The sequence below is a fragment of the Arachis hypogaea genome, chromosome 3 (genome assembly GCF_003086295.3).
Source record: "Arachis hypogaea cultivar Tifrunner chromosome 3, arahy.Tifrunner.gnm2.J5K5, whole genome shotgun sequence".
Lineage (NCBI taxonomy): Eukaryota > Viridiplantae > Streptophyta > Magnoliopsida > Fabales > Fabaceae > Arachis > Arachis hypogaea.
In genome coordinates, this window is record NC_092038.1 from 137,844,722 (window position 1) to 138,123,763 (window position 279,042).

At 32.9% G+C, this 279,042-nt stretch overlaps 33 protein-coding genes, 6 long non-coding RNA genes and 4 other non-coding genes across 95 annotated transcripts; 20 read left to right on the forward strand and 23 right to left on the reverse strand.

Moving 5' to 3' along the window:
• Positions 1–406: 406 nt before the first annotated feature.
• On the forward strand, positions 407–2,902 carry LOC112734368 (uncharacterized). 2 transcript variants are annotated; one of them, XM_025783641.3, is made up of 2 exons: positions 407–1,321; positions 1,609–2,902. In XM_025783641.3, the coding sequence occupies exons 1-2, from the start codon at positions 466–468 to the stop codon at positions 2,550–2,552; spliced, it is 1,800 nt and encodes a 599-aa protein (XP_025639426.1). In that variant the 5' UTR covers positions 407–465; the 3' UTR covers positions 2,553–2,902. The 2 variants fall into 2 exon arrangements, with proteins under 2 accessions (XP_025639426.1, XP_025639427.1); XM_025783642.3 differs by having other exon boundaries at positions 1,789–2,902.
• Positions 2,903–24,731: 21,829 nt separating this feature from the next.
• On the forward strand, positions 24,732–27,524 carry LOC112734369 (serine/threonine-protein kinase SAPK2). Of its 2 annotated transcripts, none has more exons than XM_025783643.3 (9): positions 24,732–25,145; positions 25,229–25,303; positions 25,403–25,504; positions 25,754–25,807; positions 25,899–25,991; positions 26,085–26,177; positions 26,274–26,378; positions 26,486–26,584; positions 26,837–27,524. In XM_025783643.3, the coding sequence occupies exons 1-9, from the start codon at positions 25,026–25,028 to the stop codon at positions 27,134–27,136; spliced, it is 1,041 nt and encodes a 346-aa protein (XP_025639428.1). In that variant the 5' UTR covers positions 24,732–25,025; the 3' UTR covers positions 27,137–27,524. The 2 variants fall into 2 exon arrangements, with proteins under 2 accessions (XP_025639428.1, XP_025639430.1); XM_025783645.3 differs by having other exon boundaries at positions 24,870–25,145; positions 25,247–25,303.
• A 1,886-nt stretch (positions 27,525–29,410) lies between these two features.
• On the reverse strand, positions 29,411–32,324 carry LOC140182348 (uncharacterized). The gene is made up of 2 exons (XR_011877973.1): positions 32,153–32,324; positions 29,411–32,001 (listed from the first exon to the last, which is right to left on the reverse strand). It is a non-coding gene; the product is annotated as an uncharacterized lncRNA (long non-coding RNA).
• LOC140182346 (uncharacterized) lies at positions 30,870–32,320 on the forward strand. The gene is made up of 2 exons (XR_011877972.1): positions 30,870–31,275; positions 31,463–32,320. It is a non-coding gene; the product is annotated as an uncharacterized lncRNA (long non-coding RNA).
• A 2,353-nt stretch (positions 32,325–34,677) lies between the features above and the next one.
• LOC112734371 (uncharacterized) lies at positions 34,678–43,718 on the forward strand. Of its 3 annotated transcripts, none has more exons than XM_025783648.3 (17): positions 34,678–35,063; positions 35,335–36,807; positions 37,045–37,173; positions 37,764–38,082; positions 38,178–38,244; positions 38,350–38,471; positions 38,581–38,647; positions 38,744–38,792; positions 38,900–38,985; positions 39,163–39,413; positions 39,513–39,568; positions 40,197–40,282; positions 40,682–40,774; positions 41,370–41,694; positions 41,940–42,460; positions 42,858–43,092; positions 43,180–43,718. In XM_025783648.3, exons 3-17 carry the CDS (start codon positions 37,116–37,118, stop codon positions 43,404–43,406), a joined length of 2,562 nt encoding a protein of 853 aa, XP_025639433.1. In that variant the 5' UTR covers positions 34,678–35,063; positions 35,335–36,807; positions 37,045–37,115; the 3' UTR covers positions 43,407–43,718. The 3 variants fall into 3 exon arrangements, with proteins under 3 accessions (XP_025639433.1, XP_025639432.1, XP_072084620.1); XM_025783647.3 differs by having other exon boundaries at positions 34,716–35,063; positions 37,031–37,173; XM_072228519.1 differs by having other exon boundaries at positions 34,733–36,807; positions 37,031–37,173; positions 37,623–38,082.
• A 300-nt stretch (positions 43,719–44,018) lies between these two features.
• On the reverse strand, positions 44,019–46,638 carry LOC112734372 (ras-related protein Rab11A). The gene is made up of 2 exons (XM_025783649.3): positions 45,854–46,638; positions 44,019–44,773 (listed from the first exon to the last, which is right to left on the reverse strand). The coding sequence occupies exons 1-2, from the start codon at positions 46,090–46,092 to the stop codon at positions 44,326–44,328; spliced, it is 687 nt and encodes a 228-aa protein (XP_025639434.1). The 5' UTR covers positions 46,093–46,638; the 3' UTR covers positions 44,019–44,325.
• Positions 46,639–52,188: 5,550 nt separating this feature from the next.
• LOC112734373 (polyadenylate-binding protein 2) lies at positions 52,189–56,562 on the forward strand. 2 transcript variants are annotated; one of them, XM_025783650.2, is made up of 5 exons: positions 52,189–52,785; positions 53,249–53,319; positions 55,640–55,831; positions 55,998–56,125; positions 56,245–56,562. In XM_025783650.2, exons 1-5 carry the CDS (start codon positions 52,578–52,580, stop codon positions 56,291–56,293), a joined length of 648 nt encoding a protein of 215 aa, XP_025639435.1. In that variant the 5' UTR covers positions 52,189–52,577; the 3' UTR covers positions 56,294–56,562. The 2 variants fall into 2 exon arrangements, with proteins under 2 accessions (XP_025639435.1, XP_072089757.1); XM_072233656.1 differs by lacking the exons at positions 52,189–52,785; positions 53,249–53,319 and adding an exon at positions 54,025–54,488.
• A 553-nt stretch (positions 56,563–57,115) lies between these two features.
• Positions 57,116–61,330, forward strand: LOC112734374 (uncharacterized). The gene is made up of 3 exons (XM_025783652.3): positions 57,116–58,282; positions 60,094–60,204; positions 60,687–61,330. Exons 1-3 carry the CDS (start codon positions 57,638–57,640, stop codon positions 60,837–60,839), a joined length of 909 nt encoding a protein of 302 aa, XP_025639437.1. The 5' UTR covers positions 57,116–57,637; the 3' UTR covers positions 60,840–61,330.
• A 7,177-nt stretch (positions 61,331–68,507) lies between these two features.
• LOC112734376 (uncharacterized) lies at positions 68,508–75,476 on the reverse strand. The gene is made up of 4 exons (XR_011880439.1): positions 75,343–75,476; positions 75,046–75,206; positions 74,813–74,908; positions 68,508–69,131 (listed from the first exon to the last, which is right to left on the reverse strand). It is a non-coding gene; the product is annotated as an uncharacterized lncRNA (long non-coding RNA).
• A 336-nt stretch (positions 75,477–75,812) lies between these two features.
• LOC112735609 (uncharacterized) lies at positions 75,813–76,841 on the forward strand. Its single transcript, XM_025785136.1, has one exon. The coding sequence runs from the start codon at positions 75,813–75,815 to the stop codon at positions 76,839–76,841; it is 1,029 nt and encodes a 342-aa protein (XP_025640921.1).
• A 3,946-nt stretch (positions 76,842–80,787) lies between these two features.
• Positions 80,788–83,514, forward strand: LOC112734377 (haloacid dehalogenase-like hydrolase domain-containing protein At4g39970). The gene is made up of 11 exons (XM_025783655.3): positions 80,788–81,302; positions 81,385–81,478; positions 81,560–81,604; positions 81,694–81,744; positions 82,001–82,075; positions 82,187–82,220; positions 82,460–82,515; positions 82,596–82,655; positions 82,912–82,971; positions 83,085–83,131; positions 83,223–83,514. Exons 1-11 carry the CDS (start codon positions 80,920–80,922, stop codon positions 83,269–83,271), a joined length of 954 nt encoding a protein of 317 aa, XP_025639440.1. The 5' UTR covers positions 80,788–80,919; the 3' UTR covers positions 83,272–83,514.
• Positions 83,515–83,749: 235 nt separating this feature from the next.
• TRNAM-CAU (transfer RNA methionine (anticodon CAU)) lies at positions 83,750–83,834 on the forward strand. Its single transcript is given in 2 exon segments — positions 83,750–83,787; positions 83,799–83,834. It is a non-coding gene; the product is annotated as a tRNA-Met (tRNA).
• A 258-nt stretch (positions 83,835–84,092) lies between these two features.
• LOC112734378 (chaperone protein dnaJ A6, chloroplastic) lies at positions 84,093–87,822 on the reverse strand. Its single transcript, XM_025783656.3, has 8 exons — positions 87,550–87,822; positions 86,924–87,109; positions 86,530–86,671; positions 86,314–86,371; positions 85,692–85,734; positions 85,516–85,564; positions 85,351–85,431; positions 84,093–85,268 (listed from the first exon to the last, which is right to left on the reverse strand). Exons 2-8 carry the CDS (start codon positions 87,034–87,036, stop codon positions 84,429–84,431), a joined length of 1,326 nt encoding a protein of 441 aa, XP_025639441.1. The 5' UTR covers positions 87,037–87,109; positions 87,550–87,822; the 3' UTR covers positions 84,093–84,428.
• A 38-nt stretch (positions 87,823–87,860) lies between these two features.
• TRNAY-GUA (transfer RNA tyrosine (anticodon GUA)) lies at positions 87,861–87,951 on the forward strand. The gene is given in 2 exon segments: positions 87,861–87,897; positions 87,916–87,951. It is a non-coding gene; the product is annotated as a tRNA-Tyr (tRNA).
• A 5,809-nt stretch (positions 87,952–93,760) lies between these two features.
• LOC112734379 (uncharacterized) lies at positions 93,761–95,975 on the forward strand. Of its 2 annotated transcripts, none has more exons than XM_025783658.3 (2): positions 93,761–94,732; positions 95,687–95,975. In XM_025783658.3, the coding sequence occupies exons 1-2, from the start codon at positions 93,850–93,852 to the stop codon at positions 95,740–95,742; spliced, it is 939 nt and encodes a 312-aa protein (XP_025639443.1). In that variant the 5' UTR covers positions 93,761–93,849; the 3' UTR covers positions 95,743–95,975. The 2 variants fall into 2 exon arrangements, with proteins under 2 accessions (XP_025639443.1, XP_025639442.1); XM_025783657.3 differs by having other exon boundaries at positions 93,772–94,732; positions 95,684–95,975.
• Positions 95,976–96,299: 324 nt separating this feature from the next.
• LOC112734380 (uncharacterized) lies at positions 96,300–98,622 on the reverse strand. Of its 2 annotated transcripts, none has more exons than XR_011880432.1 (4): positions 97,869–98,622; positions 97,359–97,448; positions 97,051–97,156; positions 96,300–96,782 (listed from the first exon to the last, which is right to left on the reverse strand). XR_011880432.1 is itself a non-coding variant. In XM_025783660.3 (4 exons), the coding sequence occupies exons 1-4, from the start codon at positions 98,619–98,621 to the stop codon at positions 96,620–96,622; spliced, it is 1,074 nt and encodes a 357-aa protein (XP_025639445.1). In that variant the 5' UTR covers position 98,622; the 3' UTR covers positions 96,300–96,619. The 2 variants fall into 2 exon arrangements, 1 of the variants encoding a protein (XP_025639445.1); XM_025783660.3 differs by having other exon boundaries at positions 97,051–97,118.
• Positions 98,623–113,218: 14,596 nt separating this feature from the next.
• On the forward strand, positions 113,219–113,647 carry LOC112735610 (large ribosomal subunit protein uL4-like). Its single transcript, XM_025785137.1, has one exon. The coding sequence runs from the start codon at positions 113,219–113,221 to the stop codon at positions 113,645–113,647; it is 429 nt and encodes a 142-aa protein (XP_025640922.1).
• Positions 113,648–116,517: 2,870 nt separating this feature from the next.
• On the forward strand, positions 116,518–122,722 carry LOC112734381 (probable LRR receptor-like serine/threonine-protein kinase At5g10290). 11 transcript variants are annotated; one of them, XM_072233636.1, is made up of 14 exons: positions 116,640–117,031; positions 117,384–117,446; positions 118,066–118,151; positions 118,283–118,415; positions 118,561–118,632; positions 118,779–118,922; positions 119,030–119,101; positions 119,198–119,263; positions 119,849–119,919; positions 120,031–120,079; positions 120,175–120,206; positions 120,538–120,879; positions 121,361–121,755; positions 121,890–122,722. In XM_072233636.1, the coding sequence occupies exons 3-14, from the start codon at positions 118,085–118,087 to the stop codon at positions 122,202–122,204; spliced, it is 1,758 nt and encodes a 585-aa protein (XP_072089737.1). In that variant the 5' UTR covers positions 116,640–117,031; positions 117,384–117,446; positions 118,066–118,084; the 3' UTR covers positions 122,205–122,722. The 11 variants fall into 11 exon arrangements, with proteins under 11 accessions (XP_029147644.1, XP_025639452.1, XP_025639447.1 ...); XM_072233635.1 differs by having other exon boundaries at positions 116,646–117,031; positions 117,384–117,619; positions 118,017–118,151; XM_029291811.2 differs by lacking the exon at positions 117,384–117,446 and having other exon boundaries at positions 116,518–117,031; positions 118,017–118,151.
• Positions 122,723–123,074: 352 nt separating this feature from the next.
• Positions 123,075–124,343, reverse strand: LOC112734382 (tubulin-folding cofactor C). The gene has a single exon (XM_025783672.3). The coding sequence runs from the start codon at positions 124,341–124,343 to the stop codon at positions 123,309–123,311; it is 1,035 nt and encodes a 344-aa protein (XP_025639457.1). The 3' UTR covers positions 123,075–123,308.
• A 454-nt stretch (positions 124,344–124,797) lies between these two features.
• LOC112734383 (large ribosomal subunit protein uL29c) lies at positions 124,798–128,203 on the reverse strand. Its single transcript, XM_025783673.2, has 2 exons — positions 126,389–128,203; positions 124,798–125,193 (listed from the first exon to the last, which is right to left on the reverse strand). Exons 1-2 carry the CDS (start codon positions 126,722–126,724, stop codon positions 125,002–125,004), a joined length of 528 nt encoding a protein of 175 aa, XP_025639458.1. The 5' UTR covers positions 126,725–128,203; the 3' UTR covers positions 124,798–125,001.
• Positions 128,204–129,917: 1,714 nt separating this feature from the next.
• LOC112734385 (ubiquitin carboxyl-terminal hydrolase 4) lies at positions 129,918–132,821 on the forward strand. 2 transcript variants are annotated; one of them, XM_025783684.3, is made up of 6 exons: positions 129,918–130,309; positions 130,790–130,906; positions 131,282–131,380; positions 131,485–131,673; positions 131,835–132,016; positions 132,152–132,821. In XM_025783684.3, the coding sequence occupies exons 1-6, from the start codon at positions 130,193–130,195 to the stop codon at positions 132,555–132,557; spliced, it is 1,110 nt and encodes a 369-aa protein (XP_025639469.1). In that variant the 5' UTR covers positions 129,918–130,192; the 3' UTR covers positions 132,558–132,821. The 2 variants fall into 2 exon arrangements, with proteins under 2 accessions (XP_025639469.1, XP_025639470.1); XM_025783685.2 differs by having other exon boundaries at positions 129,923–130,309; positions 131,539–131,673.
• Positions 132,822–133,085: 264 nt separating this feature from the next.
• Positions 133,086–139,768, reverse strand: LOC112734384 (calmodulin-binding transcription activator 3). 21 transcript variants are annotated; one of them, XM_072233640.1, is made up of 12 exons: positions 139,374–139,768; positions 138,550–138,669; positions 137,952–138,067; positions 137,666–137,754; positions 137,311–137,353; positions 136,998–137,205; positions 136,730–136,831; positions 135,833–136,611; positions 134,998–135,695; positions 134,130–134,694; positions 133,685–134,008; positions 133,086–133,407 (listed from the first exon to the last, which is right to left on the reverse strand). In XM_072233640.1, the coding sequence occupies exons 1-12, from the start codon at positions 139,411–139,413 to the stop codon at positions 133,306–133,308; spliced, it is 3,186 nt and encodes a 1,061-aa protein (XP_072089741.1). In that variant the 5' UTR covers positions 139,414–139,768; the 3' UTR covers positions 133,086–133,305. The 21 variants fall into 21 exon arrangements, with proteins under 21 accessions (XP_072089741.1, XP_072089740.1, XP_072089745.1 ...); XM_072233639.1 differs by having other exon boundaries at positions 133,086–133,434; positions 139,374–139,764; XM_072233644.1 differs by having other exon boundaries at positions 133,086–133,439; positions 139,374–139,764.
• A 179-nt stretch (positions 139,769–139,947) lies between these two features.
• On the reverse strand, positions 139,948–141,321 carry LOC140183901 (uncharacterized). 2 transcript variants are annotated; one of them, XR_011880436.1, is made up of 4 exons: positions 141,174–141,321; positions 140,634–140,749; positions 140,485–140,532; positions 139,948–140,086 (listed from the first exon to the last, which is right to left on the reverse strand). It is a non-coding gene; the product is annotated as an uncharacterized lncRNA (long non-coding RNA). The 2 variants fall into 2 exon arrangements; XR_011880437.1 differs by lacking the exon at positions 140,485–140,532 and having other exon boundaries at positions 139,951–140,086.
• A 5,489-nt stretch (positions 141,322–146,810) lies between these two features.
• On the reverse strand, positions 146,811–149,800 carry LOC112734387 (probable mitochondrial adenine nucleotide transporter BTL3). The gene is made up of 4 exons (XM_025783686.3): positions 149,043–149,800; positions 148,445–148,748; positions 147,366–147,833; positions 146,811–147,164 (listed from the first exon to the last, which is right to left on the reverse strand). The coding sequence occupies exons 1-4, from the start codon at positions 149,513–149,515 to the stop codon at positions 147,090–147,092; spliced, it is 1,320 nt and encodes a 439-aa protein (XP_025639471.1). The 5' UTR covers positions 149,516–149,800; the 3' UTR covers positions 146,811–147,089.
• Positions 149,801–150,160: 360 nt separating this feature from the next.
• Positions 150,161–153,327, reverse strand: LOC112734388 (ras-related protein RABH1e). Of its 2 annotated transcripts, none has more exons than XM_025783687.3 (7): positions 153,168–153,327; positions 152,913–153,065; positions 152,188–152,258; positions 151,925–152,013; positions 151,593–151,704; positions 150,910–151,000; positions 150,161–150,679 (listed from the first exon to the last, which is right to left on the reverse strand). In XM_025783687.3, the coding sequence occupies exons 2-7, from the start codon at positions 153,027–153,029 to the stop codon at positions 150,536–150,538; spliced, it is 624 nt and encodes a 207-aa protein (XP_025639472.1). In that variant the 5' UTR covers positions 153,030–153,065; positions 153,168–153,327; the 3' UTR covers positions 150,161–150,535. The 2 variants fall into 2 exon arrangements, with proteins under 2 accessions (XP_025639472.1, XP_025639473.1); XM_025783688.3 differs by having other exon boundaries at positions 152,913–153,071; positions 153,168–153,267.
• Positions 153,328–154,683: 1,356 nt separating this feature from the next.
• On the forward strand, positions 154,684–158,112 carry LOC112734390 (BTB/POZ domain-containing protein DOT3). The gene is made up of 6 exons (XM_025783689.3): positions 154,684–154,994; positions 155,181–155,250; positions 155,658–156,547; positions 156,707–156,980; positions 157,056–157,184; positions 157,548–158,112. Exons 1-6 carry the CDS (start codon positions 154,855–154,857, stop codon positions 157,923–157,925), a joined length of 1,881 nt encoding a protein of 626 aa, XP_025639474.1. The 5' UTR covers positions 154,684–154,854; the 3' UTR covers positions 157,926–158,112.
• Positions 158,113–160,734: 2,622 nt separating this feature from the next.
• Positions 160,735–164,167, reverse strand: LOC112734391 (UDP-N-acetylglucosamine transporter ROCK1). Its single transcript, XM_025783690.3, has 7 exons — positions 163,822–164,167; positions 163,175–163,223; positions 162,857–163,083; positions 162,127–162,325; positions 161,894–162,037; positions 161,398–161,472; positions 160,735–161,094 (listed from the first exon to the last, which is right to left on the reverse strand). Exons 1-7 carry the CDS (start codon positions 163,935–163,937, stop codon positions 160,927–160,929), a joined length of 978 nt encoding a protein of 325 aa, XP_025639475.1. The 5' UTR covers positions 163,938–164,167; the 3' UTR covers positions 160,735–160,926.
• A 1,457-nt stretch (positions 164,168–165,624) lies between these two features.
• LOC112734395 (uncharacterized) lies at positions 165,625–172,144 on the forward strand. 4 transcript variants are annotated; one of them, XR_011880434.1, is made up of 6 exons: positions 165,625–166,067; positions 166,523–166,629; positions 166,763–166,831; positions 167,930–168,057; positions 170,645–170,916; positions 171,341–172,144. It is a non-coding gene; the product is annotated as an uncharacterized lncRNA (long non-coding RNA). The 4 variants fall into 4 exon arrangements; XR_011880435.1 differs by having other exon boundaries at positions 171,344–172,144; XR_011880433.1 differs by lacking the exon at positions 171,341–172,144 and having other exon boundaries at positions 170,645–171,093.
• Positions 171,360–175,068, reverse strand: LOC112734392 (oxidation resistance protein 1). The gene is made up of 8 exons (XM_025783691.3): positions 174,540–175,068; positions 173,801–174,303; positions 173,599–173,671; positions 173,087–173,167; positions 172,902–172,965; positions 172,144–172,231; positions 171,969–172,053; positions 171,360–171,822 (listed from the first exon to the last, which is right to left on the reverse strand). Exons 1-8 carry the CDS (start codon positions 174,663–174,665, stop codon positions 171,739–171,741), a joined length of 1,104 nt encoding a protein of 367 aa, XP_025639476.1. The 5' UTR covers positions 174,666–175,068; the 3' UTR covers positions 171,360–171,738.
• A 53-nt stretch (positions 175,069–175,121) lies between these two features.
• TRNAR-ACG (transfer RNA arginine (anticodon ACG)) lies at positions 175,122–175,194 on the forward strand. Its single transcript has one exon. It is a non-coding gene; the product is annotated as a tRNA-Arg (tRNA).
• A 63-nt stretch (positions 175,195–175,257) lies between these two features.
• Positions 175,258–178,206, forward strand: LOC112734393 (annexin D2). The gene is made up of 5 exons (XM_025783692.3): positions 175,258–175,503; positions 176,112–176,257; positions 176,411–176,635; positions 177,011–177,223; positions 177,722–178,206. Exons 1-5 carry the CDS (start codon positions 175,428–175,430, stop codon positions 178,013–178,015), a joined length of 954 nt encoding a protein of 317 aa, XP_025639477.1. The 5' UTR covers positions 175,258–175,427; the 3' UTR covers positions 178,016–178,206.
• Positions 178,207–178,711: 505 nt separating this feature from the next.
• On the reverse strand, positions 178,712–181,054 carry LOC112734394 (uncharacterized). The gene is made up of 5 exons (XM_025783693.3): positions 180,782–181,054; positions 180,585–180,658; positions 179,895–179,997; positions 179,296–179,610; positions 178,712–179,190 (listed from the first exon to the last, which is right to left on the reverse strand). The coding sequence occupies exons 1-5, from the start codon at positions 180,893–180,895 to the stop codon at positions 178,918–178,920; spliced, it is 879 nt and encodes a 292-aa protein (XP_025639478.1). The 5' UTR covers positions 180,896–181,054; the 3' UTR covers positions 178,712–178,917.
• Positions 181,055–182,594: 1,540 nt separating this feature from the next.
• LOC112734397 (ABC transporter D family member 1) lies at positions 182,595–194,546 on the reverse strand. Of its 9 annotated transcripts, none has more exons than XR_011880438.1 (27): positions 194,018–194,511; positions 193,583–193,720; positions 193,119–193,401; positions 192,160–192,384; positions 191,630–191,827; positions 191,018–191,472; positions 190,746–190,884; positions 190,573–190,651; positions 190,171–190,409; positions 189,748–190,052; positions 189,563–189,668; positions 189,300–189,458; positions 188,272–188,371; positions 188,089–188,197; positions 187,668–187,758; positions 186,720–186,844; positions 186,440–186,589; positions 186,273–186,345; positions 185,633–185,813; positions 185,384–185,542; positions 185,107–185,265; positions 184,801–185,037; positions 184,367–184,530; positions 184,011–184,063; positions 183,767–183,908; positions 183,505–183,603; positions 182,595–183,343 (listed from the first exon to the last, which is right to left on the reverse strand). XR_011880438.1 is itself a non-coding variant. In XM_072233654.1 (27 exons), exons 2-26 carry the CDS (start codon positions 193,642–193,644, stop codon positions 183,517–183,519), a joined length of 4,017 nt encoding a protein of 1,338 aa, XP_072089755.1. In that variant the 5' UTR covers positions 193,645–193,720; positions 194,131–194,546; the 3' UTR covers positions 182,595–183,343; positions 183,505–183,516. The 9 variants fall into 9 exon arrangements, 8 of the variants coding, with proteins under 8 accessions (XP_072089755.1, XP_029147647.1, XP_029147646.1 ...); XM_072233654.1 differs by having other exon boundaries at positions 183,830–183,908; positions 194,131–194,546; XM_029291814.2 differs by having other exon boundaries at positions 182,595–182,934; positions 183,830–183,908.
• Positions 194,547–213,480: 18,934 nt separating this feature from the next.
• LOC140183902 (uncharacterized) lies at positions 213,481–215,238 on the reverse strand. Its single transcript, XM_072233657.1, has 2 exons — positions 214,634–215,238; positions 213,481–213,877 (listed from the first exon to the last, which is right to left on the reverse strand). The coding sequence occupies exons 1-2, from the start codon at positions 214,991–214,993 to the stop codon at positions 213,692–213,694; spliced, it is 546 nt and encodes a 181-aa protein (XP_072089758.1). The 5' UTR covers positions 214,994–215,238; the 3' UTR covers positions 213,481–213,691.
• Positions 215,034–215,603, reverse strand: LOC140183652 (uncharacterized). Its single transcript, XM_072232117.1, has one exon. The coding sequence runs from the start codon at positions 215,601–215,603 to the stop codon at positions 215,034–215,036; it is 570 nt and encodes a 189-aa protein (XP_072088218.1).
• Positions 215,604–217,912: 2,309 nt separating this feature from the next.
• Positions 217,913–220,648, reverse strand: LOC112734399 (uncharacterized). Its single transcript, XM_025783698.3, has one exon. It carries the CDS (start codon positions 219,640–219,642, stop codon positions 218,101–218,103), a length of 1,542 nt encoding a protein of 513 aa, XP_025639483.1. The 5' UTR covers positions 219,643–220,648; the 3' UTR covers positions 217,913–218,100.
• Positions 220,475–220,559, reverse strand: TRNAM-CAU (transfer RNA methionine (anticodon CAU)). Its single transcript is given in 2 exon segments — positions 220,475–220,510; positions 220,522–220,559. It is a non-coding gene; the product is annotated as a tRNA-Met (tRNA).
• A 40-nt stretch (positions 220,649–220,688) lies between the features above and the next one.
• On the reverse strand, positions 220,689–223,119 carry LOC112734400 (uncharacterized). Of its 2 annotated transcripts, none has more exons than XM_025783699.2 (3): positions 222,139–223,119; positions 221,314–222,056; positions 220,689–221,244 (listed from the first exon to the last, which is right to left on the reverse strand). In XM_025783699.2, the coding sequence occupies exons 1-3, from the start codon at positions 222,436–222,438 to the stop codon at positions 220,860–220,862; spliced, it is 1,428 nt and encodes a 475-aa protein (XP_025639484.1). In that variant the 5' UTR covers positions 222,439–223,119; the 3' UTR covers positions 220,689–220,859. The 2 variants fall into 2 exon arrangements, with proteins under 2 accessions (XP_025639484.1, XP_072089759.1); XM_072233658.1 differs by having other exon boundaries at positions 220,689–221,230; positions 222,139–222,634.
• A 43-nt stretch (positions 223,120–223,162) lies between these two features.
• Positions 223,163–226,428, reverse strand: LOC112734401 (uncharacterized). The gene is made up of 3 exons (XM_025783700.3): positions 225,930–226,428; positions 225,087–225,844; positions 223,163–223,723 (listed from the first exon to the last, which is right to left on the reverse strand). The coding sequence occupies exons 1-3, from the start codon at positions 226,215–226,217 to the stop codon at positions 223,321–223,323; spliced, it is 1,449 nt and encodes a 482-aa protein (XP_025639485.1). The 5' UTR covers positions 226,218–226,428; the 3' UTR covers positions 223,163–223,320.
• Positions 226,429–228,439: 2,011 nt separating this feature from the next.
• Positions 228,440–232,689, reverse strand: LOC112734403 (uncharacterized). The gene is made up of 14 exons (XM_029291815.2): positions 232,040–232,689; positions 231,884–231,960; positions 231,508–231,666; positions 231,201–231,414; positions 231,032–231,118; positions 230,808–230,944; positions 230,591–230,671; positions 230,440–230,504; positions 230,183–230,355; positions 229,979–230,109; positions 229,802–229,889; positions 229,468–229,684; positions 229,189–229,295; positions 228,440–229,044 (listed from the first exon to the last, which is right to left on the reverse strand). The coding sequence occupies exons 1-14, from the start codon at positions 232,205–232,207 to the stop codon at positions 228,670–228,672; spliced, it is 2,079 nt and encodes a 692-aa protein (XP_029147648.1). The 5' UTR covers positions 232,208–232,689; the 3' UTR covers positions 228,440–228,669.
• Positions 232,690–233,141: 452 nt separating this feature from the next.
• On the reverse strand, positions 233,142–235,700 carry LOC112734405 (2-carboxy-1,4-naphthoquinone phytyltransferase, chloroplastic). The gene is made up of 11 exons (XM_025783703.3): positions 235,391–235,700; positions 235,132–235,321; positions 234,948–235,051; positions 234,796–234,867; positions 234,550–234,688; positions 234,353–234,459; positions 234,178–234,277; positions 234,062–234,100; positions 233,869–233,979; positions 233,704–233,769; positions 233,142–233,624 (listed from the first exon to the last, which is right to left on the reverse strand). The coding sequence occupies exons 1-11, from the start codon at positions 235,465–235,467 to the stop codon at positions 233,523–233,525; spliced, it is 1,107 nt and encodes a 368-aa protein (XP_025639488.1). The 5' UTR covers positions 235,468–235,700; the 3' UTR covers positions 233,142–233,522.
• An 8,148-nt stretch (positions 235,701–243,848) lies between these two features.
• LOC112735611 (ABC transporter G family member 1-like) lies at positions 243,849–246,460 on the forward strand. The gene is made up of 8 exons (XM_025785138.2): positions 243,849–244,068; positions 244,143–244,222; positions 244,311–244,781; positions 244,867–244,953; positions 245,051–245,176; positions 245,273–245,467; positions 245,560–245,649; positions 245,813–246,460. The coding sequence occupies exons 1-8, from the start codon at positions 243,849–243,851 to the stop codon at positions 246,458–246,460; spliced, it is 1,917 nt and encodes a 638-aa protein (XP_025640923.1).
• A 29,185-nt stretch (positions 246,461–275,645) lies between these two features.
• Positions 275,646–277,412, forward strand: LOC140182842 (uncharacterized). Its single transcript, XR_011879038.1, has 2 exons — positions 275,646–276,030; positions 276,812–277,412. It is a non-coding gene; the product is annotated as an uncharacterized lncRNA (long non-coding RNA).
• The last annotated feature ends 1,630 nt before the right edge of the window (positions 277,413–279,042 follow it).

Sequence of the window (279,042 nt, forward strand, 5' to 3'; positions counted from 1 at the left end):
ATTATACATTTTAAAAACAGAGAGAATAAAGGAATAAATAGATAACCGAAAGATCTTGAATTTTCTGTGTTTGTTTGTATATCTTTAAGTTGTTAGATTATGAATAAAATATATCTTTTTTTAAAGGCGGAGATTCTCAATTAGCAACTTAATATAAAGACAATTGCATATGAATTTTTATTTTTTTTAAAAATTATAATTTATATATTTTTTATAATATTTATTTAAAAAATATTTTTAATCTAATAAATAAATAAATAAATTTTATATTATTATATCTAAATATAATTATTAAATAAAAAAATATTTTTTATATAAAATATTTAAATATAAAATTATCTTTATTTTTTTTAAAAAATCACTTAAAAAAATATTTTCGTAAAAAATCAGCCAATCAATCCTTTAACTTTGCTTAAACTTCAAAATGTGTATCTATAACGTTTTTCGGCAGTGCGGGAGCCGGGAATGCTTTTGGCAGCTCTTCATCGGTCCAAGCTCAAACGGCTACTTCTACCTCCTTTGTCCACAATCCAAACTAGCACCCTTTCTTTCTTATCATCCCCCACTACCCTCAAGCGGCGCCGCCACTCTCTTCTTCCCCTCGCCAACACATTCTCAACCAGCCATGTCTACAGAGACAACCTCAACATCGCTGCTCTCGCGCGTGCTGGCAATGTCCACGCCGCCCGCCAGCTGTTCGACAAAATGCCCGCAAGGGACTCCGTCACGTGGAACTCAATGCTCACGTGCTACTGGCAGAACGGCCTTCTAGACCATTCCAGAGCGCTCTTCCACGCCATGCCCGCCGACATCAAGACTGTCGTTTCATGGAACACCATGATCGCTGGGTGCGTCCAAAACGACATGCTCGATGACGCGTTTCGCTACTTCACTGAAATGCCGGAGAAGAATGCAGCATCGTACAATGCCATGATTTCGGGCTTCACGAGGTTCGGTCGCATGCGGGAAGCGCAAACGGTGTTCGATGAAATGCCTCGTCGGAATGTGGTGTCTTACACCGCCATGATTGACGGGTACGCGAATATGGGTGGGGATGGCGGGATTGCGCTCGCAAAGGAGCTGTTCGAAGTGATGCCCCAAAGGAACGAGGTTTCGTGGACGGTCATGATCAGTGGGCTCGTGGAAAATGGGTTGTCTGAGGAGGCGTGGGAACTGTTTCAGAGAATGCCAGAGCGGAATGTTGTTGCTACAACTGCCATGATCACGGGCTTCTGCAAGGAGGGGAAGGTGGATAATGCCAGAGCCTTGTTCGAAGAAATTCGATGCAAAGATCGTGTTTCCTGGAATATAATGGTAACAGGTACGCCCTTTATTTTAAAGCGAGAGCCTTCTATTCTCTTTTGTCATTCTAACTTGAGGCTACTATGTGATGTTAGTTTCATGAATAATCTAATTTCTATTCACTTTGTGTAAGAGACTAGTATTACATAATTGAATGTCATTATATAACTTTACTTCTAGAATGAAAAGACTTTAAAGGTTAGATTTATGCATAAAATTACAGGAAAGTTAATCCATAATAATTTTAGCAAACAAAGTCTTTGTGTTTATTTTCGTTTGGTGTCATAGTTGATTAAGTAATTGTAGGTTATGCTCAAAATGGGAGAGGGGAAGAGGCATTGATTTTATTTTTACAAATGTTGAGGAGTGGTACGCAACCGGATGAAGTAACTTTTGTTTCACTTTTAACTGCCTGTGCTAACCTTGCTTCACTTGAGGAAGGGACACAGGTGTATGCTCTTGTAATTAAGCATGGTTATGATTCAGATTTGTCTGTGAGCAACGCCTTGGTTACGATGTACAGCAAATGTGGTGGAATTGTTGATTCCATGTTAGCTTTTGGACAAATTTCCCATCCAGATGTTGTTTCATGGAATACTATCATTGCTGCGTTTGCGCAACATGGTCTCTATGTTAAAGCACAATCCTACTTCGACCAGATGATAATGCTTGGCATTCAACCTGATGCCTTGACATTTTTGAATTTGCTAGCTGCCTGCTGTCGTGCAGGGAGGGTGGATGAGAGCGTGAATCTGTTTCATTTAATGGTCCATGATTACGGTATTCCACCAAGATCTGAACACTATACTTGCTTAGTTGATGTTATGAGTCGAGCTGGTCAGTTGCAGAGAGCTTACAAAATGATCCAGGAGATGCCGGTGGAGGCAGATTCAAGCATATGGGGTGCTTTTCTTGTGGCCTGTAGTGTTCATTCAAATGTGAAATTGGGAGAACTAGCAGCTAGTAAAATTTTGAATCTGGACCCTTATAATTCTGGTGCTTATGTTATGTTGTCCAATATATATGCTGCTGCTGGCATGTGGAAGGATGTAAATCGAGTCAGGGTTTTGATGAAAGAGCGAGGAGTTAAGAAACAAAAAGCTTATAGTTGGATGCAGATTAAGAACCGAATCCATTGTTTCGTTGGAGGGGATCCATCTCATCCAAATATTAGCGATATTCATTTTGCTTTAAGAATGATTGCCTTACATATGAAGGTGAAGGGTGATACTGGAGACAATTTCTTTTAAGAGGCTGTCAAAATTATTCAGTCCCTTAGACAACAGAAAGACATAGAATTGTTATTGGGCGCAAAGAGGAGGCAAAGGAGATGTTCAACTTTTAGAATTCAGCACATTTCAAGGTGCAGTGAAAATCTGAAGTATTGGCGTTTGTCATCACTGGTGAATTGATTTGGTCCATAACAAGGATGCTTTCCTGCCATAATTTCATGTATACTATATTGATAGAATGCGGCCTTTTCCTTGGAGATCAGTTAAAAGGTACTCTCACAACCCCCAATTGTAACACTGTTTAAAACTGTCATGCTATATATATGTTTTAAAAAAATGATCGTTGAATGGATAGAATTAATAATGCACATGCACTCCATGAAATTCCTATTTACAGATTAGTCAAAAAAACATGAATAAAATTTGTAGTTTCATCCCCCCCCCCCCCTCTTTTTTTTTTTTTTTCTAAAAAAACCTAAAAAAAAAAAAAGAAACCATTTTCTGAGGAATAAAAAGAAATTGATAAATTGTACCGTGGGTTCTTATTGGGATAATGGTAGCCGCATAAAGATGAGTACGGGAAAAATAAAGTAGCTTATTATTACTCTAGAAATTCAACTTTGTTTTTCATACATGTTTTTTTGGGCACTTGAATAATACTAATTTACTAGTTTAGTACTATGTTTTTCCATGAAATTTATTACATTATAAGGAAATGGTTGGCTGGGAGGCTTTTTACTTCTCCATTAAAATTCTAATCCCACTTTTACTTCCCAACCAGACTGTAAATAGAAATATGAAAGCTCCCGTTTTTACTTCATAATATACTTTAATTTGTCGGAACCATTTATATGTTGTGCTCAACACTGGCATTCAGAGGAAAAGTACAAGTCATAGACTCATAGTCAAATGTTTTGGACTTTTGGATAGAGAGCACAATTGGATTCCATGACAACGATACTTCATAGTTCCTTTCGTTTTTTGTTTGCTATTTATGGGGAGTTTTAGCCTTTCTGGATTAAAAGATTATTAATATTTATTTTGATTGCTTTTGTTTTTTCTCTTCAATTATGAATCATATATCATCATAACTAATAATTCTTGTGTGGAATTTTTAGATTTTAATATTACAAAATTTTTATAAGATTACATTTATTTATATCTCATTCTCGTTGTTTTATGTATGTAGAATTATAGATTTTATTTTTTTAAAATATCTTTAAATAAAAAAACTAAATATGATACTTGTTTTAAAGAATATAAAATTCTTCTATATATATCTACTATACCATGATAGTTGTCTAATAATTATTATTTACTTCACAATTTTATTCTACATATTTTTCTTACTTAAATATTGAATATTGTTCATCATGCCTAATCTAAAAAAAAATGCGAGTGTGACAAATGTGATAGAAAATTTTTTACTTTAAAAAGTTTGTGCAGTTATAAGAGCAAGTTTCACAATTTAATTACTTATAATCTAAGTAATTGTAGTATATATTGTAAATATTTCGACATTTTATCATTGCTGCAAGTTTATATGAAAGAAGAACATGGGTACTATACATCTTTGTGAACAATAAGTCTTTGAAATATAAACATAAGTCCATAAATTATGTTAGGCTACGTTTGGAAGGTAAATCGATAGAGACTGAAAGACAGAAATTAAATTATGTTTTTATATTGTGTTTGGTGTAAAATGTATATTGTACAGGACACTAATGTCTCAGTATCTTCTTTGATTTAAGATAAATATAGAAACTAAAATAAGTAAATTATTTAAATACTCTTATTAATTAAAAAAATGAAAACACAATAAACCCTAATCCCTTTTCTCTCTCATACCACCATTCCTCATCTTGTCGGCACCACTCCAATGGTTGCCCGGTCACCACCATCAAGAAGAACGAAGAGAAGAGCTAAGAATGAAGAGAAGAAGTCCTAACTAGTTTTTACAAAGAGATAGAATTAGAATTTCAAATTTTGATTAAGAGTAATTTTGAAAATAAACGTTATTAAATTTTCAGTCCTTATCCGGTTATTCCCATAAATTTTAGTCTCTGTCCACCTTATAGTAGAAGTATGAAAGGATTGAAATTTTGTGTTTTGGAATAAAAAGTTTAGTTTCAAATCACTAAATACAATACTAATTTTTTAGTCTCAGTCTTAGTACTCTATACTAAACGCAATTTTAGTATTTAGGATGAGAATTAATATTTATGATATTTTATTTATTATTTTATTAAGAATTTTTTTTAAGAATTTAATTTAAAAATTGTTATCGATATTATTAGGATTTTAGAATTTTAGCTTATATTATGAGTTTTTGTTATGAACGGATGTGTTTTTATTTATTGAGTTTGTTAAGTTTGCACAATTATATTTAATTAATAAAAAAGATTAGAGTTTAAGTTCTAATCTTTAGAAGTATTTTTTTTTTTAATTCTTGCTGGTGTATGGCCAATATAAATTTTCATTAGTAATGTCTTTTGATTTTTTTAAGTGAAATTTATTTATCATGATACAACAATTTTTTGTAATTATTTTGATTAATAATGTAAAATATTAATTAAACTTTATGAATTTAAACAGTATACATTTACTAAGTGTAAGAATAATTTTAATGTGATCAATTTTAAATATTATTTTTTATTTTTATAGTAATTAAAATAATTTAAAATTAAAATTTATATTGGATATTATCTTTGAAATGATACTAAAATCAGTAACGAGAGATTATATTATTTTAAAAATAAACCAAAAATATGCTGATACTTATATAATCTATTAAATTCATTAAATAAATTTTGGAATGTTGTAACAATATAAGGTTGTAACATAGACTCAATTAAAAATCTACTTAAATAAATTAGATGTACTCAATTATATTCTTACATTTTATTATTATATTTTTTATATTTTATTAATTTAATAGAAAAATATATCCAAATCAATTTGAAAAAAAAAATTTTAATTATTTATAAATTTTTAATTTTTTTTCAATCCAAATGCATAAAATTCTTAATTTTCACATTCATAAAATTCCAAATTTTTTTTTAATTTGTAAATAATTAAAAAAAATTGAGTTTAAATTGAAATGAAATCAAACCAAAAAATTTCACATTGAATTTCAAATTAAATTTTATGAGAAATGATCTCACAAATATTTATGATTTTATGTGAAAATTTGTAAGATCTAAAATAAAATTAAATTAAAACTACACATTAGAAATACTCTAAGACTTATATATTGATTCACATTATTATTAATTTAACCTGATGAATTAAATAACATACCGACTCAAAAATTATTCACACAAGATTTCAAATTTTGGCATAAAAATATTGATCTCACGCAGCCACGCCTCCTATTAGTGTAAAGATGATAATCTTCCAAAAACTTCTAGTATCAGGTATCTCCCAATAACCTCTGGTATCAGAATAACACTTGTTATCACGCTATTAACAAGAGAATCAATGTCAACACTTTTTGCGCAACAACAACACAGAAAGGACGGGCTAATGATATGGTAAGCTTACATGTCAAAACTCACGTAATTTAAGTTTTTTTTTTTAATTATTTACGCAATTTTAATTTTTTTTCTAATCCAATGGCACTAAATTCTTAATTTTTGTATTCATAAAATTCTAATTTTTTTTATTTTTGAAATAATTAAAAGATAATTCAAGTTTAAATTAAAATAAACCAAATTAACAAATCTCATAAAATTTTAAATTAAATTTTATGTTATATGATCTCACAAATATTTATATAGTATTTTGTAAGACTTAAAATAAAATAAAATTAAAATTAATATTAAAAATATTGTAGAACTTATATATTGATTCATATTATTATTAATTAAACAATATACCGGTTTAAAAATTATGTTCTTAAAATAAAAACAAAAAAGATTTCAAATTTTAGCATAAAAATATTGCATAGCTTTTAGTATCAGGGTGACAATTTCTTAGGTAGCGTTTGGTGGAGAGACAGAGACGGAAAGACTGAGATTGAGAGACAGAGACTAAGAGACAGGAATTGAAATAAATCTTAGTATTCTGTTTGGTGCAAAATGGGAGATAGGAATTGAAACAAGAATGAAACTCTAATTTAATTTGCACAAAGGGTAAAATTGAAATTAATTAATTGAAATGAAAGTATTTTAGGTATAAAATGTTATTAAAGTTTCAGTTTCCATCTCTAAAAATTTCAGTCCCCTGTGTCCCTACTTTTTGGAGGTACTGAAATACTGAAATTTTAGAGACAGAGATAGAAATTTTAGTACCAGTCTCTGAACTAACAAACACGATACTAAATCTCAGTTTCTCAGTCTCTGTCTCAGTACCTCAAAACAAACACTACCTTAAAGAACCTTTAGTATTAGGATGACACTTGTTATCATACTTTTAATAGGAGAATTACAAGACAACAAAACATAAAAAATGGGCTAATGATATTACAAACGATATAGGTAAAAAGTCAAAACTCATAAAAGATAAGGCTAACGATGAATCTCATTGTAAATGGTGCATGTTAAAATTCACCACAATTTATATATCTAATACTATACGTGCATGTTTGTGCTTATTAAATTTGCATCTCTACCAACACAAAATTTTTTTATGTTAGAAGTGTTTTGACAAAGCTAACTTGTCATAATTAACAATAATTTCTCACAAAATTTTATTATAATTTTTTTAATTCTTATAATTTTTTATAAATAATTAATTTAAATTAGTCCATTGATTAATTTATTAGGTCATTTAGTGCATTAAATATATTTTAGAGAATAAAATATAATCATTTCAATCAATAATCAGTTGAAAAATTGGATAACAGGATGACCTTGAAGCAATCTTTTCTAAAAGATCTAATATTATTCTGTGATGAAATACGCAATTCATTTTTTTAATGTATTTAATTGTACTTATCTTTTTTAATCGAGTAGAATGTTATTGATCGCTTTCCTGATAGCTTCACTACAAAGAGAAGTTAAATAAATCTAATTTTTTATCGTCTCTCTGATACTGCTTCACTATCATATACATTCTTTAATATGAATTCAGCAAATTATATATTATGATATTCAGGTACATTGGATATGTTTTAGGGAATAAAATATAATTATTTTAATTAATAATCAATTGAGAAATTAGGATATTAATCAAAACTTGAAATAACCTTTTACGTAAAAGAAATCTAGCCTGTATCATAAAACATAATAAAAAATTATTTAGTATCATTCGTTGTTGTAAATAATTTTATAAAATTTAAAAATTTCTTATAAGATATTATGAATACCATAAAATTTATAATGTACTCATTATGTACTTATGGTTATTTTCAAAAATTTTTTCAACAATCCTCTACGTCTAATATATCAATTTCATTTTTTCTGCCTCCACCATCCTCTTTTCACAATTCTTAATCATTTTTGGTCATTTCTACAATTTCTGACTCTTCTTAGAATCCTAATTGGGTGCTAGCCATTATCTTACTAATGATAAATTAAATCTCATGATAGTATCAAGACTATATTAGACCAGATATTATTCATGGCCAATGGTGTAGGTATATCAATATAGAATTTTGGTAATTCTATTTTAACAAATATTCTTACCCAACACTATTTTTATCTAAAAGATATATTATTTAATCTTCTAATTGCTAAAAATCTTTTTAGTGTCTCTAAATTCTGTCTTAATAATAATGTGTTATTTTTAAGTTTTTTGCTTTTTACTATCTTGTGAAGTCACAGATCAATAAAAAAAAATTCTACTTACAACTTAGGAAAGGGCTTTATGTTTTTGAAAATATTAAAATTCCTAAGGAGATTGATGATACTACCCCTTTTCATATTTTTCTTACATAATATAAAACTAGCCTGTTAGATTGGCATATGAGATTAGGACATTGCTTACATGCTATTGTTTTAAAAATTGTGAACTCTTATAATTTGCCTTGCTCTAATAAAAATACTTCTTAATAGCACCGTGTGAACATGGCAATATGGCAAAAATGCATGCTCTCCCTTTTTCTAACTCTCTTAATTTATCATAGGTTTTCTCCAGATTTTTTGATGGTCATGATCGTTTTTCATAATTCTTGTTCCTCATAGTGTGTATCACTTGTTATGCAACAAGGATATTATCTAAATTAATCTTGCCAGAAAGTAAAACTTGTTTAGGTGTTAGAAATAAGAGTAGACATAAAAATTTAAGTCTAGTAACAATAATTTTAGTGATAATCTTATAGAAAATATTGCATAAGCTAGTAGGTCTAAAATGACTAAAATTTTTAGAAAAAAGAATCTTGGGAATAATAGATGTAGCACTTTAGTAGCCTAGGCAATCTTACTAGGTTCATTAAAAAACAAACTTTAGCCACTCCATAACCAAATTGGCAACAGTATTCTACGAATGTTGAAAAACTTGGTAGAAATCCTATCATTTCCTAGCACTTTCCAATTTTTCGTACTTAAGATGGCCTTTTTTATCTTTTCTAGCTTAACCTCCCTGCCGACATTCATATTTTTTGTCTAGCAACCTAAAAAGTATCGTGAGATGGGAAAAAGGTTGGTTTCCATATCTTTAGTATAAAGGGTTTTAAGAAATTAACTTTACCCAATTGTATTGCTTCCGGTATTTTTTTATTGTTGAGTTTAGAGAACTAAACTATCATTAAGATGATGACTAAACATTATTCGGTTATTTGTTTGTATGATTTTGTTGTGTTTGTGTGCAGAAAATTAATTAATTCACATTGACCCAAGAAGCATGAAAAATAAGCTCATATTGCATCTGGCCCAATATGATTCAAACAAAGCACTCATATCATATGATGAATAGCTATGAAAGCAAACAATCTAAACAAAGAATATAAAAAAAGAAATATGACCCAATATCAAGTTCAGTTTGAACAAACTATTCATTCCAACAATCTTGATCCAAAGATTAAATGGCTGAACCATGAGAAGAAAGAAAACGAACAAACTGGCCCAAAAACAAACATAAAGCCCAAGCTGGTGGTCCATATTCAAATCCATTCCTCCAACTTGGGTTCTAACTAAGTGACTTAATTCCATTTCAGTTGAACCATTCACTTCACCTACCGAACCAAAATTCTCTCTTCTCTCTCTACTCTTTCTTTCATATCACATCACCATCTGTAACAAAAAGAAAGAATGAAAACGTTCTAAAGCTAGGGTAAAGGGTAGAACAAAAAATTTATTTCCAAATTCAAGCAAGAATAGAAAAAAAGAGGGCTACAACAAGAGGGAAGATCACATCAGAAAAGAAAATTATAATAATAAGGTTTTTCGATTTGTGCTTCATCAAGGAATGTTGAAGAAATCAACTAGGTCACAAGCACCATTCTGAAAACTTTGAAGAAAGTGAAGTCAGTGGTGCTCTGCTGCTCATCAATAATCAAAAATCAAACTTGGGACCAAAGCAAGAACGCACGGCCCAGATTCAAGAAGCATGAAGAAAAATGTTGAAAGAGAATACTGAAGGTATGGTTGCATGTCACTGCTTCTACCCTCTCTCTCTTCTGTGAATGCCGCTGCTGCATATTTGTATTGGGAGAAGAGAACCAACATGTGCTGAAGCAAGGTTTCAAGCCCTAAAAGCTTCACTCCTCTATAATAGGGGTGACCGGCCAAGGATTGAGACGAGGAGTGAGAGCACCACATTTGGGGTTCCTATAGCTCACTGAGCTGTTTATTCTTCTCCTTCATGGTTGTCATATTGTAATTCTTTTTTCTCAATTTAGTCTGTCTGAATTTCATTGGAAAAGGGCAAACATGATGATGTTTGTAAGAAAAAGCCAATGAGTGAAAAAAGGCAGTGAGCTAGACTTGGAGAAAAAGTCTAAGTTATTTCAGAAATTCTTTGTATGTATTTCTGTTTTGTTGTCATGATCCTGAGGGGATTCCCTTGCAAATTGAGTTAGCACTTTGTTGTTGAAAGCTAGGGTGAGTTCTAGTCAACTTCAGGTTGGGTTAGAATCTAGACTTGTCCTAGATAGGATTGGATAGATCCTAGGAAGAATTGGTGATTGTAATCTGTTGAAAATATAGTGAAATTCCATAATTGTTGTGATGGAGACTGGATGTAGGCTATATTATACTGGGTAGCTGAACCAGGATACATCTGTGTGTCATTCTCTATTCTCTTCTCTGTTTCTGGTTCTGCATTATAGGAGACAAAACAAAAGTATCTCCTGATTCTACTAATCAGTTACACTCCTCTGTATCACACCTTACATGTGACTCTGTTTTGGCTCCTGCCGCGTTAAGAGACAAAACCTCAGTCTCTGCTATTTCTACTCAAAGTATTTTAACAAAACGCAAGGATTAAAAGCTAGATTAAAAGGAGTCCAAAATTCAATCCCTTCTTCTGTTAGCCACTAATAACCATCACTGGTGATTATTGCTACTCTCTTTGTCTTTTCCCTATTCAGGATTACTGGTGGTAGCTTGAAAAATTATAGTAGTCTAGCTTTGTTTGGAGTTTCCTGTTTTGATCTTGTCTGTTGATTGTTTCTTATTTCAGCATTCTTTCTTTTTGGATTCTTGTTATTTGTTACTCCTTTATCACATATATGTAAATTTCTCCCATTATTCATTTTCTTTCGCTATGGTGGCTAAGTCGAGTTCTTACCTTTTTTATTGCCCTTCCTTTTTTGAAGAATATATTTTGCCAAATTTCTTGCTATTTTTGTGCTATGGTTTCTTATCCTCCATCCAGGACCCAAAATGGTTTTTATCATTAATTTCTGATGCATTAAGTGGATTTGTTGCAGATTTGGGCATTGGGTTTATCAAATTATTGATATAACTGATTCTCAGATTTTCTCCCCCTAATTCTCGTTCTCCATTATTTCTTTTCCTTTTTTGTATTTTAGCACTTTTCTTATTCGACTGTTTTTGGAATTCAGAGCTATTGACTCAGATATGGGTGGTCTAGCCACTATTGGTAGTTTTTATTGTCGGAATTATTGGATTGTCTTTTCCCTTTTCGAGTAGCCATCAACCTTATGACCATATTTTCCACAATTGAAATAGAGTTGGTACAACCCTTTTATATTATAGTCTAAAATCCTTTTCTAGAACCGAATAAGAGGGAACTAATTACTTTCTTAAACCGATTCAACATAAATATGAGCCAATTTTTCCCTTGAATGGATGAAGGTGAGTTCATCTACTCTCAACATCGTTCCTAGTATTTGGTCGACCTTGCACAAGAAATATTTGGTGTATAATTTAGCTGACATGTTAGGAATTCTCACCCAAACTGCTAACTTCTAAACTTTATTTTATTGGAGGTATGAACAAAGGTCTCCATTTTTGGATGAGAAAGTAGTGATAAAAAATCATCCACGGTCCTTCATACGAGCATAATATAGTCATCATTGCTTGATAAACGAACAAGGAAGAAACCTTCTTCCAAATCCATGACCCGAGCAGCTTTTGTTTAGTCCCGCGCCTATGGACCCAACGATTCATTGCATGAGGTTAAGCTTCTTACCAAGCTATTTGATTATTAGGTTTTACTTTCATGGTCTACACCATTTGTCATATTCTTCGAGAGAGATATTGATCACTCGTTTTGGATTGAAGGGGAGCATGATTATCCTCCTCAAATTCATAAAATCTTGGTCGGAAAGGTGGTCTTCATCCCCCATATCAACAATCTCCTCCGGATTAACCTTGTCCAAGCCATCTTCTAGAAGCATATCTTTTTATATGAGGATTTTGTTGGAATTTATGGTTGTGACTGTGTTTTGTCAATTTTTAGCAAATAAAAAATGGTTCGATATCTAGTGATTTGGGAGCGAAACCTACTCCTCTTTGTAAGTACCAGTTCTATGAAAGTACATCAAAGACCTTTTGGTCGGACAAAAACTTAAGTAAATCTGAAAACAATAAATAAAGACTTTGAAAATAAATTGACTAAATTTGAAATGATTTGCATTGAATTTAAATAAAACAATAAAATGCCTTCGATTCGATCAAAGGACTTTTGAAACAAAAAATAAAAATTCAGGAATGTAAAATTAGACAAAGAAATTAAATGTTGCTTGAAAGATAAACTTGCAAGAAAAGTAAAGTTTGTAGAAAATGTAAATGGAAAGATAAAAACAGTGGAAGGAACCCATAGAGAAGAAACTCGAACACAGACCCAGTAATTCGCTGGGATATGAGTGTGCTTGAGTATTTTCTGAAGCAAAGTTTCAATCCGTGTACCTTTGAGCATTCTCCTATTTATAAGAATCCTTGACCAATCAAGTTGAAGTGTAACTCTCACATTCATTAATCCATAGGTAACCGTTCCTACTTCTTTTGCTTGACAAAGATAATGTTCAGAAGCAACCCTCGAATATTGGAATCTTCGATTCAACATATCGATCAGCTTGTTGACTAATCATGACAGTTTGACTCTTGCTTGATCTTTCCTGCCAAAGGACTCTCTTTCGGTGTAGACTTTTTCGAAGACACACGCTTATTGACTCTTGAATACTCCCTTTTTCGAAATAAATTATTTTCAACTAACAAATTGCCTCCTATAATTAATGTGTTATTTTCGATATCATCTTAGAATAATAACACTTAATCCTAACATGCTCCTATTATATCATCATAATACATTAATCAATCATAAATGAAATTCACTACCCATCATTTACTCGCGCCTATCCGACATATTTTTCACTATTCTTAATTTCTCTCTCCACCACTTCACCTTCTCTAGGAAGTTACCCAATTTCAAATTTTGAATTTCATCATATGAAATGGCGAAGCACCCTTTTAATTACTGGATAAACTTCTATCATCACTCACCATTTACTTTCTATTTTCAACTTCCATCTTTCTTCCTTCTCTGAAGTCTCCGCACGATTCCACTTTCAACTTTATCACTACCAGAGCTTACTTTCACCCATCAATGGCTTCTTCCTCAGTTAAAAAAATCTCTACTGCCCAAGATAAGGGCAAAGGTCCTGCAACTCAAACCCAGGAACCACCAAACCTGCAAGTAGTAAACCAGTTTAACGACGAAATTGTTAAGGACCGTCAACTCTTGCCTAATGACAAAAGGATTCTCATTCCTTTCACTGTTGACGATGAAACGTGCTGTTTTGTTGGCCCCATTCAGACTTTGAAGCGTGCCAGTAAGAAACTCGATTTCTTTCCTAACGCTGAAGGAGATGATTTACTCATCAAATAAGATCTCTTCATTGCCCCTTTCCTCGATCTCAAAAAATTCTTTAGAAATAACCCCAAAATTACTCCTTGAGGAGCTGATTTTTGAGCTTGGCATCGACGTCTCGAAATAGTAAAAAGTGATGCTTAGAAGGCTCTAGGTATTCATGATCTCCTTCGTCTTTCCCATTTCTCTCCTACCACTCACCATTGGATGATTGGGGCATCTGTGTGTTTTTGGAACAAAACAATAAATAGCTTTCACCTCTCCTGTGAAATGGTAGGGCCTACATTACTTGATGTGGCTGTCATCACTGGCCTTCCGATAAATTTTCCTAAAGTGACTTGTGATATGCAGCCAAATAAAACTTATAAGATAACTCAGAAGAACTCTTACAACGACTTCATCAATCAGCATATGGGACATGAGAATGATCCTGTAACTGATGAAGAAAGCGTGGCGTTCTTATAATACTGGTTGAATGTCATCGTTTTCTGTTCGATGAGTATTCAAATGCAAAAGTTATTTCTTCCTTTGACTGCTCTTTTGCATGAAGGTCACAAATTCAATTTAGCCAAATTGATTTTGGGGCATTTGTATGATGAACTCGAGTATTTGGTTGATTGTCTTCGAGCTAACTCGTCGATCAGTGTAGGTGGCCCTCTTTGGCTCCTACAACTTTGGTTAAATGTTGTATTTGAAAAATACATGAAGCAAGATGGGGGCAGTGCTTCAAATAAACAACACATCGAAGGATTTCGATTGGCCCCTTTTCAACCAAATTTCGAAAATGCCACGTCGATTGAAGACTTATTTTGGGCTGTCTTTTCACTTCACTCTTGCAAAAACTTCAACAATAACGATTTGAAATTCACACCATTTCTGCGTCGAAGTTGTGGACCAACATGGTTCGAACGTCTTCTCTTTCCATCTGATGATGGAGAAAATGAAGTTGACAAGAAAACTTGGGCAAACCTCCTTGCTGTTCAGGTACTTCCGATTGGACTACCTCAATACAAGAAAGAACAATTTAAGGTGGCCCTTTATGCCCCCCCCCCCCACTATGTTGCCAGGCAGATGGGCTTCTCTCAAGCTATTCATTCTCCTGTTCCTCAAAATGACAAAGCTCTTTGTCATATCGAACTCAACTTGAAGAAAGACATCGAGAACTGCCTCACCATCAATCAACAACACCGAAACAACTATTCTCATCTCCTTTATGAGCGTAGTTCATTTGTTACTAAATCTTTCATCGAATGGTGGACCAAGTATTATTCCCAATACAGTCGCACATTCGATGAGATAAAAAACTCCTCAATAAAAATTATTCAAGCTACTGAAGGCTCACCAAAAAGGGCCCCAAAAAGAAAAGTTGAAGCCACAGTGCAACACAAACAACCAAAAAATAAGATTCGAAAAGTTTTAGCCAACGTTTTTAAAAGGGTAAGCCCTTGTTCGAACTCTTTTCTTCACATGATGCTAAATTAGCTAAACTAGTGGCTGTTCTGACGAAGATCACTCAAGAGGAAGAGTTTCCCATCTCGAATTCAACCACTAAGGATCAACCCACATTGAGTCTTCTTACAGAACTTAATCAACACACTCTTAAACAATTAACTACCATCCTGAGGCGACTAACACATACTCCCAAAAGATGGATCAACCCGATTTGAATGTCCTTTTGTCTGACATTTTAAGTTCTTCTTTCGAATTCCAGGTTCCGTCTCAATTCTCTTCCATATTAAAGAGGTTCACCAAGGTCTCAAACAACTGCATCATCATTCAAGACAAGTTGCAAGAAACTAAAGAAAGGGTAGCCAAAATCAAAACCGAATCGAAAGAGATTGATGCTGCTCTCCAGTCGATGCAACAATCATACAAGGAATATGACTTAAGACTTGCTCAGGCTGTCAGTGCTCAAGTCCATTTCAACAAACGAGATGAGGAACTTGAAATAGAGCTAGCCAGAATTGGAAAGGAGTTGGCTAGAATTCGAAAGAGACGAGCTGAATTGGTCGAGCCCTTTGTCACAGCACAAGAAAAAAAACAAAAGATCTTCAAAGAGCTTTGCATAACTCCCACGTTCATTAATCCACAGGTAATTGTTTCCGCTTCTTTTGCTTGACAAAGGTAATGTTTAGAAGCAACCCTCGAATCTTTGAATCTTTGATTCAACATATCGATCATCTTGTTGACTAATCATGACAGTCTGACTCTTGCTCGATCTTCCCTGCCAAATGACTCTCTTTCGATGTAGACTTTTTTCGAAAACACACGCTTACTGACTCTCAAGTACTCCCTTTTTTGAAATAAATTATTTTTTACTAACAGACTGATTGATAACCATTTCTTCCGCTGCAACATTGGCCTCCTTCATCTCCACTTTCTGGTTCTCAACAATCTATGTTTTCTCTTTTATATGATCTTTATGTTCCACGACATTCATCTTAACTTTTTTAGTGCTCCTGACCACTAGATCCTTTTTTTTCGGTGACCGTTTCTCTGTGTCAACTAGATTTAGATCATAGCTCATCCTAAATACTTTTTGTTACTACAAATTATTTTTATCAATATTATATTAGTACTAACATTTTTTTCTAGGGGTGGCAACAGGGCGAATTTTTGCTTTATCCGACCCCGCTCCGCCCTACAATAATCTGCATAGAACCTGTCCCGCTCCTACTTATGGATAGTAAAAAATTGAACCCTAACCCGCCTCTGCAGGTACTCGCCCCGCAGGCACCCGCCCCTATAATTATTAAAATTTAATAAATAAAATTAAATTTCAAATTTTATATAACTATCATCACATACATAACATAAATTAACGTAAAAATTTAAATATGATATAATATTATTAATAATTTTACTATTTATTTTACATATATTACACATATTATATATATACCGGGTGGGTATCACCTAAACTTGGCCCGGCCCTGCCCCGTCCCGCTAAAAATCCGCCCTCAGTGCGAGTTGGATAATTACCTGCCTGAACGGATAAAAATAGGATACGGTTCCGCTACGTTACCAACAGCATATCTGCCAACTTCTGCCAACTCTTATTTATAATTGTGTTTCATGGAAGTGTGTTCATGGATGTGTCTAATAAAAATGTCTTTTTTATAGCTATGCTTAATAGAAGTGTCTTTATAGATATATTTTCTGGATGTGTCTCTTTATATATATATTTAAAATATATTAATTATTAGACACATCCACGAACACACTTCCATGAAACACAATTATAAATAAGAGTTGACAGAAGTTGGCAGATAATAAGTTGGTATCCTATACTTTTCCAATAGGATAAGCACCCACGGATTCGAGTGGTGTTACCATCCCTATTTTTCCCTCTTTTCCAAGTCAATATTTTTAACAGCATATGCTCTTAGAAAGAAATTTTTTACTACATACACAGGCCTAAAAAATGCACTAGGTAGAGGCATGCATGATTTGGTATTTAGTAATAGGGTAAAATATCTTTTATCTTTAAAATTTGTTAAAAATTTTAAAAATATTCATAAATTTTATTTTATTTTAATTTTATCCTAAAAATTTTTTATTTGTATCAAATATATCTCTAACGATTAATTTTTTCAAAAAATTTAAGATAAATTCAGCAATAATTTTACAAAAATAATTATCAATGCAAACAAATCATAGATAATTGTCATATATTATTTGGATTAATTTTAAATTTTTTAAAAATTTAACTATTATAAATATATTTAATACAAATTAAAAATTTTTAAAATAAAATTAAAATAAAATAAAATTTAAAAATAAAAATATACTTTACATTTGGAAAGATGAATTGTATATAAATTGTTAAGTGAAATCAGGGTCAGGTTCACAGAAATCCATGAAAGAGAAGTGTCGTGAGTGATGACTGCAGCAATGTTTCCCCAAACCGAAGTTCAAGATAAAAAAGTAATCACTTCAATTTGCTCCTTCCCATAACACCACCGCTTCGCTGATTCATGGCATCATCATCGTCACATGCATGCTTTTATTTTATTTACAGATGACGCACAGACTCCTCCTTCCATATCCGAAGACAGTATTGTTATAATTGTCTTGTGGGTCTCACCAGCACCATTCCCTTCCCAATGAGTGGGTGGTCCCACATCCCACCGCCCCTCTCACATCCCTCTCCATCGTCCACCTCATCACTCGTCATACTTTCTTCTAAGAAAACAACGTTTTTTTATTTTTTTTTATTTTTTATTATTGGATTAATAATAATGTTTGTCTAAATTGTAAATTGTTGTAATATTTTATTAAAATGTAGGATGATTTAATTTTAGAAATAGAAATTGGACCATCTAATTTTAAAGAAATACAAAAATTAGACTGTCTAATAATCAGATCTTTGTAATTTCTGTACTCGAATCTTTTAGTTTGTGTTTAAAAAATTAAAAAAATTGAAATATATAAATCGGATTCTCCAATTTTTGTACTCCAAATTTTTTTAATTTTTTAAACACAAATAAAAAATTCGATTTATATACCTCTCACAATTTTAAAAAATATAAAAAATTATAATATTAAAATATATCATTCATCTCACTTCTATATCTAAATTTTTTTTTGTCACATTTTTCATTTTTATGATTTATTTTGGGGGTCAATTTTCACTCATATCATTCATGTGTTACCTATTCATTTAGTATGAACTATACAATTGAAATATGTTAGTCATTGTCTTTCATTTGGTCAAATACCGAATAATTTTGGTCAAATATTGAGTAATATTAAATCAAATTGTCTAAGAAAATATTTTTATTGGAAGTAACTGAAATTAAAAGAACAATTTTAGTGATATTTTGTGGACAAGTCAAATTTTGTTCTTGTACGATAAGAAAAGTTTAAAGAAATAAATTTTTATATTACGAAAATAATGATAATAAAAATAATATACGGGTATAATTGAATGAGTCTAAAACATGTAGAGAAACAGAAATTTTGTCCACATGGAGTTATTCTCATATTTATGTTTTCCACAGAAACTAATCTTAATCTTTATTTAATTGTAACCGATCGATTCACCAAAAGACAACTGAATAAAAACAAATGATTTAGTTCTTTTCATACACAAAAAAATCGAGTTTGACCTCAACTATGCTTTTAAATAATTTTTTTAATTAAAAATAAAAAAACTAACACATACATTGTATCAAAGGATAATTTTATGAAATGTAATTGTGATTGATTAAACGTGTAAAAACTGAAGTGAAAATGTGAGATTGAAAATCCCAACTTCATAAAATAGTTGGAGGGACATTCCTTTATGCATTTTCCCTTTTGTGTCACAAAATGAAAAGATAGGAACCATTTTCTTTTACGTTACAGTAATGTCCCATTTGTTAATTATAGCATGATATATGAATATAAAGACTTGTTTGAGTGATTTTTTTTAAATCGAGTTATTTTTTAAATATTTTTTAAAAAAATAAAAATAATTTTATATTTAGATATTTTATATAAATTTATTTTTATTTATTAATTATATTTAAATATAAACAAATATTTTTATTTATTTATGTAAAAACATAAAAATATTATAAAAAAATGTAAATTATAATTTTTAAAAAATATTTTTTTATTTTTTAATATTTTTATTTTTATTATTAAAAAGTATCAAATATACTAAAGAATAAAAAATAATTAATAAATTTTTTTTTAATAACTTGATAATGTCCAAACAAATTTTAAATTTATTATGATTATTTTTTTTTATCTTTCTCCAAAAGTAGAGAAACAATAAAAATAAGAATAGAATAATTATTTTTTTTATTTTATGTTTAATCTTCAGTCTAATATTTTTATACTTTTATTCTCATTACAAGTATCAAATAATGCGTATAAAAAAAGTACTCAAACACTTGTTAATTCAAAGAAAACAAAAATAAAAACCTTTGATTTGATTTTTTTTCAGGAGAAAAACGAAGTAAATTAAGATCAGATCCGTTAACGTGTTCATTTTAGGATGGAAGCTATGATGTGATGTACTCTGAAATGATTTTGTCTAGAAATTTATGAAGTAAGGAAAGAATTGATGACTCATGAAATATAAAATATTCAATCATGATACATATAAAATATATTAAAATATAAAAAATATATTAAAAATAAGTGTATTTATATATAAATAATTAATTAATATTTATACTTGTAATATATTATAGAATTGTAAGATTTTAGAAATAAATTATATCTTAATCTTTAATTTTTATTATAAAATTCTAAAACTAATAATATCTAATGTTTTTATAATAAATATTAAAAATTTTATCAAATAAAAGAAAAAAAAATTAAATTTGTGTTCTGTTTTAGTATCTCTTGTATAATGAACATTTTATGAATTAATATATTTTTTTATTAAAAGCACTTTTTTAGATAGGTGTCTTCTAAGTTTTAATTAGAATACCAAAATAATAAATAATACATACTATATACTGTGGCAAAATATTTTGATAATTAATAAAAATGATGGTATATTAGTTAAAAAAATGAAGAGAAATAGAGTAAGTGAAGAAAAGAAAGTGATTTATTAATTTTAAATTAAAAGTTGTATTTAAATTGTATTAATAATATATAATTATTTTAATTTGAATTATAATAAAAAATATAATGTAATATATTTTGATTATTAAATTAATAATTAATAATAATATATAAGAGAAATAGACTAGGTAGAAATAAAGGCCAATAAATGAAAGAAGTCGTGGATTCGAATCTCTTTATCTTTGGTAAAAAAATAAAAGAAAAATTTTTTTTAATTTAGTAATATATAATAATTTTTTTGTGGTAACTGAAATTAAAAGAGAATTTTTAGTGATATATTGTGAAGAAGTCAAATTTTGCTTTTGTACCATGAGAAAAGTTGAAAGAAGCAAACTTTTATATTACGAAAATAATGATAATAAAAATAATATGGGGTATAATTTAATGAGTCTAAGAAATGTAGAGAAATAGAGATTTTGTCGTTATAAGACTATTCTCATATTTATATTTTTTACACAAACTAATCTTAATCTTTATTTGATTGTAACCGATTGATACATCAGAAGACAGCTGAATAAAAACAAGTAATTGTTTTCTTTTCATACACAAAGAAATTGAGTTTGACCTCAATTATGCTTCTAAATAATTTCTCTCAACTAAAAATAAAAAAAAACCGACACATACACTGTATCAAAGGATAATTTTATAAAATGTAACTACGATTGAATAAACGTGTAAAAACTGAAGTGAAAATATGAGATTGAAAATCCCAACTTCAAAAAATAGTTGGAGGATATTCCTTTATGCATTTTCTCTTTTGTATCACAAAACGAAGAGATAGGGACATTTTCTTTTAAGTCACAGTAATGCCCCATTTGTTAATTAGAGCATGATACATGAATATAAAGACTTATTTAAGTGATTTTTTTTTTAAATTGAGTTATTTTTTAAAAATAAATATAATTTTATATTTAGATATTTTATATAAATTTATTTTTATTTATTAATTATATTTAAATATAAACAAATATTTTTATTTATTTATGTAAAAAATATGTAAATTAAATTTTTTAAAAATATTTTTATTTTTTAATATTTTTATTTTATTATTAAAAAGTATCAAATATACTTAAAAATAAAAAATAATTAACAAAAATATTTTTTTAATAACTTGATGATGTCCAAACAAATTTTAAATTTTTTATGATTTATTTTTTATCTTGCTCCAAAATTGAGAAACAATAAAAATAAGAATAAAAGAATTATTTTTTTTATTTTATGTTTAATCTTCAGTCTATTATTTTTATACTTTTATTTTCATTACAAGTATCAAACAATGCCTCAAAAAAAAAAGTACTCAAACACTTGTTAGTTCAAAGAAAATAAAAATAAAAATAAAAATAAAAAGTACTCAGATCCGTTAATGTAGAAAAACATGTTCATTTTAGGATGGAAGCTATGATCTGATGTACTCTGAAATGGTTTTGTCTAAAAATTCATGAAGGAAGGAAAGAATTGATGACTCATGAAATACTCGATCATGATACATAGAAAATTACAGAAATTATTTTTAATATAGAGATAAAGATAATGTTTTAATTGAATATTAACATTTAAAACATATTATAGTATTATGAATGTGTAAAAAATATTGATATAATATATAAAAATGTGTTGCTGCAATTTGATATGTGTTTAATATAATCTGTGTGTTAATTTTTTACTTGTAAAATTCATTCACTTGTAATTACATCAAATTAAATAAGTGTATTTATATTTTAAAATTATATATTAAAATATAAAAAATACTAGAAATAAGTATATTTATATATAAATAATTAATTTAATAATTAATGAATATTTATACTCATAGTAATATTAAAGAATTGTGAGATTTTTAAAAAATTAATAATATCTAATGTTCTTATAATAAATATTAAAATTTTATCAACTGAAGGAGAAAAAGAGATATTAGATTTGTGTTTTGTTTCAGTGTCTTTTGTATAATAAATGCTTTATGGATTAATATTTTTTTTAGAAGCAATTTTTAAATAGGTATCTTTCAATTAGAATACCAAAATAAATAATATATTCTAACGTGGCAAAACAGTAATATCTAAATAAAATAATTTAAAAAGAATAATATTTTGATAATAAGTAAAAATTATGGCATATTAGTTAAAAGATAAAAAAATAAAATGAGTGAATAAAGGAGAGTGGAGAGTGAATTTATTAATTTTATATTAAAATTTTATTTTAATTGCATTAAAATAGAGTGGTATATTATATATTTTAATTATTAAATTAATATTATAATTAATTTTAATTGAAAAATTTTATGTAATATACTTTGATTATTAAATTAATTAATAATAATATATAAAAAAAAGAGCAAAAAAAGCTTTTTTTTATTCTGAAAAAATTAATTCAATTATAATAAAAAATATATAACATATTTTAATTATAAAATTAATAATATATAATAATTTTTTGTGGTTGATTTTTTGCATGTATGTAACTTTTTTGGTGTCAGATAAATATAATTGTGATGAATTAAAAGTGTAAAAATTAAAGTGAAAATGTGAGATTGAAAATTCCAACTTCATAAAATAGTTGGGAGGAATATTTCTTTATGATTTTTCCTTTTATGTCATAAAAGGAAGAGATAGGGACTATTTTCTTTTAGGTGACAATAATATTTCATTTGTTAATTATAGCATCATAAATAAATATAAAGACTTGTTTTGATGAGTTTTTTTTAATTGAGTTATTTAAAAAAATTATATTTAAATATTGAATATAAAAATTTTTATTTATTAATTATGTTTGGATATAAATAAATATTTATTTATTTATTATGTAAAAAATATTTTTTAAATAAAAAATATTAAATATGCTAAAAAATAAAAAAAATTATTAACAAATTATTTTTTCAATAATTTAACGTTACCTAAAGTTCTACATCTTTTCATAATTTATTTATTTTATTTTTTCTAAAATTGAAAAACAATAAAAATAAGAATAAAAGAACTATTTTTTTATTTTATGTTTAATCTTCGGCCTATTATTTTTATATTTTTTTATTTTCGTTACAAATATCAAACAATGTGTCAAAAAGTACCCCCAAACACTTTCAATTTAAAGAAAACAAAAACAAAAATAAAAACCTTTGGATTGATTTGTTTTTTAGGGGAAAAACCAAGTATATTAAGAACATCCCATAAAGTAGAAAGGCTTGTTCATTTTAGGATAGAAACTGTGATGTGATGTACTGTAAAATGGTTTTGTCTAGAAATTTACGAAGTAAAGAAAGAATTGATGAGGCACGAATATAAAATATTCAATCATAATACATATAAAATATATATTAAAATATAAAAAATATATTAAAAATAAGAGTATTTATATATAAATAATTAATTTAATAATTAATTAATATTTATACTTATAATATATTATAGAATTGTAAGATTTTAGAAATAAATTATGTCTTAATCTTTAATTTTTATTCTAAAATTCTAAAACTAATAATATCTAATGTTTTTATAATAAATATTAAAAATTTTATCAAATAAAAGAAAAAAAAAATAGATTTGTATTATGTTTTAGGGTCTCTTGTATCATGAATATTTTATGGATTAATATATTTTTTTATTAGAAGCACTTTTTTAGATAGGTGTCTTTTAAGTTTTAATTAGAATACCAAAATAATAAATAATACATACTATATAGTATATATCGTGGCAAAATATTTTGATAATAAATAAAAATGATGGTATATTAGTTAAAAAAATGAAGAGAAATAGAGTAAGCGAAGAAAAGAAAGTGATTTATTAATTTTAAATTAAAAGTTGTATTTAAATTGTATTAATAATATATAATTGTTTTAATTTAAATTATAATAAAAAATATAATGTAATATATTTTGATTATTAAATTAATAATTAATAATATATAATAATTTTTTTGTGGTTGATTTTTTGTACCTATATGAAATATTTTGGTGTCAGATAAATGTAAGAGTTGGTTGTTGTGTTCTTTACTGTTTAAGATTTCCACTTCTCCCGATCGCTCCAGTCGCGGTTTTGACCGTTGAAATGGGAGAAGGCAGAACCGCAGAAGTAGTAGTAGAAGCAGTGAAGCACTGAAAAGTATAAATGAATGAATGAGAGAAGGTTGCTTCAGAGAAGGGGTAAGTGGCAACTAGAGTAGGGCAGGGGTCCCCATCCCTTACCGGATTTTCCTTAATCCAACAATCAATTGCCACGTCGGACCAATTCTTACATTGCATTATTTTCCCTTCAAAGCTTCCTCACTCTCCTTATTCTACATGTTTTCCATCCCTCATGCAACAATTATACCACATGAAAGAGAAAAAAAAAAAAGTTTACTTTCCTGAAAGTTCAGACTTAGAGGTGCAAGTGGCGGTATTAAGTTACTATTTGTTTTATATAAATGGTAAAATGTTTGTATGCAGAGGTTTGCACATTGGAATTTGTAGGCCATAAAAAAAAAAAAAAAAGATGCGATACTCCACGCAAACACTTAATATTTACAGAGAGTTGTACTACTTATGCAACTACAAAGCCAAGCACATACAAACACTGATCAATTCCCAACGAAATTATTACTTACCTCAGCTCACACAATATTATATTGCTATTTCAGTTAACACCATAACTGGTTGTTCTTAATAACAAGTTTAAGTAGTAGTAGTAGTATTAGATTTCCAAACTTTCAACATTGGAACGAAGAAGTTCTCTGTCAACCATGGAACGTTACGAGGTAATCAGAGATCTCGGTTCAGGGAACTTCGGTGTAGCAAAGCTTGTTAGAGAGAAATGCAGTGGTGACTTCTATGCTGTCAAGTTCATTGAGAGAGGCCTCAAGGTTTGTTCTTTTCTCTTCTCTTAGCTTCTTAGTTGACTTGTCATCATCACGGCTTAGAATTGTGTGTGTGATTTGATTTGCAGATTGATGAGCACGTGCAGAGGGAGATCATCAACCATAGGTCCTTAAAGCATCCCCATATCGTTAGGTTCAAAGAGGTAATCATAGAACCATCTTCGTTTTAGGATTCAATCGGTGAAATCTCAGACTCAGAGGCGTAAAGTATTCAACTTGATTTGATGGGTTGTTCATGGCAGTTGCTACTTACTCCAACACATCTTGCCATAGTGATGGAATATGCTGCTGGAGGAGAACTATTCGAGAGAATATGTAGTGCTGGAAGATTCAGCGAGGACGAGGTAGATCATAATCATCATCATCATCATATCATAAAATAAAGAAAGCTTCAGTGCTTTTGTCTATGAGGCCACTATATTAGTATTCTAATTCTTTTAGTATACATAAACAGTGACGCAAGGGCATTTTTCAATAAACAAGACAACTTAGTAATATAGTACTACTATTTCTCCTTTCTCATCAAACATAGTACCTTTTTTTTTAGAATATTTCACACCTTAAATTCTTATTTTGTTTGCAACTTTGCACAGGCAAGATATTTCTTCCAGCAGTTGATTTCTGGAGTCAGTTATTGCCATGCAATGGTAACCATTCTTGCTCAAGCCCAGTATATTATTATCCAATGAAGATTTTCAATTTCATTGTGATTGAAGATGTAAAATAATTTGCCGGCAGGAAATTTGCCATAGAGATCTCAAGCTGGAAAACACACTTTTAGATGGAAGCACAGCACCAAGGCTTAAAATATGCGACTTTGGTTACTCAAAGGCAAGAAACTTGTCACATAATTTCAATAAACATGTTTCATGTTTCACTCGGAAACCCTCTAATATTGTTTTTTATTTTTCCATCTTGTTTCAGTCTTCTGTTCTTCACTCGCAGCCAAAATCCACTGTAGGAACCCCTGCATATATTGCTCCAGAGGTCTTGTCAAGAAGAGAATATGATGGAAAGGTAACTCATCTGCTTCTTCACTTTTTTGTCTGTCGAATTATGCTGTTCTCTTGTTTGGCCACGAATATGTGCTATGATGTTTGGAAAAATGATTAGGTTGCAGATGTTTGGTCTTGTGGGGTGACCTTGTATGTGATGCTCGTTGGTGCTTATCCTTTTGAAGACCCAGACAACCCAAGAAACTTCAGAAAAACTCTTCAGGTTTGTTTTTATTGGATTCACAAATATTCTCTTTATTTTGCTTCTTCAATTTAATTTAACAACTCACACAATTTATTAATTTTTTTTTTGTGTGTAATTTTTGACAGCGAATTCTGAGTGTCCACTATTCTATTCCAGACTACGTTCGTATAAGCAAAGAGTGTAGACACCTTCTATCTCGAATATTTGTTGCCAACCCTGAAAAGGTACCATTATTTGTGTTAGTCTCATAAGTCCATAACATTTTTGTTTTAATAAGACGGTTACTTCTACAGAGACGTCTTTACGTGAAGATAGTATTGTGAACTATTAGATAGTCTGACATATTTGGTGGAATATGTTTGATTTAGTTCACAATACTATCTTCACAAGAAAATGTCTTTGTGGGAGTAGCCACCTAATTAACCCTGAACAATGATGTCAACCTTTTATGTGTTACATGATTGATGATAATGCAGAGAATTACCATACCAGAGATAAAGATGCTACCATGGTTCCAACAGAACCTACCACTAGAATTCACGGATGAGGGTGCAGGTAGGCTGCAAAATGTTGGTGGGAACCATGATGATGATAGTTCAATTCAGAACGTTGAAGAAATATTATCAATAGTACAAGAGGCTAGGAAGCCAAGTGAGGATAACCCAGAAGAAGCTGGTGGGCAGTTTGTTGGGGGCAGCATGGACCTTGATGATATTGATGTAGATGCTGACATGGATGATATTGAAACGAGCGATGATTTCGTCTGCACTTTGTGACTTGCAAACTTTGCACTTTGCCAATGCAATACCATACATCAGATCAGACTAAAGTTCTCTCTCAAGAAAAGTAGTTTAAGATAAGATGGTGTTCCTTTTCCTCAGCCTTAACGGGATAGGCAAAAGGGAATCAAACTAGACTAAAGCTCTCTTTATAAAATAAATAAATAAATAGTTTCCTTTGATTGGAAGTTGCTTGTAGTGGCTAGAATCGTATAGGGGGATTTTACTGGTTTTTCTTGCTTTCCCACTTTGCAAAACAATAATCCCACTATATTGTAAGATATGCTTATCTTATGTGTATTATGTATAATAATACTTGGTACTTGGGGGTTCTGTACCCGAAATATATTATATCAGAATCTTGAGTGTTTTATAAGGATGCAAATGTTTTTTCTTTATATAATTCTATTCAACTGATGCAACATTATATCCGGTTTGAAGATACTTATAATTTTAACAGAAATAAAAAGAAAAAAAAGGGAAAAAAGAAAAGCGAAATTGTTTGTGTTTGCGTGCTTTGTCCTTTTTGCAAATGTGCTATGATCCGTTCACATTTGAGAAAGAACAAAGAAGTGAACTATCACTGTCATTATATATCAGGCACTCGACAAATGCGCCAAACAACACAAGTATCTGATACGAATGATTTTCCATGCTGCACGGTAGTATTAGACATTTGCCGCAACTATGGATATCTTATTTTAATTAGAGATTAGAGATACTATCTTGTCAAACTTTGTTGTTCGATCATAACAGCAACATAATCATGATTAGATACCTTATTACACTTGATTTTGTGAACAAATTTTGCTCGTAAGTTTGAAACTTGTTTTATAATATTTTGATTCAATTTTGTTAGGTAGACAATAAAAATGATGAACAAGGTAAACAATGAGTTACGTTCCAAACCCATTAAACATGAATAAATTTAATTAATTCAAAATTTAAATTTTAAAATTAAAATTAACTTCTTTTTTTAACCTATTATTTACGTTGTAAGAAAACCGTTATTTTTCTATACTTTTTTATTTTGATTTGATACATTTTGAGTCTATTGATGAGAATGCATTGGACTCAGAAAATTGTTGGTATAAAAATGAAGAAGAACCTCATAAAGAGGATAAACATTTTGACCCCTGTCCAATAATTCCAATCACCAAAGATGAATTTGAGGAGTGGTGTAAAAAAATATAAGATTAATGTAAGAAATATGGATCGTGACTATTTTTTGGTTCACTCTACTGATGAAGAAGATTATAACTATGCGCTCGTAGAAGGACCTTGGATGATAGCAGAACATTACCTAATTTTCAGAGATGGAGGCCTTTCTTTATCTCATCTGAGAATGTCGTCAAGAAGATTGCCGCCTGAATTCGTATTCCGAACCTGCCGATTGAGTTATACAATCATCGTTTTCTCAGGAGAGTAGGCTCAACCCTAGGTATTATGCTTAAAATTGATCGTGCAACCTCCGTTCACTCTCGGGGACAATTTGCAAGAATTTGTGTTGAAGTGAATGATGTGAGAATTATTGTCAGTCTAGAAATTTCTTAATAGAAAAGGAACTTCGTTGTGAGCATAGTTCCAAACCAACTAAGAACTCTCAATCAAATTTTAATAATTTGGTTGTCACATGTACAAACCCTAATAAAAATTAACAAAAGTATTCAAATATCGGATCGTCTCACAAGGAATTGCAATGAAGTACTCAATTATTGGCTATAAAGATGCAAGGGGGTTTGATTTGTAATTGGCAAGAAAAGTAAATAACAAGAAAGTAAATGACAAGAACTAATAAAGAAAGAGAAAGAACTATTGGCTAGACATGGGAATTGAGATCACCATCCTTGTCTACAAACCATGTATTGACAATTATGAGGGACCAACCCATTTAGTCTACTTCTATGCTTGAAGTACGTATAATGTCTACTTCAACGATTGAAGTACGTCAAATAGGCTTGATCAACATCAATCCATAAGTCATAACCTAGCTACTAATTGACTTAGTAGTAGGCTAGTGTCAATGGTTATCAAATTGACCACTAAAGGTTCTCAAATCACCAATTCAATGAGACCCAATGACTCAAGGTCACTCAATTCCCTTAGCCTAGGCCAAGAGTAAAGAAAACTACTCTAAAACTAGTGAAAGCATTTTAACAAACACCTAGTGTGCAATAAAAGTAAACATCACAAAATGCAAGAATTAATAAAAACTATAACTAACAAAAGCAAGAAATCAACAATAGTAACTAAGATCAACATAAAAAGACATGGAAACATAAAATTGCATTAAAAGAAAATTAAAATCCAACAAAGGTTCATAAACATAAAAGTAATAAAATAAAGGAAATGACAAGTAAAACTAAAAGAATAAAGATGTAACAACAAGAAATTAAAAGAGAAAACTAAATCAAAACAAGAATTAAAAGTTAGATCTAAGAAAATTTGACCTAGACTACCCTAAATTCTAGAGAGAATGAAGAGCTTCTCTCTCTAGAATTCTAACCTACAACATGATGAAAACTATTCTATGGCTCCCCCATTCCCTTGCAATCCTTGGGTTCATAAGCATAAAAAATGAGTTGGATTTGGGCCTCTTTGAGCTCAGAAATCGCCTCCTGCGTATTGCCTTTAGTGAGGTCACATGCAGCTTGTCACGCGTACGGATGGGGAACGCGTACGCGTCGCATTGCAAAATTCCTCTTCACGCGTGCCGGTGAGTGACGCGTGCGTGTTCGCTGGCGAACCTCCTTCTCACGCGTACGCGTGGATGACGCGTGCGCATGGCCTTGAGTTCAGCAAATCCTCATTTTTTCACGAATTCTCTATTTTTTTCATGCTTTTGCTTCATTCCTTCAACCCAATCTTTGCCTTCTAATCCTAAAATCACTTAACAAACATATCAAAGTATCGAATGGAATTAAAGTGAATTAAAATTAGCGATTTAAAACCCTAAAAAGCATGTTTTTACTTTTAAGCACAAATTAGGAGAAATTCACAAAACCATGCTATTTCATTGAATAAATGTGAGAAAAGATGATAAAATCCCCTAAATTAAACACAAAATAAACCACAAAATTGGAGTTTATCAGTGATCCTATCAATAAAACTAATTCCAAGAATCTTTGTTCTTGATCATACTCTAAATGTTGAATATGAGGGATTACATCTTTTATGTTTTACGTGTGGTAAATATGGCCATCAATTGGATCATTGAAGTGAAGTCAAGACAACAAGGTGGTGCCGGAGAACACATCCACAGCGGGCAAGGGTGGTAGTACATCATCTACTGAAGGCGACGGCGTGAACCACATTAGAAATGGTGGTCAAGAGGCCCCATAATCGGTGAAAAAAAGCAAGTAAATCAAGATCCTGCGGAATTTGGACTTTGAATGATGGTAAGAAGGCGAGTAAGAAAAAATTCTAACACGAAAATTAAGGGTGCTAATAATAAGAAAGGATCTTCTTCTAATTTGGAAGCTAGAAACTCTAACGGATCACATTTTATTATTCTTAATGAGGAATATACTGAACAAATCTACGAGGAGATTGTGCATGAGGAGCTTTACGTAGAGGAATCCATGCAAAATGGACCAGATATTAGAATGGAGCAACATGGGCCTTGTACTTTAACGCCATATAAAGCCCATAAAAAAATGAAAGACCAATCCAAAGATAATAAGAATGGGCTAAATGGGTTAGGAAAAGTGAACAAAGATAAAATAAAGACCAAACTAGTTCAGAGTCATACCTTGGTGCCCTCTGACTCAACATCTGCTCCTCCTCTAACTGAGAAAGTGAGCTCGAAAAATTTAGAGAAAGAAGCCATGGAGTGTGAGAACCTTCACAAAATGAGTATCATAGAAAGGAAATAGTGGGAAGCTTTTGAAATTGGAAAGATCATAAAAGAAGGCATGGCGAAGCAAATGGCATCGTCCTCCTTCAACAATCTGAAACTTTTTCAACATGCTATGATCACTAATGTGAAGGAAATGGCTGCAAATTGTCAAGGAAAGAACCCAACTAATCCCATGATTGAAGATCCAGGATCATCAAAAAACAGTGAGGGTAACTCTAAGGAGCTCAGTTTGAGCTTGACCAATGGGAAGCTACACTCTACTTGAACTGCGTCTTTGGTAACATCTTTTTCCTATTTCTTTTAATAATTTTCTTAATCTGGAATTGTTGTAGTGTTGGTGGAAGTTCTTTTACTACTTCAATTAGAGATATTAAAAGAGTATCATGTTAATTTTTTAGGTTTTTTTGAAATTCATATTAGTGGGGATAGAGGACTAATATTAGAAATAAATTACCTTTTGACAGTTGTTTTGTAGAGGAATTTAGAAGATACTCTGGAGGTATTTGGTGTTTGTGAAATTTTGATGAATAGATAGTGGATATTTTGCCGAATCATCAACAATTCGTGCATATGAGAATGCTAAGAAAGGACTTACAACCATGGGTTTTTACTAGAGTGTATGGAAGTGATCTCTAGAGACTACATAGAAAAGAACCCTGGAAGAATATGGGGGAGCTAATTTCGCAGAATAGTCTCCCTTGGTGTCTGGTTAGGGATTTCAATGCGCTGATACATAATTTTAAAAGACAAGGAGGAGCAACTATTCAGTTTAATGATGCGTGTGTTGAGTTTCAGGAGTGTGTTTCTGATTGTGGACTTTTAGACTTGGGATACTCAGGATATCCCTTTATCCGAAAGAGAGGAAATTTGGTGGAAAGATTAGATCGTGGTCCGAGCAACATGGATTGGCAGATCAAATTTTCGAAAGCTAAGATAAAGCACTTACCTATGTTAAAATCTGATCATGCTCCTTTCTATCTTCAACTCTTTACTGCTCCTTCACCTAACAGTGGGCAAAGACCAATCAAATTTTTAGCATCTTGGTTATCTCATCCGGACTTTAATAATATAGTTTCTAATAATTGGAAAATGGAAAATAATTGGTTCCGAGGTGTGGCAAACTTTTAAGATTCTCTTAGAGTATGAAATTCTACCGTCTATGGAAATATCTTTAGAAGGGAAAGCAGGATTCTAAGAAGATTGCATGACATTATGAATAACTTGAGTGTGAATCACAACCCTTATCTAGAAGATCTCAAAGTTACTCTTTGAAAATAATATGAAGAGCTCCTTTTCTAATAAGAAATGTTAAAGTTTCAAAAGTCTAGATGCAAATGGATAGAGTATAATGACAGAAATATTAAATATTTTCATGGTACCACTATGACCAGAAGAAGGAGGAACAAGATTACTTCTTTGCAGGATGAGGGGGTAATTAGATACATGATAGTCACATTCTTGATGACGCACGAATATAATATTCAATCATAATATATATAAAATATATATTAAAATACAAAAAATATATTAAAAACAAGTGTATTTATATATAAATAATTAATTTAATAATTAATTAATATTTATACTCGTAATTTTTAATTTTAATTATAAAATTTTAAAACTAATAATATATAATGTTTTTATAATAAATATTAAAAATTTTATCAAATAAAAGAAAAAAAAAGATTAGATTTGTATTCTGTTTTAGCGTCTCTTGTATAATGAACATTTTATGAATTAATATATATTTTTATAAAAACACTTTTTTAGATAGGTGTCTTTTAAGTTTTAATTAGAATGCCAAAATAATAAATAATACATATTATATACTATGGCAAAATATTTTGATAATAAGTAAAAATGATGGTATATTAGTTAAAAAAGTTAAGAGAAATAGAATAGGTGAAGAAAAGAAAATAATTTATTAATTTTATATTAAAAGTTGTATTTAAATTGTATTAATAATATATAATTATTTTAATTTAAATTATAATAAAAAATATAATGTGATATATTTTGATTATTAAATTAGTAATTAATAATAATATAACGGAAATAGACTAGGTAGAAAAAAAGGTCAATGAGTTATAGTTCAAATAATATAGTTTTTTCATACTCATTTAAGAGGTCGCGGATTCGGGCCTTCTTATTTTTGGTAAAAAAAATGCAAGAAAAAACTTTGTATAATAATTTTTTTGTGGTAACTGAAATTAAAAGAGAATTTTTAGTGATATTTTGTAGACAAGTCAAATTTTATTTTTGTACGATAAAAAAATTTTAAAGAAGCAAACTTTTATATTACGAAAATAATGATAATAAAAATAATATGGGGGTATAATTTAATGAGTCTAAGAAATGTAGAGAAACTCTAAATCCTAAACCTTAAACAGAGACTTTGTCGTCATGGGGCTATTCTCATATTTACGTTTTCTACACAAACTAGTCTTAATCTTTATTTGATTGTAACCGATAGATACACCAGAAGACAACTGAATAAAAATAAATAATTGTGTTCTTTCTATACACAAAGAAATCGAGTTTGACCTCAACTATGCTTCCAAATAATTTCTCTCAATTAAAAAATAAAAAATAACTGACACATACATTGTATCAAAGGATAATTTTATGAAATGTAATTGTTATGGATTAAACGCGTAAAAACTGAAGTGAAAATGTGAGATTGAAAATCCCAACTTCATAAAATAGTTGGAGAGACATTCCTTTATGTATTTTTCCTTTTGCGTCACAAAAGGAAGAGATAGGGACCATTTTCTTTTACGTCACAGTAATGCCCCGTTTGTTTTTATAGCATGATATATGAATATAAAGACTTGTTTGAGTGATTTTTTTTAAATTAAATTATTTTTTAAATATTTTTTTTAAAAATAAAAAAAATTAGGAAAAATTCACAAAACTATACTATTTCATTGAATAAATGTGAGAAAAGATGATAAAATTTCCTAAATTCAACACAAGATAAACTACAAAATTATGGTTTATCAGTGAACCTATCAATAAAGCTAATTCCAAGAATCTTTGTTCTTGATAATACTCTAAACGTTGAATATGAGGAATTACATCTTATATGTTTTACGTGTGGTAAATATGGCCATCAATTGGATCATTGAAGTGAAGTCAAGACAATAAGTGGTGCCGGAGAAGACATCCACAGCTGACAAGGGTGGCAGTACATCATCTACTGAAGGCGACGGCGTGAATCACATTAGAAATGGTGGTCAAGAGGCCCCATAATCGGTGAAAAAAACAAGTAAATCAAGATCCCGCAAAATTTGGACTTTGAATGATGGTAAGAAGGCAAGTAAGAAAAAAATCTAACGCGGAAATTAAGGGTGTTAATAATAAGAAAGCATCTTCTTCTAATTTGGAAGCTAGAAACTCTAACAGATCAAATTTTATTATTCTTAATGAGGAATATACTGAACAAATCTACGAGGAGATTGTGCATGAGGAGCTTTACGTAGAGGAATTCATACAAAATGGACCAGATATTAAAATGGAGCAACATGGGTCTTGTACTTTAGCGCCATATAAAGCCCATAAAAAATGAAAGACCAATCCAATCTCTCCACAAGATTCTTCAACCGAGGATTGGAAAAATTTTTCGAATAAGTAAGAATGCTAGTAATAATAAGAATGGACTAAATGGGTCAAAAAAAGTGAACAAAGATAAAATAAAGACCAAACTAATTGAGAGTCATACCTTGGTGCCCTCTGACTCAACATCTGCTCCTCCTCTAACGGAGAAAGTGAGCTCGAAAAATTTAGAGAAAAAAGTCATGGAGTGTGAGAACCTTCACAAAATGAGTATCATGGAAAAGGAATAGTGGGAAGCTTTTGAAATTGGCCTCCTTCAACAATCTGAAACTTTTTCAACCGGCTATGATCACTAATATGGAGGAAATGGCTGCAAATTGTCAAGGAAAGAACCCAACTAATCCTATGATTAAAGATCCAGGATCATCAGAAAACGGTGAGGGTAACTCTAAGGAGCTCAGTTTAAGCTTGACCAATGGGAAGCTACACTCTACTTGATCTGCGTCTTTGGTGATATTTTTTTCCTATTTCTTTTAATAATTTTCTTAATCTGGAATTGTTGTAGTGTTGGTAGAAGTTCTTTTACTACTTTAATTAGAGATATTAAAAGAGTATCATGTTAATTTTTTAGTTCTTTTTAAAATTCATATTAGTGGGATAGAGGACTAATATTAGAAATAAGTTGCCTTTTGATAGTTATTTTGTAGAGGAATTCAGAAGATACTCTGGAGGTATTTGGTGTCTGTGAAATTTTGATGAATAGATAGTGGATATTTTGCAGAGTCATCAACAATTCGTGCGTATGAGAATGTTAGGAAAGGAGTTACAACCATGGATTTTTACTAGAGTGTATGGAAGTGATCTCTAGAGACTACATAGAAAAGAACCCTGGAAGAATCTGGGGGAGCTAATTTCGCAGAATAGTCTCCCTTGGTGCCTGGTTGGGGATTTCAATGCGCTGATGCATAATTTTAAAAGACAATGAGGAGCAACTACTCAATTTAATGGTGCGTGTGTTGAGTTTCAGGAGTGTGTTTTTGATTGTGGACTTTTAGACTTAGGATACTCAGGATATCCCTTTACCCGGAAGAGAGAAAATTTGGTGGAAAGATTAGATCGTGATCCGAGCAACATGGATTGGCATATCAGATTTCCGAAAGCTAGGATAAAGCACTTACCTATGTTAAAATATGATCATGCTCCTTTCTATCTTCAACTCTTTACTGCTCCCTCACCTAACAGTAGGCGAAGATCATTAAGATTTTTAGCATCTTGATTATCTCTTCCGTACTTTAATAATATAGTTTCTAACCATTGGAGAATGGAAAATAATTAGTTCCGAAGTGTTGCAAACTTTTAAGATTCTCTTAGAGTATGAAATTCTACAGTCTATGGGAATATTTTAAGAAGGGAAAGCAGGAATCTAAGAAGATTGAATGGCATTATGAATAACTTGAGTGTGAATCACAACCCTTATCTAGAAGATCTCAAAGTTACTCTTTGGAAATAATATGAAGAGCTCCTTTCCCAAGAAGAAATGTTATAGTTTCAAAAGTCTAGATGCAAATGGATAGAGTACAATGACAGAAATACTAAATATTTTCATGGTACCACTATGGCCAGAAGAAGGAGGAACAATATTACTTCTTTGCAAGATGAGGGGGTAATTAGATACATGAAAGGGTCCAGATTCTGTTGCTTGGGCGCTAATATTTGATGGGACGTTTAGCCTCAAATCAACCTACAACTTTTTCAATAAAATTATCCTAGATTCATATCAGACTTTCAAGGTAGTTTGGAAATGGTGCAGTCTGGAAAGAATTCGTTCCTTCTTGTGGCTAGTTGCTAACAATGTAATCCTAACGAATGTGGAAAGAAAGAAAAGACACTTAGCAACGAATGCCAACTACCCCAGATGTAACCGTTAAGAAGAGAACTCTTTACATGTTCTCAGATATTGTTTCTATGCCAAATCTGTGTGGAGTTTCTTGAAACCTCATGAGGTTGTGTTCGAATTCTTTAACCTCAGCCTCAAGAATTTGTTCACTCGGAATGTATCAGCAAGAAGTGACTAGGCTTGTAAGTTTTGAGTTACTATCTATTCTCTTTGGTTCTGTTGTAACTCTTTTATCTTCGAAGGAAAAAGGGTGAAGCCGACTGTTGCGGCGAGTTCAATTAGAGCACGGAGCGATAAAATTCTACGCACCATGAAGTTTCGATCCTCTTTGCATCGTACCAGGAAGAAATCATTTGGGTAAGTACCTATTGGATTTTTCTTGCAACCTAGGGAGGTGTTTGATTACTTATGCGAAACTACGAGAGATTGCTAAAGGGCTTAGTATTATTGTTACTCACAACTTCCAGTACCTTATCATTGAGTTGGACTCCTGGTCAATTATAAATTTTATCAATAAAAGCTGCTTGAATCTGCATCCTGTTAAATTTTTGCTGAAAGGCATTAAGATCCTGGTGAGTAGGTTACATCATGTAGGTTGGAAGTATAGCTTGAGAGAAGCTAATACTGTCGCAGACTCTTTTGCTAAGAAAGGGAAGAATCTTCTCATGGGAACTCACATTTTTGAAAGACCCCCGCCAGATACTCTTCAGACTCTATCATCCGGTATGAGTGAAAATTTTAGAATTAGAGATTCTTAGGGTGTGTTTGGTCTGTATTTTTATTTTTTGTTTTTATTTTCAGTGTTTTTTATTTTATAGATTTTGTGAAGGAAAAAGTGAAAATAATAAAATTATGTTTCTTGTTTTTATCTCCTATTTTCACTATTTCTTTTATAAAATCCAAAAAAAAATTCTAAAAATAAAAACAGAAAATAAAAGCGCAAATCAAATGCCCTTTAATTTTTGTTGTTTGGGTTTCTAAACCCCTTTTTCCTCCCAAAAAAAAAAAAAGAAAGAAAAAAACTAAACATTACTATGAGTTTTGCTTTTTTCTTTTTTGCGAATTACTGTGAGTTTTGATAATAAAAAACAAAAAGGTTTGTTTTCGGACCCTACCCAAACTTATATGGCCTTGGAAGTTTGGGCTGTAACTCAGTTGGAAAGAAAATACAGGTCCATGAAAAAGTCCAAATAGTCGCCTAGCGGTTATTTTCTAAACCCTACGGGAAAACCAGTACCGCAATTGGCTGCCTTGTGTTGTGCGCGTGAGCCAGACTCAGTAGCAGTTACTCACTTAATCTTACTCGAACGCAGAAGACGCAGCAGTAAAGACCGTTATGGGAGGCGGCGGGAGAGGAGGCAGGTCTCGCACTCAGAGAAAACACTTCCGTCAGAGCCGAGACAATGTCTGGAAGCGTTCCAAGTCCGATCCAAACGCCAACAGCAGCGCTCCCTCCAACGACCCTAACGATCCCAATCCCAATCCCAATCCTACGTGGACTCCTTTCGCCACTGAAAACGCGTCCTTCGATGCCTACTACAAGGGCCAATGCATAGTCGAAACCACCGAGTGGGATCAGTTCGTCTCTGTTCTTAGAACTCCCTTGCCCGCTACCTTCCGAATCAATTCCAGGTAAATAACACTCAAACTCTCTCTCTCTTCTCATTTCCAATCCCCGCTCTCCAAAACTTCTTGAAATGGGAATTCCTATGTTTTTCTGATTACAGTAGCCAGTTCGCCGACGACATTCGCTCGCAACTCGAGAATGACTTCGTCCATTCTCTTCGCGATGAGGTACGCTACATGCAATATCCGCTGCTATTGTTCTATCCATTGCGTCGTTGTTCTTTCTTTCCCTTTTTTTTAATCGATTTTGGTTGTGTCTTGTGTTGTTTCTAGGTTGCCGAAGGGGTTGAGAGTGAGACTGAGGCTATTAGACCTTTGCCTTGGTATCCTGGAAACTTTGCTTGGCATTCCAATTTTTCTAGGATGCAGCTCAGGAAGAATCAAACACTTGAGCGGTATGTCGATTGTGTTCATCTACGACTTGTATCTGAATCTGAGGGTTTTTTATTAATAGAATCTAGTCATTATTTAGTTGTCGCTGATTTTTCATTTACAATCTTGCAGCTTCCACGAATTTTTAAAGCTAGAAAATGAAATTGGAAACATTACAAGACAAGAAGCTGTTAGTATGGTAGGTCATTTCAAAAACTATTTTGATCTTTTCTTTTATTTTTGGAGTTCTCTATGATTTAACTAGTGTCATACTAATGCTTTTTTTGCAATACAGGTGCCTCCCCTCTTCTTGGATGTGCACCCTGATCATTTTGTTCTTGACAGTAAGCAACTTCTAGGATACCAAGTACTCTTTGTTGTTTTTACCATCACTATTTTTATAGGACTGAAAATTTTCATTGTTATAACCTATCTCCTTGCTTTTGTTCAGTGTGTGCTGCACCAGGTTCGAAAACTTTCCAATTGCTCGAGATTATTCATCAGTCAACTAAAGTAGGATCACTACCTGCCGGAGTGGTATGTGTTCTTTTTAGTTAAATGCTTCTTTGTTGATAATTCATTTTTACTTTTCAATATCATTGGTAGTTAATGATTAGCAACATCTTATTTGATTTGCTAGACTTATATGATTTGATCTGTCCTGATTGGGTAAACGGCATATGCATAATTTGTTTTTGCGTCTTTCTTAATTAGGTTATAGCAAATGATCTTGATGTCCAAAGATGTAATCTTCTCATACACCAAACGAAACGAATGTGCACAGCCAACCTTATTGTCACTAATCATGAAGCCCAGAACTTTCCAGGATGCCGTTTAAATAGAAACCATGAAGTGATGGAGCCAGATCAGCATATAGGCCAATTGTTGTTTGATCGTGTTCTGTGTGATGTCCCATGCAGTGGGGATGGAACCCTTCGTAAAGCACCTGATCTCTGGAGGAAATGGTAATTTTCATTCCTCTGTCAGCTCAACTTTCTTTAACTGCTGTATTATTTTTGTAAGACATCCACCCCCCCCCCCCCCCCCGCTTTTTTTTTTTGCAGGAACACAGGGATGGGACATGGGCTTCACCCCCTACAAGTTATAATTGCTATGCGAGGTACTATTTGACTGTTTCCTTTAGCATGTGTATTTTAGAGGTTGCCATTGTCAGACTTGCATTGTGTTTTCTGATAATGTGCTGTTACCGTAAACTCTTACCCCTCTGTTACCTGCCTCTGTCATACATGTTAATTGAACTCAGCTAGACTTATCTGACATAGCTACTAGGATTATTTTCAAAACTTCCATGGTGACTCGGGCTACTTTATTCCATTATAAACGGAACATTATGAGTGAGTGAAGCTACTGATGCTTTCTGATTAAGTTCTCCATAAAAGATTGTTCTGCTGTCCTTTCATCAGTCTCTGAAAGAGAACATTTTACTTCTTTTTGGAGCAAGAAGGATCCAACCAGCAATGAATGAGTGTGTCCTGTGTGATGCATGTCTAGTCAAGTTCCTTTTTCGCTTTTTGACCTGAACATGAACGTTATACTTTAGGCTAAGGAATATTTGTAACCGCTTTGTCCTTCTTCTTTGTTTCTATTACTTTTTAAGATAGATTACTGGGAGTAAAAAACTACTTATGTTTACTCTATTAGCTGAATATAAAAAATGAACTAGGGTTTGTGAGATTTAGATTGGAAGATTACTTTGGCAGTCTCAGCAGCTATATTGATTTTGTCAGGTTTATCTTTGCTTAAAGTTGGTGGTAGAATGGTTTATTCAACTTGCTCAATGAATCCTATTGAGAATGAAGCTGTGGTTGCAGAGGTAACTACTATTGATGCTCTGTTCTTCTCTTCTTCTTCTTCGTCTTTCCTTTTTTTTTTTTTTCCAATTTTTAAGTTGCAATCATACTATGTAATTTTTCAGATAGGTGGATGTGTATTCCATTGGCTTAATTATTTAATTAAATGCTAAATTTATGGATATCATAGATAAATTTTTATAACATTTTCTCAACATTTGAAAATGTGATTTAAATATCTATGAAAGCAAGTGCACTGCATCTAAAGGCTAAAGCTCTAAAAATAAGTGGCAATTGCTAAATACCTAGGAAAGCAAGTGGCATGCTAGCTGTTACAAACACTTGGCCATCCCTTACTCGCAATTAATTTTATATGGTAAGTAGCTCCAGCTAATTCTTTTTCCTTTTCTATTGTGTTTCAGGTCTTGCGGAGATGTGGTGGGTCTGTTAAACTTGTTGATGTATCTAGTGAGGTTCCCAAACTTATTTGTCGCCCTGGTCTCAAGACATGGAAGGTTTGTGTTTGCTGTGACTTTTTTTTTTTTGAGAAACCAGAGTTTTGGTATACATGTAACACTAAGAAACAAATATTAAATCTACTAGTGCTGCTAATCCCCTAAGTTTTTGCAAGTATCTCACCTCTCTAGAGTCTAGATTGAGGAAGATAGACCCCCTCTTATGTCAAGTGATGTGACAACCTGAAGGGTTTTGAAGGAAAATTGTGGGTTTGGGTAAAAAATTTATGTAACCTCAATGTCTTTTCCAACTCATGAGACATCTTGGCTGAAATATATGTTTCATCAACTACAGATGTTACTTGCTGTTTGGTCTTGGAATGATAAGAAATGAGAATGAGGCTATAGTGAATGCTTTATTTTTAAACATGAGTTGGATGTTGATCTGGTTATTTCCATATTCATGTGCATGGTGAAGAATAATGTTTCAAGCTTTCTGCACAGAAAATTTGTATCTTTATATAACTTGAACACTTGTGCTATTGGTTTCTGTATGTGAATTCAGCTTGTGGCTTCAAAAATAGAATGGTTTGATCTTGATTTTCAATAGTTTGGATTTACAACGTTGTGAAGCCTTACCATTTTGGGAATGCAGGTATATGATAAGGGCACTTGGTTGGCGTCTTACAAAGATGTCCCTAAATATCGTAGGAGTATAGCGCTTGCTAGTATGTTTCCTTCTGGCAGCAGCTTTCATGAATCTGTTGACAGTGATTGTAATGTTGAAATGGGATATGATGTTACTGATGGTGTTGGTGAAAATTCTGAAGATGGTGTTCAAGAAATGGTTAATACTGTGGTGCCTGATTCTGCTGAGGTTTCTGATTTCCCTCTAGAGCATTGTATGAGGATAGTTCCTCATGATCAGAACACTGGAGCCTTCTTCATTGCTGTACTGCAAAAAGTTTCTCCTTTGCCAGGTAGATTGTGTGATACCCTCTCTCTCTCTCTCTCTCTCTCTCTCTCTCTCTCTCTCTCTCTCACACACACACACACACACACACACACACACACACACACACACTGTAAGAAGGTGATTGGGAGTGCTGGCTAACATGGAAATGACATGTTTTTCTGGTTGTCATTTCTGCCTTGTATTTATTTTCATCAACAAAGATTTTTGCTTACCACGATGGGTTTCTGATTGATTGTTTCTTTCTTGCAGCGATTCCGGAGAAATCCAAAAAACGAATTGGTAAGCCATGTGCGGAACCATCAAACACTCTTGAGGGTGAACGACTGTTGCAGGTTGATTCCTTAGAAAGTGCACAAGCTGTCCTTGAAACAGTTCCAGAAGAAAACGTAAATGGCCATGAACCCCCTGCAATAGATGTGGAAGTTAGCCCTGTTACATGTGAAGAAAAGAATTCCAAGGAAACACAGGAAGCCCATAATGTAGAGAACATGACCAAGGTTCCTGGAAAAAGGAAGCTACAAATTCAAGGAAAATGGAGAGGTGTTGATCCTGTTGTCTTTTTCAAAAGTGAAGCAATTGTTAATAATATAAAGGATTTTTATGGGATCGATGAGCATTTTCCATTTGATGGTCATCTTGTTACAAGAAATGAAGATGCAAGTCACGTGAAAAGAATTTACTATGTCTCCAAGTCAGTCAAGGATGTTCTTGAGTTGAACTACTCAGTTGGGCAGCAGCTTAAAATAACTTCTGTCGGTCTGAAGATGTTTGTAAGTATATTTTATTGTCAATCAAGAAATATTGGTGATGTTTTGCTGTTTATTATTATTTAATGTGGTTGATTTGCTTACCACCCATGCTCCAAATTTTAAATGCAACTAATGAATAGAGGTGATAATGATAATGATAATACATTTAAAATTACTTAAGGGAAGCCCTGAGATGTGGCAACATTATAATATTAGGGGGTGGCACCAATATGGTTACTTGGTTATGCCAAGCCAATCCCCATGTAGGAGTTAGTTCCACATCCAAATAGCATTGTGAACCCATCCCTTGTAGTTAGAAATATTTATTGGTTAGAAAGGAATTAACTTCTTCTTTAAGTGAAAAGAAAAAGAATTATTTCTTTGGAATAATTGATATATACCTGCCCTCATCATACAGGAAAGACAATCAGCACGACAAGGTAGCTCTGCACCATGTTCTTTCCGGATATCATCTGAAGGATTGCCTCTTATTCTCCCACACATAACAAAACAGATTCTGCGTGCATCTCCTGTAGACTTCAAGCATCTTCTTGAGAATAAAGATGTAAAATTTGAAGATTTTGCTGATGCTGAGTTTGGTAAAAAGGCTGCAAGCCTAATGCCAGGTTGTTGTGTACTAATTTTGGGTAAAGGTATTGTCACCATCCTCAGGCTAAAGATAAGGTTAAATACCCTTCGACATAGATGTTGATTTACTTTGATATTTTCCTCTTCTACAGGGAACGAGGTTGGCACAGAGCCCATCCAAGTGGATGACTCAACAATTGCAATTGGATGCTGGAAGGGTAGGTCAAGATTGAATGTGATGGTTACCGCAATGGACTGCCAAGAACTGCTTGAAAGGCTTGTAATACGACTAGGCTCAGAAAATGGCTCGTCAGTGCATGTGGTCAAATCTTCCATTGATGTGGAAGGTATAGTAAGTAGTACAGGAGTTGAACGGTAAGATTGATGGTGATGCTATTCCTGTTAAAGTTACTGAGGGTTAAAAGTGACAGGTTGACGGATATTTATTACTAGGTTCGAACAGCATTTATGGGAAATCGTGATTTTTTTCCCATCATCCACAAAACGTGAAAGATGATTTAGCTGTTTATTTTAGTTAGCCTTTGTACTTTCATACGAATCCACAAACTTCAATTCACATTTGTATTGGTATAATCTATAGCTTTTAAGGATTACAGTTATAGGAAACTTTGTTGTTAACGCATCGAGATTATTGGTTAGATCGAGATCTCTCCCATTTTTTTTCTCTCAATCGATTGGTACATATATATTTATTGAATTTTACCAGAATTCGGGTGGCAAGTATTTGCCCATATAGCAAATCTTGTTTAATCCCGGAAGGAAGTCTCATGTCAAGTCTTATATGCTCGTAATGCTGGTCTTGTAAATTTAATTTTTATAAAGAAGAATACTAAAGATCATCAAAATTTATTATTTTTGATCATTAGTTAATTATTAATATTTAAAAATATAAGATAAAATATATTATTAGATTATTAAATTAAAAAAATTAAATTAATAATTAGATAAAAACAATAAATTCTAATGATCATTTAGCATTTTTCCCTTTATAAAAGGGTTCATCAATTTTATAAATGAAGGGCTTATATAGGCAGAATTGAGCACCGAGCCATCAAATTTCACATGCGCTGACGTTCCGAGCCACCCTAACAATTAATTAATTGAATATCATGGGATATTCCGATGTTCTACCCAGCAATTTGAATCTACCTATAGTTTTACTCCGAAACCCATGCAAATGAAATTGAATAATTTTACAATAGTAAATGTGCCAAACCTTTAAAAATTGGTAACAAGATCATCAAACCACGAAATCTGCTAAATTCAAACACTAAAACTCAGGAAGACTGACAACACATGGTCTTTTTAGCTGGGATTTCCTGTGCAGGGCCAGGAATAATAATCTTCTTGCCAGCCAAAGATGCGGGGTTCCCATTTCCTTGACTTTCGTCCGCAGCTAGGGTCTTCTTGTTGACAATGTTGTAGATTTCTGTCAGGACAGTCATGAAGGCTGTTTCAACATTTGTTGATTCCAGAGCCGAGGTCTCCAAGAAAAACAAGCCTTCTTTCTCGGCAAATTCTTTTGCATCTTCCGTGGGAACATCCCGCTGACTCTGAAGATCACTTTTGTTTCCTATAAGAATGATGACTATATTCTTGTCGGCATGGTTGCGCAGTTCTTCCAGCCACCGGGGGATGTGTTCAAAGGTCTGACGTTTAGTTATGTCATAAACCAACATTGCCCCAACAGCACCCCTGTAGTATGCACTTGTAACAGCTCTGTATCTGCACGATTAAATAATGAAATATCAGGGCAAGCTGCAATCTAGCATTTAACTTGCCGCTTACCCTAAATGAAAAATAAGAAAATTTCAATTGATGATGTCCAGAAAAGAATAAGATTCTATGTTTGTGACCACCTAAAGAACCCGTGTGGCCTTAGATCACAGCAAAACCCATGTGATTAATGATCCAAAAACCACGTAACGATGCTATATGAAATATCAACTTGAATACCCTCCCCAAAGATTGCCAAAACTATGCATGCGTGTTATGTTCCTAAATCTGTGCTAGAAACACAAGGGTATTCAACATGTCCAAGTGAGTAGCCCTAGTACCTGCTAGTTCTCCAACAGAATGTTTAGAATTCATAAATGTATAACTAGCTAACCTTGAATTTTTCAAATCTCATCAAAGTGTCACAATCACAACCCAAGAGGGAAAATGCAAGTAACAGAGTATATTTAATAATCACCAAAACACAGCCATGTTGTCCTCCACATAAATGCAGACATAAACAATCAACCATGACCCCGGTAATCTCCGGAGAATCTGCCTAGTAGGTTGGCTTTACTATCTGCAATAACCAAACTCGTCCCCTTTTTCCTTCCCAGTGATTCCTTTTGGCGCATTATTCGATAATCACCAATCAGCTAAACCACCAACGCTAACATATATTTAACTATAGGAAGTTAGGAACATCGTGAGATGAAGATTCTCGGGTAACCGATAGAGGATAAACAGTGACACCAAAAACACTGGACATCAATGGCATCAAGTTGAAATGCATAAAAACATTCAAAACCGCAATTCAAATTTCAAACACTAATAAGTAGCTAAGCTAAGGTTAACAACAATGATCAGAATCACCACATCATTGAGCTTCAATTTTGAAAAGCTACAGTAGATCCAGCTCAGTAACCTTACTCAAACAACTCGATCCTTTGAAATAACGATCAGATCACGCATCAACGGCAGTCACAACAACAATTTCTCAAGGAAAAAATAACAGATTCAACAGCATCAAGTAACACCATATACGCATTCATACAGTTGAAAAAAAGTAGTTAGAGAAGCAAATATTACCGTTCTTGACCAGCAGTGTCCCAGATCTGAGCCTTGACGCTCTTATGATCGATGACGAGAGTTCGCGTCTGGAATTCAACTCCGATGGTGGACTTGGAGTCCAAGCTGAACTCGTTCCTCGCGAACCGTGCAAGTATCTGCGATTTTCCAACCGCTGAGTCACCAATCAGCACCACCTTGAACACATAGTCTATTTTCTGGTTTCCATCTCCATAACCACCACCTCCACCACTCGCCATTTTCAACAAACTTTCTCACACAGAGATCAAGATATTTCTCTCTACTTTCTTTGCCTCTTCTTCTACTGTAGTGTATCTTAGTTCTTATAATCACTGTCTCTTTCTTTCTACTTCAAAAATTATAGCAACAAATGGATTTATATTATATTTATATGTGCACAATAATCGGATGGATCTCTTGAAAGGTGAGACTCTTTTTTCGTTTTTGGCCCTTTCTTTCATAAAATCAAACCCGATTTTTTTTCCCTATGTCCTTTTTAAATTTTAAGAACAAGCAAACATCTAAAATAACGGTGAAATTTTATCTTTAATTTATGGGTTAAGATTTAAGAAACTTAACGACTTGTCGTAAGAATGTTTATGATTAAAAAGGATGTGAATTAAATTTAAATTATTATACGAAGATATTCGAGTTCGAGCAAACATCTTTATACTCTGTCAATCTAATTACTGGAATTTTATAATGATAGTTTAATAGTATAAATAATTGCGAAGGGGATTATTACTGTGGGGAAAGGAGCACAAGACATGCGCACGAACGAGTCCAGAACGAACATGTGTGTATTAGTGTATTACCCAGCCAATGAGAAGTGCCAGGCTAGCGAAAGGAACGGGTGTTTTGACTTCTGAGTGACAAGTGGCGAAATAAAGATGGGTGTGCATTGAAGAGGGAAGTGAGGGTGGTTGTAGAGGATCTAATTCTCATTTTAAATAATATAGGTTTTAATGATGATGACAATTGATAAATGGAAAATTTAGAAATTGAACGGGGAAAATAGTTGGGGACAGCTGTAGTTTTGCAGTGTTGAGTGTCAAAAAGCGTCAGTGTTGTGTGTGCTTAGTGCGTTTGCGTATGTCTCGGGTGAGTTGTCTGATTGGCCAATCGTATTCGCTTCTTGCGGTGCTTACCACAGGTGATCCAATTCATATTTGGGTAAGCAGAAAGTTAAAATTTCATTTATATTGTACTTTAAAATTTAACTTAATATTAATAAGTATTTTAAATGTTCGTTATGTGAAGAGTTAATGTATTATCTAAAAATTATTAGTTTATATTTTTTGAATTTTTTATTTAATTTGATTTATTTTAATTTAATTTATTTAGTTATTAAATTATATTTTATATTTAAAAGTTTAGAATTTTTTTATTTTAGCCTAATAAAAGATTATAAACATTTTATAAACTAGTGTAATCATAGCAAGACTAGAGGTGTGAAATTTTTCTTTCTTAGAAGTGTATTTTTTTTTAGAAACACCATTGGAAGAATTTTATTAAAGAGTAAACTACTGGTTTAGTTTCCAACGTTCAAGGTGAATCTTATTTTAGTTTTTGATATTAAAACATTTAAAATGTCATTAATGTTATTCCACTTTCAAATTTCTTACTACTAATTTAAGAAATTGATATATTGTTAATAATATTTTTGTTAAAGCTACGTTTGCTCAATTCTATTCTTCTACCTTCACCCTCTGTTAATAAAAAATATCTTGTTTCAAGAAATACCGAATTCGAAATATAATGGATTTCTATTTCGAAGAGTGAAGGATTATATCGAAAAAGATTTGTCGTGAAATGAGAAATATGAGCTAATCGATGCGCTAAGTCGAGGAAGGAAAATAATTCGAAAATGATTTTTTGCGTTACACACGTTGCACATAAAGAGCGGGAATGGTTATTCAAAGACTAGCATGCGTGAAAGTTATTCTTGAATTTGATTGGTTGAAGATTCTTATAAATAGAAGAAGACTTGAAAGAATAAAGGTTGGAACTTTGTTTCAGAAAAATACTCAAACACACTCACACCCCAAAATTCTATTGTAATTCAAAAACACTCCTAAGCTCATATTCTGAAGCTAAAGTCAAATCATTTTTTTTTTCGGAGGCCAAGTCTCATGAGGATTAAATATATCATTATTCCTTGCTTTCCATATCCACCAAAGTTCCGAAAAAATCTGAACGGATGCTCTTTGCTATGATACAAGAACTAGTTCTTCAAATCCAGAGGATGATAAGAAATATCCAACATATGTCATACAAGTTGAGTTTTTGGACAATCTCGAATACAATGTAAAATCGATTCCTGGTTTGAAAGACATTTTGGGCACCTATCCGATTACGGCATCCCTCTTTTGAAGCAAAAACTTGCAGTAGGAAGAGCATTCCTAAGACATAAACAAGCTAAAAGCTTGTGCTTTTTCGGAACAAGTTGGCACCAAAGCCAAGGCCAATTCTCCCGCTCATTCTAACTAAAAAGCTGCTTACATAACCATAAAAAATTATTGCGTGAGTCATAAACTTTGGATGCAGACTCAGACTAATACCAACACACTTTCAAACTCGTTTGCACATTTAGATTGTAAGAAAGAATGTTACCTTTCAGATTCTGAGATAGAGGAGAATAAAGAGTCTTCAAATGTCACCTACCAACTAACCAGATATCCTGTATTCGAAAGTTCGAATAAAAAAGTGTGAATATAATTCATTTCATTAGATAACTTCCTTTCTCTCCTCCAGCGAAAAAACCAAAAAGTATGCTTCAAATCCCCAATAAACTAAATAAACTCAACCTTCAAAACTTTTCAAGTCTTGCAAAGGCTCTTTCAAATGTGAGAGTCTGTATTCCTAGGACAATTTAAAACAGTCATCTTGAGATGATCGATATTTGGCATTTAACAATTCGACTAATAGCTTATTTGGCTGATGGAAAAAAGTTCAAACTAGTTTTGCAAGAAGGGAAATATTTGCCCAATAAGGATCTCGAATCCCTAAACCTCCATATTTTTTTTTTGGAGTAACCAGCACCTTCCAACTAACAAGTTCAATATTTTTTCATCAGCTTATCTTTTCCAAAAAAAAAAAAAAAATTCTCATCATAGACTCTAATTTACTGATTATTCATTTGGGAAACATAGAGACCTGCATCTAGTACGTAGGAATAGCAACTACAATAGAATTGATCAACCAGAGTCTACCTGTCCGGTTGAGCAAACTCTTTTTCCAACTTGCTAGTCTTTTCGAATCTTATGCTGGATACCATTAAAAGCTGAACAGATCATCCTAGAATGGCTAAAGGTAACCTTAAGATACCTGTCCAAGTCTTGGAAATATCTGATGGAGGACATCCCAATAAAGATTTCTTTCCTTGTCGCAGAGACATTCCTGAAGCAAAACGCTTTAGACTTCTTTACATTGATCTTTATTCCATATGCTTTGCAAAAAGTCTTCAAAACTACCATCAGATTTTGCACTTGTTTCTTCGTAATTTTACAAAATAAAAGCAAATCATCTGCAATCATTAAGTGGTGTTCCGAAGGTTACCTGAAACCAGATGTGGATTAGGCTTGCTCACGAGGCCCAAGTATTTAAGGAATGTGGCCTCTGACTTGTTCTGCGTCAAGGAGCCTCTATCCGAATTATGTGTGTGAAAGGATGGAGGATGGTACCTGCAAAACACTCCGATGTCTAAGTCAGCAAGGGGTTAAGCAGGTTTTTGTATATTGGAACTTAAAAATACCTGAGTGTGCCAGGATATTTATAGGTAATGTGCCAATAACTACCGTTTGAGTAGTTCCACTTTTGATGGTGGATAATCGTCCCTTTATCTTAAGGTTATTGAGATCTCTTTTCTAGAAGTGGGTGAGAGATTTAGGGAGGTAGTTACTCACTCAGATAAGTATGAGCTGCCTGTTTTAGTCGGGCTCGACCTCTTAGAAGAGGTCGGATAAGTGGATGAGGCCATTCTTCTTGATTGAGCCTTTTAACTTTATTGGGTTTGGCTTATGTTTTGGGTCAGGATATGAACAAGTGGAATATTTTTGGTTCCCCTCTAGAAATAGCAACAAGCTTCCACAAACCCATATTAACCTGATGACTAATAAAGCATGCCAATCTCTCCATATACAACATAAAAAGATAGGGTGACATAAGATCTCCTTACCTAAGACCCCAACTAGTAGTAAAGTCATTTAGATGATTCCCATTTCAAAGAATAGACAAGGAGAGAGCAGTGACACAATTTATAATCAAATTAATTGTAGGACAAAAAAAACCAAAATTTTAAAGGATATGGGCCAAAAACCTCCAGTCAACTATTTCATAAGTTTTTTCCAAATCAATTTTAAAAGTCAGAGTGCTTTTCTTGGATTTAGTTTTTTTCGTAAAATAGAGAATCTCTTGCGCAATAATAATGTCAAAAATTTCTTGTTTCGGAATAAATTCTCCTTAAAGTGAGCCAATAATTTATACAAGATGATACAATTTTTTATATTATTATTATATTTAACCTATTAAGAGAGTATAAAAAAATATTCAATGACTATTAATTCTTTCTCCTTTTAATATTACCATCAAGGATGGATTCATAATCTTGAATTGCACAACAACATTCTTACCAAGTTACAAAAAAAATAAAAGTAAAGAACAATACAAAACTCATTTCTTACCACTCGAATAATACACACAAACCTTTTCATGTAGGTTGAGTATAATGTCCTCTAGTATTCCCTGGATCTACCTACTTCTTATACCTTTCATACACCTTTCACCTCATGTTACTAGTATCATAAAGCACCTACTAAACTAGTTTAAGTTGGTCGAATAGTTGACTCATTTGTCCATTTAAGTAAGTATAAAAAGTTCAAATCGCATCTTGTGCATACAACAACCCATTAACCAACGATATACCTTTAGGGATACCATGGGTAACTAAAAAATAAAATCCCTACTACATTTTCATGTCCACATAAGTAACATAACACCTTATCGTATTCGATAAATCCGATTATTTTTTTCTCTCATTGCCCTTTTCTCCCAATAGTATCTATCTTTCTATGCTTAAATTTCTTTTCTCTTTTAAAGAATTAAAAATTAAATATATAAAATATATTTTTTTAATAAAAAATTTACGAATTAAGATATAACTAAAATAATAAATTTTTTATTTGATTAATTGTTATTCTATAACATAAAAGATATAATGTCATAAATGTTATACATATGTAAATCTTAAAATTTGATTTTTTTTTCTTTTAGATTTAACTCTTATATGTTTTTAATGTATGTATTTTTAAATTTTATGTTAATATATTTATGTTTATGTATATTTATTTATAATTTTGCAAATTATTATATTATAATTTAATTATTCTAGTTAAACTATCGTTAAAATAATTTAATTTAATTTCTAGATTGATGAACGAATAATTAAAACGATTTGATGGGTAGTTTGATTTTTAGAACCTTGATAATATTTGATGTAGTGAATGTTCGAAGAGAATGGTAGGTAATTTACTTTGTTGAAAAGGAGAAAAAAACTTGTCGCCGGCTTAAGATTGTACTTTGATTGGATATTTTTATCAGAGAAAAAATTCTAAACGGCTCCTGACAATTATTTCGAAAGACAACGAGATCCTTAAAAAAATACACTTTTTGGCCGCTGATCTTTACTTCTATGAAACTGATTAACCTCTTTGTCAATATTTTCTCTCTGTATTAACAGAATAAACCTATATAACATGTTAAATTGTTGGTTTATCTATTAAGAACTAAATAGGATTGACAAATTATTTTTTATTGGGACTCTCGTTGTCTTCTAAGGATAATTGTCAATACTGTTTAGTTTTTTATTACCTTTTTTAAATACATTAGCTAAATTTATTGTGTAAAATTAAGAAATATTAATAATTTTTAAATTATTTTTATTTATAAAAATTAAATGAATAATATATTAGTGATTAACGTGTCACATAAATATATTTTAAAGAGAGTTCATTGACAAAAAAACTAACTAATCTCACAAAATTAGATATCTACAAACGAAAAGGGTATTTCTTTTATCAAAGACCTCATACTCCTTTGAAGAAATTAACAGGATAAGGTCGCAAGGATGTGTATTCACTCTTTTTATTAACCGAATAGTTTATAATAGTTTTTTTTTTTTAAAGTAATTATTGGTCATGCGTATACATTAGTTCACTTTCGGAAGGGAAAAAAAAAAGATTTGGGCTTAATAGAACCCATGTCCACTATATGATCCACCATTAAGCCTGCATGAAAAAGAAAATAAAACACTGCCAAACTCATCTACAAAACCAACTTGGGTTGGTCGAGTGGTCAGCTCACTCGTCCGCTTAAGCAAGTGTCGGGAGTTCGAACCCCGCCTTGTGCATGCAGCAACCTATTGGCCAGCGGCAGACCCTTAAATGGAGCTCAGATCCGCGACGGATTAGTCCTTAACCTGTCGGGTTGGGGGATACCGTTTGGGTAAACCAAAAAAAAAAAAAAAAAAAAACTCATCTACAAAAATAGAGAAAGGAAAGTGAAACACGATAAAAGAACACGGTGGGTAACGGATAGGGTGCTCTTCCACGGTTCCACCTTCACCTTTTCCAAACCCTAGCTAGCTCGGTAACCATCACCGTAAGTTGTAAATTGTGCAATAATAGTGCGTGTTGATTTTTCACATAATCAGAACTGAATTTGGAGAATGGAAGAAGAAGAGCACGAGGTGTACGGAGGAGAGATCCCTGACGTTGCCGAGATGGAAGGTGACGTTGACATGTCCGCTCCCGACGACGACCCCGAGGTCAAGGAGCTCGACGAAATGAAGCGCCGCCTTAAGGAGATGGAGGAGGAAGCTACGGCTCTTCGCGAGATGCAAGCTAAGGTCGAAAAGGAGATTGGCTCTGTTCAAGGTGATCCTTCAATTCCGTTTACTTTTTGATGCGGTGATTTCAATTTTGTTTCCTTTGTTGATATATTGATCGGCATTTAGAGTTAGTTAACAATAATTATAAGATTCTTCTGTATTATGTTTTACAATGGTTTAAGCTCTTTGTGCTTTTTGAACCTTCTTTGAGCTTTGGCTTTATTATTTTACTTGAGCGTTCTTCAAAGATGCAGTTATCAGAATGTGAAACGTTCTAGCTTGATCCATCTACCTGTCCAGATCTAGTGCATTCGTGTTATATATGTCTAAACTTTATATTTGCTGTTGTGTTGAGTTTTTTCTTATTTTTTATTTATGATTATTGCGAGAACTTGTTAGAACTTGCAGAGTCTATCGAATTATCAACTATAATAAAGTACTAGTTTTTTGCTTGTTTTAGGTTAGTTTTATTCTTGTTGCTTCAACTTCTGGTTTGAATTTTTGTGTAGATCCTGCTACTGCTGCTGCTTCTCAGGCAAACAAGGAGGAGGCAGATTCTCGATCTGTATTTGTAGGCAATGTACGTCTCGTTGTCAATAGTTATATGTGAACATACAAACACATGGTTGCACCACACATTCTTTTTACATGACTCAGGACTTTTTACTTTAAAATTGGGAGATTTATGTTGTTTTTGCAATGGCAGGCTTTGCCATTTAATATTATCAAGATATGACAAAAGGATTATTGCATCCAACTAAAAATTAGTAAAACGAAGTTGTAGGGCCGCGTATAAAAGAGAGAATACTAGGATTCTTTGCTATAGATAAACATTGCGGCAATTAGAGACATGGTTTTATATTAAAAGTTTGACTTTTGTTGTCCTTATTTCTGAGTGTTATTGCCACTATCAAACTTGTCCTGTCTGTTTAAGGTGGATAAATGATTTATGTTGTAAATATTTGGCTCAGAATGTGTTATAAGTCATGCAGATTTGTCCATGATACAAGGCAAGCCTGATAATTGGGGGTTGTGATCTGGTTGCATTGATAAGTTTATGATTAAGTTATGTTGCTATGTTGAAGGCTTGAAGCATACAGTAATTCTGGTTTGGTGTCAATAAACTTTGGTTGAATGAATCTCAAGCTGCACTCTATACGCTCTTGTTTTGTATTTTACTCGTTATTATACAGTTTCTGAAAATGTACATGTTCATTCTCTTTGGAGTGAGAATTGATGATATTCAGAGACAGGGTTTGACGTTATTGTCTCACTATGGTCGCAGGGTCAATCTTATTACTCAGGTTCTATAATTAAAGCTGGGATGCTTACATTGTGTTTTCTGGGTGGGCCAGTGTAATTGGCGTTTTTAGACTTGTACTAGTGTGTGAAAAGAATGCGTATCTATGCTTTTTGAAACTTAATATCAAAGAAAAAAATTTAAAAAAAAAAGGAAAAAGAAAAAGATACTATGGAGAAAATTTTTTGAAAAGAAAAAAAAAAAGAGATGAAAAAATTGACTGAAGAAAAATAGAACCAAGTTGAGAAAAAAAAAGAAATGAGAATTGACAAAAAAAAAAGGAAAACAGAAAATATGTCATGGAAACTGTGAATGGGGTTTCATGGAATGATGGGGATGGCTGTAAGTTGTTTGGCTGTAAGTTGTCCAGCTGATGGTAGATTGGGTTAAAGATGCTTCAACTTCACTACTGGAGGAGGCAGCTTGTCGTTCTTTGGGAAGAAGATTCTGTAAGTGTTGGGAATGTAATCTTAGTCATTTGAGCCCTGTTGTTGACTGCTATGAGGTCTGTAGTGCCTCTTTTGTGTTGTTTAGCTGACTTGCCAAGGGGTATGCAGTTGGCCAGCTGCTTCTTTTCTGTGGCACTTTCATCATTCTTTTAACCTCATTTCAAGTATTCTTTCCAAACATTAAGTTCTGTTTATATTTTTTGTTTGATTATTTGCTTTAATTTATTCTTTTGCTCAACATCTCATTCTACACATTTTATAGAGAAGTCTGCAATAGTGACCTATCTATTAAAGTTTTGGGTAGTCTCTTTTAGTCCCTTTTTTTTCTTTTTTCTTTTTCCTCAATGATGCATTACTTAAATGAAATCCTCTTGAGATACATATCTCAACTTTGCTCATTCTGGGATGCCTTTGAAGCAGAAAAGTTTGGTGCTGTTGTAAATTGCTACGAGGAATAAAAGGAAATATTGTATGCATGAGACACTTTACCTAAACTTTGAGAAGAGCCTGTAAAATGACTAGAAACATTACGATGTTAATAAGAATACTTGGCAGGATGGATGACTTGGTTTCATTATATCTTTTCATTATCATATATTGATCAGAGTTGTTGGTATGCAGTTTCAGAATTAGTGGTTACTTTACTTATGTTTGAGTTGGGAAGCTTCCTGATGATTTTGGGGTTAAAAGTATTAACTTAAAGTAACTTTTTTATTTCTAAGGGGTGTGCTAGCATTCTTTTTCTTTGAAAAGTTAAAATTACAATCTCATCCAGTTCCCTTTTAGGGTAGAACATAGTGTTTTGATGCATTTAGAGGTCTGTCTATGGTTCTGTTTCTTTTTCAGATGAAAGTAATAATTAAGATATAATTGTTGGTAAAAGTAGAAATTTTGCCTGCAATTTATGCAGAGGGTTCGGAGTGATTTAACTCAAGTTTCTATTGAATGCATAATAAACGAACTAGTCATTTTAGTTTTTGGTAATAGGTGATAAAATAATACTGACCAGACTGGAGTCTTAAATATGGATGTGGTCTGTAATGGGATATTAGGTAGTCTGGATTCTTTTTAACATAGTCAAACATTTTGTGAGTTTTGTCTAGACTAGTTCATTAAGGACATAGAATTCCCCTGAATTTATTGTTTTATAGGTTGATTATGCATGCACGCCAGAGGAAGTTCAGCAACACTTTCAATCATGTGGTACAGTGAACAGGGTCACCATCCTGACTGACAAGTTCGGCCACCCTAAAGGTTTTGCTTATGTGGAGTTCGTGGAAGTTGAAGCTGTTCAAGAGGCTCTTGTCTTGAATGAATCGGAGTTACATGGGCGTCAATTGAAGGTATGTTGTTTCAACTACTAATTTTTGTCAGCTTAATGAAAACTTTGGGTTTATCCCACATAAGGCTTGTTGTTGTTGTTGTTGTAATGAAAACATTGGGTTTAAGCTTTGTTGTTAGCTTTATCCCTGACCATAGATCGTTATAATGATTTGGATATGTTTACAGGTCTTGCCTAAGAGGACCAATGTTCCTGGAATGAAACAGTATCGTCCTAGGCGCTATAATCCCTACATGGCATATGGCTTTAGGAGGCCATATCCTCCTCCTTACTTTTACTCTCCTTATGGATACGGGTATGCTGCTTCTCTCAGTTAAATCATGTTTGTTGACAAAAAAAGATCCATGTTTTTTTATTTATGACTAGATTATTTGATGTTGTGGCTTTTCTCATTTTGCATTAAACATACTGCAGGAAGGTTCCTAGGTTTAGAAGGTCAACTCGTTACATGCCATACTACTAGAAGCTCATATGGGATGGTGATAATAGGAAGCGGATGCATCCTGGAGCATTTTATTATTATTTTCTTAATCCGTGGATCATTATGTATCATGTGATTGAGAGAATATTTACTCTCTATTTGTCTTAGGCTGTTATTTGTGGTATACGATTCATGCTTAGACTCTAAAAGATGGTTTATAATTGTCATTGAATATTACTGTGTACTGCATAAGGTCAGTTTGTTATAGATTATAATGACCGTACATCAATGCAGTAAACCTAGTTCCTCTCCATTCCTGACTAGGGTCTTCAATGCCTAATTTCAAAAAAGAGAAAAAATTTGACCATGCTGATTTTGACACAATAAATTACTCGGTTTAAATCAGGCTACTTTGAAATTATATAGTAATAGTATTGAGTATTGACATTAAGAAAAAAGATATTGCACTAATTGTAGTGTTTAATAAAAATAAAGATGTTTACAGTTAAATAATAAAAGTTTACTGCTTAGAAGGACTTGTAAAATTTACTTAAAAGATATCATAAAAGGGGAGTATTAGGTAAACAATGATTATTTTGAACATGAACAATTATCAATTAAATAAAAATATATTATATTTTAATTTAATACTACTAATTAAATTTAAGATTAATTTATTCTTTTTAATTTTATTAATTCAAATTGTTCACACATTGTTTAATTAAATTTAAGATTAATTTATTCTTTTTAACTTTATTAATTCACATTGTTCACTTGTTTAAAAATGTTGTTGGTTAAACTTTTTCATCACGAAAATATTAGGCTACAGTACAACATATTAATTTATGACTTCTTTTTTGGTTTTGGGGGGTTCTAAGATTAGACTGGAATTAAGTTGACTCCAAATGACTGACTCATGTTAGTTATGCAGCATAATTAGCATTTGGTCATGGTCTCATGGGAATCGAATTTTCTTATCAGTGGATGTTGAGAACCACTTCCATGCGCAGCAGTCAGCACTTGTGGTTGTGGAGGTGAGGTTGAAGTTACAATTTTAGTCGCTACTTTTGGAAAGATGCTTCTCCTGAAGGATTCATTTGATAAGCTTTGTTAATCGTTATTAGTAGTAGTATCTAATTTAACACCCAGATCAACATCTCGATAATCATTCGGAGGCACAGGTGCATAGAAATCAAAGCCCCCTCAACCTGCATTTGCTACGCTGTCAGCTCATGTATGAGAAATTGGACGTGAACTATTCAACACCCTCAAAATCATCGTCCAGCACCAAGAGTGCTAAAAATGCTTGAAATGAAAATACACCATTAACTCAACACTAAAAAGGAGAAAGTAGAAACACTTCACACCTGGATTGTAACAGAAACAATGTTACTCACTTTCACTCCTCACCTACTCTTGGCGCGTTCACCTTCCACCCATCACTCACTCTACTTCGCCGGAAGCTGCAACCTCTCCCGCTCCATCATTTCCTTGCGCTCCCGCCACCACTTCCCAATACTGCACCTCAACCCATCGCTGCCTTTCAAACCCAGCCACTTCACCTTCCTCGCCACCCGAGCAGATGCATTTAACCTCGCAGCCTACGATTCTGACGGAGCTCTCCCCAAACATGCTGCTGGCGCTGGCGGTTTTGATTTCGACGACTTCCTTTCTCTCATCGAATTCTCGTGCCTGCTTTCTTCTGCGTTCGCGTCGGTCTGTGTCGCCGTGGTTGCGGGTTTGAAGAAGGAGCTTTTGGCCGCGATTGGGAGTAAGGCTGCTGTCTGGGGAACCTTGGCGCTGGTTTTTGGAGTTTTGAGTGGCGCGTGGATCCGGAGACGGCAATGGAGGAGGGTTTGTAGGGAGACGGTGAAGGATGGGTTGGAGGTGAACCTGTTGCAGAGGATTGAGAAATTGGAGGAGGATTTTAGGAGCACCTCCGCCATTTCTAGGGTTTTGTCGAGGGAATTGGAGAAGTTGGCAATAAGGTTTCGCGTCACTAGGAAGACCTTGAAGGAGCCCATAACTGAGGTAATTGATTACTATCTATGGCTGCAAGACTGTGTTGTTGTGTAGTGTAGCTAAGCATTTGATTCTGGCTTCTAAAGGCGATGCAATGTGTTGATGTGTGGAAGTTGATCATTGAGCGGAAGTTTTGGTGTTAGGTTTATGTTGATGCTAAGTTGCTAACTTATTTACGAAGGAAAAAGGAAATTAGAGTAGTTCAAGTAGCCACTGGATAGAATCTAATAACTGCTAAGTCTTCTAATGCATTTTTTACTCATTTACAACTAACCACAAACAATCAAGATAGTTGCAATTCTGCTTTTGGAGGTACAAGGTAATATGGTGTGAGGTCGTTGGGTTATAAATTAACATGCCAGAGCCTGGATTATGATTTCTTGCCAAACATCGATAATATGGATTCATAACAAAATGACTACAAAAGCCTTGATTAGTAGCCCAGAGCCTGGTTTCATTGGAAAATAAGAAATGAATCCAATTGTGGTTCCATGGATCATTCTGTGATTTAATTCCTCAGGCCTAGTCAAAATCCAACTTAAACTGTTATTATCATTTCCTCATGTTCTTCTTTTGACATGGGTTCAGGTGTTTTACCTTGATTCTGTATCATCAACTTCCCTTGTTATTGCTCGTGTGTCAATTCTTCATTTCCAGTTTCTTTCTCCAACACACTCATCAACAAATCCATTATCCCTTTTTCTTGAATATGGCTCCTATTCAAAATTGAAAACTAATTATTCTGATTTCTGAATAACATTTCGATTTGACCACTTACCATTGACAAGGAATTAGACTCCCATTAAATGACATAATATAGATATGGCCTATGATAGGATGCAATGGTCATATTTAGGGGAAAAAGCTTTGTCGTAGTTTAGTTTGACACTTACTCATTGCAGTTAGCCAGGTCGGTCCTCATTGTTTTGTTTGCTTATAGCTATATGCAGACAATACTGAAAGTTCATTAACGCAATATAGATAAGTGAGTGCCTCATCGAAGTAGTTGTGTGGCTGTGCCTCAACCTACTAAAGGTGCTGGACACTTTTTCTGTCTCCCCTCGGTGCTGTTGAGGTAGATTTTGTAGAATTTTTTATGGAAATCATGTTGGGAAGATATCTAGTGGTTGTCACACAGCAGGAGGAACCAGGAACACCACAACCCAAGCAGGTACAAGACCAAACAGCACTTACAAGATTTACATAGTGTAGATAGCAGCCAAATAGGAGCATCCCATTACACAGGTGACAACACAGCCAAGCAAACCTCGTAGAAACACGGCCATTAAGGCCAACCTTAGCAAAAGAACAGGAGGAAATCCCATGCAAGAATGAGTAGTAGGGCCAAATCCAAGAAAAATGTGCTTAAGACATGCACATGCTAGTCTGTTTAACTTTCACAACACGCGTCAACACTGGAATTTGTTTAGCTTTAGTACTAATGAAAGTTCGTTGTAGACTTTTTTATATTAACTTATTGGTATTTAGTTTTATTCATGTTTTAGTTGAGATACCCTTGTCTAGACTGGGCGTCATTTACTTCTACTGAAAGTTTTCATATCCTTACTTGATCTATATGATATTGGATAAAATAGAAGTGCCCAAAGCCGGATAGATGTTAATCATACTTAATTGCGAGTGAAACTACATCTGCAAATGCTTTGTTATAGCAAATAGAGTATATTAACTGGTTTTTCAAGCATTAATAAACATTTTGAATGGTTGGCTGTGGTTTAACACACTGTACTGATTTAAAAATTTTGAAAACTTAATGCTTACTGAGATATGATATGTAATTAATTATATTTCATTTCTCGAAGACTGCAGTGCTGGCGCAGAAGAATTCTGAGGCTGCTAGAGCATTAGCGGTGCAATCAGACATTTTGGAGAAAGAGATGGTTGAAATTCAACAAGTTTTGCTAGCAATGCAGGTAATCATACCTCCTACGTTATTTAAACTCTGCAGAGAAAGCGGACACTATTTGGAATTTGACTGATGCATATTTATTAATAAGTAATCATACCTTAATTAAACACGTGCTAGCAATGCATATGTAACTGTCCCTTTTTCTGGTAACTGTATTCTACTTCTGTAGCTTTCATTTGCTTTACTGATTTCATTTTGATTCATTACCAGCATTATACGCATTAAAAAGCTGCTAAATATTCCGGTGCAAAGTGAAAGATCTTTTTATAATGATGTAACTTATTCTTCTCCTGGTAATGCTGAAAGTAGCCCAAACTCATATTTCAAATATAGCCACACACACACACACACATATATATATAAAATTAAATTTGTCTAGCCATGTCTTGGTTGATTAAAATTTTCTTGACCTCTTCACATTCCCAAGTATCCACGTAAATTTTTACCGGAATTTGACTTTTCTTGATTGTATCTATGTTTTTGTAGGAGCAACAACGAAGACAACTTGGTCTGATTCTTGCAATTGGTAAGACTGGTAAATTGCAGGAAAGCAAGCTGGAAACACGTGAAGAAAATGATACCTTAGAAACATCTAATTCAGTTGATGATGAGGTGAAACAGGAGGTCCACCCTATATGAAGCTTGGGTTAAACTGAGTAAAATCCTGATATTTTGGAGTTGCAAATCTTGGTGTAATATTCTTTGTAACACTATGCCACTGAATATAGTCAATGAAGACAAAAGTCACAAATATCCAACATTATATCAGCATATAGACAATGGTTACCCTTATTTGGAGAGCGCCTCAAATTAGCTGTGGATACATGTCAGAACAATTCACACAAGACAAACTAAGATGACAGAATATGCTGAACTCTGGTTCAATGTTAAAAGTTCAGGAACGTATCACTTGCCCTCTATGCTTGTGCATGTACTTTTGATTAAAGTTTGAAAGGTAAACATCATCAATTTCTTTCTACGTTCTCGTGTTGATGGTTACAAGTTACAAAGGAAATCGGCTTTCTTCTGTATATTAGATAATATTTTTTTCTTTTCTTTTCTTTATGGGTCATCAATTACGGATCGTATTCTAATAACCTTCATTATATGCATTGGTGAATATTGAAAAAGCTTATTGGTAAGAGAGATGTAGTCTTGCTAGGTGGAGTGGACGACTAAAATCCATTAAAGATTGTTATCCGAAAAATTGGGAAAAAGTATTCGTGTCTTGATAATCTTAAAACGAAAATCTGATTTATTTTAGAGGTATTTTTCATTTTAGTTTCTTATAAAATAGATTTTGAATCAACGTTCTTTTTGTAGGGACAATATCTAGGGTTGTGTTACCTTGACAAATATTTTTCAATGAAGAGTGTAACATAATATAGCTGTTACTTTGTATTATGTTACAAAGAGTGAATTATATTGTTTTTTTTATAATAGAAAAAAAAATAAAAGATATCATTTGTAAAGAAAAATATTTTTAAAGTGAAAAACTAATAAAATAACAAAATAAAGAGTTAAATTACTATTTTAAATTTTGTAATTTTTATCATATGTGAATCTGTTATTTTAATTTAAGGAGAATTAGATTATTATTCTTTTTATTTTATTAATTGTTCTACTTTAAAAGAGTTTGGTCTCATGTGTAATGCACTTCATCCTTAAATCGTTTTTTACTAATTAAAGAATGTTGTACTCCTTGTTAATTAATTAATTTTTTATTTATTATATTTTATATTAATAATTCAGATTGAGAATTTATAATTTAAAGTTTGAAATTTAACGTTTAAAGTTAAAGATATTTTATTTTTTAAATTACTTTTTTATACTTTTAATAGTAAATTAATTTTAAAAGATGTTGCACTCTTCATTAGCGTTCTCCGGTGTAAAATGCACACTTCTTTAAAAGATCTAGTTACAATATTCACCTTTTATTTGACTTTATTCTTCATCAACAAAAAAAATCCCTCAATATTTATGAGAAATAAAGTTTAGAGTTTATGGTCAATATTGGTTGAAAAAAATTATTTGCAATAAATATTATATGTAATATCATTGTGTCAAAGTTCTTTTTTTAAAATAAAAAAAAAAAGAGAGGAGAAAAAGTAAAATAATTGTCTTTATATTATGAAAAAACTATACAAAAAATAGTATAAATATTATTTCTATTTTTTTCTTTGATATGCAGACTCCAGTGAAATATGCTTTATATTATCATGGAAATTGTTTATTTTAAACGTTAAATCTTGTCTTGGCAACACCAAGTCACCAACACACGCCAAATTTAGAACTGTTTAGCACTTTCTCCCAAAGAACAAAGCAGCATTTGGTAGTGGTACATATACCCTCACATCTCTCGAGTTGTGGCCTGTTTGCAGAGAGCAGTTAAAAAGAGAATATTTTGGGTTTCAGCTCTATTTCATTTCATGGGGACATGGGAAATGGTAATAGCTCGAATCCACTATCCATCAATGTCAATGCTTTCTACACGCCTTGATTGAAGTTTGAATGGAGGCTCTCAAATCTCAACTCAGTCAATAATAGGTTAGATGTTTAAATTCAGTACATCACATTTTTGGCTACCCAGTACTTACATATTGCAGTTATTTCTTTTTCCTGTTTGTGGTCACAATCACCTACTATTATCAACACCAATAAATCCGGAATTGCATGTGAATGTGAACCCCAGTAGTACTTTTGTTCTTGTTAGTGATTAGTGATAAAAGAAAGATTTTGTGTTCCATGGACCATCAAGATTCTTACTATACTTTTGATCATTGAAAAATTCTTCTAAAATGAAATATATTTAATTTGTATGTACTGTTGGTATAGAAACCATTTAATACAAACACATAATATTGTTTATATAAATATTATAAAAAGTCAAATATTTGATTAAGTGACATCCTTACTCAAAATCTAACCAAAAGAAGTTAGTTAATATTAAACTATTAAGGATTTGGAAGGTACAAGAGAGGCAGCGTGACTATCCTTGTCGTTAGAGGCGATGCTAAATAATTGAATCCCCCATTGGAAAAATAAGAAGATGATGGAGTAAAGAAAGATATTATCTTACTTGTTTTGACGATGATGATGGTGATGATGATAAACACCTCAATAAGTGAGAGCAAAAGGGCAAGGTAAAGGTTGCAATAGCTGTAGAGAATAGAAATATTTACACATTTGCAGATACAACTTTTTGCTGCCATGAATGGGAAAAAAAGGTAAGCAAGTGTGGTCACTCACACTGTCACAATCGGTTTCTCGCTTCTCACTTCTCACTTCTCACCCTTCAGTGCTATGTCAATAATCCAATGGCAGCTTTGACTCGATTTCAAGGCTGGTGCCATCGCAGTTCGCAGGCATTAGGTGCAAGGAATCCCGAAACCTCGAAAAGGAAACTGAAACAAGAATAGTTACCACTGCTCCCTTTAATCCTATTTTCTGTGAAATACTTTCTTTATGTGTGCTATTTCAATTTTAGAAAGAGACCTCTTAGAAGGTAGAATCACAGCTTTCAACTACCACCTCCTCTCACTCTTTTTATTTTATCATTCCATTATTCTAAGTTGGAGAGTATCCGCTGAAATAGAGATTATATTTGACACGACTTACATTGTATTCTATCTTATAGTATAATGATAAAAATAAAGAAATAAATATGCAGTAACTTTATTTTGTAGCTTTAATCGTCATTTTGAAAAAGTTATGACAAACCAACTGATTTACATGATGATACAAATACTAATGATCTAATATGGGACCACTTCTGTAGTTCAATTTATGATAGGAGAGTAATAAATACATGTCAGCTTGTACTTGGTCATTCAATTTCTTTGTCTTATATGCAAACTTGAGACTTGAGAGCTGCGTGGTATTAAGTTTTTCAATGTTTTAGCCAACAAAATGATTCATTTTCCAAAATCCAAATTCAAGATTTCATGTTATTCAGTTCACAGTCACGAATCACACAACACATTTTGCAATTTGCATGAGCAGTGGTATCCATATAAGTAGGTATATGATCCATCAAAGGGAAACTACTGAATTGTTGTTAATGATTAAGTCAACTACAGTCAAACCTATGAAATCGCCAATCTGAAATAACTGAGACAAAAATTAGTAGCTACCACAATAAATGCCAATTTTAACTACCTCCTCCTTGGATCTTTTTACTCTTTAAATTCTAAACCAATTCACACACACACACAGAGGCCAGTTGTTATGGTTTTGGTAGAGAGAGCTAGTGATAAACGAGGGATCAAACTAGTAATAGAATGCTGGCAAAGAGGGGTCCTTGATACTGATGTGGATTCTCCCAATTTGCTTAACTCTCTTGAATCGTTCTTTTCACTTTTCTGCTACAATCTGCCACCACTCTGCAGTGCAGTGCAGTGCCCACTTCCTCTCTCCTCTCCTCACCCATAGTTACATTGCAGCTCTGCCAAAGCACCCTCCAATTTATGTACCTCTCTTCTCGTCTCTTTCTTCATGCTATACGCCATGACAACAAAAACAACATAAGAAAGTAGAGCATAAATAAATATAATTATAAGAGCCATCTACCAACTACCACACCCCAAAAAGCAATTAAATCTTAAACCATCTTCTTCTTCTTCTTCTTCTTCTTCTTCTTCTTCTTCTTCTTATCTATCTAATCTCTCTTTGGTTGGGTTGGTTCCCAAGTCACAACACAGTCGAGGAAGAACCTCAGTGGATCTCATTAGTTAAATTGCATTTAATTTTGCTGCATATTAATTAGTCTTTTCTTTTATTAGATGGGGGGAGTGACCCCAAGAGAGTGACATAGATATGCATTCATGGCTTCACTTAATTCATATCACTATTTCACACCAACCACCACCTTCACCTTCCTCTTTTTACTTCTGTTGCATCATATTTTAACTCCGGTTTCTTGTTACAATAAGCCACAACCACCACCAGTTTCTCACCGGGTACGTAGCCTCTTTATTCATTCAAGCTCTCACTCTCCATATATGTTGTTTATGTTGTTGTGTAACATGTTTTGATTTGCAGGAACTGTTATTTGAGGAGAAAAACAGGCTGGGTTCAATACCACCAAGCTGCCACAACAAGTGCAATGAGTGTCATCCATGCATGGCGGTTCAGGTTCCAACTTTACCTACCCACAACAACCAAGATCTTACCAAATCCAGAAAAAAGGGCTTGTTTAGTTCATCTCTTGAAGGTAACCGCAACAGTAACAGGTACTCCAATTACAAGCCACTGGGTTGGAAATGCCACTGTGGTAACCACTTCTTCAACCCTTAGAAAATTCATTCCTAATGAACATGGACAAGATTCATCACCAGTCTCACCCTTGATTAGTACTATTACCCGCCTCCTATTCTTCTTCTTTCTCCAGTGTTGCTTAATTAAATTATTGCAAAAAGATTGTATTTTTGCTTTTAGAAAAGAAAGGGCAGGGGTGGTATTGGTTAGGGTGACAGAAATGCGTCACTGGCGTCAGCATTGATTGTGTACATTGAAGTTTGATACAATTTGTACAGAGTTTGTTACAGAACTTTGTTCTGACTTGCTTCTTTATTTATGTTGCGTCTCAATTTTGAAGAAATCTCTTTTGCTGCTTTTTCATACATGTGGTGTGTTTGTTTCTTTATATTATTATTATTATTATTAAGTGGATTTCTCTTATAGTTATAATCACATGACGTTGCACAAGATTAATTGTTAATGTTGGCGTCTAAGAACACAACAGATCGACAATAAGGGAGGGGGATTAGATTGTGTGTCTTGTACTCTTGTCCATTGCAAAAAGATGTCTTTTCCCTGTTTGCGTTTTTATTTTATACATGTGAATCTGTCAAATCACCACTTTTTGCTTATCTTCTTGGAATTTACCTTTGGTTAACCTTTCTTGAAAACTCAATTTTTAATCTGCACCTTTAACATTTATCCTCTTACAATTGAATTTGCTCTGGTTTTTACTTTGATTTTATAATTTTTTTATATAAAAATTCAATTAGTACTCTTAAAATATATATTAGTTAAATCCTTTCTAGGATATTCAGATTTTAATTTTTATTTTAAATTTGAGTTAGTTGTCTGTTTAATGTTTATTTTTAGTTGCACAAATCACACAATTGTACACAACTGGAAATGAGGACTTGTTCAAACTTCAAAGCATTGCTGAAGTACACACTCATGGTCAAGTATTGGTCTTGTTTTGTTGTGGACAATAATTTTGGTGGTACCTAATCAACCCTAAGCAAGCCAAGTATGCATATTATTTTTTCGTTTATTGATTTAATGAGAAAACTTCGATTACACTTATTTTTTCTTTATTGTTTTTTTAAATAAAAAAGTTAGGAGGGTTGGACACCAATTAACCTATCAATACTAAAATATGTTTCTAGATTTAATTAATACTAGTATTTTACCTGTAATAACATTACAAGAATATAAATTTTTTAAAATTTCGTTGGTTTTGTTCTAATATTATAAATTATGGCACAAAAAAATTTATATAATTAAACTATTTTTACAAATAGGTCGTAGGAGACCAAAATCACCGTCAACTAAGAAGACCTGAGTCTATGTAAATAAAAAGATCTAATAATAAGATTTTTAGTTATTATTTTCATATGAAAAAGTTTAATTTTTTACTAATAATTAATTTTAATATTCGTTATCTAAAATTTGAAAGAATTTAACGTGTATACTTTTATATTTGATTAGGTGTTAAGTCTAGTTTACAAATAGAAATAATTAATTTTTATGCTTGCAATTTAAAAATAATATATTTCTCTTTATGTATATAAAAATATAATTAGATGTTAGTATAAAAAAATTTATATTGATAGTTATATAATGAACTCAAAAATATCTTTTAAAATATAATAATTGAATCTTGATTCTAACTTTTAATCACAATATTAGTATTCTTTTAAAATTATATGTAATAAATATTTGAAGGAAGATAAATGAAAATATAGATTAAAAAGATAAATGATAAAAATTTAAAATTAAATAAAAATATGTATATAATAATATTTTTTGTTTGAATTATATTATGTTGTTATTTTTTTTTTTAGAACAGAATGGTAGAGAAAAATAGAGAATAAGAGAAAAGAGAGAGAAAGATAAAGAAAAAGAATAAGAGAGGGAGTTTGTTAATTTTGGTTAAAAAATTTATTTTAATTGTAATGAAAAAATATTTGGTGACACATTTTGATTTGTCAAATTACTAATATAAAATATAAATTATAAATTATATATAGAGTGGGAAGGATAGAAAAAAAAAAGAAAGAGATGTGAATAAGAAAATGTAAGAAGGGATTTTACTAATTTTAGAAGAAAATATGTCATATGATATATTTTAGTTATTAAATTAGTTAGTAATATATAAATATAATATAAAATATAATTATATTTAAATTTAAATTTTAATTTAATTTAAATACAATTAGAGAATGTTATGCTATATATTTTAATTATCTAATTTATAATTAGTCATTAATAATGATATATAAAAAAATAGAAGAGATAAATAAAAAAAATAATTTAAAAAAATTTAATTTTAATTATAATAAAAAATAATACATAACACATTTTAATTATAAAATTAATAATATATAATAAATTTATAAAAATATTATAAATTGCCTACTCAAAATATCCTCACAATGCAGGAGTAGCTCGTTTGTACTCCTACTATGAGCTATTTATTAAAGAATCTAATAAAGTTTGCCGAAGTTAGGAATGCAATGCGATTGCATTTCAAGATTGAAGTTGATTTAGGAGAACTCAGAGCTTCAGACTTTGTTAAACTAGTGGCATTAAATATATGTCATTGTGGATGTGTTTAGGGTGACGGTGGATCGGATCGAATATAATTAAAATTTTGATTTGATTCATATTAAAATTATTAAATTAAATCGAATTTAATATTTATAATTTTTTAGTTTGAATCTGATTTACACATTTATAAATTAGAAAAATATTGAATATATTTATAAAATATAAAAATATTTTGAAAAATCTATTTTTATTAAAAAATATAATAATTTTTTATTTTTTTAAAAATATATTTATTTTTAAAATATTAATAAATATATTTTTTTAAAATAATAAAAAATATAATATATATAATAATTATTAGTTAAAATAAAATATAAAAAATATTTATTTATTTATTTTTGTGGAACTGTAGATCTACCGATATGCATATCAAATATACAAATACTTACATAAAATCTACAATTTAATTTTATTACTATACAAATTATATAAACACTACAAATATGCGAATCAGATCCGATCTATAAACACCACTACATGTCTTATCATAATCCATCCAAAGTATCAATCAACAGTGTCATTAAAAACTTTATTATAAATAACCCATTATAATAATGAGATAATAGGCCAAATACATAATTAATGTGGAAATTACATCAGAACTTAATCCTTTCGCCACCAACTTCCCTCTATTAAAGACGTCAAAATAGGGGGTTCTAAACATGGCCCAACCCATTAGCCCTTGAAATGGGGGTACGGTGTTTACATCCTTTTATTGCTCTTTACTTATTTTGGTCTACTTTTTATTGCTCTCTTGAAACCCAGTGTTTGTATTCTCCAATCTACCGAGCAATCGCATAATCGCATGTGATACGCTTATGCATTTCAATGAAAAAATCCATTGGCAGGAGAAAAAAGAAAAAAGAATCAAAATATTCCACCAAATCTATATACTTTCTTCACTACAGAAAATCGTATATTTAAATTAAAATTTTCCATCAGTTGAAAGTTTTCAGTATTTTGTTGATGGTCAACATTTTGTTTGGTAGACTGGCCCATAGGCTAACTCTAGCATGTACCGATGAGCTGGGCTAAACTTCAGTGGCTCATTTAACACCACCAACACACTCAATCACCTCACATGAACTGAAATGAAATATTAAAAAATTAAAATAAAAAATATGATAGAAATATAGAATGAAAGGAGTAATTTAATTTATAGTTTACACCTACTCTACAAATTAGGCATGGAGGATGAATTGAAAACATTGGCCCCATCTTTGTAAGTATGAGTATGGTAATATCTAGAAGCACTATGATGAGTAGCAGAAAAGTTTATAGTCTTGGGAGAAATGGAATTCTTTCTTCTCTTCTGTCGGCAACAATAGCATTCGTTTAATTACAGCTATTATTATGGTGCTGATAGAAAATGAATTGGATGGTCGAAGCTTTTGTAAATTTGTTTATAAAAATAGAAAGGCTATCTGGCACCCGTCACATTATAAAATCGTCATTCTTATGCGATTTAGCTAATTAAATTAAAGGGTAAAGTATATTTTTTGTCCCTGAAGTTTGACAAAAATTTCAAAAATACTTCTAAGTTTTATTTTGTTTCAATTTTGTCTCAAAAGTTTTCGATTTGCATCAAATATACCCCTGACGGCTAATTTTTCAAAAAAATTAAGATCAATTCAACAACAATTTCATAAGAATAACCCTCAACACAAGCAAATTAAGCATAAACTTTATGTATTATTGTTAGATTGGTCTTAAATTTTTTGAAAATTTAGCCATCGAAGGTATATTTGATGCAAATCGAAAATTTTTAGGACAAAATTGAAACAAAATAAAACTTAGGGGTATTTTTAAAACTTTTATCAAACTTCAGGGACAAAAAATATACTTTACCCTAAATTAAATTAATTTGTAAAAGGGAGGATTCGCTAATTTCTTTTATATGGATGAAAATAATGTATTATGCATTGTTATTAAAAGGTTTAATTATTCGGTTGACTCTTATATTTTTTTAATAAAATTTTTATATTATTTTTAATTTTATAATTAAATTATTTTTAAAATTTAATTAAATTTTTAATTATAAATATTTTTAATTTATAAAAAATATTTATTTAATTTTAATTTTTTATATCAAAAAAATTTAATTATAAAATTAAAAATAATATAAGAATTTAATTAAAAAAATAGAGATTTAATTGTAAATTTAGTAAAATTATAAAAATTAATAAAATAAATAATCTTTATTAAAATAATTAGTATTTTTTTAATATGAAATTTTTTTAATTATTATTAAGTAAATCAAACGATCAGAGAGAAGATAAATATAAAATCAGAAAATCCAATTTTATTAGTTAAGTTTTTTTGGAACACCACCTAAATTAGTAGATTCGATTTTTTTTTAATTAATCAATATAATTTGGGGGGTACAATGTCAAGTGCATCATCATCTTGTCATACACATACACCTAGACAATATTAAAAATAATAAGAGGATTCACAAAGTACACTTTGTGATAAAGCTTTTATTTTTCCATATATGGTAGCTAACAAACTTTTCATTATTTATTTCAATATTAAGTCCGAAGATTCTTACTCTCGGACATGTATATTAATTCGACAAATTATTTTAAGAGTATATTAAAATTAATCATTAAAATTATAAAATATATATTAAAAATAAATTAATATATATATAAATACTAATTTTAATTATTAATTTTAATATAAAAATAATATTTTTTTCAATTAACATTTATTTAATTAACTTGGTCATCAAATAAAAATCAAAAACAAAATACATGCCTAAAAATGTTTTGTTATTAGAGTTGTCGTCTGCTCTGCTATGTTAGAATTAGGAAAAATTTTAATTATAAATTTTCTTTATTTTTGTGAATGTCTTTGGTTGAACAATGACAGTATCTACTATCTTTCAGAGGCGCGATACGCGTACAATTGAAGAAGAAGAGAATGAGGTATTGAAATTTGAGGATGAGGATATTCAGGAGAGTATTGAGAAGTGTAATAGGAGTTTGATTGGAAGGTCATTGGCGGACCAAAAATTTAGTTCTGAAACGTTGGAAGCAGCACTATATGCAATATGGAGGCAATCAGAGGGCTTTCAGGTGATGGACCATGGGGTAAATTTATTCCAATTCTTTTTTAGCAGCGAAGTGGATATGTTTTGGATGAAAAAAAGAGGACCGTGGTTGTTTAAGAACTATATTTTGCATCTCAAATGTTGGAGAGAAGATAATCCGATTGATGAGAAAGAATTTTCTTGCGTTCCAATATGGATCCAACTATGGGGTTTACCGAAAAAATATAAAAGTAAAGAACTCGGCCGGAGGATTGAAAGATCGCTAGGGCGAGTTTTGGATGCGGATCTGTTTGTGATGAGGGGAAAGGAAGATCGTATAATTAAGGTTCTAGTGTAGCTTGATGTTACCAAACTTTTGCGTAGAATTATGAAGATTTCAGGCAATAATAACCAGATTCTGGAAGTGCAACTCAAATACGAAAAAATTGACAATTTTTGTCACTATTATAGAGAAATTAGAGCTTGCAATGGTTATTTATAAGATTCCGTGGAAGAAAAACTAAAAGAGGAATGATGGGGGATGTGGATCAGAACGAATCAATTTGGTCGAAGTGTTGAAGAGGACAAGGAGAATAACAACACAAATCATAATTTCAGCACCGACACACAAGATCCTAGATACAAAAAACTAACTCTGGTATGCCTCATTCGAGGTTTTTCCAATCTCTCAGTAAATAATAGGAGCTCGCAAGCTAGGCCAGAAGAAAAAGAAGTTCAAAGTATTAATAAGGCACTAAGTGACTTCGGAAAAACAAAATCTAAAGCTAGAGGAGTTTTGGAAAAAATATGAAAGGGAAAAAAGGAAGGAACAAATCAATCCTATCATAATAAATTAGTTGACACCTTTTTAATTGGGGTGTGTGAGGGGACAAAGAGAGTTTTGGAGAGGAAGAAGCTGAATTTAAAGAAATTGGCTAGAAGAGAGCAGAACCACAAATCTGTGACGGGTGCTAAAAGAATTATAACAGAGGTGAAAGAAAATTCAGCAACCAAAAAGTGGTATTTGAAGGACGGTGAGACAGTTACAATGGGAGAGGGTGCCACCTAAAATTGGACATCCAAGGAGGTATGAAGATGTTGTTGTGGAACTGTCAGAGTTTAGAAAAATTCCTGACGGTTCACAACATACAAGGGATTAATAAATCTCATTCTCCCGAGGTGTTGTTCTTGTGCGAAAGTAAAAACAGTACCTTGAATGTGGAGAGAGTTCTAAAGAGAGTCAGATTTAATTCAGTTTGGAGGTTTAGCATTAGCATGGAAGGAGGGAGTAAGTATTCAGGTCTTAAACCGGGAGAATTTTTTGATTCACTTTGAACTAGAGATTCAGCGAAGTAACTTGAGGTGGGAGGTTTTGGCAGTCTATTTGCACACGGATAAAACTATTAGGGAGGAACAATACTCAAAGTTATTACAATTGATTGAGAATGGTGGAAACCAGATTATACTTATGGGAGACTTTAACGCTATTAAAGCTCATCATGAGAAGGAATTGGACAGACCTAAATTGGCATCATCTATAAGAAATTTTAGTGACTTTATTAATGCGAGAGGGTTGGTGGATTTGGGTTACGAAGGTGATAAGTTCACATGGTCAAATAGGTAATTTGGTGGCAATTTTATCAAAAAAAGGTTGGATAGAGTGCTGGTGTCAATGCGATGGAGGGCAGAATTTTCAAATGGCTATGTTAAGCACCTAGATGACATGGGTTCGGATCACAAGCCACTCCTTATTGATTCCGATAGGGAGGTGAGGAGAACGAAGAGGAGATTCCGATTTCAAGAGAGATGGTGTGAGAATAAAGAGGTGGTGGAATTAATTAAGCATACTTGGGCGCTAGACATGAGAGGTTCACCTATGTTTAGACTGGCTGGGAAGCTCAAGGCAACTAGACATTGCATAGTGGAGTGATAGCAAAATTCTTCTTCTAACTCCAAAAAGAAAATTCAGGAAATTAAGAAAAAAATAATAGGGGAGGCAGTTAAGGACAATCCAGCTAATGGAGCAGCTATCAAGGTATGGGAGACTGAATTAAAAGATTCACTTGAGTTAGAAGAACGATATTGGAAGGAAAAATCTCGAGTCCAGTGGCTGAAATGGGGAGATCGCAATACAAAATTTTTTCTATCCAAATTTTACATTAGGAGTAGAAGAAATAAGGTGCAAGAGTTAGAAGATGCATAAGAGAATGTAGCCACCAACGCTGAAGGCATTGCATCAACAGCCCAACGATACTTTGAAGAGTTCTTTACATCAAGTAATCCAAGAGACCCATCAACTGAAATTGAGGGTATCCCAACAAAAATCAATGTTGCCACCAACCGTGCACTAATTAGACTGATCATAGAAAAAAAGTGAAAGCTGCTATTTTTTCTATAAATGCTTTTTCGGCCTCGGGAGAAGATGGACTCACTGTTAAATTCTTTCAATTTTTCTGAAAAACGATTAAAGGAGATATTTTTCAGGCGGCTAGAAGTTTTTTCTCGGGAGGTAAAATCCTAAAATCTTTTAATCACACTCATATTTTCCTTATTCCGAAGGATCCGAATGCAAAATCCATGAAACAGATCAGACCTATATGCTTGAGTAGTGTTTTTTATAAAGTCTTATCAAAGATTGTAGTGCACAGGCTTCAATTTGTGATGAATAGACTCATAAATGACATACAGAGTGCTTTTATTAAGGGGCGGTTGATTAGTGATAACGTGTTAATTGCTTATGAATTTATGCATTTTTAAAAAATAAGAGATACAATGATTATGAATTAGCTCTAAAACTAAACATGAGTAAGGCATATGACAGGGTGGTGTGGAGTTTCGTTTAGGAGGTTATGAGGAAGTTGGGTTTTTACAGGAGATGGATGGAATAGATTCAGGAACTGGTGATGACGGTTTCATACTCTGTTACTGTGGATAGTCAGCCTCATGGTTTTTTTTAAGCCATGTAGAGGGTTGCGTCAAGGCGACCCTCTTTTCCCTATCTATTTTTATTTTGCGCAGAGGAATTATCCCATCTGCTCCATAAAGGAGAATAGAGACTGGAGATTACAGGATTGAGACTTAATCAAAGGTGTCTTAAAGTCAGCCATACATTTTTCGCATATGACTCAATTTTAGCAAAGCTACAGAGGACGAGTGTCAAAATCTGCTTCGGATCCTACATGTTTATGAAGATATTAGCGATCAAGCAATGAATTTGGATAAATCTTCAGTGTTTTTCAGCAGAAATATCCTTGTGGGTATTCGTGATTATCTATCTCACATCTTACATGTCTCTCACATAGAAAACCAGAACAAGTATATTGGGCTACTAGCGGTTATTCAGAGATCTAAGAGAACTACATTTTTGTATATCAAAGATAAAGTGACACATAAACTGCAGCACTGGAAGAGGGCTTTGTTATCCTCAAGCAGCTGAGAAGTACTAATAAAGATGGTTGCAATGGCAGTTCCAATCTATACTCTGAGTTGTTTTAAACTACCAAAGACGCTGGTTGATAAAATTCAAAAGCTCATGCTCCAATTTTGGTGGGGACAGCGAGACTCGGAAAGAAGGATGCACTGGATAGGATGGAAAATTTCTTATAGACCTAAATCTCAAGGATGCACTACCAGACAGAACATGGAGCCAGACACTAATTCGTGAGGCATTCAGTCCAACAATTGCAAATGCTATTCTAAATTCAACAATTCACCAGGAGGAGGATAGAATTACCTGGATAAAGAAAAAATTTGGGACATATATAGTAACTTCTGGTTATGGTGTGGTCTTTCAATTTTTTCACCCTCCAACATATTTTCTTCCAGAACACTGCAGAAAAAAAGAATTATCGACAGTCATTTAGAATCTCAGATGTCAACCGAAGATTAAAAACTTTATGTGAAAGGTGATGCATGAGGGTTTATCTGTGAAACAAAAATTGGGACAAAGAATTTAAATAATGGTACCGATTTATCCAAGATGCCACAACGAAAAAAATCAATCTTCCATTGTTTTTGGGCTTGTCCCGACGCAGTTGAAACTTGGCATGTATGCAACCTTCCTTTTCCATCTCACACGGATCTTTCATGGTAGTGGTGACTGAAATTACTTGAATGGTTCAGTGATGCTAACAAGAAGAAGAAAAGGAACTCAGCAGCTATTATAACTTAGTTGAATTGAAAAGTTAGGAATGCATTTGTTTTTGAAGGGAAACGGAAGTCCCCTCCTAATTGCAAAAGAAGCTCAGGGGGTATTTCTTGAACCTCAAGACTTTTACTCTTCTTCTTGTAAGCTGTTTTGTTTTTTGATGGAACGTTTTTAATACTATTCTTTATTTGGTATCCAAATATACATGATAAATTTATTTTTAGAGAAATAAAATGACATTACCTTTGATGAAAAAAAAAAAAAAAAGACCAACTTGGTCATATAAGGTGGATGACTGATTGTGAGTTTGTGACCGACAATGATGTTGAAAAGAGAACCACTCAATCATTATGGATATGGAAAATATAATTCCATGGCATAAAAGTCAACAAAATAGAAGAAGGCTTAAGTCAAAGTCTTCCACAAACCGTGTTAAATATTATTTATTGGAAGGGGAAACATTCAACACAAGTATTTGTAACTGTGATCGGATCTGCGTTACATTCATCATTATCACCATCCAGTCATTCATAGGAACCTTCTTGTAATTACTTCTTGTTAGTGTTTGAAACTCAGAAAAGAAGAAATGGAGAGTGAAAGCAAGCAAGTGATGAAGAAGCAGAGGAAGAAGCAGCTTGAGGTCTTGGATATCCTAAAGGAAGCACTAACTATCCATGTCAAGAACACCAATTTCATTATCTTTGCCTTTCTTACTTCTCTCCCTTTACTCTTTCTCATGCTTCACTTTGAAACTTTGTTCCAGCAAACTCTAGTTGACACCCCACGAATCGTTAAGCATATACTTCTACAATTCAACAATAGATTATACGGCGGTTTTAATTATGGGCATGTAATAATATTAACAGACGACGATGGAACAATACATTTAGACCAAGATTACACGGTTACAAATTTCAGTAGTAAAGATTATTTGCCTAACTTGATTCAACTTGTATTCATGTATTTGGTGCCTCTACATGTTCTTGAACTTGGTTCTGCTGCTCTAACTGTGTACGTGTCATCAAAGCTGAAATCAGAAGACGAGAGACCGAGTCTCAAGCAAATGTTTCTGGAATCCTTTGATGCATCAACAATGAAAGGCACATTTATAACTTCTTTGTATTTGCTTTCCATGTCCAGTGGAATTCTTCTTGCAGCGGCATGGACAGTGAGTAACTCTTATATTCTCTACATGACTTTTGGGTGCTACATTGTTTTTGCATTGATTTGCTTTGCAGCACTTACAAAGCTTTTGATGGTGTATCTGGAATGGAGTGCTATTTGGAATATGAGTATTGTGATATCGGTAATGGATGGTATCCATGGAGCCGGGGCGTTACGCGTTTCGTTCTTCCTAAGCAGTGGTAATCAAAAGAGAGGACTCTATTTGATGCTTGTTTTCTTTGCTTTAGGGGTTTGTTTTAGGTTGCCATGTATTTTCCTTGGTTGCTATAAAGGAGGGAGTGGGATATTTGTGCAAGTTGGGTTGTTCTTTTTGGTAAATACTCTCAAATGGGTGTCTTGTATGATTTACTTCTCTGATTGCAAGGAGAGGAAGTTAGAGAAGAAGATTGATGATGTAGAAGTGGGTAAAGATCTTCAAAGTGGCTCATAAAGAATGGAATTAATAGTGGTACACAAATGTTTTGATTTTTTAACTTTTAATGTGTAAAGAATTGAGATCATGTACAATACATGTCATCTTCATACTTCCAATCTTCCATGTACCAGAGAGAATAAAGGATTATGTTTTATGAATAATGATATTTTCAATTTTGTTCCAATTTGTGACCAATGAGTAAAGCATGTACTAACTTTATAGCAAAACTATTGGAGTTACTTTAAGTTATTAAGTCCCCTAAAATTATAGAATCTTTGTTATACATTTAAGTATTTTTATTAATTAAGTTTGATTAAATTGGTTTAAATTTAACAAAGATTACTTATAAATATACGAGTAAAATCACATTTTTTTTTTCTTTACATGAAAAATATCACCGAAAACTTTTAATCGTAACACAAAAATTTTTTAATAAAATATATTTTTTTAATTTTAACATAGAAATTTGTAAAGTTCTAGACTTGATGTTGCAGCCTACAGTTGCTATTTTTCTTTTTTTCTATTATTTGTTTTTTTTTTACAAAATTTCTGTATTTTTATTCATAAAGTTACATATTTTTTTAAAAATTATTTTGTGTTTATTATAAAAAAGAATAAAATAAAAAATTATATAATTCTTTTTTTATTTTTTTGATCTTTTTTTTTTATTTTTATTCCTCTTAGAGGATAAAATAATAAAAATTATATGAGTTTGAAAAAAAAAAACTATGAAAACAAGAAAAAAGAAGAGGAAGAGTTATTTGAGAAAAATATAAAACAGAAAAATAGTATCAAAATTTCTTAATTATGACATAAGAGTTTTTTAATTTTGACATTGAAATTTCTTAAACATGACACATAAAACAGAATACTGCGGGTTTTTTTTTTTTTGAAAAAAGAAGAAGACGACAATGACAATGAAAAAGAATTGTGCGAAAGAAGAAGAAGAATAATGATGATGGTGATGATGATGATAACGAAAGAGGAAGAGGAGGTGATAATAATGATGATCACCATGATGATGATAGTAGAAGAAGATGATGATGGTAATGATGATAATAAAGGTGGAAGAATAGGAGGTGATAATGATGATCATAATCATGATGATGACGACAATGAAGGAAAAGGAGAAGAAATAAGAGGAAGAAGAACCTCGAGAGAAAAAAAACTTAAGTAAATTTGACTTGGTGGACTTAGTTAAAAAAAAGACTTGTATGCCTAGTATTTTTGAATGAGCAATACTACATAACTAGAAAATATTATCTATCATTTTTAGCCAGCACTTGACCGGCTACAATTTGCACTCATATTTATATGATTTTGCATACAAGAAACATATAATTTGTACTTATATTTACTAGATTTTGCACAAATGAATCAATATAATTTGCACCTATATTTTTCAAATTTTGCACACATAAATTAGTAAAATTTATTTCTTAAAGATAATTTAATATTTGTACTGGTCAAATAGTAGCAAAAATAATAAAAATTGGTGGCCCTTATAGTTGTTTTTTTAAATAAATAAAAAATATTTTATTTACCAAAATATACAATTTGTAGCATTTTTACCAAAATAAAATTGCACGTATTTTGTTTATACTGTAAACAAGATAAGACACAAAACGAAGTGGTCGTATCACATTTGGATACGTAGTGTGTAACGGCCTTCTGTAAACGAGAAAAGAGAGAAAGCAGCCTATATATAGAATTCGTTTATAGTGTCCTTTGGATAAATATTTCATCAATTTCTTCAACTTTTCTCCAACTTCTACCCTTTTCTAATCATATTATCGAATTACTCGAAAATTATTACGCGCGCAGGTGCACATGATGCGGACATCAACCGACTGAACGCGAAATGACATATTGTTCCGGGACAATAACTCTACAGTGTTTGTAGCAACCTCGACACCTTATTGTATGACTCTTTCCAATCACCGTATATCTGCGGAATTGTCTTTTGTTTCACCATCCAGACCTTTCTGTACGAGGGTTTGAAGTGATAGATTTGTCTAACTACATCTTGTAGAACAGAGATACTAACGGATGGAATGGACTGTATTAATGGCAGAATGACACTGCAGATGAGGCTATTGTTTGACTGTCGATAGTCTTGAGACATGGTGGGTGCTAAACACGTGTGCGCTCTTCTAACCCTACACACCTCTCTAATGAAATAACACATATATAGTTGGCATTTATATCAAATATAACAATGATAAATGAGAAAATATACCACATTTAAACTTGACCTCACCAATATCTGAGATTCTGTCGGAGGGAAACATGGAGACTCTAAGGGCATCCTACTGCATATTGCCGGAAATGGATATGGTACTTTAATCGGTCCAACTCCACAACTCGGTACTCAGCACTTATGCGAATGCTGTAATTCTTCACACCTTGTATTATTGCATCTCTGCTCTTGAACTTGTGACCAATTCAAAACTCCATACTACTGTCTAAGTTGTAATCGTCTTCACCCGAGTTAGAAAATGAAGTTTTTTTGTGCATCGCGTTCAAATCCAATGTATGATAGTCACTAGGTATATCTGATAAGGCCAGAATTTGGTGCGGGACAAGCAGAGATACCGAACTGATGCCTCGACCGGTGTCTCTAGTACAAACTCCTCCTCATCATCATCTTTAGAAGAACCACTTTCGTTACTATCTGCAACATACTCCTCGTTGAAGTTCTCACCATCCATGTCCATGTCTTCTATTAGACTAGCAATGTGTAGCAGTGGTAGTGTGAAAGGTCGGTCGTTCTACACAAAATTCGAGTGGCCAGATCCACCACCCCCAATATCATCGGCTTCCGTAGAAAGCTCCATCACTTGTTCCGCCATAATTCTCCAATGGATGTCAAACATGAGACACACATGCTCGTCGCCATGGAGTCAAAACAGATAAAACCGAAAAACTCCATTTTCCATCGGTGCTAGCAACCTATACCTCACCCTTCTGATCTCTTTTCTCTCGCTACTACCAACGCTGCTCAATATCATACTCTTCAACCCGGACAAAAAACTTACTCGTTTAGTGTTCAATAGAATGGGATTATCACACTCAAATATCATCTCAGTATCACTGTTTCTCATATGATAATTTGGGTACACACTTACAACCACATATCCACTACTATTAGACATTTTGACTTTTTTTTTGGGAAGAAAAACGGAAGAGAACAAGTGAAAAGTTTGTGGAGAATACAAAGGGTTGCACATCCTTTTATAACTATTGAAAATTTATCGTAACGTATCTTGTTTACGGTATAAACGTCATAACTTATCTCTTATCTTGTTTTTACAGTGTACACAAAATAAGATTGCACATATTTCGTTTACACTATAAGCGAAATATACACGTCTCCCACATATTACTATATCTTGTTTACACAGTAAACGAGATAAGAGATAGAATAAATTTTTGTAAAAATGCTACAAATTATATATTTTAGTAAATAAAATATTTTTATTTATTAAAAAAATTCTTTATAGTTTCGCATTCTGAAAATTATTTACTTATTGGCAAAAAAATTGCTATTTGTATTTTAAAAATCGATTATTATGTATTTATTTACAAAAATATTATTCGTATATTAAAATTAATCATAAAAATAATTTATTATATATTATAAGAGTTTAATTTTGATATATTGATAGTGTAAAATATTTTACATTGTTGTGTAATCATATCAATTTTTTTAGATAATTATTGATACGATCAATATGAAAAGTAGTTATTTTTACTGATATGACATTATGTAATTAAATGTATATATAAAACTACTTTTAAAATTAAATTTATATTATAAATATATATATTTTATATTTTATATTAGCAGATAATTTTACTGTACATGATTCATTTATTTATATATACGGATATTATCTGACATGTATTTTAATATGTATTTATATTTTAATATATATTTTATAAAAAAAATTAAGTTAAAGATTATTTTTCTTGTAGACATAGTATGGACTCTTGGAGTTAAGTTACTAACAAAATTTGTATTAACGCTCATAACCGCCACACAAAAGAGAGAGAGAGAGTGATAAAATACAGAAGTGATGATTGAATTTGAATGGTGTTGTTTGACTGGGTGAAGACTGAACCATACATGGCTTCTCTCACTCTCTTCACCGCCACTACTCTACACACCAAACATGGCTTTGGGTTTCAAAGAATCAAGTTGTTCCCTTCCAAACACCACTGCGTCTTCTCCGTCTCAGCTTCTGCTTCCTCTTCTCCTCTCAAGGCTCTCATATTTGACTGCGATGGCGTCATACTCGAATCTGAGCACTTGCACCGCCAGGCATACAACGATGCCTTCACTCACTTCAACGTTCGCTGCCCTTCTTCTTCTTCTTCTTCTTCTTCTTCTTCCGATCAGCCCCTCAATTGGGACGTTCACTTCTACGATGAACTTCAGAACCAAATTGGCGGTGGCAAACCCAAAATGCGATGGTGCGTGTTCTTTTTTCCCCTTCCAACTTGCAATATTGTTTCCTCTGTTCTTGGCTTGATTCCCTATTTTGGAGATTTTAAGGTACTTTAAGGAGCATGGTTGGCCATCATCCACCTTGTTTGAGACTCCTCCAACCGATGATGATGATCGAGCCAACCTCATTGACACTCTTCAGGTTTTTCACTTGTCTTTCTTTGCCAACTATGCAAATTCAAATTGTGTGGTTCTCATTAGATTCCTTATGGTTCTCATGTAGGATTGGAAGACTGAGAGATACAAAGAGATAATCAAGTCTGGAACTGTATGCATACTTCTGTGCTATATGCCTTATGCTTAAAATATCTTATTCGTAAGTTTCTGTTACATACATGTATGTATGTTTTGGCACAGGTAAAACCCAGACCTGGAGTGTTGAGATTGATGGATGAGGTCAAAGAAGCTGTAAGTTGTTGTTCAATCAATGTCTTGTTTCGATTTTATGATCTGGTCATCTGGATAATGTTTTTTGTGATTGTGATGAATTCAATTTCTGCTCTTTTGAATATCAAATAAAAACTGTTATATGCGCACTAAAAATCAGCCACCATGTATTTGTGTATAAATACTCGCATTGTTTGAATATTTTGTGGCCAGTCACGTTATTGATTCTGGATATCTTCTTATGAGTTTGTCATTCTTTCTCCTCTTGGTGTTTCAGGGTATAAAGCTAGCTGTTTGCTCTGCAGCTACTAAAAGTTCAGTGATTATGTGTCTGGAAAGCCTTATAGGAATTGTAAGCCAAGTTTCTTATATATTTTCACAATCTAAACTCTGAAGTAGAAAACTGTTTATTTTTTTCAAAAACTATAAATTGCATTCAACCAGCTTATGTTCTCTGTTGTAGGAGCGCTTTCAAGGTCTTGATTGTTTCCTTGCTGGTATATTCACAGCTTCATGCCGCTTTCTTATAGCTTACTATTATTGCTCATACAACATTGACAAGTATTTGTGGTCCAAGATAAATGATATGGTCATGCATAATAAAATCAGATAACTTACTCTGTCATGCCATATTTTCCTGGCATGGAGTTTCATATCTAAATGTTTTTTGTTTCCCCCCTTCTGCCACTAATTTTTCGAGTTTAAATTTATGTATTTACTTTATTTGAACTTTTAGGCGATGATGTGAAGGAAAAGAAGCCTGATCCATCAATATACATTACTGCTTCAAAGGTATTAATATGACAATAAGATAAAGAATCGAGACAGCTTATGCATGACTGCTTCATGATTTTACATGTTGTGACTTGCAGAAGCTAGGTGTATCAGAGAAAGATTGCTTAGTGGTAGAAGACAGTGTTATTGGGTTGCAGGTAAATATTTTGATCATATTATCAATATTCTGTATTTACTATTTAACCGATAGCATTTCACACAAGCTTGGTTTTAAAAAAACATAACAATCATAAAATAAAATTATCCTCATTTTGTTTCTTACTTGCCATATTGCATCTAATCATGTTAGGTACAACAATAATTAACTAACTAATGTTGATCAAACCATGCCATAAGATCAAGTTAATTAACTAACTAATGGAATTCTCAACTGAACTAAACTAACCTCAACAGGCAGCAACACAAGCAGGGATGTCATGCATTGTTACCTATACATCTTCCACAGCTAGCCAGGTGAGGCAGTTACCCTTAAAATTAATTTTGCAGGAAAAAAATGAACACTAACAATTTGATACTGAATCTGAGTTGAATTATTATTCATGGCCTACATTTTTTATCTAATGCAGGATTTCAGTGATGCCATCGCAATCTATCCCGACTTAAGTAATGTAAGGTATGAATATATGATTCGTTGCTGACAACCGAAGGGTAAGGTTTTCTTAGTTCAGCCACGGCCACTAAAATTGTTTGAAATTGTGATGCAGATTGAAAGATTTGGAACTACTACTTCAAAATCTGGTAGCAGCTAAATAAGAGATATGGTTCTATATGGAAAATTGTTACTATTAATTCAGATACCTTTTTCTCCAAGGAAATGGGTTGAAAATTAGATGTACCACAACGTTAAGGTCTTGTGCATTGACAGCAGATGTATACATGTGAGATGTTGTTTTGTGAAAGCAATTCATTGTAAGATGGGGTAAAAACATCATAGCCTATATATTTGTATGGTTCGTAATATTCAATTGGAAATGTAGGTAGAAATCTTCTTTGCCAGTTCTTCATGTTCACCATTGGCTTTGACCCAATAATTTATAATTGAAGGTTGTGATACTTCTAACTACAATTAAAGAATCAAAGAGAGAGGCAGACTTTCCATTTTTTTCTTTGGTACTTTGATGCAAACATATTAAGCATAAGAGAAATTTATATGGTCTTACTCATTGTGGTCACACGAACAAAAAGACTTTATTTTCTATAATAAAAAATTTGACGACTTAAAATATCAAAAGGGGTGGTGGCGCAGTTGGCTAGCGCGTAGGTCTCATAGCTTCTGAGTTATCCTGAGGTCGAGAGTTCGAGCCTCTCTCACCCCAACCAACACATTTTGTCATTCGATTTCTTTATACCATCCTTGTATGCTGTAGGGTTTAGGAAGCAGGGATGTCATGCATTGTTACCTATACGAATTACGACCATGCTCCTTCGTGCAAGAGGACATTCTTTTTTCCAACTCAGAAACGAAACAATTCTCCATTGGATTAAACAATAGTCTAAGTTATGTCAAATATACTGCCATCTGCAGATGGTTCATAAGCAAAACGCAATGACCATGAAAAATAGTAAAATACGGGTGGAAAAAAATATATTTCCTTTGGATAAAAAGATGTATATAATAACGATTCAATTTTGTCTAAGAACAACACATTTATAAAAGACAGCATTAAACCTAAAGTATATAATTAATTCAATATTCCCCAACCCCAAAAATAAATTACAAGCAGCATGAAGAAAAAAAGATCTCTAATTTCCTCTGCTCTTCACCATCTCCGCATCTTTATGCAGAAAAACCAACCGTGTCTATAAACCATGCTTGCTCCTCCGATTTAAGTTCTCCACAGTGAGTGTATTAATCAAGGAATGATGCATCCATATGAAAGGGAAATAAATGCAAAGCTTCTGGCAAACTATCATCTCTTACCAGTAGCAGTTTTGCCTTTGCTTAAATCAGCAAGTTCCTCAATAAGTTTCCTCTCATCACTGCTCAGTCTTTTGGGGATTTCGACTTGCACGCGAACCAATTGGTCGCCCCTCATATTGTTTTTATTCAGATAGGGAACACCCTTTTTAGCCATAACAAGCGTTGTGTTTGGTTGTGTCCCCGCCGGAATTTTCAAGTCCACCATTCCATCCACAGTAGGAACCTTTGTTGTAGTGCCCAAGATTGCATCAATGTAAGAAACCTTGCAGGTGTATAAAATGTTGGTGTCGTCTCGTTTAAGGACAGGATCTGGGATGACCTCAATGACAACAAAGAGGTCACCGGGAGAACCCCCTCGCCTTCCAGCATTCCCTTCATTACGGACCCTTAAACGACTACCAGAATCCACGCCTGCTGGGACCTTCAGACTTATCCGCTTTGTTTTCCTTACTCGACCATCCCCAGTACATGTATTGCAAGGTGTTGAAATTTCTCCAGTCCCATTGCAAGATGAGCAGGTCATAGATTGCTGGAAGATACCTAATGGAGTTCTTGTTGATGAGACAACCCGGCCTTGACCTCCACAAGTGCTACATCTGGTTGGTGTGGTCCCTGGTTTAGCACCTGAACCATTGCAAGTTCCACAGCTTTCTAATCGACTTATCTCTATCTCTTTTTCTATACCAAAAACTGCTTCTTTAAAGTTCAGAACAAGACTGTAATACTCATCTTCACCATCTATTGCTCCATTCCAAGAACCCCTAGAACCGGCACCACGATTCATACCCTCAAACAATGACTCAAACAAATCAAAGGGATTGCTGAAATCCTGACAAAAAGATAGTCCTTCTTTGAGAAACAAGAATATGATAACAAGTTAAAATTACCCATTAGCATCAGAATTAACTTACCCCCATTCCCATTCCAGATCCCTTAAGACCAGCCTCCCCATATCTGTCATATATGGATCGTTTCTCATCATCAGATAAGACCTGCAATAGAATTTCAATTACAGAAGATATGTTGTGATTGGACATGGAAGACAGCCAGATGAGTTAAATCATCTATAATTTTACCTCGTAGGCATTGCTAATTTCCTTAAATTTCTCTTCTGCCCCAGGTTCTCTGCAGGACAGTAGGAACAAAATTACAATCCCATTCACTTGCAAAACACATGAAAAGAAGGAAGAAAAAGGGAAAGGAATAGATTAGAAAGCAGGCAAGTAAAAACATGAAATGAAAAATAACTCACTTGTTCACGTCTGGGTGATAATTCCGGGCGAGCTTCCTATAAGCTGAAATGTCAAAAGGAGAGAGATTTAATATTGCAATTATATGAGTGTGACAACAAGCCACTAACCAGCAAAGAATATACACAACCAAGTTAACAAAACCAGATTCTGGTTAATCAATTTCAGACTAAAGCCATTAAAAGAGAAATCAAAGGTGTCAACAATGCAACAAACACCTCACTAATCAATCTATATATTTGACTGACACCAATATTCTAGTTCCTTTCTTTAGGTATTGGCAGATTTCTCTTCCAGTTTATAAGTTTATGCTTTTGATATCCTTTGTAGAACTTTTCTTATATGCCCCACATGTATTTTAGTTGCAACTTTTTCCTTTTTTTACTTCACAAGATTAAAGGAAGCAGACAATTTTTTAAGAAAGAGCTAATCATTCAGTTAGCCAAAAACCTAATGGAAGTAGAAAACCCATTGCAATACCAAAATGTCGCTTGTATATAGTTCATTATATGATCCAAGAACTACCTAGCAAACCAAAATACAACATTTAAACACACACAAAAATTTATCACAATGGAGATAGAATCATGAAGGCACTTAAAGAAGGGGACAAATAGAAAATACCACTCTTTATTTCAGATTTACTGGCATTTTTTGAAACACCAAGAACTGAATAGAAATCCTGCACATAACAAATAACAGATGTTCATTTACTATATTTAATAGTTATTGGAGCTCTATAATACAAGGAATGCTTTCATAAAGTACAACCATATCAGAAAAAGATAAGATCAAAAGGAACCATTGTTGCTTAAAAGAGCATCAATAACTCTAACTTACCGATTCTGCTCTAACTATCAACCTTGATCCCCTACAGTGATGTAAAGGCTGAAATGAACCCACATTAAATATCATGCGCAAGGAATCCTGAGAAAGAAAGCTTGAACTAGGGGCAGCCATAAAGCATACCCTGCTTGTAAAACTGCAAGGAAAATCACAAACAGAAATTATACTCTCCACCGCAATTGTCTATACCGAAATCGTATGCACCTACTGGTGATGAACATACAAAAAATAAAGGAGCAAACCCAAAAACAATTATAAACTACACCCAAGTTATGGTTATATATTGTGATTGATGATATAATAGGGAAAACAGTATGAATATGAAAGTAATTTTGCCCTTCCCCATTGCATGTAACTTCCATTTTGCAGAATTGACTATAGAACTCACTTGTGGCTGGATGATGCAACCTTAGCTATCATACTGGATCTTAATAAAAGCTGAGGACGAATTCCCCATTGTGCAGCCGATGTACTACCAAAAGTAGTAATTGCCATTGCCATCCTATATATCTTCAGCAATACAATATGCTAATCAATATGAATTTTGTTGATGAACTTCTGATAGCTGCAAAAACTGCATATTGAAATTTAATGTGCTTAGCAAAGTAAGAGACTACATAAACAGAAGTCAGAATTAAATAAAGGAGAGTTAAGAACACAATGAGCAAACCCTCAAGAAAAATACCTATTTTACATAGAATAAGAAGTAACGGAATAAATGTACACAAATTAAAAGGAAAATTAGATATTTGAATTTTGAATACAGTTTTCTTCTCTGAATACAATAAAATCCCGGTTTTTAAAAGGTCCCAAACACAAATAAGATGTATACAGAATGAAAGAGCTAACTAAGTGGCACTAAAATGGGAATACTGGAAATACAGGGAGGCAACAAATGGAAAGTGCAAGATAAAAGTAGGTGAGAGTGAGACAAACAACAAAGGAAGGAATAGATTCACTTGTAGAAAACAAGAAATTAAAAAAAAAAAAAAAGATTGGGATAGGAAGAGAAACCTGTTAGCGTTGGAGGAGGAGCGTGAGGTTGAGAGGGGTGAGAGAGGATGGAGCCAGCGCGGTGGGAGGATGAGGTTACAGTGTCACTACCCGCGTTGCCCCTCTCTCTAATTCTCTCTCAAATTGGATGAAAAAGAACTTGGTGGTCGAGAGTTTTTTCTCCCTTTAATTCAAGTATTCATTCCCTGCTTCTCTCACCCTATTGCCTATTCTCTGTCTCATCTTCCCCGCCGTCGATTTCTTTACTATCTCTCTAAAGATGAAATTATATTTTTATTGAAGAATTTAATAGTTGATGGCCTTACCAACAACCGACCTTAGCTCAGTTGGTAGAGCGGAGGACTGTAGTTGGATTACCAAGCTGAAATCCTTAGGTCGCTGGTTCGAATCCGGCAGGTCGGATTTTTTTAATTCAAATTTCTATACTTTAATCTTAAAAAAGAAAGCTCCCAAGCTCTCGCATTAGCAGATATATTTATCATATGGAAATTTAAAAAAAGAAAGAAAAGAAAATGTTATACTAGCTATGAACCTATGGTTGTGTCGGTGAATTTTTACATGAAATAAATAATAATACTTTATTATTTGTTATTTTTCACCGATTAATGATCATATTTAATTTATTATGAAGAATATATAAAAATATTATGGTTAAATTACACCGTTAGTTTTACACTTTCAGTGAAATTACAAATTAGTCCCTATACTTTAAAAATTTATAATTGGGTCTTTAAAGATAATTAAAATTTGTAATTTAGTTTCTGTCATTTAAAAAGTGTTTGATTTAACAGAATATTTTCAGCATATTTTCGATTTTAACAGAATATTCTCAGCATATTCTGAGAATATTCTATTAAATCAACACTTTTTGACCGACAAGAACTAAATTACAAATTTTAATTCTCTTTAAGGGCTCGATTATAAATTTTTAAAGTATAAAGACCAATTTGTAATTTTACTGAAAATATAAGAACCAACTGTGTAATTTAACCAAATATTATTTATTATAATAATGACTTTTTCTCTGTATTTTTTATTTATAAAATTAAAAGTGATATAAAAAATAAAAGTTATAAAACTATAAAAAATAAAAATCCTAAGTGTATACTATAATTAATTATCATATATTTGTATATAAATATATAAAAAAATTTAAAGATAATTAAAATTTATTATTTTTTATTAATACTTTTAGTCATTAGTTTAATTTTATTTTAATTTAATAATCTAACAATATATTTTTAGTTTATATTTTTAAGTATTAATAATTAATTATCAAAAATAATAAATTTTACTAACTTTTTAATGTTTTTCTAAATATATATAATTTTATTTTATTTTAATATATATTTTATATTTTAACTTATATATCTTATGGTGATATTTTTTTTTTTGGTTGATTTTAGCATATAACTAAACAAAATTATACTGAAGTGTTTCATTAAAGAATCAACTAAAAATGTTGTTAAATAGAGTCAATTAATTAAAAAATAGATTTATTATAAAAAAATCAATTTTTTATTATTCTAATTTCTAAAATTTTAAATTTAAAAATAAAAAAATTAACTTAAGTTGACTTACATTTTAGGTAGCACCCTACACTTTTTTGGAGATTTTTATTTTTATAAATTAAATAAATGTAATAATTATCGAAATAAATAATTTAAAAAATATTTACCGAAAAAAATATCTCTCTCTTGTTTCGTTTATACGGTAAACGAGATAAGACAGGTGGATGCGATACATGTATATCTCGTTTACACTGTAAACGAGATACATACATTTTAAAAAAAAAATAGTAATAATAAAAAATAAAAATAATAAAAAATATTAATAATATCAATAATCTAAACTTTTAGCATGCAATTAGTACATAAAAAAGTTAGTAAAATAGATTAAAATGAAAAGATAGAAGCGTGAAGTTGATGCACGATAAATAAAACACAAAAAAGATACGGTTTGCTTTAGAATATTTGGTGATAGTTGTTATCTATACATTCGACCTTATAACGAACATAAATTAGAACACAAATCTCTTAAATGTATCTTTTTAGGCTATGCACCTAACTTCAAAGGCTATAAATACTTGTCATAAAGTGGAAAAATTTATATTACTAGGCATGTGATATTTGATGAATATGAATTTTCATATACACAATTATTTTTAGTTAATAATGCTGGTTCAGCTCTTAATTCTGCTCAATATCATCACAGTCAGTGGTGGAGCTTAGTTCAGACAAAGGGGGGCCATGGTCCCCCTCAAATTTTTTATAAAAAACTTAGTAGTACTTTTTCAAAAGATAGAAAATAGTCCAATTGACTTAAATACTTTACTATGACTTAAAGTATCTAATAAGTTCAATAAACAACACTCTCTCTATCTTTAAGTTCAAATATAAAAAATTAGATATTTTTTATTAATTTAATTTAATATTATTTTATATTTTACTATTTATTTAATTTGATTTTTTATATGATAAAAAATAATAGAACATTCAATAAGTATTAATATTATTGTATTTGTATAAATTGATAAAAAAATTCAATAAATATTATAATTTTAATATTTTTCCTTCTAACTTCTTTACATATTTTATAGGATATCTATTCAAATTTTTATATAAAATAATAATGAAAAATCAAAGAATTGATACATTTTTTAAGAGGAAGGCTAATATTTAAGAAGGAGAACATATAACTTTTACAATATCAACACATGTAGATAGTTCTTCTACTTTAATGAATCACGAAGAAAGTGAGATATAACCTTCAAAAGTTTAAAAAGTTACATCTGATAACTTTAACCTTAAGTTTTTGGAACGAGATCTTGAGAAACGGCTTTAAATTTGGCAATATCACCCAAAGTAAAGAGATGAGATTAGACGAGCTTATCTTAAATGGGGTCCATATCAAAAATATTTTGACAATTATTTTCTATCTCCTCCCCCCTCCAAAAATTTTGTTTCAAGTTCCGCCACTGATCACAGTGAAGGTCTTGCCTTGTTTCATAAATCAACTGCCACTATTGTGAAACCACCTCCTACTACAACAAGTCACCTCCTTCAGCATCATGGACATGAATTCAATTTATTCCCAACACAACCTGAAATCATTGATGACCCTGCCTATATTACTGTCCCATTATCTTCAATGAAACTCAATATAGGTATAGAGAATTAGCTTCCATCATTGGAAACTGAATCTCGACATCAGGGACGGACATAAGGGGGGCAAGTGGCGGCCTCGGCCCCCCAACTTTTTTTAATAGTAATAAATTATTATGTATAATTTAATTTTTTTAAAAAAATATTTAATATTTAGTCTAATATAAATAAAAGTTCAGTCTAATTTAAATATTAATAATTTTTAATATCTAAAGAATAAGTAATAATATTAAAAAAATCTGAAAAATATATTATTACTAATATTTTTTAATTAAATAAAAAATTTTAAATTTCATAAAGTGAATTTTTTTCTTTTTGTGGCCTTTTTTTTATTCATTTGGTATTAATTCTCTCTGTTTCAACTGCTATAATTAAGAGATCTTTTTCAACTATGAATATTGTGAAAAATAACTTAGAAACAAAATAAAAGATGAATTTCTTGCTAATTATCTTTTAATTATATTGAAAAGAAAATTGTTGAAAATTTTGACACAAATTCTATTATCGGTGAATTTTATGATACGAAGAATCGACCACTTCATTAGTAAAAAGTATACACATATTTTTTTACTTTAAAATATATTCTCTATCCGTATATTTTTATAATACATCTTATATTATATAATTTTTTTACATAATTTTTAATATTATATGTGTTATTGACCCCCCCATAATATCATTTCTGGATCCGTCCCTGCTCGACATAATCATACTCATACCTCCATCACTTCTTCTAATATGCAAAATTCTCATCCTATGTTAATAAGGTCCAAAATCGACTTATCAAGACCAAAAGTTTTAACAGCAGCAACTATTTTAACTAATAACTATTTTGATCAACCCCAAAATCTGCAGTTGTTGCTTTAAAATTTTCGCATTGGCACAATGCTATGAATGAGGAATTTAATGCCTTGATGAGAACCAAAACTTGGACCTTAGTTCCAACATCACCCTATGCCAAAATCATTGGGTGTAAGTGGATTTTGCTATTAAAAGACAGCCGGATGGTACTGTTTAGAAGTACAAAGTCAAATTGGTTGCCCAAGGCTTTCACCAATCTGAAGGCTTTGATTTTGAACAAGTATTTAATCCGGTGATTAGACCAACAATTGAGACTTATTATATGCATTGCTTTATCACACAACTGGACAATTCGTCAATTTGATTTTAATAATGTATTTTTAAATGGTAATATTCATCAAACTATCTATATTCGTCAACCAATTGGTTTTGAAACAAACTCTGGTTCATATGTGTAAATTAAATAAATCTCTATATGATTTAAAACAAGCACTTAGGGAATAGTTTGATAAATTAAGTACAACACTAAACTCATTTGATTTCTGCAGCTCTAAGTCAGATAGACATAAACCAGATTTAGTGATGTACATTTTATGTTATGTAGAAGACATCATTATCACTGGTAGCCATAATAGAAACATAGCTAACATGATACAGCAATTAGATAAAGTTTTCTCTCTAAAAAATCTAGGGGAGCTAAGTTATTTTTTGGGAATAGAGGTTCAAAAGACTACTTAAGGTCAACTTCATCTATCACAGACCAAGTATATAATTGATTTGTTATCTAAAATAGGCATGGAGAAGCAAGCCCAATGCCTACACCTATGGTTTCATTCTTATAATTGTTGTCCAGTGGTTCTAAGAAGTTTGATGACGCGAAACTATAGAGAAGTGTGGTAGGAACATTGCAATACTTGTGTATCACATGGCCAGACATATCTTTTGCAGTAAGTAAGATAAGTCAATTTATGTAATGTCCTTTGCTTGCTCACCGAAAGGCAGTAAAGAGGCTGTTAAAGTATCTGCAAGGCACAAAAGAGCATGGAATTTTAATTCATCCAAACACACATTATAGGCTTTATGAGTTTGCTTATGGACAGCAGACTTGGAGGATCGAAGGTCTGTAACAGGTTATTGTATTTTCTTAGAGCCTAATTTGATTACTTAGTGTTGCAGGAAACAGACCACGATCAGTAGAAGCTCAACGGAGATAGAATTCAGGAGTCTAGCTACCTGTGAAGGGGAGTTGGCCTGGTTAACAAATTTACTTACTGATGATTCCTCTTAAAACAGTCCCCACTATTTTCTGTGATAACTTCAGCACCGTGTTACTCACAGCAAATCCAGTGCTGCATAATCATACCAAGCATTTTTAACTTGATGTTCAAATTATTCTAGAGAAGCTTTTCAGAGGTTCAAGGACAAACTTCGAGTGATTCAGAGGCCTCACTCGAGTTTGCAAGGGTGTTAAGGGTAGTATTGTAAAACAAGCTCAAGATGAGCTCAAGAAAAATCAAGAAAGTGTAACGTAGCTGCTAAGTGATAAGGCAGATATTTAAGTGTTAGTTATTGAGTCATTCGATTTTCTTCTGAACTTATATAAATTTGATTTTCTTCCTCGATTTTACTTGGTGTGAAAAGCTTTCTTCATAGAAATCCATTTCAATTGTTAGAAGAGGTTAACAGCACAATGGGAAGAGAATTGAAACGGTTATCTCTCACGTCCTCGTCAACCTCTCCTAACAATTGGAGAATCTTTTTGTATTTTATTTATCGTATCAATTTTTAGAAGTGGGCACAATTATCGTATTTATTTATTGTATCAATTTTTAGAAGTGGGCACAATTATCATATTTATTCTCATCATGGAACTTTTTCTTGAACACTTACGAATTTTTTATTTTTCAAAATTAAATCAATCCAATTTGATCTTAATTTAATCTAAATTTTTTTATGTTTTTTTTATATCCATCTTAATCTCTTCTACTAACCTTTTTTATATACTAATTATATGCTAAAAGTTTGGATTATCGATATTATTAATGTTTTTTATTATTTTCAATTTTTTTTAAATTTATGTGTAAACGAGATATATATGTGTCGCGTTCGTCTTATCTCATTTACACGTAAACGAGATAAGAGAGGGGTATTTATTTTGGTAAATATTTTTTAAATTATTTATTTTAATAATTATTATAATTAATTTATTTATTAAAATAAAAAATCCCCTTTTTTTTGGGAGAAATAGATTCTTAGGAGTTAGGATAACAAGTAGCTAGTGAAGGCATGGAGTGTATGTAGCAGCACACTAGTAAAAAGAGAGGAAAAGAAAAAGATGATGGAAGCAAAGCAAAAGGCAATGGCATCAGCACATCCTTCAATCCTCCTCTTCCTTGTCTTCATCTCTTCCACAGTCGGCGGCACCACAACATGCCGGGACACATGCGGCTCCACACAGCTCAAATATCCATTCGGTACCGGCCCCGGTTGCGGCTCCCCTCTCTTCACCCCTTACATCTCATGCACTTCAAACGGCACCTCCGACCAACTCACCCTCAAAACCCACACAGCCTCATACCCAATAACCTCCATCTCATACCCTACTTCCACACTCACCCTAACCCCACCAACCATGTCCACATGCACCTCCATGCACACCTCACCAACCAACTTCGGCCTTGACTGGGCCACACCCTTCCAAATCACCTCCACCACCTTCATCCTCCTCTCTTGCCAGCCCCCAATCAAAGCCACTCCCATCTGCGACCCTTCCCTAGACTACCTTTGCGCATCCATTTACACCTGTCCCTCCGTGGTTTCACTCGGCATGCCTCTCTTCCCTCCCGCCAACACTTGCTGTGTCTACTCGCCGGCTAACCTTGATGGTAAGGGTGAGTTGGACCTACAAGCCATGAAGTGCGGTGGTTATGCTTCCGTGGTGTCGCTTGGGGATACCCCTACGGACCCTACTCACTGGGTTTATGGTGTCAACTTGAAGTTCTCTTATGGTGCTCTCCAGAGTAACTATGTCACCAGTAAGTGTAACACGTGCGAGTATAGCGGTGGAATCTGCGGCTATGCTACTCCCGGAGATGCATTTGTTTGTGTCTGTAAAGGTGGATATAACACTAGTTTGGATTGCTCTAATAATGGTTTCAACCAGAACCAGCTCCAGGACTATCTCTGGGACTCTTTTTCCTCTCCAACAATGTCTGCACGTAAGTTTTTCATTTCTTTCTTCTTCCCTTTTTTTGGTAGCACTGAATTTCCATTTTTCCCAGAAAATAAAGCTAAATGATCCTTCTATGTATGTTAGTTATTCTTGGTGTTTCTTTACCCTTCTTTGTGTTTCATGATGATTATTCCTGTAAACTATAAAGGGAGCCTTATATGCATAAAGGGACGAATCGGATGCTAAAGTATGCACGGTGCTTTTACAGTTTATCTTTGTAACAAAAATAAAACTCTAGTTTAAACTTTGGTGAGTAATATATGAAAATGTCTTATATAAAAATAGATAAAAACTGCGCAAATTAATTTTATTATGGAGGCAACTTTAGTGTAGGACGCGGATATGGAGAGGAGGGGAGCTTTACCGAGCTGTGGTGTCAGGGACACAGTAATCGGACCCTGCGAGTTGCTGATGGAAACTCGGACCCTCCGATTTCCTGTAAATTAAAAAAAAAATTCTCATAAGCACAAATCGGACCTAAGGACTAGTATAACCAAATAAAACAAAAAAAAACCAACAAAAAAAAACGGACCATCCGTTTTGGTGAGAACATATCGCACGGTCCAATTTATTCTAGGTGAATTTCGTATACTACACACAAAACGGACCCTCCGATTTACTTACAAAATTTTCAAAACAAATAACTCGGAGGTTCGATTTCTTCCTACCAAAGCTGAGCCAAAAGCTGTCCCACATTTCGGTGTAGCACCCCCTCATTCCATAACCCAGCACAACACCTGCCCCTCCTCCATAACCAAAAAAATTAGCCTAAAAACTGTCACATAATTTAATATGTTTAATTAGATTGCTTAACACAATATGTGTTAATATATTAACTATCATCTTCACCTACTATGAGACACTTTCATGTGAATAATTACCTTAAACTTTTATTCTAACCGTTTCACTAATTAATCGTTGTGTGAATTTTGATTAGCAGCTAGCGGGTATGTTTGGAGTTACATCTTGGCTGGTATTGCCTCGAGTTTATTTTGAGCCGCGATTCACCATGCAGCTGGATATTGAATATTAGCTAGCTGCTAGCTCGTTTGTAGTTATGCATAGCAGCAAGTCATTTTCAAACTTACTTTAATTAATGTGCCTAAAAGTTGCATTGTGTTACAAAAGTAGTATGTTTAAACGTAAGGAATAAAGGTTGTATTGTACTGTGTATCCATATTTCTACATTTTTTGTAGTTCTATATAATTGAGGGATTGGAATTGAACTATTTTCACTTCTTGGGAAATTAAATATATATACTTAAGAAGCTAGATAAGAAAACATTTAAAATTAAGCCGATGCATGCTTTGTATGACTAGAGTGATTGGTATTCGGATAATACTATTATTTTCATTGAATAAGAAAATTAGTAAAAAAAGAAAAGGAAAAAATACTAAAATGTGTATTAAGGATATTGGTTGAAATGAAAGTGAAAAATTTTAATTCTTTTTAATATATTTCAATACAAAAAAAATTTATAGTTAACTTATATTTGTAATTCAAACTTTTTTATTTGTAATCTCTTGGATAAGTATCCTTAAGTCCTTAACTATAGTTAGCAACATTCTAGATTTAATTTATTCATGTGAATAAAAATAAAAAATGGTATACATTCTATATTTCATTCTATTCTCTTCCACCGCAGGCCAGGCTGCATTACCTGCATATATACAGCAGTAGTATGAAAAGTACACGATCTATGTGACCACTCACTAGTCACTACTATCCCCATTACAAGAAGATTTGTATTTCTTTGACATAAAATCTAGTGCGTGCATAGCATAGTAGACACCAAGCACAAGTTGAAAAGAATATACAGGGCAAATACATAAACAATTCTGAGAGTGATATCCATAATGCCGAAGAGAATTTCTAATCCACCTTGGAACCATTGCTTTGGTTTTCTTGTTTAGACAGGGCAGTAGGATTAATGAGGAATGAATTTATATTCTTGGCCATTTCCTTGGGCTTCTCTACATTCAGTGCATGCCCTGCATTCTTGATTACCACTAGTTCTGCATTCTCTCCCACGTGACTACACCAGAATAAATGAAGGAATCAAATTCAAAATTTAAACCAAGTTAATTGCACGTAACAAAATAATGTTCCCATGCAGTACAGATCTTGATGGAGATATATAATCCTTCATGCCTGACTCTTTACCAAAATCTATTGGATATAAATTAACAACGCCAAGGTGTTGCTTTAGGGTGGCGAAAGTTAGAACCTTTTCCCATTTGCTGGCCAAAATTGTAGAGATATTTGGGGGCAAAAAAAGTCCAAATAAAACTACATGAAGTTACCTTTTCAGTCTGTGTGCTAACTCCAGAGGGAATAATTGGTCCTGCTCTCCCCATATTATTAGTGTAGGCTGTAACATTAGAAACTTATGCATTTTGAGAATCTGTACTGCTAAAATGCCAAAAGACACGGTGAAACTAACTCATAACATTAAATATATACAAAGCTAACTTATTTTATATATCAAGTACTTGTTCATTATTCACACTTCATTTATCATTCTTTCTTTTATTTTGATATGTTCCTCACTTTTATTGTGTGCAAATACCAATGCTCTAATACAAAGCTTAGAAGAAGAAGTGAAACAAACCTGGGATATCTTAGGAAGATCAGAGAGTTTTCTACCCTTAATTAATGCTTCGAGTAGTTCTTTCCTCTGGATGCGGTTGGAACACATCACCTGCCAGTAAAACCAGTTTCAGCAACAAACAAGTTCCTGTTGCAAATTCGCAAAGGGCAAACTCATGCTTTATGTATTGAGACTTACCGAGACCATAAAACTATTAAGTCTATAACGCAAGTGTAACCTACAGATCAATGTCGTGGTTGGAAGGAATACTAGCATAACTAGTTCATTCAAGTTTCAAATCATCAATGCTTAACATCTTCAAGAATCAACTAACTGTAACATCATTTAGTAATGAGAGAAAAACCTAGATAAATCTTTCTCATTTATTGATGAGGAAAGAAAAACAGAGAGAAAACAGAGCTTCCGCTTTTTATGGATATACAGGAAACACACCAAGTGAATGAAGAGAAGAAGACAAGTTTCTAAAAATTTAGAATTAATATGAAAGAAAGCAAGAAAAGCATGACTCACACGAATGAAATCATTGAGGAAACATGAGGGAAGGAGCTTGATAGGCTTAACGAAGGTAAGCCTGACGAGCTCCTTCATCTTCTGAGGGTTCTGAGGAATCAGAAGAGACACAGCCTCGTCAACGCTCTTCAACTTGGAGATCCCGCCATCAACGTCCTTCTCTTCAACGCAAACACCAGCACAACACAGAACCACCTTCTCGATCCTCTCCGGGAACTGAGCCGCCATGCTGTACAGCACGAAGCCGCCGTAGCTTAACCCGGCGGCACTCATCTTGCTGACCCCGTGGGCCTCCATGAGGCCCATGAGGCAGCGAGCCTGGAAGGACTCGGATCTTTCGGGGCGGGTGGTGAAGGAGTCGCCAAAGAAGAGGAGGTCCGGGACGTAGACGTTGAATCGGGGAGTGAGAGAAGGGAGGAAGTGATTCCACTGCCACATTGCGTTGGCTCCGAAGCCATGGATGAGAAGAAGGGAAGGCTTTGATTGGTTGTGGGATTTGGGGACCCAGCAGTGCATGAGTGTTCCGTGGCCGAGGTCGGTGGTTGTGGATTTGAGGCCGGCGGAGGAGAAGGAGTTGCGGTAGCAGCGGTTGCGGGAAGCAGTGAAGCTGAAACAACAGCTGGACATGGTAGTTGCTGAGATTGAGACAGTGTGTTTGTGTGGTTGTACCATTTGCCATGCTTTCCTTAAAAAATGTATTTCCTTTTTCTGTCCTTTTCCGAATGTACCTGTCACATTTTGGCGCTTTTCCATATCTGTGCGTCAGCAGCTTCCACGAGCTTCTAAACATTAATTAATGCCCAATCATATCTATTCTATTATATAAAAATAAATTTTTGCACTTAATAATAAAATTAATGTGGCATATTATATCATAATTTATGAATTATATTATAATTCAATTTGAAACAGAATTAATTAGGATCTCATCCAAATTTATAATTTAAATTTAAAAATAGAATAACTAATTATTTTTAAATCTTATTTAATATTTTCAATTATTATATTATTATTATTATATTTTTGGTGCTAGTAAAGAATATAATAATATTTTAATTTAAATTAATATAATTATTTATTTGATCAAATCAAAATAATAATTAAGTAAATTATAACAAAAGTTAAAACACCCGTGTTAGTGTGTAATCCCATAGATTCAACACTAAGCGAGTAGTAAATTAGTCATATTAAATTTACTAATTAAGGTTGATGTCTAGCAACACTTCTCAACGACCCGATAGTATAAAGTAATATATTTTTACAAAAAATCTTAGAAGAACAAAGTATAATTCCTTCTATCTTTACAGTTCTTGGTTAACCCTTAGAGTATGGTTTAATTGTCAAACTCTAATTTGTTACCATTATTATAATGAACTGTGAATGACTTAAAAAACTCATTTTTTCATTCATTCAATACCCTTGCCAAGATTTTATTCATCTCAGTCATTATAATTATAGAGCTCAAACTCTTTACCAAGAGTTGACGGATTCCTTATGAACTAATTATTAATTCTACAAGTATTTAAATTATACCCAATATCCATGCAACTAGCACTCTAGGGTATTAGGTGTCCAGAATCAAAGTATAATAAATACATTGTTAATTACTATGAGAATCGCAGGTCAAAGAAAACTCTATTATCATGTTCATCTTAAGAATATCCTATTGACAAATATGCGGTAATTATAATCATTAGAAATTCTCAGAGTGAGTCAGTTCAATGGTCATATCTCTATATGCACCATCCATATATAATTTAATAAATGAGATCTATTAATCATCATCCGATGAAGACCATTATATATATTGATCTTTCCGGATTATTAATGTTCTTTTTAATCAATAACAATTTAGATTAAATTATAAAATATTTATTTCTCAATATTATGATCACTATTATAATGATAAATCTCTAAATTTAATCAAAGATGTTATTATATTAACATTTTAATATAATAACAATAACAAATTATTTGACACGTAATTGATTTGATTGTGGTCATACTCTTTATTTCCAATACTATATATATATAGTTTTAAGTATACCGGAAATACCAGTATTCCAGTTGTTTTAACCGTTGATCTAAATTATAAAAGATATATAATATATATTAATTGAAATCAACAGTTAAAACAACTGGAACACCGATGTTCTCGATATACTTAAAATTTTTCCTATATAGTATTGGGTAGGGTTAAGTACTGAAATCGTCCCTAAGGTCTGGAGTGAAAATCAAAATTGTCTCCGACCTTTTTTTGTTATTAAAATCATCCTCAACGTTACAAAACGTTATAAAATCGTCATTTTCTATTTTTTTGGACCAAATTACCCTTAACTATTAATAAAAATAATATTAAAAAAAATAAAACCCCACCCCACCCACACCCAGCATCTCTTCGTCTCTCCCTCCACCCCAAACCCACCCCCAATTCCATCATCATCAGTTCCCACTCCCCCTCACCCCACTCCCTCACCTCCTCACCCCCTCACCCCCTCACCGTGACTCCCACCCCCTCACCGCACTCCATCACCCCCTCACTCCCTCACCGTAACCCCCATCCACTCATGCTGTCGTTTGGGCTGCCTCAGAGGTGCACCCGCCGCCGCCCCTGCGTCCGACCCGCTGCCGCCCCTTCGTTCTTCCTATTTTTCTTTTTTCTTTTTTTAATTTTTGAAGAACATATACATAATTGATGATGGATTGTTAATAATTTTGTGATTGATGTTGTTGCTGAATTTTTTATTTATTTTCGTGATGAAGAAGGAAATTGGGGGTTACTGGGTTAGTGGTGATGAAGAAGGAGGTGAGGGGGTGAGGGATGGGAGTTACGGTGAGGGAGTTTGGGGGGTGGGTTACGGTGACTGCCTTTGCTTCTTCTGTGACTGCCTCTGTTTCTTTCTCTGCTCTGCTTGAACTTCTGCTTCTGAAATTGTAACTTGATGATTATTGAACTTTTGGATCTGAAAATGAAAATTGTAGTTGATGATTATTGAATTATTGTTTATTGAAATTGATATGATTATTGAAATTGTTATGCTTCTTCTGCCTCTGATTTTTTTATTGATTTATGAGTAATGAATGACTATGGTGGCAGTGGTGATGGTGGTGAGAAAAGGGAGAGGGAAGAGGTGGAAGGAGATTCGGTGAGTGAGGGGGTGAGGGGTGAGGGGTGGGGGTGGGGGTGGGGGGTGAGGGAGTTACGGGAGGGTGAGTGAAGGAGTGGGGTGAGGGAGTGAGGGAATGAGGGAGTTACGGGAGAGGAGGGGGAGAGTTTGTTTTAATTTTTTTAATATTATTTTTAATTATTTTTATTAATAATGAAGGATAATATGATAAAAAAAATAAAATTAAAGTGAAAAATGACGATTTTATAACGTTTTGTAATGTTAAGAATGATTTTAATAACAAAAAAAAAATTAAAAACGATTTTAATTTTCACCCCCAAACTTTAGATACGATTTCAGTACTTAACCCTATTGGGTACTAACTAATTTGATTAACTTGCCATTTATCCCACAAAAAACTCTCACTTGTAGCTGCAAGTACGAATCTCTCTTTTTGTTTATTCTCCCCTCTTCACACTTTCGCTTTCTTTTTCCCGCCGCTCTTCACAGTTATGAAATAACATATAAAAAAGAGTAATTTAATATCTAATTTCCAAAAAATATTTGAAAAATAATTAAAAAAAAAAACTATGCACGAAATATTATCATCAATGTCACATATTTCACACCAAGAAAATAGAAAATCCACGCATACCACATGCATCAATGGGGGCATGGTTGATCGGGGGGTATATGAATATGATAGTATGATGACTACTTGCATCTTTTCTTTGGGGTACATACATGCATGATACATCTATCTGATGATTTCATTGACCAATTGAAAAAATGAATATAACTATTTAACAAGAAGAATTGTCATATTATAATAGAATAAATGTATAATACAGCAATACACGGCGGTGCAGGGAGGGAGGCATCTTCGATTGAAGCAATATTTAGAACAAGAAACAATATTAGAGACTTAGAGTGGAAGCATTAGTCATGTTTCCGAAAATCAGTACACTATAAAACCATGATATGATGATATATAATACAAGGAACAAACATGATAGAAGTGTGGCAACTGGTATATGTCACGTATAATTACAACTAACTCTGCCAAAATTTTGTCTCCTTGTCTGCCATTTATCACCCCCTCACTTTTCATATATAAGAGGAGTGCTAGAGCCAGCAACTTTTAGTATTTGTAGCCATTAAATAGTCATCAATGATGATTTTAATAGTGTGAGATTGGTGTGAGATTTTATCCAATGGTTCACTTTTCTTTGCTAGTTACATGCTAGCCAGAATTTAAAAAAATTACTGACCCCTAGACTTTTTCATAATATAATTATATCATTCAAATTAAATAATCAACATGGGTTATTCAAAATTGCAATTTGCAATGCAAGTTGAAAATAATTTTCGCATTTCAAAATTATTGTTGATTTTTACAAATTCTTTCGGGGGCTATATTATCAGTTTATCACATTTTTTATATAGTTACTGTCATATCTTTTATAGTTAATTTTATTTTAAAATTACTAGACATTCTTTAGTTATTAAAAAACGATGTACAAAAATAAAATGTATTATCACACCCACATTTAAAAGTTGTACTAATTAATGTTAAATGCTGTTCTTTACCTATTGTTAGACTTATTTTTAATTTTTAGCATTCGAATATTTTAATATTATTTTATCCATTTCATTATTTATTCCAAAATTATATGACCAACTATGAGGATCGTATATGTATACCATCCAATACTAAATATAAAAAATTGGCTTTAATTAATAAACTCTAAACTAATAAAAGAAATATACATTAATGATTAGTTTATGATAAGACTCTCATGCAATATGTCTTCATCCGTAGTTAATAATTAAAAAATTATTAAATGATAATTTAATCAAATTTATCAAATTATTTAACAATTTTTAAATATCAACTTCACATAAAAATAACGACATGTGAGTTTTCACCATAGTTGATATAAAACTTTATATTTTCATAAACTTCAAATAAATTTAAATAAGAAGCACCGTTAATACCAGTTCGTTACAAAGAAAAAAAATTGCCTTAAAATCAAATAATGGTTTTGTCAATAATAATATATAATTAGAACATTGAATGCTTTAGGTGCATGTTCTACAAGTGACCTATTGAGTCAACAAGGGAAAAAATTGTTATTGTCATGTGTGGTGAATGAATAAAATTAAATAATTAGTTAGAGCAGAATGCTGTAAACCTTTTTAAAAAAAATATATAAATAGATATATAGAAAGATAAAAGTTTTAGATTTTTAACCATAAAAATATTACGTGTACATAAAAATTAGTCATTATAAATATATATTATTTAATTTATTTTTAATATATATTTTATATTTTAATATAACTTTATATTATATTGAATGACTCATTTAGAGATTAGTTTGTAATATATATATAGAGAGTGGCGGAGCCGCATAATAAAAAAGAAGAGAAATGATCACCTTCAATTTTAATTTTTATATATAAATTATATATAAATTTTAGTTTCACTTTTTTTAAAATTTTATTTTAATCTTATTTTTATGTGTAAATATTTTTGATTCTTTTCTAATATTTCTTCCAAACTCCTTCCTGTAACATAGTTGAAAGTATTATATTAATTAAGGATAGCTCAAAAATATTAATATGATACACTATAAGAAAATAGAGTTATTTTGACACTTTATTTTTTAACATCATAATTAAATGTCAAAATTAATATATATTTTTGATAAATATCATAAATGTCAAATTTTCTATGTTTTCTTGATGAATAATTTGACCGTAGAAAATTACTCCTCAATTTTGACATTCATTTGTTTTCAATTTACTCCACTATTTTTCTTTTTCTTTGCCTCTGTTAATTTTGACATCACACTGCTCTCAGTTTAAGATTATACTACTCATTCTTTATTTTCAAAATCTCAATTTATTCTTTAGTTTCAAGATCTCATCTCATTCTTTGTTAAAATTTTTTGTTGAGAATATTTTATAGTTAATAAGTGTCAAAATAAATAATATTTTTGACAATTAATAAGTATCACAGAAATATGTTCTCAAAATTTTCTAATAAATTATTTTTGACAGCCAATATTTATCAAAATAAGATTTAAATTTTTTTGACAATCACTTATATGTTAAAAATACTATTTTTGACAAAATTTTTATTAACATATTTTCATAGTTAAAATAGTGTCAAAATTTGTTTTTTTGACAAATTTTAATTTTCTTTTACACATTATAACCCTAAAAAATAATCTATATTGTTGTAGTGATAGGACGATGTGATATTAGATAAAAAAATAAAATATAGTACGTAATAGATAGTCTCTCTCATTATTTTATTTAAAGTTAATAAAAAAGTATTATTTATACATTAAATATTTTTTATATTCGTATATATGATCGTTACTAATTAATTGTGCATTTAAATTATTTTTAATTAATAAAACAAAGAAAACGTGTGTTTAAAAAAATATTGGTATTAAAATAGTATTTATTAATAAAAGGTATACACAAGAATTAAAGTTAATAATATATATTTCAAATACTTTTGTTTTTAAATGTATTAATTTATATAATTGATTAGATTTATAATTATTTATGAATGAGCATATAATAATTGAGTTGATGTCATTTCTATTAGTCAATACTCAATACTCATTATTGGACTTACTCTGATACATCTTAATCGTATACAATATAACCAATTGGCAATCGCCTAATAATAAGAAGAAGAAGAAATTAGAGCATTTCTTGAATGGCCTTGTCATGCCTCCACTGATTCCCCTTAGTAGTCGCTGCTCAAATGGGAACAATAGGATAACATTTGAATGGCTAAATAGTAAATAGCCACCACATACCAAAATACAAGCAAAGTGCAAAACACACATGATGTATATAGATTCGATTACTTGAACCTTAGACGAGAAGACAGATTTACTTTAAGCATGACTGAGGGATCGGACCCTTCTTTATAAGTTTTGCAACTAGTAATTAACTAATTAATTATATCAATTTTCTATCGTTAAGACAAGGTATTATTTGAGTTTTTTAATTTTGATATGGAGTGAGTGTTGGTGTATGGCATGATTATGGAGGTCTAGGATGATGTTTCACTGGGTTGAAATGGCTGCGCCAAGAAAATCAGACAGTTCGATGGGGAGAGTATAATCGGACGGTCCGATACAGTAATCGGACGGTATACAAATTGGACCGTCCGATTTGCATACTGACGTTTACGTGGCGCGCATGCAGCGGGTTCCCAAGTTGGTTTCGGTGCTTTCTATATACCTTCGAATGTCATCCCCTCGCAGCATCCATCATTTTCACTCTCATATACTCTCTCGAATGGCTTGCTCCTCAATCCCACTACTATCTTTATTTTCAGTCATTGTTGGACCACAACAAAGGAGTATAAAAAAATTTAAAAATAATATCAAAAAGACCAAAAATAAAAAAAGTGAGTCACCCAAAATTTCACATAGTTAATTATTTTGGATATCCAAATTATATAAGTTTTTATTATTTAATATTTTGATTTAATAAAAATAATAGTGATAATATTAGATTTTAATAGAAATGTTATAGTAGTACTAATTAGAGATTAGATATGTATGTATGATATTATTATTATTATTAAGTGTTAGAAATAGTGAATAAAATAGAATTAATTTATAAAATCTGTGAATAATTATTGAGCTAAATGTTATTATAAATGTAGTGTTTAGATATTTAATTTAGAATTAACAACTTATTATTATTATTATTATTATTATTATTATTATTATTATTATTATTATTATTATTATGTGTTGGAATGAAATTTTAATTAATATGTTTTTTTAATTGTATTATACTAGAGGTAGAGTAGAAGTATGAATTTAGGGTAGTTTAATTTAAGTTAAGTAAAAAAATATTAATTTAATAAATTATTTATGATTGTTAAAAATTTAATATAATTTACTATAATTTAGACAATAAATTAGTAAACACTAAATTTAAAATATAAATTTAATATATTGTTTATGATTATTATTAATAACGTTGGTTTCTATATATATAATAATAATAATAATAATAATAATAATAATAATAATAATAATAATGTTAGAGGTTATATAAATAAAAAATATATATCAATTTTATAAATAATTTATTATTAATGAAATTATTCTGGTTATATAAATAAGAAATGAATAATAATTATTATTGTAAAATAAATAGATTTTAGAGGTTTGTGCTGTTGTAAAAAATACATATATGAATTTTATAAATAAGTTGTGATTACTAAAGTTATTCTTGTTATATAAATAGAAAATGAATAATAGTTGTTATTATAAAATAAATAGATTTTAGGCGTTAGAAAGTATATTTTTAATGTATCTAAAAACAATAATTAAATTTATATGTTAGATTTATTTAAGGTTAATTATTTTTTGTTATAAGCTAATAAATATGAATGTAGAATTTTTGTATAACAGATTTAGTATGTATTTAATATGTATGTTTAAAATATAATTACATTATTGTTAATTTAATTATATAGTTATAATGGAAATGTGAGCATAATTATATTATTGTTAATTTAATTATATTATATTGGTAGTTATAATGGAAATGTGATATTGTAGGGTTTATGGAAGTTGATATGTGACCATTTAATACCGACGGATCCATACAATCAAATTATTGAGGGGTATTTACAGGAGACTGGTTTTCATCACGTTTTTTAAATTGGAGTCATCCAATGTCAGTCAACAATGATTAATGTTCTAATCGAGAGATAACAGCCTGAGACTCACACATTTCATTTTTTGGTTGGTGAGTGTGCTATGACATTGGATGATGTGGCGATAATTATTGGTCTGCCGACAAAAGGTCTTCCAATTACAAGACTGACCATGAGTAGTTTTGAGGCCTAAGAGGCTAAATGCTTGCACTAGTTTGGGGTTGCACCAAGGAAGACGCGAATTGTAGAGGAAGCTTCATAAAGTTGACTTGGTTTAGGAGTTTGAAAGATTGTATAGTCTTGACTGATGATATTCACATTCCGACACTACAAGAAAAGAGAGCTATTTTAACATAATTTTTTTTAACAGTCATAGTTAAGTGTAAAAATTAATATGTACTTTTGACAAATATCATAAATGTCAAATTTTCTATGTTTTTTGTTGAATAATTTGATTGTAGAAAATTATTCCTTAATTTTGACACTCATTTATTTTCAACTTACTCAATTATTCATTTTCTTTGTTGAGTTCCGTCAATTTTAGCATCATACTACTCTCAGTTTGAGATCATATTACTCATTCTTCATCTTCAAAATCTCAGTTTATTCTTCAGTTTCAAGATCTCATCTCATTATTTGTTAAAAATTTTTGTTGAAAATTTTTTATGGTCAATAAGTGTCAAAATAAATAGTATTTTTTACGGTTAATAAGTATCACAAAAAATATATTCTCAAATTTTTCTAACAAATTATTTTTTACGGCCAATATTTATCAAAATAAGATTTAAACTTTTTTTACAATTACTTATATGTTAAAAATACTATTTTTGACAAAACCTTTATTAACATATTTTCATAGTTAAAATAGTGTCAAAATTTATTTTTTTGATGAATTTTAATTTTTTTTACACATAATAATCCTAAAAAATAGTCTATATTGTTGTAGTGACGCGAGGTACGTAAAGTGTCACATAATGTTATTATTTGGGAGAATTCTGTTTGGAGACAAGTTGGGTGCAGTGATGCACTGAAAATTTATGCCTTTGCTCCGTAACTTCACTGGGATCATACAATTTAGTTGGGGATCGGCATGCCTCGCGCACTTGCATAGATCATTGTGTAGGGCAACTTGTGTCAACTGCAAGGAGATGGATGGTCCACTAACACTTTTGCTTACTTGGGCTTGGATTCGTCTACCATTTCTTGCGCCAATTTCCGGCAATCCCTGAGTGTTTCCGATTGCAAATAGGTAAAATGAATTACTGTATGCCTTGAAAAAGTGTAGGAAATTGTATTTTATTTTTTACAAGATAAGTTAACTAAGAGATTGTCTGACGGCAGGTGGCATAACTGGAATCGTGAAAATCGGCCTTACAGATATCATTTTCTTGCTCACTGTAGGAGGTTGTTGGATGATCTGCAAGAAGGACATGTATGTCGTAAAAAACTAGTACCTGCTTTTGTTCGGTCAATGAATTATTTGTTGTGTAATCATATTATACTTTCGATGTGTCCAGTTTTTTTGGAGTGCCAGACGTGATTCCTTTAGACATCCGTCAGCATTCAGTTATTTAAAGTTCCATAGTGCCGTTTATATCTTTCGAATGCGTTGAGTGGCATGCATCCGATAGATTCAGGAGTTAATTTGGTTTGATTCAGGGCATTCCTTATCAAGAGCGGGATCTAGGTGTAGCACACGGCTAAATACTGATTGAACCTAAGAATCAAGATTGGGCCTACACCGACTCTTTTTGGGTGATGCAATGGACCAATCGGTATAGTCACATTCTTGCTGATGACCTGGTGCCTTTAAATTATGCTTTGGAAATTTACATGCATTGGTATCAAAGAGCATATGGTGCCTACTTGCAATTGTCGGACCTCGTATTTCAAGAGAATCCAGAAGGCTTTCCAGTGCATAATCAGGAGAATCAACAGCAAGAACCACCGGCACTGCCACCATCACCGCCACCGCCACCGCCATCGGCACAACAGGAGGCTAAGTATTTTATACCATATGTTCCTCACATGCATCCGTCGGATTATTTTACACCATCAGTCCCGTTACATAAACAGTATTAGAGTGTTCCACAGTTTGAGACAGGAGAGCGAACTTCATTCAGCCAGCTGCTTGGTTTCATGGCTCCGGGGCCAGGTCACTCATATTCAGGTAATTATGATGACATTCCCACCGACTAGCTTGCACATCTGAGTGGTATTACTCCAGTTAGGAGGTTGTTGGATTCGAGACCTCGGGTTTGCACTTCCTCTGAAAATTCTGGAGGTAAACTATCTGTTGACTTGAGTAGAAGTACTGATGCCACGGGAGGGATTATACAGAGTAGGAACCCATGGCGTATTCCAATGAGTCTAATTCAGGAGAGCAATAAGGCAGTTGATGATGAGGCTGATGACTACCTAGTACTAGTAGACCCTCTGGATAGTGATGGCAACCATGAGAACGAAGATGAGGATGATGGTGAGGATGAGGATGGTTGACGATGAAGACGACGACGACGATGTCGAAGATGAGCTGGTCGGTCAAAATGATAAAGACCGCGGCGATGATGCAGCACCTGGTGCAGGTAAAGTAATCTATTGGATTCATTACATTGCATAAGTTGTATTTTATTGGGTTAGAGCATTGTCTTGTATTTTGATAATTAATTTGTTTTGATTAGTTGCACTCCGCATGTGTTGTATTTTGATAGGTACGGACACACGTGAAAAAGGGAAAGGCTACAACCTTAGAGCTGATCTACCACGTCGGAGCGCTATCCTCATGAAAGAAGGCTCCTGAAACGGATGTTAGTTTGCGAGTGCATTTGCAACTTCCGCCACATCTGTATTGCTTCATCTTCATCTTCACCTAGACTAATGATCTCATAGTTACTTTCAAATTCCTCTTCGCTATCACTATTATAATCTTCCAACAAAATATTTCGGTCTGCTTCAGATTATTCGAACTCAATATACAGCTCGATGCACAACATTCGATGGCGATTTTCAATATACATTGAAAATATTTCATGCATGCTCCCTTCACCTGTCACATATTTGGTTTGAAATTTAACGAACCCAACAAACACAGATAAAGGGTACTTATACAAAATACATCATACTCTCCTAGATATTTGAGAATCTATCTTTTCACAAATCACATATTTTAATTCCACAAATGACAATGTGAACGGAATAACAACATCTAATGGATTCTCACATACAAATTGAACTCCTTCATATGTTTGTAATAAAATCTGTCCATAACAATATATTTTTAACATAACTCTATCATCCATGATAATATACTTTTATAAAACACTATCAATCTCACTATTATTTTTTCTGAAAGAATGGAAAAGAAGAACGAGAGGAGAGGAAGAACATGACTTCCTGAGATTTGAAACAGACGATGAAAAAGAAGATGAAGTGGAGAGTTATGGAAAATTTGATTTATATATATAAACAAATAAATCGGACGGTCGAACTACCTGCTACCATTTCAAATTTTTTACTGAACACAAATCGGACCGTTCGATTAGTGTTCTCTCGAATTAAAAATTTTTTTCAATTCAGAAATCGGTAGGTCCGATTTCAGTCCCCACAAATTTTGCTCCACACAAATCAAATCGTCCGATTTGTGTGTGTTTCTCTCTACAAAGAAATCAGACAGTCCAATTTCTTTTTTCCTTAATTCAAAAAACAACGCTATTACAACATTGTATTTTCGCCATTACACACATGTGATCTTCGTATAAAAAAAATTAGCCGTATTATTAAGTTGCAATAAATGTGTGAAACTTTAAAATGTATCGGATAGTCCAAGAATATTCCGTATTTATGTCCAGCCGTATAGGTATGCAAAAATATTCTAACTTAATATTATCATATGGGAAGATTTTCAAATGTATTGTCATATTGGTATATCAGTGATTTTTAACCGTTGATCTTAATTATACATATATTATATATATTTTTATAATTAAGATCAACGGTTAAAAATCACTGAAACACCGATATAACGACACACTTAAAAATTTTCCTATCATATGACGAAGTCACACTTTAACGAGACTTCAAGATTGTTTTATTTCTTGAACTAAAAGGTATGATTCAGTTGTGCAACAAATAAAAGTGTATAGTTTTAAATAAACATGATTTAACCATTTGAAAAAGAATTACATACTAGCGTCCCATATTTATCCATTATCCAATATGATATCGAGTAATGCTTTAGAAATTATTGAAGAAACTTTATTATTTGTTTATTTATTTTTAGTACTCGATTGTTAGATTGCGCGAGTTAAGCCCCACTTTGGTCCCTGAGATTGGCGAGTTGCACTGATTTAGTCCTCGAGATCCCAATTGCACTAAATTAGTCCCCCAGATTCGAAAAAGTGCACCATGTTAGTCCTTCTTCCAATTTCAGTCACCGGAGCACTAACGCCGTCAGTGACGTGGCCATTTCTTGCCACGCTGGACCCAATGAAATGACGTCGTTTCTAATTTGGCGCTAAACATCCCTTTGAGCGACGTCGTTTGTATGTAATGGGAAATAAAACGTTAGGCACCCTTTTTGTTTCTACTCTTCGTCTTCTCCTTCTCCATGAGTGACGCAGAGAAAAAAAAGCTTCTCTTCCACGAGTGACCCAAAATAGTAATTGGTGGCTGCAAAAGGATTTGTCGAGACCATTGGAACATAACGTTCGTTGTGCAACTATCGAAAGAGTTCGTTTGCCACTTCAGAGATCTTCTGTGTCGTCACTAAGGTTAGTGAGGATCAGATTTTTTTTTTTTTCAAATTTAATGAAATGCTGTGATGGTTGTTGATCATGATTAAGTGTTTTATATATTGTCGGTTCACAAGTTTTAAATCTGATTTTGTATTAGGGTTTTGTTTTGATGTTTTGTGGAACTGTGTTTGGGGGTTTCTTTTTATGCTCTGTTCCAATGGTGGAAGCATCAGCACCTTCGCATGAGTGATCATGTGTTTTTAATATTGAATTTTGTGTAAGTTTTGTTCCTTTTTCAACTTTTTGCTGATTTGAGTATGATTCGATTCATATAGATTTTTCTGCATATATTATGATTGCCACGTTAGCATATATATGTGACGGACAATTCACTACTGATGTGTACCTTGCAATTTTCTTTGATATTGTGGGGTTTTGGAAAAAGAATTTCTGGGCAATTTTTTGAGATTTAAGCTGCAGCAGTTTAGAATTTTGTATTTCTCTTAAGCTTTACGGGGAAAGTGATTGATGTGGAGGTTCTGGTCTAATAAGATCTTGATGTGCAGGTTCTGGTGTTAGTACCGACATTTGGACCAGTTACGCAGCAAGGATTATGATTATGTCTGTACTTCCGTTTTTGATTGTTCAATTACCACAACTTCTCCATTCATCATCAGGAAGGCACTTGGCTGTTTTGATTGCTCTTATTGTCTCTTTGTTGTTACTAGCTTCTTATTGCTTTTAGACAAACAAACCATACCACCTTTTTCCACTGACATTGTAATTAGGACACCCAAAGAATGGCTTGTTAGGGTTAGCCCTATTGTGGACCACCGGAGAACAGGGCGGCATCCACACCTACACCACTCTGGAACACTCGATGCTCTATTGGTTCCTCTGGAGATCCTTCTATTTGACCGCATGGAAGTGTGGCTCCCACTTGCACTCATGATCCTAAACCCAGAAAGCTGCACAGCGAGGAAGAAGACGAAGAACTAGGAAAAGTGGGTAGAAGAAGAAGAGGAAGAAGTTAGGGCAGAAACTTGGTTATAAAAGGGACAAGGACTAAATTGGAGCTAATCAAATTTGAGTGCCATGTCATCTAACCGTTGCTGGGTCCAGCGTGGCAAGAAATGGCCACGTCACTGACGGCGTTAGTGCTCCGGTGACAGAAATTGGGAGAAGGACTAACGTGGTGCACTTTTTCGAATATGGGGGACTAATTTAGTGCAATTGGGATCTCGAGGACTAAATCAGTGCAACTCGCCAATCTCAGGGACCAAAGTGAGGTTTAACTCTAGATTGCGCATAAGAAAATCTTGGTGATAGTCAAACATTGCAAGGGGTGGGGATTGACCTTTTATTTTTGTTTTCACCTGTTGTTAATTTTGGTAATGAATTTAAACTTGTAAATGAGTATTAGTTGAATAAATTATTATTTATATCTATAAAAATTTTAAACACTGATAAATTTATTTACAAAAAAATAAAATTAAAATTATACTCATAAAAAATGGGTTTCAAACAATAAAACTATTAAAATCCTAAAAAACTACTCAAAAATTTTAAATTATTCTTTTTAACCTAATCTATAACCTATCCAAATTTCTAACACTTTACCACCACTAAAATTCTTTCTTTCCAAATCTTATCCACAATCGCCAGTGTCATCGTCACTATAACTATTACCGCTGTCACCTTCAAAAATAAATTAACATCCATCGTTAGACGTGTCGTCTCCTGTATCCTCGTGTTCCCAGTGGCATAATTCATCACGTCGACCAAGAAGCATTCAGAAACATGGGTCGCGGCAAGTGCATGTTCGCACCTACGAAGATATGGTGCCGCAAGATCAATGTCAACCATAAGCGATACGCCGTCGTTTTCGCCATTGTTGCCTTAGTCATTCCCTTATTTGTTGTCGCACACAACTATCATATTGACATTGTGCCGAATCTTCCTCTCGTTATCTCAGATGTTGCTGAAGTCATTGAGAAGACAAAAGAAGCATCCAATGTCTGGAGATCCACACAATTCGTCTTGAAAAGGGAAAAATATGTAATCGCCGATACATTTCAGAAAAAGGGACCTCATGTTGTGTACGAATCGAAGGAGTTAAGGATGTTAAAGAGTTCTGGAACATTTTTGGTGTTGAGGTTGCAAATATTGAGAAAATCAATTTGTATGAAATTGGTGCTTGGTGGACACCTTAAAAGGTTTGTGATATGAGCTAAGTCTGCTTAAGAGAAAGAATATGTGAATATATGCACAAAATTTTTTTATCATGTTTTGTAAAGACACAAACATAAATACATAAGACATAGGTATATACAAATTTTGTTATTATATTTCGTAAAGACACAAATACAAATACATAAGACATAGATATAAGTATACACAAATTTTTTTATGATGACTGGTAAAAATATACAAGCCACACCTTTTTTATTCAACGGTCTATTTTATCATTATCACTTATTTTCATCACCAATGCTAATTTTTTAACCTCAATCAAAATTAATACCATCAACAAAATTTAATCATTAGTTTAACAATTTAAATTAAAAATTGAAACAAAATGAAGAATTTCAATAATTATTTTTTAAAAATAAAAAACTGATCCAAAATAAAAAAAATAAAAAAGAAGGTGAAAGGAATGTGATGAGAGTTGAGAAAAATGATGGAAGCAAAGAAGAAGGTGATTAAAAAGTGCAAATCTAACAAATAAAAAAAAAAGCAGAAGGAGCTACAATAGATCTAAAAAATGACGGCGGTGAATTGGTGATGCAGTGAGACCTATGGCGGCGACATAGTGAGACCGTGACAGCGACAATCCACGATGGCAAGGGGTTACGCGGTGACACCCATAACTGTGAGAGAAGAAGACACAACGAGATGCAAAGGTACGATGAGTTTCACGGTCAAATTCAAGGGACAAGAAGTTTCGCGGTCAAATTCGAGAAGGAAGAAGCGGTCAGATTCAAGGGAAAAGAAGAAGTTTCGCAGGAGAAATAAGTAGTCAAATTTAAGGGAAAAGAAGAAGTTTTGCAGTCAGATTCGAGGAAGAAGAAGAATATGGAGAAAAAACATGAACAAGGCTGAAGCAGAAAAAAAAGAACAAGGCCAATGCATTGTGCGATTTGAAAAATTATGAAGGGTAAACTCGTTCAAAAACAAAATTTAAATTGTGTCTCACATTAAAAATCCGTGTCTCGTCATTTTATAGAGACACAAAATATACGTATTTTGTGTATCTTTGTGTGTAACTATGTCTTTCTTTTCTTATGTCTCACAAAACAAACACTAAAGACATAGGCACTAACCAAATGGGTCCATATGTATAGTGTGTATATTAACCATTAGGATTATTAATTGATGACTTGTTGACTTGAATGTGCTTCACAATATTAAGAGTCAAATCCGAAGGAAGAGGAAGAGAAGAAAAAGATGGTGGCATTACGACTTTTGATTAGACATGGTTGAAATTATTGTCGTCAACCTGAGGTTGAGGTTTAGAAGATACATGACAGAAGTGAACATGATCGATACGATTCAACAAGTTAATAATTTGTTTGAATTTTGAAACTGTGAAGTTAATAATTTCTCTGCGAGCAAGGTTGTGGTGAAAGGGGCATTGGTGATTGTGAATGAGATTTGGAGAAGAAAAAATGATCAGGGTGGGTTAAGTTAGGTTAAGAAGGGTAGTTTAGGATTTTGATAGTCTTTTAGAGTTTGGATAATTTTGTCGCACGAAATTTTTTTTTATAGTTACAACTTCAATTTTGTTATTTCATTTGTAGATTTGATTCTGTTTAAAATTTTTGTGAGAAGAAATGATAATTTACTTTTCATGAGCCAAGTTATAGCATCACTACCTGAATATCGGAAAGTTTCAAACAATTAAACATGAGCCAAATATGAAATTTTTAAATAAAGCAAATAGAGTAAATGGTCAAATTAGTCTTTAAAAGATCACTCGATCTCTAAATTTGTCTTCGAAAGATGTAATTAATCAAATTCGTCCTTTAAAGATTTTTAATTAGTCATGTTAGTCCTTCCGTCACTTTTTTTTATTGATAGTGTCAAAATTTATTAATGTGGCACGTTAAGTGATACTACAACACACAAATAAAAGTCTTAATTGACTATTAACATAATAAATTGATAAAATTAAATCAAATTAAAGCCTAATTGATGGGAGAACTTGAGACATTAGAATCCCTCAATTTAGGATTAATTTGATCTAATTTCATAAATTAGTCATGTTAATAGTTAATTAGGACTATTAGATGTATGTTGTGATGTTACTTAAAGTACCACATCAACAAATCCCTCAATAGAAATGACGAAAGGACTAACATGACTAATTTAAAATTTTTAAAAGACAAATTTAATTAAAAAAATTTTTAGAAATTAATTTAAATAACAAGTAATCTTTTAAAGACTAATTTAATTATTAACTCAAAATAAATATGTTGTTGATTTAAAAAAAAAACTAAAAATACAAATACAACCCACTTTTTGAAAAATTTAAATTCTCTAAATTTTGAATTTTTACTCTAAAAAATAAAATATGATCGTTTATTCTTAAATAATTTTTTGAGTGAATACCCCATCCGGCCCCTGACAATTATCTCGAAAGGACAACGAGGTCCCCAAGAAAAAAAAAACACTCAATCCGACCCCTGATAATTTTTTTGGGACTGATTAGCCCCTGTGCCAAAAAAATAACATTAATTTTTTTTAACATAGGGGTCTCGTTATCCTTTCGAAGTAATTGTCAGAGATCGAATTGGGTTTTTTTTTGTCAAAGACTAGATTGAAATTTTTTTTTGTCAGAAATCTCGTTGTCTTTTGAGATAATTATCATTTGAATTTTTCTCTAATTCTTTTTGTATATTTTTTTAATTTTATTTATAAAATAAATAATAAAAAATTATATTTTATTCTCTAAAATAAAATTTAAAATTTAGAGGATTAACCCTTCTTAGTACCATTGTATTACCACTATTTCTGTTCTTACTTGGAAAAATCGAGTCATAGTGATGATTTGTGAGAAGATATTTTTCATGGCAGATTATATTAGATTAGATTATATTATATTACTAAATTTAAGTGGGGAACATTTTTTCAAAGGAAGAACCCAAACCAATCAGTGGAAAGTAGAACGAACAACGACGCATGGATACCAACAAACATGAGGCAGCACTTCACTTCTTCTGCAGTCCAATCTGAGAGAGAGAGAGTGTGTGGTGCTGGCAACTGGCAACAACAACAATAATTGCTGTGTCTTTGCTTTCCAATCTTCCTTTACTAAACATGATTCTATTTCAACATTCTTCTGGTCAATACCTGTAATACTGAATTATTATAATTAGTAGTAATAATAATCATAAATCAAAGATAGAGAGAGAGAGGAGAGAGGGAAAAGAAAAGAAAAGAAAAGAAAAGAAAAAGAAAAAAGAAATGCGAAAAATGTTATAAAAAGTAACCAAAAAAGAAAGGAAAAAAAGAAAGCAAAGGGGACAGAAGGTTCGGTTCAACATTTGCTGTCATACCTTATTGCCAGCTACCTCTCTCTCACACTTCTCCTTCAACGCTCTTCATTACATAGTTAGTACCTTTCTATCCCTTTCTTCTTCTTTTGTTATTTTTTTAAAATTTACTGTATCCCCACTACACACTGATCTTCTTTCACCTGATTCTGATTCCGTTTTCTTCTTTGCTATTACTGCCGTTTCGTTTGTTATTTGGATCGCGCTTTTATTAGTGTTCTGCTGCGTTTTGGGCGTATACGCATTTCTATTTGTCCATTTGTGTGAATGATTCTGTGGCCACAGTCACTACCTGTTCACGATTATGACAGTGTTTCTCTCAATCCTGTGTTTATGTTATTTTTTCTTCATTTGTTTTGAAATCTAACTCGCTTTAATTCCAAATTTTGTATTATTGTAAAACTGTGCAGGTCCTTTCCTTATTCTCTCAGTTGGCATATTTGGTGTGAGACGAAAGCAAGCATCCTTTGCTGGTTTAAGCAATTCTTTCTTCTTTTTTTTTCTTTTTTTTTCCTTTTGATTCTTTCAATTGGCGGCTGAAATAGGAAATTTACTGAATTGGCTGTGTAATCGGCATTTGTATCCAAGTAACCAACTAACCATAACAAAATAAAGCTAAAATTGTGATCTTCTCCTTTTATAGATGGTGAGAATTGAGAATTAACAATTACTATTATTATTGGTTGTCACCATTTGAATGATTTCTTTAACTATCCCCTTTTCCTTATCCATTATTTAGATTAACGAGTGTGAGAAACGACAAAATAAACCTGCTTTTTAGTTCTGCATAGTTTGCTCAAATTGGCAAATGTGGATTATTATTATTATTTAAATAAAAATCAGTTAGCTATGTGATCCTTCATTGATGCAACAAGCAATTTTTCTTAGATGCAGGAGTGATCATTAATTACTTTGATCACAATATATTTTTGTTTATCACTGCATCAGCTTTTTCAGTATTGTTTTATTGTTTATTTTCGCATGCTGTTTGTTGTCATCATTAATTTTGGTAACTTAATGATTTTGATGATTCCGCACTGCAGAGATGGGCAATTTTCATTTGCTAATTGATTATCCTGGACTTTGTGTCAGTGGTTGATGCCAAGTAGAGATGAGCTTCTTATGTTTGGTTCTGTTATTGGGTTGCTTATGTTCATTTGTGCTGCCTGATGCTCAAGGTACAATATCATTTTTTCAAATGTTGCAGTTGAAATATTAGGGGTTTGAAGTTTGAAACATATATGCCTTTTTGATCTTGTGAAAAATTGCAGTGTTTTGGAATCCTACTAAAATTCTTGTTTATATCCAGGAGACGCTCTATATGCGTTGAAGCTATCACTGAATGCTTCATCTAACCAGCTTACTGATTGGAATGTAAATCAAGTGAACCCTTGTACTTGGTCGCGTGTTAACTGTGACCCGAGCTACAATGTCATTCAAGTGTAAGACATTATTTATTATTTGATTTGCAAAAGATGCTGAAGCCGTTACTTTCACTGTCCACAAAAAAAATTATATATTAGCATTATATTTTTCGATCCCATAACTGTATGTTGAATTGGTGCATGCATAATTTGATTCATGCAGTTCGCTAGCATTAATGGGACTCACAGGAACCTTGACCCCAAGAATAGGAGTTCTAAAAAATCTTACTGCTCTGTAAGTATTCATAGTATGACACATTCATTCAATCTTGGTCAAGCTAGATTTTCATATGATTGGGTAGTTAGGTGATAAAAGTGGTTTGTTAGTCAAGCTGGATTTTTTTAGTGTAATCATTGATGTGTATATGCTTTATCATGCAGTTCTTTGCAAGGGAATGCCATCACAGGAAACATACCAAAAGAATTAGGAAATCTGACAAACTTGGGCAGGTTGGATTTGGAAAATAACAGATTAACTGGCCAAATACCATCTTCCCTTGGCAATCTAAATAAGCTCCAATTCTTGTAAGTATGACAATCTCTAATTACTAGATTTTACTTTACATAGATATAACAAGTCTTAGCATATTACTGTGCGATGCTTAATCATTTTTTTCCCGCTCGGAAACCAGGACACTAAGTCAAAACAATCTCAATGGCACTATACCGGAGTCACTTGGCAATCTCCCAAGCTTGATCAATGTGTATGTGAAATAATTCTTTATACAATTTTGAGGTTACCGCTAAGTATATATTGTTATTTTATTAGCTGACTGGTTGTTCAAATTTCTGTTTGGCAGCATGTTAGATTCAAATGATCTTAGTGGTGAAATCCCGGAGCAGTTGTTCAAAGTAACTAAGTACAAGTAAGTTCTAGAAAATAAAGTTTAATTCTTGTTGCTTGACTACTTTACATAATCTTGTTGCTTACTACTTAATGGTAATATTATATATAATTGGCCCTTTTTCACACCAATGAAACAAAGTTATCTTTCACAAACTCCTTTACATGATTAATATTTTTGCACCATTCTAGCTGTGTGAAATCTATCATTTCACTATGAAATGTAGAAGGGAACCGGACATCTTCGAGTGGTCAAGCAAACAAGCTTAAGCTTTCATTACAAGCCTTGAACTAGAGTTAAAAGCTTTCGTTGTGTAGGCCTTTGGAGCCTTAAACAGTGACAATTGTTTTCCTCCTACTTTTTCTGCTAGCTTATATTAATTAGTGATAGGTAAAACTAGTTTTAAGTATACACCAATTTGAAAATGTTTTCATCCCTTCTTTCTGGGTCTGTTCCCATATACCATGTTTGGAATTAATGGATATAATATTTGAATTTAGGATGCGTTAGACATTTAGATGTTTATCCATGTTAACATGTACCATTCCTTTTTTATTTAAAGAATTTTAGTACATTGCTCTATTTACACGGTTTTCCTTGCTGCAGTTTCACTGGAAATAAATTGAATTGTGGCGTGAATTATCCTCATCCTTGTGCATCTAGCAATACAGACCAAGGTTACTTGATTGGAAAATTCTTGCGGTCCTGTTTACTTCTGTGTTGTTACCAATTCCCCTTTCTTTTCTCTCTCTTAGCAACAAGCTGATACTAATTTTCCTACATGGCAGGTTCACCACATAAATTGAAAGTTGGACTCATTATTGGAATTATTATCGGGTTAATTGTTATTCTTTTCCTTGTTGGCCTTCTATTCTTTTGGTGCAAAAATAAACACAAGGGTTACAAGCGTGAAATTTTTGTTGATGTTGCAGGTATGTGTTTCTTGTTTATCTGCAATATTCTTGTGAGTTAAGTCTGAAACGTTACTTGGATGTTTTAATATGTTCCATTGTTTATTGTTCCAGCATTATGAGCTTTAAAGTATTGGTTTGGAGAATTTACCTCTGCGCCGAAGTTCAAAATGATAAATTTATGGCTGGACCCTATCTGATTTTACTTTTTTTTTTAATCTTTTGTTAACAGCCAGTTGAAAGAGTGTCCTAACAACATTAAGATTGAGATTGATATGATCCTTCCCAGTTTTTAAAAATTTACTCAGCTTGTGTCTGTTACATTATTGCTATTGCTATTGTTATCATGGTTAATAATTTTCATTCTTATTATTTTATTATTAGGTGAAGTTGACCGACGAATTGCATTTGGTCAACTAAAGAGATTTGCATGGAGAGAACTACAGATAGCAACAGACAACTTCAGTGAGAAAAATGTTTTAGGACAAGGAGGATTTGGAAAGGTTTACAAAGGTGTTCTTGCTGATAACACAAAAGTTGCTGTGAAAAGGTTAACTGATTATGAAAGCCCTGGGGGAGATGCAGCTTTCCAGCGTGAAGTTGAAATGATAAGTGTAGCTGTTCATCGTAACCTGTTACGATTGATTGGGTTTTGCACAACTCCAACTGAACGCCTGTTAGTTTATCCCTTCATGCAAAATTTGAGTGTCGCCTATCGTCTACGAGGTACATAATTACAGAGGCATATTAGGTTTACTATTTTGCTTATCCAATTTTATTTTCTTTTAAAGAGTATGTTGTTATTTTTTATGTTGTAACCAGGGCTGGAGGGCCATTCAGATTGTTTGTTGTCATCATCTTAAGCCTTTGTTTTTGTTATTCTATTATAATTTTTAACTTAGAAAAATAATTTTTTTTCAAATGATTTTACAATTTTATACTCCTGCAGAATATACTTAGGTGAAGAAATTAGTCCAACATTTAATTTGTCATTTTAGATGACATCATAAATTCATTTGGTACAAATTGATAAACTATAAATGATATATATAAATGTACATATTGAATGTTAATTATTAGCAAATTAAAAGTTTTAAATGACAGATGAGAAAATACAAATCATGGTTTAAGCATCCACATTTCATTTGGTTTGCTTGTAAAATTTGGCATCCTGACCACAAATATTGTTACATGAATGGCAATGCAGAACTTAAGCCTGGGGAACCTGTTTTAGACTGGCCTACAAGAAAAAGAGTGGCTCTGGGAACAGCTCGTGGCCTTGAATATCTTCATGAGCATTGCAATCCCAAAATTATTCATCGAGATGTGAAGGCAGCTAATGTATTACTTGATGAAGATTTTGAGGCAGTTGTTGGCGACTTTGGTTTGGCAAAGTTAGTTGATGTCCGCAAGACTAATGTGACAACTCAAGTTCGTGGAACAATGGGCCATATAGCTCCTGAATACTTGTCCACTGGAAAGTCGTCAGAGAGGACTGATGTTTTTGGCTATGGGATTATGCTTTTGGAGCTGGTTACAGGTCAAAGAGCAATTGACTTCTCACGATTGGAAGAGGAAGATGATGTGCTATTGCTTGACCATGTGAGAACCAACCCCCCCTCCCCCCCCCCCCCCACCCTCTTTTTCCCTTTTTTTTTTTTAAGTAAAATGGCATCGTTGATTGTTTGTGTGTCCATCGTTCTTATGAATATCTTTGTTCTTTTTTGGCTCAACAGGTTAAGAAATTAGAACGGGAGAAGAGACTAGACGCTATTGTTGACCGCAACCTAAATAAAAATTACAATATACAAGAGGTAGAAATGATGATACAAGTTGCATTGCTTTGCACACAAGGAACACCAGAGGATCGGCCACTGATGTCCGAGGTTGTAAGAATGCTAGAAGGAGAAGGTTTGGCTGAAAGGTGGGAGGAATGGCAGCATGTGGAAGTCAATCGGAGGCAAGAATATGAGAGATTACAAAGAAGATTCGACTGGGGTGAAGATTCAGTCTACAATCAAGATGCCATTGAGTTGTCTGGTGGGAGATAAAATCCATAAACTGAACCAGTTATGTTGTATCAATATATACCTTTTTTGGTAGGTTAGCTCAAAAAGATGTGTTGCTATTGCTCTAAAGCTGTTAAGAAGTTAAAAGGAAGTAACTATTTATGCATTTTCCTATGATGCTTATGGACTGAGGTTTCATAAAAAAGAAATCCATTTAGAAAACTTGATAGTTTTAAGGTTGGTGATTTTCTCTGTTAATCCCAAAATCTTCCTAGTGCAGTAGCGGCTTTTGCTTGTAGATTGACTCAGAATTCAGAACCTCCGTCAAGAGCTGATGCTTCAGTAGCCTCCAACCTTAAGGCTCCATATTAGCTGCGAAGTGGGGTAAATTTTTTAGCTTAGTTTTTTTTTGGAACAAAACATTGTTTGGCTGTATTTCTTAAAGGCCAAATTTCTGCATGAATTGGTTCCATTTGCAATTTATTAATGGATCTACTTTACTTTATTGTAAGTGATTGTTTGAAAGGTATATACTGCAGCAATGCCATTACTCATTCAATGTCTGTCATCTTTTTGTTATTCATTTTATCCGTAATACTAATACATCATGTAGTGAAGTTGAGAAAATGATCCTCTGAACCTTAATTATTCTTGGGGAATGGGGAGAATTGCACAGTACCCGTCAAGTTTGGAGTTGGTTCAATTTATCCCCAAAAGTACAAAATGTGCATGCAACATACCGCCCCTAAAATCACAGGAAAATACTCGCAACATATGATAATTCTGCAGCAGCTGATAAAAACATTGTTTGAGCTAACAAGGGCAGATATCTAGCTTCTTCCGTCTTTTCAGAGTTAGGAATAAAACACAAGGAGTAAATGACCATACACACAAGAATTATGTGCGAAACGATTAAGCAATAGTTATATCATATCATTTCTAAGCTTTTCTTTTAAATCAAACAATAGCAACAGTAACGTGAAAACTCAGCAGTCACAGACACTAGCATCGCCAAAATCACTTCAAGCTCTTAATATATCAAAATCCGAGAGAGAACATATCCGAACTAAGATCAATTGCACATAGTCCCCACAAGACAAATAAAAAATCTTCAACACTTGGAGCATCCTACAACAACAACCCTACTCAAATTTCCTCCTTCTTCCCATTTTCCGAATTGAAATCAACGATTCCAACCCTAACATTTTCCGGCAAAATCGACCAATTTGGAGACTGCACCGCCCTCAACCACTTGAAATCGTCCACATTCCCCCAATTCCCGGTTTCTGCATCAAGACCAGCACCACGAAGATCCTCTTCGATCCCTTCGTAGCGCAAGCAGTACGGCGCAAACCTCACCCCATTGCTGTCCTCGATTATGGGCCTGCTCCTAACTCTCAGGTAAAAATCGCTCCTTGTTGCAGCGTGGATCCGAATCTGATGTGACGCCATGGCAAAAACGCAGCCCTCAACGTCCTCGATGAGAACTGAACCCATCACGGGCCCAACGTAAACCCTAGAATTCTTCAACCTGTGGACGAAGAGCGTCCTCACACAACCAATTATCCTAACCTCGCAGGAATCGAGATCAGACACCGTGAATTCGCCAACCTCCGATCCCCTAAAATCACCCACCAAAAGCTCGCCGGATTTGTTCCTGAACCCCGGGGAGTCGCGATTGAGAGGTAGAGGCTGCTTGGGTTCTTGTGGAGTAACAGTGTTGTTGTTGTTGGTAGTGTCTTTCTTGGTGGCAGCCTTGTTCTTGAAGGAGAACTTCTTCTTAGGGAGAAGCTGGGAGATGAGGGTTTCTAGGGTGTGTTTCAAATCGGCGATGGTTTTGAGGGAGGATCGAACGTCGTAGGAGGGAAGGAAGTAGGAGTTTTGTGCAACAAGCTTCTCCAAATGGGAGATTGATGCTGAGATTTGCTCGAAATGGGGTTTGAGCTGCGATGGGTCGGAAGAGGAGAGGGAATGGGAGTGAGTGAGTTGGGATTCGATGGAGGATTTGAGGTTGGAGAATCGGGTGAGGAAGGATGATGTGGACTCGAAGGCAGGGGATGAAGATGATTCCGATTCGTTGTTATTGTCTGAACGGGATTGGTGGCGTTTGTTGAGCCGTTCCACCATTGACGAGTACTTCTTCTGCAGCGCTGCCTCTGCTTCTTCTTTGCTTTCCTCCATCCTTTACGGTTTACCCCTCTGCACTCCCCGTTACTGAATTGACACCACTTTTATTTTGTTTTTTTGGGTAACTTCGAGATTTATTTTTTATACTACTATCAAAAAGAATTTAACACATTTAAAGAAACAAATAGTAAAAGTTCTCGTTAATCGTTATATCAAAAGTTTTAAAATATGCGTTTTGATGTTGTATGCATCTCCCACTTCGACAAGAACTAATTCATTGTGGATCAAATTTTTATCTAAAGATTTGTTATGGGTCAATAAATTATTATATACACAAAACGAAATTCAATCCCTTAATACTTGCTTAAACGAACTAACAAGCTAAACCAACCCATATTGATTCAAATACACGTTTAATCATTAATAAACAAATATTAATAGTTTTCGTTATATTAAAATTTTCCAAATACACATTTAATTAGATGATAATATAAAATTCACACACAACTTTTAATGCTGGGCAATTAAACTCGTGTATATTGAATTGATTGATAATTCAATATGAAGACTAATGTTGTAAAATGTGAATCATGATTTTTCATCATCATGTCTTCTTTTACTTCCAAAAATAAATACAAGGCAGGATACCAACAATATGATATTACAAAAACATTCGCTCCAAACCAAGGGGTATAAACCCCGAAAGCATATATTATGATGATGATGCGGCCTTTTCAGCTGCAGCAGCTTCTTCAGCTGCTTCTTGCTCCCGAAGCTTTATTAAAGATGGCGGCGGTTTTACAACAATGCTTTTCTTCCATTGTCTATCGAACTTTCTGGACAACCTCTTATTGATACCCTCCTCAATCTCCCTTTCCCTCTTCACAGTAAGCATGCGAGCAATCTGCATTCATATTAAATCATCACAACATCATTCATCCAAAAATAACATACAAGGATAGGAACATGCAACCATAGCATTCATGCAAATATTAAGGGTGCATTTACGAGTAAGGGTCTTAAAGGGGAAGGGAATTGTTTGACAAATAAATATGGAGACAATTTTACTTTTCAAGCCCTTCTGCATATCATGCTCTGCTCTCCACATGGAACTGGGGCATCCTAAATCCATGTGAGTTGTGACTGTTTCTTCAACAGAACCTAATAACCTCCTTTTAACAGAATGACAGATTTAGTTCCAGTTTGGCCACACAATCTCAGTTGGATAACTGAAGATCAATACTTTAAAATAAGGAAGTAGAAAGTAGTTTGAAAATTGAATTCTATATTTTAAACTTGAAAGTATACTTGTCACCTGAAAATAGATAAGTAGAAAAGAGAAAGCAAGAGAAACAACAAACTGTAGATAGAAAACAGACACACCCCGTCACCAATCACCATGCTACCTCAACCGCAAATCACATAGAGCAGAAGCTGCTAAGGACATTCGCACTAGTTTCAGAAAACTTTCTGGTACAATAAACTGCTGTGCATCAAGCTTTACCAAGAAAATTTGCATACGACACAGAAGGATCACATTGAACTTATACACATAAGTAGTTAGTAGTACCTATATATTTCTCAGGAATTTCAGTTCACAGCCTAGAGATTTAAACCTAGAATAAGAGATATAGTCCTCTTTGCTCAAGCACCAAAAGTTTACTAGGGGAACCCCTATCGGCGAGACCCTTGCCCTGTCTAATTTTTTCGCAGTCCTGGTGCCGGCCACCGCAGAGCAGCCGAGGCATTGAGGGTCAATTGATCTAGCAGCATAGGAGGGAACTGGCCACAGGTCACACACCCTTGATTGGGTTAACTGCTCGTCATACTATATACCTAACTGAGCTCTCTCGTCAAAGGCCTAAAGTAAAGAAAGTATGCAATAAAAGATTGTGTGTGAATCTGTAAGCAAAGGTCCCCAAGTCTTATAATTTATGTAAACGAAATGCTTGGTATGGTCCCAGCACAAGAGCAATTCTAAACTACATTGTCAACTGAAGCCAAATTGAAGAATTCTCAAGATATACTAACCCTAATTTCTACAACTCAATGAAAGAAGAAAATGTGAATTATGTTAGAGGAGCGAAATGAAAGAGTACCCTTTTGCGCATGCGACGGAACTCGCTGGACTTGAACTCGTTGCGGGCAGATTGCTGAAGGCGAAGCATGAGAAGCTCGCCTTTAAGTTCGACGACCTCTTCGTTGATTTGGTCGGTGGTTTTCTGGCGAATCTCCTTCATCTCCTCCTCTCTCTTGGCCATCATGACCACCGACGCAGCTGCAGTGCGCGTCCCGGAGCAAGAGAGTGGAACCGAGCAGGTGCTGCGGGGACGGAGCTGGATGCCATTGAAGGATGATTTTGCGAATAATGGCTTCGGAAGAAAGGGAACGGTTGAAGAAGAAGCGGAAGCAGTAGACAGGTTGAGGCTCAGCATTTTGTGTTATCTTCTGAAACAGATTGCAGATAAGACTCTCTCCATTCCTTTCTTTTTATTTTCCTGGGCTACCGGCTAACAAACCCAGGCCCTAATTCATTTCTCTTCTTAATTAATTACTATTAATTCTTTACGACAAAAAAATTATTATTCATTCATACACTAAATATTTTTAATATTATATAAAAATACAATTATTATTAATTAATTATATATTTAAAATATTTTAAATTTGAAAAAATATATTAATTATTACAAAATCCTAATGTCAAATTAATAATTAATCTACAATGTATATGTATAATGAAATTGTTAAAAAAATTATTCATGTACCGGCAACATTTTTGTAATAAAAAACATTTTTACATAAACTTGCTTAACTAGTGCACTTAACAATTTTCTATCTTTGTATTGTTAAATTAATTAATTTTATATATTAAATGAAATACTAATTCAATATATTGTATAACTTTGCTTTGCAGAAAAAAAAATACTAACTCAAAAACTCCATAATAAATGTCTTACAAATCATGTAATTAAGAAATTAAAATTGAATTACTAATTGAGAAATTTTAGAAGGTCAATAAAATTTATTATTTTTTATTATTAATTAATTATTAATTTTTAAAAATATATTATTAGATTATTATACTAAAAAAATTAAATTGATAATTAAAAATAATAAATTTGATTGATCATCTAGCATTTCTCTTATTAATAGTAAAAAATAATAAATTTTATTGATAGTTAAAATTTACTATCATTTAACATTTCTCTTACTAATTAGGAAAAAATGAATAATTGATAAAAGTATATATAAAATTTTCACACAAAAATATAATTATGTTTGAATCATTTAATGAATCATGTGTATACATAATAAAAATGTGTGTTCGTTAATAAAACTACACATATATAATAATTTTGTCCAGCATAACACTATTTTTATTAGTAATATCGCTTTTTGGTGACAAATTAGATATTATCTTTAAAATTTAATTATTTTATAATTCAATTATTCCTTTTTAAGCTTGTTTAAAATTGACACAAATTAGGAAATAAATTTTCATTCATTCAATGAAAATTACACAATAAACATAGCCTAACAAATGAATTACACTCTAAATTTTAATTTTGAACAATTAACATAAACAATAACAAGATACAAGTTTTCAATCCTAGACAAATAACCATCATTATTTTCTTAATATACTTCAATTCTTTCTTAATCTGATTAGTTGTGGTATACTATTTCTTCAAATTTTGTTTTTTGGTGCATCAATAGTGAACTCTCCTTTTTTTTTGGATATGATTATTTTCATAACTTTCTTCACTTTTTTTTAACTCTCATATTTCTTCTACCTTCTTTAATTTTATCGATCCATATGAAATACTCACGTCCCTATTTAACTATGGCAGTTTCAAGAAGTAGCAAAGGAAAAACACAAATCATAGAATGAAAAAAAAAAGTATAAAAAAAAGTAATGCAACAAAATAACTCCCATAAAGAACATAAAAAAAAAAATCCCAGAATTTAAATCAGTTCCAAATTCCAGCATTACTCCGTTAATCTCATACAAATAATTGCCATTGTTGTAGTGAAACTTCTTCTTGTTGTTCCTTAGTAATAAAGATAAGTTGTCAAAAGCGGCTAGCACAAATAAGGGCTTGTTTGGAGCTTTTAAGAAAAGTTCTTTTTTCGAGTTATCTTTTTTTAAAAGATCTTATAGTAAAGTAAAAGTAATCTTATATTTGGATATCTCATGTAAAAAAAGTCTTTTTATCAATTAAGGGCTTGTTTGGGTGAGCTTTTAAGAAAAGATCTTTTTTCGAGTTATCTTTTTTTAAAAGATTTTATAAAGAAGTAAAAGTAATTTTATGTTTGGATATCTCATGTAAAAAGGTCTTTTTATCTATCAATTATGTTTGGGTATAACAATATAAAAGTATTTTTTTATTCATTTATTACATGAAAAACATCTTTTTTTTAAGGAAAAAAGATCTTTTAAAAAAAGATGTAAATTACAGCTTCTCAAAAAAGATCTTTTTTTGATTTTACTAGTGCTTTTACTTTTACTACTAGAAATTTACCAAACACGTTAAAAAATAAAAAAAGATCTTTTTTCATTGAAAAAAGATCTTTTTTTAACAAAATAATGGCGCCCAAACATGCACTAAGTATGTTTGAATATAACAATATAAAAGTACTTTTTATTTATTTATTACATGAAAACATCTTTTTTTTTAAGGAAAAAAGATCTTTTAAAAAAAGATGTAAATTTTACAGCAAAAAAAGATCTTTTTTGATTTTACTAGTGCTTTTACTTTTACTACTAAAAATTTGCCAAACACGTTAAAAAATAAAAAAAGATATTTTTTCATTGAAAAAAGATCTTTTTTTAACAAAATAATGGCGCCCAAACATGCACTAAAGGAAATAGAGTATTTCTTTTATTGCAACGTAGCTATCTTCTTTTTCTGTTAGAGTTCCATAAATTTTTTTTAATTTATATTGTTGTAAGGAGAAATAATAGAAGTAAATTCTTTTATTTAAAAATTAAATTTTAAAATTAAATATCTAATGTATCATAAAAAAACTACGTCACTAACAAAAATAGTTAAAGTGAAAAAAATTGTTATAAATGTTCAATTTTACTACCCGAAATACACTCTTAATGTCAAAATGGTAAAAACATAAAATTAATATGTACAAATAACTCATTAAATGATTTAAACATGATTAGATCCTTCATATAAATATTTATATATATTTTTATCTATTCTTCCTATTAATTATATTATTTTTTAGATTAATTTTAATATACTATTAATATAAAATTATTTTATATATATATTTAATTACATAATATCATATTAATAAAATAAATATTTTTTATATTTATTACGTAAATAATTATTTAAAGAACAATTATAAATATACGATTATATTATAATGAAAATTCATGTGCAGTCAACTTCACATGAAGTTAATAGTTGAGAACTGTTAGATGGTTTGATTGATTTGACTAAATTTTTATCTAACGATTCTTAACTATTAATTTCACGTGAAGTTGACTGCACCTGAGTTTCCATCTAATATTACACTAGTTAGGGTATCAAAATTATTTTTTGTTTTTTCTCGTGCGGTGGTGGCGCATTCGTTTAATTTTATAAAGAAAATGAAGAGATAAATAAAACAGCGGAAAATGAGAGTTCCAAATAAAAACCGTTCTTTCTTTTCTTTCTGTCAACATTCCATCAAAACTTCCGTCAGTATTCTCATCCACGGTTCTCTCTGTTGAACACCAAAAACCCTTTGCTTCTGCCAACAGAAACTATTAAGACTTCGCTCGCCAATACCACCAAACCCTAACGATTTCCAAAGCGGTCATTGTGACCTTTCATCTTGTGACTCGCTGAATTGAATCGGATTCGAATCTGACTCATCGGAAATCTATCCACTCACTCATGGGTGCTGCGGGCTCTAAGCTCGAGAAGGCTCTCGGCGACCAATTCCCCGAAGGAGAACGTTACTTCGGCCTAGAGAATTTTGGCAATACTTGTTACTGCAACAGTGTTTTGCAGGTTTCTCAACTGATTCATGGTTTTCGTTCTTTAATTCTATCTTCTGCTTTCAATCCTTAGCATCGATGATTCTTTTTTTTTTTTTCCTTTCCTTTTGGTCTATTCATTCTATGGGAAGTTTGCTGAAGATGTGTGTTTTTTGGTTCTGCTGTTGACTTGCTTCTTGAACTTCGACGTGCTTGATTTGTGAATCGATATTAGGATTGGGGATGTGCGATTTTTACTTCCGACCCGCGACTCTTAATCATCTTTCATAAGTTTTTTGTTGAAATTGATTGATAGTCTATTGAAATTTTAAGGCTAAACTATTATTCAATGTTTTCTTTATATGGTCCACACTACATTTTGTAAAAGCATTTACCTTTTCTAAAAACATCTTTAGTGATGGTATATGAAGATGTGTATGATTATTCTTGTTTTGTAAATATCTTCATGGTTCTTGACTAGTAACTTATCATTTCATTTTGCTACTTACTGCAGGCACTATACTTTTGTGTTCCATTTCGTGAACAATTACTAGAGTATTATGGAAATAACAAAAGCATTGGGGAGTTGGAAGAAAATCTTTTAACTTGCTTAGCTGACTTATTTTCACAGGTAATTAGCCTGTAGTTTGGTCGATTCTGGGCTTCACATGCATCATGCCCCAGCTTGTTTCATCTTTGATAAACTCAACCATGATATTTGTTCTTTGAATGCCTTTGAATTTGTAGCCGTTTTATTTTTTTTATTTGATAACAATATTACTAGACTTTTTTTTTTTTATTTATATGTTGATTCATTTATTTATTTATTTTGGTAGAAGAAAATTCATCAGAGATAAGAGATAAACAAGTACAAGCATAGAAGATAAAATATCCTATTAAATAAAAACAGGAAATAGAAGAGCCTCCAACCAAGACAAATTGTATGCTTCTTTATCTTGGTTGCAATTTGTAAATGTTAAACATATATTTATTTCTCTTGGTGTAGATAAGTTCGCAGAAGAAGAAAACTGGTGTCATTGCTCCTAAACGATTTGTGCAGAGGTTGAAAAAACAGAATGAAATCTTCCGCAGCTATATGCACCAGGTATGTTCAAACTGTCAAGATTCAAGAATCAACTTCCTTCAATGAAATTCATTAGAAACATAATTTTTTGTTGTGGATTTCCTTATTTTTTCCCTTCTGGGTAGGACGCCCACGAATTCCTGAATTATTTGCTGAATGAACTTGTTGACATTTTGGAGAAAGAAGCCCATACTGTACAAAATGATCAAGAGACGTCCCCACCTTCTGAGAAGGCTGCAAACGGGCTCACAAATGGTACAATTAATGGTGCAAAGAAAGATCCTTTGGTTACTTGGGTGCACAAAAATTTCCAGGTGACCTTGTTCTGCCAATTTAACATTTGCCACCTTAAATTTTGATTGTTAATCCTTCTTTTGTGGGTAGGGGAAGGGGGTTACTCTTGTAATGAACATAAAATATCTTATATATACTTCTTTCTGTATGGATTTTCATTATTGTAACTTGCTCTGATTAGGGAATACTCACAAATGAAACAAGGTGCTTGCAATGTGAAACAGTGACAGCCAGAGATGAAACATTTCTTGACTTGAGCCTTGATATTGAGCAAAATAGTTCAATTACAAGCTGTTTGAAAAATTTCAGTTCCACTGAGACGTTGAATGCTGAAGACAAATTTTTTTGTGACAAATGCTGCAGGTATATTTATTTACCTTACAGTTTCACTAGCAGGCACAAATTTAAGCTTTATATTGCCTCAATCGTTTTGAATCATATGCCTTTATCTCAACAATTTCATTGGTTTTTATACCTCAAGTTTTCTTATGATACCAGTTTGCAAGAGGCTCAGAAAAGGATGAAGATAAAGAAACCACCTCACATCTTGGTCATCCATTTGAAGCGGTTTAAGTACATGGAACAGCTGGGCCGCTACAAGAAGCTATCTTACAGAGTTGTCTTCCCCCTCGAGCTGAAATTGAGTAACACCGTTGATGAAGCAGACATTGAGTATTCTCTATTTGCGGTGGTTGTACATGTGGGAAGTGGCCCCAACCATGGGCATTATGTTAGCCTTGTGAAAAGCCATAATCACTGGTTATTTTTCGATGACGAAAATGTTGAGATGATTGACGAATCTGCTGTGCAAACTTTCTTTGGATCAGCACAGGAATATTCCAGTAATACAGACCACGGGTACATTTTGTTCTATGAAAGCCTTGGCCTGGGTAACCGGAGTTAGACGGAGGAGTTCTATGAATTTTAGGTACTCAATCATTTGGAACCCATCTGGTTTATATATTTATTTTCTTTACTACCGTCTTCATTTTTCAACCCTTTGAAGGAGATTTTACGTCCTTCAGACAGAGGATATACGGTTGTGAAAATGTAAACTTAGGTGGATGGCATGTACAGTGGATGACGATAACATTATATTTTTTTTTTTTTTTGCATTTTCTTTTTCACAATAATAGCAGTAAAAATATATGGGTGGAAATTTCACCGACATCGCTGCAAATGTCCACCAAGATTAGCAACTAACTTGTGTTTGAATAATTTGCACTCAGACTACACTTTACAGTGTATATATTACTAAGTTTTGTTATAGGTGGGCATTCTTTGGACTAATAAGAGTATGTCTTCGGACGCATAAACTAACTACTTGAGTATCCATTCCAATGATGTTTCAAATGGCGCTGGGATTAAATGATTTTATTGTGAAAAGCTGGGCGGAATAAGGAAGTATCATTCTGCGTTACCATAACTCATGTATGACCAAGGTATTAGATTAAAGTCGAGTATTTTTAGTAGTTACATCGCTTTGAACCTATAACGTCGCATTTCAGCAATTATCTGCTGTACAAGGGAAGCAGGGAACAAGTAGTATTATTAAAAAAGAAAAAAGACATCAAAACTAAGGCAACATATCGTCAGACTCCTAGGTGCAATGCTCATTCTATTCCATAAAACAATGGAACATATGCTAAATTCTAAATGACTGTAAGCATGAAAGTATCCTCGTCCAGCAAAGTTTCAAGATCAATGAGGTTATCAAATTCTCTTCTCTCTTCTGAACTCCTATGATGTTTTAGCTGCAAAAGGCATATACACAAGATGTTCTTTACTGCCACAAACAGAACAAACAGTCATGTGCAAGGCCTGATATAATGCTCTCAAGTTGATGCAACTCTGAATTCATAAATCTCACACGAAGAAATCAATGTTGAGCTTGAGCAGAACGTTTGGATATATTTTTAACGGAATGAAAATTACTGCTTTGATATATTGACTGGAAAAAAAAAAAGAACATACCGCTGATTTACAAAGCAGGAAAATTGATAAAAACTCATAAAAGAAGGGGTAAAGTACCTGGTTTTCTTGGATCTCAGTTACAACATTCAACAGCCTATGGTATTGGTCTCTTGCCTCTGGATACTGAACCATTGACTTCACCCTGGATAGGGCTTTCTGCAACCTTTCCTCTGTTTGCTTTCTGCCTTCTTTCAAGAAATCATACTCATCCTCCTTGCACTGTGTATCTTGTACCATAGTTCCCTCGGGAACATCTTCCAATTTAAATCCACGTAAACCACTACCTTTTCGGCGCCAGCGCAAAATAACTTTTTCTAAAATTCCAACTGACCAAATTATCTTTCCACAGTTCTTCCTAACCTGGTGCCCCCTTACATGAGCCTAAATAATGGAAACTGAGAAGTTAGAATCATATCAATTAGAAGCGTTCCTGGAAGAAGAATAGGAATAAAAATTAAAGGTAAATGTGAACAGTATGACCATTTATGACATTGGGACACACCTGAATTTTAACTATTCTTTGGCGAATCATCAAAAATTCTTTTCTGCCCTTCCAACTGCGGAATTTGTTCTGGATTCGTATTGCAGCTGCATGTACAGGCTCATTGCGTTGTCCAACCTTGTGTGGTTTTACAGTTATAAGAGAAAGAGCATCTTCATCAGATATTCCAAATTTATCATCATATTCTTTCAGTTGTTTTCTTTGGAAAGATTGCACTCTATAAACTTCATGAATACGTGCAGCAGCCTGGCTGGCATTACACACTGCTGCCAGTGAATCTTTCAGTGACAGTTCATATGATAGGCGATCATCATTAACTTCAGTAGTATTGTGTTGGACTCTGTATACTACTTTTGATCCAGAACTTTCTCTCGTGTCCCTGTTCATATCAAGAGATAATAGTTGCACGCTTATTGAAGATTCTGCAAGATACCCTGCAATTCCTTTGTGACCGTTTGCAGAAGCCAGGTCAGCTGGTGTTCTACCAGAAGGATGCTCTGGGCTTGGATCAGTCAGCACCCCAGGTGCTGCGCCAAGAGAGATGAGGGAAGCAACTGTGAGCTCCCTGAAAATTAGAATTGAGACGTATGTAAAGAAAGTCCAATCATTGAAGTACTATAATTAGTTTATCCAGATTTTGTTGGAATTTTTAATACAGTTCCCAGCAGAACTTTTATCAGTTTCTTGATTGAAGACATTTCATCCATCAAGCCAATAACAAACTATTTCTCACATACTAGCAACAAAGTTGCAATTAATATTAGTGATATAATCAGCTATAAACTTATAATATGGTAGACAGATATAATCAGCTTCAAATACTACTTTGATCAAATGCATTACATTCTACAAGCACTAAAGTTCTCACCTGCCACAGAATGCAGCCCAATGAAGAGCAGTCCATCCATTTACATCGCAGAAGTTCACATTTACACCAGCAATTACTGTGGGTTGTAAGGCCCAATCATAGCCAAGAGCAGCCGCAAGATGAAGTACTCCTTGGCCACCCTCATCCAATACATTAGGGCCTTTCCCATCTTCGATGACTTTTTGAAGGAGCCACCCAAGTAACTTATCTTTCAAAAGATTTTGAAGCAGATGCTCCTGTACATTTTGTGGAGAAAAATCTTTCTCTAGAGTAAGTTTCAGCAGCTTATCCCAATCATCCTCCTCCTTCCTCAGCAAAGAACTTATTTTACTTCTCAGTTCAGATTTCTCGCTTACACTGATTGGATCGAAGTTTTGAGGTAAGGTATGCCCCATGTACAGCAGCTCTTCAAATCGCACACTGAAATTATCAGAAATGCTCTCTCTCTGCTCAGCTGCATTGTTGACTTCTTGAGTGTAAATGTCTCGGAAATCAAATTCTCGTATTTCACTACATGCTAACCTATTGGAACAAGTTACATAGAAAGGAATCCTCCCAGTTTTATGTGGAGGAGTATAACAAGAAAGAACACCATTGTCAATGATATTAGCTGGCACTTCTACCTCACCGAACATGCAAGACCATTTACATTGTTCAGCTTCCTGTAGACTCCTCAAGAATTGTCCATAAATGAGAATCTGTACAAGTTTGTAACAAATGAAGAAACAAATAATCAAAATTATAGAACTGAAGAAGTAATATGAATGAGTTGGGAAAAAGTCCAGTGAACATAACATCAAAACTGAGAGCAAGTACAGAATATCAAAAGATCCACCTTAGTTTCTGAACCTTCAAATGCCCAGCTTGGGGAAAAGTCAATAATAGTAAAAAGTTGATCATGGGAAATAGATGGATCCAGTGCATAGGTATCCAGGTGCACTTCAGAAGGAATAGTTGCATTGTCCACATCATTTTCATTTTCAACTGTACCCCAATAAGCACTAAAAGTGGATGGAGTTTTAGATTCTTCCACATCTCCAAGTTCTTTACTCATCCATTGGTTGAAACTGTCAAGCTTCTTCAGACCCTCTTCTGCAAGGGATCCATCTAACAGAGCCTTCTTTAGAGTTAAATTTGTATCATCTATTCCATCCAGGCTTCTATTGGTTTCTATCTTCTCTTTTGCATCTAATAGTTTTTCTTGAGGGTCATCTATCATAAGAACCTTTGGTTTATCTTGATGTATAAGACACTGTTCCAAGGATCTTTGAGGATCAAATTCATATAACTCATTCATTACCTGCCAATTTCCTTCAACTTGTACCATATTTTCTTTCCCATTCACTTTGGTAATATTGGTGGTGAAATTTGACCTCATTAGAGAGGGATTGCTATTGATTCCCATGTTATCAGGTTGGATTTCAGGGAGTACGGGTTGAAGAGGCATGTATTGACTTCTCCCATTATTTTCCAAGATATATTCCCACATTGAAAAGCCAAGGTGTTGTGGGGGTTCATATGCCAATCTAACATTATGAATGTCTTTGATTTTGCCAGCTTGACTGAGCATGATATGATTCATCCCAGGAGTGCCACACAACTTCTCTTGTTCATCTGTGATGGTTTCAATATTGCAATTAGTACAACATATCAGGTAAGAACCTGCATGAATACAGAGGCGTGGATATATGGAAGATAAAAGCGTAAAGCAAATAAAAATGAAGAAATTTACTTATGAACTGTGGCGGGCAATAAGGATCAGGAATCTTCTCAACAACTGGGTGTTGTGTCTCAAGGAAGGAGTAGTCTTCTGAACTTGCATAATTATTCAATGCTGTAAACACTACACCAAGTTACAACTTACAAATACGAAATACAAACAAACACAAGAAAATACTAAAGAGCTAAGGCATAAATATTAACCGAACTATGTTTCTCTATTCTTGAAAGTAAAACATCTGAAATCATCAACAAAATGAGGCTACAAACAAAAGAAATACCTGACTCAGCTTCTTCATATTCTGTTGCTTGAGTGCTCTTCATGCTTGTTGTATCTATTGTATGTGATGGAACCTGGTAGTTATGTGGATGAAGACTACATGATAAAAAAATTTCCTTCTCTGTGGAACCTGGTAGTTTGTCAATTTGTGCATAAGGAAGAGATTCTTGATTTTCTTTGGCAGCACCTCTAAAATTTGCCTTAGTTGCCTGATTATTTTAAGCAAAAGGGAAAGGGGGGGGGGGGGGGTTAAAGATTATCTTGACCATCTAACTAGTTTCCAAAAAATAGCAGATAAAATTGTAGCATGTTACCTTCACTTCCCTATAATGGACAAGAACAATGTGCGAGAGTTCCCTACAATAATATTTAGATACAATAAATGAGACAAGATGATACCAAGAAGAGGTCAATCCACAGTTAGATGCATGAAATAGAAACGATCTATTTCTGGAATATAATTAAATTAAACATAAGAATGTGATCAACTGTTGCTGAATCTTTCTCATCGGCACTAGGTAAAGCAAAGCAAATCACCATTAACCAAGAAGAAACACCTACATAAGGACCAGTATGTGCGTATTTGAAAGTTTTCATTTTCCTGGATAAAAATATAAAGGAGAACCTCTGCTGAGATCTTTAATAACATTAAGAAAAAAAAAATCTTACTCATCAAGCATCCAGTATGTGCGTCTTTGAAAATTTTCATTTTCTTCTCCGTGTGCATAATAGCAGTGCAACACATCCACACTTCCAGCCTAAAAGCATCACAATCCATTCAAATTAATAATTTATAAGAAAGAAAGAAGCTATTGATACACGTCCTAGAGCAGAATTCATTTTTAATGGCAATAAATAAATCTTACAGCTTCATTTATCATTTCAGTGCCTGCTAAATGTGAGTTGTAACTTGTAATAAAACTTATGATGGTGATCTTAGCTTCTATATATTTACCTTAAGTCTCTCATGAGCTTCCCTCACTGTTTTTCCATCCTTTTTCTTTCTCCAGTTGTGGCCATCCTTTCTAAAGTATCTCAGCACCTTCCGATCAAACAGGAAAAGTGAACCACCTAATGTCAACCAAAAATATAATTAGACAGAGGAACATCTTGAAATCAAACACAGCACACTGATGCTTGACAATAGTGCAGGCCCAAGTCACCTCATAAAATGTTAAATCTAGAAAATATTATGTGTTTAGTTTGCGTTTGCATTTTTGTTTTCATTTTTAGTGTTTTCTGTTTTGAAGATTTTGTGAAAGAAATAGTGAAAACAGGATATGAAAATAGAAAACAAGATTTTATTGTTTTTCCTATTTTCTCTTTCCCGCAACAAAATCTTGAAAATAGAGAATACTGAAAATTAAAATGGAAAGTGAAAATGCGAACCAAAAGTGCCCATGAATAATAATTCCCTCCCCTTATCCCTTTCAAATAGAAGAAGAAAAACAAGTAACGGAAAAAGAATTTTAATTCCTTTTTGCCCAAATCAAGTAAAAGGAAGTCGTTAAGAACTCAAGACAACTGTTGACTTGGGAAGAAGAGAATCATACTTGGCGGCATATGTGCAGGCTCTGGAGCAATTTGGAACATTTTATAATTACTGAGAATTTCACAAATTTCAGCTGGGCGCAGCCATCGACGCTGCGCTTCTATAAGAATTTGCTCAATATCTGTTTCCATGAGAGAATAGCAATTAGATATTGATACAGATTGCTTTAAATAACTCAGAGAAACGCAATTAATAACAGTGATACAGTACTGCTTCCCTTACTCAGGTCAGTGAAGTGGACGGAAAAAAAGAGAGAAGAGAAGAAAAAGAAACAGAAAATGAAAGCTTCAATTTTTTAGTCAATATATATTGAAGCAAACATGGACAACAAGAGACTGCAATTCACTCCCGATTTACGCATACCAAGATTTGTAAGCAACTTGATTCCCTTTTCATCACTAACAAGATAACTATCTAGTCCGGTTTCTTATGAACCAAGTCAACCAAACTACAGAAATAAGAAAGGGAAAAAAAACTTCTGAGTACTAAGACATGGCAGTTGAAGCTAAGCTAACCAAGTTCAAACATGCAGAGACTATAGACTTCAAAACTCAACACAAACCATTGTCCACCCTTATTCTGAGATGAGAAAGCTGGCTACAAAACCATGCAAAATTTTCTTCACTGAGTAATAATCAGAATTAATATTTTGGGACTGGAAGAAAAAGGCCTCACAGAGTTCTTGTTAAGGGAAATAGGGAAATGTTCGTATAATATGATGCTATTGCTATGATTCTAGCAGTCACATATCTATTTTGGAAATCAACTAGAATGAAGAAAGCATGTAAGAGATAATCCGCAAAAAGAGGGTCAAAGAACGCTTACTAAATTGATTAGGGGGAACATAGCACTTGACGTCAGCCATGGAAATGGAATCCAAGTCACAATCACTTGGGATGGGTTAGATTCAACCGCAGTTTTGTAGAACTGTAAGCAGCAAAGCAGAGTTGTCTTTTGAGATTTTGAGCGGAAAAAACATTCAGACTAGACAAGGCTACGTATTTTTTTATTTTTCATTCTTTTTCACCTAAAATCTAAACAAAAAGAGATAGAGATGTTGTAGTACAATGATGAATGAATGTGTAATGTAATGTTGGAAAGTTCAAATCAAGGTTTAACGCGGAGAGAGAATGTAATGATGTTGTTTTTTGGAAGAGATACTGTATTGCTTTTTTTTTTCGACGCGGGAGTGCGGGACGTACAACTAGCAAGGGTAGTGTAGCAGTGTCAGCATAACGTAATAATAAGTAGAAGCGCCACTTTACACTTGTCAAAGGGTGATGCAAATTTGTTTGACTGATATATTTTCTTTCTCAATTTCTATTTGACTAACCTTTCTTTCCTGGAACCTTCGCAAATACCCTTTCTTTCACCCGTAGACTTTCTGGTCCATATTTATATTGCACCCTCTGTCTCCTCTTCTTGTCATTTTCTCCACCCGCGATAAATAATGACTAATACTTCTCTAACAAAGTCAAGACCGTTATTACATTGTGTTTATGCTTTGAGATGGCCGTTGATTGTGACGTCATTGCATCCTGGTCATGTATTGAAATGTGACAATGTTTTACACACTCAATAACTCTTTTTTTTTTTTCTGGGTGAAGAAGAGAGAGTATATGTCATTTGAATTATAATTTGTTGGCTTTTTCATCGACATTTCATTTATATATAAATTTTAGACTACATTAAAATGTTATACCCATATATATTAAACAACATTACATTTTATTAAAATAAATTTAATTTGCATATATTATTAAATAATTAAAACCAATTATCTTTAAGACTTATTATTATTTGTATCATAATATGATAATAAATTAATAATTCAAATGAAAGAATAATATAATTATTAATGTATTAAAATTAAAATTTTATAATATATTAACACATTAGGGAACTAAAATTAGCATCAGAAAGTAGTGTAGCCTACCGGGGAAAGAAAAAGGTAGAACAACCTGGTCATATTTGCTTCTCAACCCTGCATAATTATTGCATTGTTCGAAGAATTCCGTTGCATTTAAGGGATTAACTTCTTTAACTCATAAGGTACTAACTAAAAGAGAAAAAGAAAGGACCCACCTCAATAGTTTTTTCTCTTCAAGATAGCAATAGATCATGCTCAATAGTCAATAGTATGATAATCCCATTCATACGGACGTCTTGAAAGCAGAAATTTTAACCAAGCTTTATTTACCCTAGCATTAACATAGAAAATCAACATAAATAAAATGATACTCAACTATTTTAATTTATCATGAACGCAAGGAATGGAAAAAAAATGAGCCTCACGAAAAATAGGCACTAAAAATTTCAATGAAAAAATTGGTCACCATGAAAGTCATATATCAAGAAAGATTTTCCAAATCAACACCAAAAATTACCTATGAGAAGGGGAGAATAAAAAGATAGATTGATTCATATGGTAACAATAAGGAACAACATATACATTTAACTTCATAAGATCTTCAAGGAAGGGACTGCGGTTATGACCATCTTTTTTCAGTGCATTTGGTCCATAAACAGACAAAAACAGAAGCATACAATCAGAAGCTCAGAACAATTTAAAGCATATTAGTAGTGTAATATATAAATACTAAAACAGGAAATTGTGAAAGTTACCTGTGTTACCTAACATAGAGCTCTTCTATCCTCTTCTCAAGACCCTTCTCCAACACATTCTGATCAGCAATTTCTGTGCTGCATCAGTTCTTCCATTCTCTGGTCAAAACCTTCCTTCTCTTCTCTAGCTTGATCTCAGTTTTCACCTGTTTAATGGGGAAAAAGAATTACTTTCACTCTTGAACTTAAAATTATGCCTGAATCCAAGCACTTGTGAAACTGAAGAAAACCAGCATGCACACACCAAATGAAATACAGATCAGAACCCTTGCCTAAACTAGTAATCCGTCAGCAAAGATAATTATGAGCTGTTTAAAGCCTCCTGAATGTCCAAAATATAAAAATCAATTCAAAGGGCTCAATTTAGAGAAGACTTGAATTTGGACTTCAAAATGAATTTCAACACAAGTAAAGAAACAACCTGTTTGGATTTGCAAATTGAGAATCACTAGGGAAAAAAGTGCATGTCCGGGTGAGTGAGTTTTACATCTAGGTCAAAATGCAAAGCAGAGCATTTTCATAATTTATTCCATTCTTTCATATATAGTGATAAAATTGATAAGGGAAAATATAAAGGATAGTAAAAAAAAATCATGACTTTACCCACTTTACAATAAAAACATTGAAAGAAACACATCTAAAGATAAAATAATATTGACCGTCCAAAAATCAAATTTCTGAAATCCTTGTTCTGTGAAATATGTAGCCACATCGTTTCTTTTGGCTTATCTGCATTTTTCTCAAATTTCCTAGTAACAAATCTATAGAATGAAAAAATAGTAATTTTCAAGCTAATATAAGATCATTTTAAAATAACAATGAAATTACTAACGGGATATTACTACATATCAAATTCTTTTCCAAATATAATAAATTTAATTTAAAGCTTACCAGTTTAGTTACTAAGCACAAATCTATTGAATAATTTCATAACTCACAAGGGTATATTTACCTAAGTAAAATGTAAGTCGGTCCAAAAATAAGCTTTCTAAGATACGTAACTCGACATTATCATCCACACTGAGAGAGACAACAGAATAGAACGGCAGCTAAAAAATTCTAGAGGCAAAAATAAAATATATCAGAAAATAATGAATATGAAAACAAATATAAGGGTTAAATAGTTCAAAATAAGAAAATATTACCTTCTTGTCATAAAAAGTTTTGGCATGCTTGGTTTTCTGCACCTTCATATTTATAACTATATCTTTTTTTCTGAAAGAGAAGCTTAACACAGGAAGTGGAGCAAAGAGGCTACAACAAAGGAAAAACAAATGAACAAGGATAATAACAGAAGCAACCATAATAACCATGAAAACCCTTTTGTCATATCCGGCATTGTCATCAACAACAAAAGGAGTCTGCAACTAACCACTTCTTGTAGTTCTGAAAGGACATGTTGATAATTTCCTCTACCAGTTTTCCTTCTCTTGCACTCCTCATTCCTAATTGATACCTTAGTCCAACTCTGGAAATGCTCCACAAGCCTTTCCACGACGAGAAAGCACGGTGGAAGCACTAGTGTACTTATTGTGAGATGCTACCTATATAAAAGAGAAGGATAGAAAATGAACTTGAACACAAATACAACCAAGAAAAAGGACAGCGTATGTCTATTGAAGGTCAAGCCCGAAAGCTAAGTAAAAAATGAAAACCTCGTTCTGCTTTTGAAGGAATATGAAGAAACTGATATCAGGTGCTATCTAGCCTCAAATGGAAGACACTTCGAAGTAGGCTCAACCAAATTTCTAGCATCATCATTTGCATTTTGGGCTTCCCAGTTTTTCAAATTCATCAGCACCCTCATTCACGTTGCCATTTTTAAATCATACAATGAAGTTACTCTTCCGACCCCAACAAAGGAATGCAGCGCTTTCACCTACAAAGCCAACAAAACAAGGTATACTCTTTTATAGCAACGAAATCATATTTGAATCTTAACTACATTGCAATATGAAATTTCTTTAACTTAAAACTCTCAATTCTCTAACAAGTTTTTTTTTCCCCCTTAATAAAAAATATACCTTGCGTTCAGTGATCATGAGACGGGAACGGGAAGTGAGGGAACCTGCTGCCATTTTGATGCCGAAAGTGTTCCAAGAATCCTCCTGGAGCACCACAACAGCTCCTCTGAAAAACCTTCCATGCCAAGACGAATTCTCCGACGGTGCACTGGAGCAGCACAACGATGAACTTTCCGGAGTGAAGCCTAGAGCGTTCCGAAATAGCTATGCAACTCTATGGAGAAAACGCGCTAGGGTTTTGGAATGCAGCAGCAGCGTTCGGAGGCGACTGTGCGCCGGCTGTCGGGGGTCGTTTCCGCAGCCGTCGCGGTGGCAACGGTATGGGTTGCCGTACACTCGCGGGAAATTTTAACGAATGTTGATGATTTTTTTTTTTATTTTGGTCATGGAAGGAGAAGAAAGGTATATTGGACCAAAACGATAAACGGGTCCAAGAGTGTGATGGGAGAAGAAGCCCAATATAGGGATCAACGGATTGGTTATGTCCAGAGTGAAATGTGAGCCCTTTATATATAACGTAGTTAGCGTCAGGTTTAAGCCCAATAAACGCCTCATGTTAGCATAAATTTTAAGCCCAATGTTAATGTTCGCGTTTAAAAAATAGAAAAAGCTATCATTTTTATTTATAAATATTCATAAAATTAACAAAATTATCTATAAAAAAATCAAAATTAAAATTCTACCCATAACAGATGAGTTTTATATTATAAAAATATTTAAACCCTAAAAATTTATTTTAAATTCACAAATTACGCTCGTTATTAGCCTATAATTATTTTCTAAAAATTTGTATCATCTTCTACAATACATCGTATGAACAGAATAATTAAATCCACGCAAAAGAAAGAAAAAATACACTAAACCTTAAATAAAATACACCATATTCATTTTCTAAGGAGAGTAGTCCTCAACCGTTAAAAATTCCATTGCAACAGCTCCCTCTCCAACTAGATTATTATTATCATGCATGTGTCAACAACTAGTAACCAAAACATGCCTTTAGAAAATTCACGGAGAATCCAAATCAATCTCATACGAAGGGAACTTCTGAAGATAAAAATTAGAAGAGCGACAGGGTTCATAAATTTTGTGATTTATAATTATTAGTTAGTTATTATTAGTATTTAATGATATAAAATTATATTTAATAGTATAAAATTATTTATTTTTTATTAATTAAGTGCTAGTCATATTTAATAAAAATATTGCCCCTAAACTTTTTCTTAAAATTATTTACAATATCATTAACATCACCAAACGTCAAATTTGTGAGAGGCAAAAAGTCTGTAAGTTCAATATAATTTATAGTGTATATCATAAACCATCATTCACAAAAATATTTTAAAATTTATGATTATCACAAATAAAAATAAAAAGAGTTATTAACCTTAATCCATGATGATAATAATATTAAAAAGAATTCACTTTATTATTCCTTTGCCTTCTTATTTTTGTTTTTCTAATTAAGTTATTGATAGTAAATAAAAAACAAAGACTTTATTAATTAAAAAAAATTGAATTTTAGTTTTTTTTTTTTCATAAAAATCAACTTCCATCAAATTAATTACATTTTAAATATTTACACAAATTTTTTTATTTTATTATTTAATTAAAAATTTTAAATTAACAAAATAAAATACATCACACACATAATGACATAAAATATAATATAATATAATTTCTTACATTCTTCCGCTTATTAATCCATGTGTTATTATTTTAATTGATAGTTTAAAATATATATTTATCATAATGCATATTTATAAACAATTACATGCATAGTTTTATCATGATAAAAATAGAACTAACACACTTAATGAACATAATCCCTTATATATACTACAAAGTCAGTTACATTTTTTTTGTTGTAAGACAATACTTGATTATTCTAATTCTATCATTTATACAACAAATTGAAAAACTAGATAACACAAAAACATTAATTCATTTGAGCTCAAAATATTAATATTCATACAATACAAACTTCTTTAAACATACATTGATCTTATAAATTCATAATACCTATTCTTTAAACATGACTAATAAATGTTTTAGGTAGTAATTTTTTAGTTAAACAATTAACAACTATAATATTGGTGTTAATGTGCTCTTAAAGAGTCTTTTTTAAAAATCAATGAAAAAATATTTTTATAATGGTGCAAATTCAGATGTAGTCAACTTTACGTTTAGTTAAATCATCACATTTAGTCAAATCATTTAACGTTTTTCAACTATCAACTTTACGTGCAGTTAACTTCACTGCACCTGAATTTTCACCTTTTATAATTAACATCATCTTTTCAGTAAAACCTTTCAAAACAAAATCAGTTTTGTAGCATTTAAAGTTACCCCGAGAGTCACGCTTAGACTTAAAAGATCCATTTACACTCAATTCATAATTCCAAAAAGTCTCGTACTTTATTTTGTTCAATTAATTTGCCTTTAAACTTATTTTTTATGGGATCTAACCATTTCTCAGCATTGTCACTGTTAAATATTAATGACTTGTGAAAAGGAAACAGATCGTTAGCAACACTCAAATTATTTTCCAACTCTTGTAAATACACCACATTGTTATCGGAAATAGCAGATTTTCTTTTTCTTTGGAACAATAATTTGTTGTTCTCTCCCTCTACTTACTCTTACGCCACCCCGCCGCATGCATGGACACATCCTTCAACCGCGCTGTTGGGCCAACCATCAGGAAGACTTCGGGAGGAATCAAGCGTGAAAACATAAGATGAGATGACACCACATCCAACTCAAAACCTTAATGTATAAGTTAATGGGTTTCTTATCTTATAAACTCGTCATTCTTCCTTGCTTTCTTTGATTTGAGACTAACTTCAACACTCCTCACACTTGCAACATGAACATGCGCCGCAAGGACAAGGTCGTCATCATCGTCGGTGCCACTGGCTCGAGCAAATTTCATCACTCTCTTGACCTCACCTCCCTTTGCTTCTTATTCTCTGAATTCATCATTCTAACAAAATTGACAACGGCCGGTTATTCTTGTTTCTTTTATCTTCTTTCGGTTATTAACCAAATTGACAACAGTTGTTGGATGAATCTCTACATCACTCGGTTCTTCATTTTTCAAGTTGTGTGTGTTTGTTTGTTTTTTTTTTTTTTTTGGGACTGTGTCTTTCTCCTTTTGTATAAAGAGTTGTTACCATCAGATGAATCAGAAAGTGTAATCAATCATATCAGAAACACTAATACTTAAAGTTGAGTCTTAATTTTTTGCTTAAAAAGAGGTAAAAATTGAGGTGTTAAAGATGGAAGTGGACAGTGGACCCTAAGGAGAGAAGAAAACTAATATCCAGAAAAAAGGTAATTGATGACTACAAATTATAAAATTTGTTGGTCTTTTAGCACTTATCTTTGTAGATCTAATTAAAAAAATTAAAATGGTTTAAGAATCTAATTAAAAAGCAAAAAAAGTATAAAGATCTAATTGTAATTTGTAAATTTATTAAAACTATAGAGACGTTTTTAAATAATGAGTTCAAATAATGAGTTCTTCCTATTAAGATATAAAAAAAGTGTATATTTGTTTAAGAAACTAAGAAAATTAAAACTATACTACTTGTAAAACAAAAAGTAGCCCTTTATACTCAACATAGAGAAGCCCTCAGCATCTCATATTTAGTGAAGGAGATGGTCAAGTGTTTTTGTGAAGATGAAAAGCTCTCCTGTTTTCTTCATATGATTATGAAGTAACCCGTATAAGAACAACAAAATATCCAAATGTAAGGAAACATCACTTAATTGTTTGTGTGAGACATCTTTGATTCTCTCCCACATCTAGTAAAAGGGAAAAGAATGTAGTACTACTTGTATTCATATTTCAAACTATATCTGGCTCTTGAATTGTTGCCATAATCATCTATGTAGATTCTACTTTCAGAACTATCTTCATGAACTCGTAAACAAGATAACTAATAGCAGCTGATGGTAACACCTGAAACTCATAAACAATGAATATCAAAACACAAGAATGAAAAAAGCTTGACACACATGGGCTAAGATTCAAAACTCAACTTTCACAACGAGGTTAACAATTCAAGACTAGAGTGATATTAAGTTATTAACTCTAATTTTTTGCTCAATTTTCCTAACTACTAATTCAATTAAATTTAATGTGCACCATAAGAGATCATACCTGCAATAAGCTGGGAATTAGTCCAGCATAAAGTGCAGGAACACCTCCTTGTTCAACAATCTTGACACAAGTTGCCATCGGGTTCAACCTTGTTGCCCGAACTTGCATTTGAAGCTGTCTCCTCACAACTTCAAAGGGGTATGTAGCAGCTTCGGAACAACATCCAGCAATAGCACCATACAACAAAGTTCTAATGGTACCCAATTCAAGTTGTTCCAAAGCGTTCAGCCCTTGACCCTCATCTTTCATATGCTGGAGTCTTCTCTTCCCTTCAGGTGAATGAAGATATGCTGACTTTAAAACATCGTAAACACCATAGAAGACGGCACCTGAAGGTGCCATGCTAACAATAGAGGGTACTAAACCCTTGTAAAGAGAAAAGAATCCCTCAGTTTTGATCATGTGGCGGAAGGCACCAATTACACCTCCCAAGGCTTCACCGCCAGGTGCTACCATTACTGTTCTGATCTGAAAGAAATCACTCTTAGAATTCAGCTACAACTAAGCAAGAAATTAAAGGAAATTGTAACACTATGAAATAGATTCGCAGATTAGAGTGTGATTGAACATCTAGGCTGTTTACTCTCTTAGAATAATGAAAACACAGACACAACGAGATACATTCACATAGACACAGATGTATATGAATACATGTAGTCTGCTTGGTTGTTAAAGACACTGATAAAGAGACATAAACACATTTGTCATTAAAAACCAATTTCAACTAACACAACACCACCCTATTCAAAAGAGAACCGGATTGAACTGGTGCTTTTGTGCTAGCAACCGCCTTTTTTTTTTTTCCCACAAATTAGTACTCGTGGTAACTACAATCTATAATTCTCTATGACTGCAGCATATCTATCTGCAACCAACAAATGCAGCATAGACAAGCCTGCCTTGAATTCCCAAGATATCACATTTCTCTAAGCATAACAAGCCTAACAGAATGAATCTATGTTATCAATAAAGTTTTGATAGCTTCACAGACTCATGAAAAATTTGAGGTCTTGGGGACAAAAGCAAGAAAGTTATAAGAAAGGACAGATAAAAGTAACAGAATCTATATCTCCACTCACAGTGTCCATGGGCAAGCAGAGGAGGGTAGCCGTAATTCCTGCAGCAGCACCGGCAACAAATCTCTCAAAATTTGTGGATTCTTGATGCCCCATCATCCTCATTAGTTTATTTCTGTAAGTATCATAGGCATAAAAATTTATAGCCTTAAAGGGTGCTGTCCGAAGAATATTTACAAAGTTTCCTTTCCAAAAACCTTTCAGCCCTTGAGAAGCTGCAATTGCCTGGATGAGCTCGAAAAGGTTCTTCTGTTCACCACGAACTATGTACTCCAGCTTAAGCCTCTCAAGAGGTGCAACAAAAGTTCTGATAAATCAAAAAAGAATACACAAGATAACAAACTGTGTATGATCTTCAAATCAAAATCATAATGCACAGGCAAAGAGAAACAGCATGCAGCACTTCATTTATCTCACTTGATTTCCACTTCTCAATCCAATTGGAAATGTAGCTTTCAATCTTGTCAAACCAAAAATCGAAAAAGAAAAATAATAATAGTAAAATGCACGATAGCTTTCTTAGAGCAATGAATCAGTGAAGTGCAGCGCAGTAATTAAAATCACCAAACAAGATTAAGAGATAGATCAAAGGAATGAAGACCTTGAAACCATGGCAGCCACAGCTCCAGCCCAGAGATGCTTGGTCATGTTCATAGCACCCGATCCATTCTCTTTCTCTCGAGCTTCCACTACCACTTTCTCAGAATCAGAAGACACCGTTTTCTCATGGTGCTCCTCCACCAGAATCTCGCCAGAAGATTCTCGAGAAGCGTACCTCTGATTCACATCGCTTCGATCTATGCACAAGCTCAACGACAAGAACCCACCACCACCTACCCCACAAACTCTACCTTCCGACCTGAAGATTTCGAAACCGATCCTTCTTCTGGGACCCCGAGAGAAACACGAAACCGTAGCCGTGTTGGAAAACTCCTTGTCAGAGGAGGAGGAAGAAGAAGAAGAAGAAGGAACAAAGGAAACGAAGGAGCTGGGAAGCGTGTCAGCATGTAGAAAGAGACCACCTGGGTAGAATGAATCAGAGGGTTCGGGTAGTAGTTTGATCAAGTGTGACATTGTTGTTGCTGTTGTTTGGTACGATGTAAAGGACTATGATATTTGAAAGACAAGAAGGTGACAAAAGCGATAGTAACAAGGAAGAAGTGGTGGGGAATCATGCGATGTCGGAGTCTAAGATGAGATTGAGAAGGACATGTGCAAGTGTCTTCTTGAAATGAAATGAATGAATCGATGAATTTGAATAGCTTACACCGCCGCACCAACAACGCACACTCTCTTCATGTCTTGCAGGTTGGTGGAACATGGTATCATGCCGCTTCATTTAATTAGATTGATTATCTCAATAAACACTGTCTTTCTTTAAATTTTAATATAACTCACGGTAGGAAATTTTATCTCAAATAAGATTTATAAGTTGTGAATTTAATCACTTACCTACTGTACTAAGGAAAGAAATATTCTGATTCAGTATGGCGAACAAGGTACATGACTAATGAAGTTTGTATGAATTAGGAAACGAATTCTCTAATTTAAATCTTTATTAAACTGAAGTTCAGAGTTCTCAGAAACATTTTATCTTGGTCTCTTTGGAACAACCTTAAAGCCAACTAATGTCAAACAAACATTGGATAATTATCCCACGCATATAAATATATTTTTACGGCTGTTATTTCAGTCGGATTTAAGCTGTAATGGTCAATGTGTTTCTCAAACGGTCAAACCTGACGACTCTGTTTCACATAGGTCCAAGACTCCAAGTAAAAGTTCACCAGAAGAAATGGCAGAGTTGGGTTAACAACTTTACATATTTCTCCGCTTGTGCATACTATGCATTTCTTCGTGAATATGAATAACATCCAGCTAACTAACGATAATTTAGAGGGCCTTGTTTATTATCTGTATTCTTACATCGAGGGACTAATTGTACAAAATAACGGGGAAAAAAGAAAAGTTAACTATCATTCTCCGTATTCTATATCAATATCATTGTAGCAATTTGTGCCCCTCATCAAGTGAACTGAAGGTTTCCTCGAGCAACATTTTTCCATTAAAGTAGTCATCAAGTAAATAACCTTTCTAGCATGCACAACCTCCTCCTTGCTGATCTGCCTGTGATGCATTCCCTGTGGACTTTAAGTTTACATCAACCATGTCTTCCTGTTTTGTGGAAGAAAGACTATCCATCCCTGGCAAGGCAGCAGCAATCTTTCGAAACAAAGGCTGCAATTATGCATTGGCAGAAGATATTGCAGAAACATGAACAAACATGTGAAAAAGATGATAAGCTTGAGAAAAATATGGTAGTTGATTGTGAATTGATGACCCACTCCAGATGAGATATATTCTGTATTCTATGTAAGAGCAAGAAAGAATAATGCCAGGAAATAGCAGCTTGACAATCTAATGAACCAAAAATATGGGGATAACTAGGAGAACTCATTAATTTTCACCTTGATGTTGAAGCCTGCTTTTGCACTGGTCTCTATAAACATGACTTCTAACTCACGGGTTTTGGCTTCTCCTTCCTCTATAGAAACTTGCCTGGTTAAGTATCAAAATTGCCTTATAAGATTTCTTACAGAAAAATCACATACTTGAATTCTAAACACAAAGTGCAAGCTACCTGGTAAATTGATTAACAATGCTTCCCACCCATTTGTTTCTTCCATTAACATATCCAAATTCCACGCCCTTAATAACTAAAACAGTTTTTCTGCCATCCTAAAATTTATATTTAACAATAGTCTACCAGACTTCTTCATATCTAGAATGAAAATAAAAAGAAACTCCAATCTAGTAAACATTAACTTTGTGTAAATATATTAATATAATTAACATATGATAATTTGGCGAGAATTAAGAAACACTTAATTTTGAGTGGCATTTATTAATCTATCTGGTACTGCACTTATATTCTATCATAGTAACCAGAAAGAACATGATAAATTGATAATCATTTGTCGGCCAGGAATTTGGGAACTAAGCAAGATGAACTGCAACATAATATGAAGACTCCATTGTTATAATTAGTGTACAACTAAAACATATATAAAGTCAGCAAGACAGCTATGCATGCAAATTTTTTTTTTTTAAATAAAAATCAAAACACCAAATTTAACAACTCATTGCTCACCTCTTATCAACAAGATCAGTTTTGTTTCCAACCAAGACAATAATAACATCAGTGCCGCGTTCTTGGCGAACCTCCTCAACCCACTTGGTAGTGTTCAAAAATGATTGCCTGTCTGCATGAGAACAGGTTTGGAAAGTATTCAAATAATTATGTATTGCTCTTGAAGAAGTCTTCAATTATCTAAGAATCACTTCAGATAAAAAGAACAAACAAGAAAACAAGCATGCATGCATGGGCACACCCATGTTATAGAAAGCATTCAGGTCCTAAGAAATGTGATTACAAACTTCTTCATGAGAAAAAAAAAAAAAAAGAACATAATCAACACTCACTAGCTACATCATATACAATAACTGCAACAGAAGAATCTCTTATGTAGCTTGGAATGAGACTTCTAAATCTTTCTTGCCCAGCAGTATCCCTGTGAAATTAAAATGCACAGAGCTCAGTAATAATAAAATAAAACATGATAAATTAAAATGAATAAAGGGGGAATATATGCCCATGTGGCCAAACCACCAGTGATATAGTTTTTGAAATGTAAATATGCTGGATTTGTACTTTGTATGTATGATTGAAGAGGAATTTAGCCTACCAAAGCTGTAAACGAACTGTCCGATCTTCAAGGTACATTGTTTTTGACAAAAAGTCAATACCAATAGTAGCCTGAAATTTATACGGGAAAAGCATTGTCAGCAACCTAGCATGATATTGATAACTACTCTGAATAAGCAGAATTACAAGACAGCAGAAATTTCAAAGACAAGCACTTTTATGATAACAGAGATCTTCTTCAGAATCATTTACTTTCAACTTTCAACTACTAGCTATCCTTCCGATTCTATACACTTCACTTCCAGAATGGTTACATCATAACTCATAAGTGACAATGAGTTTTCAAACAACTGACTTAGTTCCTCCTAGCAGCTACTATGCCAATCAATTTGGTGTTCTCTTAATAAATTACAGTGAATTTCAGAAAAATTGCGGTACAAAATTAAACACTAATTCTTTCAATAATATCCACCTCCTCATGAATCATGATCTTTCATAATTGAACATTGATGAACACGCGTCTTTCAAAACTACACCAGAGATGATCTCGTTGCTTCTTTTCCCAGACAACGTGACCGATTAAAATTTAAAAAATAGCGATGCATAAACAAATGTCAGATCGATCCACGTAAAAATCATACACATGCAACAAGAGCGCGTCGTAAATACTCCATCGGTGAGAGATTAAAATCAATACATACATTAAGGTTTAATCATGTGAGACAATAAAATTGTGAATGAGATTGAATGGGATTGGGACGATACCTGGTAGGTGGTGTCGAATTTGTCGTACATGAAGCGGGTGATGATGCTGGTTTTGCCGACGGATTGATCGCCCAGGAACACAAGCTTGTATTTGGCGAGAGGGGACACCGTCGCCATTTTCCTTCAAAATCTTCTTCTTCTTGAGATCTGAATCTGAATCTCCAAAATTCCAAATGAAATGAAAGTTAGATTGAGAATAACGGATGGATGTTCACAGCACGTTTCCACATGAAAGAAGCAGTTTTGGAGCGAAACCTATTTATACGTAAAAGCAGCAGCAGAAACCGCCAACCTCGATGAGGACCACATCTCCTTTTAAACTTCTCTCAATTCTCACTTCAATCCTTCTCCCCCATTTACTTACTTATACTTTTATATTTTTATTGAAAAAAAAAATACTATAGCTTTGATTACTATATATTATTCCGTGTTTATTACATAAATAATAAGTTTGGTGCAGAGGCAGGACGGAAAAAGAAAGGGGGCAAGTAGTGACTTGGTCTTTACTACCCTGTAATTAATTATATATGGGATATATGCTTAAAAAAATAAAAAATATGTAATTTAATAATTTTATATGTATTATTTTGTATATATGATGAGTTTATATTTTGATTATTTTATTTATTAATAATTTTTACTTAATTAGTTTAATATTATATACTCAAATGTTTATATATATTTTTTAAATTAGTTTTCATAAATTCATTTTATATTTATTTTTAAAAAAATTGTTTATTTTTAAAAAATTTGTTTATTTTTTTAATAATATTAAAATATTAATATATTTAATATTATATTATTATATAGAATATTAATAACAATTTACATTGTTATATTTTAATAATCACATAGTATATCTTAGATTTTTTTTTTGAAAAATAAATATTCTATCTAAGTTACTTTTATGTAATAAAAATATAATAAAAAATAATTAAAAAATCATCTGAATTCGATCTCTTTATATTAAAATTTTTAAATTTGTTTCTGTACAGAGATAAAATATAATTTTTATTAGAATTTAATTTCATGTAATAACACTCTAATAGTGTAGTTTTACTTTTACACAAATATCTATTTAGGCATTACCATATTATAAAAAATAAATAATTTATTAATCTATGTTCACTGTTTATGTTCGCGTATTAAACTCTCTCTATTAAAGTCACCAAAAAAAAAAAAACTCTCTCTATTAACAAGTAGTATGTACAATGATCCACTTTAAGTCTTTAAGTACGCTCCTTTATCTACAAGGAAATTGCTGTACTCTTTGCCATCTGAAGTTCCCTTGTTGCCGGGGAATCATGTGATTATAATTTATAAATGCAGTAAACAAGTTATATATTCCAAGAAAGCTTATGAATTATGATACAGATGTCCATTAACTTATGAGCCACGACCCTCTACAGCAGCAGAAGAAATAGTTTGTACGGTCCTAGGGGGACACATCATGGCCCAATATGGGAAAAGGCCAGGTTTATCATATCCAATATGATTTGACTTAATCACAGAATTTTTGAAGTAACTGAATTCAAGATTAAGTTTGTTTTTAATTTTGGTATAGTTAGTTATTTATAGTTTTTATCCCTGTAATTGATTTGGTACAATAATTTCCAAGAGTGAGTGATATTAACAAATCTAGGTAAAAATAAATCACACCTAGACTTAGTGATGTGTATAGTTGCTGAATCGTAATTCCTTCATATTAAATTATTCATATATAACCATGTTTTGACAGAGTCTTAAGAAGGAAAGAAACAATCCAACAACCGTTATAACTATAGCCCCACACAGCCACAATGACCACATATTCAATTCTTAGCATTAATGTGGAGTGTAGATATAAGCATATAACATATCATTTAATCATCACAATGAAGTGTCTAGTGTCTACTCTCTATCCTAAGTACACTGCAGATTGCAGATATCTAAAAGGATCAGAATGAAGCCTCTTCAAGTGACACAAGCACAACAAGACCCTCAGAGTCACACCGATTGCATTGATCAAGCTTCAGACAAAAGCATAGTAGTTCCCAACAAACATGTCACAATAGCTGATAGCTTCAAAGGCGAACATTCATGGTACCTTTACTATTACAAATAGTAATACTGTATCTATAGTTTAGGCAGAAGAAAAAAACAGTGCTAACAGTATTTGTATTTGTATGTACAAGTGAATTTACTTTTTTTTTTTTATGTATGCCTAAGTATAGTTCAAAATTCAATCACTCCCTTGTGATTTTCTCCCCTATATTTGGGCTTTTACAGGTTCATCACTACTCATATCCCAACAGACTTTTCAATTCAAATCCAAGAAACCACCTACAATGTTCACAAGGTACAAATAAACATCATAGATTGGTTTAGACCCAAAAGGAATAATAATAAGAAGAAAAAAATAGCATAAACAAATGTTGCTAATAAATTTTCCCTCTTATCTGACCTATGGTTTGGTTCAGAAACATTAACACTATCAGCAGTAATCTTTTTTACCAGTCTTCATCTCCATAAGTGCACAATTCTACTACAGACATTAGACAGCTAATAACCATTCTTTTCTTCATAGTATGGGTATTTTGGATTGTCTTTTTTATTTTTATTTTTTCTCCAAACCCTTTGGGATAGGAGAAAAAGAATTGCCCCAAGTGAGAAAGAAGAGAATATCAGATTAAGAATCCTCCTTAAAAGAAGACCAAACAGTAGGAAACACTAACAGGGGACACTAACACTAATTCTCTGTAACAGTTCCCATTGATATCAAAATGTGGCTACTTAGGAAGATTGGAAGTCCAGCCTTTGATCTCGAATTCTGGCAAGGAGCTCAACCTCGAAAATTTTCCAGGTGGATCCAAGACATTTGAAACAATTCTAAAATTCTGCTATGGCTTCCCTATAGATTTCAACCCAGAAAATGTGGCTGCACTGAGATGCGCAGCGGAATTCCTAGAGATGACCGAAGAACTAGAAGATGGAAATCTCATTTCCAAGTCTGAAGCTTTCCTAACATTTGTTGTGCTCGCTTCATGGAAAGACACCATCACTGTACTGAAATCTTGCGAAACTTTATCTCCATGGGCTGAGAACCTCCAAATTGTCAGAAGATGTTGTGATTCCATTGCTTGGAAAGCTACTAAAGATGAACTCACTTGCGAAGATGCAGCGCCTAATCAAGAGACCTGGTGGTTCAATGATGTAGCCGACTTCCGCATCGATCACTTTATGCGGATCATTTCAGCAATAAGGGCGAAAGGAACTAAACCAGAGATCATAGGTAAATGTATCATGCAGTATGCAAAGAGATGGCTACCAGGAATGGATATGGAGTTAGAAGGAATAAGAGGATATGGTCATGGAAAAAGTAGCCTAGAGTTCAGTATTTTTACTGGGAGAAAGAAAGAAAGCACAGGACACAGCAAGGATCAAAAGACAATTATTGAAAACCTAGTCAGCATAATTCCCCCTCAGCAAGGAGCTGTGTCATGCAAATTTTTGTTGCAGATATTAAAGCTGGCAAGGATGTATTCTGTATCGCAAGCTCTGACTTCATACCTGGAAAAGAGAATTAGTATGGTTTTGGAAGATGCTGAGGTGAATGATCTTTTAATTCCAAGATATCAAAATGAAGAAATGGCCAAGTGAGTATGCAGCCATTTCTTTTACACATAGGCATTAATACACAATGACAGTTCCAACTCTGCAACCCCATACACCAAAAGAATAACCCATTTTTGTGAAAACAACCAGTGACACTAATTTTTGTATTTTGCTTTTTCCTTTCTTTTTCCCTTTCCTAGCATGCCTAATTCTTCAGATGAATGCACTATGCACGACGTAGATGTAGTGCAACGAATTGTGGAATACTTCTTGATGCATGAACAACAGCAAATGCAACAGCAACCAAAGTTGGGGAGATTTAACATTAGCAGGCTCTTGGACAATTACCTAGCTGAAATTTCAAGAGATCCAAATCTTTCAATTACTAAGTTCCAAGTTTTAGCTGAATTACTACCTGAAAACACTCGAACATGTGATGACGGTCTATATAGAGCCATTGACACCTATCTCAAGGTCATCAATCCAACTCTTAGTTTGTGTTACAGATACAAAGTATTTTATGTTCTGATATTGACATGTTCTGTGCAGACCCATCCTTCACTGACAGAACATGACCGTAGAAGACTATGCAAAACAATGAATTGTGAGAAACTCTCACTTGATGGGTGTACACATGCTGCACAAAATGATAGACTGCCTCTAAGAACAGTTGTACAGGTTAAGTTTACAAGAACTCTAGAACTTGATTTTCAATTCCTTCGTACTCATAGCCTACACTTCCATTGCAAAGATTAAATTCTCTGAACATTGCAGTAAAACAGAATTGGTTTGTTAGAGCAGTTTAAAGAGAAGAAATGTTGACACATGAAATAATCATTGCATTACAATATTCTACAGTTAGAACTAAAGATTATCAAGTCCATTTTCATTAGATGATTGAATTCAACAGTATAACACACCGGAACCGGTTCAATTCATAACTATGCATGCTATCTAATATAGTTACAATCAAATAGAATATTTTAGAGCCAACATGACCGGAGTGATGGCTGTCATCTGAACACTACACAAGTCATGCAGGTTCTATTTTCAGAGCAAGTAAAGATGAGAGCCACAATGCAAGAGAAAGAGCAAGAACAAAGTGGAATTAATTCTGAACAGGATGAAAACCAAACATCTGCAAGTATGGACATCAAAACACTCAAATCAGAGCTTGAGCATGTAAAGTCCAAGATGATAGAACTGCAGAAAGACTACTTCGAATTGCAACGGGAGTATGAAAAGTTGAACAGCAAGCCGAAAAATTCAACTGGCTGGAGTTTAAATTGGAGGAAGATTAAGAACTCATTTCATGTAAAACCAGCAGGAGATGAAATTGGAGATGAACAGGATGTAACAAAGTCACCAGAACCTGTTCAACAAAAAGGAACCCCTAGAAGAAGGACCTCGATGTCTTAAAGTATTTCAACAAAAGAAGAAAAAAATCTCTTGTGAGAAAGACTTCTCTAGCCATTTTTTGTATGAAACATATAGATTAAATTATGTACCTAAAATTATTATGGACTCCGAAGACAGAAGTTCCTTGATACTTGCATACACAAACAAGTAATAGATGCTTAATAAGAAAATGAAATTACTTTCTGAATCCATTGCATCAATTATCCAAGTTCATGGACTTCAAGGACATAGTTTATTGAGCATTAAATCATTAACTCATATTTAGCAACAATAGAAGATGAGTTCAAAGGAAAAAAAAAATTAAAAAAACTAAAACTCCATATCTGCAGAAAAATGAAGCTGGAGAGGGAATAATGTTTGCATTCGTAATATAAGCACTATGCAGTTAAATTGGAAACATAAATAACCATACTATCTGCTTTAATACTAAATAAATTCCTTCTAGCTGCTGCTGATTATATATATTTATATAAAACAACAATACTTCATAACTTAAATTCCCAGGTGTTACATTATTATGGCATGCATATATTGATGAGCATAGAATATAGAAACTTGAAATATATTCATTCCTGATTTACTTAAACATCAATGTTGATGAAACAAGGATGCCCATTTGAATTCTAAACAAAGTTATGAGACAGGACCACATAATTCTGGAGATACGGTGGTCCAAAAGAAAATGACTCCTCTGAATATTACGAATGTACTATACAACCTTGGATCAGGGGCGGTGCTCAGGACATGCCTGGGGCTCCCCCCACAAAAACACACAAAAAAAAAAAAAGTAATTTTCATACATAAGTTCTTAATTTTCTAGTTTGGGCCCTCCCCTTGATTTTTTTTTTTCTTTTTTTGCCTCCTCTGAAGTTATATTTTCATGTTGCCCCCCTTCAAATAAAACCTCTAGCTCCGCCCTGCTTGGATCTCAGGTGAAATATTTGTTTGGCTTTTCCAATCCATGATTTGAGTGTTGTTTGCAAGTTGGGATTTTATATAGAAAAACGGAAAAGCGGCAGAGCTTGAAGAATAAAGTGGACTCACAATTGCTCTTCAAGAGTGAAAAATCTTTTCAAAAAAAAAAAAAAAAAAAAACTTTTCTTCCCTTTCTTCTCTTGTAAAACCTCAACTTACAAACACTGAAACACATCAAATATAGGGGAATCTGATCTTACTTCTTAGTGCTAGTTTGATATAGTTTGTTGTTCAAATGAAAAATAATAAGAAAAATAACTAAACAAATCATTGAATAGCATAATCCCAATCAATCATTAAACTTCACCAAAAATCAATGCACTATTCACATGTTTGGGAGAACTTATCAGTTATCACAAGCATTGAAAAAGAAGAACCAAAAGGAAAAAGTGATCACAACAGAAGAACATTGAAACCAGTATATAGTTGCTCCAAATGAAAGCTGGCTATCACTGCAAGGTCATCATCTTCTTGTTCTTCTTCATGTATTCGTCATGTACGATAGTGGCAGGTGAAGGATAAAAAATGGGGTAGTTGGAAAGTGGGTTCTTGAGGGTGACGTAGGCCTTCTTATAATCGGGTTGTTTCCAACCAAGGATTCACCTTTTGCAAGCCAAACACGCTTCGTTTTGCCCTTCATGTTCAAAGTTCGCACCTTTTGAACCTCCAAGCCGTAGAAAGATTGGAGCAACTGCTTAATTTCGAGCTTCGTAGCTGAAGGGACCGTCTTGAACGCAATTTCGTGGACGTTGTTGGTGTTGTTTGAGGAAGTGGGTATAAGAGGAATCAGAGGAATGTTTAGAACATGTGCCATGATTTCTTTTTCGATTTAACCCTTCGGTTCCGTTGCCGATAATCCCAATCTGCCTCTGTAATTCAATTCCAACTACAACTGCGCGCTTTCCTTAAATCCCTGCTTAAAACCTTCTTCCACTTACCAGTTACCTTGTACCTCCTCATAATGCTGAAAGATGCGGGCCCGATCACCAGTTTTGTTTGAAAACAGGGCCTAAGACTAGAAGAAAAAACCCCAAATACTACATTTCTTTGGGAGCATCGTAGCCCCTCTGCTGTTTTTTTTCCTCCGGTAGTTTTCGGCCCGGGCCCGGCTTGCAGAACTGAGTCCGGATTACGGAGTTGGCCATGTAATGTACCCAAAAAATTGCATGGAGTTGGCTCCTCCATGATGAAGCAGCTTGTGTAGCCCAAAAGATTCTAGTAGAGTTTAATTTTGATATACTAATAAAAGTTTTATGAATTGTTCAGTGATATTTAATTTTTTTATAATTATTCAAATTTTAAATATAAAAAATAATTATTTTAATTAATATGATAATACGTCATTAGGAGCACGTATAAAATTATTTATACAGAGAGTACATTAACATTAACTTCTTATTCTTTACCTTGTTTTTGTTATATAAACCTTAATGACTCATTGGCATTTGGCAATCCCTTACTTCCTCTGCGTACAAACCTCTTCACTGAAACATATGTAGTATGTCAAATCATTGGATTTTAATAGGGCTGAATGACAGTTGATGGAGGAAAACATTCAGCTATCACAACTCACAAGAACATATTAAAACTTTGGATCAGTCCGTCCTTATTGTCCATGCATTGCAGCACCATGACAAGAATTATAATATTTCTGTTTCACTTGGGGGAAAATAATTAAACAGTAAATTATTTCTTCGTAGTTTTCTTAATCAAGATTCATGAAAGGTAACATAGCCATTGGTTTTCACTTTTTCTATGGATATATATCGAACAGGTGACCACACCGTCAAAAAAAAAAAAAAAAATTGAACAGGTGACCAAAATGATTCCCTCATTCAAGAAAGTTCAGGGATATTTAAAGAAGAGAGCTCTGTATTACATAGTAATTCTACTTGAGACCGAGACGGCCTTCAAAAGAATGTTTGCCTTCTATCATTTACAATATGCTTACAGATATTCTGGAATAACAACATAGTGTAAGTGGGGGAATTAGTAAATAACTTTCCCAAACTCTGGTGGTCAGATTTTATGATTCCTTCTTCTTAATCTTAATCTGGTACGGGTATTTCTGGTATATTGAGATGCTACTAACCACTATTGGAAGAGCCACAAGGCAATACATTGAAGGTGGTTCTCCTTCGAATAAGAACTGTAGCAATGCTGTGACAAGTAAAGCAGAAACGATGACAAAACCCTGCAACCACATTGAATTAGTGTCATCATTACTAACCTTTGAACAAAATAGACAATATATGAAGAGTTTCATCCTAATATATTCCAGCCTATCCTTTGTAAAATTCTCATCATGTTCAGCAAATCCAAAGTTCATCGATAAGTTTTTGTTGCTAAAGTAGCAATTACTCAGTTAATTACAATAGTTTTGTGCGTTTACTGCCTCTGCCTATCCACCAATAGCAGTATAAAAGTATCGTAATGTATTAATGTTGCAAACTAATGACAATGACCAAGTACCATCTAATCACTATGTCAAACTTACCTTTCTAACACCACCAGCATGACTTGTAACTAAACCAACGAGAATTCCACCAACGGCATTGAAAATTACTGGTATCTGATAAATAAAAAAAGAATGTTACTCTTTTTTTTGCTTTTTAAAGTTGTCACACATCAGTAATAAAAAAATGTTACTCCCAAAATGTTACAATCACCTTACATATTGAGTAATTGCTTGGAATAAGAAACTAAAAAATTCAACTTATGAATGCGCAAGTGCAATTATAGTAAATACAGTAAAACAAAAGATTAGTCATCCAATAGAATCATAAAATAAATAAATAAATATTTTCCCAAGCATAAAGATGTATGAATATCATATCTTGTTCATAACTGATCAAGGCATTCAATAAGCAGCTGGGGAGTGGGGACATGCAGTACAATCAACAGTCAAGGGGATATTTTGGATTTCTCTATCTTTTTTGATATGAAATTCTAAGTATTGTAAGACAAAAGTCATTTATCAGTAAGAACGTTACCAGGGTTAGAGGAGTCCAAGCATAAAAGAACCCATGTTTTCTTATAGCTTCCCCATCTGGAGATTTCAAAGTACTGGCAAGCAGACATAGACTCCCAACAATGGACATTTCTATTGTCATCAAATATGATGAGTGCTTCTTAACCTGTAATGCAAGGAATAGAAAGGATTAATATAAATATTCATTAATGTAGGAAACTGAAGTCAGGAAAGAAAATTGAAATTATGGATGACCTGAGATGCCCATTGACACAAGGCAGAAGCTAGTCCAGATAGCACTGAAGCAACCAACACAGGAACAATTCCATAAAACAAAATTTGATCTGCATGCCCACCAGTAGAGTCTTTGCTAGAGCCTTCGCGAATGCTTAGAAGAACTGCTGCAACTATTAACAAGAACAAGGCCCCAATTTGCTGAATTGATTGTTTTTGCCTGTACCACCCAATAATCAGATACCTCATACACCATAAACATTTTTTTATTGTATTTGATAAAACACCATAAAAATTTATCTAGAATTCTAGGGTGAAAGCCATAAAATAAATCTGACACAGAAGTATTGAACATGATATCAGTACTTCGGTAGGGACGTAGGGTGGTGCTTCCATATAAGTTAAAACAAAAACCCTCAGATTCAGTAAATGTCTTAAAACTATTGCAGTGAGAATATCATTGATCTGCTTCAACAGTTCTAATCATAAAACACAAACCAAGCAGATAGTAAGCAATTATGAATATTCACTAGGTATATATTTTACATAGCACTATATTTAGGTAGTCATTGATAGAGCAAATAATTCTAAATTTGAAGGCATATTTAGTATCGATTCAGCAGCTATTGAGTTAAACCACATACTTGACAGCATAGATAAAAGTGAGCATCTCTACTTATACATTTGAATAAGTGAGTTTTCTCAGACATAGCCCAAATATTAAGGATGGCAGGTAACTGCAGGATCATACCTCAGTATTAAATAAGTAAAGATTGCAGTGAAAAATATTTTTGTCTGATTGAGTATTGAAAAAGTGAGTGAATCGAGATTCCTGTAAGAGATTTGCAACAAACTATTTTGCAGTGCATATATAGCTGCAGGAAGTCCTGATGCAGTCAATGCGCCAACCAATGTCCACTCTTTATATGCTCTTCTCAGACTACCTTCTTTTGCCATGAAAAATAAAGCACACACAACCTAAACAGAAGGTTAAAGAAATGAGTTTTTCCCCCAATAAGAGAACAAGGGAATAGTACCGGCTTTCTAATCAAGACAGTTCAAGAGTTACCTTTGCAATCTCACATGTCAAAACAGATGAAGTCACAATAACCTCACATCTGTGGGAAGAGGGGGAAAAAAGTTAATGAGACATGCTTCACATGATCATTTTCAACTAAGTTGTTAACGAATTAGTTAATGCACAAGGAAATTTATGGATAAAGATATTAAAATCAATAATACACAATCAGAAGCACTAACAATTTAAGAAGATTATTTTCCCAACCGAATAATATATATCAGAATTGAATCATAAGAATAAATCCTGCGAGCAAGTAAAATATTTAAGTTAAATAATATTGGATCCCCGCTTCTGGACAGAAACCATGCTTTTGGACCTAAGAGCACTTCCATATTCTAGCGTTTAGCATCAATAAAAATACAAACAGATACAATACAAAAGGGGTCTCGTCTTCTAAAACCCATAAGAACATTTTTCTTCTAATTTATACTAACTCAACAATTGCAATTCCTCTAATGTAGATCCTTCTGTCACAAGAATCGACTTCCCTGTGTTATTTGCGAGAGTTCTCAAAATAAACGGTTAGCGATGGTAACTTCAATTAATTAAAGGCGCGTCGTCGTAGCGGCAAAAAATTGAGACGAAATTGAAAAAACTATAAAAAATGAAAATTGATGAACGCAGATCAAAGGAACCTGATGAAACGTTTGGAGATCAAAGGCTGTGCACCGTACTGGAGAGTGAGAAGGAGGGAATAGAAGAGAACTCTGCCATTCATGGCTTGCGAAGATTGGGTGGACTTTGGCGCCATTTTGACTTAGATGTCCCCAGTTCCAAATATCTTCAAAGTTTGAGAATCGTTTGCGGCTGCCCTATGCAGTGCCCAGAAAACGACATCGTTTTCCAGTCTACCGGGTCGAGGTTGGGGTAGGTGAAGGGAGAATTGCCGTACGGACGAATTCTCCCTTATGCGTTAACGGGTCTGCCTTCCGTCAAAAAGTCCAGATTAAAAAAGGAAGACGCCGTTGAAATATTATTTATGGTGAAAACTAGAGTGCAATATATTTTATGTAAAATTGATAGCTGAGAGTCGTTAGATGATTTGACCGATTTGACTAAATTTTCATTTAACAGTTTTTAACTATAACTTCACATGAAATCGACTGCACCTGAGTTTCCACCATTATCTATAGAATGTAAAAAATAAATAAAATGTTATAATAGACTAGAACTATTAAATAATTTGATTGATTTAATTAATTTTTTTATTTAATAAATTTTAATTATTAACTTTATATAAAGTTTATTCTATTTGAATTTTTAACCCAAAAAAAAATATTATTCAGTCAAAATGACTATATGCATAAATAGTGGAAATAATTGATTACAGACAACCTTTTTCTTTATTTAATAGTTTTTCCGTAATGTGAAATAATAATTTATAGGAAAATGTTATAGGTATATTATATGCTTTTCTTGTATGGATTTCAAAAAGATACTTTCCTTCGACAGGATTTTTTATTTAAATAAATATTTTATTTATTAAAATAAATAATTATAAAAATTATTATAAAAATACATTTCCTAATTTTATTTCATTTATATTGTAAACAAAAATAATTATGAATATATCTTGTTTACACTATAAAAAAGATAAGTGAAATTTAAAAAAATATACATATTTCGTTTATAGAATGTGCATTTGTAAATATAAAAATATAATTTTTGAAAATAATAAAAAATATTAATAATTTAAATTGGACCAAATTTTTAACAATAGAACGTTTTAAATAATAAAAAAGATGGACAATTTTAAATAATAGAGGAAAAAAACAGTACATTTCAAATAATTTAAAACTATCTATTTTTCTATTATTTGAAACGTTCCATTTTTAAAAATTTAGTCAAATTTAAATTATTAATATTTTTTATTATTTTTAAAAATTTTATTTTTATATTGACAAATACACATCTCGTTAGATAACTGTGAGTGTATCGTGTAAATTAGATAAATGTATTTTTTCAAATTTCATATATCTGATCTACAATATAAACAAGATACACTGATAAGATTGGAAGACGTATTTTTATAATAATTTTTATAATTATTCATTTCAGTAAATGGAATATTTATTTAATTTATTTAAATAAAAAATCTTCCTTGCATATTTTTTTGCATTAAAAATAATCAATAAAAAATTTATTTGTTACCATAAAAAACTATATAAAAAATATGTACAACAAATAGTGTAAATTATGGTTTTTAAAATCAAACCAAATTAGCGATTCAATTGGTTAATTAAAAATCAGCCACTAAAATCAATATGATTTATAAAAAACTAAGACTCCTGCTAAAAAAACAATGAAGTATGTATATAATGACTACAATAGACTGTTTATTGGGCCAATTTAAATTAAAAAAATAAATTAAGTAATTAACCTTCAAGAACTCTAATTTCTAATGGCTATTTAATTTACCCCACCACTAATTTATTCCTACTTTAAATTTTTTTCCAATTATCCAATCCTTTTGGTTCTCACGGTTTTTCTCCCCCACCAAAAACCCTCCCAGTCGCTGCACAGACCCCTATCGATGCAGAACCGCGTGCGCCGGAAGCTGCAACCCCAGAAGGCAACCTGTCCTCGCAAGCGTCCTTCATTGTTGTCCTCAAGTCCCTCGCCCTGTTGCCGTTGCACATCTCACCGTCACTGCAGCCCAGCCCCTGCGAACTTCGCCTCCGACCCGAACTACAGCCAAGTGAGTCGTCACCGCCAAACTGATCAGCTGTGCCATTCTCCTCGCGCGGAAGCCGTTATCTCCAGCATATCCGTCGCACTGGTGGCAGCCGACATCCGATCCTGGAAGATTAGCCGACTGCTCGTCGACCATTCACCGAGACCACAACGAACATCATCGCTAGCAGTAGGCTAACCATCCAAGGTAAGTGGGTTGAGTTGTTCATTTCTCGATTCGTAATCGCTGTTGCATGTTGTACTATTGATAGATTTTGCTGCTGATATGAGTAATTATACATACTGAGAAAGCATTAGGTGCAATTTTAGTATCCTAGAGCATGTGGAATATGATGTTGGTTGAGATTGTTGCAATTCATGATGATTTAACTTTAGCGTGGGAATGGTCGAAAAAGTTTGATAATCTTGTATATATAGCAGTTAAATTTTAAATTTTTTCCCGCCCCGTGCAGGAATACAGCAGTTTGATAGTTACTTTAGTAAGGTATTGGATGGTTAGTCTTGCAAGGTTTTTTTTAGTTTCAATTTTGCATGCACAACAATTTCCAATTCTTTCTATATTGCCTTTGTTACTTTAGCCAAAGAATTACCTGAACCTTTTATTATTGGTGTGTAATTAAAATTAAATAATTTTCTTATCAGGCTTGGACCACTAGATTTTCACACCCCAAACGCCAAATTGCATTAAGAGGACTCTAGCAAGAGAATATCTACTATCTGGATATAAAGACACGGTTGAGAGCCTTGAGGTGCATCATTATGTTCGGCTGTTTTGTTCAAACCAAATTTGATTATGTTTTTATTTTTTAATTTTCACTCATGGTCCCAGCTGCATGAGTAGAAAAAGTATACAATATTCACTATTTTTTGTGTCTGCCTCAGGAAGTTAGAGAATTCGCACTAGCCCAGGTTCAAAGTTTTAACAAGATAGGCATCCTTAATTGCAACGAGGTCAATCCCTTTCCTCTAGTGTTCATTATATATTCATTTTCACTTCGTTTATTTTGGTTTCTATGAATTTACATTACAATGTCCACTTTCTAATTTTTGTATTCATTCGTTCATTTGAAGCCTTTTTATATTCAGGTTAACTCATGTATCTTTCATCTTTGTTCCAATCTATTAGAAAAGAGGTTAGGGCTATCACTAAATCTCGTGCTCATAAGAGAAAGTAAACCTTAACTGTGTCTTTTTTGCATTTTATCCTTTGTAAATATTCTTTTTTATTATGTGATTGAATGGTTGGTCTTAATCATAGATATTGGGCATATATAATTGGATAGTTACATTAGTATGTAATCGGGCCATTGGTTTTGATAGATGAAGTTAATACAGAAAAATTGGGAGAATTTATTTCAATGACCGTGAATGCTATTTTGATGTTATTATGTTGAAGGCTTCTTCGAAAATATTTAATGTTTTTTTATTTTTTCTTTTATTTTTTGTCTGGTTTGTGTTTGTTCAGTAAACATTTTCGTTCTAGATAATCAAAACGGAGTACACCTAAAATGGATAGCTAATTTGTGATTTATTTATTGGCATGACCTTTTTTCGAGGAAAAAATTGATTTCTGGATCTGCCAAGTTGTTGCATTGTGTGAAACTAGTTCACACAGATGATTGGTGTGGTTGTAATTGATGGCTTTGCTGCTCCTCTTGGTTTGTTAATAATTTTCGTAAGCATTTTGGATGGTCGCTTTAGTAGGGTATTAGTTGGTTGGTATATTTGATAAAACTTGCGCTTATTTATTTGGATCGTTACTTGAGTATGTGGTTGGACAGTTGGCCTTCGTAGTTGATGATCTGTTTTCATGAATTAGTTTTTTATCTTAATTATAGATGGTTACTATAGGGATATTTGGAGGTTTGATCTTGATAAATCTTTTGGAACATATCAGAAATTAGAAAAAAGCTAGAATCTTCAACACCAATAATTTCTTTTCTGCCTTGATACATCAGTATTATATTATGGTGCCATCTCGATCCAATAATTAAGGTTACATCAATTGAAATATAATATTATGCTATTATTTACGTTATTTGGCTGCAGGTTACCTGCTTCTTTTGTAAGAGTTAAATACTTAGAATTAAGGGGGACTATTGCGTGAGTAAATTATCACGGTGCTCCAACAAATCGTTTTTTAAACCGGCCGAACACAAACTCAAATGGGTAAAAAGGTATCTCATTGTTTATATGATTAAAAGGACATATTTGGTTATATTTTTTGACTTTATTCTGATTCTATTTTTTCTTCAACAGAAATTAGTCGAGACGCGATGCTCACCTTGCTACATTAACAACTTGTTTACCCACTTGGAATAACATAATGAGCACACTAAGTTGGCCGAGATTGAGGCCATTGATTTTGATTTCCTACGGCGGGTACCGCAATAGCATGTGAAGCAGAGCATCATGCTCCAACTAGCTAGGGCCTATGATCTGGAGTCAAACACTCTCAGGGTCGACGCATGGGACATTCGCGTTACCGCCGAACTTATCGGCAATGTATTCGGCATACCTTCTCGAGGTTAGTCAAAGTTATGTAACATGTAAAAATTCTTATGCGTGGTTTTTGTTTTTTCTTTGTTGACCCTGACTGATTGTTTGTACACTGCTTCATTAACGCAGGGACCCAATCCCGGAACTGTAGAAAAAAATGCATCGCATTTGGCAATTAAGAGAGAGTTTCAGAAGAAAACTACAACACAACTGCGGGACTTTGTCTTTGCCTATCCAATGGAGATTGAGCAATAGAGGATGACCTTTAGACGATACTTTATCCTGGTGGTTTTGAAGATGTTTCTTAACCCCACAAGCCAGCAGACTATTTCTCCGTGGCACCTCCCTCCGATATTGGATGTCTCGAACCCAAGAAGATTCAACTGGCCGTATCAGATATTTAAAGTGGTTGCGAGATGCGATAAGAAAATTCCAAGACCAGAACAGGAAAACATGCAGCGGGTGCATGTTCGTGTTGCTGGTATTGCAACTAAATTTCCTAAATTTTAAAAACATGTACGGTAAGTCCTAATATTTAAGTTACTTTGTGTATAAGTTTTATACTTCCAGAGTTTAAAGTATGGTCCATTGCATGCATGTCAAGTACCCAAGCCTTGGATTGTTGAATGGACCGCTAACGAACTTGATAAGAAGGCCGACCATGTTATCTCACAGGTTCAATCTCTAATAATCTCATTTTTATAATCAAATTGAATACAAATGCCATTAGAGGTTCATGTTGATTTTTTCTATCTTTGTTGTCCCGTATTGAACACACAGGGTTGTATAGTCGACAATGCAAGAAAAGAAAAAAAACAAAAGAAAAAGTCTAGTAGTAAAGCAATAAACAAAAAAGAAAGGTGTAAAAGGCCCCCGCAAAGATCCTGACCAATCGCTGTCTACCTAGGGCAAGACTACATCTCAGCTAAGGATGCTGATAAGGTAATCTGCTTTGTTGAGATGTAGTCTTGCCCTGGGTAGACGGCGATTGGTCAGGGTCCTTGCGGGGCCTTTTACACATTCCTTTCTTGTTTATTGCTTTACTACTAGACAGTCTAGACTCTTTCTTCTGTTTTTTCCCTTTCCTTGCTTTGTCGGCTATGCAAACATGTGTGTTCAATACGAGACAACAAAGATAGAAAAAAATTAACGTGAACATCTAATGACATTTGTATTCAATTTGATTATAAAAATGAGATTATTAGAGATTGAACCTGTGAGATAACATGGTCGGCCTTATCAAGTTTATTAGCGGTCCATTCAACAATCCAAGGCTCGAGTACTTGACATGCATGCAACGGACCATGCTTTAAGTGCTGAAAGTACAAAACCTATACACAAGTAACTTAAATATTAGGACTTACACCTTAGGTCGTACATGTTTTTAAAATTTAGTTGCAACACGAACATGCACCCGCTGCATGTTTCCCGGTTATTGTCTTGGAATTTCCTTATCGCATCTCGCAACCACTTTAATATCTGATATGGCCAGTGGAATCTTCTTGGGTTTGAGACATCCAATATCAGAGGGAGGTGTCACGGAGAAATAGTCTGCTGGCTTGTGGGGCTAAGAAACATCTTCAAAACTATCATGATAAAGTATCGTCTAAAGGTCATCCTCTGTTGCTCGGTATCCATTGGACAGGCAAAGACAAAGTCCCACAGTTATGTTGTAGTTTTATTCTGAAACTCTCTCTTAATTGCCAAATGCTATGCATTTTTTTCTGCAATTCCGAGATTGGGTCCCCTGCGTTAATAAAGCAGTGTACAACAATCAGTCAGTGTCAACAAAGGAAAAACAAAAACCACGCATAAGAATTTTTACATGTTACATAACTTTGACTAACCTCAAGAAGGTATGCCGATCAGTTCGGCGGTAACGCGAATGTCCCCTGCTGAGAGTGTTTGACTCCACGTCATAGGCCCTAGCTAGTTGGAGCATGATGTTCTGCTTCACATGCCATTGCGGTACCCGCTGCAGGAAATCAAAACCAATGGCCTCAATTTCGGCCAACTTAGCGTGCTAATTATGTTGTTCCAAGTGGGTGGATAAACAAGTTGTTAATGTAGCAAGGTGAGCATCGCGTCTCGACTAATTTCTGTTGAAGAAAAAATAGGATCAGAATAAAGTCAAAAAATATAACATCGCTGGATAAGTTTTTATGTTGGTTTGAAAATTCTATGCAACGGCAGACGGAACACAAACTAGCGATTCAACCATATCGCACTCCATTAATTAATTTTGGCTTGGTGGTGTGCATGAAGGAGGACCCTCGCTTGAAGCACGTTCGTCTTGCGATGTCGCCATCAAGAAGAAGGCAAACTGGTTGCGCACTATCCTTGCTGGAGGCGCAAAGATCCTGCAAACCAAGTGCTGTGCGGTGGACTGTGCGGACGAGAGGGCGGTGGGAACAGACGCAGACAGCAGTCGGTGATCGTGGCGGAGTTGAAGCGGCGAGATTCTCGGATTAATCGAGAGAATGGAAGTCACGCTATCTTGAGAGAGGGAGTTCGTTGTTTTGATTCTATAACTGACGGTAATCCTAATTTGTTTCAAATTTCAAATTAGAAAAAATTCAAAATTAAATAATTACCCATAATTTAATTTTAATTTCAATTAAACCCCATTGTATGTATTGTACAATAAGGATGAATATTGTCTCCTTATACTTTTCCAAAAAATAATAATTACGAGTGAACAGATCAAAAATCAATAATCTAATTTAAATTATTTTTATAGTATATTTTAAATTTTTTTATATATGTATTTTATATTTATTAAAATAAAATTAAAAAAAATTCTATCTATAATAATTTTAACATTAACTCCCTGTAAAACATTTTTTTTATTATATTCAATTCAATTTCGTTTAAATCTCAGTTAAACCTTTAAATCCTTTAAACTTTTAACATATTATTTTATTAAGAACCCTACTAGGTGCTAACGTCTCTTTTTTTCAGCAGAATGCCGTTAAGCCAATTAGCCAACAGTAACTATGGATAATAGAAATTAGCCACCAAAGGATCTCTGTTTATGAATGCCTAAGACCTTCTCCCCGATTAACATTCCCGTTCTAGACTCAAAAAATAGCCAAGCTATACGAGTTCTATCCTTGGTTTTCCTCCATCACCCTTCAAGTGTGAAAACACAAAATTGAAAATTTTTGTGAAGGAGAAGAACCACTGTACTGTCCTTGCAAATATTTACATTTGGATAACATGGGTGGACGCATAAAACTTCTCCATCACAATCCCAGTACTAGCAGGACACTGTTGGTTTTATGACTCAACACAACCATCCAATAGAACACAAACAGCAAGGCATTATCAGACTAACATCTTGTAAACACCAGAGATATTCACCAATGACAGATCCCAGGTGCCTCTGTTTTGCTCAATGCCACTATTTCCTCATACTGTGAAGAAAATACAAAGCCCCACAACTGCATGGAAGACACAAAAATGAAAATCACTGATTGGCTCCTTTATTTCTAATACATGACTCCGCTTAATTGATAATTGTTTTCTACTTCTAGTGTATGTGTGGGAGGGGAAGGGGCTCAAGTGAGCATGGGAGCTTCGTGCATACCTCAACTTCCTTCACTTCAAACTCTCTAGAATGTGCAAGGCAAGGATTTCCATAGGTTTCTGAGACTGAACTTGATCCATGCATTCTTGAGAAGAAATGTAAAAAATGTTAGAATAAAATGACACGGAATGCAAGCCAACAATTTGTTTTTATGACTAAAGTACAAAATTCTTACAGATCATCCTCCAAATAAAGCGCAAAATTACTTCCTCCACCAATAGCTAGAAAGTCACTGGTGCAAAGCGTGAAGTAGCGATTTTTTCCTGCAAAATGTAACTCAGTTCAGCATAGTTATTCAAGAAAAAGAGCAGCTCCTGGAATTTCAAAACTTAAGAAAAGCATCATCTGATGCTTAATCTCACACAAAATCACTCTGCTGAATATCTAACAAACATATCACGTGCACCTTTTTTGGGCCATTTAAATAGAAGTACAGCAACTGCCTGAAGATCACCATTAAAAAAAAAACAACACAACATAACTCATGTAGCATAGAAATTCTGGAGTTTCTGCTGAAGAGCAAAAGAAACCTTTCCTCAACAAGAATTGGTTCAATATATTCAAAAGATACATTTCATTGAACGAGATGTCATGTGATCTTATAATTATCCAGAAATGTAGCCTTTTAAATTTATAAAGAATGGATGGAAGGAAGTTCTAAAATATTGCCAGGTTTTAGGCAAAAACAATAGGGATGTCCTTCATGGCATAATTTCCGAAGAGTGCACTACAGAACACGTGGAACATTCCTACTTACCATTCCACATGTTTTTGGGGTAAACATATCAAAATAATCAAAATCGTATAAAACATTTAGGCATTCTGAATATTAATTACTATCCCTTATTTTGATTACAAGCAAAACGCAGAATAACTGTAACAGTAAAAGATAGACAGAGAGAAACGTGTTTGAACTGAATCAAAGATATAAACCTGTTGGACGATATATAACAGGATGACCGGAGGTATTTGTGAAAACAAATGAACTGTTTGTACCCTGTGCGAAATTCAATGTCAACAAGATACAAAAGTTAAAAAGGAACATTATTGGAAAATAAATAATCATAATTAATAAAGCAGCCAATAAAATCAGATAGTTAGAAAGGATAAAATATGACCTGGTACTTTTTCTTGGTGGAAGGTCTAAGAGGTGCTTCAACCAGGCCACCAAATACTGCTCCTTGACGGTCACCAACAACCTGTGACAGAATACCATTGAGAACCAATTCATGAGTAAAGAGTCCAGAAAGCCAGAAATTAGGCTCACCAGTTAAATCACACAACAGTAGTATGTCTCTTTAATATTGGAATTCCAAGACATTGCTTTCCAATTCGACAGCCTAAACTTGTTTTCATAGTGAGCTTACAAACATGTGACTTCAACTTACAGTCTCCTTAAACAAGGACATGCTGGCATTTATTATTATGTCAAAATTTTGTATCCAATATACAAATACCACCGAGGCCATCAAAGAATCAGGACTACTAGAATACTTGGTGCTTAGCATTCATCCATAACATCAAATTGTGTTTGGCAGCTATAAGCTAACATTGTTTCTCAAATGCAGACATGGGTAAATGCGCGCTTAAAAGTTAAAATTAACATCTGCTCAAGGGCATGAAACATTACCAACAAACTCAATCCAGGCCAAAGCATGCTCCTTCGATAAAGAGTTGCAAGTGATGCACCATGCCTCCAGGTGCTGCATAAATGCAGAGGTAAATCCAAAAACTAATATTCATTAATAGCAATGTTTGTGAACCTCTTAACACACAAAAGCATACTCTTGTGTCCTCCATGATCCAAAGAGTGAATCTTTATTCTTAGATACCTGTATAGCAACATCCATTTTCTCCCTTGAACAAGACTAGGAAGCGAAGCATACATGGCATTCCTTACATCAGCCGAGATGAGCATGGAAGGCTCCGAAGTTTCAGGGGGCTCATCAACTAAATCCGTCACAGGCTGCTTCTCGACAAGCTGAATCTTCCCCATCTCTACCTCAGAAGAGTTAGAGCGGCTCCCATCATCATGCTTCCTTTTGTTGCCGAGAAAACCACCCATAATAGCGGCTTGGTGAATGGCAGTAAACAACAAACTCTTCTTAACAACAACGTTTTCCTTCATGGCTAGGTCTGATAAAGGATCATCCGCAACAGTTATTATATCATGATGAACCTGCCCATCCGGATCAGCATGGTCATCAGAATCCGAGGAAGACAAAAAAGAATAGAGGAATGCAGCAAATGACGAAGTATCAGGCCCATCAACTAAATCACGGATACCCTCTGATTCACTCCCTCTTGATTCAGATTCAAATTCACCCGCTTCCTCCTGGAGAAAACAACAAAATTCCGCGAGATTTGAAAGGGAAGAAAACAAAAATACCTTCCTCAAATAAAAATGACAATTCCGTTACGTCCAAAATCTAGGTCCAGCCTATGGGACTAATCCAATTCAATAATAATGAATGATAACGATTAATAACAATAAGAGCATGATATGATGTGATGTGATATAAATGATTGATAATGGAAGGTTGAATTGAGAGAGAAAAAAAGAGAACTTACAAGAGGAGGAGAGGGTTTGTTGTTGTTGTTGTTGGTTAGGTTATCAGAGATCGGGTTGAGAAGAACAGTGGTGAGATCAGATACAAAGTGAGCTGCTTTGCTGCGTAACGATTGCTTTTTACCCATATTCCTATCTTTAGCCACCTTTTTTCGTGGATGCGGTCGTTACGATTTCAATTTTCCACCGCACAATGGTCGTTACAATCACTGCGATTCCTATACTATTATTCTTATTATTCCTACTCGATACTTATGGTTCGTCCACCATTCCTTTCTCTCCACCAAAGTCGATCATTAATTTAATTCAAATGATGTGGATTATCTAACTGTATAAAAGAAACCGAACAAACCGGCGCCGGCAGAAGACTACCAAATAATAATAATAATAGTTTTTGTTGGGTAGATAATTGCTTCCAGATTGTTGGCAACTCTCCCGATCCTTGTTTTGGTGCTCTCTCAGCAGCAGTTAGCATGACTCACCTAAAATTTTGCATCTCTCTCGGCGCCAAAGACAGCAAGCGGGAATCCCTTTGCTATATGATAATGGATAAAATGTATTTTATGGGCCGTTCATTACAGGTGGACTCCATGGCCCAATGGATAAGGCGCTGGTCTACGGAACCAGAGATTCTGGGTTCGATCCCCAGTGGAGTCGTTTAATTTTTTGGTCCATAGTTGACTTCATCATGTATATTATCAAAATAAGTTTTACATTTATTGAAATAACTTTGCTCTGTAATTACTAATTTAGCACACTGCACTAATGACGCTAATGATTGTTGTATAAAAGGAGAAGCTCGCCTTAACTCTGCGTTGACATTGGCATTGCTTCCTGAGTTCTGAATTTTGTAAAGACAGATCGCGAAAAACGCAGCGTTGTTTTTGACAATGGCGACTTTGAAGGTTCCTGCTCAGATTCCTTCTCCGGAAGACGACGCTGAGCAATTGGGCAAAGCTTTTCAAGGTTACTCTCACTCTCACTCTCTCTCATTTGCATCATCCTCATTTTTCTTGTCAGATCATCGATCTATTCTGTTCACATTTTATCGATTCGTCTCCCTTCTCTTAAAAAAAAAAAACAAAAATAAAGAAGTAAAATAAATTTGGATCATGATCTGATTGTACGGCTGCTTTGTTTCTGATCAAATGTTAGAATTGCATTGCATTCATTTATGATACGTGTTTTGTTTGTGCATTTACTGTTACTTATTTCTGCATGATAGATTGCGATGATCATATTTGTGCAGTTTCCTCGCTAGAGATTTCGATTTGCTCCTGTTTCCAATATCTGTATATGTAATTCAATTGGATCAAAGTATTACCAAATGCAATAATAGGTGGCCTGTGTGATCTATAGGCAGGACATTGTTTTCTGCTTGTGTGTTTCAATATGTAGTGGCAATTAGAATTACAGAGAAAAACAAATATATGATGATCTTTTTTTTTTCTTTTTTTTTAAGAAAAGAATAATCAAACAATTAAGCGCTGCTAGATTTGGGAAATTACTTTCTTAATACAAAATCTTTCATTATTACTACAAGTTGTTGTTGTTAATGTGAAATGTCTTTGCAGGATGGGGAACGGACGAAGGACTTATAGTAAAAATCCTGTCTCATAGAAATTCAGCTCAGCGCGAGTTGATTCGTGCAGCTTATGCTTCAGCTCATGGAGAGGATCTTCTTACATCGTTAGACAAAGAACTTTCAAGTGACTTTGAGGTTTGTTTTTAAATCCTTTGCTATCTGGCTTGTTTTATGTGAATCTCGGTTTGACACATTCAAAGTGATTTAACTTAGGAAAACTGATATGTGCAGTTATGAAGCTATTTTCAATTCCAGTGTTTGATCCTTTGTTTATTTTGAATATAACAGCGGATTGTGATGTTATGGACTTTGGGTCCTGCTGAGCGCGACGCCCTTTTAGCTCATGAAGCTACCAAGAAAAAAGTGACTTCACCAAACAACTTTATCCTTATGGAAATTGCTTGCACCAGATCTCCACTTGAACTCTTTAAGACAAAGCAAGCATATCAAGCTCGTTACAAACGTTCCATTGAAGAGGATGTTGCTTACCATACTTCTGGGGACTTTCGCAGGGTAAAAACTACTTTGTTACTACATAATACTCAGAGGAGGTTGATGCCTATGTTTCATGTTATTTAATTTATCAAACAACATCTTTCAAGATTTTTACAACTCAGCTTGAAAGGTATCACCTTTTAGGAGGGCCCGTTTATTTTAAAAAAGGAACTAATATGTTCCACAAATCTGTGCACATTTACAAGGTGGATTGCCAGATTTAAAGCTAACCGACATGCTACTTTTTACCTTTGCGTTATTATTCTCTGTCTAGCCTAAACGCATATTTTCAGTAACTTGTTTTTTGTATTTCCTCTTTTTTTTAGTTACTTGTTTTGTATTACCTAATGAAACCTTTTCTTTTTTGTTTTTCCTATGGTACTTCAATAATAGTTGTTGGTTCCTCTTGTGAGCACATTCCGTTACGTGGGGGATGATGTGAACACGACATTGGCAAAAACTGAGGCTAAAATACTTCATGAGAAGATTGCAGACAAGGCCTACGGTGATGAGGAATTAATTAGGATTTTGACAACAAGGAGTAAGACACAGTTAAATGCAACACTAAATCACTACAACAATGAGTATGGTAATTCCATAACCAAGGTATAAATGTTTTGCCAATTTGTAGGCACTAAATAGTAAATACTTATTTCTCTACTTTCAAATTAACATATGCATTTTATTTTGAGTACCTAAAGCAGTTATGCAGATAGAATTTTTTTTTTTGGGAAATGATTCAATTGAATAGGAAAATCTAATAGTTAGTTTTGTTACACACCAAAGATAACTGATCACTTCAAGAAGCATGACATGCTTTTTCTTTTCTGTTTTCTTTCTTTACTGGTCATTTATTTATGTCATAAATGAACCAATGACATGCTTTTTCTTTTTCTTTAATGGTGCGTGTAAAGAAGAATGTGGGGGTTCATTTGTATTTTAGTTTTCAAAGTGTTTGTGATCGTGAGTTGTCTCTTGGTCTCTGATGGCAATCCTTTAGGGGGCTCCGATGAAAACCTATTTGAAGTGTTTCTCTTTGTAACTCTGTATTTCCCTTAAGTATTCGTTGCTGCTAAAACTCTTTCTCCTCCTTTCTGGGTGCAGGATCTGAAAACTGATCCGGATAATGAATACCTGAAATTATTGAGATCAACGATTAAGTGTTTTATTTTCCCTGAGAAATATTTTGAGAAAGTTCTAAGGTTGGCAATAAACAAGATGGGAACCGATGAATGGGCCCTTACTAGAGTGGTAACAACTAGAGCTGAGGTTGATTTGCAGCGAATTGCAGACGAATACCAAAGAAGGAATAGCGTTCCTCTGGACATTGCAGTATCCAAAGACACTTCTGGAGACTATAAGGACATGCTTCTTGCCCTGTTGGGACGTGAAGAGTAAGAGTTCCCCTTCTCTGTTTAGCTGACTTGGGATTGCTGCTTAGGCTATAATATGATTCTCCTTTCATCATCAATGCGACCTTCGATGAGCTAATGAGCATCTCTGGACACTAGATAATGATGCTTAATGCTTATAATAGCGATGTATGAACCATCTTGGTATTTTACAAATAATATGTCTTGAATATGAAATGCCTAGCATATACCTTTTATCTTTAACAATTTTTTTTCATTTGTCTTTATTTGTTTGGGTGCTGATAAAAGCGTGTTTGACAAATTTCTAATAGTAAAAGTAAAAACACTAAAAAAATTTTAAAAAAAATATCTTTTTTGAGAAGCTGCAATTTACATTTTTTTTAAAGATTTTTTTTCTTTAAAAAAATATTTTTTTATGTAATAAATAAACAAAAAAGTACTTTTATATTGTTATATCCAAACATAATTGATAAATAAAAAATACTTTTATATTGTTATATCCAAACATAATTGATAAATAAAAAAATCTTTTTGTATGAGATATCTAAACATAAAATTACTTTTACTTTTTCATAAAATCTTTTATTAGAAACTCACCCTTTAAGGATCACCAACTATATTTGCTAAACGTTATTTACGTACAAACTACAAAGCATAAACCAACTGTATCAACTTATCAAGTAGTAGTAACTGCTTATACCAAAAAAAAAAAAAAAAAGAATCGGTACAATTTTCTTAATCTCATATATCGTTGATATCAAAATAAATAGACAATTATCGTAGATATGTAGCAGATTTATTATACTGCGTCGAGTTATACCATGACTTGACTATACAATGCTGATATCCCAACACGCCAATCCTTGCAGTAAAGACATTATTATAGGAAGGTTACATAGGACAAATCCAACTATCATAATATAAAGCTCAAACCAAAGCAATGCTGCTTCCTCCACCAGGGGGTCTGCGGGAACCTCTTAAATACTCTCTGGTTTCTGCTTTTCCATCTGCGAATATGTCACTCCCGGTCATTTCTCTAAGTTTAGCACTGCTCAGGGGCTTTTCCGCTGATACCGCAGGGCCATCTTCCATGAAAATATTGTTGCCTGTCAGTTCTGCAAACTTCTGGCTATGTAGCTTTTTTGATGTCTTATTGACTGACTCTTCGCTGAATGAGACATTACTTGGGCCTCCTGCAGGCTACGAAAAGAAGAAAATTAAGATCCAAATGCATTCTTATAGAATGGAAGCATATGCGTTTTTTTTTTCAAAGAAACTGCAGTGTCATGACCTGAAGACACCTACATCGGAAACTTCCACTGAGGTGCGCACATTTGGTGGAAAGGGTTCTCCTATTTCTTTGCTTTCTTCCATTTCAAAAGTGTGTGCAGGTGCCGCGGAACGAGGCACAACTTCAAGGGCAGGACCAAATATATCATTTCCAACCAGCTCCTTGGTCTTGGCGCTTGATATTTGCCTCTTAGTCCTTGAGTCTGGTTCAGTTAGCAACGTTCCACTCAGTTCACGCTGCTTTGTTACCTCAGGTAGAGAGGTTGGTTTCTTAGGAGGGATGCTTCCTTCTGTGCTGAATGATATCTGACTAACTCCATTCGGTGCTTGCTGAGATTCAATTGCAGGGAATATAAAATATAAAAATAAGAATAAATACTGTAATAAAAGGTGGAAACTCAGGTACACTCGACTTCACATGAAGTTGATATCTGAGAACCGTTAGATGAAAATTCAGTCAAATCAGTCAAATCATCTAACGGCCTCAGTATCAACTTCACGTGAAGTCGACTTCACTTGAGTTTTCACCGTAATAAAACTATAAAAGCATAACACTAATATTTATATGGTAAAATTGCCCTCGCCCTCCAGACCAAACAAATTAAGTGGTGTACCTTATATATGCGTATGCTTGTCCTGCTGTTTGAATTTGCATCACTGGCCGGAAATATACCGTTTCCAGAAATTTCATTCATTTTGTACCCTGATCTTGGTTTCCTGTGAGCAACATGCATGGAAGGATATAAGTGACATTCACATAACAAGAAGATTAGATTAAGAAAAAAAGAACATCTAAAGTTCCACGATTTTCAACACAAAGGGAAAAAGACATTAGTGCCTTCAAATATGTGATATAAATATGGCAGCACATAAGCACGATAAAAAAAACACACTAGAAATTGTAAAAACTGAGGAGAGGTTCCTGCAACTAATCAAACCATGAGGACTCCCATCAAGTAAAATTTCAAAGACACAATTCTATAAAATTCAGTGTTAAACAGTTTTTGAATGCAGATCACACAATAGTCACTTAGTCAGCTTCTTCAGAAGAAGTTCTTCTCACCACACCCTCAATAATAATTAAAAAAGTGCATAATTAAACTAAATCCAATATCGCAATTCAGGAAAGTGCTTAAAGGAACTGAGAGAGCTAGTAGACAGAGAAGAAACAGTGAATTGGATCATAGGACGAAGCAATAAATAAATAAATAAATTAAAGAAGAGACACTACTAGATCTGAATGCACATTCAACATTGAAAATTATAGTTGAGATTAAAAAAAAAAAAAGAAAAAAAGACGTTACATCTTGATTAAACTCTGTTCTTCTTCCTCGGTGAGCTGGCTCCCGCGGAGAACCTCTCCTATTTTGTCCGAAGGCTGTGAATAGTGCCAACAATTTGACAAACACACACAAAAATATTGTTATGTTGAGGAGAGATTGAAGAAGAGAATAAGCTCAAGAAGAAGTAATGGAGTTTAGTGAGTAAAAGTAATAGCAACCTGGCGAGAGCGGTAGGCGGAGGCAGAGGAGGCTGAGAATTCCGGCGGAGGGAGTTCGGGCCATGTGAGAAGATCGGAGGTGGAGGAGTGTGAGGTTCTGACGGCTCTCTGCATTCTGGAGAGAGAGAGAGAGAGAGAGAGAGAGAGAGAGGTGTGGATGGGGTGAATGTTATGGGAGTATATTATGTATGCAAATGCAATGAACCAGATTTGAAAATGCGTTCCAACGAAATCGATGCAACTGATTTGATCTTTCTATCTTCTTTCAATTTCGAAATGCTAACTGCAAAATATATATATATATAGTACTTAGTAGTAACCCAAATTATTAGTAGCTTAATTCAAGTACTAAGCAATAAATTAACTAACTGTTGATGAGTCGGAGGGAGGGAGAGTAGAGTATGTAATGTCGTCTAAGTGGATTGATTGATATTCGCTCATTACAGATAATGGCCACGTGTCATTCCACCCTCCCTTTATATAATTTCTTCCTTTTTCCGAGTACGAGTACTGCCTTTTTTACTGTAACTTAACTCAACTGATTATGTCTAAACTCTTTGACTACAAGAAAAAGGAAAAACAAAGTAAACAAGATTTATTAGCAAATATTTTGCCTAAAAATAAGATTACTTTTTTGGTCATCCATGAATTCTCCTATCGGCCAAAGGTAAAAAAGTTTCAATTGATATATGAGTATATGACATATGCAGCAATTAACTGAAAATGCGCTGTAATTTTTTGTATTTCTTTTATACTTTTGAAAAGTATAAATAATATGTATAATTTTTGTTGGGAGAAAACCGAGAGGTGGAAGATAATGCTGGTGATCAGGTGTTAATCGTGATATTAGACCTCTAAATCAACAATTAACAATTGGTGGGAATATGTCTAAAAATTAAATAAGTAGCTTAGACGTTCCCTTCTATGGTGATACAGCTTGATATAAGTCAAATTCTCCTCCTGATTTTGCCGAAAGTTTTGTTGTTAAACGTAGCTAATAATTAACTCTTCCGTGTTTCTTAATTACCTCCTTCGGGCAATTTAGGGTAAATCTTTTTTCGGTTAAGTATAAAGAGTAAATACACTACAAAGATTCTTTCCATCACAGCAACAAAACTTCCTCGTCATGAAATTTTAAATCCATTTTTAGTCATTTTTTATTTACTTACTTATTTCAGTATATGGAATTTTATACCAAAGGAACTGTATAGCGGTTCTAGCCGTGATTGCTTAGAATTAGGAAAGCAATTCATCTTTGTTTCTTGAGTTAACAAGATGTTGGCGTTAAGGGTACTTCATCTTGAGTAAAAAATTTGTTTAATATCTCACACTTTTCATATATAACTTATTCATTACTCAATTATAGGACTATTAAAATAATTGAATGCGTTTATCTGTTTAATCACCTAAAATTAGTAGATTTTTGCTTCAAAAATAAATTTGTAAAAATGAGATATTTAACAAATTTGATCCGATTAATCCGTGAATTAAATGGATTGATATGTTTAATTCTTTTAAATTTTCTATTTTTGTTAATCTTTTAATGATTTTTTAAACAATTCAAGCTAAATATTTCAAATTCAAACCTAATAACCTGTTAAAATTAAAAAAAAAAAAAAGAATTTAGCACAAATTAATAATTTAATCCAACAATTGATTATTATTTTTTGTTATTTACTTAAAAATAACCATCCGTACACTAGTAAAATGAACATCCGATATATCTATTGTTTACATTGTTTAATATTTTCATTGTTTACCTGTAATTTTCCATATTTAATTGGTCCATACTAGTTAACCTGCAGACCTATAATAGTATAAAAATAATATTTTTAAAAATGAATATCAAAAAGAAAATCCCTAGTACCAGTAGGCCAGAAGATTAATCTTTATACAGTATAGAAGAAAGTAGAAACTAAAAGCTTCTGGTATGCACAACAAAACACTATTAGGTAACTTTCCAGCAAGAACAATCAAACATTCCCGTGGCCGTCTGAGATCCTACGCATGTTAATGCCGTAACCAATTCTTGAAGTAGCTTATTCTCCCTCTCATTATCACTCACTAACCACTAAAGACACCGGAATCGCCGAATCAAGAAGAGGTAAGGGCCGGCTTATGATGGCTCAAAAGTCACAAGCTGGAGAGTATGGCTGTGATGCATGTCAATTGTCAACGATCAGTTTTCTACGTTTGATGCTGATCAGTAGCACTTCCATTAACCAACAGACCCACATATATAACCTTAGTATACTAGAAAATACACACACAGATTTGAATCCTCGGGTTCAACTATAGGTCTCTCTCGAAAATTTACTATCCTAAGAAACAGGAGCTCTCTCTCTCTCTCTCCTGTTGATTAAAAATAATAAATATAATTATTACATCCAATTGCTATAACATGTGAATCAATATACACTACCTAAGAGGGAAAGGAAGAGGAGGGGATTGTACATGATTGATCATTATATCAACTGCATATATCATGCAATGATTGTGTGCACCAACTTATCATCGACAATTTTGGCAGATTGCTATTAGAGTTTGCTTGCCAATTGCCACCTACGGAACAGAATTAGTCTCGGCAAATGTGGAAAACACATAAATAGAGTAAAGGGGAATTGCATTTATTGAGACACCTAAATTATGCTTGAAAACAGCCAGCATGTGCAAGACACGACAAGATGTGTCAGATACATAGAGGGTCCATCTAGTAATAATACCTCGGTATATGATCACTGCTTGATCAGACGAAGCTCCCAGTTACCCTCACCATCAATTAGCCGCAATTCCATCGAATGAAATGGTATTAGAGCAGGACGCTGGGATAGCAGCAAAGATATTTAGTTTCATCAGATTATGTTTGCAACTATGCGTGTCTAAGGTAATAGAAATTAATTACAGGATTATCTTTGGGGGGATAAAACATTAAAGGTTTTGCATTATGAGGAAAAAAACACAAAGCGACAAGCTCAAAGTACTTACTTAATCATTAGGTAGTGACACACAACTAACTAGATGAATTTCCAATATATATGATAATCTTACTTGTGAGGAAGTAACCACCGTGATTCCCATATCTTTTGCAAGCCCATAAAGGTGTTCCTCAACATCAACACTAGTTGCACTGCCAACAATATTTTTTTTTGGAGCGAATACGACCAGGATTAAAATGAATAAGAATAACAAAATCTCTGGAGAGGAAAAGGCATAGGCAAAGCACACATACTTGGTGCATTCGTCAAGGATACCAAATTTGGGCTTTTGAAAGAACAAGCGTGCCTTACAAAACCAAAGATGCAATGTTAAAAATATATAGATAGGGTGAATTCTATAATGCCTATAATTTGGTGCTTACTTTTTTCCTAACTTACTTTTTTGGTAAACTTTAAATATTTAAAATTATTTATTTTTATCTTTTTAAAATTAATTTTCAACCATTTTTAGTAAGTTAGTCAACACTTTTAGGCACCATAGTAATCATTGATCGATAATGCCTTGTCTTTGGGGCCTACAATATGCTAGATGAAGTATTCAAGAAACTTAACAAACTGAAGACTAAAATCACTCTAAAATTTCATTTACCATCCCTAGTCTCTGTTGTTCTCCAAGAGAGAGAATGTCTTCCCAGTTTAAATTGGCGTCCCAACTGCTTTTCTCCCTTTCTAGAAGATAACTCAACCGAACTTTCTCCAGGATCTCTCTCAAGCGTGCATCCAACATACTTTTGGTGTCAGCATGCTTTTTACCTGAATTAGCAAGATTACAATCATCAGAGCAACGGAACAGAAAAATAATTATAATCTAACCTTTGCACAACTTAAACAATAAGAGAAGAAAAAAAAGGAGATTTTCAACCAATATCAAAATGATTAACACTGATATCATTCCACTGAATTACCTCTTAGAACTCCCCAGAAGTGAACTTATTTTCAGTTAGTGGAACTGGGGAAAAGTAAACCAAATATCGTTTTACAATGTTTAAGACCTGTGATATTTCTTCCAATCCAGATATTTACCTTCTCCATACAACTTCAATGCTTTAATCTCTGCTTCCTCATGGGAAAGGGGATATATGATTTGATCCCTCAGGGTTCCCAAGCATGTATAAGGCCGCTGAGGAACATAGAAGATACCACAACCTGATCCAGCCTCTGGATCCCCGTCTTCAGATGGTCTAGAGAGTCTTCCACTTCCAAGTGGCCAGAGTCCTCTAAGGACTCTGAAAATGGAACTTTTCCCACTTCCATTTGGTCCTTTCAAGTTACAATACATTAGACATCTTTTAAAGGGAGACAACAAATGAAAATGACAGCAATACCAACCAGTAACGAGTAGGCTTCCCCCACGCTCAATGCGACATTCTAGTTCCCTGGCCAACATCTTTTGAGCAGGGGTTACAATATCAACCTTCGAGAAGGAAATTACATCTGTGGAATGAATATCCCTCCTCACTGGAGATATAACACCACTTGTGAAATTTTCTGTATGATAAATGGTCTTATTATTAGCACATGATGAGTTGATGACAATTATAAAGGATTACTGCCATAGAAACATATTATTGATTAAAGAAAAAGATAAGGAACAATAATTAAATACCAGATTCTGCTGCATCCAGAAATTCGTCAAGCTCAAAAATCCGATTAATTCCCCCAGATAGCTCTACAAACTTTCTATGCAATTCAAGAATATCACCAAAAGCTAGAAAGCTTTGAGAAACAACAGATGCCAAAAACCTCAATGCATGTGCCAGCTCACCTGTAAGTATAGCATGGTACTTTCACAGAGAGGGAAGCAAGGAGAGAAAGATAAAATTAGAGAACAAATTATGCGATCCAAATAACTTACCCTGGGTGCTAATAGATGCTCGATCGCCCTTGTGTTCCATGGCATACAACAAGCTCAGGCCCCAAGTGACATTATGAGGAAGTTGTTTTGTGATATAATCATCTAATATACCAAACAGCCACTTCTTTTTTAGAAGATAATTGGAGTGCGCAAGAAGCTCTCTGAATCTAGATTCAACCATCTGATCAATTTTGAAATAGTAGAATTAGACATCCACAATAACAATAATCTGATTGCATTAAAATCGATAATCATGATATATAAAGGATAAACTAGTAAATATGCTTAACTTTTCCCGTCAGGCTTAAAAAAAAATACATTTTCCCATATTAAATGTCAGCGCATTATCTAAATGTGCACAAGTTAGGGCATTGTTGGAAAAAGAAAAGGCAAAAAGCTGAAAGGAAATGGAAATGGAGACAGAGACGATGGCAAGGTTTTGGTTTCACTCCTTATTGAGCGGTAAAAGGTGAAGGGGAGCCTCAGTGTACTGGGGAATGCGAGGGTTGAATGTAAGATGCACTCTAGTTTCAACAGCCCCACGTTAGCAGCATCAGTTTTTGTTTTAACTTCACCATGTCCTCAAATAAGCAGATCTTTAAACAAAACACATCACATATTATTAAGTTAAAATGCTCACGGCTTTTTCTCGAGCTCCACCTCCGAAAAAAGCAACAGATTCAGCATGTGTACAAAGTCTTTCATGCATGAACCTGGAAAAATAAAGGGTAGAATAGGTCAGAATAATTTCAATATAACTGTTTGTTTAGAGCCAAGACAAGTCAGCAGAAGCTAGAATGAGTTTACCTAAATGTTCCTTCGAGTTGTTGTTGTTGACTTATCAAATCACCGAAATCTGGAGTAAAAATTCTTAGAAACCCCAGACCAAGTAACATGTAAGCATAGAGTATGCCAACACCTCTCTGACCTGTTAACAGCTTCATTCTCCAAGTGAACCTTAAGGTTAACAAAAGATTTAATGAATTGATTAAATAAATAAAATCATAAATGCATCTAAATTCATGTGCTAGGAAACTGAACCACTGCAACATATCTCAGTTTCGAAAATGAAGTACTAAGCACTCACCACAAAATATCCACAGATGGCTTTACCATTCCAGTGACCAGTCCTGACAAATCTCTTGTTAATTTATCCAAGTCATGAGTTATCCTCTGATCTGCATCGATTTTTTTGCTTGCCATGTGGAAGACCTAGACAGATATGCATAACACGAAGTTGAAACCAAGGCTCAGCCATAAGACGAAAAGGGTTTACAGCCAACTGCATGGACTCTAATACTCAATACATAACGGAATATTCCAAGTTTTAAAATTCCTGTATGAAGGAAAATTAACCCCAGGAAAATTCATGGGTATTGGTTTTGCTAGCAAATGAGTGTCTTAAGGACCCAAGTTAAAGTTGCAAAGGAAGATTCCAAGTTTTAAAAGCATTGCAATCTTAAAAATCAGTTGCGAAGAAAGATTTCAAGTTTTAAAAGCATTACAATCTTTATATGAAAACTTAGGGTGTACCTTTATGACCATTGTTAGTAGAACCATAATTTTTATTATTGGGTAAGCTATTTTCCCACATTTTGTGAGAATATGTTCCTGCCTAAACCTACTGCTTAATCCTCAGTCCTCGCCTATATTTTCCTACCCCCATCTAAACACTAGTCCACGTACCCGTTTCCTTTAAAAGTTACTACCTCTGTAAGTCTGGACAAAATGGAACTATGTAGAGGTCAAGGTGTTGAGGATTATTTTAAAAAAGAAAAAAAATTAAAGGCAGCATAGTATGGTGTAATGATAAAAATACGACTATCATGCGAAATTATCGGAAGAGAAGGCTATGGGAAGACACGATTTCTTAAAGAAAAATGTCCTTTGTAAAAACTTGGGCACTCCTTCCTCCTTAGAAGAATACTACTTGTGATTTATTAATAACAAATAATTGTCCAAGCACAAACACAGAACCTGCTTACACAGTGAAAAGAAATGGCAGTAAAGCTAATTAATGAATAGTGATTCGTACCTTGTAGAATGCATTTTTTCTCAAGTAGTTCTTAAGTAAATGTCTCGTCAAACGAATTCGCCATCCAAGGGCCAGCCTGGCAGTCAAGTGTCTGAAGAACAACAAATAATTTATTCATTAACTTTTCGAAAGGCTCTTGATAGGCCAATCAAGACCCCCCTTCCCAGCCAAAAAAAAAAAAAAAAGCTAAGGTGCGTTTAATTTGAGTTTTCATTTTCTGTTTTTACTTTCAATGTTTTCTACTTTTATAATTTTGTAAAGAAAAAAGAGAAAACAGGAGGTGAAAACAAAAGATAGTATTTTATTGTTTCATTGTTTTCTCTTTTTCTTTCACAAAATCTTGAAAACAGAAAACACTTAAAATGAAAAAAAAAATGTTTTGAGCTACCGGTAGTGTCATATATTTGAAAATGTCAATTACTTTATAGAAGGTGCAATGAATGAAGATGCAGCACTTTGGAGAACACTTGTACTGATCAGTCGAATAAAGGCGGCTTTATCCTGCTCCAACACAAACTTCACAGTAGTACCTGAAAACATAAATGCCCTAGCAGATTATATCTGTCGTCTCTCACAAATAACAGAGTTGAATACACAAGCATACCGTTCAATGATGCAATACGATCTGAGATCCATGTTCTTGAAACAACAAGGAAAGCAACAGCAAGTAGTTGTGCTCCTTGTTTATCAAATATGGTGGGCACCTGAAACCAAGTAGTGCTCCTTTTAAAAGGACGCTGGCTCATGGTAAAGCATAATGTAGATAGTGCACGATAATGATCATTTAGTTTCATTCATTTCATCGCAACAGAGAATATGACTAAGAATGCATTACTCGAAGATAAGCTTAAAGAGTAAAAAAATATATTTACTTGTTTAGACAAGTACTATCGTAATTTTTCAGAAATATAAATCATTCATGACCCTACATCAAGCAGATTAAGCTTTTGAGAGGGTAGGACTTTAACATGGTATAAAGCTCCCTGACCAGTTGATCAAGAGTATGATCATCTGCACCCCCGTTATTCAAGTTTGTTCCCATAGAACTCTTGCATGAGGGGTTGTAATGGTATGTTGAGATATAAACTGTTTATATACCTCCTGTTAACAAACTTCAAGAGCTTTGGAAGAGTTGGTCTTTGAGTAATTCTTCAATATGTTATGTCAGAGACTTTCAGATCCTATTCTTGTTATTAATTGGAACGAAGTTGCTATATTTTCAAAGTTTTGAAACTCAGATCAACGTTCTCAACCAATTGGGTATTAACACTCTTTTAAAATCCTGATTTTGTGTAGCTTCTCAACTAAGGCATATCTTGAGCATGCCTTTCAGAACTGACTAAATCCTAAAAACTACAACCAGCAGCAAGTAAAACTTTCACGGCAATATCATCATCAATCAGAGTACCGTAGAACCCATAAGTTGCAGGGGTGTAGAACTTGAGTACAGCAAAGTTGTAGTTGCGTAGGCATATAAATATATGTTTACCACAGGAAACAATAATATCTAAGATTTTCATAAATAACTCAGACACATGTAGAATTAATCTATTATGACAGGATAGTTGTCCATCCCCACCATATATACATCTGTGTGTGTGTGTTAAGAGCATATCTACAGAAGGTACTTACCAATACTTTGCTCATGGCAGCTACTCTTAGTGGCAATGGCCTTAAATTACTTTTAATTTGGGGAACAGCAGATGGTGAAATAGTAGGATTCATGGATGTAGATGATGATATCACTTCTGTGATATATGATTGTATCCTTGACTTTGAGAATGCAGAACCCTAGACAAGAAAAGAAGAAAATAGGAGGTAGGGAATACTTCATATTAATATAAAATAATGAACATTGAAGATATCACAAGAACCAGAATCAGAAATATTTGAACCTTTTTGTTCGTGGCAAATGCTTCTTGAACTGTCTCTGCATCACGCTGTCGCTTTGTCTGAGATGCCTTCATTGTATCAATCCCCAATTCAGAAGAAGAGTCCTCCCTGTAGCAAATTTGAATCCTATAAACAATAGCATAGATCCAAAGTTGAACAGCCACAAGCAGCATAGTAAAGTTCAAACCTTCTATAACGAACACTCCAGCCTCCCTCACCATCTAAGGATAAAACTACATCATGGAATGCAACTAATGCTGGACGATGTGATATGGTAATGCATGATGTTCCCATGGCCCGAACTTTAGTACAAAACCGTTCTTCCATGTCAGTTGTGACAGCACTCGTGCATTCATCCAGAATTGCAAATTTAGGCTTATGGTAGAAAAGCCTAGCCATGCCCAATCTTTGTTGCTCACCCAAAGAAAGCTCATCACCCCAGTTTACCTCTTTTTCAGGGGGGTAACGGTCCAAAAGATACTCAAGATCAACCTTGGACAGATGTGCAAGCAATTCAGATGAATAATAAAGTAAAGAAATATAACAATTCAATATAACTAAACAGTAATGTGGCATTGAAAAACAAAGTAGAACGAGATATGACATTCACATTTTTTAATAGCTCCACCATCCCATTATCTGTAAGCGATTCAACCTCTTGACCTGCAGTGAGTGGGTAAATTAACTGATCACGAAGTGTTCCTACAGCAGTGTATGGCCTTTGTGGCACATAAAAGATTTCCTTATTAAGATCAGAGCCAATGCCAGGTTTCACAATATGTCCAGATACCAATGGCCAAAGACCGCCTAAAACCCGGAATAGCGAGCTTTTTCCACTGCCATTTGGACCTTCAGCAAGAGAAAAATGAATGCCATATCAAAACAATTGACCACTAGGAATCCTTTTTTTTTTAATGGATAATAACAGAGTAACATCAATGTCAAGGCTGACTAACCTCAACAAGAAAGTGAAACAAAAAAGGACCACAAAGCAGAGAATTCAGATGGCTACCTGTAATCAATAGATTCGATCCTGACTCAACCCTAAGAGTCAAGTCATCCACTAAGACATTACCAGTGGGAGTTACAACCTGAATTTTGGGAGCAGCATCAATCAATATCAAAATAATAACAAAATCATAATGACAAGTTCAGGTGTATAGATGGTTCATTGAAATCACTTGCCTTGACACCAGAGAATTCAATGTAGTTAGCTTCACTTATGAAACTTCTACTTCCTCGTCTTTGGAGTGAAGATTTCTCATTCTCCAGGCTTAGCTCCCTTGATACAGCCATTAACTCATGAATGCGATCAGCATAACCACTATAAAACATATAGTTTACTTAGAATATATAGGCTTGAACTTTGCAAGGATTTGTATATAATATATGCCTACATACCAAGAATAAAAACCGATATCAACTTCTAAAAAGGATAAATGACAGATTTAATATACCTGAGTCGATTGAGCCGTCTTGCACTAATAAAAAGAGTTCCAAGTGACTGAAATAGGGAAACAATAACACTAGTATGATATCTTAGATTGCTTAGCATCTCTGCACGCCCTAAAGTTGAACTGTCAGACCTTAGATGGCCAGAAAAGAAAGGCTCAATTATCAGAATAACAGCAACTGTAGCACCAAGGTACTTCAATAAAAAGTCCTGAATCATGCCAAACCACCAATGGTCATGTAGGACACTACTCAAATGCCTAACTAAGGTCCTAAACTTCTGCTGAATATGGGCTTCTTCTCTCATCTCTCCACCATAAAATGCTATACTTTCCGAGTGAGTCCTCAATCGCGAGTGAAGCTGTCGATAGTCTCCTTCCAATTGCTGCTCTCTGGAGATTAGTTTACCAAATGGAGGAGACAATTTTCTGATTGTGGTCCCAGCTACAAGTACATAGCCCTGAAGAGGAAACAGCATTTATTGAGAATATAAAGACTGATTTCTGCGTAACATTTGTCTGACAGTCTCCAGCCATCAGCAACATATCTAGAAAAAATGTTAACAGTAACTGTCAATCAGACATCTGCATAACAGAAAACTTCAATTATGGTGGTACCAATATCCAGAAGACATATTTTGGACTTGCATATGAACACAGCCGCCAAGTGTATAGCAGTCCATCAGTTAGTGCAGTTAAATCATCCCGAACAATTTCACTTAATTCTGAGCAGAACCTTGGCACATCGCTGGCAATTCTTTGCTCTGGGTTAGTTATCCGACCATCACAATGTGATATTTTGTAGTACACCATGTTCTGGAAGAAAAATAAATAATAAATACAATGCTGACAATACAAGCAGAAATTAACAGTTTCATGAAGAAACTATTCTGGCGAATCCATAATCTTTATGCACCATAAGCCCCACAATAAAATTCTGGAAATATTTTGTGATTTATAATACTGCGAATTGAGAGTAAATAAGAAAGTGAATTTGACTTATAAACAGGTAAGAGATAACAAACTCAAGTAGGATTAACGTAAAAAATAAATGCAGATACTTCCAAAGACTGCAGGAACCCCTAAACAGATCAGAAGTGCAGTATAAACACCAAATATATACAACATACAAACTGAACAATATCTACCTCAAAATAGTGAGAATGAATAATTTTAGTCAATATTTTTCTGAATTGCAGACTCAAAGTCCCAGTAATGTACTTTGATGTAGAGTGGATAGTTGATAATAGGAAACACAAAAGAATATTTTCTGAAATTAGCCGAAGAAACAAAGGTACACGTTGCAGAAAAGCAGCACGAAATAGAAAGCCTTGCACTTTTGCTAGCCTGTTGCTCAAAGTGGTCCGCAGTACCTGCAAATATGAACAATTTCAAATGTTATTGATTTAACATCTTTATTATTTATTTATGGTGGAGCAACCAATGCATTTGCTTGTCTGACATTAATTTTCTTTGCTTTAACTCTCAGAACATAAAAGAACAAAAGATGAAAAGAAAAAAAGCTTGTCCCAACTCTGAGATTATCTACGTTAATTCAAGAGCATAGTTTATATGACATTTCAAATGCAATGTCCTAACTCCTATAAATGTTCTCACTCCGACATGAATCAAAAACTTGTTAAGTTAGTATAGAGTAAATATAACTGTTCTGTCTAATGATAATCTATGCTTTCAAGCAGTTTAAATTCCATTAGCAGAATCCCACAACTGCAGTTGCATTTCCCAGTCCAACAAGTATGAAACTCCAGTACATAATTATCCTTCATGGCCAACAAGAGAATGATATCTTCCCGGCATGCAATGCAGGAGAGTCCACTATTATCTAAAAACTGCATGGCGGGTCAGACAAAAACTTTTTTTTGTTTTTTATATATTATTTTGGTAAATACTTTTTGCATCAGCAATTGAGCATAGTGATTATACACGACACATTTGTAGATGATGCTTTACAAATAAGGCATACACTGGCTCACTAATCTCAAAACTAAACCAATAAAATATCACGTAATATATATGTATTAAAATATGCCTTATTCTGCATTGAAATGTTAAACTAAGCTTAAAGCATAATAAAATATAGGCTTACCACTATGGCAACTAAAGCTAAAAGGTTCCTTGCACCTAATTGGCCTATGTCAGATAGAAGAATTGCAGCAAGGACTTGAAGTGACTTCAACCCTCCTTTCTTTTGTTTATTTTGTGATGTAGTAATTCCCTTTGCAGCCTCCTCCTTTGTGAGGTCTTCTTTATCCTTGTTATGATCATTGGAATGGCCTAAGGCAACATGTTTATTAACTCTAAACCGCGATTGCACATACACAGCAGTTCCACCAGCAATAAAGATACCAGTTGCAAGTAGCAAAGTTTTTCTGCCATAGCCCAGAAGAAAAATAAATGAAGATTACGGTACGTATGATGAATTAGTTACACCTTCAGTTATCTTATTAATAATAAGCCGTAGAATGAGAAACCTAATACTAACAACAGCAGAAATGAAAAATTAATTGTCGCCACAGAAAAACAGATTAACAGAGTAAGAGTTAAATATACCTCCTTGAAGCTGCAAAATTCTGGCCCTTCTGAGTTAGCTGGAAGAGTTGAAGGGAAGCCATGGCGCAAGGCCAGCCTCTCTTTCACCAACAAATGAAATAGTTGAGATTGTTCCTCATGCATTCATGGCGCAAAAATCTATCAGACATTCAAAAAAAAAAAAGTGAAAGATCAGCATCTTGAACCGCATGAATTAGAAATCAAAAGCTTCAGCTCAATCAATTTCAGCATGCCGCTATTTACTCTCACAGATGAGGTTCCCACCGCACACACGTCAAACTACGCTAACTCAATGTGAAGGAAAACATATACGCTATAAAAAAGAATATTTTAACAGAGTTCCACCGAACACGTTGGCTGTAGCAGCGATCAGAATGAGGATTCAGTATCGTAAGAGAAAAATTATTCGTTCACATTGAAGCTCAAAGAACAAACCTAATAGACGCAATTGAGAATTCTCATTCGGTGACGAAAACTGTGAAGCAAAAAGCACAAATTGAGAGTGAAGGAAGCATGAAGTGACTGTATTATTGAATTAGAAAAAGAACCTTGGGAGGTAGGTTGCGGAATTTATAGCATACACCTACTTAACTAACATGTCCTGAAAGAAGAAGAAGAAGATGAATAAGAATCACCGAAAGAAGAGAAGAGAATTAATTGATGAAGATGCGTGAGAATAAAGATGCAAGAGAACGTGTTTTGTAGGGGTTGGTGGTTTTAACATAGTAGCATTGCCGCATCGATATCGGGTTGGGTTCGGCAACTTCATTACTATATAATTATTTCTATAAAAGGAAACTTGGTAGATAAATCGTTAAACGCCCATCTCTACAAATATTTAACGTATTCTTCCATGGTTCTTGGAGGCAGCTTAGACTTAAGAGTATCTTGAATTCTTGACGCCTGACTCAGTTATTTTTATTTTCATTACATGAAAAATTGAAAAGGAAGAGAGTAAGTACCTACCGGATCTGGCGGATCAGATAATTTATGTTTTACTACTATTATTATTAGAATTTTACAAAGAACTAATCGGATAAACAAAAATAATTAATTTTTAAGCGCACTACTTAAAATATTAAAACACATAAATATAATTGAATGATCCTATAACATTTTTTATACTAACAGTATATTAAAATTTAACTATTATTATTATTATTATTATTATTATTATTATTATTATTATTATTATTATTATTACATTAATGTGCCCATAAATCTATTTTTTATAATTTAAATATGAATAATAAAAATATTAATTCATTCTAATTCATTTTTTTCTAAGTTTTTCTTTTAATTATTTTTAAATAATAAAAATAACAAATAAATATGTACATTTGTATAACTCTAATATAAAAAAATCTATGTTTCTTACTTTCTTTTAGATAAATAAATTCAAATTCTTGAAATAATAAACTATACAGTGTTACTAGATATACATTATACAAGTATTTTTAGCAACTAAGTCCAATTAATTTGTATTACATTTTAGTTACATAATTATAAGAAATTATATACAAATTATGAAATAAACATTTTGTAAAATATTTTTAATATAGAACACTTTAAATTTAACATTAATTTACATATTATCTAATAAATCTCTATACAATATTAGAATATACTATATAGTATAATTAATTTACTTCTCCGGTGCAGATCTCACTCTATTTTTTTTTTTACTCAAAATAGAGAGACTCAAACCCACTACCTCTTATGCAATTTGAGATATAATTCATTGACCGCAGATTTCACTCTACTTTCACATAAAAATAATTGCATGTGAATTTTCTATTTTATCCGTGTGTCCAATTTTAAATCTCGTTGCAGAAAATTGCCCTTGTTTTGAACTGATTTAGCGGGTTTAACCGTTTAAGTACGGTACGAGGACTTGATCAGACCAAAGAAAGAAAGGTACGAAGAATTGAGGATCCTCCGGTGATTGAAATTAATTTTTCGTATTAAAAACTAACATGACTATATAATATTGTAGTCTTTGTTCTTTTTGTTATTTTAATTTTGGTTGATATTACAATGAAGACTTTATAATTATCTTTATGTAAATATATTTTTTTTTGAACCTTGAATGATGGATTTTATATAATTAAATTTTGATATTTATAAATGTATTATCTTTGTTTAAAATATAACTAAATAAATAAACCATATTTTTAAACAAACTATTTTTACGAGAAGATATTTTGCTATATTTATTTGAGTAGTTATTTTAAGTTTTTATTGATGGTCTGGCTTACTCCACTGCTAAGTGTTGAGTTTCTTGTATTTCTTTTTTTTTTTCCAAAAAAAATAGAAGACAAAAATTGACAAACACTTTTTTTCGCCGGGGGGACTCCATAAGAGCTGCGACTCTCTCCAACACCGTTTACTCTGCATATACAACTTGAATTCGAAACCATTCGAAACCATCTGAGGTAACGGTGGCTAAACAAGTTAAGGCTCGCAGCCGGCAACTAAAACAACAAAAGACATTCCAGCTAAAAGTGGGTTTTGGTAAAATAAAATGAATGCAGGAAGTAATAATTTATTCACCATTAGCAGATATTTGATTTAATATGACACAAGGAAACCTACCACTTTAAAAAGGAAGAATACAACAGTTTCATTTCATACAATGATCCATTTAGATTCAAGTTGATTTACAGTTTTCCAGGTGGGAACATCCTAAGGTGACGCCTTACACTCAAAATATACCATATTATCTTTGCTTTCCTACTTCATTTCAAAAACACAAGTTCTTTGGCATATTAGTCCTGACCAACCATGTCAATGATGCAACATCACAAGCACGAAGGGGGATCATATAAATGGCAAATCATTGAATTGATGAAAGCACATTAGCATGGGAATCATAGAGTAAAGAATACCTTTCAGCAAAAGCTTTTCATAATCTTTCCCGTCGTCATCATTATTCCAATCACCGTCATCCTCTTCACCCATATCATCCCTTCCATCGTTTCCTATATCACTTTCACTTGCCGTCTCCCATTCAGAGTCATCAGTATCTGGGCCATATAAATCACCAGCATCACCTTGACTATGGACACCCCCATGCTTAATAGCTGCCTCTCGAAATAACCAAGCCGCACGCATCTGTTTCTTGACTAATCGCTCAGCATAATCTGGAACTTTATTTTGTCTCTGTGAGAGATCAGGATCATTTGATTGAGAGCATTCATTAATAAATAGAATGGCATCCAATAAAACTCTCTTTTGCTAACCCAAGCATGTCATAAGCTTGTGCTCTTCTCCAAAGGCTTTTGGCATGACGGTTGAGAGGTTTATGAAGGCATAGTGCACAGGTAGCATCACTGATGGCAGCACTTGAAATACACGAATGGAGTGAGATAAGGATTGTGTTTTGGATGAATTCCCTTGAGAGAATCATCTCTCAGCGTCAATATATATATATATATATATATATATAAAATCTCTTAATACTAGGAGATATAACAGAATCAGATATCTAAAAACGGAAACTATATAAAAACAGAATAATTTATATAAAACCTATATCTCTCAGAATAACTTATATACAGCCTATATCTCTAATCTGATATTCAACACTCCCCCTCAAGCTGGAGCATATAAATCATATGCACCAAGCTTGTTACATATGTATTGTATCCAAGGACCCCGGAGAGCTTTGGTAAAAATATCTGCAAGTTGATCGTTGGAGTTGACAAAGGCTGTTACTATTTTCCCATTTTGCAACTTCTCCCTTATGAAATGGCAATCAATCTCTATGTGCTTGGTCCGTTCATGAAACACAGGATTGGAAGCAATATGTAAGGCAGCTTGATTATCACACACCAGTTCCATCTTACTCGGCTCACAAAACTTAAGTTCCTTAACTAATTGCTTCAACCATATAAGTTCACATGTGGCAAGTGCCATAGCTCTATATTCAGCTTCCGCACTAGATCTTGCTACAACATTTTGCTTCTTACTCTTCCAAGATATCAAGTTTCCACCAATAAAAACACAATAACCAAATGTAGAACGTCTATCAGATGGAGATCCTGCCCAATCTGCATCAGTATACCCAACAATTTGGTTATGTCCTTTATCTTCATACAACAAACCTTTTCCTGGAGCACCTTTGATATATCTAAGGACTTTAACAGCTGCGTTCCAATGACTATCGCATGGGGAGTCAAGAAACTGACTTAGGATACTTGTGGTAAATGAAATATCTGGCCGAGTGACTGTCAAATAATTCAATCGGCCAATTAATATGCGATATCTACCAGGATCTGCAAGAGGTTTTCCTTGATTTGGACTAAGTTTTGTGTTGGGATCCATTGGTGTATCTACAGGTCTAGAATCTAACATTCCAGTTTTTTCAAGAATATTCAGAGCATATTTTCTCTATGAGATACAGATCCCAACATTAGATTGTGCCACTTCAATTCCTAGGAAATATTTTAACTTTCCCATATCCTTAGTCTGAAAGTGATCAAACAAGTGTTGTTTTAGCTGAGTGATTCCCTCATCATCATCTCCAGTAATGACAATATCATCCACATAAACAACCAGATATATGGAGGTCGTGGAGGAAGAATGACGGGAGAAAACTGAATGATCTGCTTCACTCTGAATCATGCCAAATTTAGAAATAACAGCACTAAAGCGACTAAACCAAGATCGAGGGGATTGTTTCAAGCCATATAAAGATCGGCGTAAATGACATACTAAGCCGGAAGACTCCCCCTAAGCAATAAACCCGGGAGGTTGCTCCATGTATACTTCCTCCTCGAGATCACCATGTAAGAAAGCATTTTTAATATCAAGTTGATGAAGAGGCCAATGGCGAATGGCAGCCATAGAAAGAAAAAGATGAACAGAGGCCATCTTCGCAACAGGAGAGAAGGTATCACCATAGTCCAAACCAAATATTTGAGTGTAGCCCTTAGCCACAAGGCAGGCTTTTAATCGATCAATGGTTCCGTCTGAGCCGACCTTAATAGTATAGATCCAACGACAACCCACAGTAGATTTGCCCGGTGGCAATGGAACAAGATCCCAAGTACCAGTAGAATGTAAGGTAGACATCTCCTCAATCATAGCCTGGCGCCACCCTGGATGTGAAAGAGCTTCTGCTGTTGTTTTGGGTATAGAAACAGAAGACAAAGAGGAGGTAAAAGCATAGTGCGAAGATGATAAATGATGGTAACTAAGAAAATTATAAATAGAATTAGGATTACGGGTGGAACGAGTACCTTGTCTGAGAGCAATAGGAGGACTACTGCTAACTCCCGAAGAAGGATCCAAGGACGTTTCAACCACGGGTTCAGGAGATGAGTTATCTTGGACTGCAGGCCATGGGCGGCGATGATAAACCTGGAGAGGCTTTGTGGGAATAGGAGGCCCATCTAAGTAAGGAACAGAAAGCACCTCCGTAATGGAAGGTGAAGTGATGTCGGGTGCAGAGAAAAAAGGGGTATTCTCAAGAAAAGTGACATCTGCAGACACGAAGAAATGATTAAGAGCTGGAGAATAACAACGATAACCCTTTTGAAATCGAGTGTACCCTAAGAAAACACATTTGATAGAGCGAGCAATTAACTTGTCTTTGCCTGGGGTAAGATCATGGATGAAACAAGTACAACCAAAGACTCATAGCGGAAGAGAAAAAATGTGCTCATGAGGAAATAAAATGGAACTTGATTTTGCAAAGCAGAAAAAGGCATACGATTAATTAAATAACATGCAGTCAGAACAGCCTCACCCCAAAACTTAAGGGGAACATGAGTATGGAGAAGAAGAGTGCGAACAGTTTCAATCAAGTGACGTTGTTTACGCTCAACCACGCCATTCTGTTGAGGGGTTTGAGGACAAGACGACTGATGTAGAATGCCTTGGGAGGACAAGTAAGACAAAAAGGGTGCTGGAAAATACTCACGAGTATTATCACTTCGTAAATTTTTAATTGAAATTTTGAATTGGTTTTGAATTTCAGAATGATGGTTTCAGTGGCTAAGAGAAGTGGGGGTTGAATCTTAGCCCCCTTTTGCTTGCTAACGCTTGCTGGACTTAGAGGAGACTTTTCTATTTTTAGCTCGTCCCTAGCCACGAGACTTTTTCATTTTGTCTCGTCACTTGGCACGAGACATTTTTTGTTTTTGCCCCTGTGCAGTAGAAAACAGAAATAGAGTAGGAGAGAAGAAATATTACACCCAGATATATCCTGGTTCAGCTACTAAGTGCAGTGCAGCCTACATCCAGTCTCCATCACAACAATGATGGAATTTCACTATAATCAACCTGATTACAAACTGTAAAGTGCTAACCCAACTTACAAGGGGATTCCCACAGAATCATGAAACACAACATAGATAAACAAAGGAACTCTAAGACATCTATGGCTTTTTCTTTTAATTTTGCACTCTCTGCCTTTTTCCACTCTATGGCTTTTTCATACAAACCTCAATGTTTGCCTTTTTCCATGAGACTCAAGACATGACAAAATTAAACAGAAAAATACTAAACAGAATACATTGAAGGAGAAGAAAATCTATAAGCTTAGGTAGCTTTGAGAATCCTGTGCCTTGCACTCTCAATGCTTACTTCTAACTCCTTGCTCCAAACAGTGGCTGTTCTCCCTTTTTATAGAAGAGAGAAGCCTCCACACTTGAAGCCAAAAACCCAAGCCAACTTCTTCTTCCTTCAAGAAACCGGTTCGGCCACACAGAGAGAGAAGAGATAACCATGCAATAACCAACATGCAATTACCTCTAGTCCTTCTTTGGTCATCACTCTTCATCAATCCGAGCTCTCCATCCTTGGCTTGCTCTCCAAGATGGATTTCTGGCCCTTGATGCTTCATGATGATGATGACTTCATCTGCTTCAATCTCTGCCTCTACCATCACTTCGCCACTCTAGCTACTTCCTGTGGTGGTTGAGCAGAATCAAAGACAAGCCATCTCCTCCAAGAATCTCCCCTTGTTGGCCGAGATCTTCTTCTTCCTTTTTGAGCATAAAGAACCCAAGATTACCTCACCAAATCTATCCATGTTTGGTGACAATCTTAGCCACAGTTCATTTTTATTTTAGTATATTTTCTTGCCATCATTAGCTTGATGGTCTTGATGCATGCAGCTCCTTCTTTCTTTTGATAATTGAACATAGCTTCCATTGTTTCCTGGACAATGACCGAAGAAGAAGAAACAATGAGAGAGAAAAGAGAATCTGAAGAAAAGCAATTCAAAGTGGTTAAACTAATTAATTGAAAATAGCTTGCTTTTGCTTCCCTTAGTGTGGCGTGTAGCAATGATGCCTTTAGTCAAATCAATCTTCTCTCACTTGCTTATGTTCCCAATGCTTAAATTAACTTTGAAATCCTTTCAGGAAGTGTAATGGAATCCGTTGGAAGCATTGAAGCTTTTTCTTTGCTTCATGGATTCGGACAAAGCATGAGGAACTCTCATCTTAAATGGAATTGGGCTTGGTTGCAATAATCATTAAATTTCTGGCCCAATTATAACATTTGCTTTCCTGATGAAATTTGGATCAAGCAATGAACAAATGGGAAAGCATTTTCAACTTGGACTTGTGACCATAATAGATTAAATTGGCCCAAGTAACATAAAGAATTAAATCAGCCATATTCATCATATATTATCAAAACCAAGGGCTGAATGTAATTTGGGCTTGCACCAGAAATTTGTTTTTCGGCCCAATATTAAAACCTGTAACAAAATTATTTTAATCAATATATGTTAGATGAAAATCAGATTAATAATTTTGTAATTAATTAATTTTAATAATGTTTAGTCATCACATATTAATTTAGAGTTTTCCAAACTCATCAATCTCCCCCTTGATGACAAACATTATTAAAATTGAAATGGAAAGAAATTTAAAAAAATTGAGTATGAGTACTCCCTTTGAAGATTGAATTTCTCCCCCTTTCTAAATGTCACATGGCTCCCCCTTGATGTATGCTTATTTTACCAAGGGAAGCACTAACCTGTAACATTTTAACCAAGCTTCAAGAATAATGTTATTTAGCATATTATATGATGCTAAATGCTTGATTTATGAGTAGTTTTAAATTGATAATCAAAACTCATTTGATATCATAAACTGATTTACTGCTCAAACATTACCACAAAACAAAGTTGTTCAAAAATTTCAAAAATTTTCCAGTCAAGATGTCAGAGCCATATTATTCAAGTAGGGAAAATATTTTTTTGAATCACATATGATCACATCAAAGACATTGCAGCTGGTAGATATCACAGTTTAAAGGAACTGCCAAAAATAAATTTTCAAACCAACATGTTTACCAAGATGAATAAGAATATTCCTATTTCAATACAAGCATGTTCATCAAGATAAATCAACAATCAGGCATTCATATGATCAATAAAAATATTGTCAAACATCATCATAAACCAAATGCCAAATGCCTTTCAAGCAGCAGTAACCATAGTGAAACAAATGCAATAACAACATGCATTCTTTAAACAAGGGAGATCATGAATTTTCAATTTGAAAATTTCATCCCCTGTTTCAGCAAATCCTCCCCTGTTTTATTAGTATCAATTTCAATTTTGAAAACTAATTTTCCTCCCCCTTTTGTCATCAAGGGGCACCTGCACAAAATATGAACAACACAACAAAATATCCATAATAAAGTAATAAGAGTGTATCAAGGTATCATAGAGCAGTGAGTATCAAGTCATGCTCCTACAAAAAACAGATTGAGCCTAATGGAGCCAATATCAAGTAAAAGTAAAGAAACAGTCATTAATCATCAAAAAGGTTGAACTCTGAACCGGAATCATCTTCGTAATCCCCTGTCCCCATGTCATCATCAAAGCTTTTAATCATGAAACCAACTCTTTCGTGACATTTCTTCCAAGCCCTTTCCTGTTCATATTCCAATTTCCGGGCAGCCTTGTGAGATTTACGCATTAACTTGGCCATGTTGCGAAACTCTTTGAGAACTTCCCGGATTGATTGAGTGACATCTGAGGATTCAGGACGGCTCTCCAGATCGCTGAGAGATGGTTCAGAGGGAACAGACCGCTTGCCTTTCTTGCCCAAAACTCCTCCTCCTTTAATCATGGAAACCTTGTTCTCAACAGATTCATTAGACAAATCAACCTTAAAGTACTCAAATATACATGTGAGGAACATGCCATATGGAAGATTATCCTTTTTAGTACTCTTTACTGCTTCCCACATATGACGTATCATAATATAAGCAAATGAAATTGGGGTAGAAGTAATGAGAGCAAATAGGATAATAGAATCAGAAACTGTTACTCTATGGTGCGAACCACTTTGAGGAGTAAGGATATGAGTGATGATACGGTGCAATAGAGAGTTCTCCGGGCCGAGTGCTTTGTGAGTTGGGATTAATCCATCTAGTCCAGAAAGGTTTGTACAGATGTGTTGCAAGACAGCTTATTGTGTGACTCCTACTTGATCATCCCATTTATCAATCATATAAACTTTTGGTCCTTCATCTTCATACCCAAGAGCAGCACCTATGGTTTGAGGATTGAGAGTTATGTAAACACGCTTGACGTAAGAATGGATTGAGCCATCAATCAAACGCATGTTTGCATAGAATTCCCGGACCAACCCCGGGTAAACCAGTTTCTGAATGTGAACCAGAGGGGTCCATTTCAGAGCATCAAACAGAGAAGAAAAGTTGATTCCTTTGGTGGCCAAATTTTCAAGATTCACCAAGTAAGAGGGGCAGAGATGTCGTTTCAGCAAGACCTCTTTGTGAAATTCATAGAACGCACATGAGTAGAACCTAGAGGGATCAAAATGGGAATGAGGTTTGTGAAACTTGTTCTTGAATTCGAGTGACTCCAAATTCGCAGGTTCCTTAGTATCATGCAACACAAAACTTTTATGCCTCTTTTGAGAGCTTCTTGCATGTGGGGTGGATCTTTTCGGTGATGATTGAGGGGGTGAGGTATGTGACTCATCTTCATCCTCTTCAACACTTGGTTCCTTGGATTTTCCAGATTTGCCTCTCCCTGACGTTTTCTTAGCAACGACCTTACGGCGCATGGTTTTGGTTCTTTTGGAAGGAGGGGAATGAGTAGAAGAGGAGGTAGAATGGAGATGTATATGTGTATGGGTTGGAGGTGATGAAAAAGGTGGGTTTTTTGGAATGGGGGTTCGGCTACTCCTCCTAAGTGCAGTTTTCTTTTTCATGGTAGGATAAATGAAGAGGTTGAATATGAAGGGGTGAGTGCCGAAAGAGAGTGAGGGTGGAAGGAGGTTAGTGGTGCAATAAATGAGGATTGGAGAGAGATGATGGGGAAGTTAATGACCATAATGGAGCGGTTATTAACCAAATGGGAGTTTCAAAAAAATGATAAAAAGGGAGTTTTCCTTGAATAAAGGGATTAGTTGGAAGGAAAAGATATGATTTGACAACATGCTTCTTCCAACAAGATTTGAAAAGACAATCTAAGGGATTTTGTGATTTTATTTTTCAAAGAAAGAATAACTAACTAAACTGTCATGGTGGGGTCAGGAATTATTAGGTGGGGCCCATGAAAATTTAAATCTGCGTTTCCTCCCCCTTGATCATAGCTCCTCCATCAAGCTTGCATTTTTATCTCGTCCAAACCTACGAGACAAAACTGAACAGAGTTAAAAATTCACAAATTTTTAATGAAACTTAAATCAAACATTCCCAAACTTTTTCTCAAGGTACAGAATCTGTCTTCACAGAGAGGTTTTGTAAAAATATCAGCAATTTGGTCTTCAGATTTTACAAATTGAATATCAATAGTTCTCTTTTGCACATGTTCTCTAATGAAATGATATTTAATTTCAATGTGCTTTGTTCTTGAGTGCAAAACAGGATTTTTTGAAATGTTTATAGCACTCATATTATCGCAAAATAATGGTATACTATTGATTTTTAATTTGTAATCTTCTAATTGTGTTTTTAACCAAATTAATTGAGTGCAACATGCAGATGCGGAAATGTATTATGCTTTAGCTGTGGATAAAGTCATTGTGGCTTGCTTTTTGCTTGACCACATATTGAGTGAGCTTCCAAGGAAGCAACACATGCCGGATGTGCTTCGTCTATCCACTCTATCTCCCGCAAAATCTGCATCACAAAACCCTACTGCACAAAAATCATCAGATTTAGGATACCATAATCCATAATCACAAGTTCCCTTAATATATCTAATGATGCGCTTAACAGCCGTGAGATGGGATTCTTTTGGGTGGGATTGGAACCTTGAACATACACCCACACTTTGGACAATGTCCGGTCTAGAGGAGGTAAGGTACATGAGTGAACCTATCATTCCCCTATACCTTGTTTCATCCACATCTTGACCATCATCATCCTTTTCAAGTTTTGTGTTGGGATGCATTGGTGTACCCATTGCTTTGGAATTTTCTAGGCCAAACTTTTTAATAAGTTCTTTTGCATACTTTCCTTGGTAAATAAAAGTACCACTAGGAGTTTGTTTAATTTGGAGGCCAAGAAAGAAAGTAAGCTCTCCCATTAAACTCATTTCAAACTCACTAGTCATGAGTTTTCCAAACTCTTCACACAAAGAAATGTTGGTCGATCCAAATACAATATCATCAACATAAACCTGAACAAGGAGTATGTCATCACTAGATGCTTTAATAAACAAAGTAGTGTCGGTGGTACCCCTTTGAAATTGATTTTCCAACAAGACGGCACTAAGCCTTTCATACCAAGCTCTTGGAGCTTGTCTAAGACCATAAAGAGCCTTAGTTAATTTGAAAACATGATTTAGAAACTCTTTTTGTTCAAAACCGGGGGGTTGTGCCACATACACTTCTCTATCAATAAAGCCATTAAGGAAAGCACACTTAACATCCATTTGAAATATTTTGAAACCTTTATGGGCGGCATAGGCAAGAAGCAATCTAATTGCTTCCATTCTAGCTACCAGAGCAAAAGACTCATCAAAATCTATACCCTCTTCTTGATCGTAACCTTGGGCCACTAATCTAGCCTTGTTACGAACAACTTGTCCATCCTCACCAAGCTTATTTTTAAATACCCATTTAGTACCGGTAACTTTCTTACCATCCGGATGAGGTACTAGTGTCCAAACCTCATTCTTGTCAAATTGAGCAAGCTCCTCTTGCATTGCTTTAACCTATGATGGGTCCTCAAGAGCTTGTTTGACATTGTTAGGCTCTATTTGTGATAAGAGAGCAAGATTGCTAGGTTCGGCTTGGCTTTTGGTGGATGATCTTGTTGCTACTCCTTGAGAAGGATTACCAATGATGAAATCATGAGGATAACCTCTCATAGACTTCCATTCTCTAGGCTTTTGGACAGGTGTAGAGCTTTGATGAACTTCTGGTGGTCTCACTATTTCAGTTGCTCGTGCCTGCTCAGGATACAAAATGGAAATATCTCCTCCAATCTGACGAGATAAAACTGGACTGGCAGATTCCTCATTCTGAACAGATTTGGGATTTTCTTTGCTTGTTCCAGCTTCTTCACCATCTGAATCATTATCTATCACAGTACTGGGAATTAAGTTAGAATCACAAAAAGTAACATGTATGGATTCCTCTATAGTCCTATGTTCCTTGAGATAAATTCTATAGGCCTTGCTTGTGGTGGAATATCCAACAAACATTCCTTCATAGGATTTTGGATCAAACTTTCCAAGGTTTTCTTTATTATTAAGCACAAAATATTTGCATCCAAAAATATGAAAATACTTAAGATTTGGAGGGGTTCCTTTCCATAGCTCATAAGGGGTTTTCTTTAACCCTTTTCTAATAATTGTTCTTCAAAATATAACATGCTGTGTTCACAGCCTCAGCCCACAAGAATTTAGGAATCTCATTCTCACATAGCATAGCCCTAGTCATTTCTTGAAGGCTTCTATTCCTTCTTTCAACCACCCCATTTTGTTGGGGGGTTCTAGGACATGAAAAATTATGAGAAATTCCTAAGTCATCACAGAATTTTTCAAAATCTTGATTTTCAAATTCTCTTCCATGATCACTTCTCACATGGGCAATTTTTAAATCCTTTTCGTTTTGAATTTTCTTGCAAAGAGTAGAAAAGGCATGAAAAGCATCATTCTTATGAGTAAGAAAAAGTACCCAACCAAATCTAGAGTAATCATCTACCACCACAAGACCATAGTGTTTACCTCCTAAACTTTGAGTTCTAGTAGGACCAAAAAGATCAATATGTAACATCTCCAATGGCCTTTTGGTTGAGATTCCATCTTTTGATTTAAAAGAAGATTTTACTTGTTTGCCCAATTGGCAAGCATCACAAGTAAGATCCTTATCAAACTTGATGTTTGGAATTCCTCTAACCAAATTCTTTTTGACTAGCTTAGAAATTTGGTACATGCTAGCATGACCCAACTTTCTATGCCAAAGCCATTTTTCAAATTCAAGAGATGTAAAGCATGTTACATTTTGTTCCTTTAAATCCTTAGAGTTAATCCATACACATTGTTACACCTTTTAGCTTCAAATAAAATATCCCCAGTTTTCTCACAAACAACCAAACAAACAAACTTCTTAAAAACAACTTCAAAACCCAAATCACACAATTGACTAACACTAAGCAAATTATGTTTCAAACCATGTACAAGGAGAACATCATTTATACAAGAAGAAAAATTTTTACCAACTTTCCCAACAGCCACTATTTTTCCTTTTGCATCATCACCAAAAGTGACAAGACCTCCATCATATTCATCAAGCTTTATGAAGAAGGTTGTCTTCCCGGTCATATGCCTAGAACATCCGCTGTCCATATACCACATATTTTCTTTCCGTTTGGATGCTAGGCACACCTACAAAACAAGCTTAAGTGACCTTAGGTATCCAAATTTTCTTGGATCCTTTCACGTTAAACCATCTCCTATGTCCTAAGCCATTGTAATCAAAAACAACTTTACAAACTTTATCACCAATCATTCTTTCACCAAAGAAACATTGAATAGGAAAGTGTCCATTTCGTTTGCATAGCCTACAAAATCTTGGAGTTGCTGTTTTGTTAAAGTAGGTGGGGTCTTGATATCTTGTATCATTTGAAGATGAGGCAATGTTTTCAAAATGAGATTTTTTAGATTTATAAAATCCCAACCCAGCCTTGTCATAAAGAGATTTTTGACTAGCCAGAATTTGATTCAAATTTTCAGAACTTTGGGTGAATTTGGCTAAGTCTTCCTTAAGCCTTTTAACCTCTTTAAGCAACTCTTCATTTTGCTTAAAACAATCTACATATGCAAGAACGGAATGATTACTTTCACAGCTCTTAATTTGGGCTCTTAACTGCTTATTTTCCTCAACAAGGTCACAAACAGTTTCGGCCTCTCTTACTTTCTCTTTAAGAAAACTATTTTCAGCTTTAAGAATGGTGATTTGTTGTTCAAGCTCTTGATTTTCCAGCAGAAAACATCTTATTTTTTCAGAAAGGTGGTCTATCATAAGATGAAGATCTTCAGTGTTAGGGTTATGAAAGACTACCTGATCTATGTGATCTGCCATGAGACATGGTTGTGACTTGGTTTCGGTTTCTTCATCATCATCATCTGAGTCATTCTCCAAGTCTTCCCATGAGGCCATCAGTCCCTTCTTCTTTACTCTTTTCGGCTTTTCCTCCTTCTTTAACTTGGGACAATCAGATCTGAAATGCCCCATTTCCTTGCAATTGTAACAGGTTACTTTGCTCAGGTCTTTCTTCATCTTCCTTGAGCTGCTGCCTTTGCCTTTAAGCTTCACTATTTTCCTGAATTTTTTTGCAAACAACACAAACTCATTTTCAGAAGAGTTATCACTGGATTCATCATCCAGAGGGTTAGTCACAGAAGAAAAAGCAATTCCTTTCTTTTTTGAATCTTTTTTCAAATAGGTGTTTTCAAAAGCAAGAAGATTTTCTCTCAAATCATCAAGTGTCATGGAATCTAAGCTACTGCTCTCAGAAATAATTAATGCTTTTGTTTCCCACTCTTTTGTGAGACATCTCAACACTCTTCTCACTAACACAGATTCAGAATGTGTAATTCCCAGAGCATCTAAGCCAACAATGATGGAGTTGAACCGTTCGAACAGTTCATCAATGGACTCTCCTTCCTTCATTGCAAACATTTCATACTCTTTATTTAACATGTCTGTCCGAGTCTTTTTTACAATGGTGGTTCCTTCATGGGTGATTTGCAATTTGTCCCAGATTTCCTTTGCTGTTGTGTATCTTGATACCCATCGGTACTCCTCAAAGCTGATAGCACAGTTTAGCAGATTTACTGCCTTGGCATTTAATTCTATCTTCTTCCTATCTTCCTCAGTCCATCTTGCTTCTGGTTTAAGAGTGACTACTCCTTCTGCACTTGTGGTAGTTGGAAATTGAGGCCCTTCCAGGATAATCTTCCAAAGTCTGTAATCCACTGCTTGTACAAATATCTTCATCCTCTCCTTCCAATAGATATAATTTTTCCCATTGAAAAGAGGAGGTCTGTTGCTTGATTGACCTTCAGTCATATTATAGGACACCACATTTAAGCCACTATTTTCTGCCATGAGGATCTTTACTCCAAGCTGCAAAGCTTGATCTCTTTGAGACCAAGCTCTGATACCAATTGATGGTTTCAGTGGCTAAGAGAAGGGGGGGTTGAATCTTAGCCCCCTTTTGCTTGCTAACGCTTGCTGGACTTAGAGGAGACTTTTCTGTTTTTAGCTCGTCCCTAGCCACGAGACTTTTTCATTTTGTCTCGTCACTTGGCACGAGACATTTTTTGTTTTTGCTTCTGTGCAGTAAAAAACAGAAATGGAGTAGGAGAGAAGAAAGATTACACCCAGATATATCCTGGTTCAGCTGCTAAGTGCAGTGCAGCCTACATCCAGTCTCCATCACAACAATGATGGAATTTCACTATAATCAACCTGATTACAAACTGTAAAGTGCTAACCCAACTTACAAGGGGATTCCCACAGAATCATGAAACACAACATAGATGAACAAAGGAACTCTAAGACATCTATGGATTTTTCTTTTAATTTTGCACTCTCTGCCTTTTTCTGCTCTATGGCTTTTTCATACAAACCTCACTGTTTGCCTTTTTCTATGAGACTCAAGACATGACAAAATTAAACAGAAAAATACTAAACAGAATACATTGAAGGAGAAGAAAATCTGTAAGCTTAGGTAGCTCTGAGAATCCTGTGCCTTGCACTCTCAATGCTTACTTCTAACTCCTTGCTCCAAACAGTGGTTGTTCTCCCTTTTTATAGAAGAGAGAAGCCTCCACACTTGAAGCCAAAAACCCAAGCCAACTTCTTCTTCCTTCAAGAAACCGGTTCAGCCACACAGAGAGAGAAGAGATAACCATGCAATAACCAACATGCAATTACCTCTAGTCCTTCCTTGGTCATCATTCTTCATCAATCCGAGCTCTCCATCCTTGGCTTGCTCTCCAAGATGGATTTCTGGCCCTTGATGCTTCATGATGATGATGACTTCATCTGCTTCAATCTCTGCCTCTACCATCACTTCGCCATTCTAGCTACTTCCTGTGGTGGTTGAGCAGAATCAAAGACAAGCCATCTCCTCCAAGAATCTCCCCTTGCTGGCCGAGATCTTCTTCTTCCTTTTTGAGCATAAAGAACCCAAGATTACCTCACCAAATCTATCCATGTTTGGTGACAATCTTAGCCACAGCTTATTTTTATTTTAGTATATTTTCTTGCCATCATTAGCTTGATGGTCTTGATACATGCAGCTCCTTCTTTCTTTTGATAATTGAACATAGCTTCCATTGTTTCCTGGACAATGACCGAAGAAGAAGAAACAATGAGAGAGAAAAGAGAATCTGAAGAAAAACAATTCAAAGTGGTTAAACTAATTAATTGAAAATAGCTTGCTTTTGCTTTTCTTAGTGTGGCGTGTAGCAATGATGTCTTTAGTCAAATCAATCTTCTCTCACTTGCTTATGTTCCCAATGCTTAAATTAACTTTGAAATCCTTTCAGAAAGTGTAATGGAATCCGTTGGAAGCATTGAGGCTTTTTCTTTGCTTCATGGATTCGGACAAAGCATGAGGAACTCTCATCTTAAATGGAATTGGGCTTGGTTGCAATAATCATTAAATTTCTGGCCCAATTATAACATTTGCTTTCCTGATGAAATTTGGATCAAGCAATGAGCAAATGGGAAAGTATTTTCAACTTGGACTTGTGACCATAATAGATTAAATTGGCCCAAGTAACATAAAGAATTAAATAAGCCATATTCATCATATATTATCAAAACCAAGGGCTGAATGTAATTTGGGCTTGCACCAGAAATTTATTTTTCGGCCCAATATTAAAACCTGTAACAAAATTATTTTAATCAATATATGTTAGATGAAAATCAGATTAATAATTTTGTAATTAATTAATTTTAATAATGTTTAGTCATCACATATTAATTTAGAGTTTTCCAAACTCATCACAGAACATAAAGGCTTGAAATGTGCAAATAATTCAGATCTGTCCTTCATTAAATATAACCAAGTGCAACGAGAAAAGTCATCAATAAAGGTGACAAAATAACAAAAATCAGAATGAGAAGTAACCCGACTAGGTCCCCATACATCAGAATGAATAACAGAAAAGGGAGACGCAGCTCGTGTATTGACACGACTTGAAAAATAACTACGAACATATTTACCTAAATTACAAGTTTGACACTTTAAGGTAGCAAGACGAGATAAACTCGGGACCATAGCTTGTAATTTCAAGAGGCTGGGATGTCCCAGGCGATAATGGACCACGTCCGGAGACTCAACAGCAGCAACAGAAGACACAGTAGTAGTGGGTAAGGCAAGCCGATACAGTTCTTGAGACTCACATCCTGTACCAATCGTTTATCCCGTCTCTCGATCCTGCACAATGACGGAGTCAGCAAAAAAGGTAACAAAACAATTAAGAGAACGGGTAAGTTGGCTAATAGAAATCAAATTGAAAGGACAATTGGGCATGTAAAGAACAAATTTCAAAGGTAATGTAGGAAGAGGAGTAGCTTGACCTATTCTCTTAGCACCAATTTTAGAACCATCAGCCAAAGTGATAGAAGGAAGAAATGCAAGGTGTTCAAGTTTAGAGAGGACAGAAGAAGTACCAGAAATGTGATCAGAAGCACCTGAGTCAAGGACCCATGGTCCAAGAGAAGAGGAATGAGAGATACAAGCAAGATAATTACCAGAGTGGGCCACCGAAGCAACGGGAGTAGATGCTTGCTTTGAAGCTTAGTACTTGAGAAACTCATCATAATCATTGCCAGAGACAAATATCCCTTGTGGTTGTGCGGCGGAGTGAACATCAGATGGCTCATTAGTTTGGACAACATTAGCTACCTTGGTAGGACGACCATAGAGAGCATAACATTTATCCTGAGTATGACCAATCCTATAGCAATAGGTACAACTAAGGCGAGTACGATTACCACGACCATTACCATGACCCCCACGGCCGCCGCGAGTGGGCACTTGAAAGGACACTTGAGAAGAAGATTGGGATGCCAATGCAGTTTGGTCGAAAGTATGGGTCTCAAGAAAGGGGCCGGATTGCAAGAGTCGTGCAAATACGTCCTCAAGGGAAGAAACGGGTGAGGTGCCCAATATTTGTTACCGAAGAGATTCAAGTTCAGCTGGCAACCCAAGTAACGTAAGTACCAAAAACAGCTTTCCCTGTTGAGCATGATGGTCATTAGCATTAGACACATAGGGAAAGAGAGTCAAAAACTCTTCCTTGATAGCTTCCACAGCCCCAACATAAGATTCCATATCAGTTCCTTGAAGCTGTAAACTACACAGCTTCTTAGCAACATGGTAAAGTCTTGCAATGTCATTAGTGTATAAAGCTTTAGCACGGTCCCACACCTTTTTACAAGTTTTGTAAGCCCGAAACATAGTCAGCTTTGGTGGATCAATGGTCTGCCACATAAGATTACATAGCTGTGCATCAATCTTCTTCCAAGTGGTTTTGTCAGCGGCGTGAACATCATCAACAAATTTAGTAAGGTGGTCTTCATAGCCTTGGCCCATGAACCAAAGTTCCACAGAATCAGCCCAAGAAAGGTAATTTTTGGCACCCATCAATTTTTCAGAGGTCATTATAGCAGTTCCAGAAACAACAGATGTTAGAACAACCGGTTTGCCACCATTGGAGTTGGTGTCGGGGGTTACCTCAGAAGACATGATGGCAGATACTCAGAAACGGCCGAAAAACACCTGCAGAAGGGAAACAAGGGCCGGAAAAAGCCTGGGCAGCGGAGCTTGACGTTCACGCGCGTCTGGAGTGGAGGCGCGTGAGGACCACGTGCAAGAAAAGGGGCGGCGCGTGTCGGCGCATGCGGCGATTGACGGTGGTGAAATTTTGGGGACAAGCCGAACTTGGCTTTCCGGTTCTGATTATGGGGTTGCTTCGGAGTGGGTCTGATGTTTGACAAGGTTTTGGCCGGAAAAATAGTTTCTAATGAAGAGACAGCTAATAGTGTCAGGTGGTGAGAAAAGGGAACACGGCTGAGAGATCGCAGCCGGAAAAGAAGAGAAACAAATAGAAACCAGAGCTGGGTCGGAACCCGCTCTGATACCAACTTGAAATACACGAATGGAGTGAGACAAGGATTGTGTTTTGGATGAATTCCCTTGAGAGAATCATCTCTCAGCGTCAATATATATATATATATATATATATACATAGGTACAGAAATAAAATCCCTTAATACTAAGAGATACAACAGAATCAGATATCTAAAAATGGAAACTATATCAAAACAAAATAACTTATATAAAATATATATCTCTCAGAATAACTTTTATACAGCCTATATCTCTAATCTGATATTCAACAGCAGCCAAAGGTTGCTACAACAAAAGATGGCATTGAGCTCGATTACTATATAGAACAACTCTCTCCTTCTTGGATCTCATCAGACACAATGACAATGCTTCTGAGTATTTTGATGTAGTTCCAGAAATATTTCCAGATGAGAACAGAGAATTTCCTTCAAGCTTGACCACCAGAGCTGCAACATGCTTAATGTGTAGATCTTCCTTGGGCATATTCTTTTCCCATTTTAACCTTTACTTTGAATTTAATAGGTCCTCAATTTGTTTACTAGTGCGACCACTAATTGAGCTTCTTCCTGACCCCTGCGACTGGATGCAGTTCTGAAGAACACCAACAATGGAATCACCAAACTTTTTGTGGTTGCCAAGAGTTGTAATTTCGGCAAGGTCAACTAATGCAGGAACCACTTTATCAATCACCTACATAATACACAGGAAACTTTTAAATTCAACATGGAAATCCACTTCTAATACTCAAATTATATAAACAAATAACCGGTGCTTGAATAAATAAAGACATCAGGCATATAAGGAGAAATTGTGTTAAAAAAATAATCCAGTAGACAAAGGTTATTGTTATCATGCATTTGGCTTACAAATATATTAGTGTCCTAAAAACTTGACAAGGACCATGCACCTTCCTTGGTGATAATGAAGACAGTAACTAGTAATTTGTCTAAAGCAGCCAACATATGACCATAAGCTCAAAAGATTATTTCCCTACAGCAATGCCTTTAGACATTCAAGTGAATTGATATCCATACTAAAATTGTTACTTAACTCTTCTTAACCCTTTACGCTTAAGGATGAAATTAATTAGTGAAATTTAGGAATTGGAAAGTTTGACACTCACACACAAAAGAACAGATATAAGACAAGCATTGTAGTAGTGATAGATTTTAGTCTGAAGGTGCACCATGGGCCAAGTGCAGTATAATTATTATTAAAGGCCTCGAGATTTTAGCATCATGGCTTTTACTTTTGTCTATTTATTTGCTTTAATTTAAACGAAGTTACGCTTAAGGGATAAGAATATACTTTCATTCACATGTTCAAATGCATTCTTTCCCAGACACCAATTGTGTTTCTTAAAGCTCATCTGTGCAAACAAGCTCAATTGATGTGATTAAGTATCATATTAGAATGAGCTGCCAATGCTACACTGAAAATTTTTACCTTGTGACATGTATTGGGATCTTGAAGAAGCCATAGAAGACAATCAATTGCCATATACTGCCAATCATCTGAAGACCAGGCAATATTACATAAAGCTTCAATAATACTGGGGCAACTGGCAATAGGTCCCCTACCAAACTTTTGATGACAAATTGTTCTTAATAAACCAATACAAGCTGGTGAATTTTCATTAACAAGTCCACCCCATATGCCAGGTAGTTTGATCAGAAATTCGGTTTTGCATATTGTAGGAAGGAATTCAGGTTTGAAAGCAAAGCAGTTAATCAGCTGAAGGGACCAACATTGCAACTGACTAGCCCATTCCTCAGCCTTCCTAGACTCCATTTCAACACCACCCATGCCATGTGTAAGCAAATCACAATGATAACTTAGCCTTCTATCAACATATTGGTAAAAGTGCGAATAAACTATTTCCAGGGGAACTCATTGCTAACTGGATGGAGAGCTCAAGAATTTCACCATGACTTGCTACAGTAGGAAAAGTGCTGGCATATGTAGCTAAATGTCCTAAAGCTCGTACTGCTACTCTCTGCTCAACCCAAGTTAATCTACCTCTTAAAAGCTCAACCAGAGCAGGAATGACCCCAGCATGCACAGCACTTTCAGCAAATTCTTCCATATTCATTGTGTAGGAACCAATTATATGAGCTGCATAATAAGGAATGCAAATATTTTGGTCGTGAGAAAGCCAGCACCGATTCTTCAGTCCCTTCCATATTAGAGCAGCCATGCATTCAAAAATTCCTAGCTCTATGAACTCAGGGTCATTTGGATGTGCCATTGTCGTGTTCCACAAGCCACTGATAGAGAGCACCTGACCATCATCATCCTGAGATGGAAGTTCCCGAAAGAATTTCAGTATACTTGCTCTACGTTTACTTGGATTCCCTTCCTTCATAACACAAAAGAAGCACCCCGGGTATGGACAGTCTGATGAAACTTTATCCATGCTTGGTAAATTCAGAACAAAAATCCCGTAAATCAGCAACTCTCAAAATCAACTCCTCATAAGGTGGCTAAACAAGGAAATTAACTTAAAACTGCACCAGAAATAAAATACAAGATCAGTATATTTAGCTAACATCTGATAAGACCAAAATCACATAATGCCTAAGACTGTATAATAGGCAAGCCTACTCATGGATTTACATATAACAGGCAATACCAAACTAATTGGCAGTTGCTTGTTTGTAGTTCCTAAATGACATTAGATTATCAGCGAAAAAAAAGGGGGAAAATGCAGGGCATTCATGGATTATTGTAAATTTAAATTTGAAAAGGATGTGCCGTTCAACATGAGTCCAAATTAGATTATAAAAAAATAAGAGAGACAAAAACATATCACATAATTGCAGAAGTCATCAATTTCCAGCGAAGAAAAAGTCTGCCATGTATATATTATACAGCAATGCTAGAAGAAAAGAAATAGCACCCATACCGTTAAGCGTTTTCACAGCAAACTCTGATTTTGGATAAGAATTTTTGAGCTCAAAATAGTAACTGGTAAGGGCAAAAGAACAGTAGTTTCTGAAACACAAAAGGCAACAAAAAAATGAAATAAAATAAACAGAGACTATTGGAGACACATAGACTGAAATCCAACATATACTAGGAAATAAAAAATGATCCGAACACCAATGTCCTTTAATATATGTATATAAATTCTTGCAGGACAATTTAATCTAGTCGAGGGATTTGTCTTCTCAGTTGGAGATATGTTCGATTTTCATTTTTCCTCTCTGGTACATGTAATCAATTAGTTCTTAATTTCATTTTTCCTTCTTATTTGTGTTATGAATTTCTGTAGAAAAACCTGCAAGTTTAGAATAATTTTTGTAAAATTTTTCAACTTCTTCAAACATGTTAAAAGTCATTCCAACTTTTGGAATAAGTTGCTCATTAACATCATGTAAAAACTGAAAATACACCGAAATCGTTCCAAAATAAACCTTCTTAGAATCTAAAATACACCAAAACTTTGAACGAAACAAATTCATCAAAATAATAAAATCAAATTCAGAACTCGTACATTACATTCAAATTCAAACCATCAACCATGAACAACAATCTTCACAGAAAAAATAAAATTATTCAACTACAAAATCATAAATAACTAACAAACCATATTCAAATCACACCTCACCGCTTAATTCAATTCAAAACAATAATACAATTCACCCTGATTCAATTGAAAATCTGAACTTAAAAAATACATCGAAAGATTTTTAAAATACACCCATTTATAATAAAAGTACACCGAAACGAGGACGGAATAGATTCATCACAGTAATGACTCAGATTCAGAACTCCTACATTACATTCAATTCAAACCATTAACTATGAACAGTAATTTTCATAGACAAAAACAACATTATAGACCTATAGAATCATAAATTACTAACGAACTATATTAACTAGAATCGAACCATACCTCAATCACTTGATTCGATTCAAAACAATAAACCACTTCGGTCTGGTTCAATTGACGGTGTGAACTTGAATCATTCATTATATTCGGCAACGAAATACCTGTTCAAAACTAATTTTACAGCTTGATTTCAATAACTTTGATCCAAATTTTCAAATCAGATAAAAGAACATTAAACTTGAACAAAGAGAACGCAGAGAACGAAGAGAACATAGAGAAGGAAGAGAAACACAAAGAACGCGGAGATGGAACAGAACGTCGAGACACAGAAAATACTAAGAAAATTAAAAAAAAAAAGAAACGAAATCCGTATGAAAAAGGCAGTTACATATATTCGCGTGTTGAGTCAAAAGTTTGTTAGAAGTAAGGACACGTGGAGGTGAATTAGGTCAAAATTATTTGATTGGACTTGGTTGGTTAAATGACTTAGATGTAGAAATTAATTATTGTTGAATATATATATATATAGGAATAAAAAAAACATTATTATATTTATACTTTTGTGACACATTTAGCATAACCCTTTTTCTTTGACTAAAAGACAAGCTTGGAAAGGGTTCCTTGCGAAAAGGGACAGGAGAACGAAGCTGGGCTCTCGGGCTAACCTGCTTTTGCCGTGACCCCCCCAAAAACACCGCATTGCATTGGACACTGTCGGTGGGATCTTCAAATTACTATAATAACCTTCCAAGAAGTTAATCTTTTTAAAGTTACTAAATTAGTAAATTGTAAAAGCACATAGATAGATTCTGATTCTGGTATTCTACTATATATATATATGAAAGAGAGTAAGACAAGAGCAGTTCCCTTTTCGTCCACCTCAGGAGGCATTTTTAATCTATATAATTGCCAGTAAGCCTTTATTTTTATAGAACGAATCTGAATGGTTGCATGGTACATCACATGAAGAACAAGCTTGCTTCATTGCTCTATTGCTTTCGGTAACCTTTAATTATAATCTTTTCTCTAAAATTGAATGAAATTAAGAAGTATTACAAAAATAATACAAGTTACTTAATCAATTCTGCTTGCCTTCTCCTCCACCATCTTCAACGTAAACCTTTTTCCTTCTATCAGCCCTAGAAAGCACGCAAATGAGGAGAAAACACGTGGCATAAATCCCGTGAACCTTCCAATTTGTCTTCGGAGGTTGCCTCAACACCACCCTATGAAACACCGTGACGTAGTAATGAAGCCCAATAGCTATGCCCACTAACGTTTGGGCCAGGCCCAAAAACTTAGAACCCAACCCACACTCCGTGGAGAAGACAAGAACAAGATACATCAAGAGCATCAAGAGATAGAAAACGTAACCGAGAGTTTGCAGAACCTGCAGGCACAGGTACGTGGACTGCGAAGTAGAGTATAAAAACTTTAACGGTTCGAGCCCAGTAACTAACGACGATACGCAGAGGATGGTGAAGTAGATAGAGAGATAAACTTGGATGAAGATGATGATTTTCTGGAGTGAGAAATATGCTTTGATTTGTGTGCAGAGGAGAGAGACTAAGATCAATGGGATCAATACGAAAGCGCACGAGAGTGCGGTGGCTACGGTGGATGCATATTTTTTGCCGACGTAGGGTTTGAAGCCTTTTGTGATCTCGCTGTTGGCTTTGGTGAGGTAAAGCTTTGAAGTTGTGGAGATTCTTTCGAGGTCTGGGAGAAGCGTCTGGTGGAACTTGTTTGGCAGATCTCTGAACTCTGAGACGAAGTCGTCGTCGTCTTCGTCCATCCAATATGTTGTCGGTGGTGGTTGTTTCGTCGGTTTCTTCGTTGGAGGAGAAGCCTTCTGCGGTTTCTTGATTATTGGCTTTGTTTGATCTGAATCTGATGCCTGGCTGGTGGTTGTTTTTGTTTGCTTGTTCTTATCCTTGGTGCCGGTGGACTTTGTAGTTTTGTTAGTTGCTTTCGCAAGATCCAATGGTTTCTTGTTTGAAGTGGAAGGTGAAGTAGGTTTTGATGTTGATGTGGAATTGAGCTTCTTGAACTTGGAAGTGGAGGAGGGAATAGTAGGGGAGTTGAGCTGCTTGTTACTCTTGTTGGAGGTGGAGCTTGTGGAATTGAGCTTCTTGATGCCAGTAGTGTCGGTGGATGCGGTTTTAGAAGATGATGAACTCTTGGAGGAAAGGTTTTCGGATTTGATAGTTTTGGTTTTGGTTTGGTTCTTGGCAGAAATGTTACTACTAGATTTGAGTGTTTTTGTTTGGTCGTTCTTGGTGGAAAGGGGATTAGATTTGATGGTTTTGGTTTGGTTCTTGGTGGTGGAAGAAATGTTATCAGATTTGACATTCTTGGAAGAAGTAGTGGTTGGCTTAGTTAGCTTGGTCTGGTTCTTTTTGGATTGGGATTGGGTAGTGCTTTTCTTTTTCAAGGGCTTCTCTTCCCAATCATCATCTTGCTCCTCCAACAATCTTCTACTGCCAATTCTACTAGATAACCCTTCTTTGGTCTGAACTTGATGTTGTGAGCAGGCACTGAAGCATACAGAAACAAAGAAGAACAAAAGAATTGAGAATATGAGTACCTTTTTGCAGTCCAAGTGCATGAGTTGAGCCATTGGTGGTGAAGTGAAGCCAATCTGCACTGGCTTCCTCCAAGATCTAGAGGGTAGTGGTGGTAAGGTAGTCAAAGATCTAGTAAACAATAGAGTAATAGAGCTTGGACCCTCTAACTCACATGTGAATTTATAATGCTTTGGTGGATTGAGAAAAAAAGAACAAATGAGAGAAGAAAAAAGGGGTTATAATTTATAAATAGTTTGCATTTGTTTATAAGTGAAGTGAAACCATTGAGTGAGAGTGAGTGGAAGTGTGTGCTGCCAAAGGGAGAGGAGAAAGGAAAGAGACCTATCACATGGCGCATCCAAACAATTCAGGCTTCGCTACTTACGGTTTTACCCCTTTTTCTTTTTAAGATTTCTTAAAAAAATGTTCCACTTGTTACTATAAATATTCGTGCGAGCTCATAAAAATTTCATAGGTCAATAACTATTAGTTTTATCAATCGGGTTTGTATACTCAAATAAATATAATAGCGGTGAGTGTGCCCGAAGGGAAATTAATGCTAATAGCATCATAGCTGTGCAATACTGATGCGATCTAATAAATGCTTAATAGAAGGAGGGTAGAATGCGGGAAAATAACGAATGCTGCAACTGTGGCAGCCCATTAAAATGATTAAAAATGGTAGCTTGGCAATCTCATTATGTGGTGAAGAAATTCAAAAGTAGAAGTCCCAAGCCGACAGAGGAAGGAAAAATAAAAAACCATGTCGTGTGTTCACATTGTGTCGTTGACATGAAATCATAGATGCCGCTTTCAATTTTGCTTTCATCAACACACAGCCTCGCATACCCACACAAAATTGGATGGGGATGAAAAATGGTATATTGGGGTGAGAGAGGCTCGAACTCTCGACCTCAGGATAACTCAGTAGCTATGAGACCTACGCGCTAGCCAACTGCGCCACCACCCCAAGATATTCTTTTTAATGTGATATGTATATTATGATTTGAACTTGGTGATCTGTAGCATAACATTAAAAATTTAAAACGATAATTCCTTTGTAAATATGGGTGCAAGAGCTAGAGAAACATACTAACAATAACAAATAAGATTTTGCCCTTTTATTAACAATAAGAAACATTTCTACTTTCCTAATCCTAACATAATGACAGGTTTATTTAAAGTAAATTTATTTTGCTATTTTGAGGGACATAAGTTTAATTTTCCTTTGTCGTGAACATTTTTTATCCTCTTATACAAGAGTCTTGAACTAGCGCGGCAGCAACACTTGCTCATCATTATCATCAAGGTCAATACTCTCAAGCGGCTGCAATTCTGATTCCATTTGGGCTATCATTCCTGCTTGCTCTCTGTCCCTTGGATACGTCCGATAAAGGATTGAATAGATGCAACAGCCGATTATCATGGGAATTCCGATTGCAGTATAAAGTGCTTTTGCCAATGCTGCAGCATTTCCCCTATCCGCTTTAATGGAGGACGAATCTCCTTTTCTGATTGGTTTATATCCAAAAATATGCTGAGCCATAATGTCAACAATAGGAGGAGCAATTGACGCCAATATAGACTCAAAAAACTTATCCACCGCATATATAGTTGAACGAGACTTCTCTGGGATTATCTCTGCAAGTATTGGACTGTTCATAATGTTAACTAAACATTTTTTTTGTATTGTTTGTTATGGTAAGAGTCATATGGGTACGTACTTGTTTGTTGCTGGACCATTCCAGCTCATGAAGAAACCCATGATGAAGAGAGCAAGGGCGTGCAAGAAGGGAGTGGATGGATCATAAGGCAATACCAACAGCAAAATTGCTGCAAGAGGAGCAGCTGAACCAACGCTTATCTGTGCCGTTATTATTCTGCCACGGTTTGGAAAGTGTTGGGATAGAATATCCCCCATTTTACCCCCAAACAGAGCTGCTACTGAAATAGCAATGATGAACATGGTCCAAAGCAACGCTGCTGTCTTGTGTGAAAATCCAATGAGTTCTAACCAAAGTATGGCAAATGAGAACAATGCTGACCATGAAATTGACCCAGATACACCCTGTGCCACAATTACCCGAAAAGATGGGATTTTCATAACTGATTTTACTTCTTTCAGCATATCTTTCATTCCGGAAAGAAAGGACACGGGGTTATTGTTATGTGGAGTTTTTGGATAGTGTGGATCATTAGCAAAGAGGTGTACGAATACACCTGCTATGACACTGATAAGGGCAACAAGGTGGAAAGCTATTCTCCAACCTGGTATGCCAACAAATGAAGTTGAGGCTAGAATTACAGCGAAGGGTCCGCCAAGAATGCTTCCAATGTTTCCGGTTAATGAAAGCCACCCAAAAGCCATGCCACGGTTACTGTCGTTTGTGCAGTCAGCAACCAGAGATTTACTTGCCGGAACAAAAATGGCAAGTCCTATCCCATTCAAAGCTCTTGAAATTGCCACCTAGTAATAATTAAAATTAAATGGTGATCTTGGTGTGACATGTTGCAATAAGCAAATAAATATATAAAGAGTAAGGAGAGACCTGTGAAATTGTGGTGGAGATGGCGAGGAGGAAGGTGGTGGCAGCCCAAAGAAAAGCACCAAGAGCGATGAGATGAGCACGGTTGTGGCGCTTGGCGAGGTAAGCGGCGAATGGGTAACAAAGACATTGAACAAATGATCGGTAGAAAGTGAGTGTGCTGAGAGCAGCGGGATCTTCTTGAAAAGTTTTACCAACTTCTTTGTACACCGCTGGAAGCAGAGACGAGTCTGCGTTATCCATTATGTTAACCATGTTAATCATCACCAGTGTCACCGTTGCTCTCTCCCATTTCATCTTCATCTTTTTCTATTTCCAACTAAGACCATAAGAATTCGCAGTTTGCGTTTTTCTCTTTTTGCAGTGTATTCCACGATTCAAGAACCGATATGAGAAACTCAAGGTTGACTTGGGAGGGAAGATTGACTTGGACTAGCTGTGAGAGATGAGCCACCACTTTGCTTGGTTTGCACAACACCATCATTTTACATATATTGCCATTGAAATTGTGATTTTCGTCCACATTTATAATGCTAGTAAGAAAGTCTTTTTTGTTTGCCCAAGAAGTAATAGACTTTCCCCTACATGAAACCACCATTTGATTTTAAGCCTTCAAGGATGATCATTATAATAATAACTATGTTAAAGTTTGAAATAAAAGAGCATGATATGTACGGTATTTTCAAAATCGCGTAACGGGTAAACTATCTGTATCAACTGAGGAAAAAAAACTCTTAGGTTGAAATTGGAATTAATTTAATTTTAAAATTATTTTTTTCTTATAATAAACAACAAATAAAAATTGATTAATTTGTAAGTTATAGAAATTTGCATTATAATTAAACTCAAATTCTTTTTTTTTTTTTTATAAAATTTGGTTAAAACTAAATTAATTTAGAAGTGTTAAAATATAAAAAGTCATTTTTACCGTTTAAGTATTAATATAAAAGAAAAGTTAATTTAGTTTAAAATTTGATATAATGACTTAATTTTATAAAAAGCCATTATATAAAATTAAACACAATAATTTAATTTTAATTTAATATATTTTTAAGTTAAATAAAAATAATTCTAAAACTATTTTGTTCTAAACAAGCTCTAAATAGTGTTGATAAAAAAAAAAGAAAACTCTTAAGTATTGTAGCACTCAATCAAACAACTTGATCTCTTGAACAAGTTCTTGAACTAGCGAGGTAGAAAAGCCTTTTCATCATTATCATGTACACCTACTACTATCTCTTCCCCCTCTAACTGCTGCATTTCTGAGTCTACCAATGCAATCATTCTTGCTCGCTCCCTGTCCCTTGGGTAAGTTGAATAAAGGAATGAGTAGATGGAACAGCAGATTATCATGGGAATTCCGATTGCCGTATAGAGTGCCTTTGCCAGTGATGCACCATTTTCTCTGTCAGTTTCAATCTCAACCGAGTCTGACGACCCTTTCGGGGTTGGTTTATAACCATAAACATGCTGCGCCAATAATCCAACAATGGGAGGAGCAAATGACGCCAATACGGACTCAAAAGATCGATCCAATGCATATATAGCTGTCCGGGACTTCTCAGGGACTATTTCTGCAAATATTGGACTGTCCACAATGTTTAATTCTGAACAAAATTCTAGCCCAGATTTACAAAATGATCCATAATTATTATCTTGAATGCCATTATCTTAGTATTGGCATATAATAAGAGTAATGCTATTTGGTACAGCTTTATTGATACAACACCATTCATACTAATTAATTCAGGTTCTTCCAGACCCTGAAGAACAAATGGAATGAGTTTTTATCTTGTTAAATATTAGCTAACTCCTTTGTTTTATGATAGAATTTGTTTCATTTTCTCTATACCCATAAGGAGTAAGGTCAGTAGTGTAGGAATATGAATAGAAACACAAGTTATTTGTTTTAGGATATAATTTTGTCTAATTTTTTCTGTACACAAAATTTTTTATCCAATTCAATCTAAACCAAAAATCAATTGAAACTGCACTAATTGATCAGATTTCATTTTCGACAAACAACTTAGATTGGATCGAATTTCGAATTCATTCCTCAAAATCAAATTAATCAAATCCAAAACCACAAAATGAGATATAATATTATAATTTTATTATTAGAACTAAATTTTATATATAATATGTTTAATTTTTTATATATTTTTATTTTATTCATGTTATATTATTATTATTATTTAGTAATTATTTTATGATTATAAAATTAGATGGATTTATTTATTTGTTTTACCAACTTAAAATTACTTTATTTTCAATAGTACAAATCTAAAGTTTTAATTTTTAAAAACGGAATAAATTGAATAAATTCAAATCACAAGGTTGCGTTTGTTTCCAGAGACAGTGATATAGAGACACAAAATCAATCGTGTTTGCCAGAAGAGACATGGACAGAGACGATGTGTCCAGAGACATTGAATTAGTGTATTTTGTGTCCATCCTGACAAGAAGGACACAGAGGCACTAACAACAAACACAACTTATTTTTCATTTTTTCTTTCATTATTCTTGTTAATTTTTCATAATTTTATTTTTTATTATTATATTTTTTATCTCAAATTTTTTGAATGAAAAAAATAAAAATAAATTGAATTTTTATAATTTGTTCTAATTTATTACTAAATAGAATACAAAAACACAAAATTTTGTGTTTCTTTTCTTTATATCTTGTTTTGTCATGTTCTCAAGAATAAGCGCAAGCGAATAGTTTGGATTGAATTTAAAAATAAAATCAAACCGATTTAATCCAATCTGCAACAAATTATATATTTCCATAGGATTGATTTTTCTTTCAAAACCAATCTAAATCGCATGCAACCTGTGTTTATCTATATATTACTTACTAAAACACTTACCAAACACTGCCAAAAGGCCAGTGAATATGAAGAATTCTAAACAGAAGCAAGATTTAATAGGAAAAGGGGAAGAAATCTTACTTGTTAGTTGCAGAACCATTCCAGGAAATGGACAATCCCATGATGAAGAAAGCAAGACCATGGATGAAAGCTGATGATGGATCATGAGGCAAACCCAACAGCAATATTGCAGCAAGAGGAACAGCTGAACCAGAGCTTATCTGTGACATCATTATTCTTCCACTGTTTGGTAAGCGTTGGGACAGAATATCCCCCATTTTCCCTCCAAACAGAGCTCCAAACGAAGTAGCAAGTATGAACAGAGTCCAAATCAATCCGGTTGTCACGTGTGAGAACCCTATGAGCTCTAACCAAAGTGTGGCAAATGACAATGCTGACCAGGGGAATGAACCAGAGATCCCCTGAGCCACAATTATCTGAAATGACGGAATTCTCATAACCGATTTTGCTTCTTTCAGAAGTTCCTTCATCTGAGAACAGAAGGGCATGGACTTATTCTCTGGAGTTTGATGTGCGGTACTTTTGATGTTTGGAAAGTGTGGATCATTGGCAAAAAGGCGCACCAATATACCTACTATGACACTGATGAAAGCAACAAGGTGAAAAGCTATTCTCCAACCGGGTATGCCTGCGACTGATGTTGAGGCTATAAGAACAGAGAAGAGACCACCGATGATGCTTCCGATGTTTCCGGTTAATGCCAGCCACCCAAAAGCCATGCCGCGGTTGCAGTCATCGGTGGAATCAGCCACCAGGGATTGAATTGCTGGGCCAACAATGGCAAGTCCTATCCCATTTAAACCTCTTGAAATCGCCACCTAAACAAATAACAGTTGAAGACGAAAAAAAAAAAGCGTTGTCTAGAACTGGAAACCGTTGAGTCCGGTTTTGGGAAGTTATTACCTGTAAGAAAGTAGAAGAGATGGCAACGAGGAACGTAGCGGCAGCCCAAAGAAATGCACCGAGAGCAATGACATGAGCGCGGTTGTGACGGGTGGCGAGGTAAGCAGCCAAAGGGTAGCAGAAAGACTGAACAAGGGATCGGAAGAGAGTGAGAGATCCCAAGGAGGTTGGGTCAGCACGGAGAGCAGCACCGACTTCTTTGTATACACCTGGTAGTAGAGTCTCATCTGCTTTCTCCATTATACCTGCAAGGTTCACCAGAACCAAAGTCATTCTCTCCGATCTCATCTTCTTCTTCTTCTGCAATCCAACAGTGGAGGAAGTCAAGGTTTCGTCACCGGGGTTGACTAGACTTGAATGGATGTGAGAGAAAGAAACACAGAATATTCAATATTCGTAGCTGAGAGACGCTAATTTGGCCCTAATTGGTGGTTGTATGAACACGTGTATGGTTAGGATTCATGTAGAAGTGGATATATGACAAAAAGTAAAAGGCTTCGTGTTGGTGTTATGGGGAATGAAATCTTCTAGTACTATGTAGTTGTCTTTTCAGGGTGGAGATCCTGTACTTGAAAGTTGAAACTCTCTCCCTATAGGCCATTTTTTCCATGAGCAAATCAGATATACATATATCTATTATCTATTATCAAAATTAAATTTCTTCGGGTAATAGCGTAATAAGTTAATAACTAACGTGGCATATTTTAAAATATTTTTTAATTATTTTATTTAACTATATTAACTACAATTAATTAATCACCAAAAAAAAAATAACTAATTAATTACATTAATTATTTAATTTGACTGAAATAAATTAATTTTGTTTTAATTTATCATCTTATATATTTTGATTAATAATTTTTTAAAATTGTTATAATTAATTATTTATTTGATTTATTAAGATAAATATTACATTATTTAATATTTTGTTTGCCTATATAAATTATAACTAATTAATTATTAATTATTTAATTTGACTGAAATAAATAAATTAATTTTATTTTAATTTATATTATTTTTTGTGTTTGTATTTTTATTTTTTTTAAAAGTATTATAATTTATACATGACATATTTATAAGATATTTATATTTAGTTAACTTATTTTATTGAGCTAAAAAATTATAATTAATTTATTATATTAATTATTTAATTTAATTAATTTAAATATATATCATTTGATTTAATTTATTGTCACATCAAAAATTTGAGTGATTATTTAGTTACTAAAAATTTTTCTTCATTTTCTTTCTTAATTTTAAATATTTTGATTTTAAATTTTATATTTTTATTCATTGTTTATATTTTTTATTTTAATATCAAATCTAATATTTCTATTAATATTTATTTACAATTTATTGTCTAATAATTATATGCTCACCATTATATGATTGTAAATATTTCTTTAATTTATATATAAAAAACACAATTTCATTCTTACCTTTTTTATTTTACCTATTTCTATATTTTATAACTTATTTAAGGTAAAAAGTATATATACTAGAAGAGAATCTTATTTTTTTATCAATTATTCTTCTCTTTAATAATTTTTTTTTTCTTATGATGTATTATTTCTACTCTTTGCATATTTTTTATAAACTATAAAATATTATTATTGATTATTGTAATCTATCTCTTTTATTTCACATGTTGAGTCTTTTCGATTATTAAAATATATTTTTTATATTCATTTCTGATTTAGGAATTGAAGGATGAAACAACATTGATAAAAGCTATTGTGTATCTTTTCTTTTGTCTTTTTGACTTACCTCTCTTTTTATAGGGATCATGAATAAATTATATACATTGGTATTTATGTATAAAAGGTAAAAATAAATTGTATCCTATATTACTATAGAAAAATCGTTAAGTACAGTCGAATTTGAGGGTTAGATTTATATATTTAAAAAATTAAAATAAAAAAAAACAAACCTGACCCTCTAATTTAAGTTCTCCATATGGAAAAAAAAAATATATATATCAAATTTTTACATTATTGAAAAACACTCCTAAAAAGACAACACTGAAATAAAAAACAAGATCTTACACTAATTTATGTAATATATAATGTGATAAATAGTATATTAGGGTAATAAGTTCTTTGGCGTGAATTTATGTAATAAGTGTACACAAAAACTAATTATTAAATTATTTATTCGCATAAAATATATATTAAAGTATAAAATATATATTAAAAATAAATTAAATAATATATATTTATACACTAATGTATAATAACTAATTTAGTAACTAAATTTTATATGTACACAATATTTTTGTAAAAAAATATTTGAAATGATTTTACATATTCTCGTGTTTCTTACAGGCAATTGTGTAAAGTTATTTATATTGTTAATGGATAGAAATTAGTCTTATTTTGAAATATGTTCCTAAGGCTCTGATTTTTTTTTTTTTTTGGTGACTCCTAAGGCTCTGATTGATTGCGATATATTAGCCTTCTCTTACTTAAAAATTCAATTTTCGTGTTATATATTATTAAAAAAAAGTTGAATTTAAAAACAAAGTATGGACAACAAATTAAAAATAAACTAGTTTTACAAGAAGCTGAATAATATCCTACTAGTATTTCTTTTCCGCAATTTGCTAGCTTAAATAGATTTACTTTATGAAACTACAATTTAACATTTCTATGCAGTTAATTTTGTAGAACAACCAAAATGAACTTAACATTTTTGTTTAGTCACTTCTGAATACTTCATGATCAACTTTAGTCACTAGAAACTATGATTCTGAGTGTGGATGTTTCAATATTTCATCAAAGGATTCAAATGAAGAGTGTGAGCTTAGAGTGGTTCCTTGAACAGCAAGAGGATTGAACCTATTGGAATCCATGTTTGATCTTAAACTTCTAAACTGGGACATCATTGAATCCCATTTTGAGGATAATGAAGATGATTGCCCTGAACTAGTTTTATCAGAATCATTATTATCCTCTCTCAAATCTTTACCGCCCGGCAACTGTTCGATAGAATGTGTTCTTAGCGCTCCATACTTTCTGCCGCGGAATCTCCTGCTCCTGTCACCTTCGGCGCCTTCATTATTTTTGTCTTCTGCTGTTTTGGCAGTGTCAACTCCACTTGGAGTCTCATCCAGAGCCTGAAGAAGGAAATAGATACTTTTAGCCTTTTAGGCCACTTCAGTGGTGAAAATCATGAATCTTCACATACCTCTGAGGGAGTTTTGCATTTGACATTGTACAAATTGAAAATAGATTTTAACCTATTGGGTTTAGATATGTACCACAGTATTGCCTGCTGATTCTAGATCCGGGTTACTCGTGCTGAAACTCCTTGCTAAAGGGAAAACAAGCTCGCCGACTTTGTGGCCTTGTTGGAGATGAGAACGCTCTGAAGAGAGAAAAGTGGTGAAATAAACTAGCATGTTGTTATTTTAGGTCTTAAATGACAGCAAATGTCTATGGTTATCCAAACTTGTATGAACAGGCTAAGGGTGGAAGCTTAGTATCTATTGATTTTAAGCATTACTTGCATTCACAAAAATAAGAAGGATTTGAATCACCTTTATGCAAGATTAGTATTCCAGATGGGTCAAATCCATCCATATCTTCTGCATCATCTTTAATAAACTTGAATATTATCAAATTCTCAAAATAACTGATGAGCCAGTTAAAAAAATTGCAGGCTATTAAAAAAGTGTATATAACCATGATGAGGGGGTAGATTTTGTTAAATCCTTTCCCGAAAAACGGAACAGCATCATCAATGTTTCCCATCCTCTGCACAGAAGTTAAGAGTTCATACACAATTAAGTAAATTAACCAATCTAAGGAATCTACTTTGCAACGCTTAGGCGAGATTAAAAAAAATGCTAATCACCAGACAGAGCTAAGAACCTTTTCAAAAATGGTTTTTCTATTGCGGCCGATATCAATAAGGTTAAGAAAGTTGTAAGAAATTGGTGCTGCATATCTTGCAACCATCCTACAAGGAAGAGAGATGCAAAGACCAATTATTAAGAATTACAGTTTACAGAAATGACTGAAAAAAACCAAAAGAAGTGGAAAACTTACGAGCATATCATAAGCAAGCTGACCGAGCTTGTTTGTCTTGGTGTGATTGAGTAAAACATCAACATTCCCATCTTAAACAAGGAATAATATGTACAAACACACATATACATCAAGGGTATGGATGCAGCTAACTGCAAAAGAAGAATCCAAAGCACATGAGCAAAGAGATTAGTTGTAGTAACTTGATGCATAAATTATTATTACCTGCACAAGAATCTCATCTTTTCCTGCAGCGTGTATTAGGATAGAGATAAGGGATAAATCAACACCATTTAGTATGGTAGCCTCTGCTAAAAGAATTGAAAATGACATGCATCCCAATATAACAGCGGCTAATCTTTGAAGTTGCTTCCTTAATATACACCGCCATAGAAATTCTGTTATAAATCAATATCATTTCAGGTAGTTATCATTGTGAGAAAACTAATCTCTATTGAATTTGTAACAAAAAACAAAAGTACCAGTTGTTTCCAAAAAAGCACCAACTCTGCCAGTGCGTTCAGGCCTCAAGCATGAAATATATTTCCTGCAAGAATAGTATCAAGTATCTTTAAACCAGAAAATTAGTATAAGTACCAAGAAAGATAAGAACAAGTAGATTTAAGAGCAAACCATCCTGTGGAATCACGGCTCTCGTAGTTCTTTATGGTATCCTCCAGTTCAAGGGCTTCTAACACAAACTTCGTATATTCACTAAGTAAAAAGAAAAGAATAACAATGATATTTAGCACTTGAAGAGAATTTTATATATCAAAATCTAAAACAACTCTTTCAGTATGAAAATGAAGTTTAGATTCAAGACAGTGCATGTTATTAGAATCCAGAACACCTTTGATATCGGTAATACTGCTCTCGAGCTCTTCTTAGATGGCGTCTTAATTCTGCCATGGTTTTCTCGTCTGTGTCATAACCCATGTTACATCCTAGTCTTCCACCCTGTGGTTTGAAGGAAGGGTCTTCCTTCAACTAGAAAAGAAAAAAAAATTGCATGAAAAATGAGTAATACAACAATTAGATACAAACCAGCTTGATGTATTTGCTTATAGATGTTACCATCTGTGCCAACATTTTGTCAATTATATTCATGTATGGTCTCAAAGGATCACGTTTCGGCATTTGCTTTGATGTTGCCTGTGCAAGCTGGCAATGGCAGCACCACATAAATAAGTGAGTGAGATGCCTAATAGAAGTTATGGCAATAGTGTTGGTGTGACTAACTTACAACAATGGCATTTGAAAAATCTTGGTGAGCATCATCTAACTTGACAGCCATTTTTGCAACTTTGTGGGAAAGGACTTTCTGCTGAATGTTCCAATCTGCATTCAACCAAATTCCCCTGGGAATTTCACACAAACCAAATCCAAGTAGAAACGCGCCGGTAACGAGTCCAAATGTATTTGAGCAAGCCATGGCAAACCCCATTATGTTACCACTCCTGCAAGTTATTAAGCATTTGGAAGTGCAGAAATCAATCAGTACATTCAATGAAGAGAGAAACAACAAATCTTTAACAAAGAAAGAAGCAAACCAATCATGGTGGAAAGTTATGAGCAATATGAGACCAATGAGTGCTACAGAACCAAGAGAGAGATAGAAGACTAGGTTTGCATGTATGCTGGTCTTCAATCTTGTTTTAACTGTGAAATCTCCAGCATCTTCAAAACCCTGAATAGTGGGAATCACAGTCCTGTTTAGAGAAATAATTTAATACAAAACTATGAGTGTGCATTTCTAATTAACCTACCTAGCTTCAGTATATGTTCTATACTATGTTACCTAGATTTACCATCAACATTAAACTAATAAAAAAATAATCTAGATAACATACTACATATGAATTAGGAAAGTTCTGGATAAATGTTATGTGTACATATAAGATGTTAGAAATAAGAAGGAAATCTTACCATGTAAGTAAGAAGGTACTCCAATATGTCAAACTCCAAAGAACGGAAATTGCAACATTATGATCACCTCTTAATGTCTAGCAATCAGAGGAAAATAGTTACAATCATTCAATTAAATAAATAAAACAAACCATTAACATGAGTAGTTGATAATACCGTCCATATATCGGCGGGGACGAGGATGATGATGGAGAGAGAGCAGAACCAGGTGTATGCAACGGTGAAGAACACATATTTTGGCACATCAGGTCCAGAAAAATATAACAATGTTAAAATCGCCATGCCTAATGTCATAGGCAATGATATTAAATAGAACACCCACATTTTTGATACACCAATGTTTCAGGCAATACATGCATGCATGCATGTATGTCGTTTCTTTTGTTCTTTCTCCTTCCCCTTTGTGTAGAACATCACATCAGAAGAGAACAATGTCTGAAAAAAGTGTGAAAGAAAACTTTAGGTTAGCGTTTAACTTGTTCAAGTGCAATGAGAACCGGTCAAGATGAGCTTTTTTTTTAATATTAACTACCTCATTCAGCATAGTTATACCAAGTGTCACTTTCATTTTTAAGGTGTATGTTTAGTTGATATCAGAATCAGCTTATCATATTCATAATATTTTTAGCAGTTGCATTAATTTAATATTTGGACTAAGTAAGCCTTAAGGTATAGGTCGAAAATTTTTTCCGTCTCCATATAAAATCGTCTCTAAGGTTTAACTTGGTTTTAAAATCATCCTTACCTTAAGAACCAAAATCATATCGAGGTGGCGGCCAAAATGGAGGCAGAGGTAGATCGTAGACAGCTTCTTCTTCTTCTTCTTCCCTTCCCCCTTTGTACGAGCAGAAACACTCTCTTTCTCTTTTTTTTTTTTCCTTTTTTTTCATTTTATAATTTTTTTTATTATGGATAATTTGGTCCAAAATTTTAACATTTAAGTAAAAAAGACGATTTTAAAACTTGGTTTTAAACCTTAGAGACGATTTTGTGTGTAAAAAAAGATTAGGAACGAAAAAATTTTTTGGCCTATACCTTAAGAACCAAAATCGTAATTAACCCTTAATATTTCATAGGAACTTACTAAAATACCTTTTAATTTTAATACTGTATGATATGAGATATAGAAATTCTTGGTTCGCCTAGAAAAACGTATGATATGAGATATAGAAATTCTTGGTTCGCCTAGAAAAACCAAGGTGAGACCACATAATGAAAAATTCCGAGGGGAATGAAAAATTCATAACACATATTTTAATTGTAGAGAACATGTGGTAAATTGGATTTCCATTCTAGAGTTTCTTAGGTAACATAGAAGAATCAACCGTGCATAGATTCACTTGGACTACAAACTATGCAATTACATCATGAGGGACAAGGAGCAATCAGATTTGAAAACAAAGAAAGGTATGTGTCCTTGTATGTAACACCAAAAAATGTTAAACTATCAAAAAAGCCTAAGTGAGACTCCTAACTAGATTGGTATCTCAACATATAAATTTTCTCCACTATTTATTTGGCCATAAGAAGTGGAGGCAAATGAAAAACACTTGAAAAGAAGAATGCAAAGAATCAGTATAAAATACTGAGACAGCTTCCATCTTCAGAGATATGGTCTCTTGCATGCATAGAACTGTTGTTAAACCACTCTAGCCGCTACCAGCCCACAAGCCAGAGCTGCTCCAAACAAAGCATGTAACCTCACACAAAAGTACTTTGCCATGAAGATCTTGCTTTTGTCCTGTAAGTAAAGAACATAACCAAGGCTTAATACCAAACTCCAGCAATCATAAAAGGGTAACACAAAGTCTTGGACTTGCCTTATGATTTTCTTGCACAAATCTCACTACCAAGTTTCCAATTGGTAAGGTCAAGGCACAAAGGAACTAGAACCACAATGGTCATAGCAAGAGAGAAGAGAAACAAATCATAAGCTCATAACGAGATGAGAAGATATCAGAAATGAAGTGTTTAGAGTTGCATACAATACTGGCTAGGGGAAGCGCCTTGCACAGACCGAAAGCAATCAAAAGAGCATAGAGTGCCATGACTGCCACTTTCACTACCTCTGCGCCTTTTGCAGTGCCTAGTCTAACCTGAAAGAGACAATGGGAAATCAAAATTATAGGCTGATGCATCATTGACACTGATAAGATAAATGTGTTTGATTTTATATACCAATGGTGACATTTTTCCAACTTCCATGTCCCCTTCTATCTGAGAAACAAGTAAGAAAAGTCATCAACTTGAAGTTACTCTCATAAGAAAAACTAAGAATTTGGTAATGGAACTACCTGATGGAAATGACTACAAAACAAGATCATGGAAGTTGTGAGGCCAACTAGAATTGACACCGAGATAACTGTCCCAGTTAAGGGCAAACGGCTCATGGCACTATGGTAAAAAAAAAAAAATAGTATTAGCAATCAACCATGAAAAAAATCAAATATTACAAGTGATTGAAGTAACCTTGCACTGCCTTGTAATAAATAAAAAGCAGTAGTAGCAAAAGGACCAAATGCTGCAAAGCACAGGGGCTCTCCCAGTCCTCGGTAGCTTAAGCGAAATGGCGGACACTGGAAAAGTAAAAGACTTGGTAACTTAACTTATGATTCTGAATAAACTTGAAAATGATTCTAATTAGTACCAGCAAAAGCTTTTTACACCTGATATACATAGCCACATATAATTGCGCAAGCAAGAAGCACGATTGAAGGCATATTTCGTGCCTGAACAGAAGCCCAAGTGAGGCCAATGAAGCCAAGAGCAAAGCACAAGTAGGCAGCAACAAAGGTTCCATTCCGGCTTTCCAATTCAACAAAAGGAATAAACAGGGCTAGTTACTATTTCTCATACTAGACAAGTCTTTGCAAATGAAAATAGAGTAATAGACAAGTTAGAGAGAAACTCACCTGCCAACTAGATTTACAACAGATTCCTTTTTGTTCTTGTCAGCACCAGTATCAAAATCATAAACATCATTGCTGCCATAAGTCATTAACAATTCTAAATCTGTTTTTATAATATTCAGTCACTCAATCTTTGAAACAGCATAGAAAATCACCTTAAATTAAGCCAGGTAATAACAAGAACCGAAGAAGCCAAGAGCACAAAATAGGTCCTAGCAGAGAACGTACCCGTCTGCATATAAGCTGCTGCACTGCCTACCTATTCGTGGCAGCAGCAAAATCAGAAAGACTCTGAATTTCTAATTAAGGATACATGAATTTTGAAATGGAAATACTGACAGTTAGAGGAACCAAAGCAACAGAGTAAATTGGCAACTTGATTGCCCTCCAAATCAAGGTTCTCCTTGAAACAGAGTCTTCAAATTGTTCCTCTCCAAACCCAGAACGAGAGACGTGTTGTTGGTGTGGGTTTCTTGGTTTAAGTAGCAACAAGTGCCTTGTATGTATCCTTTTGTAATCCACGTTGCAGCTGAAAAAGAAGAATCACTTTGAATATGTATGCATGTAGAGAGAAAGCAGTTGAGAATGGGAAACATACCGTTTAGAGTAAGTAATGTGTATGTGGAGTTTGTTGTGACCAAAGCCATGGATGAGGTTATAGCAAGTGGCTGCCATTTATATCAAACTTTTCTTCATCTTTCAGAGATAGAAATGAGCGAGTACCATGAAAAAATGAGATGAAGCTCTTCCCTTTCTGGTTTCAACTGAGAAAAAGAATCTAAATCGGAAATCCTATCTCTTTAGAATCTATGTACTAATGAAGCACCGGCCAAAAATGCCTCGTAAGCCTACTTAGTGTGGACTCTCCTAACTTATTTGTGGGCAATACATATATTAGTTATAATCACAAATTATGCTATTTCAAATTAAATGACTTATATAATGATGATCTCATTTATTATTTTAAATGCTAATTGAATAAGTCATTATTACTTTTGATTTGGAATTAAATGAGAATAAAACCGGATATTATCTTTTGTTCCTTAGATAATTATCTTTTTGGATTTTAGATATATTATCCTTTGGGTTTTAGATACTATTTTATTTGGGCTTAAGGGTTTAATGGGTGCCATGCTCAAATATAAAGACCTTCAGGGTTTCGGTCCCCAATATACCAAAGCCGCCTTTGTTACTCTTTTCCCATCAAAAGAGTTGCAGTTCAGCCTCCTAGGAATATAGAAGGTTTTGGTTGAGGAAGATCGAAAGAACCACAAGATCCAAACTCTTCCGATCGTATGATTCATATTTATGAATTCAGGTACGCTTTCGCATTATGATATATATATTTTTGGTGATTCAATATGGATGATCTGGGATATTGAAATTAATTTATTCTCACAAGTGGTATCGGAACCATCCTTATTCGAATCATTGAGAATATTTATTTTTGTGTTTATTTTAAGATCGATATATGTATATATATTGATTATATGCATTTGGCTTGCAAATCTCGAATTGCATAAAGCTTGTTTGAATTATATTATTATTACACACATATTCCTTGTATACATATATATGAACCTGGAAAAGTTTTTTTTTTTTTCTTTTTCCGTGATAAAATAAGGATTATCATTATCACGTGATGAAATTGGAAATTGTTCAAAATCCTTTTTTGACTATGTAAATGTGCATACTGTATTTTGACGTTATGATTTTGTATACATAGCCTTTTTTTTAATCCATTGCAAAATATTAGTAATTCCTTCATGTATTATTATTATTATTATTTTTGTTAAAATCACTGATGCGCTGTTGTGATTTTGAAATAAATAAATAATAATAATACTGGTATTCAAAATTTAATTTTGTTGCATGGAGAATCATAATTAATAGATTAAGTATATAATATTTTCTATGGTCTTAAATTTAATTGTGTGTGCCATTAATTTGGTATAAAATTAATGGATTATCCTCTTGGGATATAAGGATTATTGTACCCATCAATTTTATAAAGATTTGGTTTTAGAATAAATTGATCGAACATTATGCTGCCAAAGTAACCTCTTTTGTAAAAATTGATTTATTCAAAACATAAGAATATGGTGATATGTAATTCATGCGAATATTGGTCGGCCCAAAGGAAGGCCTATATTTGACCGAATTACATACACATATTAATGGTAAATAAATATTTGGGTAGCTAATTAAGAATAAAGTAATGTTTATTATTTATGCAAACAAAAATCGGCCCAAAGGAAGTTTATTGTTTGGCCAAATAATAAGCATTGCATACTTCTGTTTATTTTCTATTAATTATGCGGTCAATAATCGGCCCAAAGGAAGGTTATTGTTTGGCCAATTAATAGAAAATATATGCGGTAATAAATAGGTTGCGAAATTTAAGTTTCCATGTGCGCATTAAGTCGGTCCAAAGAAAGGCTTAATGTGTGACAGGAATTTTGACAATATTTGATTACTGCAATGAAAGTATCACTTACAGTTAATTTTTCTATCCAAAGACTGAAAATTAATGTTGTGCTAGATATCTCAATATGGATTTTTTCCCATTAATTAACTAATGTCTACTGCATGTTCTTTTTGTTCTAATCCAGAAACTATGGCTTTAGCTACCAATGTTTCTGCACAAATTAGCAGTATTCCTATGCTGAATGGTTCAAACTTTAAAGTTTGGAAGGATACCGTGGAGATTGTCCTCGGTTGTATGGACCTAGATATAGCTCTTCGAGAGGAGAAACCCACTTCCATTCCGGAAAACCTCAATGAGGTTAAAATAGAGAAGTGGGAGAGATCCAATCGAATGAGCATTATGATCATGAAACGCTCAATTCCTGAGGCGTTTCGGGGCTCAATTACTGAGGATAAAGATGCCAAACAGTTCCTAAAGGATGTTGAAAAATTCTTTACTAAGAATGAAAAGGCGGAGGCAAGTAGTCTTTTGAGCAAACTTGTCTCCATGAGGTATAAAGGTAACGGGAACATAAGGGAGTACATTATGGAAATGTCTCATCTTGCTTCAAAATTAAAAGCACTAAAATTAGAGTTGTCTGAAGATTTACTCGTGCATTTCATTTTGATTTCCCTTCCTGCACACTTTGGGCAATTCAAAGTGAGTTATAACACTTTGAAGGACACTTGGTCCTTAAATGAGCTTATATCTCACTGTGTGCAAGAAGAAGAGAGGCTACAGCAAGATAAGACTGAAAGTGCTCACATGGCTTCATCTTCTCAGTATAAAAGTAAGCGTGATACTACTGCGGATGTGCCTTCTCAGCAGAAAAAGGCTAAGAAACAAGATCAAGTTTCAACTTGTTTCTTCTGTAAGAAGGTGGGACACGTGAAGAAGGATTGTACCAAATATGCCACCTGGCGTGTAAAGAAGGGTATAGTTCTTACTTTCATTTGTTCTGAGGCTAGTTTAAGTTATGCACCTGTTGATACTTGGTAGGTAGATTCTGCTGCTACTACTCATGTAAGTGTTACTATGCAGGGTTGCCTGTGGAACCGACCGCCAAGTGATGCTGAAAGATACATCTATGTGGCAGACGGCAATATAGTTGCAGTCGAAGCTATAGGAACCTTTAGATTATGTTCCACGAGTGGATTTTACTTGGATTTATTAGAGACATTTTATGTACCGTCATTTAGACGGAATTTGGTTTCTGTTTCTCGTTTGGACAAATCAGGTTATTTTTATTCGTTCGGAGACAATAAAGTTAGTCTCTTCTATAATTCAAATAATATTTGCTCTGGTCATTTGGTGGATAATCTATATAGGCTTAACTTAAATTCCTATAATAATGAAATACTGCAAACGGGTACAAAACAAAATTGAATGAGAATTCGGCATCATTATGGCACAAACGCCTAGGCCACATCTCTAAACAGAGAATTCAGAGGCTCGTGTCGGATGAAATTCTTGGACCCCTAAATTTGGCGGACTTTGAAGTCTGCATTGAGTGCATAAAGGGAAAAAGGACAAACGAAAGGAAATTAGGTGCCGAGAGAGCTAAAGATGTCTTAGAACTAATACATACCGATATATGTGGCACATTCCCTACTGTCTCTTGGAATGGACAACGGTACTTTATTACGTTCATAGATGATTACTCTCGTTACGAGTATCTATATTTAATTCATGAAAAGTCCCAAGTCTTGGATGTTTTCAAGTCTTTCAAAGCTGAAGTTGAACTTCAACTTGGAAAGAAAATTAAAGCTGTCAAATCTGATCGTGGTGGTGAATACTACGGAAGATATGACGGTTCAGGTGAGCAACGTCCTGGGCCTTTTGCTCTTTTCCTAGAGGAGTGTGGTATTGTTCCGCAATACACTATGCCAGGCAAACCTAGCATGAATGGTGTTGCAGAGTGAAGGAACCGAACTCTTAAGGACATGGTGAGAAGTATGATTAGTCATTCTTCCTTGCCTGAATCACTCTGGGGAGAAGCCTTAAAGACCGCAGTGTACATCCTTAATAGGGTGCCAAGCAAAGCAGTTAACAAAACCCCATATGAAATTTGGACTGGGAAAAGGCCTAGTATAAAGCATTTGCATATTTGGGGATGTCCAGTTGAGGCGCGACCTTATAGGCCGCATGAAATAAAATTGGACTCAAGGACAATTAGTTGCTACTTTGTTGGTTACGCTGAGCATTCACGGGGTACAAGTTTTACAATCCTGCATCAAGGTCTATTTTTGAGACGGGAAATGTGAGATTTCTTGAGGATGTTGAGTTTGGGGGGAAGGGAATATTAGGAATGTTGCTTTTGATGAGGATTCTGTAACTGATAATGATTAGGTCTTTGTGCCTATTATTGTTCAAGATACAGTTATAGTACAAGAGCATAATGAGAATCCTACTGCAGATCCAGTTACAGTACAAGAGAACAATGAGAATATTGTTGTTTCTCAAGATACTGCTATAGTAAAGGAAAATAATGAGAATCCTCCTCAATCCCAATCCATACAGCAAGCTCAACAACCTCAAGAAGTGTCATTAAGAAGATCCAATAGAGAAAGGAGAAAATCCATCTATGGTCTCAAATAAGCTTCCCGTCAATGGTATCACATGTTCATCAAGTCATTACCTCATGGTTTTGAGGTAAATATCATAGATGAGTGTGTATACCGCAAGTTCAGTGGGAGTAAATACATCTGTTTGGTCTTATCTATTGATGACATTCTACTGCCATTAACGATATAGGTTTGTTGCATGAAACTAAGAAATTTCTATCGAACAAATTCGAAATGAAAGATCTTGGTGATGCCTCTTTTGTATTAGGAATCGAGATACTAAGAGATCGCTCTCAAGGTATTCTTGGATTGTCACAAAATAACTATATCGAAAAGATTTTAAGTAGATATGGCATGAAAAGTTGAAGACCAATGGACACACCCGTAGCTAAAGAAGACAATTTCAGTCTCAAGCAATGCCCTAAAAATAATCTTGAGAGGACAGCAATGCATGATAAACCTTATGCATCAGCACTAGGAAATTTAATGTATGCACAAGTCTGCACACATCCCGATATATCATTTATAGTGGGAGTGTTGGGTAGATACTTGAGTAATCCGGACATGGATCATTGGATAGCTGTTTAATGCGTAATGCGTTATTTAAAGAGAACAAATGATTACATGCTTATTTATCGGAGATCAGAAAATTTTGGAGATCATTAGGTACTCTGATTCCGATTTCATGGCATATGGCTGTGAAACTTTGTCATTGAGCTTCATATAGTAAATGACATTGAAAGGTCATTAAAGATATTTTGTGATAATAAGTCAGTAGTATTATACTCCAACAACAATAAGAGCTTGAAAAATCGAAGCATATAGGCATCAAGTTCTTAGTTGTCAAGGAGAAAGGTTAAGAAAAACAGATTTCCAAAGGACATATAGGAACTGAGTATATGCTAGCAGACTCATTAACTAAGGAATTGATCCCTAAAGTCTTTCATGAGCACACTGCTCGGATGGGTGTCAATATTAGTGATGCCTTGGTTTAGTGGGAGTTTATTTTATGCTATATGTCCTATGACAGATATTGAGTTAATTTTTCTGCAGAATTAAGTTGATGGTTTATTTCATGTTATGTGAAATGTTCATTTAGCAATATTGTATTGTGTTTGATCTAATAAAGTTGGACCAGCTGAAAATAGACATGCATGAGATCACTTGGCATGTAATTTCCATATTACTCATCCAAATTTGATCTATGTCGTTAAGTATATTAGGATGGTGATTGGCGTGGTTTAGTCACGGCATTTAATGTGATAAAAGCTGCGGTAGTTCCATATCTAATATATGAGACGGACCAGATTGTTAAAGTAATGAGAGAAATAACATTCAGATGCGCGCATAAAGTTTATAAGATGTGATTATGTCAAGAAAGAATATATGTATAGTCCAAGTGGGAGACTGTTAGGAAATTATTTAATTTCCTAACTTATTTGTGGGCAATACATATATTAGTTATAATCACAAATTATGCTATTTCAAATTAAATGACTTATATAATGATGATCTCATTTATTATTTTAAATGCTAATTGAATAAGTCATTATTACTTTTGATTTGGAATTAAATGAGAATAAAACCGGATATTATCTTTTGTTCCTTAGATAATTATCTTTTTGGATTTTAGATATATTATCCTTTGGGTTTTAGATACTATTTTATTTGGGCTTAAGGGTTTAATGGGTGCCATGCTCAAATATAAAGACCTTCAGGGTTTCGGTCCCCAATATACCAAAGCCGCCTTTGTTACTCTTTTCCCATCAAAAGAGTTGCAGTTCAGCCTCCTAGGAATATAGAAGGTTTTGGTTGAGGAAGATCGAAAGAACCACAAGATCCAAACTCTTCCGATCGTATGAATCATGTTTATGAATTCAGGTACGCTTTCGCATTATGATATATATATTTTTGGTGATTCAATATGGATGATCTGGGATATTGAAATTAATTTATTCTAACACTCTACTCTCAGAGCATCTCCAACGGCAATACAATGAAGGACACGTTCTGACAAAAGTTGAAGCCCTGCTATTGGAGTAATATAAATACGAGTCCTGACACGTATTTTAAAGTAAGTAAGTCCCTCTGAACAGGGCTTTGCTTTGTTTTCATGGTAAGCAATAAAATTTTAACATGTGGCACTTAATTTAAAAAAAATTAAATAATATCGTAATAATATAACAACTAATAATGTTATAGAATATGTTGAGAATAAAAGGTTGGTATTAATCTTATTAGATACTAACTTATTTAATCTTATGTATATAATTAAATATTATAATTATTTATAAATTAAATGTGATTTAAGTATTTAATTTAGTTATCTAAAAAATTATATCAAATAATTAAATTATATTTAATTTATTAATAATTATAATAATTAATTATAATTCTATTTGATTAATAATTTATATTAATTATTTAAATCATAATTAATATAAGTAATTAAATTAATATAAATAATTATAATACTTCGAAATAGGCAGCAGTATAGATAATTGAAAGAGGACTTGATTGAACACATATGGCAATTTCACAATATTTATCGTCAACTATAGAATTTAATTATGTTTTTTTTGTATTAAGTAATTTTACAAATTTGTGTAATCCCGAATTATATATTGTGTATTATTGTTATATATAAGTTTATTTAATATTAATTTCTTTTAATAGTGAATTATTTTTAAATTTAAATATTTAAATTATATTATTAAAAAAATTAATTATATTAATTTTAAGTATTTTAATTAATTAATTAAGTGGGATCACAACAGGGACTAAAGTTAGTTCCTCCTAATGGAGAAGAGAGATGCTTTGAGTTCCTATTTACTGTTTATGACGCAAAAGCTGATGTGAAGTTACTTTTTATGACAGGTGGGCCATAAACAGTAATTGGGATGAGTTCCCTACTGGAGATGGTCTCATAACTCATAAGTCGTAACCAGCTTGCAATCAGGCATTAACAATTCTTAAAGAAAAATCCAGAATTCTAATTTTTTTAATAAAAAATATTTTTCTATAAGAGAAAGTACGAGGAGCCAATAGAATATTTGTACAATGTGCACAATGGAGGTTTAGGGAATATTAGAGATATAATTATTAGTGTTACCTTTTTTCATCAACTTAAGTTTTTGGGATGAGTGGTATTATGACATGGTATTAGAACTCTAGATCCAAAAGGTCGATTTTTGGTGAATTCAAAAATTAATTTAAATTTTTTAGAAGATGTTTATTATCCCTAATACTCGAATGGTTATTCTAGATACCCTAGCAGGACTCTTTGTATAATTAAGAATGAATTGCTTTTTTCTACCATCCTTCTTTCTTAAAACTTTTCTTCCTCGACCTAACTTGTACGGTTGTACCCACCCTCATGCTGTTTTTTCTGCATCCAAAATTAAGGAGTACAAGTTCGTCATTCAAACTTTAATTTACTTCTAAAACTAGTTATAACTAGTATTAATCAAATAATATTAACTTTATCATAATAATATATAGGATCATTATAATATATTTATGCTACGGTAGTTATGATATATAGTTTTGATTTGACTTCTTTAAATTTTTATAAAAATTAGAGGATCAGATTTAATAACAAGAGAGGAAAAAAATCAAATCTAAAAGTTTAATTTAAGTGAAGTATACAAATTTAAGGATTAAATTTGTGCATTAAAATTTTTAAAATATTAAAATACATTTTAAGTGACGAATTTGATGGTCTGATTTGTGTTCAGTCCGTACAACAATTTGGAGTTAAAGAACATAGTAGAATCCTCCCTTCCGACATGACTTGCATATGTGACATGTTACATCAATCATGTTACTATTTTTCTTTCCTCTTGTATTTAGCAGCTACACAAAAATAAGGCCGAATTTCAAAGAAAACAAGGCAATTTTCATTGTAAACAAGTGATCCTTTGTTTAAATCGACGCACGTTAATTCTTATCAATATCATACATGTGCTTTGTCAATAATATATACACACGCATGTTATTGAAACACAAAGTGAAATAATTTGAACATGAACAAGCTTCTTGATCCCTCAACAGAAAGCCACATAGGCATTACTGAGGGAGAAGGTATAACAGTGACATGGGAGAACTTGTGGGTCACTGTTGCTGATGGAAAGAAAACGAAACCAATTCTGGAAGGTCTTACCGGTTATGCACAACCAGGGAGGCTTTTGGCTATAATGGGACCTTCTGGTTGTGGCAAATCCACACTTCTTGATGCCTTATCAGGTGATCATGCACTTCTTGTAATAATAATAGTAAAAAGACAAACTTTAATTGTTGAAAATTTGACTTTCTATCAGGAAGATTGAGCCCAAACATAAAGCATAAAGGGAATATTCTAATAAATGGGCACAAACAAGAACTGGCTTATGGAATATCAGTAAGAAATATGTCCCAAAAGTTCTCAATCCTAAGAAAGAAGATAGGAACATTTAAGAAATGATTGATGAGTTTTGTTGTGATATCAGGGATATGTAACACAGGATGATGCTTTGCTTTCAACTTTAACAGCTCAGGAGACTTTATACTACTCAGCTCAGCTTCAGTTCTCTGATTCCATGCCCATATCAGAGAAGAAGGAAAGAGCTGATGTAACTCTTAGGGAAATGGGTCTGCAAAATGCCATTAACACAAGGGTTGGAGGATGGGGTTCTAAAGGACTCAGTGGGGGACAGAAGAGGAGACTAAGCATCTGCATTGAGATCTTAACACATCCAAGACTCTTGTTTCTTGATGAACCAACAAGTGGACTTGATAGTGCAGCTTCTTATTATGTCATGAGAAGAATTGCTAACCTTGTTCAGAAAGATGGCATTCAAAGGACTATTGTTGCATCTATTCATCAACCTAGCAGTGAAATTTTTGAACTCTTCCATCACCTTTGTCTTCTGTCTTCTGGTAAAACTGTATATTTTGGTCCTGCCTTTGATGCTAATCAGGTTTGGAACTAAAACTTCCTATGAAGCAACAAGCATACATTGATTGTATGCTTAACAATTAATACTTTCTTGTTTTGCTGCACAGTTTTTTGCTTCAAATGGTTTTCCTTGTCCAACACTCCATAACCCTTCTGATCATTACTTGAGGATCATAAACAAAGATTTTGAACAGGTATGCAGAATTTGTGAGTTCAGTGCAACATGTTAAATCTTGTGCTTAAGAAAATGAACTTGTACACTTTGTGAATTTGTATGATTGTTTTCATCAGGATGCTGAAGAAGGCTTTGGTAGTGGAATAACGGCAGAGGAAGCTATTAATATTCTTGTGAAGTCTTATAGCTTGTCTCAGATTAAAAACAAAGTCAATACAGAAGTGGCAAACATAAACCAAAGTGTAATGTTTAGTCAAATCCTAAAGAAGAAGAATTTTCCAAACAGAATCAAAAGACTAATATAACAATAACTTTTAATTTTTCATTCATGTCTCTAGGATTCTGGTGCAGTAGAGAAGAAGAGGGTCCATGCTGACTTCCTGACTCAGTGCCTTGTTCTTATAAGAAGATCTGCACTGAATTATTTCCGCGACTTGAGCAATTACTGGCTGCGCCTTGCTGTGTTTATTGCAATAGCTCTAAGCTTGGGCTCTATCTACTATGATATTGGCTTTGGTGTTGGATCTATTCAGGTTAACAAACATAGGAAATTAAGATATTCATTAATTATAGCTTTCAATAATCAAGGTTGATTAGTAACAGTCTTGTCATGCACTTGCTTCAGGCTAGAGGATCTCTGCTTACTTTTTTCATTTCCCTTTTGTCTTTCATGACACTTGTTGGTGGATTTGCTCCAATGCTAGAGGAAATCAAGGTAAATTGTTCTAGTATCCTTGTCCTTTATTTCCTAGTTTATTTCACTACATCATATACAATATAACACTAATTGTGTACATAAGAAGGTTGTGTGAGCCTTAAAATAGTTGACACTAATAGGACTCCAAATGTAATGTACAATTTTTCTTTGATGGTATCAGGTATTTGAAAGAGAGAGATTGAATGGACACTATGGAGTTACAGCATTTCTCACAGGGAACACATTTTCTGCTGTTCCATACATGCTAATAGTAACCATGGTTCCGGGACTAATATCCTATTACCTTTGTGGACTCCAGAAAGGACTATTCCACAATGGAGCAGAACACTTGATATACTTTGTATCAGTGCTATTTGCCATAGTTATGTGGGTTGAGAGCCTCATGCTTGTTGTAGGAAGTGTGTCCCCTAACTATGTTATAGGCATGTTCATTGCTGGTGGAGTCCAAGGAATCATGATCCTAGTTTGTGGATTCTATAGGTTACCAAATGATATTCCAAAACCCTTATGGAAATACCCTTTGTATTATCTGTCATTTCAAAAGTATGCACTCCAAGGGTATTTCAAGAATGAATTTGAAGGCTTAACATTTGTGATTGGTCATAACATGAACATTAGTGGTAGGGAAATACTAAGAGAGACATGGCATGTGGAAATGGGACACTCTAAGTGGCTTGATCTTGGAATCTTGTTTGTAATGATTCTTGTGTACAGAATGCTGTTCTTGGCAATCACTAAGAGCAAGGAGAAGTTGAAGCCTGTTTTTGCTGCTATTACTGCTAGACTTGAGTCACCAGCAATCATATAATGGTTATGTTCAAAGTTAAACAAGACTATAATTCTGGAAGCAAACATTTTTTTATTTTCAGATATTTTCTGTAATTATTCAAAGATCATAGACAAATTTTGGTCACTTTTAAAATATTTAAATGCAAATAAACTTCATTTTGTGTGTATAACGAGTAAAGTTATCAAATAATATGATTAGATAGTTACACCTTTAAGTTAGTGTGTATTTCGAAGGTACACTAATTTAAAGATGAAAAGTTTTCCTTAAAAAAAAAAAAAGAAGGGAGATTCTATGGCATGGATTATAAAAAACATCCATATATATGGATCTTAGGTGTTATGCTTTTTTGTGTGATGCGTGTTAGAGAAAATTTAATGACAACTTCAGTTGATGCAATTAAAAAGTTGACACCGCAAAATTTTAGAGCTTTGTCTCATAAGTCATAATAGCAGCATAATCAGAAACAATAATCAAATATGCTTAGATCCAGTTTGAAAAAATAACTTAATTAAATTACTTTTAAAAAAATAACTTAAATAATAAATAACTATATTAAAAGTAATTTATAAATAAGTTATTTTGTGTTTGAGTTTTTAGTTTTAAAAGTGTTTATTTTATAAAAATGTGATAAAAAATAGTAGTATTATGAGAAAAATCATTTTTTTTAACTTCTCTATAAACTTCTAAATAGCTTCTTAAAAAGCTGCAATTTAATTTTAAAAATTACACCAAATATTAATATTACTACTTTTCATAAGTCAAAAGGTCTAAAAAATTACTTTTAAAATTTTTCAAACTGCTCTTAATAAAAAAATTAGTATAATATGTTTTGCTAATGGGCCAACTGCTTTTTTTGGGCCAATCAGTTTTAATTGGACATGCTGAGTGATTACTAAACCATACTTCTATTTTCGATTTTTGTCATTATTTTTTATTTAGAATTAATTTTAGAAAAAATTCTATCTTAATATATTCTGAATATCTTTTGTAGAAAAAAAACTGTCACAATAATAATAATAATAATAATAATAATAATAATAATAATAATAATAATAATAATAATAATAATAATAATAATAAGTGAGTAACAACCTTAATTCATTTAGAGTAAATAATAAGGTTAAATAACTTTGTCTTTTTTTAAATAAATGTCAATAATATTTGATACTTAATTAATAATTATATTGTGAACATAGTTATGTATATATCCCACTATTTATTGTGCCAATAAATTTAATTTAATTTGATATATAAAAGACAGTTACATGATCTTCTGAGAGAACTTAGTTCGTGCTCTTTGATATAATGGGAATCACATAATTAGTTAAAGAAAAATTAAAAAATGGGTATTTATTCTCGTTCAAATACTTATAAAACACTAAAAGTTAGGCATGCGTCGCGACACGTGGTGCTGTGTGTCGCGATTTTGAACTGCTTAGTCAGTGATGTTAATTTTTTAAATATCTTAAAATGTAATTAAAATAATTAAATACGGTAAAAACTCAAATAATTATCTCTAATGGTAGTATTTAATTAAAATAAAAATTAGATAAATTACTAATGTAAATAATATTAGCAAAACCAAATTTTTTAAATCTTTCAGATTCAATATCAAGTGACCGTCCTTCGTCAAATAAAATTAAACAATAACATAATATTAATATTACATTATTATTTATTTTATTTAAAGATCGTAAAAATATTTATCAGACGTTATGCGAATAAAACCTAAAATTTGTATAGGCGACTCTGACGCAAAAATCAGGGTGTCACAGTTATTATAAAAAAATATTACTATTGTAATCTAACTAAAAAAATATTGACTAATCATATGAAATTATAATTTTTATGTGCGTCTTTCTTGATATATGTTTTTATTAAACTTATTTTTGAGATAATATAATAAAAGAATTTTAAAAAATTAAAACAATAATCTATTGACTAATATTTAATGATGTGTTTTAAATCATAAAAATTATTGATTTAAAATAAATAGGTCCAAAATAATATAAAAGATAGTATCATTGATATAATATAAAATTGTTCAATTTTTAAAATTAAAATGTTTTGAATTTAACTTAAATAATAAATTAAAAAATTCTTTTTAATATATATACACCAATTAAATTATTTCATAAACTAAAATATTAATTTTACAAAAAATAAAGATATCAATATTTATTAAACGACTATGCCCTTACAAGATAGTTATCATAACTAAACATAAATACTGCTGCTGACTAAGTAAATTACATTAATGTCGAGTAAATTATACATTTAAAATAACAAAAAATATATAATATGACATAATATTAAAAAAAAACACACACACATACACAAATACACATATATTTCACACATTAATATATTGGAGGATTTGTAACTTATGCCATTCTATTCTTTGGCTACTAATGCCTAGTAGTGTTTAGTAGAGAGATAAACACAGAAAGACTGAGATTGAGAGACAGAAATTAAGAGACAGAGATTAAAATAAATCTTAGTATTTTGTTTGGTGTAAAATAGGAGACAGGAATTGAAATAAGAATGAAACTCTAATTTAATTTGCACAAAGGGTAAAATTGGAATTAATTAATTAAAATGAGAGTATTTTAGGTATAAAATGTTATTAAAGTTTTAGTCTCCATCTCTAAAAATTTTAGTCCCTTGTGTCCCTACTTTTTGAAGGTACTAAAATACTGAAATTTTGGAGACAGAGACAGAAATTTTAGTACCAGTCTCTGAACCAACAAATACGATACTGAATCTCAGTCTCTCAATCTCTATCTCAGTACCTCAAAACAAACGCTACCTTAGTGTTTTATAAGTACTTGAATGAGAATAAATATCAATTTTTTAATTTTGTTTAAACTAATTATATAATTTTCATCATATCAAAGACCATAAGCTCTCCCAAAAGATCATGTACATGTCTTTCATATATCAAATTAAATTAAATTTATTGGCTCAATAAATAGTAGGACGTATACATAACTACGTTCACAATATAATTATTAATTAAGTATCAAATATTGTTGATATTTATTTAAAAAAAAATAAAATTGCTTAACCTTATTATTTACTCTAAACTAATTAAGGTTATTACTCACTCACTCATCATCATCATCATCATCATCATCATCATCATCATCATCATCATCATCATCATCATCATCATCATCATCATCATCATCATCATCATCATCATCATCATCATCATCATCATCATCATCATCATCATCATCATCATCATCATCATCATCATCATCATCATCATCATCATCATCATCATCATCATCATCATCATTAGTTTTGTGAAGGATTTTTTTTTTACCAAAATTATTCAGAATATATTAAGATATAACTTTTCTTGAAATTAATTTCAAATAGAAAATAGTAACAAAAATAAAAAATAGAAGTATAGTTTAGCAACTATTCTATAACATGTTCAATTAAAATTGATTAGCACAAAAAAAACAAACATTATACTAATTTTTTTAGATTAATCCATCAAAAATACCCATAAAAAATTAATTTGCTAACAAGAATAATCATAGAAAATCATAATACCTCAGATATTTACAATTATTGAGTTCCATTTGTTAAATGTGACCAAACATTAGAAGAATTTGTTAACATGTTTTACGTATTCATGCCCATTCCAATGTGGCAAGAGGATTTTCTTAGGTGGAATATTTTATTTTTTTCATGGAAATTGTATTTATTTATTTAATTAAAAGAAAATTCTTTGCTCCTTCAAATTCCCATTAAACGTAGAATAGGAAGTGTCAACCCCCTTTATTGAGTGTGAAACTTAACCATGCACTAATAGAGTAACTTTTGATCTTCTTCTTCTCTAACTTAACCATACACTTGTCTAACTGTTAAACTCAACTAACATTTCATACCTTTCAAAAGGGGCAGCGAATGAGCTATCTTTTAGGGTTGGCAATTGTCGAAGATTCCAATAATACAGCATATTCACCACAGTGATATCTTTCATCTAAAATTTTTTTTTCTTCATTTTTAAAATTGAAGCTCCTAAAAAACTGCAACTTTTGCTTGTGGTTATTATTCTCTTTGACATTGCTAAAATTCTTCCAAAATTCTTTCAACTATATTAGTGTTGAGTAGCTGTGAATGATGGATGGCTGTATTGAGAAGGGTTTCACTTTACGAATATTGGGTTTTAACGAAGAGCAAAGAATTAAGGTTCATATTGTTCCCAATTGGGCCAATGTGAAAGAAAACTGCCCACGTAAAGTACTTTGTGAAGGCTATATCATGTTTGGTTAGTTTTATACACGAGATTAAACTTATGTGGACATGTCATGGGTTATGATCTTTTATGGTTATCCTTATTAACAAATCAATTTTTTATGGGTATTTTTGATAGTTTAGTCAATTTTTTTACTTAGCATATTTGATTATTCCTTCTAATTATGCTGCTACTATGACTTATGAGATAAAGCTTTGAGAAACTCTGCGGTGGTGTCAGTTTTTTAGTTGCATTAATTGAAGTTGTCATTAAGTTTTCTCTATTACGCGTCACACAAGAAAGCATAACACCTAAGATCTATATACGTGGATGTTTTTTACAATCCATACCATAGAATTTTCTGGAAAAAAAAAGTCTGTAAACTACAATCAAATTAATGATGATAAATTAGATATAGAAAAATAAAATATTTATTTAAGTATACAAATAAAAAAATTGAGACAAGTAAAAAATTAAGAGAAGTGGAAGTTCTGATAGTATAATTGTGTCATGAGGTTATATGTTTGTGAAAACTTACATGGAGAGCTCTACGATATGGAATAAAGTTTAGAGAAGTATTATAGAGGTGCTTAAAAATCTATAAAATCAAGAAGTAGCAAAAAAATAAAAGAAAGAAAAACAAAAAGCAAGACTCATGGTTCTGAGCACCAATGACTAGGAAGGTAAAAAAGAACCAAAGCTCAAATAGTTGTTTTCCTAATTAAGTGCTTATGGTGTGACTGTATCAAAAAAATCTTGAAATGGAACATTTAGAGTCAAAACCAAGTGCAAATAAAAGAGAAGCCAAAGGCTCGGAGCACCAATAACTAGGAAGAATAAAAAGAAGTACGGACTCAAAGAATTCTCCAGTTAAGTGTTTGTGGTGTTCTTGTGTCGAGCAAATCTTGAGACAAAATTAAGGAGTTAACCTTAATATCACACAATTCGAAGTCCACCCCATTATCACTTGATCACTTCACTCAGTGAAATGTCAAGCAATTCTTCAACCCACTCCAATTTAGAGGACTCCTTATGCATAGTTCTTTTCTTACTTGGGGACAAGTAAGATCTTAAGTTTAGTGTTTTGATGCATGAACATCTTTAGTTGTTTTTAGTTATTATTTCTTTGAATAAAGTTAGTGATTTCCTTATTTTTATTAAGATACTCATACTTCTAATCAATATTTTTTAGAGTTGATTTGAGTTTTGGTATGTGTAAAAAGGTGTTAAAATAAAGCACAAAACAAAAATCAAGAGATGCAAAAAGTGTATCATGCGTACGCATCTAGCATACATACGCACAATAACACTAGCCGTTGTATGCAGGAACCTAGCTGTGCAACGCAAAGAGAGAAACTGAAGCTACTTGGGAGCAATTAAAGAGTGTCATGTGTACACATCTAGCATGCGTACGGACGACTAGCACCACAAGGAACATCATGCGTACATATCTGGCATGCGTACGCACGATTTCACCAAGCCGTGAGACGTGAGAATTTACTGTGGGACGCCTAGGAGCAAACAAAGGGCAAATTGGAGCCTATGGAAGCAGTTGTAGGACGTGAGAGGCACAACCGTAGGACGTCAAGTTTGAAACAGAGGCCACACTCTCAAAATTTAGGCCACGTTGCAAGGCTACATGAGGCACGTCCCACGTACCAAATGGGTCACCTTTCAGGACCTTCAATGCTTTACTAATCCTTCCTAATCTTTCACTAATTTCTCCAACTTCAAGCGTTTTGTTGGTCCAAAATTGAAGTTTCAAGCCCATGATTTCAACTAAGCAAGGAACTAAGTTTTGAATTTCAATTACAAGAAAGATCATACGCTAATTAAGAGTTATTAAGACTTAATTAATTAGATTGGATTTGATTTAATTTCTTTTTTATTATTTTAAATTTTGAAGTAGTAGTTTTTAGAATTAGTATAATAGGAGAGGAGCCACACACGTGAGTCGTCTTCTTCTTCCTCTGTTATTGTTTCTTCCTTATTCGCTTCTTTGGCAGTTTTGACCATTCATAATTTTTAGGTTTTCTCTTAAAGCTAGCATGAGCTACTAATTTCCTCGATTAAGGTTAGGAATTCTATTGATTCCTATAGATAAATATTCTAATTTTTCTACTTTTGATTAATGCATTGATATTTTCTTAAGAAAATATTTTTGTTTTTCATCTAAAGAATTTGAATGTGTTGAAAAACAATTCTTCTCTTACTTAAATTCTTTTAATATCTTGGAAAAGTTAATTAATTGAATTAATCTTGAAAACTTCTTCTCACAGTTCTTAAGTTTGAAAACTAGACTTAATAAGTGACATCTATCGAATCAACTAGGAATAATTCTTGTGAATTGTGTGATTCTTAAATCAGTGAAAGCGCTTCACCTCTTTTCTTAAATAATTGACTAAGAGATTAGCGATTAATTAGATTAAAGAGAAATTGAATTATCAAGAAATTGGAGTTTGACTGCTAATGATTTACCATAGATACATCTTTGCATAATCAAGATAGAAAGTGAAAAGCATTTTTTCGAAAATTTTAACATCTTTGAAACTTTAACTCTTTTATTCATATTACTTTTTCAACTAATTTTAGTTTGCTCTTGTTAAATTCTCTGCTTTCATGCTATTTGCTATTGAAATTTTAAGTTTATACTTATCTGACTAAAATAATCAATTGACTATTACTTGCTTAATCTATTAATTCTCGTGGAAACGATAACTCATTCTTGTAATATTATTTGACATGATTTGATGTATTTATCGATCGTATGTGGTTTTATAAAATTCATATCACGAGACTGAAAGAGCACCCAATAAGGTTCCACTCTCTTCTTTGTGCTTTGTGTTTTATCTCTTTAATTAATTATTAGCTGTAATAAAAACACAGACAAGTGTTTATTCTTAATTAAATAATTTTTATTAACTAAAAAATGCTATATTCTTTATTAATTAAATAAATATTATTTTTTTATATTATTATATTTTATATGAATAAATTATAGATTTTAAAAAATACTTTGTTAATTAACTTAACTATAGTTTTTTTTTTAATAAAAGTCAAAATTTATTATTTTATTTATTATTTTTAATAACAAGTTATTTTTTAAGAAATACATCTAAAGCACATTAACATTTGCTATAAATAAGTATTATGCTATTATTGAAGATCTATCAATTATCAATGAATTATTATATATAGAAAGTGAAATTCAAAATTTTTAATATTTATTTAAGTGAACAAATAAGTTAACTATTTGGTCAACTTAAGTTAATTGTATAAAACAAATATATTATAAGGTGTTTGTTACGGTACGATAAAAAATTTATACATACCGATATAATAAAAATATGGACAAATTAAAACACAACACATGGATTATATTTTCCACATTAATAATTAATTTTTTTTTAAATACATATCATATCAATATTTTTACTAAATCACCCTTATAATTTAATAAAAATAAAAAATAATGCATGTTCCCGTGTCATATAAAATTTTAAAATTAGCGTGTCTCGTGTCCGTGTGTCAGATAATAATAAATAAACACGCGAAATGCTATGAGATTTTCTGCTTAAATAATACTTTTCTCTACCACACACTAAAATCCATAGCATAAAATAGAAGTGTTGGAAGCTTGGAACAAGACAAGAGCCAAAAAAATAAACTCATTATTCGATGAAGGTAGAAATTATCTCAAGCCATGGAGAGAAATAGTTCATCATCTTCATCTCCAAGAAGCAAAGTAGAAGGAGGGTTGCTTTCATGTTTCGGGCGTTTCAAGTTTAAGCTTCCATGGAGGAAGAGATCGGCCGGCGGCGCTTACAAATCCGTCGGTGGTTTTAGGTATGACCCTTTAAGCTATGCTCAAAACTTCGACGAGGGTTGCGTGGAGGACGACGAAGAATCGTTGCGCCATGGATTTTCTGCTAGATATGCTGCTTCTTCAAATAAGTTTCAATTGTTAAGTCGCTCGAGCAATGATAAATAAGGTTTATTAAGGTTAGGTGACAATATATTTGTTTATATATGTGTAACTTCTTTTTAGAGCGTTTAAATAGTTATATTACTTATTAATCATGTTTCAAGTTTTTCTATATTCAAGTTCAAATAGGAAAATAAGAAAATCTACTTATAGTTAGTTGTAGTTGATTTTCAAGTAGCATCACAAAATGTTTAGCAGCATTCCCTATTTCCCTTTATTAAGAGTAAGCATTTCAAAAACTATCACACTTCACTCCACCTTTTACCAATTATTAGAATCTTTTGCAGATAGTTTTTTATGGTTGGCTGGCTCTCAATAAAAACATTAATATAATGAGTTAGAAAATTTTAATATATAGAATTTATGGTGAAAAATCTAAATTCTTATTATAAGATTTTTTTGAGATATCAATTCTTCCATGTAAAAACTCTTTGATAAAATAGGAATATATATAATCTACACCCAAAATATAATTAGGATCAATTAGAATTATTTAGTATATTTGAATATTTATTATAAAATATTACGTCTTTATTATTATGATTCTCTTAGCCCCTAAAATATCGTTCTATATGGTATTATTTCAGACAATTTGAATAGACAACTTGAATACACTTAATAATACACAAATCATTTCTCCAGTTTAGTCTCTTGTTTCTAACATGGTAATATAGTATCAGAGCTATGGTATCCTCCTGAAGATGATAGGTTGTTTTTTTGCGATGAAATCGCCGTAGTTTTTGCATTTTTTTTCTATGCCATTCTTCTTTCCCTTTTGTCACATCTTTGATGCTTTTTTTTACCTCACCGACTAGCCTATTTTCTCTGTCTTGTATTTTTTTTGAGTCGTATGATCAAACACCATTGTCATCCGCTGCTTACCTATTCTCATGAAGAAATCATATAGTTTTCGCTCTCTTTCGGTAGTTCTCTCGTGGTAGTTCCGTCTGCGTTTTCTCGTGGTAGTTCCGTCTGTGTTCTCTCATGACAGTTCTATGTGTTCTCTCGTGTCAGTTCCGTCTGCGTTTTCTCGTGACAGTTTCATCTATGTTTCCTTGTGGTAGTTCTGCGTTTCTTTCTGGCAGTTTCGTTTGTACTTCCGCGCTTCTTTCAGACAAGCGGCACTTCATTCTGCGCTTCCTTCCGGCAGTTCCGTCTGCACCCGTTTTATCAATTTATGCAATTTTTTTTCTTTATTTCGTTGTTTTAAATATATTTCAAACTCAAGCCATTTGAGTTTGAGGGGACGTTAGAATATAATTAGGATCGATTAGAATTATTTAGTATATCTAAATATTTATTATAAAATATTACGTATTTATTATTACGATTCTCTTAGCCCTTATAAATACCCAAATCTTTTCTTCAATTTAGTCTTTTGTTTCTAACAAATAAATAAAAGAAAAATTAATTATATACATTTTTCTTCCTCCATACAAATAAATTTTGACTTTTTTTTTCTCTTTTTTATTTCTTTTTCACTTACTTTCTTTAACTTAATTTCTTCCATCCAAACAAAGTCTTAGAGTTAGACTGTTTATCGTGGAAGAAACAACCATTCCTGTTTTATGTTGGGTAAATGTTTGGTTCTATAGGGACGTTTCTCTGTTCCAATAAAATACGTAAAGGAGTGTAGAGAAGGACGAAATTGGTTGCTTGACCAAATAATATACACTTTTTGCTTTTGATATTAGAGTGGCAATGTTATTTTTTTGAAATGTAGACTATTGAGATGTTATTCTCAAATATAGAACCGTTTAATTAGAGAAACAGAAATTGAACCGTTCAATTTGTAAAGTACAGAAATCAAACTGAGAGATTTTTGTTAAAAAAAATTAAAAAAATTGAAGTACAAAAATTAGACCTTTCGATTTGTGTATTTTCTATAATTTTGAAAAACACCAAAAATTATAATATTAGGGTATATTACTACTTTTATTTCCATACAAAAAAAGGTCAAAAAAAAAGTCTGGAGACTAATATTTTTAGTGAAATAAAATAGAAAGTTGATTACTATTAATTTAATTGCACAATAATTAATTTGATAATTGAATTTTAGTATCTACTTAATATACTAAAATTAGGTTTTTTCCCAGCTAATAAAGGTGACGTGTCGATCCCTCGTAAGTCCGTTTTTCCTCTAAAATGCACGAAATTTTCTATCTATTCTAAATTATTTTATAAAAAATATCTTTATTATAATTATATTATAATTAATATTTAATGAATAATATATAATTATACTAATTTAGGAACATATCTTCATTATAATTATATCAAATCAATATTTAATGCACTGTTAAATTACTTTTCAATTATCAATTAAAAACACTTTTAATCATTTTAATAATAATAATAATAATAATAATAATAATAACAATAATATGATAATGGCACCAGTCGTGATAATCATGATAAGAATATTTGATTCTAATCATAAAATGATCAAATCTTATAATATTAATAACGCACATTGATTTTAAATATTTTTATTTATTTTAATTATATTAATTATAAAAATATTGATATAATTTTAATTCTTATTCATTATTCCATAATAATAATAATAATAATAATAATAATAATAATAATAATAATAAAAAAAAATTGAAATTATCACGTGGGTAAAGTAACAACTTAAAATTATAATAATTGTACAAGTTATTTTTTTTATTACTTTAACCCGTTATAATTCTATTTTCTTATGATATTTATTTCAAACATTTTAAGTTATTATACCCGTCCATGATAATATATCTCTATCCCTTTTCTATTTCAATGTATATTAGGTATAATATTTTTATTTATTGTCCAAGATTTCTCTAATCATGATAGAAGATAATGACTCTAATTATGATATAATAAAAATATATAGTTTTAACAAAATTAATATATGATGCATAATTACTGTATATAATAAAAAATTACCTTAATAATAAATAATTTATATATTTATTTTGTTTTACTAAAGTCTATATATAGTGTTTTTATGTGGTACATGAATCTAAATTTGAGAGTCAACTCATAATTTTATATATTTTTTTAACTACTTCATATAATAAGAATGTATTCTTCGTTTTTTATTGAAGTTGATGCTTTTAAGGTACAATTTATAATTTTTTATAATGTTTTTCATATACTCATTCTATTATATTATTCTTTTGATAATTTATTAATTGTTGTTACTCTAAGTTATTCTTATCGTCTAATGTTCCAATTCGATTGTCTTTTGCCACAATCGCTTACAATGCATCACATCCATGAAATACCTCATCGAGTTGTCTTCACTGATTCGGGTTCCAACTACATGGATGTAAGCGTCAAAAAAAGGAGCAATAATCTCTACTTTTCTGAAGGATGGTTGGATCTACTCACCTATTATGACCAACCTAATGGAATGTGGTTAAAGTTAGCTTTCTTGGGAGCAGCTCGATTTTTGATTGAGTAATTGTTTTCACGGAACTTTACAGGGCAAGTTCAAGTTCCATCCCCTCCATGCTTTTTACGTCTGCCCAAAAATCTTCGAAGTGGAGCATATTCCCTCAGTTTAAGTTTAATTTTGCTAAATTCGTGACAAACTCGGATATGCAATTTCAACGATTGGTAATATATTTAAATTTTCTTATTTTAAACTTTTCGTTATTAGAATAATTTTATAACATATTGTGATTTTTTTTCAGAAATTATCGGCTTTCTTTTGCATGCAATGCCATTGAGGGGAATAAGGATTAGTTTGGTTTCTCGGTATGACAATACTATACCTTGCCGCATTGCATGGATAGCGGATGATGGAGCTTATTTAACACGAGGATGGTCTGAATTTGCACGAATTCTAAATGTTCAAACTTACGATGTTGTTTCAGTTGGTTGTCGTTACGAGAATGACTCTATTCTATACCTGACTAAGGACTAGAATAGAATCAATATTGTTTAAGTAATTTGGTTTTAATATTAGTATTTGATTAAATTAGTATTAGAGAATTTTAAATTATTGTCTCAATTTATATATTATGATTATTTTTCGTGGATGTACTATTTTTAAATACTTTAACAAAATGAAGTACTGTTCGATATATTTAAGTTTATTTTTATCCTTTATTTCTTTAATTGTATTTTTATTATATTCGAAAAAAATCTCTACCTAAACATATAGTAAATCGTTGACCTAAACACAATTTCTTTGCCGATAAAAACAGATTTTATCTAGAAAAAATAATAAAACGTGTATCTTTTGATGATATATACAAAGTGTAATAGAAATAAAGTAAATATTATGTCATAATAATATCTTTAATTGCATTATAATTAGCTCATGAATAATGTATGATTATATTATTTTGGGAAAATATTTTCATTATAATTATATTAAATTAATATTTAATATATTATTAAACTAATTATCAATTAATGATATTTTTTATTTTAATAATAATAATAATAATAATAATAATAATAATAATAATAATAATAATAGTATATCCTTTTATTAAAACACTCATTTAACTGAATTAATTTAAATATTTAATGAAGATAAATGATAAATTTGTGTTTTGAATATATATTCTTTCTATATTAATATACGTGTGCATGTCACCTCCATATTTATTTTTTAGATCACTCAATTTTCATTAAGCGTAATAGAAACCATAAAAACTAATAAATAATTACTTGAGTTTTTCGTTATTCCTATATATAGGCTTTATTTTTTTTATAATACAGTTTATATTCATTTATTTTTATTTTTTATATAAAAATAATATTATATATATTTATATATCACTTTTTTTTACTTATTCTTATAAATATTGACATATAATTAATATAGATAACATATATATCGAATAAATATTTTTATTGAATTAATTATAACAACTGATACAAGATAATAACATAGGAATAATTTAATTATAGCAAGAATTTTTATTAAAATAATTAACTAATAATTTGAATATAATTAATATAGTTAAATTGATATAATCGATATGATTGAGAGTATATGATAATTATAGCAATTATATCAATTTCAAGCATAATTAACGTGACTTCATAATAATAATTCACCTGACTGATTACCTATTATGCAATAATAATAATACAACAACAACAACAAAACCTTGTCCCACTAAATGGGGTCGGCTACATGAATCAAACAACGCTATTGTGCTCTGTCATGTATCATGTCTACAGAGAGACCGTTTACATGTAGGTCTCGTTTGACCACCTCATGGATGGTCTTCTTAGGTCTTCCTCTACTTTTCGTCCTTTGTCCATCTTCCATCTCATCCACCCTCCTGACTGGATGTTCTATCTGTCTTCTTCTCACATGTCCAAACCACCTGAGACGCGATTCAATCATCTTTTTCACAATGGGTGCTACTCCAACTCTCTCCCTTATATCTTCATTCCTTATTTTATCCAATCGCGTATGACCACTCATCCATCTCAACATCTTTATCTCTGCCACACTCAGCTTATGTTCGTGCTCCCCTTTAGCCGCCCAACACTCCGTACCATACAGCATAGCCGGTCTTATAGCGGTGCGATAGAATTTACCTTTAAGTTTTAAAGGTACTTTTTTGTTGCATATAAAACCAGATGCACTCCGCCATTTTGACCAACCTGTTTGGATCATATGATTTACATCCTGTTCAATCTCTCCATTATCCTGTATGATGCACCCAAGATACTTAAAACTTTTAACTTTTCGTAGGGTGTTTTCTCCAATCTTCACCTCTATATTGGGGTTTTCCCTTCTCAGACTGAGCTTACATTCCATATATTCCGTCTTGCTACGGCTTATGCGCAGACCATACACTTCTAGAGCTTCTCTCCATAACTCCAACTTCTTATTTATGTCTTCCCTTGACTCCCCCATAAGGACGATATCATCAGCAAAAAGCATGCACCATGGCATAGGCTCTTAGATGTGCTCTGTGAGTACTTCCAAGACTAATGTGAAAAGGTATGGACTTAAGGATGATCCCTGGTGTAATCCTATACCAATAGGGAATTCTTCTGTCACACCACCTTGAGTCTTCACACTAGTTGTGGCCCATCATACATGTCTTTAATTGCCCGAATATATGCGATCCTTACTCTCCTCTTTTCTAAAACCTTCCATAAGACCTCCCTTGGTACCCTATCATACGCTTTTTCCAAATCAATAAACACCATATGTAGATCCCTTTTATTACTACGATACCTCTCCATCATCCTTCTTAATAGGTATATCGCTTCAGTGGTAGATCTTCCTGGCATAAATCCAAATTGGTTCTCTGTTACTTGTGTCTCTTTTCTCAACCTCCGTTCTATCACCATTTTCCATAACTTCATAGTATGACTCATAAGCTTAATCCCTCTATAGTTTCCGCAACTTTGTATATCCCCCTTATTCTTGTAGATAGGTACCAAGGTGCTCTTTCTCCACTCATCAGGCATCTTCTTTGACCTTAAAATCTCATTAAAAAGCTTGGTTAACCAGTTGATGCCTTTTTCTCCAAGACCCTTCCAAACCTCAATCGGGATATTATCAGGTCCTACTGCCCTGCCATTTTTCATCTGCTTTAGAGCCTCTTTTACTTCGAAGTCTCGAATCCTTCGATAATAGTCAAAGTTTTGATCTTCTTCCCTTGTGCATAATCGACCAAGGCTCGGAAGAGTCTTCTGTCCCTCATTAAATAACTCGTAAAAGTAGCTCTTCCACCTTTCATTAATCTTCTCCTCTTGAGCCAACACCTCTCCATCCTTATCCTTTATGCACTTAACCTGATCCAAATCTCTCGTTCTTCTTTCCCGGCTCTTTGCGATTCTATATATACCTTTTTCTCCTTCTTTCGTGCCCAAAGACTGGTAGAGACCCTCATATGCTCTTGTTCTTGCTTCACTTACAGCCACTTTTGTCTCTTTCTTAGCCGCCTTATATTTTTTCCAATTATCTGCATTGCGGCATAAAGACCACTCTTTAAAGCATTCCCTTTTTTATCTTTATCTTTTCTTGTATACTCGCATTCCACCACCAAGACTCCTTGTCTCTTGGTCCTATTCTTTTAGATTCACCAAAACTTTCTTTTGCTGTTCTTCTAATAACTTCTGCCATCTCCCTCCACATCTCTTCCGCGCTTCCATTCCCATCCCACTTTGCCTCTTCTCCTACCCGTCTTAGGAAGCTTCTTTGTTCCTCACTTTTCATCCGCCACCACCTCGTCCTTGGGTTCTTCGTATGATGTCTTTTCCTCAACTTTTGCTCAACGCAAAAATCCATGACGATCACCCTATGTTGTCTTGTCAAACTCTCTCCCGGAATAATTTTACAGTTAATACAAAATTTTCGGTCGACTCTCCTCAACAAGAAGAAGTCGATTTGAGAGCTTGTCATGCCACTATTATAGGTTATAAGATGTTCGTCTCTCTTTTTAAAACATGTATTTGCGATGAGAAGATCAAAGGTTGAGGAAAAGTTCAAAATAGTTTTACCCTCGGCATTGATCACCCCGAAACCATGGCCTCCGTGAATACTCCCATATCCAGTTACTTCTCTCCCAACATGGCCATTTAAATCTCCTCCTAAGAAAATCTTATCTCCCAAAGGTATGCCTTGAACCAAACTCTCTAGATCCTCCGAAAACATTATCTTGTGTTGTTCGTCCGAACCCACCTGCGGTGCATAGGCGCTAATCACATGGAAAGCACCTCCCTCCACCACAAGTTTGATAGAGATGATCCGATCTCCCACCCTCTTGACATAATAATAATAATAATAATAATAATAATAATAATAATAATAATAATAATAATAATAATAATAATAATAATAATAATAATAATAGTTTCGACTTCATATAATTGATATAGTTCTAATCAGTATATAATAATAATAATATTATATGGACATAAGATTAATTAGTTAACCAATTAAATTTAGATTATGGAGTTTTATTTCTCAATCAAATTTTTAATCATTAGTGATTTTATTTTTTACATTTATAGTAAATTTTGACTATAAAATGAAAAAAAATAGTTTTGATTGTTTGCTATTTTATTTATTTACAGTCATAATTAAAATTGGTATAATTATAGTAAGTCTCTATAATTATAGCAATATAAACCTGCTTCATATATAGCAATAATATTATACATATTTATATATCTCCTATTTTATCTCTTTTCTCAAAATTTTATCATATAATTAATGTGGACAATATAATCTACTGTATATATTTAACACGTGTCTCTATTTATATAATTTTTTTCTAATAGTAGTAAGTATCTCCATTAAAAATTTATATCCTTTGTAATTAGTGTGTGTATATATATATATAAGTCGTATTAGTCAATTGTTTCAATTATTTATTATCTATAAAATTCGTATCTCATTCATATTTCTTTTTCTCTTTACTATTTTCCATACCTAATGGCTACAAGCTATGATTCTATCAACAGTATTGCTTATAGTAGATTATGTAATGAAAATATTTAAAAAATAAAGGCAATGATTAAAGTTAATTTAGCTTTTTATTTAGAGCGTTTTTCAATTTTTTAGTCTAATCAGCCAAAACTATTCAATTATGAATAGTCACTTCTATCTTATTTTAAATTATTAACTAATTAAAATTATTAAAATTTAATAATATAATTCTGTTTTATATTTTTATATTAGTCTAATCCATCTGAGTTATATAATAATCACTTCAATTTTTTTATTTTATAATGTAATACTACATACAGTAATAGAAAAATAACATAGTAAATTGTCATGTTTTAATATTAAATATAAAATTAATACATAAAAATCTACTTAATATACTAAAACTGAGTTTTTTTTTTCCAACTAATAAAAGTGAAGTGTCAATTCCTCATGAATTTCTTTTTCCTCCAAAATGAAAATATTATTCTCTCTTCTAAATTTATTTTATAAAAATATCTTTATTATAATTATATTACAATTAACATTTAATGAATTATGTATGATTATACTAATTTAAGAAAATATTTTTATTATCTATTATATCTATTCTATTATATAAAAATCAGATTTCTGCATTTAATGATGGAGCTGACGTGGCATGCTTCTAAGGGTGTTTCCTAATTTATTTCTTTTAACTCATTAAATACAAGTTATTACAATAAACTAACTGTATCAACTAATTGATTTAATTAGATATCTAAATATCATATAATTTATTATAATTTATATCAATTTGATTTGGTAGTATTTCCTAATTTATTTATTTTAATATTCTGATAGTATTTTTTAATTTATTTTTTTTATTAAACCAAATTTATTGTGTGTATTAATTAATTAATTTGATTAATTTATTACTCATTAAAATAATAAATCTATGAATAAAATAGGCAACTAAGATATTTTCAACTAATAATTAAATCAAATCAAATCAAATCATATATATTGAACTAATAAATTCAAATAATGTGAATTAAAGACTAAACTAAACTAAGATAATTTCTTACTTATTCAAGTTGAGTGCAATAAATACAAATTAATTTTGTTAGATAATCATAGTTGTCTGGTCTACTATATATAGATGGCCACACAAAATTATAAGAATCGTGATTTTTATTGCTCTTGCTATTTCAACACTTCTTTTCTTCTTCTTTTTTTTCTTTATGTATAAATGTACCCAAAATGAGAATGTACGAATGGGTGTTTTATTGATTGTTTGTTTGGTGAATATATCTCAATTTTTCAAAGTGGCCGATGTATTTTTTTATAGTATTAGATAGAAGAATATTTGTTAAAATATACCCATTGTAATGAATTTTTTTTAATTGTCATATTTTTATGTCAGTCATGTAAATTCTTTGAAGGCACAAGATAATAAAATATGTTGACTTTAACATCATTAGAAGCTAAATTTAATGGTTCAAATAAACACTACTAATTATGTTAAAAAGGTAATTCTGTAATAATAATGTGATTTACATATTAATCTTTTCAAGTAAATTTTTTTCAAAATGTAAAAATTAGGCTTAATTACGTTAAAATTTTAAAAGTAATATAGAATTTAGCAACAAAATTAAGATTCATTAAGGAAATAAATTTATTTATGACTATTTTCTAATTATAAATAATAACAAAACTTATGAATTTAATAAAAAATAAAATAAATATAGAATTTAGCAACAAAATTAAAATTCATTAAGGAAATAAATTTATTTATGACTATTTTCTAATTATAAATAATAACAAGACTTATGAATTTAATAAAAAATAAAATAAATAAATTTAATTTAAATTATTCTCTTATTGTTTTCTATATCTAGAAACTAGAATGTGCTTTTATGTATTTTGTTAATAGTTATTAAAGAAGTTACTATTTTATTTACTAATATTTTAAATTTTTTATAATATTTTCATAAAACTTGATTAATAAGTTCTTCTTCACAATGTGTTTCTTGAATTTTTTAACAAAAATATATCTTAATTTTTGTCTTCCCTCTTTTATATTCATTGATTATACTAATTTTTTTACAATAAATTTTATCAATTACATACATTATTTTTCTGTCTTTTTTACTTTTTTTTAATTATTTTATTACCTTATTTTTAATTATTTATTTTACTTTCACTCCTCATATATTTATTGTATTTTACTTTATCTTAGTTTTAATTTCATAGTTAACTTTCAATTATATAAAATTCAATAGTTTCTTTCAAAATATGCTCAAATATATTATCTATTATATACAATTATTAGGATAAACAAAAAAATATAAATTGAATATATAATTTAATTTTAATTTAAACTAAAAACTAAATGAATTGTCAGAAAAATAGCAACCAATTTTATTTTTAATTTCTCTATAATTTATTTAAAAGTAAAAATCTCTCTATAACCACTAACATCGCCAATAACAAAATTATAAGTCTTTATAAAATAAAAAATATATATAAAATAAATAACATATATATAATTTTAAAGTTATTAATCATAGACTATGGAAAAATTTAAAAAAAAATTTATGGATCAACATGTAATTTTTTTGATATTTTTATCTTTTTTCTAAAATTTTTTAGACTTATCAACATTTAAGTTGTCTATACATTACTTCTCAAAATATTATGATTTCACAAGTTATAATATGTGGGATAAATCACCTTTATAAACTATTTGCAAACCAATTTTACGTATATCCCCCAAAGTAAAAAAGGCTACGTGCATGTCTCAATTTATATATCTATATAAATCAAATTTATGAAGTTCGAATTATGTATTTCCGTAGTAAATCGAATCTATAAGATTCAAATTACTTGGATGCTATCTATGCTACTAAATCGAATGAATGAAGGAGATTCGATTTACAATGAGCTGGATTGCTACTAAGTGAGTATAAATCGAACCTTATTGCTTCAATTTAGCACGGATCATATAAATCAAAATTTATAGATTCGATTTAGTAGGGGATGACATAATTCGAATTCTTTGAATTCAATTTACTTTCGAATCACAATGTCAAGTAATTCGAATCCTATATAGATTCGATTTACTACTTATTACCCTAATTCGAATTCATTAAATTCGATTTATATAGAAATGTAAATGGAGACAACTAGGTAATGTTTTTAGATTTGGATGATTAAGGTAATTTTGGGGTGGCTTTGGTTTATCAACGTAAATTAACCTAATATGTGATATTAGTTATTGTTATATATATATATGAAAAAGTGACTTATTTATGCATTATTTGGATTAAAAGACTTTGTAAAAAAATAAAACGGTGGAGAATAAAATGGATGAAAAAATCAATTTTTTTATTGTTTGGATCAACAAAAAAATTGAATGAAAAACATAAAAGTGTATGTGGAGCTCATGTAAATTTTTTCTCTTCAAAGTTGCGAAGAAAACTGATGCAGAAGTGCAAACATGGGTAAAAATACAGAGGTACCATTTGAATTATAATTTATATATAATATATAAAAATATTAATATAATTTTACTCTATTATAATTTTTTCTCTTCTTACTTTTCCTTCCATCCAAGCAAAAAAATTTTTTTTTTATTTTCTTTCCATTCACTTCTTCTTCGTCTAAACAACACACAAAAAAAAATATCATTTTCTTTTCATTTTCTTTCTTTCCTCTTATTTTTCATCTTATATCCAAAGAATATCTTAATGTGTATCCATTTATCTTCTATTAATATTGTTATAATAAGGATACATGTGACTTCATAAAAATGATATAACCTAAACTTTGATTATTTGAAAATTTATTGAGTGGCTAGAATAGCTCCACATCACGAACTAATGAATGCTAACAATAGGGATGACCACAAAAACAACCAAAACAGGTATTTGTAGGGATTACTCGCATTTTGGGGATAGATGGGGACTCGTGAAATCCTCACAACCTGCCATGCGAAAATGGATGGGGACTAGGGGCGGCAAACAGACTGATCCGCATAACCCGCCAAAAAAGGTGGGTTGAGATGGAAATTTGAGACCGCCAAACTTAAAAAGCCCGCCTACCCCCGCACCGCCTAATCTATGGGCTTTGGCGAGGCGGAGCGTGGTCAGACTTCTCCGCTGGGCCAAGTTTTTATTTTGTCAGGGCCATTTTTTTTACAAATTTCTATGATGTTATTGATCTACAACAAGATGAAGATGATAATTGAAAATGTTCTAAGTTATATTTTGGATTATGTTTTATGTTTGATTGATTATAAACTTGAAGATGTTTAATTATATATTTTGGATAATATTTGTTTTACTTTGGACAACGTTGATTTTATTATTTTGTTTCAAAAAATTTGGTTTATAATTATGTTTATTACATATTTATAATTATAAAGACTTTAATGTGTGTGAATTTAAAAATTATAATTTTTTTTATATTTTTAGAAATTATAAATTTATTGAAATTGTTGTGAAATTATATATATTATTTATTATTTAATGATTTATAAAAAAAAGAGAGTCCGCCAGCCTACCATTAGGCGGGACGGGGGAGAAATTTAGGATCGCCTTATTAGGCGGGACAGGGCGGGATAGCCCACCAGATGACGGACTTTTGGCAAGACAGGATGGGCTTTTCCATTTGCCACCCCTAATGGGGACACGGACATAAGTACCTGCGCCCATGGAACCTATTAAATATACGCGAATATAAAATTATTAATTTATCCTAACTTATATATACATGAATCCATTTCTTGAATTTAGTAACCCTACTTTCTGCCTCCAATTCGAAATTTTCCTTTTTCTTCCAGACTCATTCTCAGCCTCGATCCTCTCTCTCTCTAACTCAATTTTTCTGCCTTTCAAATTTGTCACTACGTTGCTCAATATCATTTCAAAAAATTATGTTATGTTATTATATTGGAATATGTTTTTATGTTTTCTCCTTTTGAAATATTATTTTTCATAACGAATATGTTATAAATTATGTTGAATTATATTGAATTGTTTATTTTATGATTATTATATTATATTTTTTGTGTTAATTGTTTTAAAAAATTTTCAAAGAATATTCGTAGATACCCGAGAAGCTCTGCGTTCCCTAAGGGGTAATTAAATAGGAACTTGCAATGACGGAGAAGGAACGAGGGCATTTTTTTAAAAATAGGAGTGAGGGATGGAAAGAGGGCTTCTCACGCTCCCCTGAGTACTCATTACCATATCTAACTAGCAACGGAGATCCAATCTGAGCCGATTTAAGAGGGGACACGTGGACTTCATCTGCGTTGGGCCTTTAAGGTAATGAACCTAAGTCAGATTTGGGACCCTAACAATGGATTTAGTTGATCTTGCTTGCGTTGATGTCTTACTAGGTCCAAATATATCTTGGATTAATATTTTGAGTTATTATTATAGCAAATACTATAGTGTTTAATATTATAACACTTAGTATATATAAAATTTGGATATATTTATAAGACATTTTTAATTCAAATTAAAAAAATCAATTATCTCTTTTTTTAGTTTTAAATATTATTTTCTAATATAACGAAAAAGTGAAAATAACAATAATTATTCACATAATTAAAATAGATAATCTTAATATATACATGACACTATATATAACAAGGATTATTATATATGATATATAATTTTTTTTCTTTTCTGTAATGACTATTTGTATAATTTATTGAAACAAATTTTCATCTTAATATTTAATAAATTTAACATATAAAATATTATTTAACATACAACTTAAGTCATCATCTAAGACAATAAATATAATAGTGTAAATACTTATTTATTTATTAGTAGTAAAAAAATATGTAAATGGTATAAATTGATATTTTTTTAGTATAAAAACAATAATAAAGGTTATTAATTAAGTTAATTATATAATTAAAAAACTTAAATAATAAAAAATAAAATCACTATTATCAGATATTACAAAGTTTATGAAAAAAAATTTGGATAATAAATCAATTGTTAATAGATTATACATTAATTATGTAAAAAAAAAATAAATAATTAATACATTGGATATCATTATTTACGTACTAATATAATATATATATTATCGATTATTGAGTTTATAATTAATTTTTAACCCAATTTTTGGTAATTAAAATTTAAATGATTGAAATTATTAAATGTTGAATATGTTGCATCTAACCAATTTATTTTTTTATTGAAATTAAAAAAGGATGAGTTGTTAATCAATTCTAAATTTAAATTTAAATAGAGTAAAAAAAAATATTTTAAATTTTATCTCACTAACCAGAATTCATTTCAAGATAAGAAATTATTTTGTATATCATATATATTGTAGGATAGTATTAGGGGTGTCAAAATTTCCAGGAGGTAGGGATCCCGCGGAGACCGCCCCGAATGGGGCCCCAATGGTGGGAAATTTTTTCCGTGGGGATGGGGTGCGAAATTCCTCCGAGACAAGCGCGGGGACCCAAGCGGGGATCCCCACCCCATCCCCAATAATTCCCCGAATTTTTGAACTTACTTAATAATCCTTACTTTATTTCTAATATAGAGGTTCTTTTAGTAATTTCACTCATTGAAAAACCCTAACCCTATTGTTCAAGATTTTATTTTATGGACTATGATTTGTTATGTTATATTTCTGGACTTATAATCTTGAATAAGATATGTTTGTGTGTTTGTAATAAAATTTTGTAGTTTATTTTTTGGTTTTTTTAATATTTTTTATTATAATTTCCATATGAATGTTAAATATAGGGAGATGGGAAATGGGGCCACGCGGAGAATGTCGGGAACACGGAAAACGGGGATGGGGACAATTATTCCCCATGGCGGGGAACAGGGTGGGGACGGAGATTAATTCTGGGGGCGGGGACGGGGAGCAGGGAGGCATCCCTCGCCCCACCCCGCCATTGACATCCCTATATAGTATGGTCATTTGTTATTTTTTAACGGTAAATATTGTCAAATAAAATAGTGTAAGAAATTAGAAGAAAATGTATTTATAATTTTAAGAAATATTAATTTATTTTTTAATAGAATAAATTATATATTGAATAACAAAAGCTGTTATTGGTTTCTTTTTACACTAACTAATACTCAAGGATGGTGTTTCGGTACACCATGTTATCAAAAAATATTAATCAATCTAATAACTTTTGTAATGACATAAGTTTATGAATTTGAAAATTTAAAAATTATTTCATAAAATGTGAAATTTTAACAAGTAACAATATCGATCATATTGTTTTGACTTCAAGAATGAATATGATATCAACAAACAAAATTGTCCTAAGTAAATTTCAACAAAGACAAAAGTCCATAAGTATTGCTATTAATGAAAAATTATTTTATTTTAAAGACAAATTTAAATACAGTTTTTTTCTACGAATTTCCTAACTCGGCAAGTCGAGGACTAATCTACCACATATTGATACTCTATTTATTAAGGGTCTGTCGCTAACTAATAGATTGTTATACACACAAAACGATATTCGAACTCCAACTACTTACTTAAATGGACAAATGAGATGATCATTCAACCAATCCAAATTAATTAAAACAAATATTAATTATTTTTAATATTTTTAAGTTGTAAAATATTTATAATAATAACTACAATAGATATTTTTATTTAAATTTTAATAAAAAATTATATAATTTTTGTATTACCCGTGCAAGACACGGGAACATACACTAGTAATTATATAAAATCAATATTTAATACATTATCAACTAATGAAAGTGAGGTATCAATGCATTATTAAACTAATTATCAATTATCAATATTTTTAATCATTCTAATTATATTAATTGATATAGTTCTAATTCTCATTTATGCGCAATAATTTTATTAGAAGATAGTTGGTGCACACATTAATAATGACACATTTATTTTGATATAATAATAATAATAATAATAATAATAATAATAATAATAATAATAATAATAATAATAATAGAAAAGGTATAGACAGTACATGCATTGTATTTTAAAAAGTAAAACATATTTTAAAAAGGATTAAAGTATCAATAATAAATTGTGATTGATATCAATATTAATAATTAATTTTTATAATTATTTTTATCTATTAAAAACTACATATAATATTTTTTGTGGTATAAAAAAGTTGTGATTCATAACATTTTTGTGAAATTATATTGCATAAACACAAAATCAATTATTTAACAAATTAAATTTTAATTAATATATTTTATTTTTTACTCCTATTTTTATTCATTAATTATTTTACTTTTTATATTTACAGTAAATATTGAATGTAAAAAAAATAATATTGATTGTTATATATTTTATTTATTTAGAGTCATAATTAAATTTGATATAATTGTAGCAAGTATCTACAATTAATAATAATATGATACTATAATTTTAAGTTGTATAATATAATAAAAAAGAACGTAGCAATTTATATCTGCTTCCTATATAGCAATAATATTATATATATTTATATATCTCCTCATTTAGCTCTTTCCTAAAAATATTGACATATAATTAATGTAGATAACATATATATTAAGTAAGTATTTCCATTGAATTAATCATAAAAGTTAATAAAATATAATAGCATAATTTTTACTTAATTGTAGCAAGTATCTCTATTAAAAATATTGGCTAATTATTACCGTGAATAATTAATGTGTATATATATATATATATAGTAATAGTAAATTTTTACAATTATTTATCATTTAGAGAATTCATAATTTAGACATTGTTCTTTTTCTATATTTTATTTTTCATACCTAATGGCTGCTAGCTACGATTCTATCAATAGTATTACTTATGGTAGATTATGTGATGAAAAAGTTTAGAAAATAAAAACAAGAATTATAAGGTTATGGAAAGTCTCATCTAAATTTGACAAGAGCAAGACGGCTTACATAGAAATGGTTCTAATGGATGTTAAAGTTAATTGATTATTTTTCATGATTCTTTCAAGTGATGTTAGGTCCAATTTATAAATATTTTTTGTTCGTATTTTAAATTTATTTAATAAGTAAACCATTGCAATAAAAGACAGTGCCATTTAATAGCTTTGTAAGTACTAATAGTTTTTATATTTAATTTGTTTTATATTGTGATAAAATTCATTCTTCAGTCAAGAATTATTTGGTAAAGATGTTTGAGAATGAAGTGATTGAGGGAAAGGTCTTTGTCTTCTCAGATTTTGTAATTGAGGAATCAAGTGAAATCTATATTCCGACTGCACACGTATGTAGAATAACTTTTAAGAAGGAGTCACGTATAATAAATACGGTCGATGATCGTAAAATTCTATCTTGACAATCATTTCAATTTTCTTGCTCATGCTGATATATTGAAACAAACAAATAAACAATCTAACTTATTTGGTACGTAATTAATTTGTATTAATCTACACAAAATTATTTTTTTATTTATTTTAATTTTTGCAAAGAAATCATATAATAGCATCATTTTATCAATAACATAAATTTTAATAGTTTATTTATGCAAATGTTTAAAATTGTATTGCGACTTTTTAAAGGTATATCCTTTTATTATTATATTGTTAGTTTTATCGTTTAATATAATAAATTGGTAAAATTTCTTTAATTTATAAGTGATTTATTATGTTATTCATTTATTTGTCCTTAATTTAATACTTTTAATTTTTTTTAATTAGATGTTATTGGACTCTTGACCGAAAAAGAAGAGCTTATATCATGATCAAAAATAGGAAGAAGTGACCATTACATTGTGGTTGATCTTCATGATTTGGAGTATGTGAAATTTTAATATTTTATAATAAGATTTTATTTTGTAACAATTATCTATACATATGCAAAATATTTTATCTTTTTCATTATATATTACTACTTATTTCACTTAATTCTTGCTTTTATTTAGAAATAAAAAAAAAATAAGGTGCACACTGTGAAATCAATTTACAACTCAATTATTCAATTATCTATGTGATCACCAAACAACCGAATACATACTTATTCTCCAATTTGTAAAATTTAATAAAGGTATTGGTAGGCATATTGATTTAACTTTTTATTTAACATATTTGTTTATATTATATTTGTAATTATATTATATCTATTTTTACGAATATATCTTTTTAAAAAATGCTCTTAGTATTAGCATATGGTGTATTAAATAAATATTAGTAGTTTTAAATATTTATTATTTATTAGAAAACTTTGTGCATTAGAATTCTCTAATAATTTGTTGTTCATTTTAAGCTGATTTTGATATATTCTTATCTTACGGTAAAACAACAAATAAAAATTTGTTGATGGAAAGTATTACTAGGTTATTTATGGTCACATTAAGTATATATGTCTAATTTATTGAAAAAATTAAATTACTAAAATTGATTAATAATTATTTTAGAGTTGATATACTTAACACTAGATTAAGAAAAAACGAACAATGCATAACATGTTACTTTTTTATTAGTCAAATTATTATAATTTAAATTAATTTTAATAAAATAACTTAAAATTATAATTTCAATCTTATCACATGCATGACACGAATTATTACAATTGTATAGATATTATTTTTGACTTTTGTGTTTAATTTACGCTCTCAATACTGGCTATATAAGTCGTATAGCCTTCCATTATCAGGCTCACAGCCTCACAGTCACAACCTAAAAAATTTTCAATTGACACAATTTTGGCAGAGAGTTTCGCCCTTAGATAAATGCCATACATACTCATATATCTCCCTTAGCTTATTCAATGTTCCTATATTTCTATTTCTAAAGCATATCCCACTAGCAACAAGGTCTAAACTAGAGAAATGACATTTTGATGTAACGATTGCTACAGAGATGGATGGACATGAACCCAATGTTTGGTCGTTAGCAAGACGTGTGGAATTTGAGTGGTTCAAATAAGAGTGAAGTACCAATTCGGTCCCTGTCTATTTTTAAGAATGACAATGCGATCCCTCAAAATAAAATTGATCCACTTTGATTCCTGTGGGTATTTTTCCGTCAATTCTGAACGGAAAATGCTGACGTGTCAGGTTCAGAAATGGGTAGGGGTCTAATTGTCTCTAAATTTAAATTGGTTAGGAGTTTATTTATTCTTATAATTTTTTAAATAATATTTTTTTAGATTATTTTTTATTTATTATATTAATATTCTTTTTTCAATAAATTATTAAATATATAGTATAATTAATAGGGTTTTTTACTTAAATAAAATGTATGGGAGTCAAAATTACCTGATTCCCCTGAAACGAATTCTGCAACGTAAATCTCCTCTTGGTATTATTATATAAATCGTCCTAGGCTGCATAGGGTTATATAAAACGTGAATCATCTTAGCCTGGGACGATTTATGCATGAACATGTTAGGCAAATCAAACGTAAATCGTGGCAGGGTCTCCAGAGTTAGAAGAAGAGCATAAATCGTCCCAGGGTGGTAGATTTTACATGTTAATGGGCTAACTCTTACTGGGGCCACGATTTATGCATTATTGGGACTCTATTGAGCCTGACACGATTTATGTTTGTGTTCGTAACACTAACTGGGCTGGAACGATTTATGTCCAAATTAGTAACTTAAGGGTATAAACAGGAACTAATATTTACTTTAATTTTATTTTTTTCTCCAATTGATCGAGTTGATCTTCAGTTTTTTACGTAGATTCCTTGGGTGCTTCAGGCCTAGTTTGGTAGCTTGTTAAAGCTGGTATTTGAAAAAAATATTTTTTTAAAAAAAAATTATAATTGTTATATTTTATAAATTGTAATAAAAATAATTTTTGATAGGTGTAAATTATATGGATTGTATTCAATAAAATTTGCATAATTTAAAATAATTTTAATAATCATAATATAATAAAAAATTGATATATATTATTAAATTTTATTATTTTAATAAATAGTAGTGCTAGTAGTTGTGAATTTTATTTTTCATCTTCGCCCTTTCGGGAAGTATTTAATTGAAAAATCTTGTATAGTTTTGTTTTATTGTATATTTTATTTGGATAAATTTGTATAAAAGTTGGTGACAAGTAACATAATTTTTTTTTTATAAAGTAAGAGTTTCTTTTTAAAAGGTAATAATATATAATTGAAAAATACTAAAGGATAAGCAAATTTTTTTATTTTTGGTTGGTAGTTAGTTAATAATATTTAAAAGTGTTGATTAAAATTTTAAATCAATTGTATGGGCTAGAATTTTCATGAAACATGGTTAAAGAATTGAAGAAGCAAAGTTTGAGTTGAATACAATAATCATCAATTGGCTAGATATTGCTAGAAGCTAATATATCGGAAGCTTAAAGATTTTTGAAGAACACTCAAGAGAATAGCACAACTACAACATTTTACAACATTGAAGAAATTCAAAATCAAATTGAATTGAAATTAGAAGATTATGGAAACTACATGAATGCAAATTGAAAGAAGATTCATGAAGTCAACTCATAAAATGGTGGTCATTACAAAATTGATTTGTGATTCATAAATTATTATTTTAGTGGGAAGCATTGCCTATATAAAGGCACATATGTCTTGTGTAATTTTGTGTTCCATGAAATGAAAAAAGATATGATTATGTAATTTTGTGTTTCCTGTTTATACCATTAGGGTTACTAACTTGGGCATAAATCATCCCAGCCCAGTTAGTGTTACGAACACAAACATAAATCGTGCCAGGCTCAATAGGGTCCCAATAATGCATAAATCGTGGCAGCCCAGTGAGAGTTAGCCCATTAACACGTAAAACCTACTACCCTGGGACGATTTATGCTCTTCTTCTAACTCTGGAGACCCTGCCACGATTTACGTTTGATTTGCCTAACATGTTCATGCATAAATCGTTCTAGGCTAAGATGATTCACGTTTTATGTAACCCTATGCAGCCTAGGACGATTTATATAATAATACCAAGAGGGGATTTACGTTGCAGAATTCGTTTCAGGGGAATCAGGTAATTTTGACTCCTATACATTTTATTTAAGTAAAAAACCCTAATTAATAAGTACAAATTAATTAATAAATTATTTAAATTTAAAAATATTATTTATTATCAAACTAAATAAATCATTCTCAAATATAATTTTTAAATACATAAATAATAAACATTAAAATTCAGTTAATACATTAATAATAATAACCCTATGATATACTATTAGTATTATGATCTAAATAATTTTTCACAATAAAGTGAAAACTAATGAACACATTACTTGATATATAGTAAAATATTTTTGAGTAATAACAAATTTAATTTTTTATCTCTTTAAACTAAATTAATAATTCTATTTGATATTTTTATACTAAAATACACTATGAATAAACTATACTAATACTAAATGAAATAAGTCAACCATATAACTACTTGTAGTACAAGTTTAGTAAATGTATTTAGTAAAGTCAACCATATAGCTACTTGTAGTACAAGTTTAGCAAATTAGCCCATGCATATAACTTAAAATAAAATAAGTAAAATTTATTTGTTTTAATTACCAGTTTATCATCAAACGTTGATATATTAAAATTTATGTTGATGCAAATAATGCAAAATACATATATCAAAGTTTAAATTGCACATCTTTTATATGTTTAATAGTGTAGTTGAAATGAATTGTTCACGGAACATCTCTGGTTATCAAATTCCCACACCGTGGGACACAAGTTTGCTTTCTAGTATCCAACTTACTACTACTACTACTAAGAAGCTGACGCCAAATTCATTCAAAATGTTTCAGTTCCAAACACTGGAGGAAATTAAGTGCCAAGAGAGATCTATCTATAATGTATCAAACCAAACTAATGGCCACAAACATTGCATACACTCTTCTGGGAGATGGGGGTAAAAAAAAAGCTTCCATGCATTCTCGAATTTCTCAAGAGGAGGAATTTTAGAGGTAGGACTAAAAAACCAAACAATAAAGATTTACAAAAATAAATTGACAAAGTAACAAACACTCTACTATATACTTTTCTCTCCTTATTTTTGCTCATATTAATCAAATATAATGCGTTTTGATAACGAAACTCATAATAGTATCTCCCGGGAAAAATGTTAGGTATCCGCAAACCAAAATATTATTGTCATTTTTCCACTACCCAAAAAATAATATAGATTATTGTCATTTTTAAGTTTTGACACCAACAAAAATGAAAGATAAAATCTAAAGGCTACTCATTGAATTGGAGAAAACTATGTGCACATAGAAGATTTCGTGGATTATAATATTGTTAAGGTAATGTCATAAATGATGAGAGTTATCCGTTTGGGTTGGAATAAATAGTTTGTAAACATTGCTGTGTGTATCATATATAATGGTATTGATCTAAATTACAATCTTATTGCCGCCGCCTGGATTCTCTATTTTCTTTGACTCATTATAGTCATGGCCTTATGGGAGCATCTCAGCATGGGGCACTAATAATTACTTAATTACATATCCTCTCATTTTCACTTTCCATTTCAAATTTATTGGAGACGTTGACCTAAAATATATTTGGACTCATATAATGAAACTATCCTCTCTTTTTAAAATAAGAATTTATCTTTTCAGTTATATTCTATATTAATAATATTTAATCAATTTTGGAATAAGTGACGAGAGAATTATTATTATACTTAAGAGTGTTTGCAGTGCGGTTTATATCGATTTTGAGCAGGTACGGACCTACATTGAAAGAGAAGGGGCCATTTGCCCCCACAGGATTTAAAAAAAAAAACTAATATATATATATATATATATATATATATATATATATCTTTTATTATATTATATTTATTTAAAATAAAATATAAATATTTTTTTGTATTTTATGTTAAAAAATATTTTGTTAAACTTAACATTTAATAATAATTATATTGTTAAATTTGATTTAGTATAAAAATAAAAAATAAAAAATAAATAAACTCAAAAAATAGTAATAATTAATTTTATTATATTAGTTAATTATTTGATAATTAAATTAAAATTTAATTTTCTAATTAAATACAACTTAAATTATTAGTGACTTTTTAAAAAATATTTAACATAAAAAAATATATTATCTATATATTAATATACTCTATTAATATTTATTATTAAAATGGTCTTGATTATAGTAATTATTTTAGATAAAAAATTTATTTATACCATAAAAATTATAATAAGTAGATTTTATAATTAAATATGAGATAATAAAAATTAAAATAATTGTTTAAGAACATATATAGAAAAATAATCTTTAGTCATGTTAAAAATAAAAAAAAGTCATTATAAATTATTTTTTTATTATTTTAAATATTATATTGAGTGAAATTATCTTTTTTTTTATTTTAAATACTATAATAAGTGATTGTGTGTTTGTTTCTAATTCTTATCAATATGTATAGATAGTTCTAATTTAAAATTTTAAATATGTCTAAATAAATTTGGGTTCGTCGAGTGATTAGCTTAATCGTCTGCTTAAACAAGTGTTGGGAGTTTGAATTTTATTTCGTGTGTGTAGTAATTTATTGACTCTCTTAAATAAAATTCAAAGTTATGATAGATTAGTTTTTAATTTATTGGATATTATGAAAAACAAAAAAAAATATCTATACCTAAATTTTATTATTTTTTTGCCCCCACAACTAAATTTTTTTGGGTCCGTCACTGGTTTTGAGTTAAAAATTTATCCGATTCGAATACTAATTTTAGTTGTGATGTGGTTTAGATTAGATGATTTTTAAAAAAAATCCGATATGAACCTATCAAATTTCAAGCGGTTTGGATTGGATTTAATTTGCGGTATGATTTTGTAAATTAAAAAAATTAAATACATATAATAAGTCTCAATATCAAATTTTAAATAATCAACAATGACATAACAAGTCTCAACAATATCTTAAAAAGCCAACGATAACACAACAATATAAATAAAATTATAAATTAGTTAAAATAAATAAATAAATAACATTTTCAATTTAAAATATTTATTAAATAATAATAAT

What these genes read in the sequence shown, in the direction of transcription:
- LOC112734379 (XM_025783657.3), top strand. Translation starts at nt 93,850, where the DNA reads ATGATGGAAGCAAAGCAAAAGGCAATGGCATCAGCACATCCTTCAATC. An exon ending in CTCTCCAACAATGTCTGCAC is followed by an intron (nt 94,733 to 95,683) that starts GTAAGTTTTTCA and finishes AATTTTGATTAG; the next exon opens with CAGCTAGCGGGTATGTTTGG.
- LOC112735610 (XM_025785137.1), top strand. Translation starts at nt 113,219, where the DNA reads ATGGGTCGCGGCAAGTGCATGTTCGCACCTACGAAGATATGGTGCCGC.
- LOC112734384 (XM_025783674.3), bottom strand. Translation starts at nt 139,413, where the DNA reads ATGGCTGACGTCAAGTGCTATGTTCCCCCTAATCAATTTA. An exon ending in AAGCTCATGAGAGACTTAAG is followed by an intron (nt 137,755 to 137,951) that starts GTAAATATATAG and finishes TGATGCTTTTAG; the next exon opens with GCTGGAAGTGTGGATGTGTT. An exon ending in ATATGAAGAAGCTGAGTCAG is followed by an intron (nt 136,841 to 136,997) that starts GTATTTCTTTTG and finishes AACTTGGTGTAG; the next exon opens with TGTTTACAGCATTGAATAAT.
- LOC112734390 (XM_025783689.3), top strand. Translation starts at nt 154,855, where the DNA reads ATGAAGCCTCTTCAAGTGACACAAGCACAACAAGACCCTCAGAGTCAC. An exon ending in CCACCTACAATGTTCACAAG is followed by an intron (nt 155,251 to 155,657) that starts GTACAAATAAAC and finishes TCTCTGTAACAG; the next exon opens with TTCCCATTGATATCAAAATG. An exon ending in CCATTGACACCTATCTCAAG is followed by an intron (nt 156,981 to 157,055) that starts GTCATCAATCCA and finishes TGTTCTGTGCAG; the next exon opens with ACCCATCCTTCACTGACAGA.
- LOC112734400 (XM_025783699.2), bottom strand. Translation starts at nt 222,438, where the DNA reads ATGAAGATGAAATGGGAGAGAGCAACGGTGACACTGGTGATGATTAAC. An exon ending in TCTCCACCACAATTTCACAG is followed by an intron (nt 222,057 to 222,138) that starts GTCTCTCCTTAC and finishes AATTATTACTAG; the next exon opens with GTGGCAATTTCAAGAGCTTT. An exon ending in AATGGTCCAGCAACAAACAA is followed by an intron (nt 221,245 to 221,313) that starts GTACGTACCCAT and finishes CATTATGAACAG; the next exon opens with TCCAATACTTGCAGAGATAA.
- LOC112734387 (XM_025783686.3), bottom strand. Translation starts at nt 149,515, where the DNA reads ATGTCACACTTGATCAAACTACTACCCGAACCCTCTGATTCATTCTAC. An exon ending in TCTGCTTGCCCATGGACACT is followed by an intron (nt 147,834 to 148,444) that starts GTGAGTGGAGAT and finishes GATTTCTTTCAG; the next exon opens with ATCAGAACAGTAATGGTAGC. An exon ending in TAATTCCCAGCTTATTGCAG is followed by an intron (nt 147,165 to 147,365) that starts GTATGATCTCTT and finishes TATGAGTTTCAG; the next exon opens with GTGTTACCATCAGCTGCTAT.
- LOC112734368 (XM_025783641.3), top strand. Translation starts at nt 466, where the DNA reads ATGCTTTTGGCAGCTCTTCATCGGTCCAAGCTCAAACGGCTACTTCTA. An exon ending in CTGGAATATAATGGTAACAG is followed by an intron (nt 1,322 to 1,608) that starts GTACGCCCTTTA and finishes AAGTAATTGTAG; the next exon opens with GTTATGCTCAAAATGGGAGA.
- LOC112734394 (XM_025783693.3), bottom strand. Translation starts at nt 180,895, where the DNA reads ATGCAGAGAGCCGTCAGAACCTCACACTCCTCCACCTCCGATCTTCTC. An exon ending in CCGCCTACCGCTCTCGCCAG is followed by an intron (nt 180,659 to 180,781) that starts GTTGCTATTACT and finishes CACTATTCACAG; the next exon opens with CCTTCGGACAAAATAGGAGA. An exon ending in GAACAGAGTTTAATCAAGAT is followed by an intron (nt 179,998 to 180,584) that starts GTAACGTCTTTT and finishes TGTTGCTCACAG; the next exon opens with GAAACCAAGATCAGGGTACA.
- LOC112734374 (XM_025783652.3), top strand. Translation starts at nt 57,638, where the DNA reads ATGTTACTCACTTTCACTCCTCACCTACTCTTGGCGCGTTCACCTTCC. An exon ending in TGAAGGAGCCCATAACTGAG is followed by an intron (nt 58,283 to 60,093) that starts GTAATTGATTAC and finishes CATTTCTCGAAG; the next exon opens with ACTGCAGTGCTGGCGCAGAA. An exon ending in AAGTTTTGCTAGCAATGCAG is followed by an intron (nt 60,205 to 60,686) that starts GTAATCATACCT and finishes ATGTTTTTGTAG; the next exon opens with GAGCAACAACGAAGACAACT.
- LOC112735611 (XM_025785138.2), top strand. Translation starts at nt 243,849, where the DNA reads ATGAACAAGCTTCTTGATCCCTCAACAGAAAGCCACATAGGCATTACT. An exon ending in TAAACAAAGATTTTGAACAG is followed by an intron (nt 244,954 to 245,050) that starts GTATGCAGAATT and finishes TGTTTTCATCAG; the next exon opens with GATGCTGAAGAAGGCTTTGG. An exon ending in CAATGCTAGAGGAAATCAAG is followed by an intron (nt 245,650 to 245,812) that starts GTAAATTGTTCT and finishes TGATGGTATCAG; the next exon opens with GTATTTGAAAGAGAGAGATT.
- LOC112734393 (XM_025783692.3), top strand. Translation starts at nt 175,428, where the DNA reads ATGGCGACTTTGAAGGTTCCTGCTCAGATTCCTTCTCCGGAAGACGAC. An exon ending in AACTTTCAAGTGACTTTGAG is followed by an intron (nt 176,258 to 176,410) that starts GTTTGTTTTTAA and finishes TGAATATAACAG; the next exon opens with CGGATTGTGATGTTATGGAC. An exon ending in CTTCTGGGGACTTTCGCAGG is followed by an intron (nt 176,636 to 177,010) that starts GTAAAAACTACT and finishes CTTCAATAATAG; the next exon opens with TTGTTGGTTCCTCTTGTGAG.
- LOC112734380 (XM_025783660.3), bottom strand. Translation starts at nt 98,621, where the DNA reads ATGGAAAAGCGCCAAAATGTGACAGGTACATTCGGAAAAGGACAGAAA. An exon ending in ATCTTCCTAAGATATCCCAG is followed by an intron (nt 97,119 to 97,358) that starts GTTTGTTTCACT and finishes CTAATGTTACAG; the next exon opens with CCTACACTAATAATATGGGG. An exon ending in TTAGCACACAGACTGAAAAG is followed by an intron (nt 96,783 to 97,050) that starts GTAACTTCATGT and finishes ATTCTGGTGTAG; the next exon opens with TCACGTGGGAGAGAATGCAG.
- LOC112734378 (XM_025783656.3), bottom strand. Translation starts at nt 87,036, where the DNA reads ATGGCAATGGCAATTACTACTTTTGGTAGTACATCGGCTGCACAATGG. An exon ending in TATCACCCAGACGTGAACAA is followed by an intron (nt 85,565 to 85,691) that starts GTGAGTTATTTT and finishes ACTGTCCTGCAG; the next exon opens with AGAACCTGGGGCAGAAGAGA. An exon ending in AAATTAGCAATGCCTACGAG is followed by an intron (nt 85,432 to 85,515) that starts GTAAAATTATAG and finishes ATTCTATTGCAG; the next exon opens with GTCTTATCTGATGATGAGAA.
- LOC112734401 (XM_025783700.3), bottom strand. Translation starts at nt 226,217, where the DNA reads ATGAGATCGGAGAGAATGACTTTGGTTCTGGTGAACCTTGCAGGTATA. An exon ending in TCTCTTCTACTTTCTTACAG is followed by an intron (nt 225,845 to 225,929) that starts GTAATAACTTCC and finishes TTATTTGTTTAG; the next exon opens with GTGGCGATTTCAAGAGGTTT. An exon ending in AATGGTTCTGCAACTAACAA is followed by an intron (nt 223,724 to 225,086) that starts GTAAGATTTCTT and finishes CATTGTGGACAG; the next exon opens with TCCAATATTTGCAGAAATAG.
- LOC112734392 (XM_025783691.3), bottom strand. Translation starts at nt 174,665, where the DNA reads ATGGGTAAAAAGCAATCGTTACGCAGCAAAGCAGCTCACTTTGTATCT. An exon ending in TGTTATATATCGTCCAACAG is followed by an intron (nt 172,232 to 172,901) that starts GTTTATATCTTT and finishes TACATTTTGCAG; the next exon opens with GAAAAAATCGCTACTTCACG. An exon ending in CTTTATTTGGAGGATGATCT is followed by an intron (nt 172,054 to 172,143) that starts GTAAGAATTTTG and finishes TTTCTTCTCAAG; the next exon opens with AATGCATGGATCAAGTTCAG.
- LOC112734385 (XM_025783684.3), top strand. Translation starts at nt 130,193, where the DNA reads ATGGGTGCTGCGGGCTCTAAGCTCGAGAAGGCTCTCGGCGACCAATTC. An exon ending in ACTGCAACAGTGTTTTGCAG is followed by an intron (nt 130,310 to 130,789) that starts GTTTCTCAACTG and finishes TACTTACTGCAG; the next exon opens with GCACTATACTTTTGTGTTCC. An exon ending in TAGCTGACTTATTTTCACAG is followed by an intron (nt 130,907 to 131,281) that starts GTAATTAGCCTG and finishes CTCTTGGTGTAG; the next exon opens with ATAAGTTCGCAGAAGAAGAA.
- LOC112734388 (XM_025783687.3), bottom strand. Translation starts at nt 153,029, where the DNA reads ATGGCGACGGTGTCCCCTCTCGCCAAATACAAGCTTGTGTTCCTGGGC. An exon ending in ACAGTTCGTTTACAGCTTTG is followed by an intron (nt 152,014 to 152,187) that starts GTAGGCTAAATT and finishes TTAATTTCACAG; the next exon opens with GGATACTGCTGGGCAAGAAA. An exon ending in ACTGATCTTGTTGATAAGAG is followed by an intron (nt 151,001 to 151,592) that starts GTGAGCAATGAG and finishes ATACTTAACCAG; the next exon opens with GCAAGTTTCTATAGAGGAAG.
- LOC140183902 (XM_072233657.1), bottom strand. Translation starts at nt 214,993, where the DNA reads ATGGGTGGTGTTGAAATGGAGTCTAGGAAGGCTGAGGAATGGGCTAGT. An exon ending in ATCCCAATACATGTCACAAG is followed by an intron (nt 213,878 to 214,633) that starts GTAAAAATTTTC and finishes TGTATTATGTAG; the next exon opens with GTGATTGATAAAGTGGTTCC.
- LOC112734397 (XM_072233654.1), bottom strand. Translation starts at nt 193,644, where the DNA reads ATGGCTTCCCTTCAACTCTTCCAGCTAACTCAGAAGGGCCAGAATTTT. An exon ending in AATATGTCTTCTGGATATTG is followed by an intron (nt 191,473 to 191,629) that starts GTACCACCATAA and finishes TTTCCTCTTCAG; the next exon opens with GGCTATGTACTTGTAGCTGG. An exon ending in ATCCTTGACGAATGCACCAA is followed by an intron (nt 183,909 to 184,010) that starts GTATGTGTGCTT and finishes TATTGTTGGCAG; the next exon opens with TGCAACTAGTGTTGATGTTG.
- LOC140183652 (XM_072232117.1), bottom strand. Translation starts at nt 215,603, where the DNA reads ATGGATAAAGTTTCATCAGACTGTCCATACCCGGGGTGCTTCTTTTGT.
- LOC112734369 (XM_025783643.3), top strand. Translation starts at nt 25,026, where the DNA reads ATGGAACGTTACGAGGTAATCAGAGATCTCGGTTCAGGGAACTTCGGT. An exon ending in ATATCGTTAGGTTCAAAGAG is followed by an intron (nt 25,304 to 25,402) that starts GTAATCATAGAA and finishes TGTTCATGGCAG; the next exon opens with TTGCTACTTACTCCAACACA. An exon ending in TCAGTTATTGCCATGCAATG is followed by an intron (nt 25,808 to 25,898) that starts GTAACCATTCTT and finishes ATTTGCCGGCAG; the next exon opens with GAAATTTGCCATAGAGATCT.
- LOC112734372 (XM_025783649.3), bottom strand. Translation starts at nt 46,092, where the DNA reads ATGGCGAGTGGTGGAGGTGGTGGTTATGGAGATGGAAACCAGAAAATA. An exon ending in GACACTGCTGGTCAAGAACG is followed by an intron (nt 44,774 to 45,853) that starts GTAATATTTGCT and finishes TTAATCGTGCAG; the next exon opens with ATACAGAGCTGTTACAAGTG.
- LOC112734373 (XM_025783650.2), top strand. Translation starts at nt 52,578, where the DNA reads ATGGAAGAAGAAGAGCACGAGGTGTACGGAGGAGAGATCCCTGACGTT. An exon ending in GATCTGTATTTGTAGGCAAT is followed by an intron (nt 53,320 to 55,639) that starts GTACGTCTCGTT and finishes ATTGTTTTATAG; the next exon opens with GTTGATTATGCATGCACGCC. An exon ending in TACATGGGCGTCAATTGAAG is followed by an intron (nt 55,832 to 55,997) that starts GTATGTTGTTTC and finishes ATATGTTTACAG; the next exon opens with GTCTTGCCTAAGAGGACCAA.
- LOC112734371 (XM_025783647.3), top strand. Translation starts at nt 36,761, where the DNA reads ATGAAGTTTCGATCCTCTTTGCATCGTACCAGGAAGAAATCATTTGG. An exon ending in TCCATTCTCTTCGCGATGAG is followed by an intron (nt 38,245 to 38,349) that starts GTACGCTACATG and finishes TGTTGTTTCTAG; the next exon opens with GTTGCCGAAGGGGTTGAGAG. An exon ending in GATCACTACCTGCCGGAGTG is followed by an intron (nt 38,986 to 39,162) that starts GTATGTGTTCTT and finishes TTTCTTAATTAG; the next exon opens with GTTATAGCAAATGATCTTGA.
- LOC112734377 (XM_025783655.3), top strand. Translation starts at nt 80,920, where the DNA reads ATGGTGTTGTTTGACTGGGTGAAGACTGAACCATACATGGCTTCTCTC. An exon ending in TGGATGAGGTCAAAGAAGCT is followed by an intron (nt 81,745 to 82,000) that starts GTAAGTTGTTGT and finishes TTGGTGTTTCAG; the next exon opens with GGTATAAAGCTAGCTGTTTG. An exon ending in ACAGTGTTATTGGGTTGCAG is followed by an intron (nt 82,656 to 82,911) that starts GTAAATATTTTG and finishes TAACCTCAACAG; the next exon opens with GCAGCAACACAAGCAGGGAT.
- LOC112734382 (XM_025783672.3), bottom strand. Translation starts at nt 124,343, where the DNA reads ATGGAGGAAAGCAAAGAAGAAGCAGAGGCAGCGCTGCAGAAGAAGTAC.
- LOC112734381 (XM_025783667.3), top strand. Translation starts at nt 118,085, where the DNA reads ATGAGCTTCTTATGTTTGGTTCTGTTATTGGGTTGCTTATGTTCATTT. An exon ending in CTCCCAAGCTTGATCAATGT is followed by an intron (nt 119,102 to 119,197) that starts GTATGTGAAATA and finishes TCTGTTTGGCAG; the next exon opens with CATGTTAGATTCAAATGATC. An exon ending in ATGTGCTATTGCTTGACCAT is followed by an intron (nt 121,756 to 121,889) that starts GTGAGAACCAAC and finishes TTGGCTCAACAG; the next exon opens with GTTAAGAAATTAGAACGGGA.
- LOC112735609 (XM_025785136.1), top strand. Translation starts at nt 75,813, where the DNA reads ATGGAGAGTGAAAGCAAGCAAGTGATGAAGAAGCAGAGGAAGAAGCAG.
- LOC112734383 (XM_025783673.2), bottom strand. Translation starts at nt 126,724, where the DNA reads ATGCTGAGCCTCAACCTGTCTACTGCTTCCGCTTCTTCTTCAACCGTT. An exon ending in TCCGTCGCATGCGCAAAAGG is followed by an intron (nt 125,194 to 126,388) that starts GTACTCTTTCAT and finishes ATATGAATGCAG; the next exon opens with ATTGCTCGCATGCTTACTGT.
- LOC112734391 (XM_025783690.3), bottom strand. Translation starts at nt 163,937, where the DNA reads ATGGCGCCAAAGTCCACCCAATCTTCGCAAGCCATGAATGGCAGAGTT. An exon ending in ATCTCCAAACGTTTCATCAG is followed by an intron (nt 163,224 to 163,821) that starts GTTCCTTTGATC and finishes CTCTTCCCACAG; the next exon opens with ATGTGAGGTTATTGTGACTT. An exon ending in CTTGGACTCCTCTAACCCTG is followed by an intron (nt 161,473 to 161,893) that starts GTAACGTTCTTA and finishes TTTATTTATCAG; the next exon opens with ATACCAGTAATTTTCAATGC.
- LOC112734405 (XM_025783703.3), bottom strand. Translation starts at nt 235,467, where the DNA reads ATGGCAGCCACTTGCTATAACCTCATCCATGGCTTTGGTCACAACAAA. An exon ending in ATTACCTGGCTTAATTTAAG is followed by an intron (nt 234,868 to 234,947) that starts GTGATTTTCTAT and finishes GACTTATGGCAG; the next exon opens with CAATGATGTTTATGATTTTG. An exon ending in TTATTACAAGGCAGTGCAAG is followed by an intron (nt 234,278 to 234,352) that starts GTTACTTCAATC and finishes TTTTTACCATAG; the next exon opens with TGCCATGAGCCGTTTGCCCT.
- LOC112734399 (XM_025783698.3), bottom strand. Translation starts at nt 219,642, where the DNA reads ATGGCTCAACTCATGCACTTGGACTGCAAAAAGGTACTCATATTCTCA.
- LOC112734403 (XM_029291815.2), bottom strand. Translation starts at nt 232,207, where the DNA reads ATGTGGGTGTTCTATTTAATATCATTGCCTATGACATTAGGCATGGCG. An exon ending in AGCCGTGATTCCACAGGATG is followed by an intron (nt 230,505 to 230,590) that starts GTTTGCTCTTAA and finishes CTATTCTTGCAG; the next exon opens with GAAATATATTTCATGCTTGA. An exon ending in AATACTAATCTTGCATAAAG is followed by an intron (nt 229,296 to 229,467) that starts GTGATTCAAATC and finishes TTCTCTCTTCAG; the next exon opens with AGCGTTCTCATCTCCAACAA.